This window comes from Dipteris shenzhenensis, chromosome 8 (assembly GCF_047967505.1).
Source record: "Dipteris shenzhenensis isolate YYH24624 ecotype China chromosome 8, Dip_SZ_1.0, whole genome shotgun sequence".
In the NCBI taxonomy this organism is placed as follows: Eukaryota; Viridiplantae; Streptophyta; class Polypodiopsida; order Gleicheniales; family Dipteridaceae; genus Dipteris; species Dipteris shenzhenensis.
The window spans coordinates 29,715,291-29,992,136 of NC_141603.1; the positions used below are offsets into that span (position 1 = coordinate 29,715,291).

The window sequence follows — 276,846 nt, forward strand, 5'->3', positions numbered from 1 at the left end:
AAATAGTCCTATGGCTTCAAATATCATCTACCTCTATTTCTCCCTCCTCCCTACCTTTTTTGCAACAAACATATAGACAGATTGTGAGAAGAAATATTATGTACTTAATAAAGAGACAACTCATAGCTATTTCTAGGCCCATTTTAGCAAGAAAGACAGCTATGTCCCATGGGTAATCCACAACTCCCTGTACAAGTCTCCCAAGAACTCCTCCACCATGTGGAACAATGGGTCCCTCATCATGAGATCAAAGTGCATGGGGTTCCTTTCCTCCTCTTCTATAGAGACAAAGTTGAAACCCCAAAAGGAAAAGAGGAGGAACCAACTACTGCAATGGACCTTGCCTTGCAAGGCTTCAAGATCACAACAACTGTTACCTCCAATGCATGGGTTCAATCATTTGGGACATCGAGGTAGTTACAAGGTCCAAGCCTCAAAACTCACACAAAAAGGGCTATTATGATAAGTCCTCAAGCCTGAAAGTTGAGAAAAGGGCCTATCTATCTTAGATTACTCTGCAAGAGCTATGTCTTGTGTCAAAAGAGGGTTTGGATGGAACTGAGAGATAGAACTCGAAGATAAAGTGAAAGAAGTCTTAGCCTTGCCCTTGCTCTCAAAGGCTTAGGCAATGGAGAAGCCTGGTACTTTGGGGGGGAGGGACCATCGCAGAGCGAAGCAAGGGTTGAGATGGAGAAGAGGAGGGTGAAGGGTGGATGGTGGGAGTGCTGTAGAGTGGGAGGGGCAAAAGGAGGAAAGTTTGCAAAGAAGGTTGGAGGGGAGGGGGGTGGAGGGAGATCCGATAGGGGCATGGGAGGAGGGGAGGTTAGGAGGGATTTGGTGTCATGGTCTCCCTCAGGCTTATTACTGTGTATAAGTCTCAGTACTCTTGGGCATCACCACTAGTTGATGTACTTGGAGATTGAAGAAGATTTCACCCTCAAGAGTTTGGGCCCCGTCCTAAGGGAGATCCATTTGTTTTCTCCTCTTGAGGTGAGGAAGCTATTACCCAATCTACTATGGCCCACTACCGAAGTTTGTCTCACTGCATGCAGTTTTTGGTAGCCCTCTTACTAAGCTTCTCCCTCTCCATGGTGGTCCAAGGCCCCTCAAAAGGCTCCACTCAAGTGATAGCTTAAGCATATATTTAGAATAAGGGGAGAAGCGGACAACTTCAGCATTTTGTCTTCCCATCTCTAATACCATATAAGATGTACGAATCTATGGAGGTTTGAAGCAAGCAAAACTAAAGACGATCATAACCACAAATGAAGAAGAAAAGTAGGAGATCGGGAAACTAAAGTAGTAGTACTTAAATGCACATGACTTTCCTTTTCTATTAAATCACTATTTGGAAGTACATGATATAGCTTCTCATGGAAGCATCTAGATCCACAATCATTTCTTCAATCACTCCTTGATTCTCTCAATCCACATGTAGTATTCTATGCCTACACCATAGATGATCCAAGCCCCATCTTCCACCTAAGCAATCAGCCCAACCACTCACACACCTCCTGGTCACACACAAACACACTTGGACAAGCACACACCTAGAGACACAAATATTCCTTTATCCTTTTCATACTCAGATAAGGCTTGTACTGCAACAATGTTTAAAAAAGAGGAGATGAAAAATATTCTAAAGGAGATGGGAATTAGAGGTTCCTCAAAAAAAGGTAAAGTATGGTGCCACAAGGAGGCCACAAGTGTATGGCCACAAGTGTAAGGTGGATGGGCATATAGTGAATTTGTTGATTGGGTAAGTATTACAACATAATTGCCCATGCCACATGATTAAAAAATCTAGTTAATAAGCACAAAAGAAATATTAATGTCTATTAACTAGAAAGAGAACCCAAAGGCCCTACCAATGGCATGAATTGAAGAGCACAAATATGGCATGCTACTTTTGTGGCCAGGAAGGCCATTGGAAGAGCAAATGTTGATTGTGGAATAAAAAGTTGGACATGCTACAAAAGGCATGCAACCAAAATAATTGCTTATTGATGACAGGAGTACCGCTAGAGGAAGTGGATACAAAAGATCACAAGAGAGAGCCTAGATGAGTCCAAAGTCAAATGAGCCATGGATTCACCAAAAGGAAGAAGAAAATGTCTAAGGAAATTAGCGACAACCTCATACCAAAAGAACCCATCGTTGAGATAGGTGAGGGCCATTCGGTCATCAAACAATGATTGATCAACCAATGGATGGGAATGAATCAAGTAGTGCAAAAAAAGAAGCGAGTAGCATAGAACCAAACCCCAATGGCCTGGAAGAAATTTCGGGAATCGAATGTGATGATTTCCATTGGTCGACTATTGGAACTTGCTCTATACGATGCAAAGTTCTTCCAAAAGTATGACAATAGACCAACAACCTGCTACTATAGAGCCCCCTCGCCACAAGGGTGGTTGTGATTGAGATGAGAATTTGGTATGAAGAAAACCCAAATCGATGTCAAAGTTTGAAATCATATGGTAAAAGGAGTGCTCATTGGCAAAGGCTTTGGAGTGGATATTATCTTTGAGGAAATCCAAAAGAGTCTCAAGTTTAAAAAATTAAAGCCTTATCCATTCACTATTTTCATGGTGGATCTGATTGGTGATGCCAACAAGCATGCTCAAGGATGTAAGAATTGAAATCAATGGAGCATACTTCATGGTCAGATTCATCATGGTCAAGATGGAGAGCAAACAAGGACACCCCATGCCAATGGGATGAATCTGGCTGAAAGGTACCAAATGTACTCAGGGTTGGGGGAGGGGTAGACCCTCACCATTGCACAATGTGGGCAGGATGTGTAAACATTGATGGGCAAAAGCACACAAGTTCAAAATGCTTAGAGATAGAAATGGCATATCCCTTGGACATTGAATACAAGCTACTCATCCTTAACATTGTGCTCATGACAACAATTGACACAATATGGGTAGCCACCAAATGATAGTTGGAAGATGAAGAGCCAATATGCCCTTGACAAAATACTCCATAGCATAATGATGAGGGATAGAGAGCAATCTAAGAAGATCTGGGATACTAAATCATTAGAATCATCTATAACACCCAAATCATGAGACCATAAGCCACATCAAAGAAATCAATGTGGGCTTGTTAATAGCATTCAAATTGATCCAAATTAACAAAGAACTCCCCCGCCCATTCCTCAAGAGAGTTGAAGAACTCTTCTTTAGTATAAGGATTTATTTGCATGGGAATACATGGTCTTGAAGGGGTACCACCCCGATTCAACACCAAATCCCCTCATTCCAAATGAAAATTCCATTTAGCGACAAAGGTATCAAATGAATACCCACAATTACCTTTATTCATGTCATTAATCGTGATTTGACATGAGAAAGCCACTTGCTAGCTATGACCATTTAGTGGATTACCAAAGGTCCCTCCATCATAAGAAGTTCTAACGAAAATTCCTTGATCTCCATTCCATTGACCACTTTTGGCAATTTTCCCCCTTCTTGGTCTTCTATTATGACAGACCCATTATCCAATAATGCTTGGTTCAATTGTCTTGATGCATACTCAAAGAGAATTTTATTTCCTTCTAGTGGAGCATCATGGCATGCCATCTTTGGATTTTCTTTTCTTGACATGGTGGTCATACCATGCCTTTCTCCTCCTTTGAATTATCATTTGTGATTAGGATTCCCTTAACCACAGTTTCTTAACCTTTAAACCAATTTTCTAGCCTTTTCTAAAGGGCTTCTTCTAGTCCATTCATATGCTAGACTTCTACCCTTAAGATAGGCACAAGAAACTCGACCAATATGAATGCCTTAGGCCAAATTCCAACTACAATGGAGTGTTCTTTGTAGTGACCTTGAACACCATGTGATAGGACCAAAATGTATCTTAGAGTTTGGGGTCCCAATCATTTCTGTCTTCATTCATACTTTTGTGTGAAGGATGGTTTTTAGCACTTTATTCATTCGCTCTCGGGTAGTAGGTCATCAATCTCTTATGTTGAATAAGGAAGTGTTTCATCATGATTTCACCATGGAGTTGATGACCTCCTTCATCCAACACGATCTCAATTGGGCACTTGAATCTACATAAGATGTTTTCATATAAAGAACTTTCTATGCTTTGTGTTGTGTTATACTGCAAGGTTTTTTCTTCATCCCATTTGGTGACATAATATATTGTCACTACTATGTACTTATTGCCTCTTGGATCGCTTGGGGCTTTGCACAGATGAATAAACTCTAACACCCATTTTTATAAGGGTTTCCATGCATGGGGTCTTTAGTGGCATCTAACCTTGGAAATTTGACCTCCCGACGTGTTGGCATACATCACACCTTTTTGCAATGCATAATGAAATTTTCCTATATTCTACTCCATGATAACCCCACACTCAATATTTTCTTGACTTTGACAGATGTGCTTTGGCCATGACAATTACTCTCATGTGGAAAGATGCATCACTAGATCTCCCCCCCCCCCCCCCTTTATATACATGACAACAATAACTAGGGTGTATTTTTCAAGATTTAAGTGCAATCTTGCCGCATCGGTCTATCAGTGCTTCTTCAAAGAATGTGATTGTTAAAAAATCAAAACTTCCAATAGATTCAATCGCAATCTATTGAACCCCCTCTATTGATTGGAGTACCAAAGTTCGATTTTCTATCGAACCCCCTCTGTTGATTGGAGTACCAAAGTTTGATTTTCTAGGTATGGGACACAAGTTCTAATTACAATGATATGCTAGGTTAGTTTGGCATGAGAAGACAAGTATACATGTTCAAATGATATGGGTGGCTGTATGCTACTACATGTGATGTAAAGAAGATTACATATAATTTATGGTGATATTACTTGCTTCTATGAGATTTTTTCGTCTGTCACATATAAAAGAAAGAGCTTGTGAGGATTAGACAAGAGAGAGACAAAGCTATAGATGTCCATGCAAGACTTATGAAAGCTCTTGCACATTACAAAAAGTTATATGGATGTAAGATACAAGTAGCCTCTAAAAATTCCATTGAGGAGAATGAAAATTCAACAATGAACAGTCAAGTCATACAAAGATAGACACAAGTTAAGTAACATGCAAGGAGCTAGAATGAAAGAAAAGATCAACATTAGCAAGTGGTCAACAAAGTTCAATATCAACAAAATTCAATATTAAGAACAAAGTTCAGCATCAAGGAAGATCAACATTAACAACAAAGGTCAACAAAGCTCCACATCAACAACAAAGTACAAGCAAAAAATTGCACATCAACAAAATGAGAAGAGCAAAGAGTCTACGCTATCAAACAAGAGTTCAACACTCATATAAACTTTTCTTGGGGGAATGTTAAGACATCTCCATGAGTGGTTGAAGTTAAACTAAAATTGTAGGGAGAAATATTTGTGAAAGTGTGCATACAATAATGAGTCTATGAGTGATTATGTAGTGATGATATTGATGCATTGAGAGACAAGACAAGAAAAAAGAAGATATTAAAAGACAAGAACGAGGGATAAAAGAATAGAAAAAGAATAGGAAGAGAACTTAAGTAGAAAACGAAGTGATAAAGATGTGATCTGGGAAAAGCAAAGGCTGGTAAGGAAAGCCATCTTGGCTTTACTCCAAACGGTGAGCATGTGGGCCTTTGTAAGTGCACAAGAAGTGTCTTCCTTCGTCATGGAGAATTGTAAGCCGTTCTGTACTTAGCTTTCATAGTCAGATTTATGTTGTTGTCTCTTTGTCTTATTATTGCTATAAAAACGATTCTCTTTCTCCATCAACATGGATGTGCAAGCATTTAGATGATTCTTGCAAGTCAGGCATGAGTGCATGTATATATAAACGATGCAAGTGGAAGTACTTGGATAGAGCAAGATTTGTATATGATACAAACATCTCTTCAAGAATTCGGATATGGGTGCACCCCTAGATACCATAAAATTTGCTTTGACATTTGGAAAATATCTCCATGAAACTTCTACTCTTTTAATCAATTTTTTGTTCTAGCTGAAGAACTAGAATTCTTTATAGAATACATGTACTCTTTTCTCCATGCACAAGAAGGAAATATATCAGCATTTGTAGATGAATCAAAAGATAAATTGGATGGCATGCTTCATAATGAGTCCTCACTGCCTACATGGATCTTCAACAAGCCATATCAAATTGCTCGTAAGTTCAGCCTTTGCTTTGTACATGTGCCAGGCATTAAACTACTTCATCTAGAGCAGCAACTGTTTACCCTGAGAGGTCTAGGGTACAGATGAGAGTAGACCCTCTCGAATTAAACCATTTAGAGTGTTTATTCTGAGATGTCTAGGGTACATACAAGAGTAGACCCTCTCGAATAAAACCATTTACAGTGCTGCTCCAATTAGCTTAGCCTGTTTATCCTGGGATGTATAGTTTACATCCGATATGCATACCTTCTTTTGTCATCTTCCCTGGAGATACTCTAGGATTCTGCTGGCCTGTTTTATAAGAGAAGGATTTAAGGCTAAAGTCTCCCTAGTACCTGTTTTATTCGAGGATTCTGCTGGGCTGTTTTACAAGAGAAGGATTCAAGTATAAAGTCTCCCCGGTACCTGCTTATCCGAGTCTTTTAAGTTTCCTCATTGCTGATAAGAGAAGAGGTCCACAGTATCTGTTTATCTACAGTAGAGAGAGGAGCATCATCCAAGCGTTTCCAAGTGCTGATCTGATTGACACCAACCCAACCTCCCTTGTTATCTTTTCCCAATGATGCAAGCAATACTCTGGTTCTTCTTGGCCATCCAGCCAAACCATAAGCATGGTACCCAAAACCCCCCGCGTAACAAAGACTAACTTCCTTTAGTGCTCCACAGAAGTCGTTGATGTGATCGTGGCCAACAAATGCAGCTTTCACGTCTCCAGCCTCAACCATTGTTGCAAAGAATCCTGAATTTATTTCTGCTGAACTTATGCTCTCCTGCTTAATACCGGTCATGTTAGATGCATCAAATGAGCTGAATTCCGGGAGAGGAATGTGGAAATAGACCAGCCCTGGAGCTGACTCGTTTTGTGCGGCTGGCTCACTTTTATAAACAGCCTGTATCCAGCAGAACAACTCAGACAATCTCTCTCTCTCTTTCTCTCTCTCTCTCTCTCTCTCTCTCTCTCTTCCCTGGTTATATCATAAAACCGAGCTGATCCTGGTTATCCTGTGCTGTAGTCCTTCGGGAAGTTTGTACAGTCAATAAATCATGCTTCAACTATTGACAAACAACAAGCAACCTTTACACCCTCAGAAAATCCAAAATTGCCATCATGAATATATATATTTTGTTTCTTAGTCAGTCAAGCAATTTCCTGGCTGGACAGCTGCCTAAACGGAGTCTCGCCCAAAAATCTAGAAAGAAGGTGCGGCTTCCAAGACAACTTCTCTTATGCCACCATGAGACACCAACACGAGACCTAGACAAGCAACAGAGGACCTTTGTCTGCAGTGAAAAGATAACTCTGCAGAAACAGGGACAAAGAAGCAGATAGCTTTTATTGAGTTCATGCGCCTGAAGTCGACCTTGTGGACTCACCTTTGAGCTAACCTGTATCGTACATCGAATTAGTGGGAAAGGCTTCGTTACCTGCAATTGCGCAGAAGTTTGCGAGAACCATACTTGTTGAGACGCTTTTATCCAACCATAGCCACTTATGCTCGGAACTGTGGAATAATCTCCACTATCCAGGAAGTATAGATTAAGAACGCTCTTATTCGCGAGTTCTGATCCAAGAACACCACCGACTTCTAGATTATAGTTTCCAAATCCATCGATCTTACTATCACAACCTAGATTAGGATTTATCTGTGTTACTGTGTATTCAATCTTGACAATGTGCTGCATAAGCTGCTGACGATCCAGGTCTCCTTCTTGATCATGGTTTCCCAGAACTGCAGCCCAAGGAATCTTAGCATTCACTGCAGGAGCAAAAGCTGCTACCTGGGATGCGGCGGAATCAGCACAATCTGACCCGAAAATGTTGTCACCTGACGGAGACGGCAGCATAAAGTGAGGCTTTTGGAAAATGCGGCTTCCAAAGCAAAAATCGCAGAGAGTTTTGGGATGAGGGAAGAGGATACCAGTAAACACAATCAAATCCGGCTGCTCTGCGGCTATCATCCGATTCAAAAACGCAGTAGTGTTGAGGTCAGAGCACGCAGAAAATTGAGAGGGTAGCACATCTTCGCAAGCAGTGGAGGCACCATTAGCATAATGCATATCAGCGACCTACAAAATTGTGTGATGGGTGAGTAAGGGGTGGGCAATTCCATGGAATTTGGGGGTGATGGAAGGCAATTGTGAAGAGTACCTGAAGGATTTTGAATTCTCCGGCGGATGAGAGACGGAGGGGAGAGGAGAAGGGAATGAAGTTCAAAAATAAAGCCAGAAAAAAAACTAGTAGAAGAAATTGGGAGGGATGATAGGAATTCATAGCTTGATGTGCATTCCAAAGGAGAAGGAGCAAGGACTTCAAAAGACCAAAGGGTCTTTGAGAGAAAGTTTTGTACTCCTTGGTCGATATTTTCTAAGTGCTGGCCAGCCCTTTTCGTCCTTCTCCTTCGGCTTTCACACCATCGAGAAAAAGTCGAGGACACGTCCCTCATCCTGCTTGGACCAATAGGTGAGATGGCGCCCGAACCTACTTGGACCAATAGGTGAGATGGGGCCCCAACGTGTGGAGGAAAAGAAATCGTGTCCGACTGCAGTAGGCCGCCCAGTTCCTTGGCCAAAGACAAGAAAAGGGTGGGAAATCCACTCGCTCGTCTGCCATTTTGGACCTACAAGATTCCTTTAACCATTCATCCAATCATCTTTTAGTGTAATAACATTGTAGCCTTTCATTATATCATGACCATCGGGTGGTGTGAACCACATCTCCCGTGGGCAGCTATCCTCCTCTCCATTTTCTTCCTCCATGTCCAGACACAGTGTGAACCCACCCTTAGCCTCAGTTCACACCACCCGACCAGCATCTCGTGTTAAGGGCTATAGCAGGGACTACTGGCCCAGACACTGACACAAAATATTTGTGTGTGGCCCACAGCATTACCATTTTGTGCATCTACATCATCAATCACATTTACTAGTTTATACCAGCTGCTCATCTCATCAAAAACAACATCTCTACTCACTGTAAACTTACGAGTAGAAGGGTTATAGCATCTATACCCTTTCTACTGCAGAGAAGAACCAATAAAGATGCACTTCTCAGCTTTTGGATCCAACTTGGATCTCAACTCATCTGGCACATGAACATAGGCAATGCAACCAAAAGCTTTCAAATGAGAAATATCTAGTTTCCTACCAGTATACATCTCCTCTAGCGTCATGCCATGTATTGCTGCAGTGGGAATCCTGTTCATTATGTAGACTGCTGTAGCAACTACTTCAGCCCAATAATAATCTGGCAGGTCTTTTTCATTAAGCATGGCACGAGATACCTCTCCAATATGCCTGTTTTTCCTTTTTGCAAGTCCATTTTGCTATGGGGTATAACTACATGAATATTGCTACTTTATGCCATGCTCCTATAGGAACCTTGCAAACTCATTTGAGAGGTACTCTTCCCCTCCATCTGACCTTAGGCATTTTATTTGCAAGCCTGCTTCTTTTTCAACCATAGCTTTAAAAGCTTTGAAATGCCCAAACACTTCACTTTTCTTTTTCATAAAATACACCCAAACTTTTCTACTGTAGTCATCAATAAAAGTGACAAAATAATGACAGCCTCCAATAGATGCAGCTTTAGTAGTCCACACATCAGAGTGGATTAATTCCAATGCTTACTCTCTTGAACATGTCTAGGAAATGGTTTCCTTGCCTATTTTCCAAATTGATAGGCTTCACATACCTTATGCATCTCTGCAACCTTGAACTTAGGCAATCCTGCAACAATATTCTGCAACAATATTTTGGGCCTGCATTAATTTAAGTCGTACATTAACATGACCAATGCGTTTATGCCAAATATCAATATCTGCAACAACACCGGTCCCATGTGCAAACATTGCTGCACTCAATTCAGGCATGTCCGCATCCAACGTAAACATCCTGCCCTTCTTCTTCGCTTTTGCTATCAAGTGACCTTTATTTTTCATATCCTCAACAAAGCATCCATGAGGATTAAATCTGACCTGCAAGCCCTGCTCAACCGTTTGACCAACAGAAACTAGGTTCTTGGTGATATTCGGGACATGAAATACATTAGACAGGTATTTCTTTTTCCCATCCTGCATAGACAAAGGAATTTTACCAATCTGCACAATAGGATGTGTAGTATCATCACCAGTCTGCTTGAATCGCCTTCTAACAAGTCGTACGGGCTTGAAATCAAGTTCCGACAAGTCGTACAGAATCGCGGCACTATCGCGCAACTGTACGGACAGGGGGAAAAAAGCAAAAAACAAATTCACCTGAAATGGTGCGGGATAGATTTGTTTATATGCGAGCAGCTCATAAATTTTGAAAAACGTTGAAATCGGACCTCAAGAGGTCAAAAAACAGCCGCTGGACTGTTGGAGCTACCTTAAGCAAAAGCTGGAGAGCTGAATGTGAGAACCAGGAACTCGCACTGGAGCTCCAAGCTTGCGGGAGTTTGCAAGCACGAGAATGGGCTTTAGAGACGGAAGCGCTCTATTACCAAATGTAGGAATAAAGTGGATACAGGTTGTGAACACAAGTGAGCAAGAGTGCACACAAGAAAGCTCCAATAGAAATGTTCAAATGAAACAATACAAGTACTTGGTATATATAGTACCCAAGTACTACTAGTCAACCATAGGGTTGACTTTATGCCTACAACACCATATCTTTGTAATCTCTTACAGCTATTTGTGTCCTTGCTTTCCCTTTTGCAAGAGTATTGCACCCACTAAATGCAATGATACACTTGGATTCACATAAAAGTCATCCCCCCATCTTGGAGGTTGCATAATTGGACCCTTACTCATGCATTCCTTAAGCAAACAAAAGGCTTGAGTTTGATCTAGACCCCATGGAAAGGAGTATCCTTCATAGGGTGATAAGGCCGCCTTGGTAATGTATGCTTACTAGGAATGTCACCTACACTTGTTTTCACCCTAATGTACTTCAGTAGTAGGAATTTAAAGAAAGGTTCAGTTTTGGGGTCTAAGGTTTCATTGATGAGGTGCCCCTAGGAAGCTGAATAGCTCTTGTCCTCAAAGAGCCGGTCAAAATGCACGTTGTTGGGCATTGCTATTGTCCTTCATGGATAAAACTCCAACCACCAAGACCCTTGCATGATCCATGGGATTGGATCAAGAACAAGAAGGGGGCATGTTAACCAATTAGTTTACAATATGCCACTGCTGATTGGTAATGTCACTTGCTGAATAGTGGCAAGTTCGTAGATTTAGGATTGTGCCTTGGAGCAAAATAGGCTGGAGATCATTTGTAAAGAATGAGAAAAGAGAGTGGTATAAAGAGAATAGGGTTGGCCTCCCTTCAAAATGTGGCATGTATAAAGGCCAATTCAGCGGCCGTTTGATAAAACTGAATTAGCCTTAATTCAATGCACATTGAAATAATTCAACGGCACTGAATCCACCTTAATTCAACATTTTTCCCAATTTGTTTCAGTTGGGATTTTTTGAAGATTATTGACTAGCTTGGACATTTCTTGACATTTTTGTGACATTACTAACTCTTGACCTAGCCTGATTTTGAATCCAAATTTTCATGTCATCATGATGCCTTGACTATTTTTTTGTCCCAACTTGACACACACTACTAGATTTGACATCTTTCCCATTTAGGAGTACATGAATGAATTCCATATGCTGTTGTGCATGACTCTATACACCTAATGCATGTTGACCTAACAAGTTCCTATACCTTGTTGCGAGTATGCACAAGTTATCTAACTTAGACACTCACCCATCATAGATCTCTATCTTTGCATGTGCGTTCTTCACATACGGACGTTTGAAGACATGTTTGATACTCATTTTTGGGAGCCACATCATCCTTTTTGTCCCATCTCTCTAAGATTGCTTGATCACCACTCCATCGTCCAATCTGCAATCACTACCACCTACCTCTCCAAGTCTTGATCCAAGGATGGATCAACTATAAGAAGGGTGTCATGTTAACTAAATGGGTTGACACTAACACATTTTGTGCCTTCCAATGTAATTCCATAGTGTAGGATTTTATAGAGTTGCCTTGGAGCCACATCTGGGCCCAAGAGGAATGTAAAGCTAGAAAGTACAGAGTGGCAACACTAGAAATAGAAGAGAGGATAGGGTTGGCTAGCTAATTCAGTGCCACGGAATTAGGAAAATTACATATACCCCCTCCTCTAGGCCAAAAAATGTTGAATTGATAGTTTTAACAAGATTATGCCAAATTTCTCCTAGACTTCCAGATAGCTTCCAAACTACCAAAAAAACCTTTGAAACACAAAGGCCACATCCTGTATGTCATCCAACTCCTATGGTGAACTCTAAGACATCCTCCAAAACTATTATTCTCTCAGTGAGATGGAGTCCTAGACTTCCAAAGGTTTCACCACCATGAGACTAGCCTTGGTTGGAATTCATTGTGTCTTTGTTGATGTACTAGCTTGGCATCTAGTACCATAGAATGCAATGCTAGAAGATATTGGGTGGTACTCCCTACAAATTGATATAGCTCCATAAAAACACATTTCTATACTTCAGAAAAAGACTTTTGACTGCTTGGAGTTGATCATCCAATAAATGAGCACTTACCACAACCATGCATGGGTCCTTGATCATATCCAAATTGAGTTTTTGAGTTGATTATGGAGTGAAGTACTCATAATCAAGCTGAGTTCTGGTGATCTTGGGCTCAGCTATCTCTCACTAGTCATGTCTTCAGTAAAGTGCCCCAGATATAGATTTTATTGCTTAGTAGCTTGTCATCCTTCATATTCTGCTTAAGGTCACAACCACCTAGAATACATTGATCCCTTCCACAGGTAAGATTTGCATTTCCATCAACTAAGACTCGACATCTTATGGGAACTGATCCTTGACCTCCACGTCTTTGGGTTGGCAACTACTTGGTACCTTGCTTGGATTGGTTGGCATTTACCTTGGCACTTCCAACCATGGTCTACCCTACAAATTTGGATAGGCATTCATCTCCAAAGAATTGACAACCAAACTTGCTATGTAATGTATTCCTTGGATGATGATGACATTCAGGAGCACACCTTTGAGCTCAACTAGTCTTTGCTAATCTACAATGTGTACTTGAAAAGGAGAAGGCTTCAAATTCTTGAGCTTTAGTTGCTTAGACACATCCTCTAAGATAATATCAACTCTTGAGCCACCAGCCATGATCACATTGGGTACATTGTGCTTTTTTATCTTGAATAGTGATGACCAAAACTTCCTTATTTACTATGGATGTGTCAATAATTGGAATGGTAACAAGGGAATATACAACCTAGGGTGGCTTCTCCTTGCCTCAAACCTATTGTAGGAAAAAGTCTCGGCAATATAGGGAAAGCTTCAATAATTCATCCATCGTGAGGCCGATCTTGATGTTGTGGAAGGTTTTACATGATTGGACATCTCTAAACTCATGTACTTGGTGATACTTGGCTCAGTTTAGGACTTGCTTAGTGAAGCTTTGCTTGGCTCAGTCTGCTATAGAACCAAGTGTGGATCTAGTAGCAAGTTGCAGGTGTCTTCCCTTTTAGTTCCTTAGCAAGCTTGGCTACCACTTGTTTCTACTCCTTCTAGTTGATATCTTTGGTTTGAGGTGGACCCTTCTCAATACACTCTACTAGACCTTGGGACCTGGTAACTGCATATGGCCCAACCTAGTCAGTTACTTTTGCCAACATAGCTTGGCACTTGAGGCCAAATTCCCTTCTTTCTACATTGCTTTTGAGAAGCTTGATTCTCAACCTCGGTATGACCATGTTCTCACAAGAAGTAGCATAAAATCTATGGTGGTTCCTGGTTTTCTCCTTTAATATATTTACCTTTTCCTTTTCCTTGCATGAGCCTCAGTGGGCATCCATCTTTAAGCTCACCATCTCTACCACCTATTGGACAATTTGTAGTGTGGTTTTTGTTGTACCAAACTTGGGATCATCATGCCAAAACTTGGTGTAGTTTGGAGTAGGTTTACATGGGATACCCAATTGCTTCGTGTCCTTCTTGAGCTCTTGTCTCTAGACAAGATAGATTCTTCATCACTCTCTTCATCTTTCTTTTTGGGTTTGGATTTGGTAGGTCCACTCTTCTCCAAGGATACTACTCGGTTAAACAACTCTTCATATGTGCTAGTCAAATTGACAATCTCAGGGGAGCTCAGGTCCAGCTAGGTGCAACCTATAATCAACCAAGCACACAAGGATTTGTCATCTAGTGATGTGCTCAGCTGATTGACGAGGGCCTACATTCATAAGATAGATCCTGAATATATTCATTCTTCTTCTACTTCTACTTCAATCCAATAAGCTTGATGAGGGCATCCTCCTCAACAATTTCCTATCCAAACCTCTTGAGAAATGCCTCAAACATTTATTGCTAATCTGTGATGTAACTAGTTAAAAATTGGTTAAACCATTACTGGGATGTCTTTGCCAAAAGTACAAGGGAAGTAATTCGTATACTCCTTCTTGGTTATAGTGTTGAGATACCATGCTCAACATCATGTGATTACATGTGAATAGCACTAACACATATAGAGTGCTATAAAGGAAAGGGTTAGATGTCCTAACCCTAACTCTAAATGGGTTTGTATATATTCTACATTTTCAACTAAATCTAGTGTACAGTTAGTCATTTGTGGTGTGCTCTCTAGTTGTGCCCTCTCTCCTCATCTCCACTCTTCTTCTCTCCCCTCTTCATATTTTGTCATGGTATCAGAGCTTCCTTGCCTTTCGTTGAGGCACTGCGATCCGTATGCGAGAGTAGGAAAGAGTGTGAAAGTTTGAGAGATTGAGAGATCAAGTTTTCTCTTCCATGAGAGAAAAATTCCATTCATTTTCGAAGAATTTCCATCCATTCCATCCATTGAGTGAGGATTTCCATTGTGAGAGAGTTCTTTCGAGTGTTATTGAGAGATTTCTTTTTCTACTTCAAGCGAGAGAGGGAGAGAGATTCATAATTCATTTTCATGCCTCTTGAGTGATTGTCACTTCATTGTGAGATATTTTCATCCATTCTTCCATGAGAATGAATGCTTCTATTCTGTAAGCTCTTTGTGAGGAGCTTTGTCTCTCTGGTTTCCGTCGAGAACCACGCTTGAGCCCATTCAACTCATAGTGATCTTTTCAAGCTCTACTTTTATCTCGATCTGCCTCTAACGGAGCCAACAAGCTCCATCCTTCTGCAAATGGGACTAAGAAGCAGCACGACCTGCAAACTCAACCTACAGCTCATGAGACCTCCTGTAGCACATGCCAACAAAGCAGCAACAAGCAGGGCATCATCCACAGCAATGCCTCTTGTGACACAACCTCCAACCAATGCCAGCAACAACGAGTAGCCTAGATGAATGGCTAACCTCCCATGATGGGACTACGAGCCATCACATTGCCATAGACCTGCACTCATGACAGCTTCAAGCTCCATCTGCTGGCAATGCCATCCATGACTTAGCATCCCTCAGAGCTTCAACAACACCCACAGCTCATATACAACCTCGTCAATGACTCCATAGGTTGAGACTCCTCCATTCCCAGTGCCTCAACTGGCTGATGCCTCACGCTCTAGGCTTCTAGAGTGCTACTATTAGCCACAAGCTCTCGGCTCTCTCCAAAGAGGCTCCACAATAGAGCCTCCATGATGATACAACCAACCAAACACAGTGCTCAGCCATCTCTGGCCACCCACAGACGCTGGAGCTAGCCGCCTCCATAACCAGGACTTTGCTCTCCATCTATGCTCCTGCAACCTCCAGCTTCCATAGCCAGCCGCTCCAAGTCAGTTAACAGCTACATGGCATGCCTCTTACAAGTAGCTCCATAGAGCACATCAATCGACAGAACCTCCAACCGACTCTTCCTCCATGCCATCCGCCTGCATCGCCATTGTTGCAAAAGACATCACCATCGTTTTCAAGCAATTCCGTCATCATCTCCATGTGTGACATGTGGAACTTATCTCCAAATCTTAGTTCAATTAGACTACCACAGGCTTGGTCAACCTTGTCGTCAGGTTGCATGATGTAGCTAGCTTGGTCAAGGATATGCCACATGGTAGGACCTTATCAAAGTGATGCATCAGCTTATCCTATCTTGCTACATCATCATCGACAATGTCACGTCATCAACCCCATCATCATGGATAGTGCCACATCACAAGGCTGACATGAGGCTGACCTCAGCATTGCCATGCCATCATCCATGTCCAAAATTCCATGTTATTTACCACATCATCAGGGTTGACCAGTCAACTACCATGTCACCCTATCGAGTCAATAGTACATCATCACTACCATGTGACATTGTCCCCTGCCAGGCACTCTGACCCCTCTGCAAGCACACTTGGCACCTTGCATGTGTGCCTGCCTACCACATCATCACACTACTCCACTGGCACACCTCTTCATAGGCACAGTCACTGCATGTGGCCCTTGAGTGCCACATCATCATTGAGCACTTTGCACTCCTTTAGCCACTCCACCTAGATCAAGCCGTATCTCTTGATCCAGGAAGAATTTGAGGGTGCTCCAAAAAGGAAAATCACTTGATTTTTTGTGCTCTACAAAATTACCACCATCGATATTACCTTCCATATAACTAGCAATATTATCATCAATAGGGTTCTCGAAGTTATATCGATGGAAATATTGACGTATTTTTGTTAAAATGTATGTCTTCATCAAGAACTAGTGCTAATTAACAATGCTAATACAAAAACCAAAACATTAACGCTTATACTAATGCTAATATCCATGTTTTTCAAATTTAAAAATGCAAGTATCACTCACTTTTGATACTCGTCGACAAATACACTTCCTTCATGCACATTAGCCTCTACATTGACGCATTTGACCCAGCACATAAAAAGAACCAAAGAAAAAGAAATTATTTGTTGTTCTTTTCTTCAATCAATAGTTGGTCTAGATCTAGATCAGAGTAGACTAGATTGCCACAGTGGAGATGATTTGAATTTCTCCAAGTTGCTAATCTAAGCCATACCCAAAATTCTCGACTAGTTCCTACTCGGAGTCAGGTACAAAAGGATTGGTGAAAGATGTACTCTATGTTCCGAACCTCGGCAAAAACCTCTTGTGAGTAGAAGGTCAAATGATAGAACACAACTACCGAGTCATCTTTGACGGAGATGAATGCACTATCAGAGACAAATCCAAAGGAAGAGGTTGAAATGTTTAACCCAACCACCTTGAAAGACCTCACTAAATTGGCTGAGATTGCTAAGAGAAAATTCAATCCTCGTAAACCCTTCAACAAAGGAAAGGAGAAAGCTATTGTACAAAATGTTAACAGCCAATCACGTCCTGGATGGATACCATTTCCTTCCATGACTGACAATGAGAAAAACCACTTATTGACATTGCAAAGACCCTGAACATTGTAATGCAGTAATTGAAGTAGACATAGAAGATATGTACAGTCAAACCAAAAAGCAGAGTAAAGTATAAGCTGTCAGGCCTCAGCCATGACATCAACATCCACCTGGGCTCCTGGATCATTAGCTCTATGATCCTCATCATTGTCACATACAGGAATGCCTCTTTTTAACACATCAACCCACAGTTGAGAAGCAAGGCTGTCTTTTCTGGCATTATGTACATAGAATGCATCCCGATGTGATCTCTTTACAGGAACACAACCAACACTTCTTGGCTGGCCAGCAAGGCCACTATGCTGGTTATGATAGTTTTTATGCTGGTACAATGCACTTTTCGGGGGTTTGCATGCTGGTAAAACATGATATACAGCCCACGGTTGCTTACAATGACCCTCAGGGTCGATGGATGGTGATCAGATGCACCTGGCAGGCTGATCTCTATGAAATTGCATCTGTTTATGCCTCACAAACTTCTGCGACTAGAGCTCAAATGTGGGCCTCCCTCAAACAATATCCATGGCTGTCCAATGCTTTTTTGTGTGGAGACTTTAACAACTCGCCTGCCACTCAAGACAATACCACTCATCGTTCTCACATGATCCCCACCGAGCTTCGACATTGGGAAGATATGCTCTCATCTCTGCATGCAGAAGATCTATGGCTCTCAACAAGAGACACAGATATGTTCTCATGCATGTCCAGCCCATATTGTCTCGGGAACAGGCCTATGCATTGGAGCAGCCTTTTATGCTTAGTGAACTAGATGATGTAGGAAAAGTAGTCAAGAAAGGATGCTTGTTTAGAATGCTAGCTACAGTACCAGATTTGCATGCCATGTCAGCTCAACCATAATAGATGCCACTATCTACAAAATGGCACAAGAGATATGGTCATGTCAATTTCAAGAGCTCGATAGATCTCAAGAATCAGAATATGGCAATTGGGATTCCTAAGCTATAGTTTCTTGGAAAAGTTTGACAAAAGCGAACCAACTTTAGTAGAAGCACCTCTCAAGCATGAGGTATTCTTGATTTTATACACACAGATGTATGGGGTTATGCCTAGACTTGCAACATCAATGGTTCACTTTACAACTTGACTTTCATCGACGATTATGGCAGATATTGTTGGGTCTACTTTCTAAAAGAGAAATCTGAAGTCTTTTACACATTTCAAGAATTCAAAGCCATTGTAGAAAACCAAACAAGTAGAAAGATCAAAGTCATGAGATCTAACAGAGGAGGTGAATACATGTCTTCAGCATTCATGAACTTTTGCAAAAGTCACGGCATTTGAAGACAATTCACTTGTGCAAATAATCCTCAGCAGAATGCAAGAGATAAAAGGAAGAATGGTACTTTAGCAGACAGTGCTAGAGCAATACTTAGTGAGAAGACACTTTCGAATCAGTATTGGGCAGAAGCAATACCCACTGCAAACTACTTGCTTAATCAACTTCCGACCAAACCAATTCAGGGTATGACACCTTATGAAGCAATCACTGGACACAAGCCATGCATTGGGCATCTTCGCATATTTGATTGCATAGCATATGCCCACATACATTACGATCATTGTAGGAAATTAGATGCGAAGTCACGTAAATGCATAATGGTTGGCTACAATGAAGAAACAAAAGCATACAAGCTGTATGATTCAATAAACCAAAATGTCATTATCTCCAGAGATGTAACCTTTAATGAGGAATCAGAATGGAAAACCTCAAATACATAGGAGAAAGATTCATCGATTTCACAGTCATCTATAGAAAAGTTTGATGAAGAAGAGCAAGAATTGCTAGAAGCACCCTGAGATAGGCCATGACAACTCAAACGGTCTACTAGGGAAAGCAGACCTCCAGCTAGATTATCATATGCTCAGAAAGACAAAGCAATTCAGGAACCACCAACTATGCTCTTATGACTACCATCATGGCTACAGAAGAGCCAGTGTACTTCAAAGATGCAGTTGACAAGCCAGAATGGCAAACTGCTATGAATTAAGATTTGTACAAGAATAATACTTGGGAATTATGCGACCCTCCAGCTAGATTATCATATGCTCAGAAAGGCAAAGCAATTCAGGTTGAAACCACCAACTATGCTCTTATGACTACCATCATGGCTACAGAAGAGCCAGTGTACTTCAAAGATGCAGTTGACAAGCCAGAATGGCAAACTGCTATGAATTAAGAAATGAAAGCTTTGTACAAGAATAATACTTGGGAATTATGCGACCTTTCACTAGGAAAGAAGGCCATAGCAAACAAATGGGTATACAAAGTAAAGTACAATCCAAATGGAAGTATTGAAAGATACGAAGCTAGACTAATTGTAAAAGGATTTACATAGCAATATGGTCAGGATTATGATGAGACTTATGCTCTAGTATAGCAAAGATGAATTCCATATGGTACTTCATACCACTCAACAAATGGAATGTGTACCAGCTCAATGTCAAGAATGCATTTCTCAATAATTACCTAGACAAGGAAGTCTACATGCAACAACCAGTAGGTTATGTTGATCCAGGAAAGGAGAATCAGGTTTGCCATCTCAAGAGAAGTTTCTATGGCTTAAAGCAAGCACCCAAAAGTTGGTACAGCAAAATTGATAAGTATTTTGCTAATTTGGGATACATGAAGTCCAATGCAGATCATACTCTCTACTACAAAGTTCAAGCGGAAGACATTACTATTGCACTTTTGTACGTAGATGATCTAATTGTGACCGAAAGGAAGGATAGCTTCATAAAAAATCTTAGACTAGGTGGTGGATATGTAAGCACTTAGTAAGGTCTAGTGACCTTAGAGAGATCTCAAGTAATTGGTAAGTCATGGACACATGACTATGGGTGGATCCACAATTAGACCTTGTGGTCTAGAATGACTTCTCAAGCAAGATTTGGTGATCTTAATCTTGTAAGTTAGGCCTATCTTGTAAGTTTTGGGTCTCATCAGCCTATGACTTATGGTTCCAAGCTGGTCACTTGGGACTTTGACCATTGTATACATATGAGAGAGATAGATTAGGAAATCGTATCTTATTGGAAAGGAAAGTAGAACAAAAAGGGATTCCTACTAACCCTAATGGATAAAGTTAAATTAGTCTTTGTAGGAATGTCTAAAGTAAAGGAGTATATGGACGACACAACATGAAAAATAAAGACTATGTCTTTCTTATTGATTTATTTGAAATTTTGCTTTAAAGGAACATACTAATGTTGAACTTGTTTGGCAGGAGTACTAGACATGAAGATAAAACATTGAAGATGTTGTATGGAAGTTTATGCAAGAATCTAATGAGTGCTAAAGACCATGAAGACAAAGAAGAATACCTAGTAGATGAGGACATCTATGTCCCAAGCAAGAGGGCATGTCACGACACAATATTGTAGTCTAGAATGTATTAGCCTAATTTGATTGAAATGTATTAATTAGAAGGTAGGCTAGGTAGGCTTAAATGGCTAAATGCCATATGCATAATGTATTGGATATGTTAATTGATATGGAATAAATGGAGCACTCACACATGTAGGTCCTAGGATAGGAATGGGTAGGAATGCATGGGTATGCATTAATAAATGGTGGGCATAAAGTGTCATAGGCTAAGGGTAGAATAATGGGGTATGGTGCCCATATCTCGTTGGCAGGAAAAAGTAGGAAATGACTGGCTCACCTGTTCTGGATCCTCAAACACCAAAGTCATGCGTTGCCAGAAGGACGACACTAGGTAAAAGGTCATGATAATCATCTAAATCATGCCTTGCCATTCGTTTTGATATGTAACATGACCCCATTTGGATTTGTAAATCAAAAGATACAGGACATATTTACAAAAGATATAGGACGTCGAAATTCTCCTCCTTTCGGCCAAAAGAGGGAGCGCGTTATGTACAAATCCAAATGGGGTCATGTTACATATCAAAATGAATGGCAAGGCATGATTAAGATGTTAACGCGCTCCCTCTTTTGGCCCAAAGGAGGAGAATTTTGACGTCCTGTATCTTTTGATACAAATCCAAATGGGGTCATGTTACATATCAAAACGAACGGCAAGGCATGATTTAGATGATTATCATGACCTTTTGATCCATTTAGTAAAACTTCATGCATCCAAATGTGAATTTAATAAACAATTAGCCATGAAACTCTCATGCTATTTGGGTTATGTACCACATTTGAGTTTTTCTGACTTTGAATTCTATGAGCATTGTCTCTGTGGAAAGCAAACTAAATCAACCCATAAAAGAAGGGGAAAGAAAGAGCTTGAAAAGCTTGATTTGGTGCATTCATACATATGTAGTCCATTGCCTACACGGTCATTGGGCGGGGCTATGCAATTAGGAAAGTGTGGGCTTATGCAATAGCTCAGAAGAGCGATGTGTTCCAGCAACTACATCTTCAATGAAATTACTAGGATACAAATTTTGTTATCCTACTAACTTTTCTTCCTTAATTCTCTACTTGAGGTCAATAGCTTTCTAGAAGATATGAATCTCTCCTACTAGCGAAATTTGAAGTTCCATAAGGCAATTTTCAACATCTTGTGGAAATTGATCCTTGAATTCCAATTCTTGAGGTCTGCAACTCTTAGGTACCTTACTTGGATTAGTTGGAATTTGAATTTCCTTATCCCCAGTTTTAATTGTCCAATCAACTCGGTTTCCCAATCATGCAACACCTTGGGACTTTTCAACCAAGGTCTTCTGAGTAATAAAGGATATGCATTCTCTTCCATGGGGATAATCAACAGGCCCACTATATAATGATTGCCACCATAATGGTTGGCTCTGGTTGAAAATCAATCAGGTAGAACGCTTAAGTGCCTACGACCTAACAATGGTGGAGAGTATCTCTCTCATGACTTTTAGCATTTTTCTGATACATGTGGGATTAAGAGGAAGCTCCCCTTGTACTCCAAAGCAAAATCCAATTGTAGAACAGATGAACCGCACCATTCAAGAAAGGTTGCAATGTATGCCTTCCAATGCAAGTCTTTCTAATGGTTTTTGGGCTAAGGCAATGAAGACTGCAGCGCATGTGATCAATAGATCACCTAGTAAGAGTTTGTATGGTGATATTCTTGAAGAGGCATGGAGTGGCATGAAGCTCTCTTACTCTCATTTGCATATACTTGGGTGTGAGGCATATGCACATGTGCCAAAAGAGCTTCGGAAAAAGCTAGATCCTAAGTCTAGGAAATGCATCTTTTTGGGTTATGGTAAAAGTGGAGAGATGGACTATCATCTATGGGATCCAAAAGAAAAGAAGATCATATGAAGCCATGATGTGGTCTTCAATGAAGAAGATGCATATGACACCCATGAGGGATGTGGAAATGAGGAGAATCACTTTTCAGGATGTGAATCCACCTGCATATGTTGATAGACAACAAATTGTCCATGCACCAAATGTGCAAGAAATGGTGCCACCAGGTACTACCACAGGTACAAAAACAATGGCAGATGATGGATCATCCATTGGTGGAAATGATGAGCCAAATGTGGCTAATATGTAGGTAGGACAGCAAGTTGAAATGCCCTTGAGAAGATCAACTAGAGTGTCTAGACGGCCTGATATATTTGTTCCAGGGGTAGACTATGTGATGCTTACTGATTGCAAAGAGTCTTCTTGCTACAGAGAGGCTATGATGTGCGAGGATCAGTGTAAGTGGGAGTATGCTATGCGATCAGAGATGAATTCACTCATGAAGAATAAGACTTGGAACTTGGTTTTTTTGCCACATGGAAAGAAAGCATTGCCATGTAAATGGGTCTACAAGATGAAGGTCACAGGTGATGATGTGCCTAAGTGCAAGGTTTGTTTGGTTGCTAAAGGGTCCAAACAAGAGAAGGGTGTAGACTTTGATGAGATCTTCTCTCTGGTTGTGAAGATGACCACACTTAGATGCGTACTTTGACTTGTCGCAACAAAGGATATGGAGCTTATGTAGATGGATGTCAAGATAGCTTTCTTGCATGGGAATCTACATGAGGAGATTTACATGGTACAGCTAGAAGACTTTGAAGAAAAGGGCAAAGAACATTTGGTTTGCAAGTTGAAAAAGAGTCTATATGGTGTTAAGCAAGCGCCTAGAGAATGGTATCAAAAGTTTGATGCTTTCATTCAGTCCCATGGTTTCAGAAGAAGTGAGATTGATCACTGCCTTTACACTAAAGGGGCTAAGGATAATAGCATGATACTCCTTGCACTTTATGTGGATGATATGCTATTGGCTAGCAAGAACACTTATGAGATGGATGCATTGAAGTCCAAGTTGCATGAGGCCTTGACATGAAGTATTTGTGACCTACAGGTCATATTCTTGGTATGCGCATCACGCCTGACTGGAGTAGGAAACTCCTTTGGCTTTCACAGAAGGAGTATGCTACAAAAGTATTGCAGCATTTTAATATGGAGGGGGGGAAGGCAGTAAGTACTCCATTGCCTCCATATGTGAAGCTGAGTTAGGTAGATAGTCCCAAATCAGATGAGGAGAGGGCCAAGATGACCAAGGTTCCTTATGCATCAACGGTTGGGAGTCTTATGTATGTTATGATACCTACTAGACCGAACATTACATTTGCAGTCCGGACTTGTTAGGAGAGGGCCATGATGGCCAAGGTTCCTTGTGTATTAACGGTTTTGAGTCTTATGTATGCTATGATAACTACTAGACAGGACATTGCAATTGTTAGCCGATATATGGCTAATCCAGGAAAGAGGCATTGGGAGCCAGTTAAGTGCATCATGAGGTACATGAAGGGTACCAAGGACATGTGCATCTGCTTTGGCAGAGGAGACATGCGTGTACTTGGGTACATAGATTTAGACTATGCAGGGCATGTGGATAGCATGAGATCCACTTCTAGTTATGTGTTCGCCTTTGCAGGTGATGCAATGTTGTGGATGTCTCATGCACAGAAGTGCATTTCTTTGTATGGCCGAGTATGTTGCAACCATAGAGGGTTGCAAGGAGGCTATATGGCTTGATCGGCTAGTGGGAGATTCGGGGATTCATACAGGTGTACCAACATTGCATAGTGATTCCATGAGTGCTATTCAGCTAGCACGGAATCAAGTTTTTGATGCAAAGACCAAACACATTAAGGTCAGGTGCCATTTCATCAAGGAGGTACTTGACGACAAGCACATAGAGCTTATCAAGGTTCATATAGATGATAACCCTGCAGATATGCTGACGAAGAGTCTACCTAGTCAACGCTTTGAGCATTGTCATGTATTGATGGGCATGGGATAGTATGTCCATTGGTTGTTCTCCCTTAAAGGCACATTGGCATATAAGTGGGAGCTTGTGGGGGTCAAAGGTCACTATGCCTTAACCCCAGTTATGTACAATACTCAAACACACATATATATGGACGACATAGAAGATTAGGGTGTTTTGCACCCACCAAACCTTGTGTGGCTCTCCTTCTCTCATCCTCTTCCATTTCCATTATCCCCTCAAAATGTATCCAAACAGGATCTAAAATTGGATATCCTGTCATATGAATGGATGCATGCATAAGTGGAGTACCCCTTTCTTGGACATGATTATCTTGAATTAATGTCTCCATAACGTAAAAATTACCACGTGTCGACATGCAGTGTATCTCTTCCACTATCACTAAATAGCTAACTGGGACTCTTATTGGCATGACATTCACCCAGGCATTATCAATTGAGTAACTTGCATCCGATTTTTGCATGATTGAGGAACCCGCTACTCAATAAGGCTTCACTTTAATCCCACTATACAACTCGGGGAATACATTCCCTTGCAGATCTTTGAGGTTGTACTATCCCATTGGAAAAGCCTTTAGTTAGCTGATAGGGACCATTCCACACAAGTTTGAAATTTGTTTTAAAAGATCCAAACTTTGCATTATATAATAATACAAACATACCCTTCTTTGAATGCTTAGGCACAATATGCCTATCATGCCATGCCTTTCTCTTATGCTGTATCACCTGCTGGTGACCAGGTTGCTCATAGGCATAATTCATCCAAGTGGCTTAGCTGATGCAATCGCTCCTTGATCGCTTCTGATTCATCTAAGTGATGCTCGGTAGCAATACAAAGACTAGGAACAATAAATTCTAAGGGGAACACTACTTCCAAGTCAAAGGCATCAAATTTGTAGTGACCTTATAAGCAACTTTTTATGCCCAAAGTGAGGCATGTAGTTTAGTATCCCATTTAGTCATAAATGATTGCATTGTTTTATTGAGGATAACCTTGAGTGTCTTGCTTGTTGACTCATCTTCACCATTTCCATGAGGGTAATAAGTGGTTGAAAGTGTATGCATGATTTTGAACTTAGTCTTGAGCAACTGCACAATGTCATTGAGAAAATGTGAACCCTGATCACTAACTAGTTGAGGGCATCCATATCTATAGATGATATTTTCAAAGATAAACTTGGGAGTGTTCCAACTCAAAGTGCCTTAGCTTCTGCCCACTTAGTAGCATAGTCAGTATAGCCACTATAATGTATTTGTTTTATGTGAGCCTAGCAGGTTTGAAGGGGGGAACAAAATTCAAACCCCATCTTTGAAAAGCTTCCCAAGGACACTGACTAATTTGTTAGTAATTGTCTAGTGCACTGACAAATATCACAATGCATACACTTAGTTTGAGAATCCATAAGCAAGATTATCCACCATAATCCTTCCTGCATCACTTTTCTCACAGCAGTTAACTCTCCTTGGAAATGGCCTCCTAATGGACTCGAGTGAGCTTCTTGTGAAACGATTGCTCACACATGTGGCATAACCCAATGGTGAAGAATTCCATCGATACACTAACAATAAAGGTTTCCACCAATTAAAGTGTATTTCCAAGACTTAAAGGCGAATTGTCTTTGGTTGTCATGAGGCATTGTGTCAGGAAATGTACCCTTAGGCAAATAATGTATCAACCCGACATATTCATTCTCATAGTAATCAACGGCAAAGAGTTCAGCATATGGGAGTTTAGTATTGACTCCCTGTGTGTTTTTTGGTGCGGGTAGTCTTGACAAACAGTCAGCTCCTACATGAGTTTTTTCGGGTTTATGAATAATTTTAAAGTTGAACTCTTGCAGAAGAAGCATCCAACGCACAAGGTACCCTTGAATAACAACCTTGTTGATCAAATAAAGTAATGCCTGATGATCCACATAAAACACAAAAGGATTGCCGATAAAATAATGCCCTAGTTTTTGCACACTAAATATCATACCCAAAGCTTCTCACTCGGTGGTGCTATAGTTGGACTCGGTAGGTGTTAATAATCGGCTGGCATAATATACTAGGTAATCTAACTGGCCATCCGGTTGAGCCAAAATAATGCCTAAGGCATACCCAGAAGCATCCACATGCACATGAAAAATAACATCCCATCTTGGTTACCTCAAAATGGGTGTAGCCATTACACCACTTTTAAGATCATGAAAAATTGTAGACATCTCCATTCAAACTTGGCATTTTTCTTTGTCAAATCATACAATGGAGCTGCAATCTTGGAAAAATCTTTGATAAAGCATCTATAGAAGCTAATAAAGTCCATAAAGAAATGCAATTGAGTTAGATTATTAGGCTCATATATTTGCTGTATGGCTCAAATCTTATGTGGCTTAATGCGTATACCATCTTGAGAAATGACAGGACTAAGCAATATGTAACATAGAATACACTTTTAGCCGGGATGAGTGAAATATCCGCTTGCCTGCCTCTAAGAAATACCTTTTCCAAAGGGATCGAGATGATCTTTCTATGAGGAGTAAACATAAAAATCAACCGAATGAATGGCAATGAACTCAATGAGATAGTCACAAAAGGCTTCTACCACCATAAATTCCTAAAAGGTTGATGGGGCATTTCTTAAACCAAAGGGCATCACTCAGGTTGCATAAGCATCCCATTTGAAAATAAAGGTAGTTTAGACTGATCCTCCAGTGCTACAATAATCTAATTAATAACCATGATTGTAACCATTCATAAATGATCCAAGATTTCATCGATGAAGGCTATTGGAAGCAGGTCAGGGACTCGTCTACGCATTAAACTTTCAGCAATCTATGCATACTCAGAGTTTATCATTCATTTTAGGCATAACCACAATGGGAAAAAACCAATCATTGCGATCAATAACATAGATAAAGCATGCATGCAAAAGTTGATCCAACTCGGCTTTTACCTATTTAGCATAGTTCGGCTTTTACCTATTTAGCATAGTTCGGATTCATTCTATACCTTTGTTGTTGAATTGGTTTGGCATCTAGCACTAAGGTATCTTATGTTGACACAACTTGGGAGGAACTCCTCATAGATCAGTGTAATTCCATGCAAAAATATCCTTGTATTTGACAACTAGATCTTTGGTGCCGTTAGTTGCTTGGAAGAAAGATTGGCACTCACAACTAATGTTGCAAGTTTGTATTTTATTCTAAAATTGAGTTCTTGTGTTGGCTTTGGTACTAACTGCTCAGTACCAAGTCTTGTAATTGTCACTGGTGTTTTGGCTAACTGTCGTTCCCCTTCAATGTCTTCAGTGACATTACTCAGAAAGAGATCTTTTTGTTTAGCAATCTGCTTGGCCTTTAATTTCTATTTGATGTTTGTAGCCACTTTGAAAATATCAATTTCACCCATAGGAAGTATTTGTAACTCCATTAGTCGTGACTCGACATGTTAAGGAAATGGATCTATGACTTTCAATTACTTAATGGACAACTACTCGGAATCTTCTGAGGATTTATAGTAATGCATACATCCCGACTATCTGTTTTGATGATCATATCTTCTGAACCCCAATCATGGAGTACTTTTGCACTTTCAAGCCAAGGTCGTTCCAATAGTATTGGATACGCATGTTGCTCCATGGCAATTACAATAATACTAACTGTATAATATATATCACGTACAGAGAAAAAAACATCATGTAACATACCTTTTGGGCCAACTGGCCATTGATTTGCCATGGATACTCAGAAAGGTGATGGTTTGAGGATCTTGAACTTCAACCTCATAGGAATTTCTTCAAAAATAATGTTTACTCTAAAACCACCATCTACTATCACACTTGATATAGTTTGTTTCTTAGTGTTGATGGTGGTGATCACCAGTACTTCTTCATTGACTCTGCTGGAGTGTCAATGACAAGTATAGTGGCTAAGGAATCCACCTCCTTCGGTTGCTGGATGATTCTTTAATCTTCTAAGCAAAGAAGTCTCAACAATATGGAGCTATCCACATTAACTCATCAAATTTTAGACTGATTTGCATATTCTTGAATATTTCCCATGCTCGGGCTAGCTCTGTGCTAGATTCTGATGAAGTGCTCGATTCTGATGCACTTGCCTTAGATTTTGAGGACTCTCCTTGATCGGTAATGGACGGTTGAATATGTTTTTTAGGCCTCTATACTATAGGTGTTTTCCCCCTTAAATCCCTTGCAATTTTAGTGGCAAACTCTTTTTGAGCTTTCCACTTAATATCTTTACTTGGGGAATCTGTGTCTACAAGAGTTGCAACCGAACCTATGGACCTGCTAACCACTTGCGCATCTACATTCAGGCCACATTGGACAATTAGAACACTGTAGGTCATTTTCTCTATAACAAAACACTTGATCTTGGATGGATTTGTTTTATCTTTATCATTCTTGCCTTTGTCCTTTTGCTCAGGATAGGTTTACCATTCGGTGGCCGAGCATCAGTCGTCACCTGACTTGCTGACACTTAGCGATTTTTACCATTGAACCAACAGTCCGAGTCATCATGCCCAAACTTGGTACATGTATTGCAATACTTAGTTTTGTATTGTTCTTCTAAGTGTCTTCCCCTAGAACACTTATTCCACCATTTCTCATTGTTTCCAGGTTTTCCCTGAATGTCCAATTCCTTTAAGGCCTTCTTTAGCTTGGTTTTAAGCTTATCTTTCTTTGTTGGCTTCTCCTCGATATCATTGTCAGCATCGTTCTTCTTTGTCTTGCTTTTTAAGCCTTCATTCTTTTCCAAAGCAACAGATCGATCTAGCAACTCTTCGTAGGTCTTAGTTAGATTGACTATCTCTGGCTTATGCAAGTCTACGTGAGTGCATCTTGTGATCAACTAGGCTTGCATAGACTTTTTCATCTGGTATAGTACTCAACTGATTGATAAGAGCTCACATGCTAAGCACACAGTCTTGGATGGACTCGCCTGTATTTTGCTTCAACTCACTTAGCTTTGTGCAAACATCTTCTTCATTAATCTCCTAGCTAAACCTCCACAAGAATGCTTCAGATAGTGTATACCAATCAAGGAAATACCCAATTGGGAACTGTTTAAACAATCTATGAGCATTTTTTCTTAGAATACATGGGAAATAGTCTCGTCTGTTGTGGCACCCTTAATGTGCAAACTCACAAGAAACTTTGCAAATGACTATATGGATCTTCATCATCAGTGCCCTTGAAGTTTTGAAATTTTACCTTGACGTTGGTGCTAGACTTATACTTTTTTGCTCGTTCCAGAGGTGGTTCCATCCTACTTGCTCCATACCCAAGGTAGATAGGTCTTTCACTCAGTAGGGTGGAGTCACTGGTTCTCCACCTATCATACCTACCTTCATGCACATGGGGTCACTGCCAACTATCCCACAACCAGGTACTTACACTATCTTCAGCCCTTAGGGGTGCAGGTCGTTCTGCAGGCCGAGTAGAAATTTTATCCATAGTGAGAGGAGATCAAGCAAATTGTCTAAGCTGCTCTACGTTCACTTTCGATCTTTGGTGGTGTCTTTCTCCATCAGAAGCATGCCGCTCTTCCTATCGATTGATTCTTTGGCCATTTGTTATGATTGGTCTTTTGCCTTCATAGCTTTTTGACGTAATTCCTTTGGAATACCAGTCTAGTATTGTCGAAGTTGTTCCTCTGGAATACCAATCTAGTATTGTCAAAGTTGTTCTCTCCGTACCCTAGCATGGTCCTCACATTCATTTTGATATTTCACGGAGGAAATGGCCAACTGCTCGGAATCCAAGCTTTTTGTAGATGAATGCTCATACTCCACCTACCATAAAGGGCCTTCATCTGCCAATCTTCTGGGATTCCTCAGCCCAAAACCCGCATTCCATCCTTCTGACTCTGCATAGTAATCAACTTCCACCCCCTGGGGTAGAGTGGTCGAGTCTCCCTCCTCGCGCTCTTTGCTCTTGTTGGATAGTTGATGCTTTTATCAGTCTCCTTCGGGCATTGACCTCCGATTCTGAGATGGCTCTAGTTCTCATGGTAGGATGTAGCCAATTCCTTTATCTCAGGAACGCTTTGTGCCTAGCCATGTATCTTCGTCGTCTATTCGAAAATGTGTCAACCATTGACTAAGGTAGAAAGAATCTGACTAGCTATCTGAATACTTTGCGTATCCCACATGCTGGTCTTCAAGCACACCACTAGACTATACTACCCAACAACTATTTCACTTCGTCACTGGTCAACATGAACCTTTTGAAAACCTCTCAATTCTAGGCTTACTACTTCGGTTCTGTAGGTCTCTCGAACTAACAACTCTTCAACTTGCAATTCAGTTGACCCTTCCCTAACAAGTTCACCAAAATGTTGATGCATCGGTTCATTCACCCATGACTGACTTAAGGGGCTCGATGATATCCCAAACCGGTGCAATGCTCGGTGAAGATGCTTGCTCTTGCAATCCTTGGTGTAGTGTGCTTGGGTGACAAAACAAATGCCTACATTAACACTTGGGGTTTGGGGGATAGTTGTTGAAGGGAGAACCGAGTTCACATTACTTAGGAAAACAATACTAAGTACTCGACACCATAAATGAATAGACAATGTATAAACAAAGGAAATCAACTTGTATTGATATGCTTCTTACAACCAAGCCGCTAGCTTGCAATGAACACTCAGTGTAGCCGCTTCCTAACCTAACAAGCTCAGGTAAGAGGGGGAGTACTCATCACATTGCTCTGTGTGTGTGTGTGTGTGCCCGTCTCCCTATTACAAGGCCTTTTTGCTAACTTCACAAACCACCTTCTAAAGACATCACACTCGATGCACCACATCACTACTTGCTATTGGTTGAACCACCCGCAATCACCTGCACCTCGAACTGTGAACGGTGCTCAATCCAAGATGCTATACTGCTTCCATTGCTTCCAAGCGGGACTGCACGCGGTGATCACACTTGTGTCAGCCTTAACCTTGCACTCATGTTGGCCTTACCCGAGGGCCAATGCAAACAAAAAATGATAGAATAGCTTAAGTAGCCATCACTTGCATTTGTTAATAACATCTTACAAGAGGTAATCTAGCTAATTTGTTGTGAATCGCCTACAAAGACATTGTGTGAAACAACTTACACATTTAGGTTGTAACTTTCATATTTTTCCATGTTTCTAATAATATGTAGGATTTATAAGGCGATACCTTAGGGATTCCATGGCCCTATGCATGTCCTTAAGTAATAGTAATGGTTATCTCTACAATAAACTTGTAGCTTTTAAACTTTAATTCCTAATCATATGCAAGCGACTAAATCGAGACATTTATTTCCAAGTAAAAGGCCTAATGATTAAAAAGGGAAAGCATACCAAAAGCACCTCGCATCTACCACAAATTCCATGGGTACAAAAATATGTGAACACTGAACCCACACATCATACATCCGTAACATACAAAAATTTCCATATATTTTCCATGTTTCTAATAATATGTAGGATTTACAAGGTGATACCTTAGGGATTCCATGGCTCTATGCACGTCATTAAATCATCCTTAAGTAATAGTAATGGTGGCTGTCTCTACAATAAATTTGTAGCTTTTAAACTTTAATTCCTAATCATATGCAAGCGAATAATCAAGACATTAATTTCCAAGTAAAAGGCCTAATGATTTAAAAGGGAAAGCATACCAAAAGCAACTTGCATCTACCACAAACTCCATGGTTACAAAAATATGTGAATACTCAACCCACTGACCATACATCTGTAACATACAAACTCAACTACATCCAAACCCAAATCTTTTATAAAGGGGATATTGTAGTATCATTGAAAGACTATGGACATGAGACAACTTAGCATAGTGGCATGTAGGGGGGAACAAATGTCAAATGGGGTGATATGGTAAACAAGGAAACATTGGAGCTTCTTGAAGTTCAAGCACAAGCCAATGGGCTACCAAAAATCAAGAGAAGTAAATATGTTATAAATATATTGTAAAGAGAAGAATCTATAATTAGCATGCTTATTCTTAGCTATCATGGCAAACATATGGCAATTGGTGCAAAAATATTATAAGTCTTACACCATCAAAGTTTGTACCATTAAAAGGACAAAGTTGAATCCTTATTAAACGAACAAAGGTGAATCCTTGAACACATCAACTTTGAACAAAGGTGAATCCTTGAAGAAAGTTTGCACCATTCAAAGAACAAAGGTGAATCCTTGAACATATCAACTTTTCAATGCATAAATGCTTATTACTTTTTTAAAAGAACATGCCCAAAATTCAGTTCTTGTAAAGAAGGGCAAAGCAAAATCCTGTTTAGTTTTTACCATTTAAACCGTTACATCATAAACCAAAGTTGGTTTTGTAAGTATTGGAAACCAATCAATCTCTTTGATATGCCATTAAAGGACAAGAGAGAGGTAATGTTGAACTCTTCTATTTTCAACTAAACATTACTAGTAGGAGTGCCCCAATTGAATTGGCTTCCATTCTTATAGAAACAATGTTGGCTTCTTATAGAAACAATGTTGGCTTGAGATTTTGGCTTCCATTCTTATAGAAACAATGTTGGGAGGCATGCTCCAATTGGATTGCCTTCCATTCTTATAGAAAATTGCAAAAAGATGCAGCTCATATTACTAAAATACAAATACAACTAACATACAGCCATGCTTAGGTAAGAATACATTGGTATGCTAGAAAGTAATATAGCTTAGCATGATACCTCGTGCTTCACATGTATCCAAATTATGCTACGATATCTTGTAGAGCGTATGAAGTTACAAGTACACACATGACCGTGCACTTCGGTGAAGAATACAACGGTAGCTAGAAAGTAATATAGCTTCTCAAATAGAGCATTGGTTTTTGTCAAGTGGCCATGTCACATGTTGTTGATGATGATTTAACGTGTACAATGGGTGGCAATTATTCATTTGTATGTCACACTTCCGTAAGGAGATTCATTGAAAATTTAGAATATCCATTGTAAGGACATAATTAAAAGGAGAAATCGCAACGAATCTCGTGCTTGATTGAGACAAGCTTTGATTGGGAATGTGTAGTTATGACATACGAGAGGAACATGTAGTTGTTTGATGACCAAGGTGTTTGGAGCGAGCTTATGAGCGGAGTATGTAGTTGTTAAAGGGTTTGATGGCAAGATGTTGGAGTGAGCTCATGAGCACTGTTGAAGCAAATATGGGAGGGGCCCTACCTAGGGGTAAAACCATGACAATGGTGTGAACCTAGCCTGGAGCACAAGCTATGCCATGTGGGAAAATGGTTGTAACCATGTGGTTAATCGAAGGATGTGGAGTGTGGCCACATGCTTGGCCAAATAGTTCAATTGAAGCCATATTGCAATTAGGGAATGGAGGGGCTCTCCATTCACCCTTCACACCTCAGTGACTAAGCAAAAATGTAGAATTTGAACTTGAGGGCCCATTGTTTGTGGGTTATTAAATTGGTTGTTCCTTGTGCGATAAGGCGACCCCTTGGCGAACGTGTTAAAAGGACATCATTGCATCTACAAGTAGTGCTAACAAGGCACCATTGGCCACGAAATATCAGCGTTTACAATGTCCACGTTCGCTAACCATAAGCACAACTTTGTCGAGGGTAGAGCATTGTAGCTCTAGCCCAGCTTTGTTCGAAGGATGAAGTGAGTATACTTCTCGACGAGTATTCTATTCACACATAGGCGAGCGAATGCAGAGCTAAATCCACAATTTTTTAAATTGTCTGCCTTATTTGTTGGATGAGATTTATATAGAGGACAGGTGAGCACTTATCGGGAGACAAATGGGATCCTGCCTGTAGTGTGCAACCGTTTGTCCGAGTGTGAAATCTGCATGAGGCATGACGGAAGGAGCTAGAGAGTTAACATTGGTGCTGTTGAGTTAGTGTTGTGCTTCCAGCACCAATAATGCCCCATGTGTGACTGCTACTGAACAAAATCGTAGCTTGAAGTGGGTGTGCTCACCCTTTTTCAGCAATGGAAAGCTTCTGCGCAGGATTGCACCTGCGACGACGAGCGGTCATCAAAAGCGGGGCTGGAACGACAGAATGAGGCCGAAGCTGGGCAAGCTGAGTCAGAATGGCAAGATAACTCCTTCTCCAAACGTGGAGATGTCCGTGTGTGGGGGGGATCACCGACAAGGAATGATGAAAGGAGAGGGTGAGGCCACACGAGGGATGCCAAGTGGCACACGGGAGGGTGACACGGGGGACGAGAATTACACGCGGGGAGGCCGTCATCTATAAAAGAGCGGCAAATGACATAATAATGATTTGCGAGCCACAAAAACAAGGAGTCCGTGCTGCTGCTTCTCCACATTTCCTTGGCTTCTCTGCTGCTTTTGGCTATGGCTTACTCCTGATCCTCCCCCCGCCCCCCCCCTCCCCTTCCCATCATATCATCCTTTCCCCCATGTCTCAGCTCCAGCATTGCCGTACCCCCCTCCTCCCCCCCCACGATCGCCTCCCCTCCCTCCCCAACGGTAAATCCTCCTCCACCCAGCCCTCCGTCGTTTTGGACATCTCCGAACCCGACGACGATCGCTCGGTTGGCGTGAGTGAGCCTGACCAGGAGGACGAGATTTGCGAGGCCAGTAGCACCGCGGATGGTCGCTTGCGACGATCGTCCGACGGGGACGTGCATCAGCTGTACAGATTTTTGGGTGACCAGCCGGAGCTAGGGCCCATGCCGCCTCTTGATCCTTTCCGGAACCACACGGAGGAGATAAGCAATCTGTACGAATGGATCAAAGTTTTCCTATGCCTGCCTTTGGCCATCGTTAGGTTGACACTCTCGATCCTTATCACAGTGTTGGGGTTCTTGATAGCGAAAGTCATTTTGCTAGGGTGGAAACAAAGGCACGTACCAATGCCAAGGTGGCGTCGCAACTTGTTGTACATTACACGTCTTCTCGCTCGTCTGATCCTTTTTTGCTTCGGGTAACATTCATTCTCTACCTACAAATTTGTGATTAAGGTCCGCTTGAGTGTCGGGAAACTTTATCTTTGCAACCCTCCATTATATTCTCTCTCATTAGAAGATCGCTTGTTAAATTCGGACCATGTATCAAGTTAGATATTGCAAATGATTTATTACCCACTTTAGTTAGCTGTTCTTTTGATGTACATAAGGAGTCGCGCAAAATAATGCCAATGCATGGAGAGAGAGAGAGAGAGAGAGAGAGAGAGAGAGAGAGAGAGAGAAGGGGAGGGGGGGATGCGTTATTGTTGCAAATGGCACAATCTGATGCAAAGTCATTCAGGTGGGTTGTACATCTCTTTTGACTTCACAAGAATCTCACAAGAGTTAGCTGTTCTTTTGATGTACATAAGGAGTCGCGCAAAATAATGCCAATGCATGGAGAGAGAGAGAGAGAGAGAGAGAGAGGGGGGGGGGATGCGTTATTGTTGCAAATGGCACAATCTGATGCAGAGTCATTCAGGTGGGTTGTACATCTCTTTTGACTTCATAAGAACCTCACAAGAATTGTACAGGCAGACCATTGCGCGTTCTTCCTTTGAGGATTTATACTACTAAGCACAAACCTTGTCGCTTAGTTGCAGTTACGCATGCTTTTCTAGGTTGCTAATGTTCATGTTTTATGACTGGAGGAATGCAACTTGTTGGTCTCATTGGAGAGAACTTGGTGTTGGATTTCTTCAGGTACCACTGGATACGCCGGCTTGGAAAGCCCTCAAAAAGAGAAGTTGCTCCAATTATAGTCTCAAATCATGTATCTTACATTGATCCAATTTTCTTTTTCTACGAGTTCTTTCCAAGCTTCGTCAGCTCTGCATCACACTCTGATATGCCTGGCATTGGGATGATTATCAGGCCTATGCAGGTATGTTGCACAACTGCAAGCAGTGTGTTGAAGTGTAATGTCATGAAATTGTTTCCAGGGAGTTGTTGAACATGGTATCTATTGACTGGGCTAACTTAGTCATTGCTGGAAGGGATTTTCTAAGCATTTTCTACATTAGAAATGCTCATTTGGGAGAGACTAAAATGAAATACTATAGTCTTCACAAGCAGTTGAGCACGAATGAAGAGTGTGACTTATTGAATTAGCCTTTTTCTCTAGTGCTAGCCTATGTCACCGCTGAGTCTGCACTTCCACCTCCGGAGTGTTGACAGAATGTCAGTACGAAGGCTTTTGTATAAATGGATGCTCAATTTGTGTGTGGGTGTGTGGATATGCATGTGAGTTTTTCAATGCTATGGTCTACACGCAGCCTTGGGTGCTGATACTATCGATGGGGATGTCATAGTAGGTAGTCCCGGTTATGCCTGATGAAGTTTATGGTTTTCAAAGTTGTGATGGTCATGAGATTGAAACTGCTCCATTTGTTGTGTTTTCAGAGGATGAGTCTGGGCATGCTCCTAGATTCATCTAGATATACAGTTGCTCTCAGGGATTTATGTATGCCACATGTGATCTTATATGGCAGTTTATGGAAGGAGACTTGTAGCTTGTTTAATTTTTTTCCTCTTCTGATGGTTTGGGTCTCCTGTTAATTGCATAAGAGAGAATATCGATAAGGAGTCATCTACACAGCTCATGCTTCCTGTATTCTGCCATTCCTCGAGTATCTGTAAGCTCAATGAGCTGGGGCTCTACATATGTATCTTTGTGGAAGTGTTGCAGAATCGCTTGAGTTTGTTCTTGTTTGTTGTTGTTTCTGCTTCAGGTCATCAATGTGGATAGAGCTTCACCTGACTCCAAAAAAAACGCTTTGAAAGAAATAAAGGTAAAATAAGAAGCCATTTTATGTATTGGTTTTTAAAGTTGTGCTTTCTTTGCTTATCAGGGCTACTTCACTTTTGTTCTGTTTTAATGTCCTCGCTTCCTTGTTTTTCAACATTTTGGAATGCTTGTTGAATGCTCTTCCTTTGGGTTCCTTTCACATAACCTGGGATTTGAAGTCAGAATTACCACAAGATGTTGGAAGCTTAAGTTTGAAATTATCTTATTCTTACATCATGCACGTTTTCTTTAACTTGAGATTGGTGGTTGTGTGCATTTATATATGCATGCATGTATGTAGGCACATGGATATGTTTGCATTTATATGTGCATGCATGTATGTAGGCTTAGGCGCGTGATGAAGTCAGCTATTTTTTGTGCCTTGTGGCTGTGATGTGGACATGTTTACTGGATTTATACTTGCCATAAGTACTCTCTGATGAGCAGTGATGACCTGATGGATCTCTTGCTATATCAGTTGCAAAAAGAGTCATCCAGTGTGTACTATTACGGGGCAGATGATCAATCGACATGCTATATGAGTGAAACTGTTTGGTGATCTATGTGTATCAACACTGCTCATCATCTCTGTCGGCTGCGGGCTGCATGGTTGATGAGAGAGCTCTCCATGGTAGCCTGTTTTTGACAAATCAAGGAGGTGATGAGATTGGGAGAAAGAGGGTATAGATAGGGAGAGAAAGACGATACAATACTATACAATAACATCAACTGTACAGTATGTTAGCTGAAAAGTGCATATACCTTCTATAGAGATGAAATGTGAGATGTACTGGGGTCCCATTGAGAGTCATGCAGGCTGCATCTGGAGATTTGCTGTCTTCTCCACTCTGGTTGTGATGAGGTGCTTGGTGTTGTGATGCTGCAATGAGGGTGTTTCAAATGGGTGAGAGCTTGCAGTTCCTGTGTCCAACCATAAGAGGTTTGCATTTTAGAGAATGGGCTCGGCATTCCAGATCCTATGTCCACTCAATTTGGGCTCCTCTCTTGTAAAGTAGATTAACGCGAGGACATTCTGTCAAGGTCCATGTCAGCGTACTGATCCATACAGTGGCTGTCCCCTTTCTCTGGGCATACCTTGCCCTAGGTCTCCTTCCCCCATGCTCTCCTCATTTGGGGGCTTACAGATGGGGAGGTGACCTTTCCAACAGGTAGGGACATCATGAGTCCATGTCTTAGTGGCGTGTATCTCTAATGCAGATCCATTAATCTTGGCCATCAAGTGGCCTACCATGATGGTCCAATAGTTACTTGCGTCCATGGGGTCTTTTTGGAATAGTGAGTTGATGGTTCACTAATGGGAATGCCTTTGTAAAAAGCCTCTTTAAAGAATGTGGTGGATTAGAGCAAGTGCATCCCAACAACGGTGCTTGAATTCTTAATGCTTGGCTTTGCCATTGTTTAGGGGAAGAGGGGGGAGGCGGGGGAGAGAGTGGGTTAGAGCAAGTGCATTCAATCACGGATTAGGAACTTTTATTGAAGGCCTTCATAATGTTGGGCTCTGCCATTGTGTGTGTGTGTGTGTGTGAGAGGGAGGGAGAGAGAGAGAGAGAGAGAGATTATTAACGTCCATGAAAGACCAAAGGGTCTATGAGATTGAAAAAACCAAATACAATGAAAGCAAAGGGTGGGACTACGAAACGGGCACGTATACTCAAGGCTGATGTCTGTGACAAGAAAAAAGTGATACATGACGTTGTTGCTGCGAGAGTTTATTATTGTCTACGAAAGAGCAAAGGGTCTATGAGATTGTAAAAACCAAATACAATGAAAGCAAAGGGTGGGACTACTAAACGGGCACGTATACCCAAGGCTGATGCCTGTGACAAGAAAAAAGTGATAACATGACGCTGTTGCTGCGAGAGAAATCCAATAATCGCAAAGGAGGAAGTCCTTGGCTGCCTATCGAATGGTCAGCTATCCAGCTGAGCGGTTGTACCTATGTATGCTTTCTGTGGGACCAACTCCATTGGACGACTGAGGAAAGGCGAGGAGCTTGTCTAACAGTGGCTTAGGATTTGGTGAGGGCTTGTGTCGAGGAAGAAAATGATAGATCGTTGCTGGTGCTTGGTCTATCGAGGTCCGTCCCTTCTCCTTTGTAGCCCATTGTCTGATAAGTGCGACCATCACCCTAGCGGTCTATCTCCCCATATTGAAGGGAGACGATCTTTGCGGTTCTGATATTTGTGTCCACCTGGGGTCAAGTCTATCAAGTTGTGCACTCTGGCTCTTTGCTGCATTTGGTCCCTTGCTTTGGCTGGGGTCGGAAAATTCCGTGATCATACATTGGTTGGGCTCAATCGAGCTCTCCTATGTGCTCGTATAAGCTGGTCTTTGTGTCTCTTGGCCTCAAGAAGGAAAGTGGCCATATGGTGCTAATTAGGATGTGACGGGAATTCTCTGATTGTGCCAAAACCACTATTGACAAGACAATGACGTCGTCCACGGATCTCATAGTATACAGGGCTTCCAAATGCAATGTAACCCTCAATCTTAGTCTCCTACATGTCACATGAAGTGCAGAGTTGTCTCCCACGTGGGATGCCCTCTGCCTGTCTTATCTCAACCTGGAGCCTGTGTGAAGATACTCGGAAGCGATCCTCAATGCATGTGGAAGATGAATTTGGGGAGTAGCTCGGCCGCTTGGTAAACCCCTTCTCGAAGATCCATAAGTCGTGATCTCTGTAGTTGAGTATAATTGAACGCTCAATAGGTGCTCTAACCAAGTCCTGTATGTGTGGATCTTCAAGAGATCCATGACCTGGTTCACCTCCTAACATGCGAGTTGAATGGATAGAGCCTCAAGGTTATATACCGAAACGGTGGCAATTTGTCCATCTACAGTCCCAAGCTTGCAAACTATCTGCATGTTTGAGCATACCAACTCATGTGATCCCCCTATGCCTCCAATGCCATAGATGAAGTGAGGGCTAGCCATGGCAATCTATGTCATTTGGATGTTGTGGTAATGAAGTCCGTGACCTTATAGAGATAAATAACGACCTGGAAAACTGCATCAAGCTATAGAGTGGTAGCCCCAAACTTTGCTAGTATGGTCTAATGCGAGACCAATGGCTTGGTTTGGATCATCCAAGCAAGAAGCAAAACTTGAAGTCTCTCTATGCGGGACTAGTTTGTCTCCGATAAGTCAGTCCCCCCGAAGGGACTAACACACATCCCCACTCGGCGGAACAGTGTGTCAAAGACGAGAGACTTGGTTTTGGGATCTTGAAAATATGGGAAGCACTGACATTCGAGTGTGGCTAGTGTCACATATGTTGCATAGTTGGTCGCATCATGATAATCGGGCCTGAAAAGAGAAGCCCACGGTATTTATAGGATGCAATAATCTCTATTGGGGCCTCATCAAAGGTAAATTGTTCTTGCTTAGGATGTGTTGAAGGTCATGACCTTGGTTTTACTGAAGTTGACCTGCAAAATGTGTATTGCAGGAAGATTGGAGCATGTCCAAATGCCGCTAGAGATCTTCACCCAAGGAGAGTAGGACCATGTCGCTTGTGTAGACTAGAATCGGAATCAGGGAGCTAGCTAAGGGGGAGCTTGCACCCCCGAGAGTCGCGATGAAGGACTTGAGCTCGCCGATGTATAGGCCAAACGAAGTTAGTGATAGTAGACAACCTTATTTGACCCAAATCGTGCTCATGATCTCCTCTGTCGACCTTGTTGAAGTCATGGCTTTGCCCGATACCCCCTCATATAGTGTGCGAACTGCCCAAATGATGTCCTGATTGTACCCTTGATCAAGTAGTACTCGTGGTACAGTGTCAAAGGCTTTGCAAAATCCACAAAGGAACAATAAAATCTCTTCTTATGTGCTCGGGGCTCCTCAATGACAGCTCTTAGCGTAAAGACGTGGTCCAGTGTAGAATGATCTGCTAGAAAGATTGCTTGCCGCAATGCTTAAATCCCTCACAATGTGCCTCTTGGGAAACATGAGTGTCAAGTGCTACTGCATAAATCTTGGACATAACATGTCCAATCATGATGGTCCTGTAGTTTTTAGGACTCATGGGTTCCCGTGCCTTGTGGATTGGGATAATGGTGCTAAGGGTCTAGGTATGGGGGAGACCGGTGCAAACCGCTTCATTGAACAGCTGTGCCAATGCCGAGGCTAGCATACTAATACCATGTGCAATGTACTTAGTACAAAGCTCCTCATGATCTTTGGCTTGGCCATTGTGTAGCTTGAGGGGCATTCTTGATGTCATGTCTGTGAAGAGTGAGTAGCAAGTAAGGCCTGGTGGATATGGGAGGTTTGGGGAAGGCTGATGAGGGATGTCACAGAGAGAGAGAGAGAGAGAGAGAGAGAGAGAGAGATGGCTTGATTTTATTAAGGTCCGTGGGAGACCCTTCAGGATCTATGGGACTGGCGATGACCATTAACTAATAGTGATCCCTTACATACAGTGAGAAAAAACATTACAAACTTGTCATGTATCGAGTACTTCTTGGGCTAGCGTGTGTGCTAGATCTAGAATCTTATTGCGATGTTCTAAAATCTCTCAGGTAGCTTCCTGGCTTTTTGGCTGGCTGCTCCAGGAGATTTTTTAGATCTTTGCTGTCCCCATAGCCTTCTCTGATGTCGCAGCGGAAGACTGATAGACAGCCCAGGAATTACACGTGGAAGTGTTTCACTATGGAATCAAGCTTGATCAAGTGTGTGTCCTTCACAACATTCACGTGGATGTGCAGACTAGCAATAAGACTGCTCAGAGACAAATGTAGAAGCACCACTTTATATTTCCGTCCGTCCACAAACTCGACAAGATACAATATCAAAAGGTTCTCCTACTATATGCCTGGCACCTCTAGATCTCTGAGACTGCGTGCTCCACTGAGCGTATGTAGACTCTCCGTCTAAAGGATCTCTCCACCTTGCTGTCTGGAACCTCAGCCTAGGTGGGCTGCCACTCTAGCTCAGTCTGCAGGTCTTCTTCCGGCTTGTTTCACCTCCTGGTTATAGGCCCGACTGCTGCTGGTCTTCCTACTCCTGGTCTGCTCTCTGAGGGTTGCTCCAGATGATATGTTATGAGGCCTTGGGGCCTCCCTTTTATAGGGCACAAGGCCCTCCAAATGGACCGACCAGGAGAGGGGGATTTAGCCAACCCAAGTAGCCCCCCCTGGCCAACTTTGCAGGTCTGTCAGCTGACCTGGTTGGCTGGCCCCAACTAGGCCCTACATAAGGGCAAGGGCTTGCCTCCTTCAGCCCTTTCTTTCTGGCCTCCTGTACCCTGCTGGTTCTGCCTCTATCCAGGGCATATGTCAGCCCCAAACGCTGCTCATTACCTGCTCCAGGGGTCCCGCCATGTAGCTGTACAATTGCACCACCTCATCACTGTCCTGCAGCTTCTGGCCATCTCTGGAGGCCATCTCTTGAGACCATTGTATATAATCAAGTCATGGCCTTTTCACGTGTGGTGCACAAGACCTTGGCATCCACCATTGGAGTGTCTCCCATTGGAAGGCCCCTTAACTAGACATTTGGTGCCTTGCGGACCCTTCTTTCCTCCTCCAAAACTTCAGAGATAAACTCTTTCTTTGGGGCTGTTGTGCCCTTCTTAGCTGATTTGTTGTGCCCTTCAAAACTTCAGAGATAAACTCTTTCTTTGGGGCTGTTGTGCCCTTCTTAGTGCAATATCCTTCATATTCTCTGTTTTAACTCTTCCATGGCCTTGCAAATTTCACCGTGTGAAGTTTTCGTCCATGTTGCGGCCTGCTGGTATTGCAATAATTCTTTCTATCTTAAATGGTGTAGTGACCTGTCAGCTAGATTTAGATGCTTGTCTGGGAGAGACTAAAATGAAATCGTTTTAGTCTTCACAAGCAATGGTAGCTTGAATGAAGAGATTTTGGACTACTTTTTGATTAGTCATCTCCTTTAGTGCCAGCCTTCATCATGGCTGAGTCTGCCCTTCACCTCCGGAGTGCAGCATGAAGACTTTGTATAAATGGATGCTCAAGTATGTGTGGATTCGTATGTGTGAGCATATGTTTATAGTATATACTATGGTCTACACCCACTGTTGGGCGGTGATGACGTCGGCGGGGATGTCATAGTAGCTAGTCCTTGCTCTGGTGATGAGTTCATGGTTTTCAACCTTTGAGTGACTATCATGAGATTGAAATTGCACCATGTTGTGTATTTAGAGGATGCGTTTGGGCATGTTCCTGGATTCATCTAGATATATTGCAAGTCCCCTTTGGAGTCACCTCCATTTCCTGCACTTCAATCCCCAAAGCATGTACCTTGTCTTGGAGTTTGGTTCTTTCAGATATCCATTCAGCTTTTTCTTTCTCCCATTCATCTCTTTTGGCCTTTTCCATTCTCCATTCCTCTTGTATTTTCCCTCCTTGTTTCTTCACTTCAGCTAGTGTCTTATCTACATGTGCTTTCTCTGTTAGGAGGGCTACATTTGTAGCTTCTAGATTGTCAAATTTCTCAATCAAGGCTAGGCATACCTTGTGGAGGTTGGTGAGGACATGTGTGTGTGTGTGTGTGTGAGAGAGAGAGAGAGAGAGAGAGAGAGAGAGAGAGAGAGAGAGAAAGAAAGAAATTTTATTAAAGTCTTTGGGAGACCGTGAAGGTCTATGAGACTAAAGATAACTAGTACAATGAGCATAACGGTGGCGGTCTCAAAACGGTCCGGCCAACCGGAGGACGGTGTGTCTAGTCCTGGTACAAAAAATGTGTATCTATCTCCAGATGATACAAAAAATGGCACAAAAAATAGAGGAGAAGGGGGGAGATACAAATATATATATATATGCCTGTGGTGATCGTCAGAGGCCAATCATAGAGGGGCCGTCAAATGGGAGGTCGAAAAAACCCTGCGATGGATGATTGGCCTCTGACGTCACGTTGCCTAGTCGAGCTCGATCGTCGGGGGCGGCGGGTGACCCTATGTTGAAGAACGAGAGCGACGGTGACCCCAGTAGGGCGGCTGAGAGCATAGAAGGGATGTCATGGACCCGGATGTGAGTCTGTCCGCTGGCGCAGCTGTCGTGGCTTTGGCTCTCGCTCACGTCCGCGTCGTCGGCTAGACTGAGGAGAGGTATCCTGTAACTGGAAGAAATCAGTGGTGGGTCGTTGAGTGTCCTCACGTTGTGTAGGCTGCGCATGCTGTCGTGCCCGAAGAGATGCATCTCGGTGGCGGGTCATCTCATGTAAGAAAGCGGCTAGGCACCGCTGGTCCGAGAACTGCAGCATGCGTGTGAGGGGGCCGAATCCGTCTCAGAATAGGCAGTGGTACCGGCCTCGGATGGCATAATAGATAGGGCATCTGAAAGCAAAGTGCTCCTCCGACTCGATCTCCTGCAGGTCGCAAAGTGGGCAGATGCGGCCCTCTCGTGGGATACCCTCTGCGCGTCCGCTCTCGATCCGTAATCGGTGTGACAAAATCCTAAACTGGCCGAGTGAAATCCGAAGCGCATGCGGTAGATGAATCTGTGTATAACCTGGGGCGTGATGAAACCCTCCTGTGAGATCTAGAGGCAGTGTCGACGATAGCAATCGAGCTTCACAGGAAGCTCGGGATGAAGAAACCAAGTCCTCCAGGTGTGAAGCTGGAGCAGGTCCTCTCGGATGATCTGGTTGACCTCCTGGTCAGTGGGGGAGAAAGGGGATGGTGGAGAATCGAGGCTATACTGAAAAGGAGGTAACCGGTCCATGTCGAGGCCCAGTCGGGTGAACCAACTGGAAAGGGGTCTATACCAAAATTGCTGGTCCCCATCAGCGGATAAGGCTAGCTAGGGTAGGCGGAGGCGACCGTCGGAAGAGGAGTTGAAGTCCCTGACCCTGTGTAGATAAGTGATAGCCTGGAAGGCCGCATCAAGCTGTATTGGTGAGGCATCGAATTCTGCTAAGATGATCTGATGAGGTACCGATGGTTTGCTGCGGATCATCCGAGCAAACATCAGTATCTGTAGGTGCTCGTCGCGTGCCCACTCTGAAGGTTGGCCCCCCACCATGGGCTACCGTACATACTTGCTGGGCGGACCAAGGAATAAAAAAGAAGAGACTTGGTCCGCGGGTCCTGAAAGTGAGAGTGGTAGCACTGTCGCTCCAATTTGGCAAGAGCGGCATAGCCTCGACTGATCCTGGCCTACATGGCCGGGCGCATCGTGAAGATCGGGCCTGAGAATACAACGCCCAGGTATGTATAGGAGTCGACTATCTCAACAGGGTCGCCGGCAAAGAGGAACTACTCTCGGTGCATAGTGGGTCGGGAGGTGTTGAAGATCATTACCTTGGTTTTCCCAAGGTTGACCTTCAAGTCATGGGTATCACAAAAGATTTGAAGTCCATCCAGGTGTCGCTGAAGACCAGTAGCAGAGGAGGATAGTAGTACTACATCGTCTACGTATAAGAGAATCTGGATGACAGTCTTTGCAAGAGAGCAGCCTGCACCTTCGAGTGTCCTGATGGTGGTCTCGAGCTCGTCGATGTAGAGGCCAAATAGAGTCGGTGACAAGGGACATCCTTGTTTGACCCCTATAGTGCTCGTGATCTCTGTGGTCCAGCTGGTACCAATCCTGACCCGGCCCGTCACCCTCTCATAGAGAGCTACTACCGCCCATATAACCTCCGAGTCGTAACCTAACTCCTGCAAGCGTCTGACAAGGCGGGCACGAGGAACAGTGTCGAATGCCTTGCGGAAGGCCTCACGGGCTATGAGACAAAGTACACATAAAAAAAGTTGCAATTACATCTGGATTGGTTTATGGTGACCGAATTTACAAATAGTGCAATGCATTTTTTATCATGATTGCCAACGAGTTGCCTCTTAAGTCTTGTACATTGAGTAAACAAGCATTGACATCACCCTTCAATCTCGTAGCATCTTAGGCACCTCACCAGTACTTGCTCCTTTGTTTCCACTTCATGTATAGCGCAGAAAGTGTATAGCCTAATATTTTGTGATGTGTGTGGTTGCAAGCTTCCGCCCTGTCTTGTTCTGAAACCATTGGGATGAGGTCTTGAAGGCCATCATAGTGGCATGTGGTTGGATGGTGATATCCAGGTCCGATGAATGTAGACCTGCCATAGGTCATGGCTGATGACCAAATGAATCTCATGTTGTGTCAGGTGCAAGAAGAGACTGTCCAGAGAGTACTGGTATGGGGTTAGATGATCCACAGACTTGCCATACGAATGGAACCATTTGGTGGCTCATGTGATGAATGGTGTGATGAAAGAGGTCTCCATAGTAGCCTATGTTTCCATGTTTGTTGCGTGATATTGTATAGCTCAGTGTTGGAAATAGAGGATAGAATCACTCACACCTCACTCCCGATCTACCTCATACAACACTCAGAGAGATGGAGAAAGAGATAGTCAAAACTCAGATATATATTCTTCCACAATCGTGGGCAGGCAAAAGCTCAACGGGTGAGCAGGTACAAAAGCCAAAGGATGCTGTCAAATGCTGAGCCACTTCTCTCCCTCTGCGCGCTTGCCTGTGTGCAAGGCTGTAAGTGCAGGTGATGAGAAATGAGGGGGGGAGAGGGGGCTTTATATAGGCCCTGCTTGGGACTGGAAAAACCGACCAGCAGGGGGTCGGCACCCTGCTTGCAGCACCGACCTGTAGGCTGGCCTCCACTGACCGGTTGGCTGGCTTGGGCCAGCCTAATAAAAGGGCCCATGTGCTCAGCACATGGGTTGCTGATGCAGACCCTAGGCGCCGCCATTTCCAGCTCCATATGCTGCGTAGGAGGGTTGCGCCCCTCTCCTTTGCTGCGCGGGTTTCCAGCCTGGTAGGTACTCTGTCCCCTACCCCCCTACAGTCCCCTGCCCCCTTGTCCCCTCTAAACGGGGGCTCACAGGTGGGGCAGTGACTTTTCTAACACTCAGTTGGGATATGTGATCATCAATGCAGAGAGGTATTGCTTCTAACTTTGTAGGTTTGATCTTATGTGGGGTGCACTCTGTTGCTAGATCATGCTGGAGAGCATCATGACGTGTAGCCTCTCGAAGCCTGCTCAATCATGCTCTTTGAGGTCTACCACCCAGAATGCTAAGGGTTGTTGGTTGGACTAGAGATAGCTGAAAGGACTTTGCATGAAGGTGTTGGTAGTGTGCCTGGAAGTAGTGTTGTTGCAACCTTGCTAATGATGCATGTCTTCTAGCTAAGTGTAATTGTGTTGCGAGTTTCATGGCAAACTTGGGGCTTGTGAAAATGCGTTCCAAGTACACGTAGGACCTCATTATCTCAACCGCCTCCCTTGCAAGGGTGAATGAGTCTTGTTGAAGTTCTGCTTCATGGTTATTGAAGATTATAACCTTAGTTTCACCAGGTTGACCTTTATTATTAGTGTAAGCAAAGTGGGGACGAGCTTTTGTTCCAATGCTATCCCCCCAAACTGTCCACAAAAGAGGCCCAGCTCATCAACGTAGGGCCCAAAAAAGATGGGCACCCCTGTTTCATACCAATGCTGCTGGCCATACCCTCGGAAATTTTTGTGGATTTTTACTTTTCCCGTGACCATAATTTCCGATATAACACCATGTGGGATATATAGGGTTTGGAGTTACGAGACGAGATGAGCCCATGGTATAGAGTCAAAGGCCTTTCAAAATAGGAGAGCTTTGAGGGTGAAAATGTGATCCAATATGAACCGATCCCATCTGAAGCCTGCCTGACTGTATGCGCAAGTAGTGGCCCACATACTTTGGCCATCAAGTGACCAATCATATGATCAAGTAGTTCCGTACGTTCATGACATTGTGAGGCCTTGAGCAAAGGCATTTGCTTGCTGGTCCTATATCTGCCCTGTCCTCATGTAGGTCTGATGTATTTGGAGGAAGGTCGGGCTCATGCTTGCGTCCTCAACCCAGGTTACTAAGTGAGCTTTCGTGTGAAGAAGCCCGTGATCTTGGTGCTTCTGGCCAAGCATTGGCCTTCCAAACAGTAGGAACTTGGATAGGACATTGTGAGCTCCTTTTGAGAAGTTTTGTCCAAAATTCTTTGGAATTACTGCTATACAGTAGGCCTAGGAGTTCTTGTTTGTGGTGCACAAGGAACTGTTGTTTCTTGCACCATGCCAAGTGTCAGTAATTTTTATCAGTCTGTTCTTTTTCTGGATGTCCCTGTTTGGTCTCAGAGAGGCAGGCCATGATGGCAGGGGTAACGTTACCTACATTCCCGATCTCTCGTTCCCAGGTGATGGGAACGCATTCCTGTGCAACAATGATTGTGAGTGCTGATAATATGTAGCTGCTATGCTGTGCATGATGAATTGCATGTTTGAGCTTTGTGGTTGGACTCTCATGTTTACATGATGTGACTTGTGTTGGTCTTTTGAGTCCTGCCTCCATATTCAGTGTGCACATATAAGTTCTGGGAAGGGAATGTGAGAAGGTTGAGACGTGCTTAGTTTTGATATACTTGCATCCATAGTGGTGGTTTCTGTATGTGGCTGCTAATACAAGTGCCTGTTCAAGCATATGTTTGCAGGATAGAGCCCTGTGCAACGATTTTCCTCGTGTGATGCTCTTCCCAGAAGGTACGACAACAAATGGGAAGACACTCATATTTTTTCAACTAGGGGCTTTTATGCCAGGACTTCCTGTACAGCCCATTGTACTCCGATACCCATTTGTGCACTTTGATAATTCTTGGTAAGGAAAATGACTTTCATGCTTTCATTGTAAAGTATTTTATATCTTTTATGACCCATTTAAAACATTTTTCAGCAATGTTTTTGCAGGGGTAAGGTCTCTATATTGAAGCTTATATTCCGGATGCTGACACAGTTTCACAATTTTATGGAGGTAATTGAGTAATCTATTTGTGCCCTTCTCATGATTATTCTTCCTCTTGCCATGTTTTTGTGATATTTCACGATATGTGGGGACCTGTTGTTAGTGAGTTTTTGAATAGATCTTCTATACTCAGGAACTCTCTAGATTGAGGTAGAGTCCAGGTAAACTTGAGATCTCACCTGAACAGTTGGTTAGGATCAGAAGTCAATGCACAACAAATCTCGAACTTTGTACCATTGCTCTGCAAGGCTTTTCAATAAATATATATGTTATACTATGAGTAAGTCCTTAGGAATGTCCTTGTGGTTGCAACCAATTGGCATTTATCATTTTCCCAGGTCAATATATGCTAGTGTTTGTCTATTTCAGTCATGAGAGGGGGTCACCTTCAATTGGCAGAAGGGAAAACCATGCCTGAAACTTACACTAAGCATGTGGCTGCTTTTGCTCAGTTTGTTTTTGTGCAACCTCCCCCCCCCCCCCCCCAAAAAAAAAAAAAAAAAACACTCCAAACCACCACCTTATGCTTGCAAATCATTAAATCCCTTAATTATAAGGGGAAAAGAACGCTATGTATGATTACTCAGTCTTTGGATACAATGTTTTATGCTGCTACGTCAGGTTGCTTCATGCTCTCCTGGTAGCGAGGTCACCTGACACCATGTTTGAGAAGTCTTAACTTTCTACTACTGATATGGTCTTCAAGAGTAATTGGAATCAATTCAATAGAGTATTTTATGAAAGATTGGGATTGTGCAATTGTAAGCTGAGTGTGATGCTCTAATGATCTGTGCATTTGCAGGTTGAATATCTGCCTGTAGTATTCCCATCACCAAGGGAGAAGAATCATCCATCTATCTTTGCAAAGAAGGTTGGTGGTGGTTTGTGTTTGTTAAATTTTTGTTCAAGAGATTAATATCTTGAGGAGGATTAAAAATTGCATTTAAGTGTTCTTTCCGACGTGTGGTTGTGGAGCATAGGTAAAGCATGCTATGGCAAAGACAATGAATGTAGCTGAAACCAATCACTCTTATGGAGATTTGCTGCTTTCCATGAGAGCTAGTGAGCTCAAGCTTGTAAGTTAGTGACTCGATTGACTTCTTAATAATCGTCATGTTTGGCCTAGATCTCAACCTTAGTACATTTTTATGGTTCGAGTGTGATGTAAAAGACTCGTATATGGAGGAGTGTGTTTTGGTGTAAAGGGAGGATTCATATTTCGCATCGTGATGTATTTGATACAGAGCCCGCCATCATCATACATGGTGGAAATGGCCACGATGGAAAAGGTACATTGCTAAGATTCGTTTTGGATTTCCCTTTTCACCTCACATATTCATATCTTTTCAAACAACACAGTTTCTAGAGAAAGTGGGTTCCATCTTATGGATATGGACCATGGAGGAGATACTTAATTTATCTTTCATTGAGCTCGAGAAATTTTTAAGGATGCGAAAACATATGTGGAAGATTGACTCCTTCTATGTTCTTTTAATATTTGCATGTTGCTTCATGCCTCCTAGTTGTAGAGAAATTGAATTTGTTTGACTAATTGATTTACATGTGATTGCTTTATTGGACGTTTAGTGTTGATGGTTGCTATAGTGATAGAAAAAATCGCCAATGTTTTCTTTCAACTTTTCGGGAGGGTGCCTGTGCATGGATGCATTACCATTCTCAAGCAAGCACTGGATTGTGAGGTAGGTATGCCTTGAAAGGTTCGCCAAGCTTGCCAAATCGGGACGTCTCCATGCGATTAGTTTATCTGTTGGCCGTCTCAAGAGGGCACCTCTTTAGTGCTCCACCCATTAGCAATCCCTTTAGCACCTATATAAAAAGGAACTCCCTTCACTGATTTCCATCATTGTATACAAAGTGAGAAGCAACCACCCTTGTATTTAGGGGTTTCAGTGAGGTCTGATGGATTGTACTTTTGGCCAACTTTCTGGCTCAGCTGTAGTAAAGCAAATATTTTACAGAGAGGGCCATTGTCAGGGACATAGTCAATGTGTTTGCATGCTCTTACTATCTCTGTGCCTCTCTTCTTTCCATTACAGCTCACCTTTGTTGCAAGTGTGGTGCATTGTCCTATTCCCTATCGGTTTAAAGATTTTTTCTTCACTTAGCCTTTGTTAGAAAAATACCCAACAGAGGGTACACGTAGCGGAAGACTTATAGTAATGCCCAGGAGCTCACATAGTGTGCGGTGTGGGTGTGGAATCACAGACTTCTTTACTTATGTGCATTCAATAGGTGTGCAGACTCATCAATAGACAATGAACCAAACCAGATAGAGAAACCACCAAATAATATATTTCCATCCACAACTATGGACACAATACAAAAGAGACAGATCCAGAGTCCCACCAATGGTGTGGTCCTCTGATCTTACCACAAAAGTCCTCCTCCTATCTGCTGGCTATCTCTAGACTAGAGTCCGCGTGCTCCACCTCGAGCGTGAGTAGATTTTCCGTCTAGAATGATCTTCTCCACCTTGCTGTCTGGAAACCAGTCTAGGTGGGCAGCTTCCTGCAAGCTAAGTCTGCAGCACAAGGTACTACAGTCTCCTCCTGACTGTAGGCCCAAAGATAGCCCTGCTGCTGCTCCTTCTGCTGATGGACTGGCTGCTCCAGATGATGTGGAAATGAGGCTAAATGGCCTCTTTATATAGGCCCCAAGGCCTGTACCAAAAAACCGACTCAGTCTGTAAAAACTGCCCTTAAAGGGCTCACAAGTCAGGCCTTTTATGGCCCAAACTTCCAGGGCTTTTGGCCCTCCATTCAAGGCAAATATGCAGCCTATAAAAGGCCTGCCACCTGCCCACTGACAGTCACATTCCTTGCTGCAGATCTGAGCCTGCACTCCCTGCCATGTCTGTGCCTCTGCAAACAGTGCGCCTCCATGTCCATCCTCCGCAATCTGTCCCAGACTGTCTTGCTTCTGCTCCATACTTTCCTGGCCCTCTGTCCTGCCCTTAACAGTTCTAGATGTGCTGCCCTCATGCCAGCCATGATGCTGTCTATGTGGCAGCCCCTTTCTCTCATTTCCTGTTGGGTACTGCCCTAGGTCTCCCTCCCCCATGCTCTCCTCATATGGGGGCTTACAGATGGGGAGGTGACCTTTCCAACACCCCCTCTCACCGACACATCTCAGCCCAATGCCAACACGTCGATGAAGATGCTCCAGTAACTCCCTGGTCGTAGTCCTCTGGAACCTTACGGTGTCGAAATCTTTTCCTGGCTTTGCATCCAGTGGCTCCTGCTCCACCAGGTCCGGTTCCGCTTCCGCACACCATCTTGGTATACAGGTCCATCTCAGGTAGCACCTCCTGGTACCACCTCCTTCAGTCACATTCCCGCCTCTGAACTTGAGCAACACAGCCGTCACGATCTTCCAGTCGTCCCCCTCATAATGAGTGAACAACCTGGAGTCTTCTAGGCACCATGCTCTGAGGGTCTGTTTCAACCCGTCCTTCCTTTGGCAAGGTCTGCAACCAATGAATATTTCCAGATAATCTGGACCATGAACTCTCGCTGAGTTCTCAAGCAGGTACTCTTCTGGCTCCAGTACTCTTTGTCCACCACCTTCTAGCAATTTGCGTCCGAGATTTGAAGAGGCACCAATACTTCCCCTTCTGCCTTCGAAGAAGGCCAATTCCTTCCAATCTCTTATCACCTGAGACAAATGAAGAGCAGAATCTCTCCACGACATGCTATAAAGGCTCAAATGCAGAATATCAAATACATACCAGACTGTTGTACTGCCTGAATGTTCGCTCTGAAAGCAAACCCTGTACCTCAATGAGGCACCTGCCAAGATCCTGTGTAATCCTGTACTGTCCCCTTCTGAAGTCCAGCATCCATCTGACCATGAGACCCCAGGGCTTTCCATGGAGTCCACCCTTGTGTCAGTGTCAACAGCTACACACCTGGAAGGTACCAAGCGCTCCATACTGTCCTTCACCTTCACAAAGGGATCTGACTCCTCGTCGACCCACATCTCTATGTCAAACATCCTTACTGTGATTTCGGGATCAACATACCTGACCTCGGTAACACTCGGTGATGTCACCAGGAACAATTCTTCGATTACCACATTAGCTTTGGCCTTTCCCTCTGAATCTGGGTCAGACTCCTGTTTGTTTTTCAGATCCGCCTTTTTCTTTCTGCAGTCCTTTGCAAAATGTCCGGGCGTATCACAATAGAAACACTTCTTCTTGTGCTTCCTCTTCGAAGTCCCCTCGTCATCAGAGTCATCTTTATTGGACTTGCCATTGTTAGGCTTGCCCTTTCCCTTACTTGTGGAATCCTTCACCAGCATCGCCTTGTCATCTTTGTCCCCGTTGTAGAGCTTCTCCCGAGCTGCCTCCTGTAGCAGTAAGGGACACAACTCCTCAAATGTCAGAGGTTTGGTCCTCTGTCCTGCTGTCACAGCTGTAACAAAGCTCTTGAAACTCCGAGGCAATCTCCTCAGTACCATCAAGGCCAGATGGCATGAGTCCGTCTTCTGACCAATTGCTGCTAACTGATCCCGCACCACCTTGGCCTTCGTCAAATGGCTATGTACCGTATCGCCTTCTTCCATATCAAGATTGTAGAGTTGATGCTGAAGAAGCACGATCTGGGAGGTATTATCTGTCTCGTAGAGATCCTTCAGGGTGGCCCACGCCTCTACTGACATCTCGGCTAGCTGGATATGCGGAAGAACAGAGTCCGCCGTAGTCCCTATGATTATTGCCAGGGCATGGGCATCTCTTTCTTCCCAAGCTTCAAGCTCCTCTCTGTCTACTGCCATGAGTACCTTCCCTTTACTGTCCACCATGTCTGCCGGTTCGACTCCTCTCCCGTGGTCAACTTCCACAACTTCCGAGCCACTAAATGACTCCGGATCTTCACTTTCCAGATCGGGTAATTAGTCCCGTCCAGGTTCCCAGACTCTCCAAAGTTAGGGATAGTGAAAGAGAGAAAACTGGAGGAGGAGGAAGGGATAGCAGGGGCTGAAGAGGCTGTCGACATCTTTGGATCCAGAGTCCCACCAATGGTGTGGTCCTCTGATCTTACCACAAAAGTCCTCCTCCTATCTGCTGGCTATCTCTAGACTAGAGTCCGCGTGCTCCACCTCGAGCGTGAGTAGACTTTCCGTCTAGAATGATCTTCTCCACCTTGCTGTCTGGAAACCAGTCTAGGTGGGCAGCTTCCTGCAGGCTAAGTCTGCAGCACAAGGTACTACTTTCTCCTCCTGACTGTAGGCCCAAAGATAGCCCTGCTGCTGCTCTTTCTGCTGATGGACTGGCTGCTCCAGATGATGTGGAAATGAGGCTAAATGGCCTCTTTATATAGGCCCCAAGGCCTGTACCAAAAAACCGACTCAGTCTGTAAAAACCGCCCTTAAAGGGCTCACAAGTCAGGCCTTTTATGGCCCAAACTTCCAGGGCTTTTGGCCCTCCATTCAAGGCAAATATGCAGCCTATAAAAGGCCTGCCACCTGCCCACTGACAGTCACATTCCTTGCTGCAGATCTGAGCCTGCACTCCCTGCCATGTCTGCGCCTCTGCAAACAGTGCGCCTCCATGTCCTAGATCCTCCGCAATCTGTCCCAGACTGTCTTGCTTCTGCTCCATACTTTCCTGGCCCTCTGTCCTGCCCTTAACAGTTCTAGATGTGCTGCCCTCATGCCAGCCATGATGCTGTCTATGTGGCAGCCCCTTTCTCTCATTTCCTGTTGGGTACTGCCCTAGGTCTCCCTCCCCCATGCTCTCCTCATATGGGGGCTTACAGATGGGGAGGTGACCTTTCCAACAGCCTTCTCATTAAGTGTTAGCCTTTGTCATGGCTGAGTCACCTTTCACCCTTAGAGCGTTGATAGAAACTCAGTATAAATACCTTCGTATAAATGGACGCTCATCTGCATGCGTGCGTGCGTGCGCGCGCGCGTGTGTGTGTGAGCACGTGATGGAGACCTCCTCCGCCCTGCCAGCCTTGTCCTCCTGCGTGTTTCCGTCCGTACCGTCCCCCTTCACGTCCCTGCAGCCTGCCTTGTCCTCCATACAGCTGCCGTCAGCTGTACGGCCCTCCGTACTCGTGCCCGTACAGACCCCTGTACAGATTTCCGTGCAGCTTCCGTGCCCTGTGGACCTCCCCGTACAGACCTTCGAGCTTGCTGTACGGCCTTCCGTACAGGCTGTACGGTCGTCCGTACAGCATGTACGGAAGACCGTACAGCCTGTACTGTCCACTTTGCAGCCTCTTTCCTCTTTCGTTTTCTCCGCCTCGACGCCTCCTTCTGCCACTGCTCCTCCCACCCGTGTTTTTCTTCGGGGGAAGCATGGTGGTTTGTTTGCCCCCCCCTTCATCAAATCGGCAAAGCTGGATGTTTCTGATGGCCCTTCTTCTTCACTCCAGCTGGATCTTCTTCGCCAATTGTGCTCTGCCTCTGTCACAGAAGTTCCTTCATCGAGTTTCCCGCTTGTTTGTTCCTTGGACTTTGCCCTTTTGGTCTGTGGTCTTCGACAGGCTCAGCAATTTGGAGTCTGCCTCTATTTCATGGGCAGGGTTTTATCTTCAGCTCAGCTCCGTCAATGGGCTGATGTTGCAGTGGGTCGGGATTGTATTTCTTCCTTTGTTTTTCTCGGCAAAGGATTTTACTATGCCCACTGCTCTTCGACTGAGGTGGTAGAGCACCTTGTCAGTGATGCTGGTGTTCGTGGAGCTGGTTTTTTTGTTTATGTTATGCCCTGGGACCCGCTTTTCGATCCTTCTGCAACCCTTCTGACTCACTGTCCGGTTTGGATTACTCTCAAAGCGCTGCCTGTGCCTCTTCTTCAACATCTTCCAACTCTTGCAGCTTTTTTGGGAAGGCCTCTTCATGTTCCGAGACAGGAGTTCTTGCAAGCTGAACATTCTCAACCAAGCAGGGAGTCGTGAGGTAGTATGGCACATAGCCCTTGAAAGGTTTTCCAAGGGAGGCCTCCATGACGGGGTAACTTGTAAGTTGGCCCTTAGGAGAGGGCACCTCTTTAGTGCTCCATCCATTAGCAACCCCATCAGCAGCTAAATAAAAGGGTGTTTCTTCCATTGTTCTCCACATCAGACTTGCAATCTTCAGCAAGCAAAGGGGGAGCACCCAAGCATCTACTCTTCAGCCTCATAGGATTTTGATGACTCCTCTAAAAGGGGGTTCCGGTGATATCTGATTGATTGTACTTTCAGCCAGATTTGTGGCTTAGATGTAGTAAAGGAAACATTTTACATTGAGGGCCCTCATTAGAGATGCAATTGATTTGTATGCATGAGCCTATTGTCTTCAATTCCAGCTCAGCAAAGTATTTGTTTGTAGCTAGCATCTTTGTTGCAAGTGAGGTACGTTGCCCTATTTGCTATCTTCTAAGTTTCTTTTGCTTATTTGGGAGAGAAAAATGACATTCTCTTGTTGTCATAGGCAGTTGTAGCTGGTATGAAGAGATCTAAACTACTTTCTTCTTAGCCTCATAGTGCTACCTTTGTCACCAGCCCAAGAGAGAGTACACCTGGTTATTACCATTTGTAGAAGTTTGGCGAGAGTTGTGGACCCTATTCTGGATTTCAACTCCCTCAATTCTGGGTGGATCCAATTAATCAGCCGTGTGCAAGTCATTCGCAGCAGCTCAGACATGAAGCACAGAAGCAGCAGGCATGCATTTGTATGGACAGTACAGACAGCTGTACAGCCCTAAAGCATAATCAACCGTTCACCTACAGATTGCCACACAGCCATCTTGACACTTTGGAGTGGATTAGCTGCAGTATAGCCCCTCATGCGTGTCTGTCGCAGGATCGCATCATTCCGGCCTGTCTGCAACAATTCGGGCCTGGTTTTTATATAAGCTAGTCAGCTTCTGATCAGCCAGCATGTTTATTTTACTCTGTATAGGCATGGGATTGTCTTTCAATTTCCATTGTCTTAGAGACCCTCCCATAAGAACATTGAGTTCACTTTTATTTCTTAGCACTCTTTTTTTTACATTTTTAAAACGTGGAATGGATCTTTTTTATCCAGTTGAAGAAAAATGCAACCAAAGAAGCCAAGGTAAGAAAGCTATAGAAAACCATATGAACAGATCCATGGTTACACAGTAACCGAGTATGGATGAGAAATTAACCTATAATCATATTTAGAAGAAATCAAATTGGAAGACTGATGCCAAGAAAACCCTACGGCATGTATGTATGAGAATATGCATGTATGAAAATGTGTAAAAAGGATGTGTATTTAAATGTTGATATGTCTTCCCTGAGGTATTTATGCATTCCATAGCTGTCCATTAAATTAATTTCCTGTTTATAGAATTGCTTTTTTGTTCCCGGGTTTTGCCATAGCATTTTCTGTGATTTTTTGCATCACAATCTCTCCCTCATCTTCTAGTATATCAGCGGCCTGTATACCCCATGATTTCATCCACTTCATCCCTCTTTGTGCCAACCAATGATTTGCGTAGCTTCCATTGCCTTGTGCTGTATCCTACTGGGGTCCATCTTTTCAACTTTGTTGAGGTAAGCCATGAATTGACACAGTGCTTTCTAGAGGTATCATACCTGTTTTAGCCAGTAGGTGCCTTAACCCCTAACTCCCTATCAGGAAACATTTAGGTAAAGTTTCTATTCTTTGCCAGTATACCCTGGGGGGGATGGTCTCAGAGATATCAGAGCCAGGGTAGCCTGGCAGACAGTCATTCTTCCGCAGGCTGAGGGTGGCTTGGGGGTCATTGATCCGGAGCTTCAGAGTCAGGCTCTGCTGGGCAAGTTAGTTATCCGCGGTTTGACTTCGGGGGAGCAAACGTGAAAGATGTTACTTCAGCAAGGGATCAGTTCTTGCGTCCCGCGCTGAGGCGGAGAGTGGCTACCGTCCCTCCGGTGGATCTTCACCTCTGTACCGCTTACTCGTCCCCGCTCCCCGCTCATTCGTAGCCTTCTCACGGTTTGGAGACGACTCCGTCTCAGTCTCCTCCAGTCGCCTCCTAGCAGTCAGGAGGAGATCGACCGCCAGCCGCTCATCTGGAACGATTAGGTCAGAGATGCCTTGGGCCTTCAGCTGGGGGAGAGGTCACATATCTCGTGGGATGGCTGGATGCGGGGGCCTGCCCGATCCCTTCGAGTTTGGAGGGACACTTACAGACACTTGGAGACCGCTGCTCTAGCAGCCGCAGTCGGAGGTGTCCGTGGAGCTCAGATGAGATGCACAGAGATAGATGACGCGATTCCTGCCGGTTGATTGGTTCCACCCGAGATTCAGATCCTCATGCATGGTGATGCCCGTTGGCTTGGACAGTTCACCCCTCGTGGCATCCCACTGGTGGTTGCAGGCAGGCTGGACGACACCTCTGTATCCTTCGCGGTTTTGGGGGATGGCTGACTCAGGAGAGAGGGTGTGCTCATCGATCCCCTTCTCTTGTGACAGAGGGTTCGTGTCATAGGCCTCGTGGGGAAGGTTTGGCGGATCGATCCTAGTATAGAGCAGGATCAGCTGCAGCTATGGCGCCTTTGGCTTTGGGAGGGGCGGGCCCTGTCAGATCTTGATTGGGACCCAGGTGAGTGGAGATGGCCAGAGGTTGTGGCAGGCCAGGGGCCGATCCCTTTCTTCGCTTACAGCACGAAACTGGACAGGAGAGTTCTCGGGAGGATGCAGAGCCGATGCCCATCCAGCGGCCCAGTTGGTATTCTCAGAGTATTTTCAGGCTATTTTTGTAGACCTTCTGGAAGGCCTTGTGGGAGAGCTGGCGGCCGCGGAAGATTTCCTACTTCCTTTGGCTACTCGCCCTCAAGGGTCTTTCAATGGGGAGCTGGTTGCGGCAGATTGGTCACGATGGACTCTGTCAGATTTGTCATGAGGACGAGGAGTCACCAAAGCACTGCATGTGGAGCTGCACTCGCACCCAGGACGTGTGGAGGTGGGCCTTCAGGATCCTTACTCGCGCAGCTCCAGAGTTAGGTTTGATGACCTGGGGCGCGTTCTGCTGGTGCAGCACCACACCTGGCTATCATCAGTTGTTCGAGGCAGGCCCGCAGGACCCTATGTTCCTTATCACACAGGGGACTTGGGGGCCGCTTGAGGGCATTCCGCAGCACTTGGCAGAGGCGGACACAAGATCTCAGGTGAGGCAGCCAATCTGGGAGATTATTAGCAGCATCGTCGGATGGCACATTTGGACTTCGCGCTGCGCGCAGATCCTCGGTGGTACCTCTCTTTCGACTGCCCAGGTCATGGCCGACATCTGGAGCGAGATTATCCACACGCTCGGAGGCCAGTGGGACCAGATCCAGGGGGATTCCCGGGCTGGCCGGGAGAAGCGGAGACGCTTCCTACGAGATTGGGATACGCAGGGCCTCTTCTTCGAGCATACTTCTCAGGGCCTTCAGTGGCGCTACTCACCGCCTCTCTGGCTGTTTATCCACACCCGCCTGATCCCTCCGTGAGAGAGAGCTTTTTGTTTCCACTTAGGACTGCGTCCGATTTGTGAACGCAGCCCCGTCAGCTGCAAAACTGACTTTTATGTATCTTGTTTTTTCGAAGTAATATAATCAGCACTGTTTTTTCGAAAAAAAAATAGAGAGATTACATAGGGCCTTGATAGTGCAGCAGTCTAAATAGAAGATAAAAATGGGGGAGAGGAGGTTAAGGTAACAAATGGAGGAGAAAAGGAGGCGAGTAATAGCCCAAGGCTAGAGGCAGCACGTAGGAGAGAGGAGGAAGAAGCACACAGGACAAAGGATGGAGGTGGCGTGTGGCAAGAAGGGGGGATGAGGAGGAGGATCCCTTCTAACTAGAGGCCACGGTGAAGGATGGAAGAAAAAAGTGGCTATTCTTAGATAAGTGGTCCAAGATGATCCTAGACCACTCCACTTGGTATACCCCCATCCATGTGGTAAGGCTCTCTCTGTGGGGTGATGTTCATTTGGTGAGTGCTTGAAACTTCTCGGAGATGGGAGTGTGGAAGCTACGAGGAGTAGTGATGGCCTTGCGTATTGTTGTGTAGGGAGGTGTGGAGCTCAGTCGTATGGGGCTCACGCCCAACCTTCATTAACTCTATGTCTTCTCCCCCCTTGTCTTTCTTCCTCTCCCTCCTTGCTGGTCTCACATCTCGATTGGATAGTTTTGGGGATCTTCTCATAGGTTACAGATTGAGATTGAAGAACAGAGGGCATTCTATTTGAAAGATGGATTTGCACTAAATGTAATATGCAATAGACCGAGATAGAGGAGTATTTCCTTGTGTACTATGAGATCTGTGGACAACATCACTATCTATTTAGGAGAGTGTTTGGCCCATAGTATTAACAAAACACGTTTCTTTGGGAAAGAAACATTTGGAAACGTTTCTATCCCAAAGAAACGTGGCCAAGGGTAGTATTACTTGAAATTCTACATGGTAAGCATCATTTGAACATGCGATATATATGTGGAACATATTTTAGACATTTAGGCACGAGAGAGGACAATTAGGTGTTTCAAAACTTTTGCATTTTTTTTGAAACGTTTCACTTTTCTACGTTTCGAAACATTTTTGGTGACTATGGTTTGGCCCACTAAGGTAGTTCTTGGCACATTGTGATCAATGACGTGTGGCCATTGCCCTTCTCGAGGCCCAAAAGACATAGAGATCGGCTCATGCGAGCGCAGAGGAGAGCATAAGTGGGACCATTAGAGCCTAGTCAAAGGATGATCACAAACTTTTTCTCTATTGACCCTTGCCAAGGCAGCAAGGGACGAGACATAGTAGAGACCTAGAGTCCACACTCGGCAGACTCAACCTCGGGTGCATACTCACATGAGGATTGCAAAAACTCCTCTCTACTAATTATGTAGGGAGACAAACCTCTGTAGGGACAGTAGCACTTGTTAAACGGCGAGCTTCCTCTTGGAGACTATAGAGGAGGAGAGAGGCACCTTGATAGACTGATCATGTTGAGCATCAACAACGATCCATCATTGGTTTTCCCTTGATGATGCCAGCCCTCACTAGATCCAGGGCCACAGTCAAATGAGCTCTTCTTGTCTATCCTTAGCCAAATCGGTGGAGTTGGTCTGACAGACAACATACACAGGTTCAGTAAATCTGATGGATAGTTTATTGGTCGACTGATGGCCAGGGACCTCCCCTCATTGTCCTTTACATTTGGGTTCTCTATTAAATAAGACGGAACTTTCGTGTGCTGCCCACGTGGCAGCCTTTCTCTCCCTCTTCTTGCCTATTACTCCTCTACAGGTGTCACTTTCCCATGCTCTTCTCATTTGGGGGCTCACAAACGAGGAGTTGACCTGATAGCTTTCATAAATTTGACTGAATGTCATTATTGCTTGCTCTTCCACCTTATATCTTGTGCTGCATCTCTTCTTCTTGTAGAATGGTTGTACTAGCATTTGGGAACGCGTTATCATATTATTATCTCATGGGTTGATCATAGGCTTTGGGTGATGCACCGATATTTGCAATAGTTTTTGGTGTGAGAGAATGTATTGGTTTCTTGCTGTTGTCAATAAAGGTTTCTTTTTCTCTTGTGTATGATGATGTCATCTTGTTTAGATATATTTCCCATTTGTGGTTGTAGAATGGAGTATCTTAAGTGTGCCTTTTCTTACATGGGGCATGCTAATCTATTTAGTGCTAGCCTTCGTCATGGCTGAGTCTACCCTTCACCTCCGGAGGGCGGACAGAAACTTAGTACAAAGACTTTGTATAAATGGACGCTCAAGTATGTTGACATCTGTGGGGCTGTCATAGTAGCTAGTCCCTGCTATGCGTGATGGAGTGACTATCATCAGATTGAAAGTGCACGATGTTGTGTTTTTAGAGGGTGGGTTTGGGCATGCTCATGGATTCATCTAGATACATGCTAAACTATTTGCTATCAACTTTTGTTGGGATAAGAGTTTCAACATTTCATCATGTGGTAAGTTAAGTTTTAACTTCAAGAGGGAAAATACTTATTTTCGTTTTGATTGGCTTGCTTCATCTATGCAGCTATTCCATGTTAGTACAAGTGTAGCTAAGGAGTTTCTTGAGAAATTTGGAGCAATGGATTCCAATCATAGGTTTGGTTTTCTCCCAGTCTCATGTACTTTTGTCTTCATAGTAGTGTATGTAACTAATATCTAAGAAGCATATCATATAACCCCCCCTTCTTTTGTGTGTGTGTGTGTTCTTAATTGAGAATTCAAAACCCTTATATGCAGCAATGGCAAAGTCTGGTTTCGAATCTTTTCGTTGCTTTCCCATTGAGCATATAGAGGGCCATTTTAATAATGCCAAGGTCTTTTACAAGGCTGCTCGTCCTCGTGAATTGTTTTGGATGAGAACTTTACACACTTTCTTTCCAAGAGGTTTTAATTTGGAAGGAAAATCAACTCTTCGTAAAAATAAAAGAACCTCTAAAAAGAACCCTTTGATGTGGAGAACTCATATCAAGCCCTTTAACATTCCTCATTACCAACATAGTCATACACCTAACATCGTATGGAAACCTAAAGTTATGTCATGAGGTTGTCCTAGCTCTCTTGCAATCTCACATGTAGTTCGTGAGTTGCCTCCCTCACTTCTCTTCCTCCACTTCCTCCTCCTTTAGTTCCTTTAACTTCCTCAGTTCCAAGAGTTTTTGCTTCTCGAGACTATAAAAGAAGACTACTCTACCTAGATAGATTAATGTCACTAGGTCTTTTTTCAATAAAAGTTGTTGAAAAATATAATGTCAAAGTTCTTTTTAAACTTCAATACACCTTGGAAAACTCTCTTTTGAGGATTTGAATCTAAATAAGCTCCAACTTAAAACTTCGTTGGATCGCTTCTTAAAAGTAAAAGCTTCCTTTCAAAGCAAAGAAGTCTATCTAAATAAGGAACTCTTGATTTGTATTTTTACTTCTCCCTCACTTGACAAGATAGGCTTAAATGCCATTTTGAAGTCTCTTGAAGTAATGGATTCTCTCCCTCATTTTGTGAGAAGAATTTGGAAGCATCCAGTAGTAGCTTGGAAGTATGTAAAAACTTTAGGACAAAAGGCTTTCAACTATGGAGAGATAGGTAAAAGGCTTTTAGAGCATTCAAAATCTTCTATCCTTAAAGAACCTTGTTGTGAAGTAAGAGATTCCAAAGCTTTATTGATGTTGATTTAGGACATGTAGTCACAGCTGATACCTCAATTTTGCTTTCTAGTAACCTAAGAGACCTTTTCATGAAAGGCACAAAATTTCGATTGTACTCTTTTAAAGAGTCTTGCCTTTTAAAAGCTATCAATAAGGGAATCTCAAAGTTTGTTTTGCAATTAGAAGAATGTTTAGGAGTTAAAAATATCTTATCAGAATGGAAAGGGAAGATTTTGAAGAAAGTTGCTTTGAAACTAAAAGAAGTCCCTTCGGTTAATTGCTCAAAGAAAAGTAACCATCTTTCTAAAGAAGATGAAACTCTTCTTCGAAAATTCCATAGGAATTTTGTCATTTCTTATGTGGACAAATGTTCCAATAACTTTGTTTTTATTTGCAAAAAGTTTTACTTAGAATGTCTTTTGAGAGAAGTGAACTCGTCTGCCAAAACTTACGCCCCTGCCTTAGTTTCTCAAAAGGATTTGATCTCAAAACATCAGAGTTTTTGCAAGTCTTCTGGGTTTGTTTGCAATCCAAGCATACCTTTTCTTTGTGCTGCTTGGAAGTTTCACAAAACTCCAAAAAAGCCAAGATTTATTGCAGTTGCTTGTGAGACTACTTTGACGGATGTCTCTAAATGGCTAAGCTATTGCTTCAAAGCCATGTTGCCTAGTGTCCATGAACTTTGGAGGGACTTATTAAGAGAGGCAGATGTCCCCTCGCACTCAAGTTGGATTTTAAATGACTCTGTAGGAGTGATTTGTGTTGTAAAATTTTTTAATTCCTCTCGAAGCATTCAGGAAAAAGATTCTCCTATTCTCCTTCAAACCTTTGATTTTACCACGCTTTACACAAAGATCGAGCTAGAAGACCTGAAGTTTAGAATTAAAAAGCTAGTGGCTGAAGCTTTCAAGCTGAGATTTGACAAAGATAGATGCAAAGTGCTAAAAGTTGAGAAAACAGCCTTATGCTTTGACTTTTTGTGGCTAAAAAATAAAGATCATGACATAAGAAAAGATACACAAAGGTAGTAAGTGTGGAAGATGTTTGCTCTTGGATAGATTTTCTTTTAGATAATCTTTACATCACAATAGGTGATTCTTTGTTTCAACAAGTTATAGGAATCCCCATGGGCACTAATTGTGCCGTCTTTTTAGCAAAGCTTTATCTTTTCACTTATGAATTTGAGTTTATGCAACGTCTTATTTCTATCAATAGCTGCCCTATCGTTTTACATAAGCTTAGTCAAGTTAGGCGTTTTATAGATGATTTATTTGTACCAGATGTTCCTAACTTTCAAGACTTTATGTCAAAGATGCTAGAGCTTTTGGAGAAGGAATCTATCCTCGTGACTCTTGTGAACTGAACTGCACTTCAAGAGGGGATTCTTGTGTTTTCTTAGATCTTAGACTTTCTCAATCTACCATAGGATTAGAGGTTGATATATACGATAAACGTGAACAACCTGAATATAGTGGTTTACACATTATAAAAATGCCTCACATTGACTCAAACATTTCTGATTTGGCAAATTATGGAGTCATTTCTTTCCAATTCCGTAGATTTTCTCGTCTTTGTACAACTAAGGAGTCTTTTATCACTCAATGTAGTAATTTGATCACTTTACTATTACACAAGAGGTATAATCCAAGGAAAATAATGAAAAAAGTTCGCACATTCTTAGATATGAAGTCTTTTATCTATGGTGTATCGGCCTTAGGTATGTTTAGAATGATTGAACATAATCTGAAAACAAAAAGCGGGAAGCTGAATAGCCCATTTTTCTTTTAGTTTCAAAAGAGAGTTTGTTTGAGTATGCTTGTGCTTTCTAAGTTAGAAATGTATTTTTGCCTCTTTGTAGAAACGATACATAAGTGTAAGGGCCATTTAGCTTTTTATGTTTTAAATAAGAGAGAGAGAGAGAGAGAGAGAGAGAGAGAGTTTCTAGTTTTTTGGAAGATTTTGTTTCTTGACTTGCTTGTTTATTTTTGCTTAGTCACCTGCTTCGTTTCTTCTTTATTTCTTGTTTTCATTCTCTTTTGTTTATTTGACATATTTTAGTAAGCATTGGGTTTTCCCAAGAGACTCCGCGGGTCTTTAGAAACTGAGTATAGCTGCTTATGCTTGGGCACTGATGACAACATAAGTGTTGCTTTGCTTGCTAAGTATGTCTTCCTTTTTTTTTTCATAAAAGTTTTTGTTTACCTCTTTTTTCTTCTCTTTCATTTTCTCTTTTATATTCTTTGTAGATTTTTGATCTTTAGAACAAAAAAAAGATCTAAATTTGTATGATTGGACTTATTCTAGTCTTACAAAGGTATATATATAATAATTTGTTGTCTAAAGCACATGGACAAAAGGGAAAGAGTAGTTGTTTATGGTATGTGTGTTGTGATTTCAACTCACTATTTAAGGTGATGAAAAGTACATGCTGAACCAAGTATAGGGGATTGTTCAACCAATGTATTTCCTTGATTTGTGAATATATAAAAGATACTTACTGGCCAAGCCTTGCAAAAACGTGCCAAGTCATTTAACGAATTGATGAGAAATTCTAAGCCATTGTCGAAACAAAGAAGGCATCTCCTATGCTTTGTGCAATGCCTTCGTTATTGTTGGGAGGAATAATACCAATTCTTTCAATTGTATACGGTGTATTGTAACCAATGATACATTTTCTTTTGCATTCTTGTTTGGATGCATTTCTAAAAGTATGTTTGCTCATATGACGTATGGTTGCTTAGACTTGAGTCAAACCACAAAACACCTTCATCATTGCTCAAATACCTTCATCATTGTTCAGATGCATTTCTATAAACCAGTGTTGCTCATAAAAATGATTGTTTGCAGGTGAGTCAAACCACCAAATACCTTTATCATATTCCAAACGCCTTAGACTTAATGCATTTGAGTATTAAAAAATAAGAATAATTAAGATCTAGGGTTGTTTTAGATTCGGTAGGTGATGATGTTTAAAACATATACAAATGGGCTATAGACCAGAGGTTTGGTTCAAGATTATAAACCCTTCATGAGGTGAAAAGAATACTTTCGAGAAGGTGAACGTGTTGTGTGCTTTTAAGGAGCAAGCTATAAGTTTTGTAAATTTTTTCTTTAGTCAACATATGATCTGATGAATAGTGTGTGAAGGATAATTGAGATCTTCAAAGTTACTTGGATGCCAATGGGTGTTAGTTGGCTTTGACATTAGAGTGCCATTGCAGCTCCACATTGCTACATGGTTCCCCCTTGAGCACATGGGCCTTGGATTGCTATTTGTCCTTGGTGTGGACATTCTCTTGTGTCGAATGTCCGCTTTCTCTTGCCCTTGGCTCCATCATTTGCTTTGTGTCTCATTTTCTATGCTTGAGCTACATATGGGTTAAGTGTCAGTCAACATTTTTTAAATAAAATGGTTGCTTGTTGGTTCTGATTTGTGTATTACATGCACTATATTGCATGTTGTCTCATAGGCAATCTTTGGTCTTTTGAAGATGTTAGTATGCTTCTCTCTCTCTCTCTCTCTCTCTCTCTCTCTCTCTCTCTCCTTAGAGAGATTGGAGGTCGTTGGGATCAGGACTTTTGAGTCTACCCTCTAGAAACACTAATTCAGCAGGAGATTGGATATGAAACAAGCAAGCTCTTGTTGCATTTGAAGTACCATCATTGCTGTATCACAGCTCATGCCATTTCATGGCATCCTTGAGTACGCGCCACAAATAGAAGCAAGGGGCGACTAAGGAGTGTGATTTTAGTCAGGCCCGCATGGAGCTTAGATTACTCATGGATGACATATGATATCCCCCACTAGTAGAGTTTTTTTGTGTGTTATATAATTTGGTTTGTTCTTAGAGGCTTTCTTGATCTCAAAGACCTTATAGAGATTAGAGGTCGTCGAGCTTGGAACTGTGAGCCTACCCTCTAGAGACGCCGAGTAGGAGATTGGATACAAGACAAGTGAGTTCTTGTTTCGTTTGAAGCACCATCATTGCTCAGGTCGTTTCATGACATTCCTGAGTATGTTCCTTGAAGAGAAGTAAAAGGCAACCGAGATTTCTAGTGGGATTCTAGCTAGGCCGCATGGAGCTTTGATTACTCATGGATGACACATGATAGGAATCGTCTTTACACATGGAGTGTATTATATGATATAGATGGATATATCTAGTTGATTTTGCCTTTGGTTGCATCACCCTATATATGTTAAGGATCATAGAATTTGACATGTTCGACTAGCTTGGCAAGAAGATGCTATGTGTCCATAAATGAACTAACTAGGGCCTAACTAAGTCTGGACTGTCTACGGTCAAGGCTGGGCTAACCTAAAATCTTGGATTGGATCTCAGGTTAGGACATAGTCTAACCTAGGGTTCGGATTAACCTATGATTGGAGTAGCTCTTGTCAGAGTGCAGCAGAATATGCGAACGAAATGAGGGCAGATCTACAAATAGAGAGAGACAGCAGAAAGACCTCTAGAGAGAGAAAGATGTGTTTTGGGAGACCAAGAACTGTACAGCAAACTGCAGTGGACTGCAAGACAAACATGCTGGAAAACCCTCTCCTCCTTACTGCTGAGTAAAGCCACAGCTAGAAGATCAACTCCAAGGCTGAAATCTGCACCCTGGGAGGTTTCCAAACACAAGCTAAGCTGCGCCTGTGAATTGAAGAAATGATGGGCGCAAAGGCCCAGTTTGTACCAGGGGGGTGCAAACTGACCGACCTAACCTGACTGGTTCTAGTTGGCTGGTCTGGCCAAGGCACTCTGTGGGTGGTTGTCGAAATGTTCCTTCTTGTCCAAACACCATTGGCACAAGCTTCTCCCATGTGAGAGTGTTGAGTCTCCCACTCGTGACCAGGAATGAGTAGAATGTTGATTACTGTCTGGAAAGATGTGACAGCACAGCGATGGCCATGACATCTCTTTCCCAGCTTGAACGACCTCCGCTGAAGTGCTTGTAAGTTGTTGATGTGTTCCGGTTGTTGACATCGCGGGGTTCAAGACTTGCATCTGCACTTCCAAGGAGACGCGCTTCATGGGTGATACCCTATTGTAGAGCGATGCTAAGTGCTTCCAGATTCCTTTGGCCAGCGTCATGTGCTTCACATGGTTGATCACTTGAGGGGTACAATTGAGAAAAATGAGGAATGAACTCGGGCATTGATCCTATCCCACAAATTGTGACAATGTCTGCCTCTCCTTCTGCTCAAGGATGCCAAGGTCTCCTCATCTAGATCTGTGCTCTCCTGGTCCAAGGCTTTTACTTGACCTTGTGCTCTAAAGTGCAATATGCCAACAGAAAAGATAGTGCAGATCTCTGAATATAGAGTGACAACAGAAAATTGCCTAGAGAGAGAACTGAACAGCAAACTGCAGTGACTGCAAGGCTCACGTGCTGGAAAAACCTCTGCTCTTTACTGCTAAGCAAAGTGGAAGATTTAACTCCCAAGGCTGAAATGCACACCTCAGAGGACTCCAAACACAAGCTGGACTGCACCTTCGGATTGTACAAATGATGATCTTAATCACCCAATTTATGGAGGGGGTGAGGGCAAGGCCGACCCAACCTGATTGGGTCTGGTTTGCTGGTCTGCTTAACTGGTCAGATTAACCAACCCTTGTCGGGTAGGGTGACCCGACCCTGGTTGGGTGGTTAGCTTGGCATGTAAATCCAGCTGGCAATAGCCAGCCCTAACTGACCCTTTGACCGGGTGGTTACCAGACCATAAACATGCCCTCTAACTGGCCCTGCTTTACTTAACCCTTTACCAGCCTATCTTGCCCTTGTTAAATGCCCTGGTAGTACCCCCAACTAACACCATATTTTACAGGAAGAAACTACTTACTACCTCAGGTGGGCACACCCACAAAGAAGCGTCTCTCCCTTTAGTGCAGACAGGAGATGACTAACTTAAACAGATCTAGCATGGATGAGACTTAGATCCAATGGACGAAAGATGATCCATGAAAGGCAGCTAAAAGTAAGCTATTCTAGGAAAAGCATTGCTTAAAGGAAAAGCATAGGCGTTAGTGGAAAAGTAAAGCTACCTAATGCATGAAGCCTAAATTTAAGGCTAATTGCTAAAGATAGCCAAGCAAGGCTTATACATACAAGTCTAGGACTTCTATTGAATGAGCCTAGAGCATCTTGGAGTTGGATGTCTCATGTGGATTTTAGACATGTTGGCCAAGGGATTGTACCTTGGGAAAGGGTAAATTTGGTATGGGACGCATGATTTGACCCTAATCCTGGCAAGCTCTCGCGGCGGTCTAGACCTCAGGCTCGAGGGTGGCTCGAAGTATTGAAGCTATGGTCGGGAGGTGAGCTGCTGGCTCAACCCTAAGGGTCATGTGGTATGGGATGCATGATCTAACACTGATACTGGCAAAGCTCTTGCGGTTGTCTAGGCCTTAGGCATAGGGGTGGCTTGAAGTATTGAGCCTACAGCTAGGAGATGAGGTGCTAGCTCAACCCTAAGGGGTTTCTTCCTATACGTTTCATTAGTATATGATTCTTGCTCAAAGGGCTATAGTGTGGTTGGGGATGTTTCATTTGGTATCATACCTAGCTTTGAGCTTGAATAAGTCATATACCCTCTTGATTGTTCTGTCAAGAATCGAGTACGTGGTAGTTTCGTTGAGACAAGTGAACGACCTAATAGAGGCATTTGGGCTTGTTTGATGTGGGGATAGGCTTTCTTGATGTTTATTTGGATCCTACCAAGGTTTATGGTGATGATCCATATAGGTCATCCGGATGGATGGTCGGTAGTGGTATGGGACACTATAGATACTATTGATGGATGCATTATAATTCTCAAGTGGTAGGAATTCCAAACCAATACCAGCGAGTCCTTAATTTCCATTGTTGTTATACAAATAATATCCTCTAGATGGATCCCCTAAAATAATAAAAAACCTAGATGGATCTCATAATAAAGGTTTTAACAGATATTTTGGCTAGTGTTTAGTAAAGCTGAGCAATTTACTAAAGCCAATGCAACTTTTGTTTGAGAACTTTTGATTCTTGATGTTTTGTAGTATCATCTTTGCTTTTTAGCGAAGAGTATTGTAAAAAAACATACTTGATGAATGTGACAAAGAGGCTTACAAAATAATCATGATATTTATAGAGTTGTCACTGTTGTTTACTTTCTGATAAGAAAGTCAATAAAATTGTAGTACAATTCCTGAGATTACTGGAAAAATTCTAGACTGAAACTCTCAATATACTTTGGATGGGAATTGAAATATAGAGAGATGAGTGCAGATTACTTCTATGTAAAGTTGGATGGATGAAGATGGGAGCCAACAGTATGTCCAAGTAGACTGCACAGATTGGGGTTGTAGATCTCATCTATCATGGTGGAACGGATCTAGGTATAGTTCTCATGTGGTGGTGGTTAGGTGACTTGGGTATAATGTATATGTGGAAGGCTAGGGGAGGAGTGCCAGTAGGCAAATGGGTGCGATAGGACAAGCAGCCCCTCCCCATGTTTGTGTGCTTGGGTTGCTATTGATGGACTGAAAAGGGAAAGATTGACGGTATAGAGGTTCCTAATATGTTGAAAACTTCCATTGGTTCCTCTCTGCTTGTTCTCACCAATTCTTGGTAATCATATGGACTTTTCCTTTTCTTTATACAAAAGTACCATTCTATTATAGCTTGTAAGAATACAAAGGTTCAGCTATCTGTGAGGCTCTGTCTGAACAGAGCTGGTTGCCATGCAGCCTGTCCCTCAGGATCCCAGCTCACTGTTCAGGCTACACCCTTGGAAGCCAACGCTAACAACTAGCCATGAGGACTATACAACCCACAGATTCCTCGATTCCTGAAAATATATCAGGCACCTGTAGGCCATGCCTTAGAAATGCCCATGCCTCTCTGCGGTCTTCCAAGAAATCCTCTGTGCCTTGTTCCTAGACTGCCTTCAAGGTGTGGATGATGTCATCTTGATACTGGCAAGTGTAGCTGCAAGCCGGACTTGCTGCTCCCACTTCATTGGACTGCAATGTGCTATCTAGATGCTCCAGGCTGTGACTCCAAACATGAGGAACTTGAGCAGGCTGCTCACCACCCAACCATGACATCTACGGGATGCGATCCCAAATCAGGAGATGTCCCCTCCGAGCCACGAGCTGAGCTATTGGCACGAACTCCCAACTAGATCCTAACCAGCCTGGTGTCCCATACCTCCAGGTGGTGCCTAGAGGCCTGGGATCTGCTGTTGGGCCTTGGGCTACGCTAAGACGTAGGCACGCGTCCGCGACTCAATCCAGGATCAGACCTAGCACATGGGAACAAGACTTGCTCCCATCCGCTCCCTGAGAATTGAACCTCTGGGCCCCTTATATAGACTCGGGCCCGATGCGCCAAAAATAGCGAAGACCCCTAACTGGTTCGTACCCTTGCCACCCAACCGGAGAATCAAGCTTGCCTAGCCCTAAGCCTCCCCAGGCTAGGCTACCTGAGCTAGTCTTGTGTACCCAGGACACGTCAGATACCAATCCGTGCACATGACATACTCCCCCTCCTCTAAGAACTCACTCCTGAGTTCACTAAAAGACCCGGGAATGTTCTCTGGAGGTTCTGTAAATGTTTCCCATGTTGCATCCTCCTCAACACGATTCTTCCACTTGATCTTGTATTCCGTGACAGTTCTATTACGAATGTCTTTCACGAAATTCAAGAATACTCTTAGGTTCGTGTTGAATAAAAGTCAAATCTGTAACTTCTATTATTTCTTGAGGAGAAACAAGTTGATCATCCGCACCCAGTAACTCTTTCAGTCTATTGACATGAAACACTGGATGTACTTTAACATCAGGAGGCAATTCGAGTTTATATGCAACTAGTCCAATCCTTTTAACAACCTTGAACGGACCACATTATCTGGGGATAATTTTGGAATTAAACCAGTACTTAGGCTCTTGGATTCCTTGGGAATACGCAAATATACCATCGTTCCTTCAGAGAACTCTTTGGGTGAACGATGTCTATTAGCATAAAATCTGTCCCCATTTTGGGCTCTTCTAATAGACTCCCTTGGCAAATTGCAACATTTCTTGCATGTCTTGCAAGAATGTATTTGCAGCATCATTTTGAATTCCCTTGAACCCAACCATAACTGGTGAGTTAGGTTGAAATCCGTAGATAAGCATAAAAGGGCTGGAACGAGTACTTGAATGCTTTACTGTTATAAGCAAATTCGATCATGGGGAGATAATCTTCCCATGAAGATTGTCTCTTAGAAACATATGCCCGAAGCATATCTTCAACCAATTGGTTGACCTTCTCTGTACTACCATGAGATTGTGCATGATCTGAGGAAGTCATACTCAGAGTAGCTTCTAACTTCTAAAAAATAAGTGTCCAGAAGTTACTTGTAAACTTCGAGTCCCTATTGTTGATTATGTCAGACGTCAAACCATACAGCTTAAATAAGTGGTCCTCAAACTCGTGAGCTTGCTAAACAGCTGAGATGATTGTTCTAGTAGGTAAGAATCTAGCCATTTTTGTCAGATGGTCCACTATGACCCAAATGGAGTCATTGCGCGTTCTAGGCAAACCGGTAATAAAATCCATGGAAATACTTTTCCATTTATTACTCGGGATTTGCAACGGTTGTAATAAACCCGCGCTTCTAAGACATTCTGCCTTAGTAACCTGACAAACCCGGCAACCTACCACATAGTTTTCAATAAATGCATGCATCTTAGGCCAATAAAAGGTGAGAGGGAAAGAGGGGAGTGGAACGATAGGAGACAGAGACACAAGGGGTGTGGGTGTGTAAAAATGTGTTGAGCCACACCACAAACTCAAAGGTTTTATTAGGATTAGGTATTCACCCTATGACTGTCCTAGGACAGTCATAGTAGTCGTAACATTTAAAGGGTGGCAATGTGCCTTTACCCCAACAACCTCCCACCTAAAGGCCAATGTGCCTAAAGGGGAGAAAAGAATAAAAATTACAGCAATATACAGTTACTATATATAAGACCATAAAATAAGAATGGTCTCATCCTAATCCCATGATGTGGCGACAATGTGCAAACCGCTCTGTAGGCAAGCTCTTAGTGAGCAAATCTGCAGGATTATCATCAGTATGCACCTTCACAAGCTCAAGCCGCTTGTCTTTGAGTACCTCCCTGATGAAATGGTATTTCACATCTATGTGCTTGGTCTTCTGATGAAAGACCGGATTCTTTGCCAACATGATAGCACTCTGACTATCACAATGCAAAACTGGTATATCTCCTGTAATGCCCAAATCTCCCACCAGCCGAGTAAGCCATATTGCTTCCTTGCAAGCCTCAGTGGCTGCAACATATTCAGCTTCAGTGGTTGACAGTGCAATGCATTTTTGCAACCGAGACACCCATGATATAGCACCTCCTGCAAATGTGAAAATATAACCGGTAGTAGACTTCCGGTTATCTGCATTCCCTGCATAGTCTGAATCTGTAAAACCATGCACCAATGCATCCTGCCTACCATAGCATATGCACGAGTCTTTGGTACCCTTGAGATACCTCAAGACGCCTTTCACTGCTTCCCAGTGCCGCTTGCCTGGATTTGCCATATACCTGCTGATGACTCCCACCGCAAAAGCAATATCCGGACGAGTGGCAACCATGGCATACATCAAAGAACTAACTGCAGATGCATACGGAACCTTGGCCATCTCAGCCTTATCATCATCTGATCTGGGGCTGTCCTTACTGCTGAGTTTTAAATGAGGAGGCAACGGGGTACTAATAGACTTCCCCCCCTCCATGTTAAACCTCTGCAGTACCTTGCCAATGTACTCTTCCTGTGACAGAAACAAAAGTCCCTTAGACCTGTCACGAGTAATCCGCATACCTAGTATGTGATTTGCATCACCCAAGTCTTTCATGTCAAAAGACTTATGTAGTTGTTTCTTCAAAGAAATAATCTCCTGCTGAGATTTGCTGGCAATTAGCATGTCATCCACATATAGAATGAGTAGCATCAAACTGCCATCCTTTGCCCGTTTGGTGTACAAGCAGTGATCGGTCTCACACCTATGATACCCTTGGGACTGCATGAAAGCATCAAACTTCTTGTACCATTCTCTTGGCGCCTGCTTGAGTCCATACAAGCTCCTCTTGAGCTTACACACAAGCTTCTCTTTCCCTTTCACAGCATATCCCTCTGGCTGACTCATGTAGATCTCATCATGGAGATCTCCGTGAAGAAAAGCAGTCTTCACATCCATCTGACATAAATCCATGTCCTCATGAGCAACAAGAGCTAACACTGCTCTCAAAGTAGTCATCTTGACTACAGGGGAAAAGATCTCATCAAAGTCAATGCCCTTCTCCTGCTTAAATCCCTTGGCAACCAATCTGGCCTTATACCTCGGTAAAGCATTTGAATCCATTTTGACTTTGTAAACCCACTTGCATGGCAAAACCTTTCTGCCTGCAGGTAGCTGCACCAAGTCCCATGTATCATTTTGAAGTAGGGAGTCCATTTCTGACTGCATGGCTTTCTCCCACTTCCTTTTCTCTATTCTTCCCATAGCTTCCCTGAAGCTGGAAGGCTCACCACAATCTGTCAGCATGATAAAATCAGCCACATTATTGGCTCCTGGAACAAACCTGTCAGGAGGCCGTTGTACACGGGTGCTCCTCCTAACAAAATGTTCCGTATTAGGCTGCTGTCTAGCCTGTTCGTCATGCATGACGGGTGGCTGTACCACCATATTTGGCTGTCCTACAGCGCCATTTGCTGGCATATCCAGTGGTGCATCATTGGCAAAATTGTCTGGCTGATTTTCAGCCTGTATACCCTCTTGAACAGGGTTATTTACAGCAGCCTGCTGCTGCATATTAATGGGCATTCTTTGCTGTCTGATATCATTATAAACAACCCTCCTCTATTCCACAGGTTGCATGGGTTCGTTGTGTACACTATCCTCTTTAAAGATGACGTCATTGCTGCGTATAATCTTCCGTTTGACAGGATCCCATAACCTGTACCCCATTTCACCTTCGTCACCGTAACCCATGAAGATGCATCTGAAAGACTTTGGCTCCAGTTTGGTGCGCAGTTCTTTGCGTACATGAGCAAAGCACTCGCAGCCAAACACACGTAAGTGCTTATATGAAGGTGGCTTGCCAGACCACACCTCCTCTGGCACTTTCAACTCCAAAGCCTTGTTCGGCGACCTGTTAATTAGGTGAACTGCTGTTTGCACGGCTTCTGCCCAAAAGCCATGGGGCAATGCAGCATAAGACAACATACATCGAACTTTCTCCTGAATAGTTCGATTCATCCGCTCACTCACACCATTTTGAGATGCATTATGAGGGGCTGTGAGTTCCTGTTTAATGCCCTTAGCTTCGCATAACTGTACAAAAGCATGTGACACATACTCACCCCCATTATCGGATCTGAGGCATTTCAGCCTGCGTCCTGTCCGATTCTCAACCTGAGTGACAAACTTCTTGAAAGCATCTAAGGCATCGCTCTTATGCTTCAAGAAATAGACCCACACTTTGCGTGTGGCATCATCAATAAAAGTAATGAAATACTTTGCACCCCCTAGTGATAGCTGTGGCATCTCACACAAATCAGTGTGGACTAGATCAAGCGGTGCTCTATTCTGGGGAGTTCTCCTCTTATGAGGAGTCATAGAATGCTTTCCAAAAATGCAATGTTCACAAGTAGGCAAATCTGAAAATGAAAGAGACGGCAGATAACCCAAACGTGACAGTTCTTGCATTCCTTTAACGGACATGTGTCCCAACCGGCTATGCCACAATGAAACCTTTGGCAGCTCGGTTATGGCAACAACATGATTACCTACACTGGAAACATAAAGAGGGTACAAGGTATCACTCTTATAACCCTCAACCACTACAACCTGGCCATCAGTAATTACCCATTTGGAATCCCCAAATGTGGTGTGATAACCACTGTGATCCAACAAGCCAGTGCTAATCAGATTTTTCTTGATTTGCGGCACATGGCGAACACCATCAAGCATAAATATGCGTCTGTCAGGAATACTATCTGTATACTGCCAATCCCTGCAATCTGACATGCATAGTTGTTCCCAAGGTGAACAACTCCATGAGTACCTGTGTAGGAAGTAAACCACTCCCTATGAGGCGTAACATGAAAAGAAGCACCTGAATCCAAGAGCCAGGTGTGCATGTCATGGCCATCAACAACCAATGTATGTGCAATTACAGCAGAAGAACATAATACATCATGTCTGTCACCGTCACTGTCCTCTGCTGCAACATTCACTGCATCCAAGTCATCTGCCTTGGCCTTGCCTTTGCCTTTGGAAGCCTTCTTGCCACAGTAAAAGCATTTAATATCCTTTTTGCCACGGGAATGACTGCGGGATTTGGACTTGCCAGCAGATCTCCCCTTCTGCTGAGTCCTACCTCTTTCCTGTACCTGCAAAGCATTGGAAGACTTGCTGCCCATATTATTCTTCCTGCTCATCTCCTCCATAAGGAGAGAGCTCTCCACATCAGCATACATAAGAGTGACATTTGAATTTGACAGAGTGGTCTTGAAAGTGTCCCAACTCTCAGGGAGGTTACACAACAAGAAAGTAGCTTTGAACTCCTCATCAAGGTTCAATCCCTGTGCGATAAGCTGTGTAAAGATGGCATTGAACTCACTCAAGTGTGAGGTCATAGCTGTACCTTCCTTCATGCGAAGGTCGACAAGCTTCTTCAACCAATAAACCTTACTGGCTGAACTCTTTTGGGCATACAACTCTTCTAGCCTCTGCCATAGTCCATAAGAGGTCTTTTCTGCCTGAACATTGAACACAAGAGAATCAGTGAGAGTAAGCATGATAGCCGCCCTTGCGGACAAATCAAGCTCCTCCCACTCATCATCTGCCATCCCAGATGGCTTGACACCCTTCACCCTTATGGGCTTAGAAATCTTCTTTAGCAGAAGTACATTCAAACACTGTTCTGCCCATAATGCATAATTGTGTGCCCCTTCCAATTTCTTTATGTTCAGTATTGAGGATTCACTTCCCCCTGATGCCATATCAGACAAGGAAAGTGCCTGACTCCCTGTAAGTCAAAAAATGACTAAATAAAATTCTGATTTCTCAGAAAACCTGCTCTATCAAGAGCCAGGAGCACTCACAATAGTGCTGTTTTTTACTGTCAAAAAATCTGCAGCAAAACATAAAATTTTCCCTCCAGTCACTGTACCTTCTGACACACTGTACCGTGCTCAAATAGGCATAAAACAGTAACTACAGAATGCTGCAGCTGTTCCACAAGTGTTTTATAAGTGCATTATCATCTGACGAAGCACAAAACACTGCTGTCCTGATCACTTCTCCCACCTCAGATGAGGTATTGATGCATAAACCACTTGGCATACACTATTTTGTCCACAAAAAAAAAAAATCCAAACACCTCAGCCTGTCACAAAACCTGCAACAAAGTATGGGGCAAATCCCAAACAATCACCCTTCTGCCAAGGGGATAAAAGGCATCTGAAGTTCTCAAACAGTAACTCAAGTGCTCACAAGCAAAATCTGGGCAAAAGCCCCTTGATTTGACACCTGTACCAAGTGAAAAACACCTCAACACTGAGGTAGCATACAAAATTCAGCACTCTCCTGGTACTTTCACCTGACAATGTGATGCATAAACTGCCCTGTGTGCACAGTAGCAACACAGATCCCAACGTACAAACACTGAAAAGAAGATATTTTGAGCACTGTCAACGATGGACAGTTAGGGACCGAGTAAACTCGATGCGCCCTGGCCAAGCGTGGCTCAACTGAGATTTTCTAAGTGCCATACACAAAATGTGACCTGCAAAGAAATGTCACTGATACACTGCGGAAAACGAGACCAATGTGGGCACCCTGGCTCCACACTGCCCCAAGGCATACACTGCATTCACTGTCAGGCAAAAGCCCTATGAAATTGTCACTCGAAAACTGAGATTTGCACTCAGCAAAAGCATAAAAGCCCTCTGCAAATTAAGGCATCTGACCTTCCCGAAACAAAATAACTGTGCAACCACCACACACTGTGGCACTAGTCACCTCAAGCACGAGGGACACGAGTGTACTTGCTGTACCTCAAGCACACAGTTTTAAAAACTGAAAATTCCGGGAATGCATTAAAAAAAAACGTTGTACTTCTGTACCTGCGTGTACTTGCAAGTACCACGCAAAAGAGCAGAGTGCTCTTCACTCTTTTCCTTCTTCCCAAAAAAAAAAAAATTCTGTGCCTGCTGTACCTGCAAGTACCTGCTGTGCCTACACAGAGTATCTACTGTACCCTGTACTTGCGAGGGCACGGATCCCCAAAAAAAATGTCGAAATCTTGGCTGAGGGTACAGCCGGTACGGCTGTACCTGTACGTGCACGCGTCCGTACAGCCGGTACGGTTGCCTGTCGCGGCTGGTCGCGGTCGCGACTGGCTGGTCGGCTGTTGCCTTGCAGTCGGTCGGCTGGCTGCAGCCGCTAGCTGCGGCTGCCTGGCTGGCTGCGGCCGCCTGGTAGGCTGCGGCCGCCTGGTAGGCTGCGGCCGCCTGGTAGCAGCTCGCAGCAGCTATAGCTGCTCGCGCAACTGCTGCGCGCGGTTGCTCCTGCGCGCTGTGCGCACTGGCTGCGCCCTGCTTGCGTGCTGCTGCCCTGTTGCGCCCTGCTCGCGCGCTGCTGCTGACAGAGGGCACGAGGCCCGAGGGGAGAGGGAGGGGTAGACCGGAGTGAGAGGGAGAGGAAAGCTCTGATACCACTTGTGAGGGAAAGAGGGGAGTGGAACGATAGGAGACAGAGACACAAGGGGTGTGGGTGTGTAAAAATGTGTTGAGCCACACCACAAACTCAAAGGTTTTATTAGGATTAGGTATTCACCCTATGACTGTCTTAGGACAGTCATAGTAGTCGTAACATTTAAAGGGTGGCAATGTGCCTTTACCCCAACAAAAGGTATGTTTCACAAGAGACATAGTCCGATGTATACTTGGATGTCCAGCACTAGGAGCATCATGACACTCCTAGAGAATCTTGGATCGAAGATCCGAAGCATCTGGCACACATTTCTTTCCATGCCGGAACAACAAGCCATTCCTAATCATCCACTGACCTCCCATCGCCCATACCGTAGGTGGCACAATCCCCGAGTCATGGTCAACCATGGAGCTCCCATCATGGACTTTCTGCCAATAAGAAGTGAAATGACTATCAGTTGCGCAAAGACCTCTCAAGGATTGAAATAGGTCAGATGATATTTTCGTAAATAACATAGCATTTACAAACTTGACTTGACTTAAGGCATTCGCCACACTATTCATCGAACCCTTTTGATAATGTATTTCAAAATCAAAATCTTGCATTAACTCTGCCCATCTAGCCTTTCTTCCCCTCAATTCTAACCCGTCAGACACATACTTGATTGACTGATGATCTGTCAATACAAGAAACTTCGAACCATACAAGTAGTGTCTCCAAACCTTAAGAGCATGCACAGCTATATAGAGTTCTTTTTCTAGTGTGGGTCAACGATATTGGGTGTCGTCTAGCTTCTTACTTTCAAAAGCTATAGGTCTGTCCTCTTGGAATAAAGCTGCCCCAATCGCAAAATCACTCGCATCGGCCTCTAAGACATAAGGCCGGGTAGGATTGGGTAATGCAAGAGCGGGTGCTTCCTTGATAGTGAACGTCAAGGTTTCAAAAGCCTTGTTTAATGCATCATTCCAAGAGATTGACTGGGTAGACCTGCGTCCACGATCTTTTAATATGTTGGTCAGGGGTGCCGTGATGTTCAAATAATCACGCACAGACTTCCGTAGAAAAACCGTGAATCCTAGGAAAGAACGAAGTTGTTTCACTGTCTGAGGGATGGGCCATTCCAAAATCTTCTGGATACGATCCAGATCAATGCTAATATCTTCAGAAGAAATCTTGTGTTCTAAGTAAATGATCTCCTTCATAAAGAAGTCACATTTACTCATCTTGGCATAGAGCTTATGCGTTCTTGTGCTTAGCATAGATACGGAATTGGTGATAACCTGTACGCAAATGAATCTTAGTGAAGTACTTCGCTCCGGCCAAACGGTCTATCAAATCATTGGAGCAAGGAAGAGGGTATTTATTCTTAGTTGTCACTTTATTCAATCATTTATAATCTATACACATTCTCCATGAACCATCTTTCTTCATTTTTAAGAGGACAGGTACTCCAAAGGTGATTTACTTGGGCGAATATAGCCCATATTCAGATAATCTTGTAGCTGTGAAGCTAACTTATTTTCCTCAAGCTGGCTCATCCTATAAGGTGGAATACTAATAGGTTGAGCCCCAGGTACCAAATCTATGCGATGATCTACTGCCCGTTTTGGAGGTAAACCTTCCGACAGTTGAGTAGGGAATACATCAATGAAATCATCCAACAACGTTCTCAATTCACGGTGTTCAAACACGCTTAAATCATTTTTGTTATTAACAGAGACAACAAATGAAGAAAGCAGAATCAAAACACACTGATACACATCATAATGAGAAGTGTTTATTATATTCCGAAGCTGCATCCCAGATATAATAGGTGCTTGAGAAGAGGGGATATTTCACATTGAATACAAAATTGGGCGTCCTTATCGAAAAAAGAGAGTGTATGCTCTTTCCATCCAATCCGAATATCGTGGGTTTTAAACCACTCTATTCCGATTAGAAAGTCCACATGTTCCAAGTGCATGACATAGCACGTAAGAGTAGCTGTGTAGTCTTGGATCCGGATAGAAAGTGCGTCAATCTTGCGATCCCAAAATTGCTTCCCAGTTAGAGGCTGCGCCTTGTAGGTGTGATTGCTAGGTATCGTGGACATCTTCATCCTTTGTATAAGTTTGTAATTAACAAAATTGTGAGAGCTGTCCGGGTCAAAGAGAATGTGAACTCTTTGGTCCCTTACTTCTCTGTAAACGCGGAAAAGGTCATGGGGCCCAAATGGGCAGGAAATGACATTTACAGAAATACCTGTCATCAAAACTTGGTTAGCTCCCTTAGCTTCGGTATCTTGTCCCGCATGGAGCTTCGGTCCCAACGCTTGCATCTGGTTCTTGCGCTTAAGTCAATCATTCCGAGTGTGGCCCCGCTCCTCGTATATGAAGCAACATCCTTCTTTCTTTAACTTCAAGGTGCGTAGGAAACGGGCACGACCATTCTTCGTCTGAGTCGAGTTCTTCTTAGAGATGTTGTCTATAGACTTCGACTCCCTGGTACCAGTGGTAGACTGGAAGAAGTTCCTCTTGTTCTTTCCACTCGTGTCGGCAATTGTGGTTCCCTTTGCGCTCACCATGGTATCATTATAGATGTGCACATAGTTCATGGCCTCTTGCAAAGTGGTACACTTGTTCTTAATGTGAAGCTTGTACGAGTTAGGCAAACCATCCACAAAGAAACCTAACAAGATAACTGGATCCATCTTCGTAGCTTTGGTCTACAAATCACGAAGTCTTTGAAGATAGACCTCAAAAGTCAAATTCATCTTGGACATATCAAGGGCCTTGAGCTTGCCTACAATATCATAATCTTCCTCCTCCTCCAGAAACTGTTTCTTGAAGACCTCTTCGAATTCTATCCATGTTGCAGGCTTGGGTCGGAGTTTCTTCCACCACAATAAAGCCTTCCGTGACATATACCTTGCTGCAAGCTGCATTTTCTTTTCATTTGGGTGAGGGTGAAACTAGAAGTGTACTTGCCTCTTGTGCAACCGAGTATCAACCACCTCCTTGGTACGGGACTTCTGATTTCTGGGACAAGGATCTTCCTCCTTCTTCAGAAACTCTTTCTTGAAGACCTCTTTGAATTCTATCCATGTTGCAGGCTTGGGTCGGAGTTCCTTCCATCACAATAAAGCCTTCCGTGACATATACCTTGCTGCAAGCTGCATTTTCTTTTCATCTGGGTGAGGGTGAAACTAGAAGTGTACTTGCCACTTGTGCAATCAAGTGTCAACCACCTCCTTGGTACGGGACTTTTGATTTTTGGGACAAGGATCTGGAGTGATATTCGGACCTAACACTGAAGCCAAAGCATCCACATGCGTGAGCGCCTGAATAGTGCTAGTCAAAAGTGAGAGTGAAGTTTGAATCCCTTGGAGTTGCTGTGTCAACCCCGTTTGATTCGCATTGGCGCGCTCAAACTTTTCATCAAGAGTGGTGGTGAATTCACTGAAGGCAGTCTTTGTAATCAGATCATCGTAGAGACCCTAGTCATCATCTGCATGGTAATTCATATCTTGGTCTCCCATCGCAAGCCCGGGGTCTATGAAATCAGCCATGACTGAAATTTGATCTGAAACAGAAGATGGACTAGAGAAGAGAAAGAATTAGGTGGGCTCGAAGCTAGGAGGCAGGGACGAAGTGAAAGCCGGCCAGAGAGGAGATGACCGAAGAAGGGAAAGGTTGGCCGATGAAGAAGGTAGGCTGGTCCGAGTTGACGATCAGCTCGGATCTTTGGACCCAGAACCCCCGCTCTTGGCTATGCCGCACGGACTTCTGTAGCAGGCCGTATTGCGTATCTGGCTCCCGAACGTGATGGCATAGAGGCACTTGGAGCATGTGTAGTCCACCGGCTGGAGTAGAAGGCAAAGTGGCCGAGTTTATAGACGGGTAAGCAAGCTTTTATGAAAGCCATGCTTTTCAAAAGCCCATCCTCCAAGTTTGGAGGGGTGGTTCTTTTTTAAGCCTCCAGGCCCCCCCGAAAAGCACCCGGTACAAAACGCGATTTAGCCCTAGCTTGTTGCACACCTTCCTGCGCTGCTCTCCTACCTGCCAACATGTCCCCTGAGCAGCTAGTTGCACACGGGATCCCCCTTGGTTCGCCCAGCTCTACGCTCCCTCATGACTCCCTTCACACTCCTCTACCTGGCCCTCACTACACACCTCTCTCCCTCTCTCAGCCCTTCTCATCTTACAACGAATTCACCCTTCTTTCTCCCTCTCTCCTTCCTTCTTTCCCAATCCAGTGCCACTACCCTTAAACGATGAACCAACTGACACTTGCAGGGCATGAACATGAATTTCGAAATTGAGGCATACTTGGAGAAAATTTCGTCCAAATTTCTCGTAACAGAGATTCCTACCTCAGGAGCTGGCTCTGATGCCAATTGACACGACCCCAATACTCCTGAAACCTCCGATCTGCAAGCAAACACAAGAATACACCAAACATGAGGAATCTGAGCAGGTTGCTCACCACCCAACCATGACATCTACGGGATGCGATCCCGAATCAGGAGATGTCCCCTTCGAGTCGAGAGCTGAGCTATTGGCATGAACTCCCAACCAGATCCTAACCAGCCTGGTGTCCCATACCACCAGGTTGCGCCTAGAGGCCTGGGATCTGCTGCTGGGCCTTGGGCTACGCTAAGATGCAGGCGCGCGTCCACGACTCAATCTAGGATCAGACCAAGCACATGAGAACGAGACTTGCTCCCATCCGCTCCCTGAGAACTGAACCTATGGGCCCCTTATATAGACTTGAGCCCCATGCGTCCAAAATAGCGAAGACCCCTAATTGGTTCGTACCCTTGCCACTCAACCCGAGAATCAAGCCTGCCTAGCCCTAAGTCTCCCCAGGCTACCTGAGCTAGTCTTGTGTACGCAGTACACGTCAGATACCAATCCGTGCACATGACATGGATGCTGTTGCTTTGGGAAAATTCCAAGTGCCATCGGGAGGGGAAATATCTTGGTTCATGATGAAAGGCGCTCCCTCCATCTATTAGATAGGCTGGGAAAAAATTCCCTGTGGAGAAAGCATGTTAACCCTTTGTCAGCCACACCATCATGCTCCATCTAAAGATCCACTGCATCATCTGCGTCTTAGCAACAACTTTGAGGGAACTCTGCCAGATCCTCTATGCTGCAGGGCACCTCTTTAGAAGTGGGTGATATTCTGCAGGCCCTCTCTCCTGCAGCAATGCTAGGTCCCATTTTCTCATCTACTCCACAACCATGGGCCAAGCGGAAGACCTCCGTGGGCCACCGTCATGCATTTGTGCAGATGAGCACAGATGAGACCTGCTATTCCTGTTGGTCCAGGGATCCTGGACCTGAAATCTTTCTTGTAGTATCTTGTTCTCTCCATCTTGCATTTTACTTTCCCTTGTCATTCTTTAGGGACAAACTCAGATTTATATGCAAAAAATTGTAAGATAATTCAAAATTGATTTCGCGTGAGACTTTGATGTTGGGACATTTCAGGTCTAATATGTTCCTCTACTCTTAAAAATAAGCTCGATCCATCAACTAGTTTGTGGTGAACTTTGTGGCATTGGTGAAGAGCATAATAAATCACGTGCTTTCCTTGTTTGGCCTCCAAAACCAGATGATTTTTCGTTTAGGTTTTTCTGTCTATATAGTCACCATCTTTGTTAATGGTTATATCCCTCCCTCCCTCCCTCCCTCCTCTCTTCCTGTCCTCCCATTCCTTAACTCATTTATTTTGCAAACAACCCCCTACACATGCACACACGCATGCAGATGCGCACATGCTCCTAGTCTCTTGCTTGCTTACAAAGTGGTGCCTATCTCAATAGTGGAGGTATTGGATGACTATTTTTTCGCTGCTTCTTTTGTTGACTGTCTCTCTCTTCATTTGCTTGTTTTTGAAAAGTGAGCTTCACTTGTTTGTTGCTTTAATTGTATATTTTTTAAAATTTCTGGAAATTAAAATGAATGGTTATTTGATTATAGTCATGGGTGCTGGCAACAGTGGCTATGTGACAGAGGACCAGTTTTTGGGGGCACTAGAATTACCAAAGACTCTGTTTTCAAAGCAGGTACAGCTGTATATTGGTTGTGAACACTCTACTTATCTGTTTGTGTATAAAAGCCTTATGAGGCCTCTTTGAGCTACATTGCATGGTTTATTGAAGAAGGGTAAATGTTTGACATGACAGATATTTGGCTTCTTTGATAGAGAGGAGGAAGGTTCTATTACGTTTCAACAGGTACTTTGCATACCATGGGTTGGAGAACACTGCATATGTGCTCGAAGTAAACGGTGTATGTACAGCTTGAAAGAATTTCAGCATTTAAGTAATTTGTGACTAGTTGTTAAATATTATTTCACGATTTTGCTAGCTTATTGATTTGTTTCAAATGATGCTTTGGGCATTTTTCCGTGTAATTCTATTAGCTGTAATCAAAGTGGCAAAGAAACAAGCGAGTACAAGTACTCGTGAGCACTGCCTTATGTTCTGCAAAATGCAAATGATTGTGAAGATGAATGGATGATTACTTTGTAGCACTTGCGATGGAAGCCTGTGTAGAACCATTGGAAAGTTTGAGAGTACTATAATGCAACCACTTGCATATGCAAAGTGATGTGCAAACTCTGTGTGTGTGCGTGCGCATATGTGTGTGGCTGTCTTCATTATTTCGAATTTTTAAGCTTTTATGGAGCACTGGAGTATATCGATAGAGGAGGATAATGTTGATGAGTTGATTTGGGGAGAGAGAGAGAGAGAGAGAGAGAGAGTTGATTGGGGGAAGTGGAGAGAGAGAGGGGAGGAGACAGAGAGAGAGACTAGAATAGAAAGTAGTTAAGCATGCATGAGGTGTCCAAAAACTATTGGGAGGGCACTTTTTTCCAAAATTCTCAGTAGAGCACTGCCCTTGCAAGGCAGTGCTAATAACTAGGGGAAGTTGAGTCTATGAGAATAATGCTGTTGTGATGTATTGCAGTTTCTGGCAGGGTCAGCATTTATTTTAAAGCATCCCTCGTTTGGAAGATTAAGTAGAAGTGCTTTTGAGTCATGTGACTTTCACGATCAAGGCTTTCTGTCAAGCTTGGAGGTACTATGATCCCATACACTTTTTCAACCCATGTTTAATCAAGAATCTTAATGTTCGTGGCATGCTGTAGCAAAGTCTCCACAGAGTATGCCTGCATGTTCATAATTGAGCACGGATCCATTAGCTTGTGTTGTACAGTACATATGATGAATTTTAAGGATTGCAATTTCTTTATTATACTTGCGTGAAAGTATCCACATTTGTTTCTGTTTAAATCAGTAACTCAAGGCCTTCATGCCTGAGAAATTATTAGTACATCATATAGGGTAGAACCTGTGTTTCCTTTCACTACCATCTTTCTTGGTCTGCTCAGACTTGTTCCCTTTGATCTGTCTTGACCAATGATCTACAGTAAGCAGCAGCTCATCTTTTTGGCTGCCATTTGTACTAGGTGGAACGGAGTTTGCAGTTGGTCTTTCCAGATATTACCGATTTGCAGGTGATTGGTACATTTGGTGAAATGAAGTAGTTAGTGTCCTTGGGATTGAGAACTCTGATATGTTTTCTGCCCTTTGGCTTCTAAAGTTCTTCTAGAGAGTTAAAAATTTTCTCAGTTTCAGTGTTCACATAGTTGTTTGAAACATCCCAGAAGGCTAGTTGTTTTTAATAATAATTTTTTGTTTCTTACCAGTCAAAGTTTCTGCATTTGCTAAACAGGTGCAAAAGATGTTTACCAAATTGGACATGGATGGTGATGATTCTGTCAGTTGGGATGACTTCAGAATATTCATGGAGAAATATCCAGAGCTGCTTGGCGTTTTTCTCCCCTCTTCATGTTGGGAATGAATGTCTTTTGAAGTCACAGATTGTACCGAATGTCCTGTGGAGGCCTGCCAATGTTTTTTTAAAAACCGGTCTGGTGATTTTTGACTTAAATTAATGGAGGTTCAGGTTGCAGAAAACAAAATTTTCGAGTATCATGTAATATAGTGCAGCTATTGGCTTGCAAGAACTCTAGTCAATTCTTTTTGTTTTTGGGGTATTCTTCAGAGGATCATCAAGAATTTTACCATTCAGGAGGGTCCACGAATGGGTGACCCATTTGTAACAATTGTAACAGATGATATGGCGGGGTTGTCAAAAGAATTTGAGTTTGTGCAATGAGGCGGAAGTTATTGCATTCAATAAGTACCCATTGAAGACTTGCAAAGCTGTATGAAGCAATTCAAAATCTGATTGTCAATAATTCAAAGAATGAGTTTTGCTCAATGGACATGGTTGATCTAGTATGTAACTCCAACCCGCAAATGAAGCTTATGAAGATGAGGAAATTACTCCAGCAGATCTTCAATTTTGAACTCTTATGAAAACGTGGCTTATTAAGAGTGGATGGAATGACATTCGGAGTCATCATAAACTTAGTTTTGGATGTGATTTGCACATTACATGAAGATTTATCAAGTCGCTTGTCGCTTTGGGAAGAGATGCCCATTAATTGGCTGTTCTAACTCGTGTGAAATTTTTAGCATGTATACCAGTTGGAGGTTCTTCTCCTACATTATATTGATATTTTGTGTGATTGGCAGTGCTATATTGCTCTCACTCTTGCCCTTATTGTGTTTGAAGTATGGATTGATCCATTCAAACTATGGACACTTACAGGGAGGTTGTGCCAATAATCTTTTAACATCCAACCCTGCGGATGTAGAAGAGCTCAAGCATGCCACTCCCAGGTGCTTCCTTCAACATTTTCGTTTGTTGCTATTGGAAAGGACGGTGATGATTTGTTTGCATCCGCAACCCTGCATCCATTGAAGAAAGACAGCACCACTTCCTTTTAAGGACAACCCTTGGGAACAATGCATTGTTCTGGCTGCAGCAGGCTGCATTGGGAATTGCTCTCGAGACACAATGTTTAGATGGTTTTTGGCCTGCGATGGGTAGGCCTTAGTGAAGGTTCGAGGATGGAGATGGGAAAAATAGGTATATATATTTTTTGGGTTCCTTGAAATCTATGATTGGTCCACGTCAGTGTTGTATTCATGGTTAGCCGTCAATTAAGGTGCCTCACGATGGGTAGGGCTTAGGGGGGGTGTGGGGCAGATGGGAAAATTATTTTCCAGGGGATTTTTTGTGTGAGAAATTTCTATTGGCTGGTGGCGGCGATTCTTTATGACTGAATCTTAGAATCCCTGCTTAGCTCTATAACACGAGAAGAAGGATCCAATTTCAATTGCAGCTGGGGAAGAACACCATTTCTGAGATCCATATCACTTTACATGTAGTCCTAGAATTTGCAAGAACATCGTAGAAGGGGATTCTAGCGACATCAAGCGATGCTTTTGGTTTTGCATTTCCAGCTCCACGATGGACGGGCTCATCTTAAAGACTCGTGTTCCCTCTGCCGTGTACTTGTCCCTATCTCACTGTCTGCATGTCCACAAATCGAGCTCAGCCATGCCTTTTGAAAGATATGAATAATATCATTCACCTTGTTCTTTTCGGCTGCCTGCGGATATGCTTGGTCGACCTCTTTGTCGAAGTTGCCGGTGCTTCCTCACTGGCAATGTTTCAGGTCGTTTTGAAGGGTAAAGGCATCATTCCACGCTTGTGCTTTCATTCATGTCTTCTCTCCGCATCTTGTGGCTCTGCCAGCTTCTGGGCAATTCCTTGTATTCATGGCGGAGCTTATGTTCTTAGAATTCGTTATTGCAGGGAGGATATTCCTAAGGGAGGTTGCACTTATTCATCCTTGAGTACCGAGAGCGATAACTTTGAATGAGGTCTTACTGTCTTGATTCATTGACTTTGTACTCCATCTCTCTGAAATACTTCGCTTGACAAATCTGTAGAGATGACCACAGAAGGATTACCTGATAAAGTGAACTCAATTATCAATGGTAGAAGGCTTAGTATACATTCGTGCTGCTTTTGCTCCTTTGTATTTATGTGGATTTGAATAGGAGTTGTAATTGCATAGGTGCTTTTGTAGAGACTTGCGTGAGGACAACATCAATGCCAGTCATTCTCTGTCTGCCAGTACACCAGTTCTTGTGACCTCTATTGGCAAACCAACAAAAGAAGACTTGTTAATACATTTTGCAATTAACAAAGCTGCAAGCAAGTTAAGCGTTCCAGGAAGCAGCCCAAGACACTTGTGCGAAAGATTTGCGGTTTATTCTATCATATTGTAGATTATGTTTTAACTTTTGCTTCGAAATTGTTTTAACTTTTTCATTCTATTCTTTTGTAGACTGTGTGTTAACTTTTACAAACGGAGGTAACATGATTATTTCTAAATTGTTGAATTTGACTAACTGCAGACGTGTGCGGGGTTTTTCTACTCAAAAGAAAAGTTTCTCGGTATACTTGCATGATGTATTTATAGCTTGTGCACACACTAAGCTATGAGTTTGGGTGTATAGGAATTCTGCGTACAATTGAATTGGCGAATAAATGAAGATGTTTCTTATTTTGCCAAATTTGAGAAGTAATTGTACTTTTGCTTTGCATATGCATCTGGTGGAAGAGGAATGGGGAAATGTATAGGCTTTGAGAAATTACAACTCTGCGATCAATCACATGGCATGGACAAAATTGTGGAAGTGTAATTAGGCTTTGAAAATTAACTGTCTGGACTTTGTTCTCAATGTGCTGGTGACGGAGACTCGCATCTGAATATGGCGATTCTTTTGAAGTATTGTGTTTGCAACCTTACAGTTGCAAATCATTACAAAGGCCGTCATGCTGAGACTGTTTTCTTAAATTAAGTTTCTAGAGTATGTTCTTAAATTGGGCTTTTGCAACTTGGTGAGGGTTAAATTTGAAGAATGAGCTTTTGAAATATAGCAAAGCGATGGCTGAAACATTAACAGATGAAATGTGTGTATTTGTTGTAAAATAGAATGCATGGATCGGGTGTAAGAACATATCATTAACCATTCTAGTAGGCAGGCCTACTAAACGTAATTCACCTTGTTTCCTATTTGAAAAGTCTTGCATGATTCACAAAATTGGTGTCCAGGAGTGTGGAGTGTCTCCTCCATATAGGAATGCATTCTCAACACATGCTTCTCTGATGACAAGATGTGGGATTATCCTTTTGAGCCTACAAGGATTTACTCTTGCAAGGTCTTGAAGATATTCCTTCAAAACCTAAGAATTTGCAAGTGAATGCTTTGGAGGAAGCACCATGCTGGGACATGTCCAATGCCCAAGGCATTATTAGAAACATAGGTCTGGTAATTGATCAAAATCCAATGATTCTATTTATATATTGGAATGAAAACCACTTGGATAGATGGTTAAGCTATCGTAGACATGATGGATGAGGTCCGTCTTTGGTGGGACACCGAGATATTGTGGATATAAAATTGAGAGCTTCATGTGTACATCTTCATGTTTTGGACATTTTGGGTGCACCAGTGGTGCAGTATTCACTATACATGCACCAACACATGTCCTACATAATGATCTGCATGCATAAAACGGTATGTTACATTCCTCCAATATAAGTGAAGCAATGCATTTTAGGTATTTGTGATTGGATAATGATGACTCCAATAAGAACTAAGTGCATTATCCATTATTGGATAGCAATAGCTCCACTCAATACTCAAAACAATTTCTCAACAAATCACAAACTTGGGGTGTTGAATTTTTGAAGTTTTTGTACCAGACTACAATCCAGTACCAACCAAGTACTTAGACATGTAAATGATTGACTGATTTTTACACTTCAATGTGTTGAATGAAATAGCATTTCTTGTATACAAACCATGATGATTACACTAGTGCACTTGTATATTTTTTATTTGAGTACTTTGTGCCCTCTCATTGCTAGTTCTATAAGTTAATATTGTTAATTAATGTATCTTCTTTTAAAAGTCCCACACTTTAACATAAAATCCCACACCTTATTTTATACATCCCATGCTGTAATTATAGAGTAATTATATGTCCCATGCTATAGTTTATACACCTGCTTTAAATTATATGTTTGTACTTTGATATAGAACTACCACGCTTTAATTTGTGTATCCCCACTTTACATTATAAGTCCCGCACTTTATATTCTTAGGTGATATCTTAAAAGTGAGTGTTGTTTAATTTAAAGTCCTTGTAATCTAATTTAAATACGACAACTTCCTAGTTTATTTTACTTCAATGTCATTTTAAATTTGTAGCTTTACATATGCAATTTATAAGTTCCTTGTTTTAATTGATATTTGAGTGCATTCAAAGGTTAAGTCTTGTAACCTTTAAATTTCTTATCACATTGCTAGTGAATTTTTTAATAAATTTATGCAACCCATTAATGCACATAATTCTCTTATTTCAAAAATTGAAAAATGACAGTAGAGGATGTCAATGTCTCAATGGATGATCTAGAAGAGTAGATAATCCCGCCAACAATTGAGGATCCACATGCTACTGCGAATGTCACTATGGTACCTTAGGATCTTGATCTAGAATGAAAGTTGAATCATGCTAAGGCACAATTGATCCCAAAAGAACATAGAGCTCTACTAGGAGAGGTGAGTTTAGGGACCTTCAATGTTAGTCCCATAGATGATGATATAGTCCAATTAGCCTCAAATAAGCAGCCAAACTCTATCCATCACACTCATAAGAAATGAAAGTTGAATCATGCTAAGGCACAATTGATCCCAAAAGAACACAGAGCTCTACTAGGAGAGGTGAGTTTAGGGACCTTCAATGTTAGTCCCATAGATGATGATATAGTCCAATTAGCCTCAAATAAGCAGCCAAACTCTATCCATCACACTCATAAGAAACAAGTAAGTAGCTAAACTCTTACCAAGCTAGTAATAGGGGATCCTATTAGCTACTTATGAGTGTGATGGATAGAAATGCTAGAAATTGGTACTCATGAGTATGATGGATAGATCCTATTAACTAAACTCTATCCACTGAGCAATTCAAGCTCATCCTCCTCTTTATTAAAAGTACGTTTTGTATTAACCATTGATCACCATTATTTAGTGCATTGGATGTGGTTTTCTACCCTAGCTACAACATTGAATCCTTTTAAGAAACTTAGATTTCCAAACGGTATAAACTTATGTTATAGGGCCTTGATGGTTTCAACATATTGTCTCTTCGAACTCATAAAATCATATGCACTCCAATTCTCCTTACATGCGAGGGATACCTCATCCACTGAGAGCACACGTGTTACAATATGTTGTGATTTTTATGTGTCTTCACCACATGTTGCCATGCTCTCTAAGAAAACATGTATAGGGTATCTATCATTCAAAATCTTATGGCAATGAAGAACCATTAATTTGACAAAGCACACACAAAAGCCATAAATATGAGTTTCTCGCACATACAAGATGTGGGATGTAACAAATGCATGTGGTACCATTTTGTGGAGGACCTGCACTTAAGAGATGCTCCTACAGGTAAGAGAAGCATCTCTGAGTCGGCGAAGCATAAGGTTAACCCAAGATCAAGTTACGAGGAGCGCGTGTTGAGACAGAAGGGCTCGATGAAGGACGGTTGCAATAACACCGATCTGGGCAAGTGACACATTGCCGATCCAGTAAGAAGCTGCATGTGGCATGAGCTATGGGCTAAATCAATGGCGATGACAGCGAACGATTCGTTCAAGGAATCATCGTTCATGAAATTATGATGCCGAGAATAGGCATCAAAGATGCACAAGACATCTCCTACTACATCCCATTTGCTCCAAACCTTTTCATCCCATCCAAGGGGGTAAGGCCAAAAGGCTGGCTCTCCTTCAAGCGGGCAAGGGATGCGGACTTTGAGCACCCATTGTTGCTGCTCGAGTTGCCATACTTGGAATCCTGGAGGAGAATCCCGTGGACAGTGGCAAGTTACCATGGCGATTTGCTCCTTGTAGAAGAAGACGTACTCCTTTCTAACATAGCGCACGATCGGGATTGGTAGCGATGGTAAATTTAACTCGACCCAATTCTTGTCTCCATGATCGTAAGCAACCCACTGCTCCCACCGCTGTTGAATGAACGAGCCATACCCAAACTTTGCCGGTGGTGTTATTCGCTTTGAGGAGCAACGCCGCCTCTGCCACAAGCCGGTGCGGCTATCAAAGAGCTCAATCGCAGGAAATTCCCCTATAAAAAGCTCTCTGTAGTTGAACACTATGAGCTCGAAGGCACCCGATAAGGGATCCACGACCATTTTGACGCGAATGTCATTATATCTTGTCTTCGTATGAAACTGGGTGCGGGGAACCTGCGTCCGGGAAAGGGTTGCAGGGTTCCTGACTGTAAAGCTGAGACGGGGGTCATTACACGGGGAAGTATCATCACAGACAAGGCCATGGGAGGAAGCAGAGTGAGTGCGCTTGGGAGTGGGGGGAAGGGAGGGGAGGTTGAGGGAGAAGGAGGAGTGGGAACGAAAGTCCCAGGCGTGGATGGGGGTGGAGCGCAAGGGGTGGTCACGCAAAATCCAAGTTTCGGGAGCAGGGGAGCGAAGCAATTGCTGCTGTGTACGCAATTTGTGGAAGGAAGGGCAGGAGAGGAGGCGATGCCAGGCTTTGCAAACAAGGGCAAATCTGCAGAGGCTACGGAAAGGCACAAAGGCCAGGATTTCTTCTTGCAACTCCTGCGGCACCTTCTGCTCCTCAGCCATGCCAACCTCTCTCTCTCTCTCTTGTGTCCACAATGCACCCGCATTTTATCCTTCCCTAAAACATTGAAAAGCTTCACAACGCTTTTCCCACATACTCCGACCCCTCAGGTCGGTGTTCTCTTGCTTTTTTGCCTTCCCGTCAAATGTAAACAGAAAAATGCGTCATTTTTTGCCTTATTTTGTTTGCTACATTAGCATTTTAAATCTAACGTAATGCTTGAGAGCTAAATTTATTTCATTTAATAACATCCCAACCTAATTGAATGTGATCTTAACTTTTCTTCTAAACTTTTCTTATTTTTTTTTCATAATGACTCACAACTAACGTAATTCTTGCAATTAATATAATAAGGGGAAAATATGAATTTTGAATTATAGGGAAAATTGAATGTAACCCAACTGGCTTTGAAACCAAACCTTGGATGCTTTTGGAAATGTCTTTGCGAAGCCCTCAAGTCTTGCCTCTTTCATTTCCACAAGGGAAAAAATGTTTAACTTTTATTACCTCAAAATGGAAAAAGCGTCACTCGTCCATGCATCTCCCAACATTGTGTGGCTTGTTGTGATTGGCAAACTTCGCTCGCTCGATGTTGACTGGAGTGAGGGTCTTGATGAACTTCGTTAATCCCCAAGTCCTCCGGTTTCTTTGCTCCAACCACTTCGTCGTCCTTTACTTTGCTGTTGCTGCCAAGCCTTCACCACCTCTGTTTTCTGCATTCATTCCTTTTGGTGTCCTCCAGTTCTTCATCTGCGCCTCAATCAAAGCCTTACCTTCCTTTTGTCATTCAGTGTCGTCTTTCTCTCCGCCAATACTTCATTTGTGCCTTTGTCCAAGGGTTTCTCTCTCTGCCCTTTCATTATGTTCAGCTTTAGCAAGCATTCATGTGTCAAGAAACAATTTGAAAATGATACCACCTCTTCCTCACCTTCAAAGGATAGGCACAAGAATGCACCTCCTTTGGATAATGCACAATTTAATGTTCGTGCCATAGTTCCGTTGGGTGAAAACTTTGTAGGGGTGGGCAACTCACTTCCAATACTACCCATAAATGTCATTTATGAGTTCGTTCACCACCAGTTTGCATTTGAGGGAAAGCTCGTAAGGTACGCGACATATAAGGCTAGGAATCCTACTTATCCTATATGTATCCGTGCCGATTTTACTGACCATTTTCTTGAACAATAACCCTAGTTGCACCCCACTCATTTGTGGAGCAGTATAGGGATTACCTGGAACTTGAGTCATTTTACCATATTGAGGGTGCAACTGTAGTTGAAAGAGGTAGTGGTGAGGGTGGAACATCAAACTATTCCTTGCATGTTAATGCAACAACTGCAGTGATTCGAGGAGAACCTTTTCAGGGTGCCATTACTTTCTTGCCCGAGACTAGTATAGCATGCTACTTTCCATGGGTTCCTCAAGAAATGAGGTCCAAGTTCAATGTTGCTACAACTATCACGCTTGTCATCATTAAAGTTGATTCCCAGGGTTCAAAGAACGACCACAGATGGACCGTGTAATGAGGACAGAGCTGCATTAATTTTATTCACAGCAAATGCTCTCATTTAATGTCATTTTTTACGTTTATTTTTGAAAACCGTAATGCAGACTTGATTGGCAGTTAATGTTAGTGAATGAGCGCAAGAGTGTGCAAGCTCAACTCCTTCATGAATTTCATGAGAACGGGATAGTCATGCACATGGAATGTTTCGTACATGTGTGCACGCAATTGCCTTTGTGTGTATGATTTCACCATCTGGGGTGACGTTAGTGATGGCTCACAGAGGAGCAGGCTATTCCTGCGTGGCGTTAGTGATGGCGAGGTTGGCAGCGATCTGCTCTTCCTGGGTGCGGATGGAAGCATTCTTATAGTAGAAATCAAGCATGACGGTGGATGGGGGGAGGCAAGAGGGGTGACGTTAGTGATGCTTGAGAGCTAAATTTATTTCATTTAATAACATCCCAACCTAATTGAATGTGATCTAAACTTTTCTTCTAAACTTTTCTTATTTTTTTTCATAATGACTCACAACTAACGTAATTCTTGCAATTAATATAATCGTAGGGGAAAATATGAATTTTGAATTAAAGGGAAAATTGAATGTAACCCAACTGGCCAAACCTTGGATGCTTTTGGAAATGTCTTTGCGAAGCCCTCAAGTCTTGCCTCTTTCATTTCCACAAGGGAAAAAATGTTTAACTTTTATTACCTCAAAATGGAAAAAGCGTCACTCGTCCATGCATCTCCCAACATTGTGTGGCTTGTTGTGATTGGCAAACTTCGCTCGCTCGATGTTGACTGGAGTGAGGGTCTTGATGAACTTCGTTAATCCCCAAGCCCTCTGGTTTCTTTGTTCCAACCACTTCGTCGTCCTTTACTTTGTTGCTGCTGCCAAGCCTTCACCACCTCTATTTTCTGCGTTCATTCCTTTTCGTGTCCTCCAGTTCTTCATCTGCGCCTCTATCAAAGCCTTGCCTTCCTTTTGTCATTCAGTGTCGTCTTTCTCTCCGCCAATACTTCATTTGTGCCTTTGTCCAAGGGTTTCTCTCTCTGCCCTTTCATTATGTTCAGCTTTAGCAAGCAGCATTACGGTTTTCAAAAACAAACGTAAAAAATGACATTAAATGAGAGCATTTGCTGTGAATAAACTTAATGCAGCTCTATCCTCATTACGCGGTCCATCTGTGGTCGTTCTTTGAACCCTGGGAATCAACTTTAATGATGACAAGCGTGATAGTTGTAGCAACATTGAACTTGGACCTCATTTCTTGAGGAACCCATGGAAAGTAGCATGCTATACTAGTCTCGGGCAAGAAAGTAATGGCACCCTCAAAAGGTTCTCCCAAAATCACTGCAGTTGTTGCATTAACATGCAAGGAATAGTTTGATGTTCCACCCTCACTGCTACCTCTTTCAACTACAGTTGCACCCTCAATACAGTAAAATGACTCAAGTTCCAGGTAATCCCTATACTGCTCCACAAATGAGTGGGGCGCAACTAGGGTTATTGTTCAAGAAAATGGTCAGTAAAATCGGCACGGATACATATAGGATAAGTAGGATTCCTAGCCTTATACGTCGCGTACCTTACGAGCTTTCCCTCAAATGCAAACTGGTGGTGAATGAACTCACAAATGACATTTATGGGTAGTATTGGAAGTGAGTTTCCCACCCCTACAAAGTTTTCACCCAACGGAACTATGGCACGAACATTAAACTGTGCATTATCCAAAGGAGGTGCATTCTTGTGCCTATCCTTTGAAGGTGAGGAAGAGGTGGCATCATTGATTATGCTGATGAACTCCAATTAGTGCATTCCCCTGGCAAAGGTCTCAAGAGTACTTCAAATCAAGTTCCTAGGCATAGCTTGTATGAGGCAAGATCCAGGGTCTATTGATGATGGTAATGGACTATTCTCATTGGCTGCATGTTGGAAGCAATACCACACTAGCCCAATTAGTGATGAAATGAAGGAACTTGTACAATCATTTTGAGAGGCCGAGACGTGTGTTTCCCCCAATAAGAAGGATGTGTGCCGAGAAAGAGTTGGCAGAAATATTTACATCAAGCCCCGAGGCACCTTCTCGAGGAGCCTCAGGTTTGAGGTACTACCCTACTAAAGTGCATGATTGACAATGCCTACTCTGCAACTTTCCACTGACACGATAGTTATAGTATGATATGTTGATTTCCATTGTGAAGTGCTATCAACTGAAACCATGGGATGGTTTCCTCTCACCTTTGGTCGGTGCCATATGCTAGTTATAATTGTCATCTAGATTAGCACTCTCTTCTACCAATGTCATAGGCACCTTGGCACATACAATGCTTGCTACCACAATCAATGCTTGCCAGCACCTTCAATGCTTGTTAGCACTATAATTCCTGGCTAACACTTGCAATTAGCACTCTCATCTCACAACAAACACTTGCAGATGCTAGCACTTGCATTGCTTGTTAGCACCTGCAATCCTTATTAGCACTTGCAATTCTTATTAGCACTTTCATCTATTAGTGCTAGATGCTAATTAGCACATGCAATGCTTGTAATTATTGGAGGTGCTTGTTCGTACATGCAATAATAGGCATGTCATAACAAGAATTGCATGTTCTTATTAGCATGTGCTAGAAAGAAATGTTTGTGCATGTTAGCACATGCCATTCTTGCCATCGCCACCTATAATTGCTAGCACCATGCTTGTTAGCACCTCCAATCCTTGTTAGAAGTTGCAATGCTTATTAGTATTCTCATCTACCACTTCCATAAGCTAGTTAGGACCTATAATCCTTGCCAGCACCACTTGTGGTTGCTAGCAAATGCAATTCTTATTAACACCTTCCTTCCTTGTGTTAGCACAAGTGCAATGCTTATTAGCACTCTCATCTACCATTACCAGATGCTAGTTAGCATTGTGCATTGCTTGCTATTGCATGTGCTTGTTAGCACATGCAATAACATGAATGTGCTAATGCTACAATTGCATGTGTTGGCAAAAAACGCTTGTGGGTTGGGTTTTAGCACACACAGCTCTTGCTAGCACTATAGCTGCTAGCACTTGCAATGCTTGTTAGGACCTGCAATCCTTGTTAGCACTTGCAATGCTTATTGGCACTCTCATCTACCACTTCCATATGCTGGTTAGCACCTATACTTCTTGCGAGCACCACCTGTGGTTGCTAGTACCTGCAGTGGTTGTTAGCACCTGTAATCCTTGTTAGCTCAAGTGTAATGCTTACTAGCACTCTCATCTACCACTGCTAGATGCTAGTTACCACTTGCAATGCATGATATTCCACCTACTAATTGTGCTAATTAGCACCTGCTATGCCTGTTAGTACTAGGAATTCCTGTTAGAATCCACAATGCTTGTTGTTGCACCTACTAGCTATGTTAATTAGCGCCTGCATTGCCTGTTAGCACCTGCACTACCTGTCAGCACTTGTAATGCTAGTTGGTCCATGCAGTGCTTTTTAGTCAACTCTTGCGATTGGTCATCACCACCTACAATTGCTAACAAGCAATTGCACATTCCTTTGATGGCAGGTTGATCTCTTTCACCGGTTCAAACAAAAAAATCTAGAGTGCTAGATTCAATTGCGATCATTTGAATATTTGAAGCCTCTATTTGTGCGCAAGTTAAAGGACCGCTACACTTGTTACTGCGAATACCATGTGCAAATGTCCTTTCTAAAAGATGCACTGAACTCGATGTGCAATAAAAATTTTGGCATCCATTTGAAATGTCAATGCAAATGCATTGTCTGTACTAGTGAATAGTGATGACGCAAGCAACATATGTTCATCTACTCTGCACACTTACAAAGGTATCACTCATTTGTGGGAGTCATTGATTCTCCCAACACATAATGATGCAACCTTCCATCATAGGAAGTGTTTAACGGGTGAATGCAAGGATTGTGGCATAAATAAGTTGGCCCACTGCCCCTTGGAGACAATGAAGAAAGGAAAAACCATCACTGTGAAAGTATTTGAATATGTGGATACTATAGTCAAGCATGGAAATAAGAAGAAGAGGAAAGATCTCATGACCAAAGACATGAGTTTTTGTAGTTCTTGAAAAGTAAAGTGAAGCACTTTATCAAACACAACTACATAGCGCGATGGTGGCAGGTGCTTCAATTCAAGGAATGTATTCTCAAATTCCTTGATGATGGGGTCGTCTCAATTGTAGACTTCACAGAAAATTATGCTTTCAAAGAACATAATGAGATTAATTCAATGCACTGGCATTCAATATAGGTCTCAATTTTTGTGCATATAACTTCCTACCTTAAGGTAGGAAAAGTTATTAAAATAGTTCACTTCTTTATTTTAGATGATAGGCAGCATGACACATTATTTGTACAACATTGTTTCATGTTACACTAGATGTGGTTGAAAGAACAAGGAGTTGCATTGAAACGGCATTGGGTTTGGTCTGATAGGCTGCCTCCCAGTTCAAGGCTTGCAGGACCTTCTATTTTGTTGCTAGGTATGGCAGAATGACAAGCATGGAAATGACTTGGAACTTCTTTGCAAGTGGGCACGGCAAAGGAGAGCACGATGGAGCAAGTGCTGTTATTAAAAGAACTTTAACACATGAACAACTAAAGAAAGATGGTGCTATTTTAAAGTGTGCAAGCAATGTTGTTGCTTTCCTATAGGCCAACTTATCCGAGGGAGCTATAGCCTCTTACACGTCCAAAGAAAGGGAGTGTACTCGTGTATTTTGAGAGATAAAGGTAGGAGATGTGAACATGGAAAATAAGTAGAACTGTGAAGTTGTTCCCAATTCACGTTCTTTACACATTTTTCGTGGTCACAACCCACAAGATCCATTGCTACCAAACATTTGTCATGCTTTTGTGATGCATGCATGCATGGGCTTTGGAACCAACAAAGCACATGTGCAACCTTGGGGTTTTCACACGTTGGTACCTTTGGCAAATATATAACCTACTACAGATGAGGAAGATGCATATACATCTACAACTTTTGAAGGCCATCATGATGTGTTAAGCAATGCTATGCGTGTTGGTGACACTTTTGTAGTCAACGGTGAGACCAATAATGTTGAGGGTGCAGATTTTAACCAACTTAAATGCACAACAAAAAAATAGCAATTTGATCTAGACTATCTTGATGATTGGGGAAATGTCATAGAGAGGGGTTATTATGTCATTAAAGGTATCTTTTGTAAAGAAATAGATCACTATTCCTTTAAACTCCTCATAACTCAACCAACAGTCCACATACTCTTGCACCTTGTGTGTTGCATCAAGATACCTATGGTTGGAGAGTCTCCCAAAATGAAGAAACCTTTTCTCAATCACTCTAGATACCTATGAGGTCATAAATGGCTTTGATACAACAGCTCTGTGCTATACTCTACACACCTTAGTTATTCTAGGTTGGACTTACTGCTTTCCAACACCACTATGGCTTCCCCAGATTTTTCAGCCGTTTCCTCGATTGCCATGCATTCCTTCTATTCATCTCCTTCCTTGCTTCCTTCATGAACCCTTTCTATCCATTTCGGAAGGTCATGGAGCGAAGGAAATGGGTGGGGGAGTGGCTATGGATGAAGGAAGGGAGATTTGGAAGGCTAGGTTGAGATGATCAAAAGGGGATGGATCAGACAGTTTGACGGAGATGCATTTTCTTTCCATTCAAGGAAATGATGACACGTGGCTCAAGGAGAAAGAATTATTCCCTTTGATCTCACAATGCTACCAGCCTAATAATATATATGCTAGTTAGCACATATGCTATTAATAGATATGATGATTGACACATATGCTATAATATTTGTGTTATAAACATACCTGATAATAGCACATATGCTAATAATAGATATGTTAATAATAGATGATAATTAGCACATGTGCTGATAATAGATATGCTATAAGTGCTAATAAAAAACCTATTAATAATATATGTGCTAACAGATGTGCTAATGTGAAACCTAAAAGTAATCTTTTCACAAATTCACCACATAATCAATTGGAGAAGAAGAAACACAATCACACCATGAAAGCGACAATAAAATGGGTACAATCTCCCCCCCCTAGATGAGTGGCTCACGCTCCCTCATCTAGAGTATTTATGATATTTCATAAAAGCACCAAGGAGCCAAAATTATCCCTCTCATCCAAAAATGGGGGATTTGCTTTACATAGCCATCTTAGGTCCCAAAATGAATTATGTCCTCAACAAAATATATTGCTCAAACTTGCAAATAAAACAAATACAAAATTGGCCCATGGCCATATATAATGCGCTGTGTGATACCTCGATCGGTACCCTCGCACTAACTCCAATCCTCGCTATGAGTTCCATCACCTGTACTACATTAGTTATTAACAATCGATTGAATGAATCACTGAATCAACTGATCCCAACATAACCGCACTCAAAGCACAATAATCAAGCACAACACCAATGACACTAGCGACATCAGTATTAACATGGAATCACCCACAATATCGATCATCTAGCATGGCAAAACACAAGCTAGTCAGGTGTCCCCAACTAACCACACAAAGTATCCACTAGGACCCCCGCTGCATCCGGTGTGCTCCTATGGAGTACTTTGCCATAGTCACACTTGACTAAAAATAATAATGTCTAAAGCAAGATATATCATAAATATAATTTCCGTAACATCCCTCTTGCTTGGATTGCAACTGACCTCAGTTGCCTATTTGATTATAGGAACTAAGGAGGTCTAGAAAAGTTCGAAAGAACCGCTCAAGCATCCACTGAGCATCGTCTCTTGGATGGTTCTTAAATTTGAGCAAGTATTTAGTATAGACATTTCCTTTTCGGGTTGAGGCCTGTTGATGATCAACAATGCATTCGGGTTCTAGAATTTCTTCTTCATCAACAATCAATGGGGCCTCTTCATAGATAGGATGAATAGGTAAAGGTCCTTTGAAGGGCTTTAAGAGGCTGATATGGAAAGCATTATGTATTTTCCAATTATCAGGTAATTCAAGCCTATAAGCTAGATCATTGATTTTCTGAATCACCTTGAATAGTCCATAAAAACGTGGTGACATCTTGATTACTGGCCATTTCTCAAGACTCTTTAATCTTCTTTTCTCAATTTGAAGAAGTACATAATCGCCTTCTTGAAATAGCATATGTTTTCGTTTCTTATTAGCTTGTTTCGTGTACTTCTCTTGAGCTGTTGCAATCGCTTCTCGAACTTCTTTGAGAATATTTTGATAGTCATGGGTAAATGCATCTGCTGCTTCCACTCTATGGGTCAATCGTGTGATAGGAATAGGTAAAACCTTCCCATAGATAATCTCAAAGGGTGCTCTTCCAGTTGCAGAATGAGGAGTATCATTATAAGCAAATTGTAAGAGATGAATGTATTTCTCCCAAGTCTTTGGTTGACTTCTTGCATAAGCTCTTATCATATCCAGAATAGTACTGTTTGTAACTTCAGTTTGTCCATTCGATTCTGGATGAAAAGTTGATGAGAAGTCTAACTTAGTGCCTAGATTATGAAATAATGCAGTCCAGAAATTACTACAAAACTTCGAATCTCGATCAGACACTATAGTCTTTGGCAAGCCATGATGAACAGAGAAATGCTTGATGAATAAATGTGCAGCTTGCTGAGTTGTTAAAGTCTTCTTGCATGGGATGAAATAAGCTTGCTTACTAAAGCGATCTATTATCGTCCAAATAATATCATTTTGATTCACTGTAGTAGGAAAACCTATTATGAAATCCATGGATATTTGTTCCCAAGGTTGCGTAGGAATAGGCAAAGGCATTAGCAATCCTAGGGTCTTGCCTTTGTAACTCTTGATCTTCTGACAAGTGATGCATTCAGCTACAAACTTAGCCACATCTTTTCTTATAGTAGGCCAATGGAATTCTCTTGCTATCACTTGTAAAGTGGCAGTCACTCCCCTATGTCCCATATATGGTGGTTGGTGCATTTCCTCCATTACAATTTGTCTAAAGGGTCGAGTGATGCATAATTTCTTTTGATAAAAGAGGTATCCATCATTGGATTCCAATTGTTATTTTTTAATTTGTTCCAGATATCTGAGAAGTCTGGATCCCCTTGATAAGAATTCTTCATACCTTCAAAAGGTTGGGCCTCTATAGCAATGATGTGATTAATACTTGGCTTTCTGCTAAGAGCATCAGCAACTACATTTTCTTTTCCAGGTTGATACTGAATCATGGGTTGAAAACTCTGTATAAATGATGCCCACTTGATATGCCTATTGGATATTAGTGGCTGAGTTAACAAATGTTTGATACTTTGCTGATCGGTTCTGATAAGAAACTCAGATCCCATCAAATAATGTTTCCACATTTGTAAAGCATGCACAACAACGGTTAATTCTTTATCATATGTGCTATAATTACATTCTGCTGGTTTTAATTTTTGGCTCTCATATGCTATTGGATGTCCATCTTGCATAAGTACGGCTCCAATTCCATATCCACTAGCATCGGTTACAACTACAAAGAAGCTAGAGCATTAGTTAGCCCAAAAGGCATAACTAAGAACTCATAATGTCCCGTTTGAGTTCTAAAAGTAGTCTTGTATATATCCTCTTCTACCATACGAACTTGATGATAGCCGGATTTAAGATCTGTCTTATTGAAGACCTTGGCCCCTTTCAATTTGTCCAAAAGATCATCAATCCTAGGGATTGGATATCTGTTCTTCACTGTGATTTTGTTCAGTGCACGATAGTCTATGCACATTCGGTAGGTTCCATTTTTCTTTTTGACTAATAAGACAGGTGCTCCATAAGGAGAACTGCTGGGTCTTATCAATCCTCTCTCTATCAGTTCCTCCACTTGCTTTTGAATTTCCTTTTGTTCTAGTTGGATTGACTCTATAAGGAGCTTTGCAAGGTGGAGTATTGCCCGCTAGGATTTCTATCCTATGATCTTCAGGTTGAGAACATGGTAGTCCAGGCGGTAAATCCTCTAAGAAACAATCAAAAAATTGAGAAAGAAATTTTTGGTGCATAGGCTTAGTGTTTGGCTGAGTAGCCGTAACTGTATTCACCAAAATAAGATATGTCTTCTCATGTTTTCTAATTGCTCTTTTGGCTTGTGTGTGGTTGAGTAAAGGACTGACCTCAGATTTTATTGAGCTTTTCAAACATATTTCTCGTTTGTCCTTCTCAATCCACATCTGATGTGAATCGTAATCTATCTTAGGATTGTATTGATGCCTCCATGGCATTCCTAAGATGATGTCCACTCCCTGTAGGTGTGCCACTAAAAAGTCTCGTGTATCCTTGTAGGGTTTGATTGAGATTTCAAGATTCTTGACTTATCTAGTGCAATTGTATTTTGTTTTGGTAAAAGCAGCTTTGACCTTATAGTTAGATGGGAAAGACTCTAGGTTTAGCTTTGCTAAGGTTCTTTCCGAAATGAAATCATGTGGACTACCATCATCATGTAGAATAACAACCTCTTTGCCATTAATGAAACCTTTCATCTTTAGAAGAGCATGACGATTATGCTTACCTCCCTCTTGCTTGGCTGCTTCGTCGTCAATCATGTGCACTTTTGCTATCGGGGTCTTCTTTCTTTCAGGACACTCAATGGTTGTGTGTCCCAGCTTGTTGCATTTGAAACACCTTATTTCTTTCTTTGGAAAAGTCCCACCGTTTGTCTTCGAAGAAGAATCTGTCTTCTGTGGAACAAAACCATTTTTAGATTTAAAGAAGGGCTTTTTATCAAATCTCTTTTTCTTATGGAAGGGTACATGCCATTCCAGATCTTTTTCTTCTTTTGGGATCCCATTCTTCCTTTCACAATTCATTGTAAGAGAAATTGTTGAGCTCAGTGAGCGAGGATGAAACATGTTAATCTCGGCTCTCAACTTAGACTTTAGACCTGCCACATACTTCCTTCATTGATCACGCTCATTAATTTTCTCTAAGGACTATAATTGGATCAACGTTTACCAAAATGTATCAGTATATGTGGAGATCGTTTCCTTATCGAACTGCTTGAAAGTGTCCCATTGTTGTCTAGCTTTTGCTTTGAAATGTGAGGGAAGGAAATCTCGCTTGATGAGCTTTTAAAAAGACTTCTAAGATTTTGGTCGCCTTTTACTGTGCTTAGTGATGTTCCACCAAAGTGCAGCACTCTCTACTAAATGATTTGCAGCACATTTAATCTTATCTTTTTCAGAGAATTTCTCCCCCGAAAAATAATCATCTAGCTGACTGATCCAAGACAAGACAGTGCGTGCTTCTTTCTTTCCATCAAAATTTTGAAATGAGAAAGCTTTTCTACTTATCTTACTCTTCTTCCTCAAATTTTGTGCTCTCAGTGTGGCTTTAACTGTCCTGATAATAGTATCATCGTCAGATGACTCATCATCAGATGAATGTCTCTTCCTTTTCTTACCATTGATTTTCGTTTCCAATCTCTCCCTATGCTCATGCTCATTGGCTAACTATGCCTGAAGTGCATCTAACTGCTCTTGGAGCGTGGGTGGTTGTGGCTGCTGTGCCATGATAATGCGATAAATACAAATAAAGCGGAGCGGAGAAAAATAAAGATACTAAGTGTATGAGAATTAAACGGATGAAAAAGTGTGTTTCGAGTGTATGGTAAGAAATGGATGGCGGAAAATACTAAGGAAATATAAAGCAAAAGAAATCACTTATCTTGCTCTTTGATTGGAGGTAGGAAGGACTAGAGTGGGAGATATGTGACCAATGATGTCGCTCATAGTCGTTTATGCGCTCGACTGATCTCCAATTAATTTCTCGATGATTTGTGGTCCCAATTGCCCTCTTGATTCAAGTGTCTTCAGATTTTGATTTTGTCTCTTTTTTTTAAATAAATGCGCCTTCACTGGTTGGTGGAGTAGCCTCTCACTTTTTGCATCGCAGATCGCCAAGAAGAAAGCTTCTTTTTCTGAACTTTAGAGCTCTCTCTCTCTTTTAAAAAAAAAAAAAAAAAATCCTTTAAAAGGACCTTTGCACCTCGGGGTCCCCTTGTTTTTTTTAAATAAATAAATAATATATATATGTATCAAAGAAATCCTAGGCACAAAAGGGACAACTTGGGTCTGCGCACGGGTGAAGGACTGTGGGTCTGCCCTTGATTGCAAGTCTGCACGAGAGGCGGCGTGCGAATCGCGATGGCTGGCAAAATACTCAATGAGGGCACAGGATCCAGATAATAAAGATATAGGCTGGCTGCGCATTAGAAGTCTAGAAGACTACTTTGAAGTTCACGAACGAGCTGTTGCAAGGCTCCAGAGATGATGACTCTGGGTTGAGTACTTGGTGCGATCTTCAAAGTTCAAAGCCTAAGGCTCGATGCGCACATCCCTCGATGCAAGATTTCTCTCCCCCACGACCACGAGCTTTATTTCATGCATAAGTGTCACATAGTACTCTTGAATCTTCTAGAGGACTTCTCTCCCTTTCACTTTCCACATGAGGGAGCTTCGCTTTAATTTCTTCACAAGAGTGTGACCAAAGCTCTGATACCACTGAAACCTAAAAGTAATCTTTTCACACAAATTCACCACATAATCAATTGGAGAAGAAGAAACACAATCACATCATGAAGCAACAATAGAATGGGTACAATCTCCCCCCCATAGATGAGTGGCTTACGCTCCCTCATCTAGAGTATTTATGATATCTTAGATCCCAAAATGAATTATGTCCTTAACAAAATATATTGCTCAAACTTGCAAATAAAACAAATACAAAATTGGCCCATACAAAGTGCCAAACAAGATTATTTCTAAGGTGATCATCTTTGCCCTTTTCTTATTATTGGGCTAAGGTTAGGAAAACATTCATAACTGCTTAAACCTTAAGTGTGATGCTCACACCTGGAGCTCAAGTTAAAATCACTCGTTGATTAACCTTCCGAGCATTGGGAAGCAGCAACGGCGATGTGTATGATACTGAATCATGTGGCCAGTAATTATCCTACGCGTTTTGAAGGAGCCAACGAACAACAAAACACTCAGCTTGTAAGAAGACCAATTGGCATGGCGACTAGTGCAAACTCGGTAATGATGCAGAGAAGGAGGGTCTCAGGAAGGGGGCCAGCTGCATGGAGGCCTTTTGTCACAAAATATTCAACAACATACAAAAAAATGTGAAGCAGGGTAGTGGGGGGACTGCGAGCCTGCGTGAGAGGGCTCTAAGACCCGTATTGAACAAATAGCTTAGTATGTTTTCATGCTACATAGAGCTCAAGGACCCATAGAGAATCTGCATGAGTATAGCGCTATCAAAGCTATAGCTCAGGGACCCAAGAGAGCTTGCCAGAGGCAAAGCATAACAAGCTATACAAGCGATACAAGCTATCCAATGTTTGTCAGCACAGAGCTCGCTACATGCAGATATACGCTCAAATCAACTGTTAATAAGGTGTTGCACCGTAGGAGAGCTGGCGCGTTGAACTTATAAACCCATGGCTGCATCAACACAGTGCTTTGAACTATACAACAAAATGTAAGAGACCTTAGCGTGGCTCGATTGACGCACTGAGTTATATGGTTCGACATAGCTCTCTTCAGATGCAAGGAGAGAGACATAGCAAGGTAGGTATAGAAAGATTGGAGATGGAGCTAACAAGAGAGATCGGGTTTACAGCTCAAGATAGAACTGCGTATAAGCAAACGAACCAAGCAGCTAGTAAAAGACATTGGCGTAGGAATCCACTAGTCTTTGATGGCTCCTGGCTCACTGAATTGCACGCTAGCTCCATGTTCTGTCATAAGCTCCCTGGCATAGAGATTGGTCTACGTAGTCTGAGAGTTCCCTTGTTTCGTGGGCAAATGGTTCCTTGGGAATGCAATGCCAAAGCTGTGAAGGAGATGAAGAACACGAAAAATAAGCTGTAGAGGAAGTTCTCGCTATAGAAATCAGTCTCACACCTAGTCGAGATTGATGAGGCCAGCCAAAGTCTAAAGTCACTTGCGCTTCATTGCTCACACATTTTGTCACAGCGCCTTGTATCTCTTTTCTTCCACCCTATAGGCAACGAAGTGCAACTGCCTCGTACTAAGCTCCTTGAGCCTTGAACTAAGCTCCTTGACTATGAGTGTGAGTGTGAGAGCCAACATTAGTGAGTAGAGACAATAGTGAGAAGAGATGAGAGAACGAGACTTTGTCTCGAAGTAATGCACTCCCTTTTCCCACTCGAAAAAGTGGTCCCAAAGGGCATCCAAGGTACTTGTCCCAATTGGGCACTAAAGTAATAGTATCTCCTCTGTGTGTAATGAGATGTGCACTAAAGCTTGTTGGTGGCCATCCCATTCATCAATGTATAGTCTCTATAGTACGTGGATCAACAATAAAAACTAAAAATTAAAAATAAAAAATTACCAATGGAGAGAGGTCCATGGTCACATATTCCACTCCATAGCTTCATATATACATCGTCTAGGATATTATCCATAGCTTGATAATCCACTTCATTCACTATGGTCCCCAAGGGGATGGAGGTGTGTGTGCATGTGGCCCATGTATAGTCATGTGACTACTAGTAGCACATTAGATGAACTTAGTGGTCCTTGCACACCCTAGGATCACAAGGGTCCCCAAGGGGAGGAGAGAGTGTGTGTGTGTGTTCCATTCATCTTTGGAGGCGACCTTGTCAACTTCAAGCTAAAATGCAAGAGACTTTATTTTATGGAAATACGTAGCTTAGTGCTCCAAACTTCTCATGTCACCACCCTAGCAATGAAAGCATCACGTTGATCACATGGACTTGCATATTTCAAAGGATTGTACAGAATTTAAAACCATGGAGGCTTGTTCCATCCTTGGCATGATCCGCTTCTTCTTCTTGATGACTAGCTTGGAGGACTGCCTTTGATGGCCAAGGAATCCATGGCATCGCACACAAATGTTGTCCATTGGAAGATGCATGTTTTGATCAAGCAACTCTCCAATAGATATTCTCCTCCTATTCTCTTACCTATGACCTTCATGCTGCACATCGACGAATGTTTTCCAAGCAAGCAATGATTCGTTGTTGTTTCCATTTTGGTGCAAGGTGATATATTTATATATTTATATTTATTTATTTGACAGGTTCCTACCATTTAGCCAACCAGCTTCGGATGTTTGCTTTCAAACAACCTGAAGGTCATCATAAAATTATTTACAAATTGTGGCCATGCAATTTTCCCTTATGTTTTTCTAGGATAAAGCTCTCCATGGTAGTTTGATTGTGCCAATAATCAAGCAGGGCCACTCCTTGTTGTGACACATTTTGTGGTGGTCAATCGAAAGCATCAATATCAATCACTATTTTGAGCAAATGTGGCAATTCATCTAAAGGAGTAGGGAGCAGCAGAAAGCAAGAACCTACTTTTGATACTATAAAATCCTAGCCATCCTCCACTTGAAGACACCTTCAACATATTATATATTTTAGGCATTGTTGTAGTGCACAACTTCAAAGTGCATTTGATCTTTTGTCCCCATGACATTATGTAATTTGAGCATAGAATGCTCTACACCACCCACACATCCCTATTTTTATGGTTGCCACACCAACATTTGCACCAAGTTATCTCAACACCAACGCTAGGGTGTCACTTGCACGTGTAAAGAGGTTTTTTTTGAGGTGGTACTTGTAATCGAATGACATTCTGAAGTTTGTGAAGTCACGGTAACCTTTATGTTTCCATCATCCATGATCACTGTAAGACTACACTTGTTAGAGCATGTGGCTTGGCAAGGAATCTATGCTCATATAAGACCTATTGGTATTGAGAGAAGCAAGTATGATGGGACAAGACACATGTCTTACGTGGCTAGCTACCCATGATTCATCCTCTTCCTTGATGATGTGGGAAGCATCAAAGTTAAGGAGGGAGGAATGATGTGGATTGGTTGTAGTTTGGTATCACACCAATGTAAAATCAGCCTTTTATATGGCTATGCAACCCAAAGGGATATGGTTGTTATGGTGCAAGCCACCCTTATTACAAAGGTGTGAGAAATGGATTTGAAAAAAGGTGGGTGAGTGAGTAAATCATGTGAGTTATTAGGGATCAACCTAGCATGAGCCTTTAATGGGGCCTTGATTAAAGGGGTCAATAACCTTGATTTATGGAGGGTAGGTGTGCAAGTGGATCACCAAGCACAATACTTTATGAACAATTCTATGAATCAACTATCTTTCCCATCGTGAAGAGAAGATCTGAAAGTAGATTTAAGATATATTCTTTGGGCTTTTAGTCTGCTTCACAATTTATTTCCCTTCTCTATTTCCCCTCACTGCCGTGAGTGACCATGATGTAGGCTAGCCTTCAGGTCTACATCATTAATGATGTGGATTGGCTATAGTTAGATGCCTTACCACATAAATCTTAGGCTCACTGAACAACCTCTTGCATGAATGTCTATATTAGTACACCTTGCTATCTCCTTATATCTCTCTACTTGATCCATATCTAACTTGCCCTTTTACCATGTCATAAATTTTGTTGTCTTATTTCATGAATGTTGCCTATGGTTTGTTGTTTATGGCAAGCATCTACATCAAAGAGGCAGGGCATTGTGTGCACTTGTAAGCACTCTCAACACTTGATATTTATCCCTCTTACATATGAATCTTACATTTACTAAACACATGCAACTAGAAGATCCAAAGGGAAGCTACGGGAGCAAATACAAAGCACTTTGCAACACTCAAAGCTTTTGATTTGATGTATACAAGAATATTTTGCTCAGAGCAATCAGCAACAATCATGAGACCTAGATTTTCTTCATTTTAGGGCCTTCATGATCTAAGTCTAACTAGGTTTGAGGGCTTGCCACCTCCATCTTTGAAACTTTGATGATTGGTCATGACAAATCCCTTTTACCCCTTATTTACAAAGGGAATAGATGTATTGGTTGACATGTTCAAACATCCAAATTCCAAGACATTGGAACATGGCTATCATAGTCACAATAAGCTTAAATTTGAGGGAGGCATGCCTTTTGTCTATTTCTACCCATTCATTATTGTTCTTTCAAGAGTAGACAAGATACTTCCCTAGAGCTTTTTGTGTGTTTCAAGTAGGAAATACTATTATTCTACCAACTAGACATAATGGAGACTTTACTTGTTTGTCATAACAAACCAAAAGGACTAAGGGACATTTACATGTGCTACAATGTTATTTGAGATCAAGTTAGATGGATATATGCTAAGGGTTTGGTTTAAAGGGGGTTAAATGTAAGCAATACTCATTATATGAAGGAGATTATGCATCCAAATACCTTTCCTTACTTTATAAAGCAATACACAATTAAGGACAACAAGCATAACAAGTTCAAAGCCTAAGGAGCAATATGTAGATGTTAATGATGTTAATGGTGACAATAGCAATGTTGCTCTCTTGGCAAGGAGGGTGGTGGTTATTGTTCTCTTGGAAAGGAGGGTGGTCCAAGGTGGTACTCTACGTGAGAGAATTGCAAAGTTAAGAGTAGACACGATACTTCCCTAGGGCATTTTTTGTGTTTCAACTAGCAAATACTGTTATTCTACCAACGTAACATAATGGAGATTTTATTTGTTTGTCATCACAAACCAAAAGGACTGAGGTGCATATTGCATGTGTTACAATATTGAGGTCAAGTTATGCACTACAATACTTTTCCTGGGGCCAACAAGCATGCCAGTTTTGCCAAAGAGAATGCAAAGTTAGAAACATGGCAACTCAATCAATAGGAGAAAAGTAAACTAATGTGACTACTTTTTCACTCCCTTTGATGTTGCTTAAGCCTTGATTTTAAGTTATTCTAGCTTTAAAAAAACAATTAAAAAACAAAAAAAAGTTTTTCTAGCTCTATGAACACTTGTAGGTCTAAGCCCAAACTCGTTAGAGTGAAATAGGGTAGTGAAAGAATTGCACAAAATAGTGATTTCTTATGATTTTATTAGAAGATAACATTACAAGCCTTGTCATGGCAAAGAAGATGCACTATTTACCCTCTCATGGTATATCTTACCATTGTGCAATAAAAGTTTTGTACATGATTCCAATTTATGGACAAGCTAGAGAGTTTGAAAATAACATTCCCATATTTTCTAGAGAATTTGAAAATAACATTTGGAGAATCATATATTTTGTCCAAATAAGCAGAGTTCAAAATCATATCGTTTTGAAACTTGTACCCTCGTCTATTTGGACAAAATAACGTTTCGAATACCGCCCAAGATAGTTCTACCGAGAGCTAAAGGACATGGCCGATAGATTACCTAGAAAAGAAAGCACCACTTCCAATAAACGAGACTGCAAAAATACGGTGCAAAATCCATTATCTTTGCCTGAGCCTCTCTTCTTACCACCCAAAACCAGCCATGACACCATTTCAAAACTTGCATTTGAATATCCTGCGCAAGGATAAAAGTCCGCCCAAAACTATCTATGCTAAGACTGATTAGTGAGCTTGACCACTATACAAAAATCCAGGTCTACTGTTGGTCTCAATGTTTGAGCAACTAGATATTTTGTTCCAAGAAAATAACTTTTGATCCCTGGTGCAAAGTGGCCATTTTGCAATGTGAAAATGATTCAAGACACGCATCAAAATGCCTGCACAGACAGAAGTCGGCAGAGTGTTATCAGAATCTGGGGAGACCATGGCTGCTCAAGGCTAGTTATCTTCCGAAGATGGTCTCACGAACGTTCTCCTCCACCAAACCTCAAATGCTCTCTGTAGATTCGGGCAATCGTCTCCATTGTTGGAGAACCGATCAAACCATGCAAGTAAGATGCTTTGTTGCTGCTTCAATGGAAGAGTGAGTATTGTTTGACTTATCCCATCCTCTACAACCTTCCTATCCAGACCTTTGCAGCACCGTTGCATCCATGCAAAATCATCGACGAGCGGTGGCAGCCAAGTTTGTAACAGCATGTACCTTACGTCTACTGGACACAACACCTGCCCTTTGCCTATCGCTACACAAAGCCTGGCGGTCAGACGACTTACTTCATAACGCAGCATAGTGGCAATCTGTTTATGAACACTTGCAAGCTCGGATTGATGAGCCCACATTTTCACAAAATCATCAGCTATGTGTCTGTCAAGAAGGATTTCTAGAAGCCACTGCAGGTTGTCTGCCTGACGAGCAATCTGAGCCACCAGAGTCCCTCGATCTTCATTTCCCTGATTCATAAAATCCGTTTTTGACGCTTGCAAGAAGAGAAGTAACAAGGCATCGAGACAGGTGTTGCAGGCACGGTACAAGCTCTCTTTGCTTAAATCGATTCGATCTCTATTTTGTGACATGTTCTCCCGCAGCATTCTTGAAACAAGCGCCTTCATTTCCCGACGTGCTTTGTCATCTTTACCCTTGATGACCATTTGCAGAAGTCGAATGAGAATTTCTTCTGAACGACTCTCCTCCTCTGCATTAAGCCGTCGTAACACATCTGCAGCTACAAAACTATCAAGCTGGAGTTGCCCAAGGACAGCCCTGACTTTCTCTTCTTCCTCTTCTGCCCACGGTGCAGCTTCGAGGTATTCCAAGCAAGACACAATACAGGCTTCAAATAGTATCAAAGATGCTACCTGAAGAAAAAAGGCCATAAAAAGCTATACTGAAATCATACTGAGTGAACGACAAAAAGTTGACTGTTAGATCTAAAGTAGCACATTTTCCTGTATGGTTCCTGTACTTTGTCTCATAGGCCACTTTGATCATCTAATGAGGATCTCTTGCTTACTTTCTTTCTCTACAATTACATACATGCTCCCCCTTTTTCCTTCCACCATCTTTCACATACATACGAATGCATTGTTGAAAATTGAGATCAAGATGCACAATGATGAAGACACTATATTCTATTTACAAAAAAACAATGTTTCCATGATGGACGATGCTCAACTCCATCAGGAGCCTACAATCTTCTTAAGATAGAATGACTCATTACATCTCTTGTATAGGCCTCAAGGTATTCTCTTTTCTATGAAGTACGGGCCTTTCCATAAAGTAGAGGATACATGCCCTCTTTCTCTCCTTTGCTCCTATCCATGTTTGTCTTGATCCATGCACCATACCTTTTCCTAACGTGGTGCTCACTCATATTTGCTCGGTGCATACTCCAAGCTATCCTTTCTTTCTTTTGCACGTCTCCTTATTCTTCTAGAACCGTTCTCACCTTTCCATTTTACAGTATTACATATTATATCACTCTCCCTGGTTGATTACTTACGTATACACGATCTTCAAGACATTTACATTACACCATCTTCAACACAGTCATGCCAGCTTCTATAACAGGCATGAGGACCACTACTTTCTCTCTCAAGTCCAGGTGGTAATTTTGAAGAGAGACTAAAGCCTTTGAACATGAATGAAATCCATATTCAAAGAGATACAACTGACATAATAGAAGATTGGAGTTATGCTAATCACCAATTTATTCATGGGGCAACAGCAATCACCAAAGGTCCAAAACAAAGATTACGGATTCAGGATGACCAATCCCAATTGGTTGTTTCTGGATTTTCAGAAGATGCTTAGTATCAAACCAAATCAATAGTCCAAAGAATGGGAGTTGCAGGAGGTTTTAAAGAATCAAGCTGACATGGCATTCAAGCCATGTGTCAGGTAAACAAATGAAATAACAGTCTACCATATGGCAAGTCCAATATAATCAGCCACGTTGTGGGTATGTCACTTCCTAGTTGGGTTGGCCTATTTGGACTTCTACATGGCCTATAAAATGTCGGGAGTATCACTCCCCACTCCACCACATCCAATATTTAACTCCTCCATCTCTTGGAGGTCTGAAGTCACGACTGACCTCAAGTATTGTGCTCAGCTTTGGAGCACATTGTTCATCACCCCTCCCGTCTCAAGAGGGTGCTTGGAGGATGCTAACATTTAGCAGAAAGGAAAGAATGGCGAGTTCATATTGTACTAAGGTGAGCTTCTATTTCAGGCTACTTGGTCAACATCTCTCTCTCTCTCTCTCTCTCTCTCTCTCTCTCTCTCATTGTTGAGTTTAAGATTGCTTCCACTGTCATGCACAAGCGCATGGTGTGTCTCAAAATGCTTGCCATGCTAGAAGAACATAGTGGACAACAAGCTGCCAGTTGGTTCATCATTGCCATTGCCTATTCAAAAAGGCACGTGGACGCGTATTACCTTGGGTTGACAGCATTTACGTGGCTATAGACAAGCTTACCAAGACATGATTTTCAGAATCTCACCATTGCCTATTCAAAAAGGCATGTGGACGCGTATTGCCTTGGGTTGACAGCATTTACGTGGCTATAGACAAGCTTACCAAGACATGATTTTCAGAATCTCAAGTCACCTTGCAGTTCATTGAAAATGTGTTTAAGCACCATGGTTTCCGTAGGAGATTATTACAATATCAATAACCAAGATGCAAAGTTTATGGGCCCACTTTTTACAGGCCAGAACATGCAAGAGGTTCATGCTGAGCAAAGAAGGTATGCATTTACACATCTCTACAAGAACAAACATGCCTCCTTGAAATGTAGCACCAAGATCAAGTTAACCCAAAGGTATTATGGCCCCTAAATACCATCTAGAGAGTTGGGGACGTAGCATATCAATTGGAGCTACCACCAACTTCAAGAATCAATGGCATGTTTCATGTCTCACTACTGATGCCGCATCAATAAGTGCAGTTTTTCATGTGCCGTCAACTATGCAGTGTAAATCATGGGCTTCAAAGATTGGTTCCTTTCCTACACAGAAAGGAAATTCCTAAAGATAAGAAACCAGGACAGCCTAAGAGCATTGTGCAAGTGCACCCCTACTATTTGGCGAATTGATGAGCAAAATTCCCTACCTAAGGCGTTCCTTCAGCCACAGTTTGTAATCTTGAGGGTAGAATTGTTTGGGACTCTCTCTCTCTCTCTCTCATCATCGCTCAAAAGGCCACCACTCAACAAGTCGTCACCCGGCGGTCACTCAAGCAGCCCATGAATCAGTTCACTACCACAACCTACAACTACCTTTACTACAACTTTTGCTACAATCGCCGCTCCACTTTTGCTCATCTCCTATTCCACTTCCAGTTCTACTTCAGATTTTCTCCTGCTCAGTGCCTTTCCTCTCCTACCCCTAGCTCACCCACATAGCCCTCTCCCTAGATTGGGATTCCCTTGGGCCTTTTGTAGGGGTTAGCCTCAACAGCATAGAGGGGAAAGAGTGGCTCATCAAGGTGCAAACCCGAGCCTTCACATTCAAAAAGTGTACAAATAGGGATGGGTGGGGACTTGTATAGTCCCTCCACATTTCCCACCTAAGAGGCCTCTAAAAGGTCCTCTAAATTGCCACTTTTTCCCCTTCATTACACCACCCAAGTACATCCACATTTTACTCAGCCCCTTCCTGAAGTCCTACAAACACAATGTGCGTCTATCAGCAAGAAATTGAACGAATGGAAACAAAGATGGAGTAGACAAATAACACAAAAGGGTAGTCCAAAAGTGCATTTCCTCTCCAACACCCTAATTGATGTCCATATTGAGTGACTTGGTCGATACACATGTTATTCAAATCCAACAAAATGTAGTAGGTGCAGTTCATGAGAAGATGGTTGAGGTTACTCACAAGGGAAGTGGACGTCAAGATAAACAAAGAAATTAAAGAAAATTCGGAAAGGAAAGCACTCGATGTTGGGATGGGAGGCCGAAAGGATGACTGGTTCAGCGAATTCCTAATTAACTTCGTTACTGGCCAGGCTTTCTGAGCTTGCAAGATGTTTCATCATGAAACAGAGCAAAGATGCTTGCTGATGCCACTCGATCATGAGCAAGGATCTCTTTGGATCATTCTCACCATGTGGTTACTCAGATGCTACCCGGGGTCCATACTATCCGACAACCTGCTCTAGCTGATCTGCATGAGGGTCCTACAAGCTGATCCCGAAATGGAGATTGCAGACTTTCCACCAGCGTATTTGCTCCAACTCGATGCATGACCTGTCTGGCATAGTTACGCCCCAAGACACACCAGGACTCGTTTTGGAACCTCTCATCTTAAACGACTTGTCTCAGCTTGCACCGCGTGTTTCTAGAAAGACCAGCTGTTTACACCAAGAGTACAAGCTAACGACATCACGAAACAGATAGAGCATATTGCCAGCGAAACTCCCAGTCAAATTACAGCAATCTGCTTATCTGACTATTGTTGGAATAACTTGGACTGAAAACGGCAAAGGCAGTAAGAATCTTCACATTATAAGCGTAAGGAAAAAATAGGAAGAAATACGTATGCTTTTCACACCTTCAGGATTCCAAGAACTCTGGAGACGCTGCATCTCATTAGCCTGGCTTTTAAGTCTTGACAATATAAGAGCTGAAGAGTCTCCTGATATATCTCGAGGTCCTCGCAGTCTAAGATTTCCAGAACATATGGTGGGGATGGCTGTTGTTTGCACCAATTATCCGACAGTCTTGCGGCAAAGTACTTGCTTTGCTCGATCAAATGGCGGCGGTGTAAATCGAGAGAGACCACGCGTCCGTCTCTCCCTATAAGTGTCATCTTCACGTCACTCGAATCGGCGTTATTGAAAATAGTATTCCAGCTCGAGGATGCTTGGTTTGAGTGAGTGGACTCACGGGCGGAACGCGATCTTTCCATAGATGTGATATACTTATTTGAAGTAACACCGCTTGGAAGGGAAGAGACTGGTCGCAACTCTGGCTCATTGGCGAGCATATCCTGAAGAGTGCCAGATTTTGGCTTATCGGGTGGAGGAGACGACGCAGTAACACTTGGGTGGGAGCGCACATTGGATCCGGAAGCACTAAGCCTACCGAGAGGAGCATAAGAAGGCGACAACATATCGGGCGATGCAGGATCGAGCAAGGGAGAAACTCTACCGGGCGAGAGGCGACGCCTGAGGTTGGGGCCCTGGGCGTTCGGCGATCGCTCCAGGAATCCCTGTTTGATTAACGTAGAGACCTCGCTAGATTTGAGGAGCTCTTGGGGAGCGTGCTTTTCCTTGCGACGGGAGAGCTGCTGGAGTGCGATTTGGGAGAGCTTTTCCTGCAGCTTGCGAGTGCGGCTGTGTTGGTCGCTTTGCTGCCGGTTGCTGTGGAGCTGGCTGCTGTGGTGGTGGTGCTTGCTTTGCCGGGTAGTTTGTTGGTTGGGGTCCTGCGATTCGAGAGGGGAAGGGCGGGGTTGCTGAGAAAGCAAGAGCTCGTCGCGGCAGGGATTCGAGATGGGCTTGTGCTGGGGAGTGCGGTTGCTGCTGCTCTTGTGATCGGGCGTGCGGCTGCTGCTGCTCTTGTGATCGGGCGTGCGGCTGCTGCTGCTGGTGCTACTGGCGCTGCTGGCGCGGAGCAGCTCAGCGATTTCTCTTCCCAAATGCGGAGTCTTGCGATGCGAGCGGCGCTGTTGCTGCTGCTGCTGCTCGAGAGCTGGCAGCTGATGATGATGATGCTGCTGCTGCTGCTGCTGCTGTTTCTGCACGTCTTGCTCGCGGAGTTCACGCTGTTCTTGGCGTAGCTCGAGCTGCAGCTGCGGCGGTTGCTGGAGTAGAGCTTGCGGGCGTTTCACCTGCTGCTGCTGCTGTTGCTGTTGCTGTTGTTGCTGCTGCTGCTTCTTCTTGTGCGGTTTGGCGTGGAGCTGGCGGGGGTAATCGAGGCAGGCGAGCTCGGAGAGCGTGGGGAGGGAGCGACGGGGGGGAAGCGGGTGGTGATCAGAGGAAGAGCAGGACGAAGAGGAGGAAGAGGAAGAAGAAGGGGAGGGGAGCGGGGGAGGAAAAGAAGGGGAGGAGGGGAGCGAGAGGGGCTGGAAGGGCGCAGGCAACGACACACAGCACAGGAAGAGGGGCGAGGAGGAGGAGGAAGAATGGGAAGAAGCGGAAGAAGGAGGAGGAGGAGGAGGAGGAGGAAGAATTGGCGGAGGAGCACAAGAGGAAGAAGGGGCCATAGCTACGACAATGACGACAACAACAACAACGAGTTAAACCTTAAACAGTGAAAGAGAAAGGGTAGTACACTAGAAAACGACGATGAAGAAGACGATGATGACAGAGAGGTAGAATGTTTTGGTGCTTGTCCTAATAGTTTTTGTTGTTGCTTTCCAAGTACACCTTTCTTCTCCTTTTTCGCCCTTCCAAAGTCACTTTGCCCTTCCCGCCCAACACCGAAAAGCCCACACCCCCCTCTTGCTTGGAACGTCCATGCCTAGATTTGTTCACTTATTCATTTGCTCCTACTATCCTCCTTGGGACGTTCCCTCGTTTCTACAGCAACGTTCACACTCATCCGCTCGTCCGTGGGTGGATGCATACAAGACCAATGAAATGGCACGCCTTCCTCAAGTCATTTTCGCAATCATCAGCCCGCCCGAGTCCCAAAAAATATGTGGTAAGCTAACTCACGCCCGAGTAAATGGAGCAAGATGAATGAGATTCATGGGGCCTACCAAGTGCAATGGAGATGAATAGCCTATGTGTTTGGGATTGTGGTGTACACCAACGAGTGATGGGACCAATAAATGTAGTTTGTCCCGTGCCTTTGCAAGACATCTAAATGTCCTCGCACCCAAACATGGTCCAACGTAGAACCGTAAATTATTGTAGGCTCGGAGATTAGTTGGTGCATGCCTTGCTTTTGCATGAACATGAAAAGTGTCTCGAGGCTCCAGCTAGGCATATTGTAGTGGGTGCGTGCAGGTACGTGTGCTGTAGGATGTGCTCGATAGTCTCCAGAAGCTTGGGAGTGCTTGCCTTTGGCGATTTGTAGATGTTGACAAGTACAACATCGGCTGTGCCTATGTTTTTGAAAGTGGTTAGCAAGCATTCGATGCCATTGTTGTGGTTCGCTACCAGCACAAGATTTCTTTTGTAAAATGTAGCTATTCCAAGTCCTTTGTTGTCGTTTGCGCATGAGTGCATTGGGAGGGAGGGTAGTTGAAGCTTTTGTTGTGCGCATCTCTTGCATGCACAGTACACTTGTAGCGAGTATGCTGTTGGAGGCCTCGATGTTGTCGAAGTGGGCTACAAAAAACCTTGTGTTCACCAATTGCAGTGATAACGTGTTCCCATCCGTTGTGCTAAAATCGAGTTGCCCGTGTATCCTACAAACGTGTGACCTCATCCATGGCTGGTCGATCAGCCTTAATGTGAGATTGTTGGAGAGGTTTCAGGATGTGTAGATTATCTAGGTCGCGGATGCAAGAGAGCGCTGCATAGACGAGACTGTGGGGGGGTTTGCGCATGCGTGCAAGGGGGGATTTGGGGAGGGGGCTTAATCACAGAAGGATCATCGTGGGCCTCAATCCCAAAAGGATCGAATGCGAGGGAGTCCATGGAGAGGCCTTGCGCACGATGAATTGTCCTTGCAGTAGCTGGTTGTATTGGGAATTGGTACCTGCAAACAGTGTTGAGGTGATTCTTTCCAATTTGAAATTTAGCAGGCTATTTGTAAGATTGGTGTCCATGATGTGGGAACTCCTTGCTTGTAGAGGTGGGAATGGGTTGCTCTCTTTTGTTTGCCTACTTCCGGATTTGAGAACTCAATCCACACAATTGGAGGTGTTTTGTCCATCGTTGTCCCCTTGAAGATGGCGTCAGCACCATCACGAGGCCATAAAAAATGTCGAGGTTGCTAGAGCAAATCTCGACAATCATACCAGGTTTCAGATGGAGCTCTTTGTGGAGGCCTCCAGTAGATTTTGCGTCAAGCGGCAACCTTATTGTTTTGTTGCGTCTTGTGCATCATGTCTCTCCCTTGTATGCAATATGGAGTTGTTGGCAGCCTCATGAAGACGATGTGGTTGTGCATGTCTTTGGCGGCATTTGTGTAGAAAAGATGAGGCACTTTTGTAGCGTCTGCTGGGTAGCGATAGTACAAATTGTTGAGCATGGCAATATCATCCGGAGTGTGCGTCGCAGTCCTCAAGCAGTTCAACTGACTGAGGAATTCGGTATTCGTCTGTTGCATGGGTGTGTCGAGCTCGTAGTACAGGATGATGTCTCTCCAAACCGAAGGAGACATTGCTAGAGTGGATGGTTTTCATGAGAATATCCAATTGTCTTTTGTAGGGCATGCTTGGCACATGTTTCCACATAGCAGTACATCAACTCTCCCAAAAGGCTGCAAGTGGTTGTGCTTGATTTCACGCATGCGCATGCCTGCTGCAATGAAAATGTTCTGACCGACTAACGAAATGTCATCGAACACAATTAGTTGCACATCTTTGTACATTTGGGAGAGGACTTGTAGCTTCTCTGTTGCCAAGCTTTTGTAGGTGGATGCAAGCAGAGGCAAGTGCAGTGTGGAGTGAATGGTTGTTCAGCCTATGTTGTATGCGACTTTGCTAGTGTACGCTAAGAGCAATACTTTTGGTAGCTCAACATCAGTCACTCGTTCGTGCGAGTAGTGTCGTATTAGAGCCTTGCACTACCCGCAATAATGTGAACGTTTTACCTATACCAGCATCGCCGGATAAGAAAAGGAGAAAAGGCTTATTCACATCAAGGCATTTCTTTAGCAAGATGTCTTCGAGGAGCAAGCATTGCTTAGTGTTAAGTTTTTGCAACGTGTTGTAGTATTGAGCATTGGGCATGCTATGCACATTGTAGTATTGATCATTGGGCATGCTAGTGAAGTTGAAGTCGCTCGCTTTGGTGTGGTGGCTCGTAGTACAAAGTCCATCTAGTTCAACGTGCAAGTCAAAGTCAGAGTTTAGAGGATGTTGGGCACCATGTGTACTTGTTGACGTGGATGGCGTTGCTGTGATACTTACACAATTGTGTGACAAAGTGTCTTTCTTGAACTTCTGTTTGTTAGTGTCTATTATGTGTTGTTCTTGCATGTACAAGTCATGCCACCTAGGAAGAGCATCGTTCGTGCAAGGCTCCTCGGCTGCGAAAGGCAAGTCCAGCATGCACAATTCTCTTTAATGATTCTTAGGGTCTTTGGTTTTGTTGTAGTTGTTGACACGTATGATCTTCAGCCGTTTTCTTATCTTCGTTGGACGAAGCTGTAGTAACACAGCTAGCATTCCCGTAGCATATTGTTGCAAACGTATTTCAAACCAAAAGGTGAGCAAAAGATCACAGGGAATGGGCAAGCAAAATACGATCAACATATCTTCAGCGACAACTGTGACTACTTGGGAGGTTTGCTTCCAGAAGAAAGCACAATAGGAGAACTCAAAACTGAAGGAGACCGTGTTGCTTCACATTTGTTATTCTCCTCTGGCTCTATACATGCATAGCCACTTGTTAACAATTAGAATTCACACCTGCTCTCAAACAACACAACATTAAACAATTTGTTTGCAAACACCTTTATTATTGACATTGCGTCGTCGTCCATCTCTACCGGCATTTTTCCACCAACATGTTTAATCATCTCTGCATGGTCACTTCAATTTGTTAGTAGCTACGGTCGAAACCATGGATCCAAATATATTGATGACGAAAATACAGATCGCTTCAATTCATAAGCAATTCAAAAGAAGAACAAAATGAAACGCAGTCAGTAGGTACCCTCCAACCATGAATCGAAATATGCTGATAACTCATCGCGTGAACTTATACGCATCCACCGAAAATGAAATAGAATAGGAAAAAAGAATTCAATGGAACGCATAACTAACAACGGGAAATAGAATCAAGACCCCTATGGAATGTGTTGTTTTCAGTATCCATCGATGTAGGAGATTCTTGTCCCCAGAAAATGCCTTTGCTTGTACGTTTGCATGAGAACAAGACTCACCCACAACTTCACGATCCGCCATGCATGAAACTAAAGCAATCCAGAAGGAAGCATAGGAATTGATATCTCCACGAAGCCTCTTACGACCTTTATAGAGAAAGTTAGTAGCAATGAACTCCCCAAAGAAAGACTTGCATGGCAGAGGGAATCCAACATCAATAACTGCATATGGAATCGTCCATCGAGTTCATCCCTGACAGGGCAACACATCCCCTCTTTGTTCCAATTTGACTGCAGAAACCGCCTCCATGCGCAGAATTCAAGATCGCAACCATGTAGAATTGAGAAATTTGGAAGGAGACGCCGACTCAACGCTCACAGTTAAGGTTGCTCAAACTTAGGGAGGATGACGTGCGAGTGGGAGTTAATGAAGATGTGGACCCAGTGGGAGTAAATCAACACCAATAAAAAAATCCCCACGCACAAACTAAAAAATCGTGATTCTGGTCCATCTTCAAACTTGAAACCTTCACTAAGGCCTACCCATAGAGGGCAGGCTAAAAAATTGGGTGGCCTCCAACCCCCGCCCAAGAGGTTGTCCACATCAGGAGAACAAATCAAGCGCTAGCAAGATTTGAACCTAGGACCCAGGCTCCACAGGCATTGACACCTTACCACGTGAACTAGCTAACTTTGGTGATATTGAAGAAATATTTAATGTGATACATTGCCCGCCCATTGTGAAAGCAAGGGCGAATGAAGACATTTATGATATCTTGGAAATGGCAGACAATCTGCTTCGAGAATTTCGAGTCTAGCAGATATCTATGAAACATGCCTAAAGTCACATACAATCTTGCTTTCTTTGATGTTCAAAATGCTCAAGACCCAACAAGCAACCTCAAAATGGTATTTCCAACACCCTTTTTGTGGACTTAGCATGGCGGGCAAGGAGGAAATTCATGGGAACTATCCTGGTGCTGGCATTTCATAGCTATCCCACTCACTTAGCCGTGAGCAAGAACGGACTCTTAATCCATCTATGCACCCTCAGGTGTCCACATTGGCACCATGGATTTTGAGGATACGAAAAATAGCGCATTCTCGACGAAGGAAAGGAACCGTGAGACTTGGAAATGATTATCCATGTGATATTGTTGGAGTGGGAGATATCCACTTGTCTCTTCCTAATGGTTCTACATTTGTACTCAAGAATGGTAGGCATGTTCCAAATCTGAAAAAGAGCTTGACAAGTACGGGACAGCTTGATGATGATGGCTATCATGTGTTTTTTGGCAACAATACATGGAAAATTAGCAAAGGGTCACTTGTGATTGCTAGAGGTCCCAAACATGGAACGTTGTACTCAATGCATGTGTTAGGCATAAGAGATAATGTAATCAATGTGATTGAGCAGCCATCCGTCTCTTTGTGGCATCGTCGGTTGGGACACATGAGCATGACATGAATGAAGATACTTTCTAGTTTTCAGTATGTTCCCGTGTTTAACTTTTCATATTTTAGCATGTGTGAGCATTGCATGTATGGGAAGCAAACACGGTCTTCACATAAAAAATCTTTGGGCAAGAAGAGGCTTGAACCATTGGAGTTGGTTCACAGTGATGTGTGTGGACCTATGCCTATTGTCTCATTGGGTGGTGCTTCTTACTTTGCTACTTTCATTGATGATGCTACACGAAAAGTGTGGGTCTATCCTCTTCGGAAGAAGAGTGATGTCTTTGATGCATTTTAAAAGTTCTAAGCATTTGTTGAAAATCAATCGGGCAAGAAGCTTAAATGCTTGCGCACTGATAATGGAGGAGAGTATACCTCTCATGCATTTAAGAATTTTTGTGAGCTATGTGGCATCAAGTGGCAGATGACTACTATTTAGAATCCTTCTCAAAATCAGGTGCTGAGAAGATGAATAGAACTATTCAAGAAAGGAATATAAGCATGCTTTCTAATGCTGGTCTACCTCATGGCTTTTGGGCTGAGTCTATCAAGACAACATTACATCTTATCAATAGATCGCCTAGCAAGGCACTAGATGGGAAAGTGCCAGAAGAGGTTTGGTCAGGCAAGCCACCATCTTATGGGCATCTTCATGTATTTGGTTGTGAAGCTTATGTTCATATCCCTAAGGAAAAACACAGCAAGCTTGATCCAAAGTCAAGGAAGTGCATTTTTCTTGGATATGGTGGTGATTCAGGTTAGATGGGATACCGATTGTGGGATCTAGAGGCTAGGAAGATAGTATGCAGCCATTATATTATCTTTAATGAGGACAAGATGCACAAGAAGCCAGAAAAGACTGTTGAGATACGCAGAGTGGTGTTTCAAGAGGATGGACAACCACCATATAAGAGGCATGCACAACCTGTTCCACATGATGCAGGGCATGGACAGCCCATAGATCGTGAGGTGGGAGAGCCACATCTAGGTGGACAACCTCAGGTTATGCAGGAAAATCAGTTGGGAAAGCAAGATGCTCATGGTGAGCAAGTGTTGAGACGTTCCACTAGAGTCTCACGACCTCCACAGAGATATGCTCCCCATCTCTATATTATGTCATGTTGACAGATTGTGGTGAGCCTTCATGCTTTGAGGATGCTATGTCTAGGACAAGCATAAGTGGGAGAAGGCTATGGAGTCAGGGATGGATTCTTTGATGAAGAATGCTACTTGGGATTTGGTTTATTTGCCCAAAGGAAAGCATGCATTGCCATGCAAATGGGTTTACAAGAAAGCTGAAGATGTCTCCAATAGATGCATTGCCTAAGTATAAGGCAAGGTTGGTAGCCAAGGGTTTTAAGTAGGAGAAGGGTATTGACTTTGATGAGATCTTTTCCCCAGTGGTGAAGATGACTACCCTTCGTATAGTGCTTGCATTGGTTGCCAGAGAGGACATGGAGCTTGTCCAAATGGATGTAAAAACAGCTTTTCTACATGGAGATCTTCATGAGAACATCTATATGCAACAGCCAGAGGGGTTTGTTGTGCAGGGCAAAGAACGGATGGTATGCAAGCTTCAGAAAAGTCTTTATGGGCTGAAGTAGGCTCCTAGGGAGTGGTACCATAAGTTTGATGCATTTATGCAATCCCAAGGGTACACACGGAGTGAGACAAATCATTGCCTCTACACAAAGAAGGCATCAGATGGCAGCCTTCTTATTTTGATTTTATATGTTGATGACATGCTTATTGCTGGGAAATTTACTTTGGATGTGGATGCCTTGAAGAAAAGGTTGCATGAGACCTTTGACATGAAGGATTTGGGTGATGTCAATCACATACTTGGCATGAGGGTTGTTCGGGATAGGAACAAGAAACTCCTTCATTTGTCAAAAAAAGAGTACATTAGCAAGGTACTTGAGCATTTCAATATGGAGAGGGGGAAGTCCATAAGTACTCCGTTGCCTCCATATGTGAAACTCAGCCAAGCGGACAGCCCTAAGTCGAGGAGCGGTCTGAAATGGCAAAGATACCTTATGCATCCGCAGTAGGAAGCTTGATGTATATCATGGTTGCTACATGTCCGGATATTGCTTTTGCAGTGGAAGCTGTTAGCAGGTATATGGCAAATCCTGGCAAGAAGCATTGGGAGGCAGTGAAAGGTATCATAAGATACTTGAATGGTACAAAGGACATGTGCATTTTCTTTGGGAGGAAGGACACATCTATTGTTGGATATGCAGATGCTGATTTTGTAGGGAATGTAGACACCAGGAGGTCTACTACAGGATATGTTTTCTCATTTACTGGAGGTACAATTTCATGGGTCTCTCATTTGCAGCCATGTATGGCTTTGTCTACCACTGAGGTAGATTATGTTGTAGCTACTGAGGCATGCAAGGAAGCTATGTGGCTTACTCATCTAGTGGGAGACTTGAGCATTGCAGGAGAGGTTCCAGTTTTGCATTGTGATAGTCAGAGTGCCATCGAGTTGGCATGGAATCCTGTCTTCCACGCGAAGACAAAGCATATTAATGTGAAGTATCACTTCATCTGAGAGGTGATTGAGGACAAGCGCATCTAGCTTGTCAAGGTTCACACAAATGAGAACCCTATAGATCTTCTTACAAAGAGTCTTTCCTCAAAGCGGTTTGCACATTACAGAGCATTGATGGGTGTCGGATGACATTAGGATGCCCATCTTCTCCCTTAAAGGTGCATTGGCCTTTAAGTGGGAGGTTGTTGGGGTAAAGGCCAATGGCTCAGTCTATACCCCTTTGTACCATACATACATAATAAGAGCTTACCTTGATCTGGGTGAGTTAGCACCCACAATTTTGGTGTTCTCCCTTTCTTTGTTGCTCTCCGATAAGACCTCCTCTCCATCAGAACGGGCACTGACGGTGTCCCTTCAAGAGTAGAACGAGCGATAATGCACCCTCGATCACCCAGAAGACTCAGGGTTAGAAGATCGAGAGCAACAAGAGTTCAAGACACACCACTCACCACTTATACACTCGCACCATGCACTATCCCCCAGACACTCCAAATGCACTTCGTGCACAAAACCTTATATTCCACCTGGATCTCACAGCCCCACTCCCTCCTAATGCCCTCCAAACAATCCTCTGCCGCCGTCGTAACCTTGATCACTGCTGCCCCATTCTCATCATGTCCTATTTTTCCTTAGATCTTCAACCATCCAGTCTCTCTCTTCTCCACCCTTTTAACCTCCAAACTCTCGCCGCCCATCCCTTTCTGCTAAATTTCCAAGGCTGGTGCCACATCATCACGGAGTCCACTCATTGCAATATTTAATTCTACCACCCCACCTGCCGAAATCCCACAACCACCTCCTCTGGATCCCGCCTAGCAAGCCACCCAACCTCCCCTTCCTCGCACAACTCTACCTGAATATTCTTCCAATGCCTCTAACACCACCACTGCACAGCATGGGACCTCCCTGTCCATCTCCTCTACAGCTCTGGTCGACCTCCTTGAAGAGGCTCTCAACACGCTACTCAAAGCAGACAATTTTGTCCAAACAGTCGAAGATACAACACCAACAGGCATAGCAGAGGCGGAACTCATGCTTGTTGAAGATGACGAGGCTCCACCATCTCCTCCCTCCTCCCTGCCAGAAAATGTACAGTGGTGCGTTGACTTGCAGTCATTCCAAGAACTACCAGATAGTGCACTTATGCACCATTGGAAGCGCCAACTCGAGGGCTCCCACCTCCACCTCTATGAAATCTTAGAGGTGCGTCCCCTCACACAATTCATCACCCAGTCTTTCGACGACTGGCAATGTGCACATCCCAAGCGCACAAGAGGAGGCTACAACCTTGCCCCCGATGCTCTAGTCCCATGGACCGATGCAGTTGCTGGTCTACATTCACACTGGTGCATTCCCTTCCTCAAAATGGAGCAGTTTTGGTGGTACTACCATAGTTGATCGCCGGATCCACCGCTTGTACATACCAATGGAACGACGATGGACTTGGGCAGAATTTCGAGAGCTCTAGCAAAAGGACCCTAATATGTTGTACAATTTTTCAAAGTACAACTTCCCCAAAGAAATGACTCAGGAGGGATTTTGCTTCTGCCTCCAGTCATTCAACAACATGTATGGCTTGGTACCCGATCCTGCCATTGTGGCAGTGATCCACTTCAACTGCCTCCTCCTCTTACTCCTCTATGACCTCCCCGTCCATAGTCATCCCATCAACGATCACCTCCACAATCTGACCAATCAGATTGTCTTCAACCCCGACATTGGTCCTATGCAATTTCAGGACCTCTGCCTTTACCTTTGCATCTGCAATCTCCACGGCCACCACATCTGCATGTACGAGGATATGCATGCCACCCACTTTTGGAAGTATCGCTCGTACCTAACTCGGCTATCTCCATGCCAGCTAGACCGCCATGTAGTCCTACAAACAGTCCTCACCACACACCTCCTCCAGCACGACTGATCCGAGGGCGGCTTAGTAATAGGAAGGGGGGCATGTTAACATCCACGGCGAATGCAGGGTAATCAGTGAATTAGAGGTGATTAGAGGAGATTAAACTTCATGATTTACTTGAACGGTTGTATCCATGGAAGGAGTACAGTACAAGCTCAGGGAGTTTGAGCCCTAAATACCCCAAGGTCAAAGATTGCAGGCAACGGGAGCAGGTTGCAGGTTCCAACTGCAAGATGTGGTTAAGTGTCTTGCGGGAGTCAAGCCTCGCCACTCCAAGTTTTGAGCCTCATACAGGGGGGTTGAGCCCCAAATAGCTTAAGGCTTGGAGGCATGAGGCTGACACAAGTGCTATTTGGGAGCCGCACCTCCTAACGCCAGGCTTGTCCCAAGAGCTCTTATATGGTTAACACAAGCACTATTTCTACTAGTAGGGAGAGATGGAAAGGATAGCAATATGCCTTGGCACCCTACAGGGGCCCAAGAGCCTTTTAATGTAAAGAAAGGGAGAGTGCTAAAAGGAAAAAGGTTGGCCCTCCCTTCAAAAGGTGACATGTATAAAAGGCCAAATGGTTGACTTTGGTCTTCATTGTTGTATGCACAAGTTTGGAATACAAGCTCCCTCTTCTCTTCCAAGAGTGGCTTTGGGTGTTCTCTTGTTTCCTTTGTAGTGCCTTTGTGTTTGCCACTCCATCCCCCTTCACTCTCCTCTTCCCTTCTCCTTCTCCCTCCCTTCTCACCTCCCTTCTCCCCTCTGCCCCTTTCCCCTTTCTCTCGTGGAACCACATTGCAACAATTCGGGAGCCGCTTGAGTGACACATGCAGACGGATTGTGCCTTACATTGCTCTCACAAGGAGTATCTTGGAGTGAAGGCTTCGTCGCAACATCTCTTCAACATCCCCACAACACATGAGTCACTGTCAAGACAACACAAGCGCACATAATAAATGCTACATCGAGTTGCCTTGTCTAGACCCCGTTTATCAGGCACAGACACACCAAGTCGACGAATTATATAGACCAACGTATGTAATAAAACATGCACCCAACAACTCCCACCAAATGGAAGACAAGAGCAATACCATGAACTAGATGTGAGTGAAAGGAGAGCATCCATTATGTAGCAAGAGATGAATGGATCGACAGGGCATCACCTCCTTCCAAATACATGATCTTGCAGGACCACTCATGCACATGGATCCTCTCCCAGCCTGGAGGCTATCTTTGTGTAGCCTCCTTGAAGAACTATCTTGGTTGACATCCTCCAGAGTGGGGTGACCTACTCACCCCACCATTGCAAAGCTTGCTTGACATCCTCTAGAGTGGGGTAACCTACTCACCACCATTGCCAAGCTTGCTCTACTCCTTGATCCTCTAGACTCCATCGTCTACTACCACCTACCACATCGGCCACCCTAGGCATCTCAGTCTGGCAGCTGCCAATGCCTAGGGGCTTGCAATGGAATGCCGCCACTTGTTGCCCAAGCTCGTCGCTCTCCACGCAAGCTTTCTTGGCTGTCACCTTGAGTGTGAAAGATGGTGTGATGAATCTAAAAGGATGAGGATAGCCAATTCTCTCTAGCAAAGATTTGATCATACTCGTGAAATCGGATCTAGAGAGCAATACTAAAACTAGAGAGATAAATACTATAAGCCTACACTTTTTGAGGTCCCCTACAAAATGTGTAGAGACCCCAAGAGATTCTCTACAAAAAGTGTAGAGACTTTTACCTAAGAGGTCTCCTACAAAAGAGGTTCCACCCTTGTGAAAACGTGTAGAGACTCTTACCCAAGAGGTCTCCTACAAAAGAGGTCCCCTACAAATTGTGTAGAGACCAACATGTATGAATGTCTTTCAATTGAAAGAAGATCCCACTCTTTCACTCCACTTTTGTGTTCATGTCCTAGTGTCCACTTCCTTACACTCTCCTTACACTATCATATTTTAGCATGCTCTCACCGTTTCACTCCTCTCTTCTTCCCACTCCTCCTTCGTCCTCCTCCTCCCTCTTCCTCCTTCTCCTCTCTCCCCCTCCTTCCTCCTCCTCCTTCCTTTCCCTCAACCTTGTTCCTCCTGCTGACCCTTTAACCTATGAAATTGTGAAAGGAGACTAGCTCTCCCCTCCTCAACCTTGAACACTCTTTCTACACCCTACAACCCTCTCTAACCCTTGAAAGTCCTAGTTAGCTTCCTCAACCCTCTCTAAACATTGAAACTTGTAGTTAGATTTCTCAAACCTATCCTGTCTTCTAAACCCTGCAGCCCCCTTCTACATTCTCAAACTCCCATGGAGGTGAGATCCTCCATTAATCATTGTGATCAATCCTTCTTTTCCACCTAAGCGCGCATGAGAGTTGCTTTCCATGGTGTAGCCTACACCTCTCATTGGAATATGACCCAAGGACCTATGCTATATTTGTGAACACCTATGCTATGACAAGAAATGACACGACTATATGTGGCCAACACCTTCGGACTTGGAAATGAGAGAGAAAGTGACAACACCTAATGAAAATTAATAAGCGATGTGTGCAATATAAAAAGGCATATGCATCCTAAAATATGGCCTTACACCACTCCAAATGCAACAAAAGGTAGCATGAATCTTATTCTCTTTATGATCTATAGGCGTACAAATTTTGGTCCCATTCCAACCACAATGACCAACCTCCCCATCTAGATCATCGGACCCACACGTGTCCTAGTGCATGCTATTAGGGTTTTAATAAAAAAAATTATATGTTGACCTTTGCATGGGACGATATTTTTCATTGTGCTTGGTATCATCATGCCCTAGAGTCACACCAAGTCTTGTACCATGGATTTGGCCTTATCTTGATGAAAATCCATTTGCCGATGTGAGCAGCAGAACAGGCATATGCACCCTAAAACAAGGCCTCAAAGTACTCTAAATGCAATAAAACATAGAATCAATATTTTCTCCATTATGATTTAGAGGCCTACAAATTTTAGTCCCATTTCGACAACCAATTTCCAACATCCCCATGCAATACCCATGTCGGTGGATGCACATATGTCCCAGTGCATGCCACTAGGGTTCAAATAAAAAAGTGCATATGAGGAACTCTACATGGGACTAGGCACGGTGCTTGGTCCCACAATTCCCTAGAGGAATTAACCCCTTACAAGACACAGAGCCTTGCATTTGGCTTTACCCTAATGAAAATTCATCAACGATGTGTGGGGATAGAAAAAGCATATGCACCCTAAAACAAGGCCTCGTGCTACTCCAAAACCTAGCATGAATCTTTATCCCTTTATGATTTAGAGGGCCATCAAATTTTGTCCCATTCTAACCAGATTGCTTGCAAAGTTGTGTGGGACCCATATACATGTCTCATTTAAAGGCCAAAATTAGACATTCAAAAGTTAATCGTTTGTTCTTCTCATGTGCAAAATTCCACAATTCAATACATGTCATCAGTTTTGTAACTCTATCAACACAGGGAAGTGAAAGAAAAATATATTTCTACAAAATTCATACTTTAATTATACATGCATTGAAAAGCATCGCTATTAGCATCAACAACTATATTGGATTTTGGATGGAAATATCAACTCTATATGCAACTCTAGAGGCATCTCTATGGAAATACTGACAATATTAATTCTATGTTGGGTAAAATCCCTTGTCGATGCCATGTTGCTCTCATTTCTTAGTTGCAAGGTTATACACCTCCTTCTTTCATCCTTGCAAACTTCCCACCCATCTCCTACACACATACTAAGTGGATCAAACAATATGAAGAAGAAAGAGGTAGAAGAGAGGAGGACAGGGAGGCATGGAAAAGGACCAATAGAGGTAGGCCTTATCCTTGGGAGTCATCAGCAGTGCCTACTAAATGGACCATCGATTGGATGGAAGCGCACTAGGAGATGATCTTCAAGATGCCAATCAAGGAGGGGAGATTATGACAGAGAGGAAAGAGGAACTTGCAAAGGATTGTGATCTATAGGTATGTGATAATTTATACTCCTTTATAACCCTTATGTGTATCCTAAAGAAAAATCAGTTACCTTTGCAGTACAATTCATTCAATGCAATGTGGGTATCACTTCCAACAGCACATTGATCAAGGAGCCATGGCAAGCATTTTGCAAGACAATAGAGCTAGTGCAAGGGATACAAATCTCATTGTAGGTGAAATGGATTATGTTGGAACTATACAAGACATTTTGCAAGTGAATTGAAGTATTTATATTTGATTTGAGATGGTTCAAAGTCCTAGATTCTATAGAGGTGTTAAGGTACAGTTAGGAAGGATCCAACTGGGTTTTTTGCCATTGATTAGTAAAATTTTGGGTTGATATGTATTACACATTCATTCTACCCTTACGCTATGAGCAAGTAAGCACTTTTCTTCTATTGGTATCTTGCCCCTAAATTGTTAGAATTATTGGCATATTCTAGGCAATGGCCAATGTAATTAATAAGTGAGTTAGGGGCATTTTTCCCTCACTAGGAGGTTTTCCCCCCTAACCACAGTGAGTGGGTTAGTATAGTTTTGTCACTTGGACAAAACTATCCTCACACTTGTACTCATCTTATCTTTCTATTGCACACTCTACGTTTTGCTCTTGCTCACTCTTTCTTCTTGCTCCCTTTCATTCTCACATTTGGTATCAGAGCAGGTAGCTCCCGGACCTACTCCTTACCCCCAAGCTCCTCTTACCATGTTCCTGCTGCTGCCGCATTCTGTTCATACGTGTGCAACATTTCGTACAGCATGAAGCAGTCCAGTCTGTGCTCATCATCCCATATAGTTCATTGTTCATACAGTCCATACGATTGTACAAAACTGAAGTCAACTATCCATGGAGCACCATTCGAGCTCACCGTACAACTGCAACTCGTCGTCTGTATGACATACAAACTTTGCCCGTACATTTCTCTACTGGTCACGATAGTCTGTACCACCGTACTTGTTCTGCCCAACAATTGTACCAACTGATAGTCCATGCCATTGTACATCTGCAGGACATTTTGTATAGTTGGTCTGTACAACGTTGACTGTCTATACACCATTAGCCATACAGCTATACGATTCTTACTCTGAATTCATGTACTTGGCCGTATAGGCCATACTTGTGCATAGGCTCTTCCTTACAGGTGAAACTTGCAGGTGATCTTTGTAGACAGCCATTGTTTAGCTTATAGCCTGGGAGCACATTTGGGGCATCTTGTTTGTTGTAGGGATTGCAGTCAACAAGTTGTAGAATTTGCTCCATAAATTTGGGGCTTTTTGATTTTGCTTGCAATCTTCCACACTAAATTTAGGGCTTTTGGTTGATTTGCCCTCTTTCAGGTGCAGTTTCTTGCATGAATTTGGGGCTTTTGCATTTTGGATGCAATTTGGCAATTGGCAGATTATTTGGGAGCTTTGCAAGCAGTTTTGGACTCAGTGTGAGTCACATTGTAGACATTTGCCAATTTTTTGCAGATATACTTTGTAGATTTTAGACATTTGCAAAGCATTTTGGTGCATTTCAAGCCTTTGATAGGCTGTGACAACAATTGTCATTTTGGGGCATAATTTTTGGCAAACTTTGGTTGTGCATTTTACATCCCAGGAAGGGATTTTACTTGTCTAGTTTGCTGCATTTTTTAGTTTTTTGGCATATGGCTTAGAACAACCCCAATGAGGTGTTTGGAGTCCTCACATAGGAGGATAAGTTGGATGGTACCAACTACTCCTTGTGGAGTTTTATGGTTCGTAAAATCTTGGTTGGCAGACATATCTGGGATTATGTTAATGGAGATCAGACAAGGCTAGAACGCTACACCTATCACTCCTATAGGTGGAGGAAGGGGTAGAGGTCAAAATGTAGGACAAGTGGTAGGAGCAGCAGCTGCTACTTTGGTGGCTCCCATGGCATAATAGAAAAGGTGGGATTCACAGGATGCACAAGCTCTTTTAGTTATTTCTCTTTCTATCAAGAGGTTTATCATTCCTCACATTTGGTTATGCAAGACCTCGAAGGCAGCTTGGGAGATTTTAGAGAACATGTTTGCAACAAGAAATGATGCCAGAGTTTCCTTCTTGAAGAGAGAGCTATCTCATACACATATGGATGAGGGAGATTCTATGAATGCTTACCTCACAAAACTTCAGGATTTGAGAGAACTGTTGCTGAATATAGATGAGATCATTTTGGATTTAGAGATGATTACCACCACTTTGAATTCTCTTCCTGAGTCTTATCTCGGTTTCCATACCTCACTGAATTTGTCATTGAGGGGCGGCAACAATCCTCTCTCTTTTCACAAGTTGGTAGGACTCTTGTTGCAGGAAGAGCAGACAAGAAAGAACATGGCAACATGGGCTAGCGAGCATGCCATGCTTTCAAAGTTTAAGCCCAAAGGAAAAGGGTAGCAAAATGCAACATGGAAATCAGCCCACACATTAGCATAAAGCTGATTCAGGACAGCCCTCTCATAAGGCTAAGTAGTAAGGGTGATGCATAGAAGCCTAAGAGGAGGGCATTTATCACTACTACAAGAAGCCAGGTCATTACATTGGTGAATGAAAGAGGCAAATAGCTAAGGAAAAGAAAAGGGATTCGGGTGTGGTTGTCTCAGATGCATCAGCTTCTAATGCATATGATGGAGGGGATGTTACAGCCAACTTTATGGAAGAGCATTATGCCTTTTTGTCTTGCATTTAAAATTTTCTAGTGGCTAGTCCAGATACTACAACCACTCTTGAAGATGACCCATATGCTTTCTTGACTTGCAGTTATGACCCTTCAAAGGATGCATGCTCTTTCAGTGTCAATGAGACACTGAACACTTGGTATTTTGATAGTGGTGCTTCCAAGCACATCACCTCAAGGAAGAGCCTTTTTGCATCTCTGCATACACCACCTACTAAAAAGAAGGTGACATGTGCAAGCAATTATTCTTATTCAGTGTGTGGAGTGGGTGACATCATACACACCTCCACGAATGGCACAGATTTCAGAATTAGTGATGTTCTTTATGTGCTAGGTATAAAGAAGAATTCACTTTCAGTGTCCTCTCTCAATCAGGGGGATTTCAATCATATTTGATGATGCTAAATGTGCAGTCCGAGACAAAGAGAACAACTATGCTTTGATGTTGCCTGACACTTTGTATCGGGGTCCTTTTCAGCTTGAAATTTATGAGAGAAGATCCGATCTTGCACTTTCAGTGAGCACTCCCATTGCTGGGATGTAGAATGCGGAGTTATGGCATGCCAGATATGGGCACATGAGCTATGGTAGCTTGATGAAACTTTAGAAGCATCCTATGGCCGATGCATTGCCTCCTTTGGAGTCACCTCCTCCTCATCCATGTGAGGGATGCATCCTTGGCAAGATGCATAGATTTCCTTTTAAAAAGGATGGTGTAGTAAGAGCCACTCGCAAATTACAGCTCATACACAATGATGTCTGTGGTCCCATGAGGACACCTGCTTTTGGTGGTTATCTCTATTATGTTACATTCATAGAGGACTACACCAATTATACTTGGGTCTATGGTCTAAAGAAAAAATCATATGTGTTTATGCATTTCAAACACTTTGTGGCCATGGTTGAAAATGAGACAAAACTCAAGGTGGAGACACTTCACACTGACAAAGGAGGGGAGTATATGTCTCATGAATTTGAGGCATTTTTGAAGAAGAAAGGCATCACACATTATGAGAGTGCTCTCAATGGAAGCAAGAATGGAAGAGGGAGAGAGAGAAACAGAGAGCCACACAAGTTTTGGTAGGTGCAGAACCACCCTAATCTTCTTTTTCATTCATTTATATATGTGTTTGAGTATTATACATAATCGGGGTAAAGGCACGGTGATCGTTAACCCCCACAACCTCCCACTTAAAGGACAATGTGCCTTTAAGGGAGAACAACCAGTGAGCATACTATCCAATGCCCATCAATACATGACAATACTCAAACCGCTGACTAGGTAGACTCTTCGTCAGCATATCTACAGGGTTATTGTCTGTATGAACCTTGACAAGCTCTATGTGCTTGTCCTCAAGATGAAATGGTACCTGACCTCAATGTGTTTGGTCTTTGCATGAAAGACCGGATTCCGTGCTAGCTGAATAGCACTCATGGAATCACTATGCAATGTCGGTACACCTGTATGAATCCCCAAATCTCCCACTAGCCGATCAAGCCATATAGCCTCCTTGCAACCCTTTGTGGCTGCAACATACTCAGCCTCTGTGGTAGACAAAGCAACGCACTTCTGTGCGCGAGACATCCACGACACTGCACCACCTGCAAAGGTGAACACATAACTAGAAGTGGATCTCCTACTATCCACATGCCTTGCATACTCTGAATCTGTGTAGCCAAGTACACACATGTCTCCTCTACCCAAGCAGATGCACATCTCCTTGGTACCCTTCATGTACCTCATGATGCACTTAACTGCGTCCCAATGCCTCTTTCCTAGATTAGCCATATACCGGCTAACAACTCCCACTACAAATGCAATGTCTGGTCTAGTAGCTATCATAGCATACATAAGACTCCCAACTACTGATGCATAAGGAACCTTGGCCATCATGGCCCTTTCCTCATCTGATTTGGGACTATCTGTATGACTCAGTTTCACATATGGAGGCAATGGAGTACTCAATGGCTTCCCCCCCTCCATATTGAAACGCTGCAATACTTTTGTAACATACTCTTTTTGTGAAAGCCAAAGGAGTTTCCTACTCTAATCATGCGTGATGCGCATACCAAGAATATGACTTGCAAGTCCCAAATCCTTCATATCAAAGGCCTCATGCAACTTGGCCTTTAATGCATCTAGCTCATAAGTATTCTTGCTAGCCAATAGCATACTATCCACATATAGTGCCAAGATTATCAGGCTATTATCCTTAGCCCTTTTAGTGTAGAGGTAGTGATAGAGGTAGTGATCAATTTCACTCCTTCTAAAACCCTGGGACCGAATGAAAGCATCAAACTTCTGATACCATTCTCTAGGCACTTGCTTAAGACCATGGAGACTCTTCTTCAGCTTGCAAACTAAATGCTCTTTGCCCTTTTCTTCAAAGCCTTCCGGCTGCACCATGTAAATTTCCTCATGCAAATCCCCATGCAAGAAAGCTGTCTTGACATCCATCTGCATAAGCTCCATATCCTCTGATGCCACTAGTCCAAGCATGCATCTAAGTATGTTCATCTTCACAACCGGAGAGAATATCTCATCAAAGTCCACACCCTTCTCTTGCTTGAACCCTTTAGCGACCAAACGGGCCTTGTACCTAGGCACATCATCACCTGTGACCTTCATTTTGTAGACCCATTTACATGGCAATGCTTTCTTTCCATGTGGTAAAGAAACCAAGTCCCAAGTCTTATTCTTCATAAGTGAACTCATCTCTGATTGCATAGCATACTCCCACTTGCATTGATCCTTGCACATCATAGCCTCTCTGTAGCAAGAAGGCTCCCCGCAATTAGTAAGCATCACATAGTCTACCCCTGGAACAAACCTATCAAGCGGTCTAGACACTCTAGATGATCTTCTCAAGGGCATTTCAGCTTGCTGTGCCACCTGCATATATCAGCCACATTTGGCTCATCATTTCCATCAATAGATGATCCATCATCTACCCTTGATTGTATACCTTTGGGAGTACTTGGTGGTACCATTTCTTGCACATTTGGTGCATCAGCTTGCTGTCTATCAACATATGTAGGTGGATTCACATCTTGGAAAGTGATTCTCCTCATTTCCACATCCCTCATGGGTGCCTTATGCATCTTCTTCTCATTGAAGACTACATCATGGCTGCGTATGATCTTCTTTACTTCTGGATCCCAGAGACGATAGCCCATCTCTCCACTTTAACCATAACCTAGAAAGATGCATTTCCTAGACTTAGGATCTAGCTTCTTTCGAAGCTCTTTTGACACATGTGCATATGCCTCACACCCAAATATATGCAAATGAGAGTAAGAAGGTTTCTTGCCACTCCATGCCTCTTCAGGAATACCACCATCCAAACTCTTACTAGGTGATCTATTGATCACATGCACTGCAGTCTTCATTGCCTCAGCCCAAAAACCACCAGAAAGACTTGCATTGGAAAGCATGCATTGCAACCTTTCTTGAATGGTATGGTTCATCTTTTTCGCAACTAGATTTTGCTCTGGAGTACAAGGGGATGTGAGCTCCCTCTTAATCCCACGTGTATCACAGAAATGCTGAAAGTCATGAGAGAGATACTCTCTACCATTGTCAGTCCGTAGGCATTTAAGCGTTCTACGTGACTGATTCTCAACCAAGGCCAGCCATTTTTGAAATACCTAGAACACATCACTCTTCCGAGCTATAGCATAAGCCCACACTTTCCTAGTTGCATCATCAATGAATGTCACATAGTATTCAGCCCCACCTAATGACCGTGTAGGCATGGGACCACATACGTCTGAATGCACCAAATCAAGCTTTTCAAACTCTTTCTTTCCCCTTCTTTTATGGGCTGATTTAGTCTGCTTCCCATAGAGACAATGCTCACAAAATTCAAAATCAGAGAAACTCAAATGCGGTACATAACCCTAACGGCATAAGAGTTTCATTCCATTCTGGCTCATGTGCCCCAACCTGCAATGCCACAAAGAAGTGCTTGGCTGCTCGGTTATTGCAACAACATGATCAAATTCCCCTGATACATGTAAGGGATACAAAGTCCCACACTTGGCACCCCTAGCCAAAAGCATAGAGCCCTTCTGAATTTTCCAACTCTGAAAGCCAAAAGTGGTGTGAAAACCAGCATCATCTAGCTGACCCACTGAAATAAGACTCTTGGTCAACTTAGGCACATGTCTCACATGATTCAAAACAAATGCAGACCCATTTGCAAAAGAAAACTTTATGTCACCTACTCCCATTATGTCACATGCATAGTCATTTCCAAGATGCACACAACCTATCTTTCCACTGTCATAAGTGGAGAACCATTCCCTATGGGGAGTAACATGGAATGAAGCACCAGAATCCAAAATCCAATCCTGGGAATATGCATCATCTGAAGTGGTAAGCAACTCTACAAATAAACTAGACATGAAGAGAACGTCATTGTCACTATCATGTGTGACTGCATTGATCTCCTCGATCTTCACTTTTCCTTTGTCCTCCCTTGGACTCTCTTCCTTTGGATTTGCACCCCAATTTGCATTCTTTTTCTTATCCTTTTGCTCTCTTTTCAGCTTGTAGCAATCCTTTTTCATATGGCCCTTCTTTCCACAGTGGTAACACTCAATGTTCCGTGCCCTGGATTTGCTACGAGACTTCCCTCTTTCTTGGGACTTCCCCCTGAAATGTGATCTGCCCCTTTGCACATTTAAGGCTGCATCCTGCTTGTTGCCATCCATAGACTTCCGTCTAATCTCCTCAGCCAACAAGCTACCCACAACATCATCAAATTTCAGTACTCCACCAAGTGTAGAGTTACTGACAGTTGTACGGAAGGTATCCCATGAGGATGGCAATGAACATAAGAGAAATATTGCCTTAGTCTCCACACCAAAATTCATCTTCTGAGCCTGAAGCTGGCTGAAAATAATATTGAATTCATTCAAGTGAGAAGCAATGGAGACCCCTTCCTTCATCTGCAGCTTAAACAATCTCTTCATGAGGTAAACTTTATTAGAGGCAGTTTCCTTTTCATAAGTGGCACACAGTTTCTTCCACAAATCTTCCATAATCTGCTCATTTACTACTGTGAAATAAATTGACTTTGCAAGATGAAGTCTAATAGTAGATTTTGCTAATGCATCCAACTCATTCCAATCATCCTCATATATATTTGTAGGCTTAGCTTCAATCCTTGCCAAGGGTTTAATCTACTTCTTTTGAATAAGCACATCCCTTATTTGTTCTTTCCACAAAGAAAAGTTTGTCCCATCAAACTTTTTAATGCTGAAAAACTCCTTTTCAGACATGGAAGAGGATGCCATGATGCAAATGAAACAAAATCCCAAATGCTAGTACCTACAAGAGAGAATCACACCAAATACTAGGTGCACCCAAATGTGTATGCCACAATAGAGTGAAATATCACCAAAACTCAAAGCTCAAAGCATCAAAAGATGCATTTGACTCATGTGCATATACTATGCATCCATATGAGCAAATCTGGCCCAAAAGAAAATGCCAATTGCAATGGCAATCCAAAATGCCAATAAGTGCCAAATGACTCAAGCATAAACACTGTCCACTGGCATATGCATTAATAATATCTCATCCAAGAGAGCATAGCACTATCAGTGCATCACCTGCAATGTGTCAAAGCTGTCCCTCAGCATAAAATAGCATCCATGTGCAAAGCGTCCATAAAAATAGCATCCCACAAGGCAATTTGGGCCTATCAGCGCATCCAATAAGGACTGCAATGCATCCAAATGGCCTATAAATCATCCACTACAACCCAATGCACACCACGAATGAGTGCACACTACTCAAACTGCAACCAGAGTGATTTGCATAAGGTATGCTCAAGAAATCATAGTCTCACGGTAATGACCGCTACTGAAAATAGAACCTGAGATGCCTCAAAACATGGGTGCCATTGCATAATCAGACTCAGCAAGAAAATCTGCAAATATCTCTCTTCTACTGGAACTCCAAAATCCCAACCGATGAGTGAGAAATGGGAGTCAACACTTATCCACTGCCATGTGGCATAAATCTAAGATTTCAAAACATTAGAATGAAAAATGCATAACAGAGAGACGAAATCAAATACACAAAGATCTATAACTCTGAAAATCCTCCATCGAATCACGTAAGAACTGACAGGTAGGGGTTTTTGGGCGTCCGGAACGCAATGGGACAGACGGTTTTGGAAACCGTGGTCCAATTACTGGGTCCAACACACGGACTGAAAAACGTTTTTGGAAACAGAGCTATTTGTAAACTCCACCGGAGTGCGAATGATGAGCAACATAGAAGTTTTAGGACCTCCTGAGTCCACCGGAACTGACAGATCTGCAAATGGTTGCTCCAAACTTGAGTTCTAACACCCGGGCATAAAAATGCAAAAATTGACATAGTAAGTTAGAAATCCAATGAAATGATCCCAGATTCAAGAATGAAGGTGTTTCCAAGATCCTAAAGTGAAGTGGACACCAAAAGCAAGCAATAGTTGCCTCTACAAGTCAATACGGAGTCTTTGTCATCGAATGGAACAGGGAAAAGCTCAAAAAACGACATTTTCTTTGAAAACACTTAACAGGCTCTTAAAACCACTTCGCAAAACCAAAGTGACTTTTCCAAAGGTTCCTTCAAGGTCTCTACACACTCGGATGCAAGTAAAGTCACCCACAAAGCTTCCTACAAAGCTTCTCCTTCCTCCCATAGAGCTGCTGAGCTTTAAGCATTCACGCACGCTCAGCTAGATCACCCGGGCTCTGATACTAGCTGAGAGTGCTCTCAACGGAAGCAAGAATGGAAGAGGGAGAGAGAGAAACAGAGAGCCACACAAGTTTTAGTGGGTGCAGAACCACCCTAATCTTCTTTTTCATTCATTTATATATGTGTTTGAGTATTGTACATAACCGGGGTAAAGGCACAGTGACCGTTAACCCCCACACATTAGCTTACACTGAGGCTTACACCTAAGAAAAATGGCAAGGCTGAGTAGAAGAATCGCATCCTCATGGAGATGGATAGATGCATGCTTACTAGTAAGAAGTTACCTTAAAAATTTTGGCTCGAAGGCCTCACGTGTGCCAATTATGTTTTGAATTGGGCTCCCAAAGGCTTTGAAGACAATCACTCCCTATGAGGCTTGGCATGGGAGAAAGCCTTCAGTGGATCACTTTCAAGTTTTTGGTTGTGTTGCATATACCCATGTGCCTGTGGAGTTTCGACATAAGTTGTCAGATAAGGCACTTAAGTGCTTTGTTGGGTATAGTGCACAAACTCTATAATCGTGCCTCTCGCAAGATTTTTGTGAGTAGAGATGTTATCTTTTTAGAGAATTCAGCACATACACATGCTGAATTTACTCTTCTAGCTTCTTCAGATGATGTTTTTGAAGGAATGTTACCTATAGCTTTTGGTTCCCCAATTGAGGCTCTTGTGGAAAATCATAATTTACAGCAACCTCCTCCTAATCCACATGCCTTGATTCAGCCACATGCTAATCTTGCTCCTCCATAGGGTGTGGATGTTGTCAAGCAAGAGATTCAAGAGATACATGCAGCCAAAATAGTTCCGAATTGGTTGCTACAGACTCTCAGGGAGAGTAGACTTGAGGCACCTTTGCCTAGCAGGTTTCGTAGTGCAGTAAGGCATGCAAGGGTGGATCTTTCTGTTGAGAAAGCTTATGCAGGTACACTTCTTGATGAAGAAGAACCTGACTCTTTTGGAGAAGCCAAGGATAATGTGCATTGGATGCATGCCATGCACAATGAATTGTAGTCCATTGAGAAAAATCAGACTTGGGATGTTGTGGATTTGCCACTAGGGAAACATGCCATTGGTACCAAATGGGTTCTTAAAGTGAAAAGGAAGCCTGATGGGTCCATTGATAGGTCCAAGGCACGGCTGTTTGCCAAAGGCTATGCTCAAAAAAAGGGCATAGATTATGAGGAGACTTTTGCTCCTACATCTCGGATGACCACCAGGTCACTTATTGCCATGGCTGTAAATTTTGTTTGGAATGTCCATCAGTTGGACATAAAAACAACTTTCCATAATGGGGACTTATAGGAAGAGGTTTATGTCAAACAACCTCCTAGATTTGAACTTTCGGGCAATGCACTTCAAGTTTGCAAGCTAAATAAAGCTTTATATGGGTTGAAACAAGCCCACGTGCATGGTATGCCAAGATTGATGCCTTCCTAAAAAGTAAGGGGTTATATAATAGTCCCACGGAAAGCACCCTCTACATCAAGAAGGATGGGGGGGATATTTTGGTCATTATTCTTTATGTAGATGACATGTTGCTTACAGGGTCACATGAGGAAATAATTGCAGATTTCAAGGCTGAATTGAAAGCTAAATTTGACACGACAGATTTGGACATGTTAAATTTCTATTTGGGGATCCAATTGATACAAGACAAGTGTGGCATTGTTATGTCTCAATCCAAGTATGTGCAAAAGCTCTTAGATAGGTTCAACATGCAAGATTGTAAGCCTATAGCCACTCCCATGGCTGAAGCTTACTATGTATGATGTAGGTGAATCAGTGGATGCCACACTTTACAGCCACTAAAGCCTATAGCCACTCCCATGGCTGAAGCTTACTATGTATGATGCAAATGAATCAATGGATGTCACACTTTACAGCCATGTTGTTGGATGCCTCATTTATTTGTGCAATACATGGCCTGATATTTAGTGAGCAAGTATATGCACAGCCCAAAGACAACACATTGGTAGGCTATAAAATCCATCTTCCATTATTTGCAAGGCACAAAGTCTTATGGCTTGATGTTTCCAAGGGGGGGTGACTTGTAGATGCATGCTACAGTGACTCAAATTGGGCTGGAGACTATGACACCATGCAGTCCACTGGTGGTAATTGTTTCTTTTTGGGAAAAGCTTGTATTTCTTGGTTGAGCAAGAAACAATCTACTGTGACTACTTCCTCATGTGAAGCTGAGTACATGCCAGCTTTCACAATGATAGTTGAATGTGTTTGGTTGTGTCGTTTGTTTGTTGATCTTAATCTCTTATTCGAGGGTCCTTCTCCAATTTTCACTAATAGTCAAAGTGCTATAGCAGTGGCAAAGAATCCTATGTTTCATGCTCGCACAAAGCACATTGAGGTTCATTAGCATTATGTCAGAGAGAATTTGCATGCAGGGGAGATCAGTATGATCTATGTGTCAACACATGACAATGTTGCAGGCATCTTCACCAAAGCACTTCCACGTGAGAAGTTTGAGGCATTTCGCAGTGCCCTGAACTTATCTCCTTTTGGTGATGGATCAGTTCCTTGTACATCACATTGGCACTGTAGGGAGGTGTTAGAATCATTGGCATATTCTAGGCAGTGGCCAATGTAATTAATAAGTGAGTTAGGGCACTTTTCCTTCATTAGGAGGTTTTCCCCCCTAACTATAGTTAGTGGGTTAGTATAGTTTGTCACTTGGACAAAACTATCTTCACACTCGTACTCATCTTATCTTTCTATTGCACACTCTACGTTTTGCTCTTGCTCACTCTTGCTTCCTACTCCCTTTCATTCTCACATAAATTTCATGAAAGCTTGCATAAAAATGTCATGAAAATTTTCTCAACTATATCTTAGGTGGTTTTTTCAACCCGATTGAGTGGACAATTAGTGGTGAGTTGTGATTCAAGTTTCACCCAGAAAGCAACATGTATTTTAAGATGTAGACATGGAGCATGAAATAGATTAACAAATAGATGTGTTGGATGGTGGCACTTCCAATACACCTTTTACAAGATTTTTGGAATGTAAGATAGTTTGAGTTCCTTTCAGGGTTTCCTAGACAATGATTTTGGACAACTCAATTCACATGCCCAAGATGTGCAAGAACTAGCTAGAGATGATTGAGAGGATAAGCATTAATTTCATGAGGTTGACTTGGATGATTCCAATTAATTCAATAATGGAGGACAATATTGATAGAAAATATCTTTAGTTATGAAAAGACTTGCATTTAATTTCATTGTTGTAAGGTGTAGAGTGAAATCCCACACTTGTCCAAAATTTTCAATGGTTAAACGTTACAAATTATAGGTGCCTTTTTCTATGCTGTGTTTTTTTAAAGAGTTGTTGATGCAAATATTGACACTAATATCTAATTTTTTGGAGTTTTTGATGGTAATATTGATGATAATATTAACAATAATAATGATGTGGATGGTCTTTTCCTCTCACCCCATTTTTCACTAGTGAACCCTATGCTTGGCTGCAAATAGTGATCAAGTTGAAGATGCCCTCTCTTGTACTCTAGGATGGTGTACAAAACCTACTCGATGCTTGGGTGTAGAAGATAGATGTCAAGAGTTCTATCATAGGGGTTTGTGCTACATGTGCAAAAACGTATGAAGATGGCATACGAGGATGCACAAAGCAAAAGACAAACGTTGCAAGAAATCAATAACTAACTGAGATTCCAAAACCGATGCTTGTATTATAAAATAGTCCTTAGCCTATTACAAATAGCTAAAGTTACAACTTTGCTCATGTAACAATTGTGTGTGGTTTGCAATCTCACTCTTCCTTGCCTCATCTTGAGGTAACACATGGATTACAAGAAGCAAGGCTGAATCTTGTCTAGTTTAATTGACTCAAATTTAGACCACTAACAAAGCAAAGGGGGCAAGCAGGCAAGCCCATTCTAACTCCAATTCTACACTAAGTAGCCTAGAACTCAAGCAAGCAGGCCCATTCTAACTCCAATTCTACTAAGTAGCCTAGAACTCTAGTCTTAGTTGGTTTTGGTGAACTGCCTTTTAATCACATGGATGTGAGAACCCAAAAACCACTGCTAGGGATAGGATCCACATCATGGCCCGTGTTTTCTCATCCTAGATACTTGGGGTCCCATCGCTCAACTTCACAATGGTAGCTCCTAGATCACGCACACTCAGTAATGTGGACCTAATGTGGGTTGGTTGGGTAACTTGAGATTAACATTTCACCTCATCTTTACTTGGACCATGTCCTCATGGCTCCAAACTCATGTTAGAAGGTCTCTATTCAAAACTTGATGTCCAAATAAGGGCCTTTTAATGAAGAGGCTAGGATGTTTCCTTGTGCCTTTTGGGGACTGGATGCTAGTGCTGCAAAGAGAAGGGAGGCTAACAAGGGGTCAAGGATATGGAAGGATAATGTGCCTCCAATTAGCTAGGTAAGGCCAACCTTTTAGAGTGTGGCACTCTCTTGGCACAACTAGTGGAGCTTGTAGGTGATGATAACACGATGAATGAGGGACTATAGTCATTTCTAGTTCATTGCAAGGAATTGTCCCTACCTGTCAATCATGCTTTGTGTATCCCTAAGTTGTGCTTGGGTCTCTTGGAGCTGACAACTCAAGGATACATGTTCTAATTGTAGCTTGGTGTGAGACTCTTTAAGACTATCATGCTCCACCTATAGCCTAGTATGATCTCCCTTAAGGCTGTCATGCTCTCCTTGTAGCTCATTATACTTGGTGCTTGCAAAATCAAGCTCGTCTTCATGAAAAAATTCAACCCAGTTCTCAATGCCGCATGCTACTGCTTATTGCATATGAGATCTTGAGGAGGCACCCATTGTATGGCCACATAGCATAGAGTGCAAGAGCATCCAAGCCCTTTTCTTTGAGTTGACACTAGTTAGCCATTACAACATCACGGGGAGCATCATCCTCAAATCAGAACAATTTTCACCCATTGTGACCCTCCAGGGTGGTGATAGAAGCATCACGTCTTGGGGTGGATTGGGGTGCCAATAGCCCTTAAAATGTCTCTTGGATGTGGTCTCTGCTTCTTGCTTATGTGGTTCTACACCCTTCACACTTATGTCTAGTAGCTCATAATCATACAATAGCAAGTCAAGGACACCCTTGACGATACAAGCCATGCCTTGCAAGATTCATATATATATATATATATATATATGTATGTATGTATGTATGTATGTATGTATGTATATATGTATGTATGTATGTATGTATGTATGTATGTATGTATATATATATATATATATATATATATATATATATCCTCTTCTAAGACTCTAAGTTATTCTTCCACTTTGAGACAAAAATGGACTTCTCAAAAGAAAAGGGGAAGGCCAACAAAGGGAAAACCTGCAAGTTTGAACAAGTGAATGTGTGAGGTATTCCAAGGAATTCTTTTCTCAAGAAATCTTAAAAGAATAGCTAACCTTGAAATCCAAATCAAAGAAGCAATTTGAATCCACAAAGCAACTAAAATGATGAATTGGAAAGTGCTTGGGTACAAAGGTGACTAAAGCAATGCAAATTGACATCTTGTACTTTAGTTCAATCTCCATCTAATGATGAGTGAGATATGTGGTTTATTTTTCTTTTCTTTTATCTCATACACCTATTACCATTCATGATTTGTTTCTTTATCATATACTCAAAGCACATAAGCATCGATCATTTGCCTATATTTTTCATACCCTTAAATATCCTTATTCCCTTCATCCCACTTTATTTGCATTTACTGCATCATCATGGGAGACAAACCCTATCCACCCACACTCAAAGAGTAGTTAGATGCAATTCAAGCACAATTGACAAGTACCTGAGCATAGGGAGAAATCGCAAAATAAAGTTAAGTGTGATACAAGAAAGAGGCACTCATCTAGTGACAAGTTATCTGACTCTAATTCAAAATATGAGCATATCCTTACGATAGTGAGAGCCACACTTACAACATACAATTGAGCAAGGAGAACAAAGAAAATTATAACATTTCATATTGTTGAATTTCAATCGAAACAAAGATGCACATACTGTTTTATCAGGGATTAGTTAGTTAGATGATTATTTTTTAGGAGGGCAACTCTTTGAAAAGTATAAAAATCAAGTGTGCTACCAACCATTTGGTAGAGAGTGCCACACTTTGGTGGAATTTTACAAAGCATAGTCAGAGACAATTAGATTCCTGGAAGTCTTTCCAAAATCTCATAAAGAAATATTTTCTACCAGCACACTTCAAAGAGAAAGGTAGGCAAAAGTGACACATTTTTGGGCAATTTGATGAGGAAACAATCTCTACTTGCATCAGTTAGATTTAGGTAGACCCTACTATAGTTGCAATCACTAGAGAGAGTGTGAGAGATCAAAGGAGAAAATCTATAGCAAGGTTAAAGTCAAAACTTAAAGTAGAGATAATTTTGCCACACTCGCAAAATGAATTGCTAGTGAAAGAACGGTATGCCAAGAGAAGGAAAGGGGCCAAACCTACCTTTCCATTGAAAAAAAGAGTTTAAAAGGCAATTGCTTTGTCACAATTTGAATAACAGAATCGATGAAGGGAATTCCTTGGTCTGACATGATGTCAATGGGGCATCCAGACCTATTGATGATAGTCTCATACAAGAACCTTATTGTGCTTTGGCTATGTTGTATTACAAGGCTTTTCTTTGGCCTATTTGATGACATAATCAGTTGCCACCATCATGTATTTATATACACATAAAATTTTATCCCCATTTTGGAAGGGTTCCCATGGATAGGTCGGCTATAATCGCATTTGATCTTGGAAAGTTGGTCTCTTTAGCCATTGGGATGCATCACATTTCTTGGAAGGTTGTCCTCTCTACTCGTTGGTATGCATCACATTTCTTGTAGTGTTTTGTAATATTTGCATAGATGGTACTTCTCCATGGTCCTACATCTAGTTTTTTTTTCACTATGAATTTAGTAAAAAATTGACCACCGCCCACACCTTGATCTGCTTTGTTTCTGACAATTGATCTCTTTTGTGGAAGACTCATTAGTAGGGGATCATGTCTTCCCCTTTTTTGTACAAGTGACCATGTTTATTAACATATACTTATAAGATTTTAGTGCAATCATTCCCCATTGTCTATGGTTGCATCTCTGAAAAATGTAGCCATGGAGAGGTACTACATGATTTCTTTATTCTTATCTTAGTATGTTGATAGCAAAAACAAGCCAGTGTTAGGAAGGCCATCATCTGTCCCTTTGGTGTGTTTCTTTTATTTGGTGAATTGGTTTGTTAATTATGTAGAGCAACTCTCGGTGGTCCACATGGAAAACAAAAGGTTTGCCCAAAGGATCGTGCCAAAATTTTCAACACTATAGTACACCATCCCATGTGTGTGTGTGTGTCCCACTCTTTGCGTACACACACATATATTTATATTTGAATTTATCTATCTGATAAAGGGAACAGAAGCAGATCCTCATGGGATCAATAGCTTTTTTCTTCCACCTATTTGAGAACGCCTGCTAAATCAAATTGAAGGTGAACCAAAACCGAGTTGACACGCCTTTAGCAAAACATTAATCATGAGGGAGATGAGTAGAATCGTTGCTCACCTAGCTAAATCATTGAGTAAACTAAGTTGCCTATGGTGAAGGGGATCTTGAAAACAAAGACATTTTAAGATCCCACCTTGAGACCCAGCGAAGCGGGTCTCTAACCCGTTGACGTAGATGGGTCATGCTACTCGTTTAGCATTATTGGGGTACTTGAAAGGCCATCCTTTGAATGAAGAACTCTTTGGGAAAAGTTAAAACGTAGACATAGACATAATTTCCTGCTATTACCTTTCTAAAACATCTTTTTCAGTAGAGACTAGTGCCTTTTAGCATTATTGAAGTACTTGAAGAAAAGTGGAAAATGTAGACAAAAACCTCATTTTCAATAAAGTAGTGCCTTTTAGCCTTATGGGTGATTTCAGTGCTCTTTTCACTCGAGCGAAAAAGAGCCTCTGCTGATTCTACTCGTGTGCTTTTAACCCAGCTGTTCTTCAAGAAAGAAAGCCGCTGCCCGCTTACATATTTGCGTTGCTAGCGAACCGAGAACCCGAGAGAACGGTGCGCGCAAACTTTATACGACATCGAGCTCCTCAGCATGTCCAACTTTTGGCCTTCACAAAGCAACAGGTCTTGAGTAGTGCTGTATTTAATGTTGACGGCTGTTTCAAGTTCTAGATGACATGTCTGGAGGTCGAGTGCTCTATTTGTGGACGGCTGTTTCAAGTTCTAGGCTCATCTATGTGCCTATGTGCATCACTCGAACCAATTTCGTGTGAATGATCGCACGATCGCGCTGCTTGCACTATGGTTAGATTGCAAACCGGTCAAGTTTCATGTTGTTGGGTACAACTTGTCCATACTTGTCATGAAGCTCTGATCTGCACTTGATCATCGTTGCTTCCATTTCTTCACTCACTCGCCGTTGGGTCGCCTACTCATGAGCAGGAGTGATCAGTCCACAAAATGGCGACTGTTGGTTCAGCAACAAATTTCAGCTTCCCCGGATGATGCGTGGGAGGTCGCTAGCAGATTTTGCGGGCTGAAGCTCTGGATACCAACGATGGAAATATGCGAGCAGATCGAGGGAGAGGAAGGGACCCCAGGTTGCGTTAGATACTGTGTGGGAAAGGAGAGGAGGAACGAAGAGAGTTCAAGTGCAAGCTGGGTGAAAGAGAAGCTACTCACGTGGGATCAACAAAAAAGACAGTACACCTACTCGGTTGTAGAAAGCAACATGGGACTGGATGGATACATAGCAGCTTTTGAAGTGGGTGAAGGTGAAGAGGGAGGAGCGTTGGTGAAATGGAGCTTCGAAGTAAACCCCGTGTCTGGGCACACTCAGAAGATTTTCCTGCATTCCATGCGGGAAAAATTCGAGAAAAATATACAGAGCTTGGAAAGCGTGGCACTTCAAAAGCAAATCGAGCCAGCAGGCCCTTCAGCCCTTTTATGAGTGTTCTTCACATCATCTTTGTATAAGTAGGTTAATATTTTTGAATATGTGTAAAGTTGAAGTTTTACACTTTGAAGGTTTATTAGAGCCACACACAACCCGTGTTAAATAATACAAGAAGGATCAATCTAAGTACATAAGTGAGAATTATTTCAAATCTCTTACTTTTCTTGAAGAACGAGCTTAAGGTGGTGGTCTTTAGGTAGAAACCATCTTAAACGTGTTCTTAGATGAGAACAACACCCTCAAAAGAAGATATGCATGAGCTCCATATAGATGAAGTCCAAGATGCAACATCATTTTATAGTTGAGAATGACTTATCTAGGATTCCTAGCAAACATTAACATCAACATTAAATGAAGTTAGTCCCCAATGAAAGTATTGATAAGAAAATGTTATAGCAAATACTACTACTAACATGGGCTAAAATCCTTGAATTACTATTTAGACACAAGAAATCAAATTCAGTTTAATCATGCAAAACTATGTCTACGATACTTTTAATATTAGGCATTGGTTAATAATGAAGATAATTGTATGAAGTAGCATAATATCACATCCTAAGATATAGGGGCACTTTTTTGTCTACCTATGCACCCCTCATTCTAGGCATGAAAGAGGGATCTTAGAGGATATCGAGGTCTTGCCCACAAGACATGACACATGGCACCCTCTATACTTCCCCAACAACTAATAACATGGCCATGATGGGCTCTGCTTGTGCATAGAATGTGGAATTGCGTAGGTAACGTTCTAGTCAATAGCTTCTTCATGTGGACCTACACACATGCAAACAATTGTTAGATCTAGTGACATAGCATACCATGAATCTTCACATATGACTTGTAGTCTTTGTCTCTAGTGCTCCATGTGGTTGTGTAGTATAGCCCCTATGGTGCCTCCTTGGTATGATGGCCTCCAGCAATAATGACTCTTGTGGCAACATACAAAATAAAAAGATTAGGAACAATAATGATGAATAATTTTCTAGGTGGCTAGATTGATTGAACTACTCATGTACATACATGAATGATTAATAGCTAGATCCAAATTCGTGCTATCCTATGAGCGGGGATTGACGCGGCATAGGCCTCACCTTATCTCACAATAGTAATTACGTAAATAAATGTGCAAGGTATGGTGGATATGGAGGGCCTAGGTGTTTGATATATGTATGTTATGTATGCATGTATGTATGTATGTGTGTATGTATGTATGTATGCATGTATGCATGTATGTATGTGTGTGTCTATATATACATAAATAGAGGTATATATATATATGTATATATATATATATATATATATATATATATGTATATGTATATATATATATATATGTATATGTATATATATATATATATGTATATATGTATATATATATGTAGTGTTAGTGTGTGTGTGTGTGTGTGTGTGTAGATAAATATCTATATCTATATATTATATCTATATGTCTCTATGTGTGTGTGCGCATGCGCGTGCTATGTGTGTGTATGTGTGTGTGTGTTAGCTTACACCATGTTGAATGTCAAAGCAACTAGGACGCAACTTCATGCTAGATATCTCATCCTTGTCAAAATAAATAGAACACTAGAAAGACACAACATGAATGCACATGCACGAAATCATGGACCTAAAACTACCTAAACTTTGTGCATTTACACTACCTTCTAAAGCCAACATTTGTTAACCCATTTTGGATTTGGCATGGTACATTTTTGGATGAGAAACAATTCCTATATAGACTAGGTGAGTGAATGTAATAAACACTTTCTTGCCTCAAGCCATGTAATTAATGTAGATTCTTGAGAATAAACTATATAGATTCTTTCAAATAAACTATAATATAATTTTGAATTCCCTTGGCCCACCAATAAAAGTAATGGGACCCTCTCACTCCCTTCCTCTCTTCCAAGGCAAATAATTTTCACTTCCCTTGGCCCCCACCAATAAAAGTAATAGGACCCTCTCACTCCCTTCCTCTCTTCTAAGGAAAATAACAACCTCTTAAGCTTTGGAGACAAACCAATGTAGCTCTATGACCCCAAGTCTCAACTATCAAAGGTCCATACCTGAGCAAGAATCCCTTTAGGTTTGTTATCAGGATTATTGCCCCAATGTGGTTCACTAAATCCAGGCCTGAGCCAAGAAGAAAACCCACGAAGCAGTCTTGCCTTATTTGAGCCCCACCTTTGTCATCAATAACACAACACCTCTGAGCTTCTCGCTCACTAGATCTCTTCAACAACTCACATCCAATTGACCCCTAATTTCCCCAAGTTTCAATTTGTGAGGATACGGTCCAAGCTAGGCCAAGCAAGATGTTGAGCCCTCAAAATATGCATGCAAAAGATATGATGAAGAGGCACACATGGCCACCTCAACCTCCAGCTATTTTGATTTTGAGCCCCCATGGAAATAATCAAGCAAGTGGTGGTTCTTGCATCTACACCAGGGATTTTGGAATCCATAGCATAAGGGCTACAAATACACATGCACACACTACATTGTGAGACTTTTTCATCCTTTCTCAGATGGACAAAGATCTAGACAATTGAACACATTTGTCTTGATGTCCTTTCACACACATTGAATGCTACATAGAGAACAGTAATTATGCAGATGAGTAGTCCATGTAAATCCTCATATGGGTTGTTGATTACCCACCAATAGAATGATAATACACCATTTTGCGGCATTGTTTCCTCTCAATTGTTGAGTAGATTTTCCATCAGTAGTTCATGATAAGCACATTCATATGATGGTTGTTCTATCAAATCATTAAATCCCCCAATAGTACTGTGAGGGGGTAGAATTTTCGTGCTCTCACAACTCAAGGATTTGAGCATTGCCCATTGCACATGAAATGAAGGAGCCGCAACATGAGGGTAGAGGTGGGAGAGTATTCACAATGCGCGTGCATATGGAAACGGAGAGAGAGGGGGGAAGAGAGAAGAGTAGGGAGAAGGAGAGAGAATTTATCATACAAGGGCATATGTGGAGAGAGAGAGAGAGAGAGAGAGAGAACAAGGGGAGGAAATGGAGACACAAGGAAATCCATAATTGTATTCCAAAGCACCAAGGCTATGTACATGGAGGGGGGAGGACTAACAAAGAGAGTACCTACATGGAGAAGTGTCGAACGTAGAGAGCCCCTCAACATCAGAGAGTGATCTCCTTTTATAAGCCAAGGCCTTCGTAACAAATTGCCCCTCCCACATGCATAGTGTGGGGGAGGCATCCTCCATGTGAGTGAGGAGGTTGCACACTCTCAATTGCATGCCACAATACCTTGCCTCAATTTTCCATATAAATCAAGCACCCCTTATACCAAGTCCAAGATGCCCCATGGCTCCTTCCTAATTTTATAATGTGCACAAGCACTTAGGAAGATAAGTGGAGGGTTGGCACAAAGATGCTTACCACCTCACGCATACTCATGCACTAAAATATTTCAAGAGATAGGGTTGGCACAAGATTCCTTGCCACCTCAACCTCTTTTACAAATTTTTTATTTCCATACCATTGATCTAGTGCCTAGCTCACTTAATGTTGCCATGGGTCCATCTAGGTGGCAAGGTGGCCCATGGAGATTCCTTCACACATCATCCACCTCTCCCATATCTTATTCTAAAAGCACCACACTTGCATAAACAAGGGTGCATGTATGCACGAAAGCACTTGGCTCCAACTTGTGGGTTTTACGGGTCTTTAGACACTGCCGATTGTTTTAGTAAGAAATACGCTTTGAGGACTCGCAAGATCCATTAGGATTTGCCAAGGTTCTATAGTTATTTGCATGCTCTCACACTGACTGCAAAGCCACTGCCTTTATTTTAAAAAAAACTATAAATTAAAACTAGGAGGTAAATCAATGTTATTTTTCCTTGAAGGTTTTACCAATGATACTTGCAAAGTTTTAATGTCAACTTTCTGGGGTTTTTTGGATTTGTTTTTATAAACAGATCCAATAGACGAAAATCTCTTCATCGATAGGCATAAAGCTCGTTAAGCAGGCATAAAGCCCGTTTGGTTGGCATGAAGCCCTTTCAATAGGAAAACATATTTTTTTAAAACAAGCGAACCTGCTTTTCAGGCAAACGGCTTACTGGATAGCTTTTTTTTTTCATGCAACGGCTTTAGCAGTTAACAGTCGAACTGGCTTTAGCGCCTTGCTCACAAATAAACACGCGAGACCTAGATGAGCGATTGAAAAGCTTGAAGTGACTTGAAGACTTGTAGTTGGAGAAAGCCAAGGCAATCGTTCTAGGGAGAGCTCAAGCATGGAGGAAGAGTGGAGCCCTGAATTGATTTATAGCCATGTGGGAGGGGGGTAAAAAGCACACACAAGCTAATAAAAAGCCAACAGCCACACACAAGCTAAAAGTTGAAAAGCCAACAGCCATTTAAAAGTAGAGGTTAAGAATGTTAAAAATTCCTTAAAAGCTAAGAATAATCACAAAACTGCAACTCAACTCAATCCTAAAGCATTGTCTCTAGGAGAGCCAGTGCTAATAAACACCAAATGCACACAATATTTTATAGCCTCCTTCTACCTTGGGCTAATTCACATTATTATCTTCATGAAATATCACCAAGCAGACTATAGCAGATGGAATTTTAATTCTTATGACAATACAAATGAGAGAATAGGTTGACAAGCATTCCTTTGTCCATGTACATAATATGCATTGTCCATCAGAAGTGAGTGGTCAGGCATGTGAGGTTGCCTATGCATTAAGAGCTCAGGGTGAGAAAGCGTGGTAGTTAAAACTAAATTTTACATTCTTTTGATACTTCTCATCAAGAATGGATTGATGAATTGTCTTTATATTTCTCTTTTCATATGATTTAATGTCATATATTGTCATTGCATGTGCCTTAATTTAAAATCAATGGTACACTGCTTCTACTCATGTATGTGCCTTTTAGACTACAAGCAACTGGAAAACCCACCCTTTAGGAGAATAATTTTTTATGAAACTTATGGGAAACATTTTAAGGATTATCAAATATATTGCACTGAAGAAAGTAAGAAGGCTATGATGCTTATAGGAGACAATTTAGGGATTATCAAAGATATTGCACTAAAAAAAATAAGGCTATGATTTTTAACAGCTTTTGTATTCATGTTTCTCCAATACCCTTAGATCATACAAAGGTATTCCAGGACACCATTGGGCGAATTGATCCATTACTTGAAAAGTAGCACGGCTATGATTTGTAATGGCTTTTGTATTCATGCATTTCTCCAAACCCCCAAAGCTTACAAAGATGTTCTAGAACACCCTTGGGTGAAGTGCTCCATTACTTGAAAAATAGCATCATCATAATATCTAACTAGGATCATGAACTAAAACATTATCTACACCCATGCAAGTTAAAGTTTATGAGACTTAAACCAATGGAGGTTGAGTACTAGTTACATAAAGTAAGAAATCATAAAGTAAGAAATCTAACCCTCTTTCTATGTGGAATAATAATGTTTTGAGCCATGTGGTAGTTTGTCATGGTTAGTGATCTATTCACATGTACACACGATCATGTTGGCATTGCATTCCAACACCTTTCCTCAAGGCCAACACCATGAGTTTGGTCATCCATAGAAGATGGTGAATCTCGAAAGTGCTTATCACTACCTCTAATGGGAATTCTTTTCTTTTTGCAACAAAATTGAAAAAACTCAACTTCACCTTACTTTTTCAAAATGTTATGGGGGCATCAAATTCTAAGTCATCTCAAACCTTTAGCCATATTTGATTCCTTTTCAAAAGAACCTTTAAGGGAGCTCTCCATTGTAGAACCAAAAGTTTCTAAGCGCCCACAAACACTTCAACCATAATGGATGTTATCATGTATTCCCTTTATTAAAGAAAGGGTTGGAAAGAAGTGCTCATGATGCTTCCTTTAGACGTCAACAAAGTATAAAGAAGGGCGTAGGTACAACCAATTGAGTGGTGCCCCAAATCTTTTCTTTTTTTAAAGATCCTTACTTTGGCCAGTGTAATCAATTGTTTGCACAACCAAAATTCCCATCTACTTTTTCAAATAGAAGCAAAGGTGACTAGCAAATATAAAGTATAGGTATTCTAAAAACTCCATAGAATTGCAACTTTGTGCTTCTTGAATGAATACAATGGAGAGCGAAAGCACCCAAACAAAGCCTATTAAGATGCATCCTCCTGCTTCTAAAACATACAATGAATTGAGGTTCTGATATCCACAATTGTTGACTCAAGAGGAAGGGAGGCACACGTGCGTACACAAAGGGGAGAGGGGGGCAATCAAAATGAGAAATTTTACTTGAAGGACAAGCATGATAGCATGCCATGGCAACCTGAGTAGAAATAATGTGACACAAGAAAAAATCCTTCCATTAAGAAGGAAGGGGAAAGAGAACAAGCATGACTACAAGGCAGACAAATGACTCGTGCCCATGCAAGCGATGTAATAGTGTGCCATGAGATGTAAGGATACATTAGGAATCTCCCAAGTTGGCTTTCATAGCAAGAATTAGACACAAGTTGGAGACCAAACTTCAAATTTTTAAAATAGGCAGCATGAACCCTTGCTATAAACTTTTTCCAATAAATTTAGTCTTCTAACTTTTAAAACATTAATAATGGTGTTTTCTTTTTCTTTTTTTTTTGGGGGGAGGGGGAAGAGAGAGGCATTGTGCACACCATGGCCACTTGAGTAAAAAGAAAAACAAGTCGCAATCTTTCTGTGGACAAAGAAGAAACAACACAAGAGTGAGCATGCCACATGAATACCAAGCAACGCAATAGAAATCCTTCCATTACAGACAAAGGGAAAAGAGAGTACACAAAAAATGAAGGAGTTCTAGTCACGCAAATGATTGACAACAAGTCTTGCAATTTGGCTTTCATAATCAACAAGTAGACAAAAGTTGGAGACAAAAACCTTGAGCTTCTAGGAGGAAACAGCCCTGAACTGTGCTCTGAATGGCACATCATGTTGAGTCCTTAAACATTTTCTTGTATGCATGTGTGTACGTATCTCTCACACACACACACACACCTGTATGTATGTACGTCTCTGTGTGTGTGTGTGTGTGTGTGTGTGTGTGTGTACATATGGATTCCACCCCAAAAAAAAAAAAAAAGTGTGTACGTATGGATTTCACCACACACAAAAAGTGTGTACATACACAGTTTTTTGGTGAAACTATTGAATTAATAAATTTATGCAATTTACAGTCGCTGCCACCAAATGTGGCAGCTAGAAGCAGTGGGAAAACTATTCTAAAAGGTGCGTACTCACTTTTTTTTTAAAGTCCAGTTACAGTTACATCACAATTTGCAACCCCCTAAACGAAGAGGGAAGCAATTATAAGATCAGAAAAGGTCACTATACAACAGATATGTAGTACTGTCAATCTAATGGGCTCCGCAAGCAATCAAATAAGGATTGCCTTAACGACGCCCTGAAGAAAGAGAAACTATGACAGAGAGATGTGCACGCGCACACACACACGTGAGCGTGCCTGCGTGTGCGTGTTGAGAGAGAGAGAGACAGACACAGAGAGAGAGAGAGAGAGAGAGACGCATGCACATGTGTATGTGTGCGTGTGTGCATGTGTGTGGAGAGAGTACGAGAGAGAGAGAGAGAGAGAGAGAGAGAGAGAGAGAGAGAGAGGCATCAATTGGAAGAACAATGGAATGGATTGTCCGTGCAAAACTTTGGTCTTCAAAGGAATCATGAAAAGCTGGGGAGACACATGCTTAGAAAACACATAAAATCAAAATAAATGGCTTTATTCCCATCATAGAAACAATCTAGACTTCCAGCTTCCCTAATGATGCTCTTTGGCAGAATTTTTTTAATTCTACATACAAAACACGAAGAGAATACTTACCCCTGCATTTGGATTTGCAAAATTGCCTCTGATGGCAAATCCGCTTTTCACTTTCCTGGAAAATGCATCACATACAATGTAGTGTCATCCATTGCAGGACCAAAATATTTAAAAGAAACTACAGTATAATAGAACTGCCTTTGTCAGGGGTTGCGCTATGGCCTCCTGAACGAGTCCAAGGGCTGTTGTTATGCCTTTCCCTGTTGCTGAACTTCCCAAGATACTATACTGCAGTTTCATAAGATGGAAAATTTTCATCCCCAGATATGCTTTTCTGCAGAGCCTCTGAAAGGAAAAAGCTGCAAAACTGCAGACATTGACACAGGAAATTTCAATGCAGTGACCCCTTGCCAAAAGAGTTCAGTAAAGAATGCAAATGCCGTTCACAGTACAGTTCGCTATGCATTTTAGAAACACATATGTAAGACATTTTAACCTAACACTCAAGTGGGCCATGTTGCCTTAACCAGTCTCCATCGAGATCAGCAGAAGAGAGACGGGTTTCTCAACTGCTCAAGCTTAGGGAGCTTCAATTGACATTTATTCCAAGAAAAAGTCTGAATGGCAGTCCCAAATTAATCGGCCAAAATGCACACAGCACCCATTGATTTCACCTTTCAAGACTTAAAGACACTGGATGGTTGGACATGTGCTGAAGTTCAGCACAGCCATGCGAAATGGTAGTCTGATATTCATGAAGAGTAACCCACTTGCTTCAGAACCTTTCAACACCTGCGTGGAACTCACCTTATTCCAGCTGTCTAATCACCCAGATATCACTAGTCCATGTTCATACCTGCATGCATACAATCAAGAAAAACTAAGGGAAAAGTAACTGCTATACCAAATTGTCATTCAACAGAGAATTCCCCCAGAGCTCATATCTGCATGGACAAGCTATGAGCTTGCCACTTTGCAGATGTGCTAATTGTATTCTCACAAACCTTAAGGATGTCAACAGGTCTTTTGCCATGTCCTGTAAGGCCTTCAAAGTAAACGCAACTCAAAAGTAGACTTTCATCTCCTTTTCTTCCGCCCTTTCCCAAGCTGCCCAGATTTGAAAGCAGATTCTTGCTCTTGCAAGAATGCCATTGCTTTGCGGTACTTCTCTTGCCGCTGCTCCTCAACAATTGACTTCTCTTTGTCCTTTTCCACTTGCAAGAAATAATTGTCCTTCCGAAGTTCTCGAGCTGCACCTTTGGCCTCTTGCTTGAGCAGATGCTGCAGTTTCTTTCTCTCTGCTCGCTCTCTATCAGGATCATAATTCTTTCCCCGCACAAAGCTGCAAAAAAGGTAGATAGACAAGCTTTCTGAGAACAATAGCGGTCCCCAGCTGGGACTGGAACATGTACAGATAGGTGCTCATTCCAGCCTGCACGAGTGTATGTGTGTATGTGTGCATATGAAAACAACACAGTCATTTCTATTCCTCAGTACATTGATGTGCGTTCCTTTATTCACAAGTCCATTGAAGTTGAAGGATCTTTCAAAACACAATTGTTGTGCTTTCTTCCTCACAACAGCAACTAATAGATTTCTGTGCAAAATGCACTGCGATTTCACGATCAATCTAAACTCACCCCAATTCAATAAGACCCAAAATTGGGGATTGAACCTTGTGGCCAACTTCAGTGAAAGGTCAAATGTAGCAATAAGATGTGAATAAATATGCAACGTCCAACCTTATGGCCAACTTCAATGAAAGGTCAAATGTAGCAATAAACGTGACAGCACATGATGGGATGAGGCAGTCTCTGACACTGACAATTCAGCAGTACGTTTGTTTAGGATAACAGACTGGCTAGGAAGAAGTACAAAGAATACAGGAGGCTAGCAGGAACGAAGAACTAAGAGAGAGAAGGTCCCCAAAAACGAAAGGAGAACCTAGAAGAGTTAGAGCTACCTCAGGTGGCCCTGAGCTGCTTCAAATGAAAGCGAGGCAGCTGGCTGAGTGGGCAAGCAAACTCGACCCGAGGCCCCCAAAAGGGAACTTTTGGTGGGCTGTCATGCGCAAAAGAAGCAATGGGGGAAAAAAAGTAGAAAGGAGTGGGGGAAGGAAGCCACAAAAGACTGGGTGAAGGCCCAGCAGGAAGAAGCGCAACTCCCAAGCAGGGCAGCCAGGACTTCACAGGCAGACAAAAGGGGAAGCAGGGCAAGAGGGAAGAATAAAAGTGGAGGGCAGAGCAGAAGAAAGATGATAGGAGGAAACGGTGACACCACAGAATGTAATTACAAAGAAATTCTTGCCCATTCTTGCTCGTGGAGAAGCCAAAAGTCCAAAAGTACTTGGAAGTTGGAACCCATAACAACATGTTTACTTTCTCAAGTGCAGATCATAAGCCATTCAGACTCAGCCAATGCTTACACTTGTCAAACTATTTTTCTAACTTTCTTCGATTACACTTCAAGGTAAGAATGGTGGATTTGCACCCTATTTATGTGTAGTTTTGTACACCATAGACAATTCAGCCTCTAAGATTATTTGATAAACTTTCCTCGTTTGATTATCCCTCTTTCCTTGCAGCCTTCATCCCTCTGCATGCTTTTCAGTAACATATGTGCAAGGAGGGAGAACATAAACTTACTTTTCTTCAAATTTTGGGTTGTACTGTTTGATTGGAGTTGGTTTTTTGGCCCGCATACGTAAAGGCTGGCGAAACCTCTCATGTTTATCAACATTATCTTTCATTCGATGAACCAGTCCATTCATCAAGTCATTGATAACATGTGGAAGGAGCCCTTCTGCTAATAGGGTTTGAAGCACCACAATAAATGGTTTGAAGACTTCAGGGTAGCAAGATATGTCTTCATATATGTGAGAGAAACCCTCCAAGATTCTTATAACCGAATTCAAAACGGCTATCCTGCAAAAGTTTGATGCATACACAAAAAATGAAACAAACAAACTTGAACAATACCGTACCGGGGAAAAAAAAAGTGCACATAAATACAGAACATAAATTTTGCTTTGCTATCCAAAAAAAAGGCCTTGAAAACTTCTGAGAGGAGGCTGACCTAAATTTGTCTGTACTGAAAGAGGGAGATTCTCTGTCTGCTGCCATGATAATGTTGAAGTCCAATTCATCTACTTCAGTTATTGCAGAGCAATCAGTACACACAAGTAGCCAGGGTTGAGAAGCTACGAGTTCTGCCATGAAAGCTGCACACTAATTGGCAAATTAAAAAATTAAATTAAAAAAGAAAACACTTGAAAGCGTCCTAAATATTTAAAGTGACCAGTTAGCAAATGCTTAACCCTGCACTTTATACAGTAAGGTACGTGTCAGAAAAGTTCAAAACCAGAGGAGCCTCAAGAGACTTACTCCTCCAGTAGCCAACAATTCAGTTGAACTTTTCTTCTGAGGTACAGCTGCTAGTAGAGCAGCATATAGGAAAGAAAGAGCCTCTGGACAAAACCGTCTGGCTTGTCTCATGACCTGCATGGTTATTAAGGTTTGTAAAGAAGAATCAAGAATAGAAATCATTGAAAGCAACAATCCCTCTTAAATAGGAGTTTTTCATTTTTGAAAAAAACAGTGATCAATCTACATAAACCATTCCATTGTATGGAATCAGATTATAAAGAACACCCAAGGGCCAAGTAAAATCCAAGGCTGTTTTGCTCTGCATAGCTATCAACCTTTCAACGCATAACAAAAAATATGGGCGCCTGATGATGAAACATTTTACACCTCCATACAATTGTAGTATATCCAATCAGAAAAACGAAGCAGCAGATCAAAATAAAGAAAGAAAGAAAGAAAGACTTATTGATATCTACCCAAGGTTTAAAACTACCCATCAGCATACTTGCCAACGGCTATTGTATCGATGTGATCTCAACAAAGGACTGTCTATGACATTGACAGAGAGAGTGATGTTATACTAACCCACTAGCACGTGGAATTCCTCTACTTGGTTCTCAGCCAATATCTGTGGAGTGCAGATAAGACTAGAGGGCTCTGGCTGAGGACGATTCCACTCCACCACAATGAACAAGACCCCTCACCAAACTTTGGAAAGTGGATGTAATCGCATCCTGTGTGTGAATCTCCACCTGGGATAGGCATCTCTAGATCCCCTCAAAATGACCAAATACAACCATATATTTCTTTGCCGCAAGAGGGACTTTGGGTGCTACAAAAGCTGTTCCGTAAGTTGGATTATTGGAAACTATTACTTGGCCACTACATGTTCGCCTTCGAATGTGCAGTCTATTCTCATGGCTTGTGTAGAGTTTTATTTGCCACTTATTCACTGTCTTCTCTAAAATTCAGAAATTTAATACTAAGGTTATGGAATGCTTTTGGCACACCGAACAGGATTGTAAGGCGCTTCATCTTCTCAAATGCACTTATGTTTGTTCGCCCAGGATGCATGGGGTTTTGAACATTCTTGACCTTCACACTCATTTGCTGGCTCGCAAGGCCACGCTCTTGACCATCTTTTGGGAGCAGTGTCAGCCATCGACTCGTATGCTTTCTTGTATGGTTATCTCTATCTATACACAAGCTTTCGGTAATTGGGTTCCGGCTATTTCTGATGTTATTTCTGAACAATTCTGTGGTTGCATTCCTGGCTGTCCCTTCTCTTCTCACTTCCTTCATGATTGGCAGCAGCTTTTAGCTTATTTACATTGGTCTGGTCGGCCTCCAAATCTCGACAACACCCTCCTGTTGCACAGTCTTCACTGGAGCCGGGTCTTTGCGAGCCTTGGAAGGAGTATTTTCTGCATCATTTGGGTATTTCTACAGTGGCAGAAGTAGGTGATCGGGGTTGCACTCTTTCCTTTCCACAGGCCAGGAGACAGTATTGTTTCGGGTTGCATCACATATCTATTTGGCGTATTCTTTTCAACCTGTTCCTCACCGGTTCTCCACTCTCCCTTTATTGGATTGGAAGTTTGATCGAGAGCTTCCAAGCTACTTTTCCTTTTCGTTTGCGGACCTTTCTACCAAGAAGTCTTATCATTTATTACTTCCACGGCCTTGGATCCAAGACCATGAGGAAATCGCTTTTGGCATCTGCTCAAGACTCTTTCTTGGTGGACGGCATCTAGAGCAGTAAGCTACCTCTCAAGCATTGTCATGTGCATGGATTGGTATCTATAAAGTAGCCTGGGGAGGCTTAGGGCTAGTCAAGCTTGATTCTCAGGTTGAGTGGCAAGGGTACGAACAAGATAGGGGTCTCCACTATTTTTGGCGCATTGGGCCCGAGGGCCCGAGTCTATAAAAGGGGCCCAAAGGTTCGGTCTTCAGTAAGCCAATGGGGGCAAGTCTAGTTCCCTAGTGCTAGGTCTCGAGTAGTGGACGCGCGCCTACATCCTAGCGTAGCCAAGGCCCAGTAGCTGATCCAAGGCCTCAAGGCACCACCTGGTGGTATGGGATACCACGATGGGTTAGGATCTGTTTGGGAGTTCGTGCCGGTAACTCAGCTCATGGCTCAAAGGGGACATCTCACGATTTGGAATCTTATCCCGTAGATGTCACGGTTGGGTGGTAAACAGCCTGCTTAGATTCCTCATGTTTTGTGTGTTCTTGTGTTTGCTTGTAGGTCAGAGGTTTCAAGAGTGCTGGGGTCGTGTCAGTTGGTATCAAAAACAACTCCTGAGGTATGAATCTCTGTTACGAGAAAGAGTGGAGATGATTTCCTCCAGGCATGATTCAAATTCGAAATTGATTGTGATACCCTGCAAGGGCTTGCGAATTAGTCAGTTAAGGGTCATAACTTGTCTGGATTGCGATAGAAGGGAGTCACGAGAGAGCCCAGGTGGACTCCTTGTGAAGCAAGGTGAGTCAGGAAGAGTTGCTGAAAGAGCAAGGAGAGAGTTTTGCAGCTAAGGAATCGGATTGGAAAGGATCTCATGGCGGGAAGATTGGCATGAGTAGAGCTGCCAAAAGAGAAGCGCTAGGCTATGGCAGAATTCGAGTAAACCTCGGGCACACGCCTAGCTGAGAGGAATAGGGATGCAAGAGGGCAAGAGGGGGTGTGCGATAGGAGTTGGTCAAAATCGGGATTGGGCTGAGCAGGGTTCGCTTTTTTGGAAAGCTTGGCTTTCTAAAAAAGCAACGGTTCACCTAGCCTATAACATGGATCCCTTCCCTCCACCAGCCTCAAGAATCACGTGCCAATACTCTCCTCAGCCGCCTTCTCTAACGAACCTCGTTAACCAAGGCCGATTTGCTGCTGTTCGTCAGTTCGGATCAACCGCCCCCTTCCTTCCATCTAGCCTTGCCATTTTTTCTTCTCTTATCCCCGTGGAAGCCTCTAGTTCGCCCCTACTCTCGCATCCACCTATTGCTTCCTCTTTCCTATACTGTTCTCTCCTCCGACTTCAGTTTTTAGCACTCTCTTTGCCACGTTCTCCTCATGGCTGATTCGATGGAACCTAACACTTTCAAAGGGTGATCATGACATGGATTACCAAGGAGGGGACGATCAGGGTCTTTATGACAATCTGATTACAAAGACTGCCTTTAGTGAATTCACATCCGCTCCTGACGCAAATATATACCTAGATCAATCCGGGAACATTCCCAAACTCATCCTCTAAAAACACAACATAGTGCAGTTTCAAATCCGCTCCTGACGCAAAGTTTGAACTGGTTAATACGAATCATACGGGGTTGACACAGCAAGTCCAAGGGATTCAGACTTCTATCATGCTCTTGACCAGCATTGTCCAAGCACTTACACATGTTGATGCTTTAGCTTCAGAGTTGTGCCCGAATATTACACCAGATCCCTATCCCAGAGATCAAAAGTCCAGGACCAAGGAAGTGGTTGACACTTGGTTACACAACTGGCAAGTACACTTCCAGTTTCACCCCTATCCTAATGAAAAGAAGATGTAACTTGCAGCAGGGTATCTATCTGGAAAAGCATTACTTTGGTGGAAGGAGATGCAGCCGAGGCCCTCCACTGAGTCGAACTTGAAGGGGTCTTCAAGAAAGAATTTTTGAAGAAAGAGGAGGACTATGACATCGTAGGCAAGCTTAAGGCCCTCGATATGTCCAAACAAAATTTGACGTTTGAAGTTTATCTTTAGAAGTTTTGTGATTTGCAAACCAGAGCTACAAAGATGGACCATGTCACTTTATTGGGCTTCTTTGTGGATGGCTTGCCTGATTCGTATAAACTTCATATCAAGAACAACAAATGTACCAATTTGCAAGAGGCCATGAACTATGCGCGCATCTATGATGATACCATGGCCAGTGCAAAGGGAACCACTACTGCCGACACGAGTGGGAAGAACAAGAGGAATTTCTTCCGATCACCAACTGGTACAGGGGAGTCGAAGTTAGTTGACAACGCGCCCAAGAAGAATTTGACTCAAACAAAGAATGGTAGAGCCCGTTTCTTACACACCCTCAAGTTAAAGAAAGAACATAGTTGTTTTTTTAGTAAGGAGCGGGGCCACACACGGAACGATTGTCCTAAGTGCAAGAACCAGATGCAAGTGCCGGGACCAAAGCTCCATGCAAGCCGACGAACCAAAGCTAAGGGAGCTAATCAAGCAACGATGACAGGTATTTCTGTAATTTTATTACCTAACCACTTTCATGTAATTGCACTTTTAATAATTCGTTATTTAGCCCTCGTGACCTTTTCTTAGCTCATGGCGAAGTGAGGGACCAACACGTTCACATTCTCTTTGACCCAAGCAACTCTCACAATTTTGTGAACTACAAACTTATGCAGAAGATGGGCCTATCCATGACACTTAGCAATCACACCTACGAGGTGCAAGAAGCAGTTTTGGGATCGCAAGGTCGACGAACTTTCTATCCAGATTCAAGACTACACAGATACTCTTACGTGCTATGTTATGCACTTGAAACATGCGGACTTGTTGATCGGAATAGAGTGGTTTAAAACCCACGATTTTCAAATCGGATAGAAAGATCATACTCTCTCTTTTTTAATAAGGACACCCAAGTTTGTATTACATGTGATGATATTCCCTCTTCTCAGGGACCTATTGTATCTGCGATGCAGCTTCAGAATATATTAAACTTTGATGTGTATCAATGTATTTTAATTACACTTTCCTCATTTGTTGTTTCAGTTAATAACAAAAATGATTAAGCGCATTTGAACACCGCGAATTGAGAACGTTGTTAGATGATTTCCTTGATGTATTCCCTACACAATTACCGGAAGGTTTACCTCCAGAAAGGACAGTAGATCATCGCATAGATTTAGACCCTGGGGCTCAACCTATTAGTATTCCACCTTATAGGATGAGCCAACTTGAGGAGGATGAACTAGCTTCACAACTTCAAGATTATCTAAATATGGGTTATATCCGCCCAAGTAAATCACCCTGGGGTGCACCTGTTCTTCTAAGAAAGAAGGATGGTTCGTGGCGAATGTGCGTAGATTATAAACGGTTAAATTAAAAATAAATACCCTCTTCCTCGTTCAGATGATTTGATCGACCAGTTGGCCGGAGCGAAGTATTTCACTAAGATTGATTTGCGTACAGGTTAGCATTGATCTAGATCGTATCTAGAAGGTTTTGGACCTTAGACAATGAAACAACTTCATTCTTTACTGGGATTTACGATCTTTCTACAGAGGTCAGTGCATGATTATTCTCAAATCACGATACCCTTGACTAGCGTGTTGAAAGGCCGCGAACGCAGGTCTACCCAGTCGGTCTCTTGGAATGACGAAATGAACAAGGCTTTTGAGACCTTGAAGAAAACTATCAAGGAAGCCCCTATTCTTGTGCTGCCCGATTCCACCCGGTCTTATGTTTTAGAGGCTGATGCGAGTGACTTTGCGATTGGGGCCGCTTAATTCCAAGAGGGTAGACCTGTAGCTTTTCAAAGTAAAAAGCTAGATGCCACGCAATATCGTTGGCCCACACTAGAAAAAGAACTGTATGCAGTAGTGTATGCTCTAAAGGTTTGGAGACACTACTTGTATGGTTCAAAGTTTCTTGTATTGATGGTCATTAGTCAATAAAGTATGTGTGTGACGGGTCGGAATTGAGGGGAAGAAAGGCTAGATTGGCAGAGTTAATGCAAGATTTTGATTTAAAAATTCGCTATTAAAAGAGTTCCTTGAATAGTGTGGTAGATGCCTTGAGTCGAGTCAAGTTTGTAAATACTATGTCATTTACGAAAAGATCCTCAAACCTATTTCAATCCTTGAGAGGGCTTTGCACAACTGATAGTCATTTCAATTCTTATTGGAAGAAGGTCCAAGATGGGACCAGGACTTAGGGATTGTGCCACCTACAGTACAGGCCGTGGGAGGTCAGTGGATGATTCGGAAAGGCTTGCTGTCCCGGAAAGTAAAGATATGTGTGCCCGATGTCTCGGATCTTCAATCCAAGATTCTCTGGGAGTGTCATGAAGCTCCTAGTGCTGGATATCCGGGCATACATCAGACTCTGTCTCTTGTGAAACATACCTTTTATTGGCCTAAGATGCGTGCATTTATTGAAAACTATGTGGTAGGTTGCCGGGTTTGTCAAGTTACTAAGGCAGAATGTCTTAAAAGCGCCGGTTTATTACAGCCATTGCAAATCTTTCCATGGACTTTATTACCAGTTTGCCTAGAACGCGCAAGGGTCATGCCTCCATTTGGGTCATAGTTGACGATCTGACAAAGATGGCTAGATTCTTACCTACTAGATCGACCATATCAGCTATTCAGTTGGCTCACGAGTTTGTGGACCAATAGTTTAAGCTATATGGTTTGCCTTCCGACATAGTCAGTGACCAGGACTCAGTTTACAAGTAACTTTTGGACACTTGTTTTTGAGAAGTTGGAAACTACTCTAAGTATGAGTTCCTCAGATCATGCACAATCCGATGGCAGCACAGAGAAGGTTAACCGATTGGTTGAAGATATGCTTCGTGCATATGTTTCTAAGAGACAGTCTTCATGGAAGACTATCTCCCCATTATAGAATTTGCTTACAACAGTGCAAAGCATTCAAGTACAGGTTATAGTCCTTTTATGCTTATGTACGGTTTTCATCCAAAGTCACCAATTATGGTTGGGTTCAAGGGTAAAAACAATGATGCTGCAAGGACATTCTTGCAAGACATGCAAGAAATGTTGCAGTTTGCCAAGGAGTCTATTAGAAGTGCCAAGGATCAGGATAGATTTTATAGATACTATGGTCCATTCAAGATTATTAAAAGAATTGGACCAGTTGCATATAAACTAGAATTGCCTCCTAATGTTAAAGTACATCCAGTTTTTCATGTCAGTAGACTGAAAGAGTTACTGGGTGCGGATGATCAATGTCACATGCAATTGCCTCCTAATGTTAAAATACATCTAGTTTTTCATGTCAGTAGACTGAAAGAGTTACTAGATGCGGATGATCAGTGTCACATGCACCCCTGCACTTAGGTGCAAAGTGACACACTAGCTACATCGACAAGTGCGTAATAGTTCCCTAATAGGAGATTTTGTCATATGTTGTGACCCCTTTGTGAGCCCTTGTACAGGGACAGTCAGGCACAAGCTACGTAAGTCAGTCTCTCAGCCTTAGGTCAGGTTCGACAGATCAATCCTTGTTCACTGGTACCCACTGGAGAACAGTAGGGTAGCGTTTCCGTCTAAGGTTTAGAGTTACGTTTAGGTCCAGCCTAAGGAGGCCTTCTGGGTCCCCTCAGCACTGGAACCAGTGAAGAGAATGGCAAGGGAAGGGCTGCCTTTATAGGCTACCCTGCACCCCTCCCTAGGCTGCCATTTATGGGGCCTAGGGCTGCCTTTATGGGGCCTAGGGACCAACCAACCAGCCCCAAGACAGCCGACTGAAAAGTAGGCTATTTGGGGGAGGTTGGCTCAGCCCCAACAGCCCTATAAATAGGGGCCTCCAGGCCCTCTTTCCTCATTCAGTTCCCCCACTCCTTCAGCCTCCTACAGCTCCTCTCCATCCCCCTCTGAACAGCCTGACCCTCACCCACACTCGCCCTCTGACCAGCCTCGGCCTTTGGCATCAGTTCATCCCTCTAGGAAGGTGTTCACGCAGTGCATCAGACGAGGAGTCGGGACAACAAACGGAGTAAGGTTTGGGTCTGTTTCAGCAGCTCTTTTCAGTTATCTTTTACAGTTTTACACAGCTCATTCTCAGCTCTGTATTTCAGTCATCTCTCAGCTCTCTTTAGCATCTATCAGTCCCAGCTTTCACTCTCTCACTCACGCACTAACCCTGCATTCCGGTGGATAGAACAAGCCTCTCCCTTGCCTTGCAGAAGTGTCCTACATCGTCAGTGTGGATAGTATCAAGGTCTCGGTATTGGTCGGCGTTGCCTCTCAAGTCTTTGGGTCTGCTTTATGTGTGCACAGTGTACTCTTCAGAAGCATGTTTCCGTGTTCTCTCTGAGAGTGTGATTTGTATTTCTTAGTTCTCCAAGTATAAAGCAAATTCTCCCCTGATTGGGGGAGGTGGCCCTCAGTGGGTACAAGGACCCAATCGGATGTCGACTCCATTCTCTCTCTACCCTCATCTCCTCTCTCTCTCTATGGTGTATAACGCTAATTCCTCGCTAAAGGTTTAAAGAAGGTCTTGCTGTGAATTACACAATCAAATTACCATTGCATGTTACAATCAGCTTGTTTCTCCTCAAGAAATAATAGAGGTTACTAATTTGACTTTTATTCCTCACGAACCCGAGCGTAGACTTGAATTTCGTGAAAGACAGGTCCGAAATAGAACTATCACGGAATACAAGATCGAGTGGAAGGATCGTGTTGAGGAGGACGCAACATGGGAGACATTACCTAACCTCCAGAGGACATTCCTGGGTTTCCTTACGAACTCACGAATGAGTTCTTAGAGGAGGGGGAAGTATGTCATGTGCATGGATTAGTATCTGATGTGTATTGTGTTACACAAGACTAGCTCAGGTAGCCTAGGGAGGCTTAGGGCTAGGCAGGCTTTATTCTCGGGTTGAGTGGCAACGGTACAGACCAAATAGGGTCTCCGCTATTTTTGGCGCATTGGGCCCAAGGGGCCCAAAGTTTAAGTCTTCAGTGAGCCAATGGGAGCAAGTCTAGTTCCCTAGTACTAGGTCTGATCCTGGATCGAGTTGCCGACGCACGCCTGCATCCTAGCATAGCCCAAGGCCCAGTAGCAGATCCAAGGCCTCAAGGCGCCACCTCGTGGTATGGCTGCCACGCATGCCCTACTTGTTCTCATCCGCGGGAGACTTGTCCTACATCTATTGCAGACCTGTCCTCTTGCTCATGATTTCAGACTACCGACGGGTCTTCGTCCTCATTTTCCCAAGATTTCGTTTGGCACTCAGTTCCGGTTGTTTGGCAGACATGCTACTATGCAGGACTATGTCAAATTCTTCTCTTGGTGTCGCTATTGGGCTCTCTGGTCGTCGTATCGTACTCGTACCATTCGACTGGATGAGCACTCTTAGGTGGATGTTTTTCTTAATTTTCGATCTTCTTTGTATCGGTCTCTCCATGATGCTCATTCTCTTGGACATCTTCCTTTGGCCCAGTTAGAAGTCTTTAATTATTGTTTCAACTAGTAGCTGTTCCACTTTGGACAGCTATGAATGTACATTCTTATAAATGTAAAAATGTGTGTATGTGCACGTGCGTGCGTGTGTGTGTAATAAGTCATCTCATAGGCAAACGTTTCAATGTTTTCTATTGAAACATTTAGCATTGAAACGTCTGAAACCTTGAAACCATTCATTGAAATGTTTCATGGTGACTCTCAGGACACCGTCCTCCAGTTTGCTGAAGAAGATCACAAGTGCCACCCTGGGCTCTGGTACCATGTTAGAAAAAGGGTGTATTTGCTGTAGCTACCTTATGCCATGGTTAAATATCAAAATCTATCCCACCTTTCTCACAAGATGGTGCATAAACATGAACCCACAAACTGGACACTACAACAAAGGAAGTGTGGGGAAATCTTGCTCAGAGTGAGCTGCGGACATCCAGCAGAGGCTGGGAATACTACAGCCAAAAGATGAAGGCTGACATAGAACTATGGGGAGATCCTATGACTACTCAAACGCTCCCCTGTGGTGCCTTAAAGAAGGGCTTCCGTAGGGCTGAATGTCAGGAGTTATAGGCCGCCAATAAAGCAGACCTGGCCAGATTGGCCGACCCAAGAAGGGCCTGCTACTATGGCTCACTGCCTGTCCACACATATTAAAGGCTGAAGCTGATGCATCCCTGCCGTAGCATCTGCCTGCATGGCAGACAGGCCTTTGCTTCTGGTGCAGCCTTCAGGGTTTGGCCCTGCCCTATGGCTGCTAGGAGCATCTTCACATCATCGATGCACCTAACAGGCACAAATACAACTCATTCTTTGGAGCATGGTCTTCCAAGACTTGTAACTTGTCATTTCCTCCTAGGAGATCGTGCAGCACATAAATTATGAACCACGGTCACCCTGCCAAATTCAATAGAATGACAAAAGCATCCAGGACAAAAGTACTTGAGCAAGAACTGTGATCTCTCCCGACTTCTCATATGCAAATAGCTTTACATGTAGACAATCACACAATTCAGTCCCAGGAGAATTTTGTGGAAAAAGAGGGGAGTTAGAAAAAATAGACTCACAGACAAGAGTAGCGCACATAGAAATGTGCCAACAGCTAGATCTCGTCCAGAAATAACAGGACAGCGAGCTAAATACTCGGCCATCAGCAACGTGGAAGGTGTCATCACCACATGGCGAAAATCAGAAGTAGGAAAGATCATAGACCATAGCTTGAGTAGCAGCAAAGTCCTGACAGAAGGCCAGGGTCCATTCATATCTGTAAAGGGAAAAAATCACATCTTAAAAATGATTAAAACAAATCTCTCTACAAGTTGGTTATCCAAACAGTTTTTAACCTAGTTAGCATACCTGGATTTCTCAATTTGTCTGATAGCTGTTGTTGCATGCGGACTACTCTCTGCCGTGCACACATAGCAGCAAAATAAGGTGTTTCCGAAGTCATTTCTATCAAAGGTTTCACTAGTGCATTCAATCTATCAAAAGGAGGGGCCTTCACTCCAGCAACAGCCGCGAAGTATTGGAGCAAAACCCCATAGAAGACCTGAATACACATATGGTTAACCTCATGTATGAGCCTATCCAAAGGTAACCTACATCAATTACTTGCCCACTACAAAGAAATGTAAATAAAGACAAATCGCCTACCTGCATTTTCCTTCGATTCTCAGCAGCTAGGCGTATCGAATTGCATGCTCTTATTCGTTGTATGACAACAAGTAGATCCTCAACAGATCGATTAGCAACCAACCCTTTGAGCTCTTCCAGATTCCTTGGAGCCCCAATTACAAACGGAAGTGATGAGGCGCTGCGAGAGTGATTTAAGCCATGAGCTTCAACACTCAATAGATTGTCCTTTTTAAATTTGTCTCCTTCAACTCCTCTCTCGATCGGGGCAGGGTCCAGCCTTATTTTCTGGTTGTCCTCATCATTTTCCTTCCGTACCTCATCTGAACCCACGTCTTCAGATGCTTCTCTGTCAGAACTTTTCGTGCTCTCATTACCAGAACTATACCCACTGCTGCCATCCTCATCTGGAGAAGTATCATCTTCATCTTCGTCTTCATCTTCATCTTTGCCTTCATCTTCATCTTCTTCAGAAGAAGCTTCTTTTCTTTCACTTGTTCTAGCAAGTACTTCATCCACCCACCCTTTCTCAGGTTGATCATCATCTACTACGAAATCATCACCTAGATCGTCACCCGATATTGCAAAGCGTTTCCTTTTCCTCTTTCTTGAGTCTTCCACTTTATTCATTTGTTCTACCTCACTGTCCTCAGAGTCCATTCCACTGAGCATTCGTTCTTTACGATTTTCCTGTGGTACAGCCAAGCACTCACTTTGTAACATTAATGTAAACCGGAAGACAGACTTCAACCACAACCAAATCAGGTTGTCCATCGTCATAACTTTCACACTCCATTTGCCAAGCAAGTAGACAAAACCCAAATCATGATAAGTACCTCAAGTTCTTCAAGACGAGCTTTTTCTTCCTTTGCTATCTCTTCATCTGTCTTTAACCTGTCGGAGGCATGGGCTCTCATTTCCATTCCCATCTCCTTGACAAGCTTGTCAAAGTCATCGGGCTTTTCCTGATTACCAGACATGGCATCAATCAAAATAACATATTTTCCATAAACATGAGCTATTAAATCATGCTAATGCAGGCATGCAAATACATACTTAATTACAGACCAGAACAAAAGCATTCAGGACACCAACACAACAGAAACTTTGCAGACTTTCAATTTGAAATTTGAATACTACCTTCTCAAGATCTCCCTGGAGTGCTACGTCAGAAATTGCTACCATTTCCTTTCCACTGGAAGGATTAAGCATCGACTTCACAGCATTCATTTTTTTTGGCCGCACAAGGGAAATCAAAGCCTGAGATTGTGCCAATGCTGTAAAGTCCTTATCCAACTGGGTTTTCAGCTCCGCGTCTTCCTCTTTCTCTTTTGATTTTTGAGCCTGAAGTGAGAAACAGAATCAACAAGCAGAAGGTCAATCAAAAGTAAGTCCTGGCCAGCATGTCCAGTAAATATATACCTAGATGAATCCAGGAACATTCCCAAACTCATCCTCTAAAGTGCAGTTTCAATCTCATGAGAGTCACTCACAAGGTTGAAAACCATAAACTCCATCACACATAGCAGGGACTAGCTACTATGACATTCATTTTAAGCAGAAATTCAATGACGTGAATCAAAATTTACAAACCTTGTAGAACTTGCTTTTTGCAATAACTTCTTCCATAACTTCCTTTTTAGACTTGGGCTTCTGCTAAACACGATAAAAACCCGTGAAAGATTAAGCGTATATAAATATGTTATAAGCTCACAAATACTCAATAAAACATGTTCGAGTTCTCATGCAGTAGACAAGAATTGGTCATGCACAATAGTGGACCCACATAACATGTTCACCTTTTCATTCTCATCATCATGAAATTTATCATTGCCATTGACAGAACCTCCACCAAAGTGAAACTTCCGCACAATTTCATCATCCACTGTGTCCATGTCAACTAGCATTGCATCAGCAAACCAAACCTCCTACACCTGACAAATCTCAATTCAATTTACAATCAATTCTAGTGAAAACGCAGTCAGTTTGGGCAGCTGCCTTACATTCATGCCTGTCTTCATCATCTTCAGCTGAAATATCCTCATCGAAGTCATCCAATATTGACAATGCAGTTCCCCCATGTGTAAGGACAGCTTCACCTTCATCATCGTCTGGCAAAGAAAATTTGCTTCTCCACTGCCATTGGGCCTACGCAAAGCAAAAAACTTCTGTCAACTTCAATCGTGAAGCTTACAAAAGGTTCACAGTTCCATCTTTTTGCTGTTCCACATAGACCAACTAGAAGGACACAAAAAAGTGGACAAATATCTTACAAGACGATTGCAATTCATGATCAAGAGACTACACCCTATATTCTTTTTAAAAAGATAGCTACGTTTGACAGCAGAACTCATGGAGACAATAACAGAAAGAATACATTGTTAAACAAACACCATTAAAAAATCCAGTAACATCCACTTCCACGAGCTATGTTCCATGTCTTTGCTAAATGCCGCGATATGAACGATGTCATTATGCAAACCCAAAGTGCACACATATAAACAAAAATCTACAAGGGGCTCTAAGGCGTCGCTACAACCCCTTTGAAAACTTCCATGGCTCCTCTGCCAGAAGCCAATGTCCCTGACTGATCTGAAGAAAGGGCGAACAAAATGCCATTAGGACATACCTGCCTTTCTCGTTGGAATCTTAAAATAGCCTTGTCTTCCTCCGCAAGAGCTTCATCATTCTCACCAAATCGATGATCCAAAAAGACATTAGATTTGCCTCTGATTTTGAATTCCTGCAAAATGGTATTTTTCCTCTGCAAAAAGTTCCCAAAAAAATCGGATTGCCTTCGATTATATGAGAATAAAAATTTACATGACTGTAATTCGCCTATGGCTTCAAAAAAGAAAGGCAGCCTAATTTTGCAACAGCCGAGAGAGCAGAAAATTTAACGAGAGTACCTTCTCGATCGCAAGTGACCGGGACAATCCGACTCGTCGCCCCTCTCCTTTGCGTTTTTTACCAACGACATTGAATTTGCGACTGGACCAGAGGCTTTCAAAGAGGCTGGAGGCAGGCTGACCTTTGTTTTTGGAATTTGCAACAGATTCGGGGGCACGGACTCGTGTACGTTTGGCAGAAGAGAAACCAGTGTGCGCATTTCCCTTCGAATTGGTGGTCTTCTTCTTCTTCTTCTTGTGGTTGGCCGCCATAGCTCAAAAAGTTTACACAGAAACAAAACAGGTTTTTTGCAGATACTTCACAAAACAGCTCAAGTGTTCACAGAGAAACAAAAGAGGTTTTTGCAAATATTTTAGCAAAATTTTATTTTAACTAAATTGTATAAAATTTTGTAGACTTTACAAAATTGAGAAAATGCTTTTTGGCCTGCCCTCTCACTAGCCTTAGCAATCTTTCTCATTTTGTAAAGCAAGAAATTCGGAATTTTTAGGATTAATTTGCTTCTAAAATAGGTGTGTATTTGCACTAATGGCTTTGAGACAAGTTTGGTAGTGAGCATTCAAGACTTAGGGCCCCTCGTTTTATTGTCATTGAGTCTCTCTCTCCATTCACTACCTCCTTTGTTTTACATTTTGGGAGGCCTTATGAATGACAAAAGTCATTCATTTCTTTCACTTGTTAAAGTTGAAAATGAAAATGTTCAAGGTTCATGGTATATAGCTTGCTCTAGGATGAGTATTAATTCATGGTATATAGCTTGCTCTAGGATGAGTGTTAATGGCAATGTTAATAACCAACAAAATGATTAATGAAAAAATTATCAAGCAATGTTGTGTGGGTTGGAGTTCAAGTATACATTTTTATAAAACCAAAAATTTTTGCAGCCTAGGTTGGGTCAACACTTTGCCTCATCTCTTCTTCATTCATGTCCACACACGCATGTCGAACACTCAAGAACTAGCATAAACAAGCCGTTCTTCAAAATTAAAAGATCATCGAGCGCCTAGGTGTCGATGTCGATGTCTTTTTCTTTTATGTCCACACGAAGGTTGCCGACGTTCTACAAGTGGTGGACGAGGCAGAGAAAGAGCTGCACTATCCCCGAGTAAAAGATAGGCCCGAAGCAAATCTTCGCGACTAGGTGCTGCTGAGGGTACAACATGTTAATGCTAATGGGCACCTCCTCAAGATGAAGTCGCCATTCTTCCTTCCACTACTCAATCTCCAGGACCACTTCTGGGTCTATGAGTCCCAAGTGCACAAACTTCTACTTGTAGCGCCTTTGTTGCACTTGTGGCTCAGACCACTTCGTGATTGGCAACCAACACACCTATAAGAAATGTTGCCACAGATAGGTGTTCTCGATCGCAGTGATCTCATCCACTGGTTATGCGCCTTGGTCTTTAACTATAGATCAAATTCATATGCAACATCGTAGAGAGGTAGATATTCCAAGGGAATGATGCAGGGTGGCGGTTGGTGCAAAACTAGAGCAGGGTGGGTGCTACTTGTATTTGCTGACAAGGCTACATCCAGGGTTTGATATCTAACTCAAAAATCCGCATGACCAAGGATAGCTCGAAAAATGTCTAAAGGGGTAAACAAGGCTATTGGAAAAACTTCCCTTGGTTGAGTGAGTGGCTTGGCAATAGGGAGAGGAGAGTCAAGCACACCTATTGACGAGGACCGTGTGGGGGACTCTGGGTGCTCCCTGCTTTGGTCATTTTGGAGCACCTAGTGGTGGAAGCAGGGGTCGCTCTCATAGTATGTACTGTGTAGCATTAGGAGGGCTCTAAGTCTCCCCCTGGTAAAGCTAGATGATAGGGGCCTTCTGGCCACCAGATGGGAGATGCGGACGTGGAACAATGGAGCCAAGGAAAAATGAAGTCAATGGAGCCAAGGGCAAATGAAGTCAATGGAGGCGAAAGTGGAGGCACCGTACTGGTAGTTGATTGGCCCACCGGGTCCAAGTGGATGGCGATAGAGGAGGAGGTTCCATGAAAATAGTGGTGGCGGCCATCCCATTCGGTCCAAGACCAAGTACCTATTGATCTTGGTAAATCACGGTTTTAGTATTAAAGAGGGGCAATGTGCCAACATGGTGAGGCTGAAGTCGTATACTCATACCTAGTAAAGGGGCAAGAGGAGCATCTATAGCAGCAACATTGGTAGTAGCAATAGTAGTAGATGTAGTAGTAGTGGAGGTAGACATAGTAGTTGATACCAGGGCAAATGCTATAACGGAGACTGTAGCAAAGACACTAGAGGATAATGCAGGCATAGCCGAGATGGTAGCAACAGAGGCAGAAGCTACAGCAAATGTTGAGTCTTGGGCACAGCCAAGAATAGGGACAGGAGGCAAGCTGACATGGTTTTGAACAATACATCATTTAGTAGTTACGGGCTGGCCAGATGCCAAGCGTATCTGAGGATGCACAATTTTGGGCCAAACTTTCGATATGCTTGTCCTTTGAAAACTTGTCGAAGTTGATGGTTGAGCGCCTTGGTTGACACTATTAGCTAATCCACTAGATGACTAGTCGAGTAGCCAGCAATGCTAACTACAGGGGACATTGCCTGCACTCTTCTTTGACCTAATAAACTCGGAGACAAATCAAAAGAATGGTAGGGAACCTGTGGATCAATGGACTTGATATTCGTATAGCCCTAAGATGAAGGATAGCTGCCGTTATGGAAATAATTGTCATAACATTCATTGTCAAGTAGAGGTGCCACTATTGGCCCTATTGGAAGCAAAAAGACTGCCTAATACAATTCCTGTGTTGAGAGGACATAATGTCTATCAAAGACGACACTGTTATCCATGGGTAGATAAGTGTTCATTACTCCTTCAACAATGGTAGGATTGCAACCTATGGTAATGCCACAAAGCTTTAGATGTGATTTCGACGCAACATGACTTTAGAGGTTCTATAGAGGTATCAATGGGATGAGGATGCTGAAAGCAAGGACGGCTACGACACAAGGAGGAGGGAGTGGAAAAAGATGGAGCATCTATTGTGAAGATAGCCGCAACAGAAAGCTATGGGGTAGACTCTTGTTGCGAGTACTCAGAGAATAGGGGAGACGCTAGAGCCAAAAGAATGAAGGTTGTAGTAGCAAAGAAGGAGGCTGGAAAGAAGCTAGACAGCTAGACACTGGACAATGAAAGATGGAAGACAAATGTGAAGTATTGAGGCCCGTGCATTCAAATTGCTCTCTTTAGCTTGCATGCTGCAAAGAGTCATGTTGAATGCCTTGCTAAACATTGAATAGTCTGATGTGGCTGACTGGAAGACCGAGTTGCAGTCACCAAGTAATTGTGAGTTTGGTATGGCCTTACTCTACTACCATTGAAGAGCTCTAGGATAACCAATCCTTGGAGCTTAGCCAGTTGTACTGTCCAATAATCAAATACTTCAATAAGCTTGTACAGTTCGATCCATCTGAGTTTGAAACTGGTTTTGAAAACATCATGCTTGGCATTATATAACAAGACAAGCATGTCTTTTTGAAGATGCTTGGGCCTATCATGCCAAGCTTTCCTTCAGCATTGTATCGGTTGTTGAGACCATGCTACTCAGAGACCTAGTTCATCTAGCTCAGTAAGCTAATTGAGCGTTTCTCAATGGCCTCAGGCTCACCACGATGATGCTTGGTAGTAAGCCTGAAGCTTGGTACAAGATATTCAAATGGTACCATCGCTTCGATTCCAAAAGCCATGCGAGAATGAGATTAGTGGTTACCTTGTATGTTGTTTGATAGACCACAATGCTACATATAGCTTGGTGCCCCAATCATGGCTATGGGAACTGACTATCTTGGTGATGATCAGCTTGATAGTCTTATTCGAAGAGGGGAAGGGCAAGAAGCGAGCTTTTTTTTGGCAACCGGCATGTTTTGTTCCACCTATTCCACTTATGACATCTCTCTCTCTCTCTCTCTCTCTCTCTCTCTCTCTCTCTCTCTCTCTCACACACACACACACACACACACACACACACACACACTTTCTATACTATCTCTCTCAATCACACACCCACCCACCCACACATCCCCACACACACACACACACATGCATGCTCTCACGCACGATGTTTCTTCCTCTCTCTCATTTCTTATTTCTTTGACAACTCACATTTATGTGTTATAATAACTTTTTGCTCCCACGTAGGATTGACTCTAATTTTCCCTTGTTTTACCTCTACTCTACCTCTAGACCTAATCTCTTTGTATTGTATTAGCTATTATATGAAACTTCCCTTGTATATTTATTTTCTCTTTGTTATTGTCATATATAACTATGTTAGCCCTTGTAGAATAGTTGCTCCTCTTATAATTTTCCATTTATGGGCTTTGAGTTTATAATTGCTTTGTGGATACTAATAACATTTTAAAATTTTGATTTAGAAGGCTCTAGCATTTGGTGGATAAAACTTTAATGATCTTCTAGACAAAACGTGGGGAGTAATATTGTGATTAGTAGTCTTAATGATGACCATGTGATGGATGGAAAAGCGGTGATGTTGTACTTAGTTTGGAGGTATCTTAGTTTGGTAAGTATGGAACCTTAGTTGACCGATCACACTAATTGCTGACCTATCCGAACTTTCATCATGCTCCTCACTTCCCGCTTATATCGATTTCCTCCTACCTCCCCATCAGCTGGTTCATGGTGGATACTCCTCTCATGTACTCGCCTTTTACTCCCAGCTCCCCCTTTGCTACCTTCATGGTTCGCCTCAGCTCTCCAATGGCTTCTCTCATCAGCATGCCCTTCTTGACGATGACTATTGTGTGGTCCAACTCACTTTTCTACTACTGTACCCTTAAGCATTGCCTTGCTCCATCGGTGCATCGTGCCCTTTTTCTCTCAAGTGCTCCATTTATTGTTTTATTGACGCTGTCTCAGATGCCGATGTCAACCTCCCCAATACCGTCTTAACTTGCTGCCACCATTAAGGTACGTCCACTGCCTTGCTTTCATGTGTATTGCATGGATTTCAAGCGACCTAAGAGCCTTGAGAGGCTTTTGAGGTTTTAATACTGGCAATGTACGTGGGTGCCCTTGTGCATACCTTGAGCTCTTCTTGTCGCATGGTGTGGTGCTCCAGCGTTAACTTTTACAAGCATGAACTCCTTTTGCTTAGGTCCTCCTTCAAGTCGACTCACCCTTTGGTTTTTTGCCTCTTGTGCTTAGCTACCAGGTGGCATGGTGCTCTCACAATTGCCTTGTTGCTTCATCACTTCTTATGTTTTGACGTTTCCCCCTCGGTCGCAATTGCCACCCTTGTGTTGCTCACCATGGCCATTTTTGCTGCCTCATGCTAGAGCCTGCATTGACTAGCTTTAAGCTTCTTTGCCAACCTTGTCTCTTGTCTACGAGTTCACGTCTGTTCATTCCAACTCTCTACTTCCTCCCATCGGCTCTTTTCCTTGGCCAGACCTCTATATGGCTCTGCTCGTGCTCCCAGACTACAACTGACTTGCTGTCCTACTACTCCTTGCTAGCCCGACCTACTATTACGAAGCCGTGATCTCCCCTTCTTGCTTAGTTTCACTTGCACTGGTGTCTCCATCCCTCCATACTATCAATCCTAAGCTATAGTTCGTCGTCTGTATTCAAGTTAACGTTATTTGCATGCCTTATATTGCATGCGACTTCCTTTCTAAAAGGTCATCTTCTTTTATACTTATTAGTGTTTTTTACGCTTATACTTATATATATACACTTTTTTATTTTTATGTGTTTCTCTATTTTTACATCTTTAGGGTTTATTTATTTTTATATTTTTATATACACACACTTATTTATTTACTTATTTGTCACTATTTATTTTCTTAGTAAGGTTTTAATAAATGGAAGTAGTTGTTAGTTATAGGTTTTTTTCATTTTTACACCTTTACTTAGAGTTTACTTATGATTTGTTCCAGTAATTGTCCTTTTATCCTTCTATTATTGGTATCTTTCTTTTGTGTGCTTTAAAGAATTTTCAGGAGCTATATCTTTGTCATGGCTTACCCAAGAAAGAGGCCATGTCATGACGAGACATATGGCCTACATAGTATTGGGCGAATTGATAAAAGAAATCAATAGAATGTAGGTTAGGTGGGTACACTGCTCAAGAGCCATGCATTATGTGTTTGACTATTCTATATTTATATAAAAGATGAGCACCCACACATGCTAGGTCCTAGGAGATATGAATGGGTAGGATGCATGGGTACATTTGAATGGTATGCATGCATGAATCTTAGCCTAAGGATACTAAAATGGGATACATGGGCCTTGGACCCCAAGGGACACTATTGAAAAGGTGATACCCTTTCATATCTTGAATTCATTCACTTTTCTTCTACATTCTCTTGATTTCCCCTCAACTTGAAATATTTGCATGTATGTGTGGGGGTTACAGGCCATTGTACCTTAACCTCAGTTATGTACAATACTCAAACACATATATATATATGGATGAAATAGAAGATTAGGGTGTTCTGCACCCACCAAAACTTGTGTCTCTCAAGCTCCCTCTCATCCTCTCAGCTTCCGTTGTGTCCTCACAACTGGTATCAGAGCTTGGCAGTAGAGCTTGGCGGTAGCGTGAGCAGCCCGGTGCAGCCTCTAGATTGGAGAGAGAGTGGTGCATCCCAAAGATCCTTGTTCAGCAGGAGGAGCTATAGATTTTGGAGCTGCTATAGTAGTTGGAGAGAAAGGGGCAAAATCCTCTTGGGCATTTGTTTTGCTGGGTTGCATAGTTGAAGGCGTAGGATATAAGCAAATCTTCTCAGACACACATGTGTAGCAAATATCCAGAGTTAGAGATAGAATTTTGACTTGAAGTCTTCAAAGAAGTTGTAAATCATATTAAGAGCTACATTTTCACTTTTAACATCTCTATCATCTGAGTTTTCAGTGAAAAGTTGCAGCTCCTGCAAAAAGTGACGAAATTCATTTTCTGCAAGGATTTCGTGTGTTGGATCTCCATATCCAGGACACCATTTGCAGTTTTGACACTTCTAGTGGATCTAGAGTGGTCCAAAACTTCTACTTGAGAAGCTGCTTTTGGTTCCGAGAACTTTTGAAGCTGTGGTGAATCTCTGTCTACTCCAACGTCTTCATTTCGCCGTTTCCTGTGTGAGTGGGATCTCAACATCCAGGCCTCCATTTGTAGAGCTATCTGTCCCATTAGATCTGAGACTTTGCCTGAAACATATGTCTACAAAGCTGCTTGCCATTCCGTGAAGAATCGAGGGAGTTGTGATTCTCTGTGTTTTTTCGTCGTCTCTTTGAAGGAAATTTCTCAAAGTTTCCAAGACCTTCTCATTGATTGCCATGTGGCATTTTGGCTAAGGTTAAGTTTCCTAAGGTTCATTTTTGCAAGTAAATGCAAGGGTTGACTGGCTCTTACTCCATCTTTGGATGAGATTTTGGAGTTGTGATAAAAGAGAGATATTTGAAGATTGTCTTGCTGAGTTCGATTATGCAGTAACGCCCATGTTTTGAGACATCCCAGGTTCTACTTTCACTAGTGATCATTGCCGTAAGGCTGTGATTTCTTGGATATACCTTATGCAGATCACTCTGGTTGCAGTCTGATCCATGTGCGCTCATTTGTGGTTTGCATTGGGTTGCAATGGATGCTTTATAGGCCATTTGGATGCATTGCGATCCTTGTTGGATGCGCTGATAGGCCCAAATTGCCTTGTGGGATGCTTTATTGATGGACGTTTAGCACACAGATGCTATTTTATACTGAGGGATAGCTTTGACATATTGCACTAGATGTACACGTTGTGCTATGATCTTTTTTATGAGACATTATTGATGCTTATGCCCATGGACGGTGTTTATGCTTGATGCATTTGGCTCTTATCCATTGTTTTGTCATTGTGGGTTTCATTTGGGCCAGATTTGCTCATATGGATGCATAGTATATGCACATGAGTCAGATGCATTTTTATGCTTTGACCCTTGAGTTTTGGTGACACTATCCTTCATTAAAGCATACATATTGTGGGTGCACCTAGTATTTGGTGTGATTTCTCTTTTGCAGGTACTAGCATTTAGAATTTTGTTTCATTTGCATCATGGCATCCTCTTCCATGTCTGAAAAGCAGTTTTTCAGCATTAAAAGTTTGATGGGACAAACTTTTCTTTGTGGAAAGAACAGATAAGGGATGTGCTTATTTAAAAGAAGCAGATTAAACCCTTGGCAGGGAGCCTACAGATATAAGGATGATTGGAATGAGTTGGATGCATTAGCAAAGTCTACTATGAGACTTCATCTTGTAGAGTCAGTTTATTTCACAGTAGTAAATGAGCAGACTATGGAAGATTTGTGGAAGAAATTGTGTGCCACTTATGAGAAGGAAACTGCTTCTAATAAAGTTTACCTCATGAAGAGGTTGTTTGAGCTGTAGATGAAGGAAGGGGTCTCCATTGCTTCTCACTTGAATGAATTCAATATTATTTTAAGCCAGCTTCAGGCTCAAAATATGAATTTTGATGCAGAGACTAAGGCAATATTTCTCTTATATTCATTGCCATCCTCATGGGATACCTTCCGTACAGCTGTCAATAACTCTGCACCTGGTGGAGTACTAAAGTTTGATGATGTTGTGGGTAGCTTGTTGGACAAGGAGATTAGAAGGAAGTCTATGGATGGCAACAAGTAGGATGCAGCCTTAAATGTGCAAAGGGGCAGATCACAGTTCAGGGGGAAGTCCCAAGAAAGAGGGAAGTCTCGTAGCAAATCCAAGGCACGAAACATTGAGTATTACCATTGTGGCAAGAAGGGCCATATGAAAAAGGATTACTACAAGCTGAAAAGAGAGAAAAAGGATAAGAAAAAGAATGCAAATTGGGGTGCAAATAAGAAGGAAGAGAGTCCAAGGGAGGACAAAGGAAAAATGAAGATCGAGGAGATTAATACAGTCACTCATGATAGTGACAATGACATTCTCTTCATGTCTAGTTTACCTACAGACTTGCTTACCACTTCAGATGATGCATATTCCCAGGATTGGATTTTGGATTTTGGTGCTTCATTCCATGTTATTTTCCAGAGGGAATGGTTCTCCACTTATGACAGTGGAAAGATAGGTTGTGTGCATCTTGGAAATAACTATGCATGTGACATAGTGGGAGCAGGTGACAAAGTTTTCTTTTGCAAATGGGTTTGCATTTGTTTTGAAAAATGTGAGACATGTGCCTAAGTGAGGATTGACCGATGAATGATGAAGACTCACTTGACCCTACTCTATTGTCACCTAAGACGTAGACTTTCTATTTTCACCTAGACCTAGGTCATGGATGATGGACTAAAAGTGTTAGGTCTCAAAGTACCACGAGTCTCTCTAGATAGTGTATTTGCTCATCGCGCCTGTGAAGAGTGTGCGAGAAGCCTATAGAAGTGGTGTTGCATGTTCATTGGTATTGATCTCAATTGATTGGATTACCACCTAGAGTTCAGCATAAACATGAGGAATCCATTGATTTCCAGGTGCCTAGGTGAGAGCATTATTGTGTGCCTCAGATGTTAGCATCGTAGAAACAACGCAGGTTCTTGTGGGTCTGTCCTTGCTTTGGAGATAGGTTCTTGTGGGACTACCATGCATATTGCCTTTGTAGAGTTGATGTTGAAGCTTCTTGTAGAGAAGGGTACTTCAGAACCCATCGAGCTTTGATCTTTGCCTTGAGTGTAGGAGGTTCTTATGTTACCACCCCCTTTTTAGGGACAGATTATTGTGTAACTACCGCAGCTCGAACTGTTGATTCCTATAGCATAATGATTCGGGGGTACAAGATTGTGTCCCATGGTTTTACATTTGTTGTATTAACCCTTAAGAGTACAACAATAGGTTCTTGTGTTTCTACCTCTCTTGAGAGGCAAGGTCGTGTGTAACTACTGGGGTCTGGGCCACAGATGATGTAGGACATTGCTTGGCACCACCTATAAAGGTGCGTACCTTGGGCACCCATATGAAGCTGTAGATACGGTGGAAACAACTTGTGGAAATGTGAGGTCCATCAGTTGCTTGTTGCTAACCTTTCTCACTATCGAGGATGTCAAAATGTAAGCCTTGTCATTGATCAATACCATTGATGTGTGGACTTTGTTAGTTAGTGTATCCATTTGTTCTCACCAATCAATTTAGTAGAGTTGACTGTGCAACACAATGTCATCCCTAGAATTACCTATTCTTATGGCTCAGGCTTCTTCCAACTTGGTAAAATAGTCCATGGCCACTATAATATAATGATCTTGAGTTCCCTTAGGGGGTGGGACTGATTGGACCAACAAAATCTATAGCCCACTTTTCAAAGGGCTCATCAATGAGAACCCCTATCAAAGGAATGTAGTCATGGCTATGTGGTATGAAGATGCGTTGGCAAGGATCACAACGTTTCACGAATTCAGCGGCATCTGCGAAGAGAATTGGCCAGCATAATCTAGCTTGTAGTACTTTACGGGTTGTAAGCTCTCGTGCAAAGTGGCCACCAACAATGCTAGAATGAGCTTCCTAAAGAACCTCTACAAACTCATCTTCCCAAACACATCGATGCATTATGCCATCTTTACCCATCCGGTAGAGTTGTCCGGCTATTGATTGATATGGGGTTGCATCCTTGATAGTTTTCTAGCCCTATCCTCATTGAGTGTTTTGTTCGAGGGAAACCCATTTGCTAAGAAGTGTCCAATCTCCTATGCCCATTCAGTCTACTAGGAATAATGGGGCATCTAGAGATTATCTTGAACTCGTGTCGCAAGTTCTCCATAAGGGATCCAAGACATGTGATCAGCCATGAAGTTGTATGTCCCTTCCTCTAACTGCCACTGTGAAGCCAAATTCTAGGAGGATGGGCATCCACTATGACCAGTCATGCATGGTTTATTGACCAAGTATAGAAGGGCCTAGTGATCAATGAAGAAGACAAACTTGTTCGCTAACAAGTAATGCCTAAATTTGTTAACCGCATATACCATGGCCATTCCTTCATGTTTGATTATGGTGTTGTTCATCTTGGCATCATTCAATTGGCAACTAGCAAATTATATTGGATAATCCAAATTAAACTCACCTAGTTATGCCCGTACTTACCCTATTGCAAATTTTGAGGCATCAATGTGAACATGGAATACTAAGTCCCAATTGGGCATTCACAGAATAGGGGCAAATGCCAAGACCAACTTAAGGGTCTCACAAGATTCTTCTGTCCAATGGAATATAATCAAGAGCTTAATCTCTACATAATTGTAAATAAATCGGCGGTAGTAGACCATATGCCCAATGAATCGTTGTACACCTTTTGCATTCATGGGTGGGGGTGATTCCAGAATGAGCTTGATCTTATTATAATCAGTGGAAATCCCATTTTTGGGCACTACGTGCCCGAGTATCACCCCATATTTCACCAGAATTGACACTTCAAGGAATTGAGGGAGATTCTATAGAGATGACATCTCTCAAAAACCAATCTCAAATACTTAAGATCGTCATCCCGATTAGAGTGAACATAGAGATCGTCTAGGAAAACTTCTAAAAAATCCCTCACGTATTCCTTGAACGCAGTGATCATTAGCTGTTGGAATGTTGTGGGTGCATTGGTGAGTCCGAAGATCATCACTTTTAAACGGTAGACTCCCTATTCCATGTCAAATTAGTTCTATGCTGATCTTGAGGTGCTATAAACACTTGGTTATACCCTGAGAACCCATCCAAGAAGCTATAAGCTTCTTTGCTTGTGACTCTTTCCAAGACGTGCTCAGTAAAAGGGAGTGGGAAATGATCCTTACAAGTCACGGCGTTCACCTTTTTAAGACGAATGCATACTCTAACTTTGTCTTTCTTCTTCAACACTATAACAATGGGCGAAACCCATTCCGTATGCTCAATCTCATAAATGAACCCTGCGTTGATCTGCTTTTGTATTTCCTCTCAGATGATCATCACATATTTCAAGTTCATTGGATAGGGTCGCTGCCGTATTGGTCTAATGTCATCCATCATATGGATGGTGTGTTGCACTACTTTTGGCGGCAGGTCCTTCATGTCTGTGTACTTTTAGGCAAAACAATATTGAAACCCATGCAACAAGGTAAGCAAGGCCTCTATTCTTGCTTGGGAGTTAGGTCATCAGCTATGTAAACTGGCTTAGGGTCCTCTCCTGGACCACACCCCCGGGAGGGTCCACTAGGGTTTATCGTATGGTACCATGTGAGTGTAAGGGAGGGGGGTTATATAAGGGAAGGAAGGTACATTTTATAAGGTAAGGTCCCATAAATAGGGGGTAGATAAGGGGAATTTTCATATATTTATTGCACGCAGGTGATGTCTCCTTATTACTACTAGTGAATCCCTCATAACCGCACCCAGGTTCACTTCCTTGACCTTTGTGGGACCGTCATACCCATTTGGTTCTCCTTGCTCGGTAGATCTCTTAGCCTGTTCTTGCAATATTTTGTGGTCATGTACTGTGTAAGCTTTAAAGTGTTTGGGGACTTGATGCAATTCGGTCTCTTCCTCATCCTCGTCATCTTCTACAACTTCTGGGGCAATCCACCTTCCCTTGTAGGGGGGTCTTAGGGTCCTTGGTCTTTGAGGCCTAGGTTTTGCAGGGTGGTTTATCCTCTATAGGAGGCATCTTTGTAGGGGGAGCCTCCTCTGCTTTAAGGGAACCTAGGGGGACCTTTTGCCTATTCAATCGAGCTCCCCAGTTTGATGTTAACTCATGGTGTGCCGTAATAACAGCACCCACATACCTCAACCAATGAAGGTCTGTCTTCACTTTCCTTATCCCTTGATCCTCCGTGGGAGCTCTCAGAACATTTATTATGTTAAGGGGAACTACCATGCCTAGCCCCTTAACATTTATCATGTTAAGGGGAGCTACCATGCCTGGCCCTTTAGGATCGTGAGCTACCATCTTGGTCCCTATCTTTTCGACCGTGTCTATAGTTGCCAAGACATGCATCCAATTTTGGGAGAACTCAGGCTCTGGTAGTGGAGAATACCATTGTTAGTCCTGGTCCTCATCCATATCTTTTTCATTACATGCTTGGAACCCAATCACGAGGGTAGTTCTTTGAGTTGTATCTGACTCGGTTGCAGATAGATTGTTGTCCTCGGGTGTGTGCCTTCCAAGTCTGTAGGTCGATGCTCACAATTTGCTTGTCCTTGTGTAGATAAATCTGACTAGAGGCCCAGTCATGTACTAGGCCTGTGTTGTGTATGAAAGGTCTGCCTAGGATGACATTGTAGCCATCTAGTTGCCCGTGGAAATCCATCACCACAAACTAAACACGGTAGGTCAGACCAAAGATTTTGATCTTTATGTCCTTTAGGACCCCCACTGTCTATGCCATCACACCATTGGCTAGTTTCACAATCATATTGGTGCTTTCCATCTCAGGCTTTTCCCATTTTGTTCAGAACTACTTCATGATGATATTGACACCCGCTATGCGATCCAAGATAGTCATGGCCTTCTTGTTTGGTAGAAGATTGGAATTATGGCATTCATGTCATCGCTCTCGAAGTACTGGCCTAGCTTATTTACCGGTATCTTTAGCACATTTGGCTCTTTGTGTGGGGCTTTGATGGCCTCAGTGTCCACCTCTTCTAGGTTGACCATCTGCCCATTCATCAAATCAAAGAGATCTCTCCAAAGGATGGGATTCCCTTTTAGCAGGGTTGCTATGGGCCTCTTTATATCTGTGGACATGAATGTGGCGAGCCCAGCCACATCTCGTGGTTGACCAATTGGTTCTCTACCCTCGGACTAGGATTCTTCAAACCCATAAAAAGATGTTGGCGCATTGTCTACCACTTAAGGCCAAGTTGGGTCTTCTTCAAACATCTTATGTCACAGCAGGGACAATCCTGATGAAGTGTTGTTTGCAATGATCTCATCCATCTTAAATCCATGGTGGGAAGGGGCTTTGCCACTCCCCTTGGTACTTGATGATTGGGATGAATGGTGCCCATATTCCTAAGAGTCTTGAGCGGTTGCTCAAATCTCTCTTAATAATCCTGGACTAACTATTGTGCCTTGGCCAGGCGTTGCTTTTTTGTGGCCGAGACGGGGTCTTCATTTTGGTGCACTGGGCTTACATCCCATCTTCACGGCTATGCTTCGCTTGCCTTGCCCCATACCTTGGACCATAGTGCGGTGGGTTCCATGATTGCTGACGATGTCGAAGTGGAAACTACTGCAATCTCTTTGTCCAAACCACTTTGGATAGTTACTCGACCTGAACCCTTCCCTACTTTAACTGCATTCCCATGCCCCGTGCCCTTAGATTGAGATGCAATTGTCCTTTCCCTATTGGCTTGCTTTACGAAGCTCCTTACTCATGGCTTTGGCTTGGGCCCTCGTGATCATATTCAATGACACCAAGGACACTTGTCCCCTTTCAATACTTAGCAAATTAATGCTAGCTTTTGGGTCAAGAGCCCCGGTCTATGAGTCCTTCTCATAGGGCAACCTTTATAGAGATGATCTACCCCACAAGCATAACACAATGGGTGTTCGAATTGGCTGTAGTCAGCCCAAGTGCGGGTCATTCATCCTAGTCCCTAAGCAAGCGAGGCCCTTGACATTTATAACAAGCTATAGCCTGGTTAGCAGTAGTTTTGTATGGGCACTCACTGGCGTGGTGCAGACCTTGGCAAGTATAACACTGGATTGTCGATCTTCAATTCACGGCGTTCATGTCCCTAGCTCCCCTAGCTCATTGCATTGCAGGAGCCATTTGATACATCGGGATATACTTTTGTCCTGCATCACATTAATGACTAGTCTGGCTAGTTTGATACACAGGACTCTCATAGGGAGATGGCTTGGGTGTTGATAAGGCATAGTCAAGGTCCTCCCACTCACTTGGTGGCTCCTCGATGATTACCTGATTTATGGGAGTATTTCATGGCGGTGGGGGTTGTGGACCTAGGATTAGCGGAGGCAATGGCAAGTTTTGAGCCCGTAATGGCCCTTGTTGGCCTTAGGGGCTCCCTGTAAGGCTAATGGGCAATGAGTGTATTGATTAGGTGGCTGTCTTTGTTGGTACATGGTTAGGCGCATTGGCTTGGGATAATGGCATTGTGAAGTTTCATGATTGCCCCACCTAGCACAATGGGCGTAGTAGAGCGCTGGCCTTGCCTGTAGGTGAGGTCACTCATTCATCAGGTGATTGCCTTAGGTGGTTTCCTATGCATATCCCACACGATTACCCCACCTAGCATAGTGAGCGTAGTAGAGTGCTGGACAATAAAGCGATGGAGTCCTCAATTGCTATGCTAGCCTTAGGGCGGGGATTGACCTCTAAAGCAAAAGTTGTGAGTTCATTAATTGACACATGGTATTAGGTGAGGTGGGTGGGGGTTGGTGGCCAACTGGCAGTCCCAAGGTCTATGTTATATAGCAGCAACGACTAGCTGAGTAACTGCTTTAAGTATTATGTTACAATAGCCTATGGCTACACAATCTCAACAACTCACTCAACACTTGTCCACTCAAATTCATCTTTCCTACACCTCAACTAGGCTAAAAACTCTATGAACCTGAGACTCTTACACCATAGTCCTTCTCACAATAGACTACCACCACTTCCTACAATTGAATCCCTTATCTAAATGAGAGTTTACCGGCTACCTAAGGCCATCTCACTACCCTCTAAACTAATTTAGCTAGCTTGGTGGACTGCATTCCGATGTTGCTACTACAATCTTACTCTTGTTCTTAATCTTTGGAACTTGTCCGTGAGGACAGCACTACTTGGATCTTGTCACTTTCGAAGAGCCTACCACCTCAACCCATTGGTCTGAGTTCTATATTCTAAAGGTACCACCTCCCCGAGTCATATGTTAACCACAGATGAACATTAGATTTGTTCTAGTAACACCTCTGTATACCTATCCTAACGCTCTACCTTGCTTTCAAAATGTGGCTCCTTGCCCCCATCAAACTCATTGTTGTTAGCTTTATCCATGAGTCAAGGGGATATGTTTGTGTACTAACATCACCAACATTAACTTGTGTCCTTACTCGAAACTCAAGATCCAATAGAAGTAGTGCCTAGGAGGTTGATTGCTCTTTAATCTTCATATCAGCCTCGCACAAGTGCTGAGTGCCCTTAGTAGTGCTAGTTACAACTATGATAGGAATTATGATGGTGGCATTGGCACTATTTTTTGTAGTCTCTACTAGCCTTTGGCGCCTAAAATGGGGATCTATGCTTGTCCATCCAAACCTATGCCATCTGCTTCATCACTTAGGTCTTTCCACCTAAGAGGTACTCTTGGGTGCTCCATGGGTTGGTCCAAGCGTAGAGAAGTGCTTAAATTTTCTTCAACTTGGATACCCTTTGGTGGAGGGCCCCCTTCTTCATCTTGCTTTGCTATAGCTCGGTTTTTGCATGAGTTAGCACCTGGATGCACTCTTCCTGATGCACCATGATCTTGTTTTAAACTCGATCCATAACATATGAATAATTTTGGGACTCTAATGTAGGTCTCACGTGACCCAGCCAATTAACATAAATACATCTTCTTTGGTTTAGTTAGCAGTAGGTACAACCACCTCCAAGAACCAGTGTGGTGGTCACACCAAGCCAACGTCAGTATGGTGGTCGCGAATCTAGATCAGCATGGGAGAGCTACACATAGATGCTAAGTGGCGAGTTGCGAGTAGATGACATGTGGCAAGTCGCGGGTAGATGATAGGACAAACTATAAATAGTTTGATGTACAAAGATACAGCACAGAGACTGCACGAAGGAGAGCATAACTACTCATGTAGTGACATGTGTCGAGCTATGTGGTGTTCAGAGCATCAAGTTTGACAGATTGGGTCTCATTATTACACCAATAAGGGAATCATTACGTCGAGGAAAATTTCAGCGAGAGCGCGAGTCCGCTCAAAATTCAAAATATCACCCACGAGTGCATCGCGTTGCGGTCCCAAAATTGCTCCTAAAATAGTTTTGCGATTGGCTACACCCGACCTATTTAATACTGATCATCACCCTTTGAGTTAATGAGGGGCACACCATAACTATTTCCATGTGCAATCGTTGTAACTCATGAGTCACTTCAACAAACATCCGTGATGATGCTCTCCCAACCTAAGCATGAAGTTAGAGGCACGTATAGCAAAAGAAGGCACGTCGTTTAATTGATTCTAAAGAGAAGGCACATATAGGAGGCACTAGCCACGCAAATAGCATGTATGCTCATAGACATGTTGCTTCACACAAGCAATAGCCCAAATATGCGCAGGCAGCGCACGTAGTTTGCAAAGAGAAAGAAGAGCGGACATGCGCAGGCAGCGCACGTAGTTTGCAAAGAGAAAGAAGAGCGGACGAGGGCGCTGGGCTTGCTGTTCCGTAGCAATTCAAGCAGCTAGGAGCGACGATATTCCTAGGCGTCTTTGGAGTTGAACACGATATACTTAGTCCCTTTCTGGTTATCCTCCTTGTAGGAACCGCCCACACGGGTATTGCCATCACCGGGATTACCGAAACATTGATCAACTAGTTTTCCGAGGTTTTCAGCTGCGACCCTGCAGCGTTCGCAGTCATCGCAGTTGTAAGTGGACATACCGATGGCGGCGGAGTCGTATATAGACGTTGTAGTGCAGTGTGAGTTTGCGCAGTTTCCCTGACAGCAATATATGCCGCTTGGCAGACTCTTCAAGTAATCCACCGCGCCACCAGCATCATCGACGAGAGGACTGGCGGCTGGCCTGGGTTGTTTCGCACGTAACTGTGACGCGGATCACTGTAGTGCATCCTGCTAATAACAGCAACGAAAGCAGAAGCGGGCTGATCGAAAGCATGAGCACCATTGCGTTTCCGTTGTCGGTCTGTTTGGATCTGAGCCTGAGGTCGCGATATGAACTCTAAATTTAAAAGCTGTGAGGTAGGACGACGTTAATTCTTAGCTATCCCACTGCAAACCCAATATGTGAAGGCGGCAGCCTTCTGGATATGCGCAAGCCAACCATCCGAGGCAGCCTTTTGGATGATTCATGCCCAATTTTATTGGCATCGAACAAATCTAGATCCGACTGCAAAACCAATGTAGGCAAGGCATCCGAGGCAGCCCTTTGGATGATTTATGCCTATGCAAAGCCAAATCAGTGATAAATCATTGTGCCATTGGCAAGGCATGTCCTTTGCTCCCTTGGGGAAAAATTATACATACGAGTAGCATGACCCATCTATAATGGGTTGGAGGACCTGTATCTTAAAATGTCTTTAATTTCAAGAGTTGGATTGCAGTAGGTAGCCTTTCTATTGTTGGGCACATAACTACTAACTCGAAATTGAAGTTGGATCCTAGCATTTTATCAAATTTTTAAACGAACAAAGAGAATGAGTAAAAATGTGGACATGGGACATGACACAGGGTCCGTTAGGACCCGATTCTTCGTGCAAATATCAGGGGTGGTGCTTTATTATTGATTTGGCCATATTGTTTGTGCATTTTGGGCATTGAAGCCCAATGAATACATGAATAAGGAAACACTCACAAGAGCTCATAACTGATTTTCCTTGCAATTTATACAATATTGTCACATGGACTATAATCATGTGTCGATATCATTTGATCTTGCATCCGGCTTAGATTGTCTTCCTCCCTCGCATCGAGAGCATGTATCAAAAGAGAGGAATGTTGTAGGAATTCAGATTGAAAACAAGCAATTGTGAATGGATGAGCAATTAAAAATACTTGTATGATAGTATATAATATGTACTTATTATATCCACACATAGTGTGGGAAGGGATACATTGTGTTTCCTTTCATTTCAAGAGTTATAATCCGAGGGAACGGGGGCCCTTCCTTGTGTGCCGAGAATATAAGCACCGAGAATTTAAATACCAAGAATATTAGCATCGAGAATAAGTCTCGTAAATGGATAAGATACTGGCATATTACGTGAATGTCAATAACAATAATTGTAATCGATTGTCACCAATAAAATCACCACGAGTGGCACACCAGGCAAAATTCTAATTATCGTCATCTTTCAGCGATTTCTTTGATCTTGGAGACAAAAAAAAGGCCACTTTTGGAAAGTCATCAAGCTCAGGGAGCATGAATAGCATGGATAAGTCTTGTGTTGTAGAAGTGTCCTTGCCCACCATCACTGCTTCTGTCTTGCTTTCCACGCTCGAGTTCCTCTACATTGACAAACTCACCAAACATAGTACCCTCACCATCGAGACTGTAAACGATGTCATTCATGCTGTCCAATACTTTCTTGTCATCAAGCTTTAAAAGCTTGCCCTTGCCTTCTTTAGGGAGCTGACTTGGGTCAACATGCTGCCAAATAGCACCCGCTCCTACCTTTACATATTTCTGTGCACATGAGCAATTCTACATTACCCCTTCTCATCTCTCGTCGACGTTGTTAGACCACTCAACTGCACATTCTCGTATTATTTTTTATCCTAGCATATCTTAGGATGCTCATTTATTTTGACCCACACTCTGATATATGCAAAATATAAGACCTCATTCTGGCCTCCCCCACAATGTAAGAGTCAACTGTATGTCATTCCCAAGTCTAAGATCCATAAGGTACATGAGATAAAATGTGGGCATTTGGAATGCTAGACAACGTATCTACGTGCGAAGGACTCGTCATGAGCTTATTGCAGAGCTGATTGGGTGGCAATGTCAAAGGGAGATTTACAAACATGCAAGAAGTTGAGAAAAGAGGATTGACTAGATTGCAGGAGGTGACCTTGAGACCTGGCAAAGGCCATAGCCACTGCTGCACTACTCATCGTCCATGGTCGCCGTGGAAGCTCGGGAAGAAGAAGTTTTCATGGTTTATGTTTGCCAAAATTTTCGATACCCTTCCTCAATGCACAGTCTCACACTATGGATCTCACTCATTTGATGTGATACTTCCCATTCTTGATTACATCAACGATGCTACTCGTGATGCCCCTACTGGCCTCATATGCAATCCCAAATCAATTTCTCATTCACATTGCCAATTCGCTCCTGTGTTCAATGTGATAATGACACGTCCATCCAAACTCTCTTTTGAAATTTGCAAATCATTATATGGGACACAATGCTTCTCTTGAGATGCAATGCATGACACTCAGCGATCACTTCCAAAATTTTGTGTTTGATGTTGTCATCAAACCTTTCTTAAAGGACCAAAATTTTAGACTCTCTCGTCAACTCCACCCTTGTAGATGCCCTAGCCGATGTCTTTTCCCAACTGCTTCGCAATGTACCCTATGAATGATTCAATGGCCCAGCCACAGCTGTTGGAGAGAAAAACAATCTCAAAATAATGCAAATGCTACTAACCAGCTTCATCATACACCTGTAGGAGAAGACTATGGAGCTAGCAAAGGATGCCTACTTTTGGTCTAGACAATTATGCATAAGCAATGTCTGTCACATCCACTGTCTTCAATACAAAGGAGTTATAGTGCCAGTACCACATAGGAAACAAGCACTAAGGGGATCTAGGGAGTCCTCTCCTTCCCAGGCAACAAAGGGCCTCCTCCTCCCTTCTATGGGAATGCAAGATTAATGCTAGATCTGTGAATGGGGTTGCATCCTTACGGTGCTTTAGTTGAGCTTCCAAAGCAGCATAAATGGTAGGCGCCAACAACATAAGAGGCATTGATTTTGATGAATATCATAATTTGAAGCTCAAGGTGCCTATCAATGTGAGATGGTAGCACATTAATGGGGAGCATTTTGAAAACTTTTAGAAGCACAATAAACACCAGCTGAAGGTGTTTTGATGACATTTGAACATGGGCTTCAAGCACAACCCAAGCATATTGATGGCAGTAGTTGTTGATTGCAAGGGCAATAGAGAGCCAAATGCTGAAAGCAAGGAATAATTAGCAAGGGCAGTAGAGAGCCAAATGCTGAAAGCAAGGAATAATTAGCAAGGGCTTGTAGAAACAAAGGTCTTCTCCTTTATCAAAAACTTTTATCAGTAGGCCTAAATGGAGCAAACATCACAACCACATTAGAGAAGGTTGGAGACAATAATGTAAGGATGGGATTTTATTTTGTTGAAGGTAGCACTCCCTATGCACCCTCGAGAAAGGGTAGCATAGCTCATAGGTAGCAGCATTGTGGGAAACCACAATGGCAGTAGGAAGGATGCAAGATTATAGGCCAAGTAATCTTGACGAGATAGATGGAGAAGGGGAAATTGAATCTGAAGGGGAAAGCTTGCTCAGCAGAGCATGAAGAGGAAGGAGGGAAAAGATATTAGTTTAACCTTTGGTAAGCCTTCCTTTGGCCCCATTCAAAAGTCAAATTATCTTTGTCAAGCTCATTTCATGTGCAAAGTACAAGCTCAAATAAGATTGCTTGCATTTATTAAATGGCTTTCAATATATAATCATCCTTTTAGTACTTGTACTAAAAAACATGCCTTGATTTTTTAAAAGAAAATTTGGCCACTAAAATGTATTTAATATTTGATCTAATTTTATTTCACATCATACCTTTTTTTGTCATTTGATTTAGTCCCATTTATGTAATGAAGGGGGGATAAAGGGCTACTTTAGTGGCCCGTTAGCGAGAGTTAGTGGGAAATGTGGAGGGACTGTATAAGTCCCCATCCACCACTCATTGTACACTTTTTGATGTGCCATCTCATCCTATATAATCTTCCTCCTTCCTCCTTTAGCGAGAGTTAGTGGGAAATGTGGAGGGACTGTATAAGTCCCCATCCACCACTCATTGTACACTATTTTATGTGCCATCTCATCCTATAAAATCTTCCTCCTTCCTCCTACTTGCTGCTTACTCTCTCATAACTTAGAGAGCATAGCACAAACTCCTAGAGCAATCTTCATTGCCTGGCAGTGTTTCAAACGACCATAGCGCAAACACCTAGTGCAATCTTTAGTGCCTGGTAGCGTTTCATCCACCCCATAGTTGAATGAGAGTCTATGATTGGAGAACAACTACCCTATACTTTGACCCACTTCAATTTCAGTGACGAGCAACATCGACCAACCACATGTCAACTACAATTGGATGATGTCCACTTCAAATTGCGCATCGTCCACCCACCACTTTCAAATGTCCGTGCACTACTAGCAATCTACGCTTACAACCATCCGTATGACAAACCAATCATCATGGCTAACCAAACGAAAAAAATTAATCTCCTTGAAAGGACTTGCTAGATCAATGAACCAAATGCACAATTATGGGTGCTCATCGTTTCTCGTTTGTTGGTAGCACCACCACCTGCACCACAACTTGTGAGGATTTTGTTGCCTACCATCGTTCATGTGCACACCATAGAAATTCCCAAGGCTATACTAATTGTAGGTTCATCAGGTGGGTTAGATTTAGTTAGTTTGTTTGCATTAGGATAATTGTGGTGGTTAGGTTTAGTTGGTGGGCTAGGGCTAGGGTTAGGATTAGCTAGGGTTAATCTAATTGAGTTATATTAAGTTCAAAGTTGGATTAGGTTAGGCTAATTAAGTGTCCTAATAGTCATAAGGGCATTAGGTTAGGGCTGTCCTAACTGCCCTAGGTGATTTAGGACCTCCTCCACCCCCCTCCCCCCCAAAAAAATAAAAAGAGAGCAAGAAAGACAGTCTTTTTGTAGCCACGTTTGAGGGCATTCCAGGGCCTCGTTTAGGCTAATTTGGACTCTATTTTGAATCCTCTTCATTGAGCTTCCTCTCACTTTTCTACATTGAATTTCTTGTCTGTTGCACACAATAATTATGGCAACATTTACTCTTGTCTATCTACTTTCTTTCTTGCACTACACTTGTACTTTCTTGTGGGATAGCATTGTCTTCCACATCAATAACTCCACAGTATTTCCTCCAAACCACCAGGGCCATTGATGTCAGCCCAACTGACTGACAAAAATCAACTCCTATTTGATGTGGCTGTCAACTAGGTATGCCACAATGTGCCAAACCAATTGATCACATGCACTCACATGCATTCAAGATATTTATGTCTAGGTGAGTCCATAGGGTAGGTGAGCACCCATAAGGCTCTACAAAAGACATTTTGCCAAACATATGCCACCATATGATGATGAGGCTAGGTGAGTAAGTGAATAGATTATGAAGGCATAGGTCACAGCAATAAATTACCCATGTCACATCTTCCTTGCCAAATACATAGTTGCATGGGTAGCTCAAGGACACACATCCACACACAAGTCCTTCGCCAATGCATTCTAGCCATAAAGAGTCAATTTTTGCATGGACACTCAGTACATAGGTTCACAAGGTCATCACATGGCAGAGGTGTAGATAATCCCCTAAAAACTGCTAAAAATTCCCATCAACACTAACACAATGCCACATCACATTAGGCCTAATGCTATGCCTTGCCACAATAATGCTAACACCCCATTGTTGCTGCTTTAATGATAATGCAATGTCACATTACATTAGGGCTAATACTACAACACACTGTGATAACCTTAATGCAATGCCACATTACATTAGGGCTAATACCACACCACACCGTGATAACCTTGGCACAATGTCACATTACATTAGGGCTAACACTACACCACACTGCAATAACCTTGACACAATGCAATGCCACACTGCATTTATTGCTAACACAATGTCATGCTATGATATCGTAATTCCCCACCATTGCATTATGAAAAGTTTATATAAATAGGCCCTCGGACTCACCCATGTTGCATTAACAATTTGCTTTAGAATCTGACAAATTTTTTGCAAATTTCCTAATAGCCTTCCTTAAAGCCTCCTGTCAACTTCGAACACCCTTGAATGTCCTCTAAATCTTCTAGTTTAGTTGACTTCTTCATTGAAATCGTCTCTTACCAATTCCCCATGAATCTTAACTAAACTTTGAATTTGAGTAGGCCATGCCCAGTCCTAATCCAACATTGGTTGGCATACAATCCATTGACACTTGCACATCCCATCTTGCCTCTATAGTAATGCCATTCCAAATCCACAACAAAGAACTTTTGGGATGAGTCTAATCCAACGTGGAAGAAGTAGTTCTTGGTAGCAAAATATGCAAACAAGAGGAGGAAGAAGAGACCCCAATGTACACCAAATATGCCATAGTCCAAACAATGCACTCTCCCTTGGGCGCTCAATGGCTTAATAATTTGGGTGACTGTGCCATCCATTCCACGTACAAGTATAGAAAGTCAGGAGAATACATCCTATACTACCACATGGTATATGAGCAATGACCACCTTTCATATGTAACCACCGATGTTCCATAGTGCCCTTTTGTAAAGCCCCCATTATGAGGAGAAGCCATGCTGTGAGCACTGGACATTGGTAGGATCCTAGTTTTGACACTAGATGAGGTCTCATGGTGACCGTTTGATGGTTAGGAGATGGTCGAAGGATCAAAGTACTCCTTGGGGGTTCGGGGGTAGTGCCCTTGATCTTGGGGGTCTGGGGGCAACACCCCCAGCAGGGGTTCGTGTGAATTTGCCCTTGCGTGCATGATCGATGGTCGGTGGTCAATGGTCTTTGGCCAGTGGCAAAATTCAAGGAAACATGTGCCACCGTCCTCACACTTAGTCACACATTGTGCTAAGTCAATATGCATGTGGCACCACCAGCCCACCAATGTGGTGAAATTGGTCTATTGCAAAGGGCTATATAAGGAGGCCACTTCTCAAGCCTCAACATCGAATGCCAATACCCCTACCTCCAATCCTTCTCCATCCAAAGTCTATCTAGATCACCATTGAAGCTCTACTGGAGAGCGCACAGGTGGACATCAGTTGTATCTGATACGAAATTTTTATTCTGCTCTATTGTGACTATTCTTTGGTTATTGTACTATCGTTGTTGTCAAACAATCTCTCCACTGCATTGTATTTCTACACCACATGACAAAGTGCTACAAGGCCCTCCATGACCCAAAATTCCAGCCATAGTTTTAATCCCTAGGACTACAAGCCCTTGCACACATGTTTCCCTATCGCATCGGCATGTCGTGGATCATAGAATTCCTTGCCAATTGCGACAAGACAATGGACACACATAAGATTAGCTCACCCACCACCATCTCAACATCAACACAGTGTGGGCCACGTATCACCTTCCAATGATGGCAAAAGGATATAAGAACGTGTGGAACCTAGACAAATGATTGAGTGGGGTGGTTGATTACATGATTAGGAAACACAGTGGTGGCAATTCATTCGATGCGATCCTAAAAGCCTAACCTTTTCAAACTTGCATGGGCAGTACAAATTTTGACCAGGGTGGAAATGACAAACCATCCAAATAGCATTACACCAAACCTGCTCGCCCATCTGCATAATCACCAACTAGGCCATGTATTGTGTCAAGGCAATCCAAAACCCCTTCACCGACCATGACCCAAAAATTGGAAATCCAATGATCCTCATGCCACTGATCTATCATATGGTTGATAAGTAGAGGAGTTTCCCCATGGCACTTTTAGCCTTGTTATCAAACTATTCCTCCCTGGTGCCTTAGCCAGTCTGATAGCACATCTAAATAGCTCCCATCCGTACACCTACCAAAAGAAACAAGGAGAAGGCCAAAGCCAAGAGTGTGGAAAAGGCTAGAGTGGAAGAGGAGGAACGTGCTGAGAAAATTTTTAGGTGCATGCGAAACAACATAATAACAACAAGGCCAAACGAGAAGTAGGTAGGCTACATGTCAAGTAAAAGGCAAAGCCCCAAAAAGAAATGGAAAAATAAAAAGGCAAAGGGATTTGAATTAGGAGCTCCATAGTGACCAAGATGTGCTGAATCTGCATGACGAAGTCCTCTTCAATGCCTATTGCCAAACTGGCATAAATAAGTAGGATATCTCTGCCTTCTACAGATCAATATAGAATATCATATAGTAGCAGGCATCTCATCCCACTGGCCCATTGACTACCTAGCTATATGCCATCCCCTCAACCACCCAGCCCTCAGCTTAATCAGCACATTCTTCAAACATTGATTGGATCAAAGCATAGGAGGCACTTGCATTCTACTCTTCATTGGAATATGACTCAAAGTAGGTCTACCTCACCATGCATGCCCATGAATTCCACCAAGCAAATTGCATGGAAGAGTGAGTGATGCTCTTCTTGATCCAATATCAACAAACAACATTCAATGTCTTCTTGGGGTGCAACAAAGCACAAGTGGCCAATACCACTCAACAGATCATGGCCAACCTCCATAGCAATAACCTCTAGGAAGAGCTCATCACATAGAGTGACAAAGGGTCACATTAGCCCATTGGATAGGCTATAGTCTCCTTATGGCCCAAAAGTACTTAAGGTAGGTGGAAGAGCAGCAAGTCAGCATTGCACAAATCAAAGCAAAACCGGGCCCAAGAGAAGTTACACACTATAGATCTAGCTCAAAATTTTCTGGATACAAGAATCTCCACCTGATAGCACAGCAAGAGTTTGGGGACTATCGAGTATCCTAACAAGCAACAGGTTGCTCATACTACTTTTAGCCTTGCATGATACCCTTTGAATAGAATGCAATAGCAATTGGGTGTTTCATCAAGAAGTAGAATTCTTAAAGAAAGGGCCCCAACCAATACTCCACACTCAATAGGAAATAGGAAGACAAATTCAAGAGGTTCACACACATGTCCCAGGCTCTCACCACATACTCACTCAACCCATGCATAGTCGAAGAAACCTCCAAATTCCACTTCAACACTCTTGTTGCACAATCCACTTCCTACCATTTTGACCTATACAAACCCTCCCACCTAATGCACTTTAAGCACTTATTTCCTACCACACCATTTTTTGCCAACCCACTCTTGCTATGGCCTTCTTCAAGGATGGTGAAATCACTCTAGAACATAACACCAATATCTCCCAACTTATCCTACACCCAATCATTGCCAATTTTCAAGCTTGGTGTAGGGTAAGTCAAGAATCCTCCAATTTTCCCTAGGATGAGGATATCATTAAACTCTCAGAGCATCCAACTTGGCTACCTAGCCTTGCACTTCACATTCCTAGCTAAAGGCCTTGGATGGTTGCAGCACCAAGGACACCAACAGGCTATTCAAACCCAAGAATATATGACCTATAATAATGTTTGACAATATCACCCTGTTGGCATTATCATCTTATATAAATGAGTTCTTGAGACCATGCAATAGATGTTAGAATTTGGCATGAGCAATTTTGACACCTTCCATGTCACCTACCCAGAGGACATCACCGAGAAAGAGAGTGACACTGCCCTTACTATTTTGCCTCCACTCAACCTGTTGCCCCCAAAAATACCTTGCCTTACAATCCAAACCATCAACCACCCTCTCCCTTAGGAAATCACACTAGAAATCCACCTCAATCCTCTCATTCCACTCACACACATACACACACTTTCCCTCCACTCATGCTTCTAACATCACACACCCCTCCCCATCACCAACACCTACCACCACACACACCGACATCTGGGATGTGTTGCCATAGCCAATGACCATCAACTGCTATGATATGCCTATTTTTGACAATAATTTACTCAAGCAGATACTTGAAGCTCCTTTGACTCCTTCTCATCCCATCCCATTCTTTCAAAGATGAGGAGAAATTTCTAATCAATGAGGAGGACCATCCCATAGCTAAACTAGCTCCCTCAGCTTCTGACTGGCATATGCTACTCGAGTCCTTCTAGGCACTCATTGATTTGGAGACTTTGCACCACTGGAAAGCACAACTTGATAGATTCTACCTGCGATTGGTTGACATGATGGAGTTCAAGCCCCTCATTTAATTCATAGAAAAAAGCTACCGCTCATGGATGGTAGAGCATCCACACCAAACCCGTGGTGGTTACCAAACCATGGACCCCACTAGCCTACAACACAAGATGCAGATGTAGGTTTACAACCAACTTCGAGAATTTCATTTTTGACGTAGCCGCAATTTTGGAACATATACTACAATGCTAGCCAAGACTGAAGAGTCCACCCAACATACATGCCAATGCATTGCTGGTGGAGATGGAAAGAATTTAGAGCATTCCAAGCAAGCAACCCCAAATTTCAATGAGACACACAACATGGTCCCAAATCCTGCCCTAGTGGCCACTGTCCACTTTTTTTAACTACTTATGTGTAGTCTAGCCATGGTGACTCATGTGTCATGGGGATCTTGGAAGAATGCCATCAGAGTCTCCACTCCCAAGAAACTCCTTCTGGGAGCTTTGCATGCACAAACCTTGCACTTGTGTCATGCAAGCATCTATCGAATTGTGTCGGTGTGATTCTATGAGAGTGAAGAGGGCGAGAGGGAAGGCAAGGAGGGGAAAGAGAGAAGGGGGTGTGGAAGACAAGGGGGAAGGAAGTGTGAAGGTAGGGGAGTGGCAATCGCAAGGTAACACACAATGGAAGCAAGAAGTTTCACTCACAAAAGAATGAAGAGAATGAGAGAGCTTGTATTCCAAAAAGCTGCATGTACACAATGAAGACCAAGAATGAAATCTCACTCACAAGAGAATGAGAGAGCTTGTACTCCAAAAGCTGCATGTACACAATGAAGACCAAAGCCAAACTTATGACATTTTATACAATCCACCTTTTGAAATTATGGCTAACCCTTGTACTCTCTTTCACCTCTCTCACTCCTTTATTACAAACACTTGGACCCATACGGCTCCAAGGAAGATAGTATATCACCTTCCTCATACCCTCTCCTACTTCTCCACTTAGCATTACAACCATATGGCACTTACATGAACTGTCAACCATTGTAGCAGGTAACATGCCCCCCTTCCTGTTCACAATCTATCCCTGGATTGTGTGTGTTGCATGATGTCTAACTTAAGGGCATTGTTCATGATTATGTGACATGGTCAAATAACCTATGGGAGATGTGGCAGAATGGGTGGAGTGGCTTCCAAAAATGTGTCTCAAACATATCTTTAAAGATTTAGGACATGTATATATAGTTGCATAATCTGAGGAAATAGAGGCCCTTTGTTTAAGTCCTACACAATTTTTGATCAGAGCCATCGATGATTCTCCTCTGTCAGTGGCTCTAGTACCAAAATGCCTTGAGGAAAATGATGAGCAATTGGAAAAAATGCATGGCGGCCACGATTGCTACATCCAAAACTATAGTGAAGGTGGTATAGAACTCTTCCAGTGCATAAGATGATCTCACTTATGAAAAATCCAAATTCGGTAAGTTATATGTAATATTGGGATCAGATGCGCACATCTTTTTAAAATCTGGCCAACTCTAGCAGCGGCATAGAGGAATATATGTGGGGTCTATCCATGCCATTTGAGGCCAGTTGGACAATAGGTTCTCCAAAATGCCTCATATTTGAAAAACGGTATCCACCATTGAGGCTGTAGGCCAACTTTTACATCTATAGTTACCATCATCTGAGTGTAATCTAGATTTTTGTCCTTACCCTTCGTCTATCAAGAATGCTCTTGCTACCATTTCTTGAAGATCCTTTGAATGAGTTTGGTGAGGGCCCACACTTCCATTATATCTTTTTGGATGAGGTGGAAGCTCTAGAGCTTACCCTTCCATCTATTGATATTTGCGACATCCTCAATGGTCCTAAGGATGTAATGGCCTCGTACCATGTATAATGGTTGGGTGGACTCCTATGGCTAGTCCTCCTTGTCGTGTGGGTGCTCACTCACTTCCCCCTATCCTCCTTCTTCATAAGGATGTTAAACATCCAAGAAGAGCATGGGTTTAAGAATCTTGTACCATGTATTAGTACCCATGTCCTTTGGACCCTCCAGTTTGAGCTATTGTTGCTGCTGCGTGTCTATGGTGGTGTGCTATGATGTGGAGGGCTATGATGGATTAGAGGTGCTAGTGACAGTGGAGGTGGGGTCCTAGGTGCTATGTCATGGTTAGAAGGCAGTGGTGGTTTTGGTGTAGTGCTAAATAGATTTGATGTCTACTTCTTGGAGAGCAGTGGGATAGGCTATATGAGAATCATCAAACTGGCTAATGCCAGTTTGAATCATCTTCTGGATATCTTCTAAAATTATTATATATAGGACAATGATTTCGGTCAAGGGGGGATATCGCTCGTTGTTACAGCCAAAAAGGTGATTGAATGCATATTTTGCATCCCCACAACCATATTCTTGCAACCATTGTAAGCTTCTTTCTAACATTTTTGGGTTGCAAAGTAAGTCTTGTAGGGTAGGCTTTAGTAGATCCAGCAAGGGACTCTCATTGGAAAAAATTGAGTTGTCCTAGATGAGTCTAATCCAAGACATGAAGTTCTATACAATGGGGTCATAATAGCGCATAAGGATGTCAGCATCATCTTGGAGGACTATGTCCTCGTGAAGATATGCCATCGCTATTAGGGGATGAGCCTAATAATTATTACAATAGAGAAGGATTTTTAGGTCGTGGAGTGTAAGTGGGTGCTCAAAATTTATATCATGCTAGAGTGCGGGTGCAGAGATGGTGTGGAAAAAGTAGTTGAAGGTGTCTTCAACTATGCGGTTAGTGAAGCAATGTAAGGATGCACATTTGACATATTTAACAGCCACTCATGACGGTTGTTGGGGTCCAATTGCAAATGAGTAGAAGCTCTTGTAGTGTAGAGATCTGCCTAGAGGGTGATGATTTATTGCCACCTCTATGGGCATGCAATCGCTCTTATTTGTCGTGCCTATTGGGCTAATTGTGCTTCTAGGGCCTGCATTTACTCATGTGCCCTAGTGTATTTCTCTTGGACCATTGTGGCTTGTCATTGGAGCACATCGTAATCATCCTAGAGGGTGTCATTGCAAGACCATCCTATGGCCAAGGCCTCTTTTGTTTACTGCATCTTGATCTCTAGCTACTTACCCATGTCTATTGCGTTCTCACCCATGGCTTCCACCATGAATCTGCCCACCCTTTCCTTCTAATGGGCTGCCTCTGTAAGTTGGAGCTTCTACCTTACTTGATTCATGGCCAGAGTCTACTAGGCGAGATATTTTTGTTTCCTTAATAAGACATTATCTGGTGGTTGGAGCCATGCCCATAAGGGACTCCATAAAGAACAATTCCTTATTTGGTGCCAACTTGTCCTCTTGCATACCGTTGGCATAGCCTTCTAGCATATGATAGTCGTTAGAGACACAATGACTTGTAAGGTGGTGGGGCAGAAAAGCGACTATGGCAGTTGTTGCCCATGTCCTTCTGTTGGGGTTGCCTGGTTGTAGCTTCCTTGACTTGTTCCTACATAAGATTTTGGGCATGGCCACCTATTAGGGTATGCCCATCAGGCTCTTGGGTCATATCAATAATTTCCTTCCTTTCTTGAATCCGCCTCTTTAGATGTCATTCATGGCAAAGTTTTTTTGCAGCCTCTGCTTCTTTCTTTCATGCTTCCTCCTCCTGTTGTCTTCTAAGCTCAGCATGCTGTGCTATTAGAGGAGATGTCTTGCTCTTCTTTGGCTTGTTTGCTGGCTTGTTCCTCTCTTTTTTTCTTTGGTGATGGATTGGTGGGAGTTGTCCTACTAGCCGGTGTAGAGAGTAGTGCACTATCCTTGACTACAACCTTGTACCCCTCTGGGATTGCATCATTGGAGAGGAAATGGATTATGGGCATGAGAAACATGGGATTGCCAATCTTGTCCCCAGAGTGTGCACACGTTGACAATTTTCTTGTAGAAATGATCTACCCAATTAGTCTCCTCCTGCTTATGGAGATGCGCCAAAAGATTTGGGAGTATCACACTATTATGCTGAGTGTGTGGGACTCGGGCGAGGAGCATGACCTCCCAATTTACCTTCACTAAAGCCGCATTCTGAATTAATTTGATAGGGTGCCACCCCTATGAATTTTATTGTTATACTCAACTAGGCCTTCAAGGTCCTTGTCCATTCCTCATAGTGACACATAAGGCTTGGTGACATGGGGGAGCCCATAAGCTTAGTGGATTGTCTCTATAGTAAACTAAGTAGAAATGATACTCCCCATCCACATGGAGCCAGCTAATGGAGCTTGGGGAGTTATTGGACTTGTCGACAAAATTGACCACTTACTGAGGTTCAAGTGGCAGGGAAACCTATCTCTCAATGCAAGACGATGCATCGCTTGGATATGTGGGACCACTGTTAGGTCCTGAAGTACCTAGTATATTATGGTAGAAGATCCTAAAATCCTTGGTGTTGCACTTGAATTGTGATTGGATCAATACTCCCTCTATTCTTTCTAGCCATTCGGGCCCAAGGGGGGAGAATCATGGCACCTGCATGCTATGTCTACAGTAGTTTTTGGAACATCTTCCGTATCAGTGATTCTTCTCTTTCTTAGTGGCTAGGTGGTGTATTGTTGGGTGGATGATTCAGGCTCATTGGTATCTTGATGTACATGGGGTTCGGGTTCCATTTGAGAGGGGAGAGGAATAGAGTTAGGAAGATGAGGGAGTGGTAGAAGTCGAGAAGGCTGAAGAAGCTTCATTGCTAGGATTGAGCTCATCGGTGGAAAAAAGGGAGAGAACATGAAGAGGAGGTTGATATCAAGTGCGGAGGAGAGAGTGTGTGATTTTGAGGGTGTTCAAATACTTTAAGACTTTAGAGAAAATTTCGGCAGAGTTTTGGTACAATGCCAAGTGAGAATTTGGAGAATGAGGCTACCTTCTTATATAGTGGAGCGGTAGTGTAGTGGGTCAGCGCTAAACCTAACAAATTGACTAGCATTATTAGCACATTGACTGGTAGGGTTATTATCGTAGCGACTCAACATTAGCCTAAACATGTGTCACCGTGTTACAGGGTTGTAGCATTAGCACTAAAGTAGTGATTGGCATTATACAGCAGTGGTTCAGTGTTAATAGCGTAGAGGGTCAAGAGTCATTGCATTAGGCTTATCATCACAACAAGTATGAAGCAGCCACTCTATTAGCTATAAGGCAATAACTTGATTTTATGTAACTTGTTCTGGAATTTGACTGAATGGCTAACCTTCTTGGACTTCACATATGTGAGTGTGTGTGCATGTGGAGTTACATGGATGCTATGACAGTGAAAGACTAACCGTATTATTGTGCTAACTTGGATTGTGTGCTTTTGAGCTAGGGACCCTATGAATGGAGTTTGGGCAGACTCATGGACCCTAATCACCCATTTGGACTAATTTTGAACTGATATTTTCCAATGAGAATCACAAGTCGATGGAAGGGGTCACTATTTCCACCTACAATGCCAATTCTCACCTAGACTCAATGCATTGAATACAAAAATCAAGAGTGCTATGACTTGGAGTACCTGACTTCTTTGCAAGCTACATACTCGCTAAGATCACCTATGAAGAGAGTGTAGAGCTGCGCCTTGGAATTATGTGTGAATGGTGTTATTATCTCATTGGTGTTGAATCGCATAGGTCAGGCACCATCATTGATCGGTTGTAGTATAGCCTGAAGTTTTGCATAGAGGTGAGAAGCTACTGGATCCTCTATAGCCCCTGTGGTCATGTTGGTGCCCAAATGGGGTACCTGTGGCATGGGAGCAACGATAGGTTCAATTCATCCTCGTAAACAAAGTGGCACATCATGCCGTCCTTTCCCATTCAGTAGGGTTGGCTGGCTATTAATTGATATGGGGCCACATCATTAATAAGTTTCCTGGCCCCATCCTTATTGAGGGCCTTGTCTTGAGGAAATCCACTGGCTAAGAATTGTCCGATCTCTTGAGCCCATTCTGGAATTAGATCCACAAGGAATAGTGAGGCATTTGGAAGATCATCTTCCACTAATTGTTGCCAGTTCTCCATTGGGAATATGAGACATGTGACCAACCATAAAGTGGGTATGTCCTTTCCTTACAGTGACGGTGAAATCAAACTCTAGAAGAATGAGCATCCACCGCATGATGCACCCAATCATACATTGTTTATTGACTAGATAAAGGAGAGCCTGGTGATCTAAAAAGAAGACAAACTTGTTTGCCAACAACAAGTAATGCCTGAAATTCTTTACCACATACACCATGGCAAGTCCTTCCCACTCAGTTGTTGTGGTATAGTTCATTTCTGTGTCATTCAATTTGTGAATTGCAAAATATAACGGGTAATCCAGGTTATACTCACCTGTCTTCACCAACATGCACCCTATTCCAAACTTAGAGGCATCAATGTGGACATGAAATATCAAGTCCCAGTTTGGTGCTTGCAAGATCAAGGAAGATTTTGAACGAGTTTGAGGGCCTCATAGGAGATTTGGCAGTCTTATGTCCAATGAAATATGATCAATAACTTATACAAAGGGTGAGCGATCTTGGCATAATTCTAGATGAATCTACGATAACATCTAGTCTACCCAGTAAATCTCTGGACACCCTTCGCATCATTGGGGGGCGGTAGCTCCAAGATAAGTTTGATCTTATTATAATCAGTGGAGATCCCATTGTCTAGTGTCCAAGTATAACCCCATGTTTAATCCAAAACATACATTTGAGTGGATTGAGGGAAATGCAATAGAGATGGAATCTTTCAAACACAAGTCTCAAGTACTTAAGGTGATCCTTCCATTTGGAATGAACACACAGGTCATCTAGGAAAATCTCTAGGAAATCCCTCAAATATTCTTTGAAAATCATGATCATCAGCCTTTGGAAGATTGTGGGAGCATTAGTGAGCCCGAAGGGCATCACCTTAGAAGCATAAATTCCACATTCCATGGCAAATCTAGTTTTGTGCTGATCCTTTAGTGCTGTAGACACTTGCTCTATCCAAAGAATCCATCTATATTTTTCTTTTCCAACGACTCTTTCCAAAACATGCTCTGTGAAGGACATTGGGTAGTGGTTCTTTTGAGTCGCAACGACATTTACCATTTCGGGATCTATGCATACTTAGATCTTTCCATTGTTTTTTAGCACTATGACGATGGGGGATACCTAGTCCATATGCTCAATCTCATAGATGAATCTTGCATTGGTTAACTTCTATATTTCTTCTCTTACAATCATCACATACTTTGGATTCATGGGGTAGGGTCTCTACTACACCAGTCTAATATCATCCAACATAGGGATGGTGTGTTGTATGACCTCCGGTAGTATGCCCTTCATATCGGTATACTTCCAAGCAAAGAAATCCTGATACTCATGCAGTACAGCAAGGCATGTTCTTGCTAGTAGGGGTTAGGTCATCAGCTATATAGAACGGTTTAGGGTCTTTGCTTTCATTGGCCAGGTTCACTTCCTTGACCTTGACCAGTCCATCATAACCATATTGGTCCCCTTGCTCTACTATTTTTTTAGCTTGCTCAAGAGTATTTTGTGGTCCCGATGCAAGCTTTAAATTGTTTGGAGACTGTCATAAATCAATTTCCTCTTCCTCATCATATTGAGTCCAAGGTTTTTGAGGTGGGTTTCTTCTCTTTGGGAGAAGTCTTGGTGTCATTGGCCTTTGAAGTCTTGTTTTTCCTTGGTGGCTTAGATTTCAAAGGGGCCTTAAACTCAGCTAGAGGAACTTCCTCTACCTTAAGGGATCCTAGGGGGGCTGGCTCCCCAATTAGATGAGAACTCATGGTGTGCAATAATAGCACCCACATATCTCAACCAATGAAGATCCATTTTCACTTTTCATACCCCTTGGCCATCCTCTAGTGCCTTCAAGATGTTGATCATGTTTAAGGGAACCGTGGTCCCTTGCACCTTGGGATCGTAGGCCACTAATTTTGTTCATGTCTTCTTGATCGCATCTATGGTAGCAACGACATGCATCCCATTCTGTGAGAACTCAGGCTCTGAAAACAGAGCATACAAGTGTTCATCTTGGTCCTCTCCCATGTCCTTCTCGTTACATGCTTGGAACACATTTACAAAAGCGGTCCTTCATGTAGTGTTCGACTAGGCTGTGAATAAGTTGTCGGTCATTGCATGGGCTTTCCATGTCTAGAGGTTGACCCTTATAATCTACTCGTCATTGCATAGATAGATTCTATTAGAGGTCCAATCGTGGACTAGACCTATAGCATGCATGAAGGGTCTCCCTAGAATGACATCATATCTACCTGGCTGTCTATGGAAGTCCATTGCAACGAACCAAATGTGGTAGGTAAAGCCAAAGGTCTTGATCTTTATGGCTTTCAAAACTCGTACTGGCTGGGCTGTCACTCCATTGGCTAGTTTTACAACCAGATTGGTGCTTTCCATCTTTGGCCTTCCCCGTTTGGCCCAGCAATGTTTGGTGACAATGCTAACCACCTTATTGGCCACTTCCTTAGGGGTGACCGTTTGTCCATTCATCCAATTGAGAGATCTCTCCACAGGATGGGGTTCCCTCTTAGTAGGGCTACTATGGGCATTTTTACCTCCGTGGACAAGAAAGCAGCAAGACCTACCACATCCCAAGGTTGGTCGATCGTCTCTTGGCCTTTCAACTGTGGTTCTTTTGGTTTGGCATGGTATGCAATTAGTTCATCCAAATCCTATGTCTCTTCCTCCATGGACATGTCAATGGTTGTCGAATCACTTTTCATCAATAGCTCCTTCACTAATTTCTTCCAAAATTTTAGCACCATACAAAAAAGTTGGTCTACTATGATTTGGAGCTATTTTTGTTTTAGGGCTTTGAGAAGATCAACAAATCCTTTGTAAAAAGCATATCTTTGGGTCTAATCTAATTATCTTTTTTGACTGTTTTGCTTGAGTGATAATTTGAACTAAAAATTTGGATCTAGTGATTACAAGGATCCTAACCTCATGAACTTCATACATGCAAAATAATCACGTTGCCCATGAGCATCAATCAAATTTATAGCTAGTTTCTTGATCTTGGATGTCATCTCACCATCGAAGGAGTGCATAACATAGTTTAATCATCATCCCAATGGAAATCAATGCTTTCCTGTTGCTACTATGTAGGTGATTAAAAAGTGCCACCCCCACCTCCCCCTCCCCCTACACTCATGCATGACCCCCCTCTTAGTGGGTGCATGCGACACCCCCCCCCTCCCCCCCGCTGGATAGTAATGCGATTTGATGGTGGATAGTGGCAAGTCTGTAGAGCCAGGATTGTGTCTTGGAGCTAGATGGGCCCAAGAGGATGGTAAAAGGATGAGAAGAGAGAGTCATATAAAGAGATAGGGTTGGCCCTCCCTTCAAAAGCTAACATGTATAAAAGGCCAAGTGGTTGACTTTGGTCTTCATTGTTGTCTGCACAAGTTTGGAATACAAGCTCCCTCTTCTATTCCAAGAGTGTCTTTGGGTGTTCTCTTGTTTCCCTTTTAGTGCCTTTATGTTTGCCACTCCATCCCCCTTCACTCTCTCCTTCCCTCTTCCTTCTCTCTCCCTTCTCCCATCTCTTCTACCCTTGTCCCTCTCCTCTCCCTTCTCCCCCTTCCCTCTTTCTCTCGTGGAAACACATTGCAACAATCCGGGGGCCGCTTGAGTGACACATGCGGACGGCTCATGCTTTGCATTGCTCTCACATGGAGTAGCTTGGAGTGGAGGATCTATCGTCATTCCTTCAAGATCCCCATGACACGTGAGTCGCCGTTGAGACTAAACATCTTTGGCACCGTTGCCAGGGAGTTCAAGGTATGATTTTGCATTGCACTTGCCTTCTCTTGTCATCTACCCATTGCTCAGTTGTAGGAGTGGAATGAGTGAAGAAGTGTGTGTTTGGATGGAAAAAAGAAGAAGCTGTGATTTCCTATTGGAAAGCATTTTGGATCATTTGAGGATTGCTTTTTATGTTTTTTAGTGTTTTGAGTTGGTACGAAGATAGTTTAAAGATTGCTAAGGAGTGTATGGTGTCAAAACTCACAAAAAACAACCAAGAATGATAAATCATGCTGAAAATGGAAGTGGTTATGAGTGTTGACAGTCACCTCTTCAAGAAATCTCTCATTTTGCATTCAAATGTTGTTTTTCTTTCTTGTTTTTTGCATTGGATAGGTAGATTAGGTAGTTTGGCATTCCCCCATCACAAAAAAACTTGAACAAAAACTCCAAAATTGTCAAGAATCATCAAAAACCAGTCGGCAACACTATGCATTCCTATCCCCACGGGTCATCGCCTTAGCGCTATCCCCATGGTTGTCGCCTTAGCTCTATCCCACTGGTCAAACATGTGTTGACCCATCAGCTTAGCCCTATCCCCATGACCTGACACATGTCAATACGTAACCTGCAGCCCTAATTAATTACTATCAATCAGCTATCTCGTCGGTGAAACATGCATTGACTGAATGCCGTAAGCTATTTGCCTTATCTCTATCCCCATGGGTCATTGCTTTAACTCTCTCCCATTGGTCAAATAGGCATTGACTCATTGCTTTATCTCTATCCCATCGGTTGTTGTCTTAACTCTATCCCACTTACCTACTATCCCGCCGGTTGTTGCCTTAGCTCTATCCCCATGGGTCATTGATTTAGCTCTCTCCCATCGGTCAAACAAGCGTTGACTCGTTGCATTAGCTCTATCCTGCCAGTCGTTGCTTTAACTCTATCCCACCGGTCATTGCCTTAGCTCTATCCCCACATCCATAGGGATAGCTAAGGGAACACAAAAATAGAAAAAGGCACATGGAAATTAGGACCCTGAGCATCAAGAAATGATGAAATTTGCATACAAATTGCTTTGAAGCTACAAGGGGCTACTGCCCCTTGACGAGGCAGACTCAACCTAGAATTTGGGCCTCAATTGTGCCAATGAACACATGACCTTGAGATTAGGAAGAATTGTACAAGCTCACCCTTGGCCTAAAGATAGTGCCTCAAATATCATCTTGTCAACCTCCATACCTAGCTTGGCATCCTCAAGGTTAGCAAGCTCAAAAGTCGATTCTCACTCATACCACCAGGTGAATTATCCAAATCGAAAGAGTCCATGAGTCAGGATGGAGACATGGGTGAACCCTCCAATGTTAGAGCCTTAGTAGCTCTGAACTCCATCCTCGATGATCTCCACTCTCCTACCCCATCTACAATAGTAGCTAGATTAAGGGAAACCTTTTCTAACATCATGGGAAGGTTTAAATAAATAGACCTAGCTGACTTGTTGAACCCATTTGCTTGGCAGACTAGAGTACCAGAAGAGACTTAAGTGTTGGCCCAACCACCGATATTAGAAGCAGTACTCACGGAACCAAGTTCCATGATACCTATATCAAAAAAGTGGGATCGATCTAATCCTACTCTATCCTAGATACATGAAGAGCAAGATGATCAAGGGGGATCAAAGCACCATGACAGAGACATAAGATGGGAAACACTCAGTCTATTGTAATATGTGTGTAATCAAAAATACATGATAGGCTTCTTATATAGAGAGAGCCCTTAAGATAGTCAACACCTGTGGGATCCTCTGATCCACATCTCTCCTTGTGGATGTCCTTGATCCACATCCTCTCATCATGTAGTGCACATCCTAGGGTGGCTACTTTAATACATTCCTATACCATACCTTAGCCTTTAATTATGTGCACATGGCACCATATGTCAACACCTTCCCTTGGTGCCATGATCCATTAGCTACTGCAAGGTGGCCAGATGTGAGTTACAAATCCATCACCTCCCCTTAGTGCATACCTTGCTACTTAAGGTGGTCAAGTGTGGTTTTTACATGTCAATATCTTACATGGCTACTTGCAGATGGTCAAGTTTGATTACAAGAATATAGGCTAAAGGTGGAAAGGCTTTTGCTTCTCAATACATGTTGTTGTTGTCATTCTGCTCAAGGCGACTCCACGTAGTTGACCTACTGGTTCTTCAATCTGCAATCTTCTTCCTTGTGTCCCAACTTCTTGCAATGGTGACACTTTGGTTTTTTCTTTAGTCTACGGTCACTTTGATAGTGACCCATCCTTCCGCAATGGTAACGCTTCATTGATGTTTTACTGAACAATGCTTGTTCTTCATTATTGCTGCTACGTGTTGAAGTAGACGATGCCTTCAACTTTGGATCTGGAAGATTCTTTAAAGTGGTTGTCAGTGCGTTGTACTCTTCCGGCATGCTTTTAAGGAGGATTTCAAGTGCATCCTTTTCTCCTACTTTTGCATTTATGACTTCTAGTTGGGTCATAATGCTTTTGATCTTGTTGACAAATTATTCCATGGATTCATTGAAGCTCATGTGCAAACCATAGAATTCAATCTTAAGATGAATTTCTTATTTTGTGGCTTTTACACCAAACACTATGTTCAACTCATCCCATGTATCTTTGGCATGATCCTTAGAGTCTATATGATGAATTTTATGTTTGGACCTAAGTGCAAACCAATGAGTGATAATGTTGCTTCATCTTTTTCCTTCTAGGCTTCATTTTGTGTAATGGGTATGTCTTCTTTTACAGTCTTCCAAAGCTTTTGATGCATTAAGAGATACCTTTGCGTATTGCCATTGCAAAGGTCTTACCAATTGAAGAAACTTTCAAATCTGGCATTGTCTAATTGTATACAGAAAATCTGACTTGATAGGTGTGTAGAGCTAAAATAAGCAATCACTTTTCCTTTTTGGAGCACATGCAAATTCTTCTTAGATTGCAAGTTATGGCTTGTCGAAGTTTTTATGAAGAGAGAGTGGGCATGATGATGTGGCACAAGGATTCACATGCTACATGTATGGTTGTGCTTAGAAAGGGAATGTGTGCTTAGGTGGCACTCTAGCACATGGTAGCCTCCTAACCCAAACAAGTTAACCCAAGGCTACATAAACGTAACCATGGTCCAACTAAACCAAGCAACTAAACCTAACCATAGACTTAAATAACCCAGGTCATGTGGCTTATCTACTACGTGTCAATATTTTAACCAATTAAATTTAACCCAAGGTTAAATAAACTCTACCATGGTCACATCCAATCTTGACACGTGTCATTCAATGGTGACCTTAGAGTTATGTAGCCAAAGGGTGACGTGATGTGATGATGATGATTGCGGAGATGGCCTGCAAAGAATTGCTGAGTCAATTGATTACGTGTGTGGTTGGTTCAGTGGCATTGGATATGATCCTTCAGAGTGTTGCAATTGTTGAAGCCATCATCGAACTGCTATTGGAGGTGCGCTAAGCCTGGAGAGCTGGTTGTAGTCGTTGTTGCATTGAAGTGTGCACCCTGTGAAAGCAACAACACACGGGTCTCTAGTAGGAAATTTTGGCCATCTCTATGAGTGAAGGTTGGACCTGCTTCTGCAACCTATAAAAATCCCGCATCATAGGGCGGCAATACAGACTCCATTAGTTGACCCTCTCAAGTTCTTCCAATAGCCGGCCGAAGAAAGAATGTGTTGTTACTCTAAAGAGTTGCAGGCCTCAATAAGGTTCTCCACAAGATTTAACCCTAAGGATGAGGACTACAGGGATTGGAGAGACGTGGTGGTCTTTAACCGCTTTCCTGTGAGCTCGACGGCTTTGTTGAAGCTCCGAAAATTGTTTGGGAGCTGCTTCATGACTACATTGGAAGAATGAAGAAGCTTGCAAATTCGTTGTACAAAGAGGTATTCGAGAGTTTGGGCTTACTTAAGGAATACTTGGAAGGAGAAGTCCTTGCAATTCCTCGGGCCCTCATGACAATGAACTACTATCCCCAATGTCCAGACCCTACTCTGACGTTACATCTCACTCAAGTCTCTCCCACAAGTATACTGAACTTCAATATGTAACAAGTCACACTATAGGAATCCAAACCGAGAGATCCTTGAGCCTAAAGGAAGACTACTTCGCCCTCTACAAGATGGGATAAGAAAGAACTAGGCTAGAAGAGCAAGACCTAGGCTCTGATACCATGTCAAGAAAGTGGGATCGATCTAATCCTAGTCTATTCTAGATACATGAAGAGCAAGATGATCAAGGGGGATCAAAGCACCATGAGAGAGACATACAATGGGAAACACTCGGTCTATTGCAATATGTGTGTAATCAACAATACATGATAGGCTTCTTATATAGAGAGAGCCCTTAGAATAGTCAACATCTGTGCAATCCTCTGATCACATGTCTCCTTGTGGATGTCCTTGATCCACATCCTCTCATCATGTAGTCCACATCCTAGGGTGACTACTTTAATAAATTCCTATACCATACCTTAGCCTTTAATTATGTGCACATAGCACCATATGTCAACAACCTAATGGCAATCAACCCCCATTGTACCAATTCTTTGATGATAGACAATCCTATGGGGATGGATTTGGACCCACATTCTCAAAAGGGTCCCAAATGCTAGAGCAAATGGGGAAGAGGAGTAACCTTGAAGGCCCACAATTAAGACCCTCCACCTCAAAATCCCCTACGATGCCTCCTTGGAAACAAAACATGGAAGATATTCCCTACCCATCAAGTGCCCCTTATAGGCCTATGCCTGCAGGGAACATACCACTCCCTAGAGGACCTCCAGCCCAACTTGACCCAAGTCACAATGCAAATGCCTAGTGGGCCTAGATCCTCCCATCCCAACCTCGTGCCATCAAATCCATGGAACCCTTCATTAGGACCACCAATGTACGGGACACGGCCCACCATTCCTCCTATATCGCAAACAATCGGATGAAGCTATGAGAAGCCTAGTGCAAGTGCTAGAAAGGGGGGCCACTGCTCCACCACCAATATTTCCAGGAAGCGATACCAACCCCTCAAGGAGCAACCCTGTCATAATCTCCAAGCTAATCACCAAGTTTGTAGGAGGAGACCCAGTCTTCCATGTGGAGAGATTCGAACAAGTCTATGAGACCCTTGGTGATATCGGGGATCTAGACAAGGTCAATGCTTTTAGCTTGAGTCTTGATGGCAAGGCTGGAATATGGTTTAGAGCCTTAAACCCTGAGGAGAAAATAAATTGGGACACATTGCATAAATCTTTCATTGTGGGATTTTCCCCCAGTGGTCCCAAGTGGAGCCCAATTAACCAGCTTTATGAGACTATATCACCAGGATTAAACATCTGAACTCGCGATGTGAACCCCACCAGAGTGTGAGTGATGTGCAGCTTCTGCCATGCTTCCTCATAGGGCTAAGGGATGCTAAGTTGCATGATCATCTATTTGCTATGAATCCCACATCGTTTGAGCTATGTAGCAAGACGGCGATACGATTAGGGGATAACATGAGGGAGAAACCCCAAAAGGATAAATCCTTAGATTCCTCTGATATGTCCCAAATGATAAAGGCTTCAACCTTAGAAGTAGCTAGGGATGTAAGCATGACGCCCAAGGTGCTCAACATGGAAGAGTTGGCCATAAATCTATTAAACAAGTTGAGCCAACAATGGGAGATAGAAGCACCAAGAGATGCTCCTAGCAACCCCCATCTATTTCAACAAAGGGATAACATGTGGTGTGGGGTAAGCAATGAAAATCATCCCACTAAGTAATGCCCTCATCTTAGAGCAAGGCCAACACTCTAGTGTGCCCATTGTGTTAGTTGGGGAAATCATGACACATCCTAATGTCATTATCCTAGGGTGATTCCTCAACCCATGTATAGACAAAGTCCACATTACCATTGCCCGCACTGACCAATCCATCCAATCAGGCATAATTGGCAATACCAAGAATCCACATCAACCAATCAAGGGCAATTTAGATCTCAAAATATTCCATTACACCCCCGCTAGTACTGGGACCTCAACCACCACCAACGATGAATTACTTCCCTAAATCAAGTATTGGTGGAAGAGCTACCTAGTGATTGGGGAGACCCCAAACCTACCTTCAGTGGGAAACAACTACTCCCAAACTAATGAAAATGCAAATCGGTTTAGCATTATTAGTCACTACATTATACAAGACGGCACTGATTCCTCAAAAAATGGGATATATGAACAATTTGGACAAGACACCACCCATTCAATGCCATACGGGTCAAGGGACACACCCATCCAATGAGTGTCCATGTAAGGGGCAATCTAAGTAGCCAATCACATGTGCACCAGCATCTAATATACCACTACTACTATGCATTAGGTGTGGTGTGGACCATCTTTTTAAGAATTACTCGATGAGAAGGCCATCTAAGACCACAAGCCTTAACTTGTTAAGCATTGATAGAGGCCAAGTGTCATTGGTATCCTTAAATGTAATCACGAGGTTGCAAGCTAAAGCCCTTAATAAAGAGCTTCGCAAACAAGCCAAAAGGGATAAAGCTAGCACGTCACAGCCTTGGGGAGGCAACTAAAGTAGCACAAGTAAGCATCAAGGGCACAATGAAGATTGGAAAGGGACACAATAAGGTCATCATCTAAGATGGGTCAGATGAAGACACGGCCTCCCTAGCAACATCATGTTCCTCTGGTGACACTTTCTCAAACAGTACCAGAAACAAGCACCTACATGAGGCAAATGAAGAAACAATAAGGGCTTCAACCCATGTCCAAGCCACAATACCTAAGGGTCATGGTGAATATCCCAACCAATGGGTGGGGAAACAATATCTCACTGAGGCACATAAATTGGTATGCAAGTGCCAAGAGGAATGTGAGCAGAGGCCCAAGGCAAGCAAGAGTGCTAATATAATTCATCCAAGATATGACATAACCAAAAACCACTCAAGCCTCAAAACTTGCAAATACCTAAAAGGGTAGATGAATAAGGTGTGTCATGCCCTTCAATAGAGGGATCCACGGATGTTTGAAGAAGACCCCACCTTGCAACAACTCAAGGGGGATGACAACATGTTCTTATATGGCTTAGAAGAATCAAAATCGATAGGCAGGGAACCTATCACTGGTCCTCAAGACATCACAGGATTAGCCTCATTTTTATCCACACAGGGGGAGATTCCTATTGCGACATTGCTCCGAGGCAACACAACCCTTTGGAGAGACCTTTGTGATTGGATGAATAGGCAAATAGTGACACCCCTGTCTAGTGATCCTGAGAATGTTGAATCTCTCAATCAAGCTCAAGACCTTCCAAGGGTGCCAGTCAATAAACTAGGCTAGTACTTTGATCTTGAAGACTCTTGGTGTGCTCCTATACCTGACTTAGAAGACTCACCAAATTGGATTCATACACTAGCCACAATAGACCTACCAAGTATGAAAGGAACTCAATGTATGCACCTTCGCGATGATAAACCTATTGCCCTTACACTTTTTTACACCATAAGGGCGTGAACCTTCAATTGATAATGTTATTCATCCTAATGAGATAGATACAACTCCATCTCAACTTTGGGTAGAGTTGACATAGCAGGTGCAACATGCCAAATACAAGCCATGGCAGATTGGCGAGCAAGCAAAAACCTCATCTCCTAGGAGACATTAAAGCATCTTGGCTAGGTATACCTTGAAGTATGTGATTCTAAAATTCAATCCATAGAGGGTACCACTATTAAGGTTATTGGTTCTTTAATGTTGAATGTTTCCTTGGACAATTACATTGTGCCTTACAAGTTTTTTGTAGCTCCTACAAGTACCTTAACGGAAGCTGCCATTTTGGGTAAAAGATGGATGCAAGACACTTACAAAGTGTTATTTGGTGATGAATCATCCCATCAAGGTGTGCCAATCGCTAGCCAAGGATCAACATCAACAACTACTTCCACCTCCCCACCTTGGCAAGGAAGCCACCAAGGAAGAAGACAAAGACAAAAGGCAACCAAGCAAATATGGGTCTGAAAGGATCTACTGAAGGCTCAAGGACACTTTGAGGGTGAATCATATTTTTGGATTCCAAAGAAACCTCAACATATAATTCCCCTCCCTCCTCTAAACATCAAGCCTCACCATCGCCATCCACCCCCTCATGTAAACAAAAAACCTCAACATCAAAGAAGAAGACGTGACACCATCCAACAAGGAAGGTACATTACCAATGGGTTCCCATAAGACTACTTGAAGCCCAGGGATACTACCTTGACAACTCTTATATATGGGTTCCCAAGCCTCGCTAGAACAATCAACAGCCCATCCACACTTGTTACCCTAAGCCTAAATATACACCATCGCAAAACCAAGAGTGGTGGAGCCCCAGCTCTATCAATACAAAAGCATCAACGAGTGCAGATGCACCAGTAGTAGTCACACAAGAATTTGCTCGGCAAAGATGCCAAGAACATCGAGAACCTGCTTGCAAGGATAAGGGGAAAGCACCAATGCAGGAGGATCATACACAAAGGAATTCATCTACATCCTCTCGAGTAGTTACACAAGAACCTGTCTCAAAAAGGGAGATAGTAACACAAGAACCTGCTCGACCGCAAGTCTATCAAAAAGGGAGATAGTTACTTGATATCAGCTCTTGAGGATATATTCAACTCCAAGGTGAAGGTGATTACACCAATATGGGTTTGGATGAGTTTTCTTGTGACCCTCAAAGCTTCTTTCACATTCCTTTACTAACATCACCATTAACCATCTAACTTCTACTCATCCTCTTTTCTTTAAAGGGGACAAACTTTAAAGGATTACTAGATCAAATTTTCATTGGGTCCATTTTATTTGCATTTTCTTATGAGTCATCATATTAGATGGAGTTTGGCCTATATTGCTAATCAAACATTATTCACACAATGCACCAGTAAACATTGAAGTAGTGCTTACACATTTTCGTCCAATAAACTCAAGAGGATTGCCACTAGATTATTCTTTAGGCTCATTATTCTTCTACATCTAGCCAATTTAGATGGAATTTGACCTGTACCACCAATGAAAAATCAATCATAAAAGTCATTGACAAACAATAAAGTAGTACTTATACATTTATATCCTATAAAGTTTTAAAGGGTTACAAATGTGGGAGAGGAGAGCACACACAAAGGAATACGGAGACACCAAAAGTGGTGGAGCAAAAACTACTCCAGCTTATTCCTCTATCATATATATATGAGTATACATGGGCACTGTACAAGTGGGTGGGCACACTGCCCTTTACCCCAACAACCTCCCACTTAAAGGCAGTGTGCCTTTAAGGGAGTATAGTACACATATAATACAATCAGCCATAGGCTGAAAAACAAGATGACCAGACCGTCATCCTATGCCCATCGGCACTTTACAATGTGCAAAGTGCATAGAGGATAAGCTGCTAGCAGATATCAGGTTTGCAGGATAGAAAATGACAAGCTGTAGATGCCTGTCAACCAAGATCTCATGCCAGATCTATGATCGTCAAACCTACTGTGTTTCAAGTATGGAGCCAATACAGGGAATGGAGTACTCAGTAACTTCCCCCTCTCCATACTGAAACAACCAAGTATCTGAGAAACATCATCAAGACCATGCAGCATCCCTGTCCATAAGGAACCATATGGCAAGTAACCTCAGAAGGATAGCGACCTTCTGAATACTAAGACCATAACCTGTCTCACTGCGCATCACATCCTGAGCTCTCATAACGGTATCAAACCTATGAAGCCAAGCTCGAGGGGATTGCTTCTGACCATGGAGGCACTTACGAAGCAAACATATCAGTGATTTCTGCCCATGTGCAATATGACCCGAGTCAATAACTGCAAAAACCACATCTGTCCTAGCATAACCAGCCAATGGATCATACCGGGCATCATTAGCCAAGGTATCCTCCTCACCATGCATAGCCTCATCCTCATCTGCAAGAGGCACTTCGCATCCTGGGAGTAAACTGTAACTGTCCATAGAAGATGCATCAACAATCTCCATAGGAGTATAAACCTGTGGAATACTCGAGACATCTGATCGTCTCTGACCAAAATCAGGAAGTAATCGTGGCTGTCCCAACTTTATAACCTGCTCACCGTGGGAAAAACCTCCCACTCCAAGGGATATGGGCTGCCCCTGCAAAGAATTCGGAGGTATCAATGCACTTACACCCTCCTGGAACACCACTCTCCGGCTATCCACAATCCTGGGCTATCTAAACATAGCATCCTCTCTGAAATAGACATTATGGCTGCGTATCAACTCTCTAGTTGAAGAATCCCATAACCTGTAGTCATCACTGGACTCACTGTATCCAAGGAAGATACACCTCCTCGATCAGGAACCATGAGCATAAGCCTCGCAGCCAAACACACGTAAATGCTCATAACATGGTGCCCTGCCTGTCAAGAAGTCAAATGGCACTCTACCATTCAGAGATCTCCTGGGTGACCTGTTAAGCAAGTATGCAGCTGTCTTACATGCCTCAGCCCAATAGCATTCGATAAGACCTGCATACCGTAGCATGCTACCAATCTTGTCCAATAGAATCCGATTTATGCCTTCTGCTAAGGCATCGTGAGCAGAAAGATGAGGAGTGGTCAACACCCTCTTGATACCAAGTGTATCACATAGATGCTGAAATCTAGAAGAGGTAAACTCTACATCACCATTAGTCATCAAGCTCAATAGCTTCTTTCCTGACTGATTTTTAGCATTACCCAAGAAGCACTGAAATGTATCATATACATCATGCTTCTGCCGAATCGGATATACCCATATGTACTTTGTAGCAGCATCAATAAATGTCACAAAGTAAGAGGCGCCACCCAGTGAAACGGTAGGCATAGGCCCACAAACTGCACTCTGAACCAACTGCAATGGCTCAAGATACCTCTCACTGATTGTCTTCCTCACAAAGGAGGATCCTGACTGCTGACCATCATCACAATCATGACATAAAATTTGAGAGACATCCATAACAGGAATGTATCTCAATGTTGTAAGGGCTTCCATACCTGCAGTAGACATATGTCCAAGTCTGGCATACCATAAACTAGCTGATGGCTGCTTACTAATCATAAGCATCTTATCCTAGACACCTGATACATGCAATGCATAAGAGAATCCAACCCGTGATCCCCTAGCCATAACCAGATTGCCTCTAGCAATCTTCCATGCATGATCACCCAAAGAGACATGATAACCTGCCTCAACCAACTGTCCAGTACTGATCTTGCTCGTAGCAAGTCCTGGTATATGTCTAACCCTCTGTAGAACAAGAATAGAGCCACTAGGCATAACAAGGTGGATATCCCCATAACCATAGACATCCATAGAATGATCAATGCCCATCAAACCACTCTCCACAATTCCTGATATGCACTGAACCATGACCTATGAGGGGTCATATGACATGAAGCACATGGATCTAACATCCAATCACCAAGGATGGGTACATCAATGGCCAAGAAGGAGGTGTCAGACATAGACAAAAGAATGCCTTCATCACTGCTACTGTCAGTGGAAACCCTGGCATCCACGCCTTGAAGCTCAACATGCTTCTTCTCCTTCTTCCTGTCATTCTTAACCTTGCTCTTCTTCTTGTATTTTCTCAGCCATTTCCAGCAATATTTTTTCATGTGGCCATACTTTCCACAATAGAAACATCTAACACAAGTCCGAGAGCTAGACTTGCTCTTGGAATTCCCCCTTGAACATGACCTATTTCTACCAATTGATCGACCTTTGGAGTGCATATCAAGGCTGTAATTCAGCCCATCATGCTGTAACATAACACTATCATGGTCATACATCCGGCATATACGAGTATAGAACTCATATGCATGGCAATCTATACCCTGTACACCATCCTGTACCTGCAAGTAGACTGACTTCGAGAGTGATGACTAAATGATAGAGCATGCTTGCTCATCCATGTCATCCCAATCACTCTGTTTAATGCTATTAGGCTTGACACCTTTGCATTGAATGGGCTTATGTTGCCTCTTCTGCACTAACACATCATAAATCTGCTCTTTCCAATACTGAAAGTTTGATCCATCCAACCTCTCAATATCAAAGAGGGCACTACCAGCTGTAGATGCCATATCTGTGGCACAATAGGTCACAACCAAAGAGCGGTATAGTGCAATAGGCAACCCAAATGACCAAAAAATATAGTGTTGTCCAGACCAATCAGGTCTCCAAATAAATTGGCTGATCCAATGCTCAAAAGCACTCAGCCATAAAGAGGCATAAACAAGAATATATGCAGCTCAGTAACCTGCCAATGCTTGGCAATCTAAGTAAGAAATGCACTGAACCAAATGAGCAAGCCTGCTCAACCAATGGCAATAGGAACCCAGCTCAACTATCCATAAGCATCAGTGCGGCATCCACCAATGCAAATCCATAATGCATCGAAATGGCATTTACTGCATCACCAATGCATCACCTCAAGCGCGCAATTGTTTGGCAACAAAATCAAGCATTCACCACTTGCCAAATGTGCCAAAGTGACTTGCCAAATGCCAATAATGCCCTTGGATTGAAGTGAGATCCCAATCACTTTATATAATTTACTGTGAGTTCCCAATTCACTGTTGTGCAAGAGAAATCCCTGCAACAATACCTCAAAGCCACTTTGGGCAAAATAACACGCTGTCCCTGTTTTTGAACAGCGATATCTTTTCACTGAAAGACTGGATGTCAATGCTGTAAACAGCAAAGTTGTAGCTGGTAGAAAGATCTACAACTTGTCAGTTGACCTCAAGAGCAAAATCCCTGTGGATTCTCAGATATTCTCACCTGAAAAACAGCTTCCTGCACATTGGTCACAAATAGACAGTAGACTGCAACTTTTTGTGGTTTTGCAGAGGCTGTAACTCCTGCAGCTTATACCGGATCAACTTGCTTCCAAAAGCAAAGTTGTAGTGTGTTCTGTGAACTACAACTTTCCAGTTCGGCACAAAGTGCAATTCCGCACCAGGAAAGAGATATTCAGTCCTAAAAAATGACTGTTTTGTCATAAAAACAGCAACAGCAGCTTCCTTGAATGTTTGCTGCCCTTTACAGCACTCATCTGCTCCAGCAAAAAACAGCCCCAAAAAATGGTCAAAATACATCTAGCAGATCACCCCGTATGTCAACTGTAACACCAGCAAAATGGCAAGTACAATGCCCAACCAAATCAATGTAAAGTGACTATCAATGTCACTGAACTCAGCATCAAGACACCTCACAAATGTTACCAAGGCTGTATTTTCTGCTCAACCTTGAGACCTCTCACAGCATGTGAGGAATGATGCATCCAAAATGTGTCAATTGACAACCAAAATGGCATCCAAATGGCATGTACCACTATATCATTTGTGCATCCAAGTAAGCGACAATATCATGCATCCGTTGTACCCTTGACATCTGCAAAAAGAAAAATGGCATTGTACTTGTGCTGTCACTGTCTTTAAACAGAAATATCTTTTGATCCAAAAATTGGATCAACTTGCATCCAACAGCAAAGTTGTAGTGTTTTGAAAGATCTACAACTCTCTAGTTGAACACAGCAGTAGATTCTGCACAGGTGAAAAGATATACAGTCTGCAAAATGGCTGTCTGCACACTGATCACGAACTGTCCCTATTTTGGACAGTAAATAACTCTGTACTGTAAACTCGGATGACCGAGCTGTCAACAGAGAAAACGTAGCCCTTCCAAAGTTCTCCGACTCCTCTGTTGGGCACTCAGCCTAAATCCTTATGAATTTGCAAATACTTGCTGTCAAAAATGGCATTCTGCTCGCTTTTACTGTCTGAAATACTGTCAGATTTCCAGACTAAAAACAAAGAACTCACTCTTTTTCTCCAAAGTGGATGTTGTTGCTATCACTGGGCTGCTCTTCCTTTTCTCACGGGAAGGAGAAGGGTATGGAGAGAAAGAGACTCCTATCTACTCCATCTAGGAGCTCGCAGTGGCTCACGAGCCATCTGCAGCAGCTGCATCTACAAAGCTTCCCTATAGCCCTCTCCAAACAACGCTCTCCAATGAAGGCTCAGCCTCAAGAGTGCATCGCTCAAAGCTCCAGCCTTAGCAGCAACAGCAAGCCTAAACGGTGCTTTTACGACCAACCTCCAAGACACAAGCTGCCTCTAAGACTCATACGACAACTTCCAACGATATCCACTCGTGAGTTGCGAAACACCAATGTCAACGATCTCCAGCAAGTATCTACGAAGCAATGCCTCCAACAAGCACACAACGGCCAACCACTTGCTGCAAAGGATGCATCAACAGCCAACGATAGGCTCCCATGAGACAACGTCAAGACCAACGGACAGCGGTCTCCTTCCAACGCTAGGTTGCTAGAGCACTGGAGCGCTGGAAGATAACCCAAAGTGATTCTTGCAGCTGCATTGTAGAGCAAACAGATTTGGATGATGTCTACCCAAAATCTCTCCGTGAATGAGAGAATCAAGCTCTCCAAAGCTCCCGGTAGATCTCTCAAAGCAGTGCCCGTTCTCCTCTCACCGAGCTCCTCGTAGATCGAATGCCATGGGCTCTGATACCAGTTGTGGGAGAGGAGAGCACACACAAAGGAATACAGAGACACCAAAAGTGGTGGAGCAAAAACTACTCCAGCTTATTCCTCTATCATATATATACGAGTAACCTGACCCGTCTACGACGGGCTAGCGACCCGCTCCGCCGGGTCTCAAGATGCTAAAATGTCTGAAACCAGCAACATATTCTAACAAAAAAAAAAGTCTACGACATAGTACTTCAAAATATTTAAAAAAACCTATACAAAGATTACTGAAATGAAGATTTCCCACCCAAGAAAGCCTCAAGAGGGTTTGAAAGAGCAATGTCATACTCCTAGGCTCTTGCTGTTGCCAATTGCAAAACTTCCTTGTACACAACATTTGTGGTAGAAGTATTATCCATCTCCTCGCCCCTAGCATTAGATGCACTCTGCAAAATGAAAACCTTAGGTAACAGTGTTTGATGCTCGGATATGTGAAAATGCCACGTATAGTTGGCCATGATTGAATACCGGTGTCACCAAGTATAGCCCCAAAAACAAACAATGTTTGGCCCTGTGGCTTATTGATTGTCATGCAAAATGCCAAATCGGATAGGAAATTGCCATCTCCTCATGTCGAATGGGAGTTTAAGGTTGGTTGAAATGAATGTTATCCTTCCAATAAACGTTCTATCACCAGCATTGGTACCCGTTTTTCAGCTTCTAACACTTTCTGTGAAACTCTTTCCAAATACACATCCGCAAACACAGTCATAATTGAACATATAAAATCTAAAATAGACACCTAAAAGGGAAAAAGTCTGCGGCCATGTACTATAGGGAAAAAGCCTGCGCCGACCATGTGCTCCACATCCGCCATGTCCAAAAAAAAATTTATCTATGACAGAGTACTTCAAAAATATCACATCCAAAAGTGCAATCACATGTATGAACATGCAATAGCTACATCAAACAACTGATTGATATATCCAAATACACAGCCGCAAATAAAGTCATAACTGAACATACAAAATCTACAACAGACACACAAACATCCCTAAGGGAAAAGTCTATGACCATGTGTTACACGGAAAGGCCTGCGACGTTCGCCACATCCACCGCAGTTATGAAAATACAACGGGGTACCAACATTCGTATATGGGCCAGCATCACACAGAAAGATAAATTGGGAACTATAATTATTGAGCCGGCAATCTAGGACAGCGTAATATCCCATATGGATTGTGGATGTGAGATTCATTAGAAACCCTAAATCAGGAACAGTCCTAAAAGATAAACAATAGCATGTTTTCCCACTCACATATAATCGAAAAAAAACCTTTTATTTTAACAAAAAAATAAAGCAACAAACAATGTACACGATTCTTACCCAAGGTAGCTCTCCAGCTCAAGCAAATCCAACAACAGTTGCGCGCTCTCCAGAGATCCCCAGCCCATACGATTTGCAATTTTCTAAAAGTGAGTGACTATACTATTAAACATGTCAACATAAAACGTGGTTGTCAAGCAACTATGTACCTTGCACCTGCGCTCTTGTCATCTCCTCATGTCGAATGGAAGTTTAAGGTTGGTCGGAATGAATGTTATCCTTCGAATAAACGTTCTATCACCAGCATTGGTACCAATAATGATTTTAGCTTCTAACACTTTCGTGTGAAACTTTTTCGAGTAACCTGACCCGTCTACGATGGGCTAGCGACCCGCTCTGCCGGGTCTCAAGATGCTAAAATGTCTGAAACCAGCAACATATTCTAACCAAAAAAAATGTCTACGACATAGTACTTCAAAATATTACATCCGAAAGTGAAATCAGAGAACTCATTAATATGTCCAAATACACATCCGCATACAATGTCATAACTGAACATACAAAATCTACAATAGACACACAAACATCCCTAAAGGGAAAAGACTGCGGCCATGTACTATAGGGAAAAGCTTGCGTCAGCCATGTACTCCACATCCGCCATGTCCAAAAAAAAAATTCTGTAAGACAGAGTACTTCAAAATATCACATCCAAAAGTGCAGTCACATGTCTGAACATGCAATAGCTACATCAAAGAACTGACTGATATATCCAAATACATAGCTGCAAAATAAAGTCATAACTGAACATACAAAATCTACAATACACACACAAACATCCCTAAGGGAAAAGTCTGCGGCCATGTACTGCAGGGAAAAGCCTGCGACGGCCATTCAGTCTACGTCCACCACGTCCGCCGCGTCCACCACGGCTACGAACATACAACGGAGTACCAACAATCGTATCTGGACCAGCATCACATAGAAAGACAACTTAGAAACTATAATTATTGAGCCATAAAACTTTTATACATGTATGTTGGTAAAACCCAACTCATTCTTTAGAGTACTTACTCAAACACAAAGGGCTGTCAACAATGCTGGCAAAGGTGTACGTGTAGTCCCCATTTTGCCCTTGATAGAAAATTCGTGTCCACACACATTCATAGTATCCCAGCCAACGAACAGTGATGGTCTGTGGTCCATCATCCCTATGAAGCCGGCAAGCCAGGACAGCGTAATATCCCAAATGGACTCGTCCATCGAAAGGATTGTGGACGTGGAGATTCATTAGAAACCCTGAATCAGCAACAGTCCTAAAAGACAAACAATAGCATGTTTTCTCACTCAAATATAATCCAAAAAGACTTTTGTTTTAACAAAAATAAAGCATTAAACAATGCACACAGTTCTTACCCAAGGTAGCTCTCCAGCTCAAGCAAATCCAACAACAGTTGTGCGCTCTCTAGAGATCCCCAGCCGCAGGATCTACAATTTTCTAAAAGTGAGTGACTATACTATTAAACGTGTCAACATAAAACGTGGTTGTCAAGCAACTACGTACCTTGCACCTGTGCTCTTGTTTCGGTGACAAATGTGAACTGCCTAGACATCCTATCACATTGCAAAAAAAGAATGCACGTGTCAATCTACATATACTGGAAAAAAACAATAGGCTTTGAAGAGAAAATAGCCTGTAGTGTATTGCAAAACCATAACTCAAATTAAAAATGAAATCCAAACATTATCAAGGACAAAGTCATGAAATATTACGTCTCACTTCATCTTTGTATAAATAGCCAACATTCCCAAAGACCTATCATAGTTGGAATACTGAAAGAACTTAAAAAAAGCTATACAAAGATTACCGAAATGAAGATTTTCCACCCAAGAAAGTCTAAGAAGGGCTTGAAAGAGCAATGTCATCATACTCCTAGGCTCTTGCTGTTGCCAATTGCAAAACTTCCTTGTACACAACATTTGTGGTAGAAGTATTATCCATCTCCTCACCCCTGGCATCAGACGCACTCTGTGAAATGAAAACCTTAACAGCGTTTGATGCTCGGATACGTGAAAATGCCACATATAATTGGCCATGACTGAATACCGGTGTCGCCAAGTACAGTCCCAAAACTGACAATGTTTGGCCCTGTGACTTATTGATTGTCATGCCAAATGCCAATCGGATAGGAAATTGCCATCTCCTCATGTTGAATGGAAGTTTAACATTGGTCGGAATGAATGTTATCCTTGGAATAAACGTTCTATCACCAACATTGTTACCAGTAATGATTTCAGCTTCTAACACTTTTGTGTGAAACTCTTTGCATATCAACCGTGTCCCATTGCACAAACCCTGGCGAGGATTCAAATTACGCAACAAAATTATAGGAGCATTTCAATTCAAAACCAACCGATGCGGGGGATATCCACCACCAAGATCAAGACTGTTCAAATACTGGACTGCAAACGAAAAGGAATCTCCCCCTAAGTTGTCCACTGAGTCTGCACTTAGGTACTCCCTTTCCTCACCGGGCATTGCCTTCAATGCCGTAGCATTAAATGATATGTCCAAATACACATCCGCATACAAAGTCATAACTGAATATACAAAATGTACAATAGACACACAAACATCCCTAAAGGGAAAAGTCTGCGGCCATGTACTATAGGGAAAAGCCTGTGCCGGCCATGTACTCCACATTTGCCATGTCCAATAAAAAATTTCTCTATGATAGAGTACTTCAAAAAATATCACATCCAAAAGTGCAGTCACATGTCTGAACATGCAATAGCTACATCAAAGAACTGACTGATATATCCAAATACACAGCCACAAAATAAAGTCATAACTGAACATACAAAATCTACAATACACACACAAACATTCCTAAGGGAAAAGTCTGCGGCCATGTACTGCAGGGAAAAGCCTGCGACGGCCATTCAGTCTATGTCCACCACGTCCGCCGCGTCCACCATGGCTACGAACATACAACGGAGTACCAACAATCGTATCTGGACCAGCATCACATAGAAAGACAACTTAGAAACTATAATTATTGAGCCATAAAACTTTTATACATGTATGTTGGTAAAACCCAACTCATTCTTTAGAGTACTTACTCAGACGCAAAGGGCTGTCAACAATGCTGGCAAAGGTGTACGTGTAGTCCCCATTTTGCCCTCGATAGAAAATTCGTGTCCACACACATTCATAGTATCCCAGCCAACGAACAGTGATGGTCTGTGGTCCATCATCCCTATGACGCCGGCAAGCCAGGACAGCGTAATATCCCAAATGGACTCGTCCATCCAAAGGATTGTGGACGTGGAGATTCATTAGAAACCCTGAATCAAGAACAGTCCTAAAAGACAAACAATAGCATGTTTTCTCACTCAAATATAATTCAAAAAGACTTAACAAAAATAAAGCATTAAACAATGCACACAGTTCTTACCCAAGGTAGCTCTCCAGCTCAAGCAAATCCAACAACAGTTGTGCGCTCTCTAGAGATCCCCAGCCCGCAGGATCTACAATTTTCTAAAAGTGAGTGACTATACTATTAAACGTGTCAACATAAAACGTGGTTGTCAAGCAACTATGTACCTTGCACCTGTGCTCTTGTTTCGGTGACAAATGTGAACTGCCTAGACATCCTATCACATTGCAAAAAAAGAATGCACGTGTCAATCTACATATACTGGAAAAAAACAATAGGCTTTGAAGAGAAAATAGCCTGTAGTGTATTGCAAAACCATAACTCAAATTAAAAATGAAATCCAAACATTATCAAGGACAAAGTCATGAAATATTACGTCTCACTTCATCTTTGTATAAATAGCCAACATTCCCAAAGACCTATGATAGTTGGAATACTGAAAGAACTTAAAAAAAGCTATACAAAGATTACCGAAATGAAGATTTTCCACCCAAGAAAGTCTGAGGAGGGCTTGAAAGAGCAATGTCATACTCCTAGGCTCTTGTTGTTGCCAATTGCAAAACTTCCTTGTACACAACATTTGTGGTAGAAGTATTATCCATCTCCTCGCCCTTGGCATCAGACGCACTCTGCGAAATAAAAACCTTAACAGCGTTTGATGATCGGATACGTGAAAATGCCACATATAATTGGCCATGACTGAATACCGGTGTCGCCAAGTACAGCCCCAAAAGTGACAATGTTTGGCCCTGTGACTTATTGATTGTCATGCCAAATGCCAATCGGATAGGAAATTGCCGTCTCCTCATGTTGAATGGAAGTTTAACGTTGGTCGGAATGAATGTTATCCTTGGAATAAACGTTCTATCACCAGCATTGTTACCAGTAATGATTTCAGCTTCTAACACTTTTGTGTGAAACTCTTTGCATATCAACCGTGTCCCATTGCACAAACCCTGGCGAGGATTCAAATTACGCAACAAAATTATAGGAGCATTTCTTTTCAAAACCAACCGATGCGGGGGATATCCACCACCAAGATCAAGACTGTTCAAATACTCGACTGCAAACAAAAAGGAATCTCCCCCTAAGTTGTCCACTGAGTCTGCACTTAGGTACTCCCTTTCCTCACCGGGCATTGCCTTCAATGCCGTAGCATTAATTGCATCAACCTCGATGTTTCGAGGTGCAAGAATAGCACGCTCTCGAAAGTATGGTGCATAGTCCAAAATAGTTGCAAGCCCTCGATACACCCATCTAATGAGGCCTTCCATGGACTTTGTCTCTAAAAGCATATGCGATGGAATCACAACAGTATCTTCTTTTGTACATCTATTTATCCCATTGCCAATGTCCAGAACCCATTGCATGAACTCTTGCTCAGCACAATTATCACCATTCCGAAGGACCCGCATATTCTGCGTTAACTTCAATACTGTAGTGCGACCCCAAATCCTTGAGTGGCATAAGGTAGCATTGACAATGTCCTCTCGTCCTGCCTTTGGAAGAACTGGCAAGACTTGCCTAAAATCCCCCCCCAACAATACCACCTTCCCACCAAAAAGTTGCTCATTGGACATGATATCTCGCAAAGTTCTGTCTAGTGCCTCAAAAGCAAACCGGTGAGTCATGGGTGCCTCATCCCATATTATCAGCCTAGCCATCTTCAAAACATCTGCCAGTTGACTATTAACCTTAATATTGCAACTGCTAGTACCATCCAGCTCCAACGGTATCTTGAATCGTGAGTGTGCCGTGCGTCCATTGGCTAGTAGCAATGCAGCAATCCCAGAAGATGCACATGCCAAAGCGATGAGCCCCTCCCCACGCAATCGAGAGAGCAAGCAATTGTAGAGAAAGGTCTTTCCAGACCCTCCTATACCATCGAGAAAAAAGACCTCACCACCATCTCCATAAACCCTTGCCAAAATCCGATCGAATGCAGCACGTTGACAGTGATTCAAGGACATTTCCATTTGCTGGGCAGTCTGTGCTTCTTTCACACAATCAAACATTCTTTCTTCTTGCAATAAGCCATTTCCAGCTTCTATCAAAGATGTTCTATCTACAACAGGCATTCCGTCAAACTCAGCCAACCTTCGCCCATGTTGTTGAAGAATGTGCTCTAAGTGCAATATAGCCTTCTTTATTGCTAGTTCACGACGACCAATTAAATTCCCCATACTTGATTCCAATATATAAAAAAAATCATCCGAAAGCTCAAGGGAAAATTTTTCCCACAAAAGTTGAGGAGATGTTGGCTCACAAAAAACCAATATTGTGACAAATAGGTGTCTCAATTGTGCACTATTTTGATAAAACACAGCCTCTTGCATACACACAAACCATTCATCATCACTCTCCAACAATCCTCGTGCTATGCATGCTGCCTTGAAAGTAGGGTACACTTGGCTGTCAAAAGTACGTAGGTCATCAAAGGACTTGCATCCCGTGCACACATTAAGAAGCATACGCATGAAGTAGAGCTCACCAGCTGAGGGGGAAATATTGTACATCTGACCTATGGTATTCCCCTTTTGTCTTCTAGTCCACCGCTTACTGGTTTTGTTCCAAACCAACTTCTCTGGCAAGTCACCATACAGCAAGTTGCTTGCGTCAGATTGCAACTGATTATAAGTGAACCAATCTGTGAGGGTGGTCTTTTGATTTTGTTCCCTGCCTACAACATTTTGCAAATCATCATCATCTCGAAAGATGATGTTATTACGCATCGGAAGATGAACTTGCAATCTTTGCACATCGGGTTTTTCATCGTGCATGGCATACTCATAAATCCGCCAACATGCTTCTGATGCTGACACGTAACGTGCATCTAAGTAACTACTAATCTCATCAATATTGCCACCGTCAACTATGTTGTGCAAATGCCCTTGCTCTCCTGCATTATTTAGCTGCATCTTGATAATGGCTCTGTCATGACCTTTGTACACATATTTATACAAATACTTAACTGCAGTGATTGTGGAGCATATTTTAACATTAATGTGTGCCTTGTACTTCATGGAGAGAAAAGGATTAAATGGCACAATCCAACGATTATCAATCACACCCCCTTTCACTTGTATCTTTCTACCATCATCACGACGCATGTAAACTGGATAGCCATCGTTGCCAACAATAGTCGTCTGTGAGAATCCACGTGGATAATGACGAATGCATTTTCCATCAACCATGCAAGCTGCAGATGGATTTAGTGCACCACACAGACCATGGACATTACATTGCCCAATAATATCATGCAACTCCGGGAACATAGCCTTATCTGGCAACTCCGCACACACTAATCGGTCATAGTGACCGATCTCCATGGGTTTGAAACCACTTTCTAATATCAACAATATGTGTGAGTGTGGCAGGCCTCTCTTTTGAAACTCTATGACACTCACATATCCAGCCACCTTCCCAAACAAATTATGTTTTATAATTGACTGCATCATGTCCTTATGCTTTTGGAAAAACACACGGGCTGTCAAATCTGGACGGTCTTGTGCAGTTTGCCCCGGCAACAATGCTATAGATATTTCAGCCCATTTGGGATTACAGGTGAATGTTATGAATAAATCCGGTTTGCCCCTTTTTCTGACAATTGCCATAGCATCTTGGTATAGCTGGCACATATACCGAGGCCCTCCCGTAAAAGAAGAAGGCAACACCACCCTACGCCCTGCAGCATTGCCAAGCACAGTACGTGTCCCATCAGCTGTATTCACCATGTCCATCAACCCTTGATAGACTTCAGCGCGTAGGGAAGCTTGGTTGTTTCATATCCACACCAACCTAGACTCTTCCATGCTACTGTAGGCATCAACCATGTATTGCTGCAGCAATCTACCCCCACGCAAAAGACATGCATTTGTATCATATCTCACTTGCAAAAGATATGCGTAGTATTGTCTCTGGGTGACACAACTCTGTCCACGTATCTCGTGCAATGGTGTGTGATTAGGAACATCACTATATGGGATATATGGATGCCAGCCATCTTCTCCCCGAGGGAACAAAAGAACATACATGAGAGGCATGTATGATCGGTGCAAATTAGATATTCTACGCACAAACCCATTGCGGCTAAAAATCTGAATGTCCCGATTTCCAATATCAAAGTCATCCCCTTGTCCTGGCATGATTGCAGCAACCTCGCTAGCCATAGGAGCCAAGTACTGCCTTGAGGTGGAGCGACTCTCACAAATAACCATCCTCAGGTTTGTATGTGGATTTGTTCTTAGCACTTGCCCAATAGCCATCAATGCACTGGCATATGGATTGCTCTCGTGCATCATCCTCTGCAACAACTCCAAAATGCCTGGATCCAAACCAGGCATCCCATGTAAACGGTGTTCTAGTTCATGATCAGTATCATACACGTACAACTGTGCAAAACGTGGCATCTCTTGCCTAGCCTCATCCGGCAACAAATTTCCAACCTGATGATACACACTACCATGGACTCGAAAGTTTTGTATACCCCCATTCCCACGGAACATTTGATCAACATGGGCTCCCAATGAAACAAATGCCATGGCACTATTACAAGCCCTAATGTTTTTCTTAAATAGTCTGCTTCTAGCATCATGTCCGTGCAGTAGAACTCTCAAAATCTCTGGTGGTTCTTCTAACGGCAACAATGACACACGACCAACTTTGCAACAGTGCTTGCCCACAACTTGATGCATATGCATTCGCGTCTCTTGTTTCCACAGTTGAGCCTGGCAAAAGCTACATGTATGATCCATGGATCCGAGTGCATGAACAGAAGGAGCATTGAAGACCAGTGGATACAAAGATGGATGCTCTACATTTTCCCTTAACGGAAAAGTATGCAAGATAGAGAGGCTCCCCCCTGCACCCAAAATCACAGCCCTGTTGTGAACAACACGCCTTCGAGCTCTTAAATGAGTAGCATCCCTGGTTGCATCCATATGAGTAGTTGTACATACTACTGGAGCATGTTCATGCTCATTACATACTATTGGTGCAGTATGGAGGTCCATTCTATTTTCAGCAGTGCATCCTACATTACTGTGCCCATGCATTTGATTCTGTTCTCTGCGTAGGCCAACTTCTACATCCATAGATTCCATTGCCCCCCTCACACTTCTAGCAACTTGTGTTCTCGACCTTGTTCTTTGTATAGCATAAATGCGACGGGCCGCCCGCGTTGAATCCATTTGAGTACTTGTACCTATTACTGGAGCATGTTCATGCTCATTATCTACAGTTGGTAAAGTATTGACGTCCATTGTATTTTCAGCAATGCACGCTACATTACTGTGCCCATACATTTGGTCCTGTTGTCTACGAAGGCCGTCTTCTACATCCATAGATTCCACAGCCACCCTCATGCTTCTAACTCCTTGTGTTTTCGACCTTGTTCTTTGTATAGCATAACTACGACGGGCCGCCCGTGTTGAATCCATTTGAGTACGTGTACCTATCACTGAAGCATGTTGATGCACTCTACCTACTGTTACTGAAGTATTGAGGTCCATTGTATTTTCAGCCACAATGCATGCTACATTACTGCATCCATGTATCTGATTGTGTTGACTGCAAACTCCTACTTCTACACCCATAGATTCCACATCCACCCTCATGCTTCTAGCACCTTGTGTTTTAGACCTTGTTCTTTGTATAGCATAAGCACGACGGGCTGCCCGCGTTGAATCCAACAATCTTCTCCTATGAGAACGTATTGAATGTAGCCTCTCTTCTATTTGTCTTGCCATCTTCTGTATCCACTCAACCAACTACATAAATATCTATTCCTCAAAGGGAAAAATAGATTAATCAAATAACTTATGCATCATCCCTAACCATGACAAAGCCATCCCTTTCCCATCTATCTAAAATTGAGAGCGGACCATCTATGCATTGAACCCATTATCTTTGGTAAGAGTAATGCTCATATTTTTTCAACATGTGGCAAAATACAATACCATATGTGCAACCATCATTTGAAACATAAAAACCAAAGCTAACATATCTAAAAAAACTCAAAGTTGACCATCTCAAAAAAAGTATAAGCGTTGCATCAGCATTTATGCAAAGAAATTACAAATATTTGAGTATATCTTAAATAAAACGAAAATGGGAAGGAACAATAGGCAATTCAAATATTGAATTAAATTAGCTTCCATTGCCATATATATGTCAAATGAAAGTAAATATAATCATTTGCAAAAAACTTGTCTTGCCAAATAACATAAGGGCAACCCAACTACATGAATCCCATAGAAGCATTTGGAATTCCAGTACAAAAAGTGACATAAAAGTCTCAGGAGTCAAACTTGTCTTGCCAAATAACATAAGGGCAACCTGGAAGTACATGAATCCCATAGAAGAATTTGGGATTCCAGTACAAAAAAGTGACATAAAAGTCTTAGGAGTCTCTTAATTGTCACGGGTTGCGACCTGCTCTAGTTTACGGCTCATCCTGGTCATCAAAGCAGTTAGCCTATTTAAACCAACTTTGAACATTGACACCTCAGTGGACAGTAGTTGAACTTGTTCTTTCAGCTTATCAACTTGTAGTCTACACCCATTCTCACATACAACTGCCCCTTCTCCACCTCTCCCCAAAATCTGCTGCATCCATTGATTAGATTCCTTAACGCTATTCTCAATTTGAGAAATCCTTGCAATGAGAGTTCCAGGGAATTCTGCCATGCCCTGCGCTATTACTGCAGCACCATCTGAATGGATTTCTCCCCACAAAGACCCCAAATATCGTGTGTTCATGGCACATGCATCCTTATTATTCTCGCACATGGCTTGAATGGACTTTAAAAGATTGTAATGACTTGAATGCTCAGTTGCATGGGTTGAAGCTCTCCCCCTTGTAAGTCGTTTCATTATATTAGCAGTGCGACGTTCGCGGCTAGACTTAAAACGCTTTGAAGGCAACTTGGGACCGTGATTTGCTCCATGGGTTGAAGTCTCGGCCCTTGCCAAAACTTGATTTATCACATGAAGGCTATCTGGCTCAGGAAAAGATGACAACACAATGTCAGAAATTGCAGAGCCCTCCAACCTAGCAGCTCTCTTCATTGCCCGAAGGCTTTGTCGCCCATGGAAACCCGACTCCCCAAGATTTGGAACAACGGTAGACGCCATTTCTGGAGCTGCATCCATAACAAAATACAAAAACCTTTTCAGGTATGTATTGGCTCAATTGTATAATTGGATCACACAGATTCCATAGAACAAACATGAGCAGAAATGAATTGCCATAGGAGGTAGATACCCAAAGATTGTAGCCCATCTCCTCTCAGCAAAGAATTTGGAATCAAGTTGGATGGATTGAGATATTTGTGAATGAGCTCGTGCCAAGCACTCGTGCAAATATTTTCCGATTCAAAGGCGGTAAGTTGCTTAGAGTGACCAAGGATATGGTGGTAGGAAGTAGAAATCATAGGACATGTTAAAAGGAGAAATCGACATGGAAGGCACATGGCCCTAGCGTCTATTTCAAAAATAAAATCCCCCTAACCTCCCCTTGCCATGCATTAGCCTCCTCTAACGAACCCTAAATCTAAGACCTTAGTCCTATGATTTCTACTTCCTACAATCTTACTGTCTGCTCATGAAGGTGCTCCTGCGAAAGATACAATTAACTTTGGACCTTTCATATCCAACCACATCATGGACTTATTTCACTTCTGTCCACCATTATATTTTTCTCTGTGTGTGTGTGTGTGTAGCCCCATCTATCATCCAATCGCCTCATCTCTCGAGCTTAGTTCTCATGGCTATAAAGCACATGACGTGAAACACACTTAATCCTTTACTCTCCTTGAGAAGCAAGACTAACTTCTGAAAGAGGTTAGATTAGATCACTTAGGGAAGAGGATGCTAGCTTATCTCTAGACATACTGCTAGCTCGATGCTCCTAAGAAAATACAAATACCTTTAATGATTACTGATCCAAACACATCATGGCCTTGTCTTATTTCACTTCTGGCTACCATTATATTTCTCGTCCCCTCTCTCTCTCTCTCTCTCTCTCTCTCTCTCTCTCTCTCAATGTAGCCCCACCTATCATCCAATCGCCTCACGTCTTAAGCTTAGTTCTCATGGCTATAGTCCACACGACATGAAACATATTTGATGCTTTACTCTCATTGAGAAGCAAGGCTAGCTTCTCAAAACAAAGGTTAGATTAGATCATATTTAATGATTACTGCTCCGACCACATCATGGCCTTGTCTTATTTCACTTCTGCCCTACCATTATATCCTTTCATCCTCTCTCTCTCTCTCTCTCTCTCTCTCTCTCTCTCTCTCTCTCTCTCTCTCTCTCTCTCTCTCTCTCTATGTGTGTGTGTGTGTAGCCCCACCTATTATCCAATTGCCTCACGTCTCGAGCTTAGTTCTCATGCCTATAGTCCACATGACATGAAACATATTTGACGCTTCACTCTCATTGAGAAGCAAGGCTAGCTTCTCAAAACAAAGGTTAGATTAGATCACTTAGGCTAGAGGGTGCAAGCTTATCTCTAGACATATTGCCAAGTCATCAAGATGCTCCTAGGAAAGATACAATTACATTTAATGATTACTGATATCCAATCGCCTCACCTCTGGAGGTTACTTCTCATGGCCATAATGCACATGACATGAAACATACATAATCCTTTACTCTCCTTGAGAGGTTGATTAGATCACATAGGGTCCAACCACATCATCGCCTTGTCTCTAACTAATACACTAACTTCATTCACTTCTGTCCATCAATATATTTTCCCTCTCTCTCTCTCTCCCTCTCTCTCTCTCTCTCTCACCTCTATTATCTTTTAGTTCTTCCGTCTCAATAATATAATCATCTAGAAACTATAAGATCATAATGGTTTGCATGATTTAAAAAATGTAGCTTACATTTAATGATTACTGGTCCAATCACATCATCGCCTCCATTATCTTTTAGTTCTTCCATCTCAATAATATAATCATCTACAAACTTAATTCCTTTCTGTCCACCATTATATTTTCCCTCTCTCTCTCTCTCTCTCTCTCTCTCTCTCTCTCTCTCTCGCCTCTCCTAAGAGATATGCACAGACAAAGCGGGCATGGAGGTATGAGACTCTACACACAGAGCAGCACAACCACATCATTGCCTTGTCTCTAACTAATACACTAACTTCATTCACTTCTGTCCATTAATATATTTTCCCTCTCTCTCTCTCTCTCTCCCTCTCTCTCTCTCTCTCACCTCTATTATCTTTTAGTTCTTCCGTCTCAATAATATCATCATCTAGAAACTATAAGATCATAATGGTTTGCATGATTTAAAAAATGTAGCTTACATTTAATGATTACTGGTCCAATCACATCATCGCCTCCATTATCTTTTAGTTCTTCCATCTCAATAATATAATCATCTACAAACTTAATTCCACCATTATATTTTCCCTCTCTCTCTCTCTCTCTCTCTCTCTCTCTCTCTCTCTCTCTCTCGCCTCTCCTAAGAGATATGCACAGACAAAGCAGGCATGGAGGTATGAGACTCTACACACAGAGCAGCATAGCAAGGTCCACAATAGAAGAGATCATGCTGAGCCAATAGAAAAGGATTGTAGAAAAGGCTGGTAGTTTAGCATGCAACTGTGTTGTAGGTTGGGCTACTGTAGGTTGGGAGAGAGAGAGAGAGAGAGAGAGAGAGAGAGAGAGAGAGAGGTACCATGTTTTTGAAAAAACATGGTTCTTAGTTCAGTTTTCCCCTCCCAAGAATCTAAGCGTCCACGAATTATAAGATCAGAATGGTTTCAATGAATGTAGCCTGCAAACTCACACACACACACACAATGTGTCCTAAGGAAGCAAAGAATTCATGAATGATCAGATCGGAATGGTTTCAATGATTTTGAAAATGTAGCTTGTCTCAAACGATGCAAACTCACACACACACACACAACGTGTCCTAAGGAAGCAAAGAATTCCAAATAGAAAGCAAAGTCAATTGAAAAGCAAGGCTAGCTTCTCAAAAATGAAGGTTAGATTAGATCACTCAGGGTACACAGTGCAAGCTTTATCTCTAGACATATTGCCAGGTCATCAAGATGCCCCTACGAAAGATACAATTACATTTAATGATTACTGCTCCAACCCCATCATCGCCTTGTCTCTAACTAATACACTAACTTAATTCACTTTTGTCCACCATTATATTTTCCCTCTCTCTCTCTCTCTCCCTCTCTCTCTCTCTCTCTCTCGCCTCCATTATCTGTTAGTTCTTCCGTCTCAATAATATAATCATCTAGAAACTATAAGATCATAATGGTTTGGATGATTTTAAAAATGTAGCTTCTAAATCTCTCTCTCTCTCTCTCTCTCTCTCTCTCTCTCTCTCTCCTCCATTATCTTTTTGAAAAAAGATGGTTCTTAGTTCAATTTTCCCCTCCCAAGAATCTAAGCATCCACGAATTACGATCAGAATGGTTTCATGAATGTAACAGAGAATTCATGAATTATAAGATCAGAATGGTTTCAATGATTTTGAAAATGTTTAAGATGCAAACACACATACACACACACACACACACAAAAAAAAAAGTGATCACCTACCTGGATAAACAAAAGTTGTGGAGAGAAGCTAGTGCTAGTCCAACAATAAAATGAAGCACCTGCAAGAAAAACAACCCAAAACAAAAGTAAAGCTAAGCGAACTGTACATCTCTCTCTCTCTCTCTCTCTCTCTCTCTCTCTCTCTCTCTCTCTCTCATAGAAATACGTAATGACATACCCCCCCCCCCCCCACACACACACACACACAAACACACACTCTCTCTCTCACACACACATATAATCTCTCTCTCTCTCTCTCTCTCTCTCTCTCTCTCTCTCTCTCTCTCTCTCTCTCCCCCCTCTTCCACTTATCTTTCTCTTGCATTGGATCATCCCTCAAGATGGTTTTTAAGCATGTGCAATTCTCCCCCCTCTTCCACTTATCTTTCTCTTGCATTGGATCATCCCTCAAGATGGTTTTTAATCAAGAAATTCGCCGGTATTGGCAGCAAGGAAATACGGGAAATAATTTAATGTACTTAATGTGTCTAGTTAGAACGAATGGACTAATGTTGGGTGCTCCAATAACATACAGCAATGGCTAGAGGAAGTGAATCATATGACTATATGTGATATAAGGTAGACTGATACAGTTAATTACTTGAAGGGAAAGGAGGGTGTAGCATATGTGTCTACATGCAAGGTCATATGATAATGTCGTTAGTCATTTGATAAACCCTCGACCTCCCCCCTCCCCACCTCTCTCTCTCTCTCTCTCTCTCTCTCTCTCTCTCTCTCTCTAGCTATGGTTTTGTGCATATCTTTATTTTCTTTCATCTCCTTTCCTTAGATATTCATGCCCTTTCACCTTCCCCCTAGCATCGATCAACCCCTACACCTCTCTTTCTCTCTCTCTCTCTCAAAACCTCCCCCCCCCTCTCTCTCTCTCTCCCTCTCTCACAAAAACACAAAAGCACACACACACACACACACACACACACACACACACACACACACACACACAAACACACACTCTCTCTCTCTCACACACATATAATCTCTCTCTCTCTCTCTCTCTCTCTCTCTCTCCCCCCTCTTCCACTTATCTTTCTCTTGCATTGGATCATGCCTCAAGATGGTTTTTAATCAAGAAATTCGCCAGTATTGGCAGCAAGGAAATACGGGAAATAATTTAATGTACTTAATGTGTGTAGTTAGAACGAATGGACTAATGTTGGGTGCTCCAATAACATACAGCAATGGCTAGAGGAAGTGAATCGTATGACTATATGTGATATAAGGTAGACTGATACAGTTAATTACTTGAAGGGAAAGGAGGGTGTAGCATATGTGTCTACATGCAAGGTTGCATGATGGCGATTGATTGACCTATAGGAGGGTGCACACTACCTCTTTTCCTTCAGGAAAATCTCTCCTTGCTTGCTCAAATCTACCTTCTTTCGTTCCTCCATTATCTTTATTTTCTTTCATCTCCTTTCCTTAGATATTCACAAAAACACAAAAGCACACACACACACACACACACACACACACACAAACAAACACACACTCTCTCTCACATACACACATATAATCTCTCTCTCTCTCTCTCTCTCCCCCCTCTTCCACTTATCTTTCTCTTGCATTGGATCATCCCTCAAGATGGTTTTTAAGCATGTGCAATTCTCCCCCCCTCTTCCACTTATCTTTCTCTTGCATTGGATCATCCCTCAAGATGGTTTTTAATCAAGAGATTCGCTGGTATTGGCAGCAAGGAAATACGGGAAATAATTTAATGTACTTAATGTGTCTAGTTAGAACGAATGGACTATTGTTGGGTGCTCCAATAACATACAGCAATGGCTAGAGGAAGTGTATATAAGCGAACTGTACATCTCTCTCTCTCTCTCTCTCTCTCTCTCTCTCTCTCTCTCGCCCAACCTACAGTAGCCCAACCTACAACACAGTTGCACGCTAAACTACCAGCCTTTTCTATAATCCTTTTCTATTGGCTCAGCATGTATTGGCTATCAGTTAATTACTTGAAGGGAAAGGAGGGTGTAGCATATGTGTCTACATGCAAGGTCATATGATAATGCCGTTAGTCCATATTTGGTTTAATCCATATTCTTTTGTTTTCGGCGCATGTAATGAAATAGTCATTGAACTGAATCACACTCCCTCACCTTTATGTCTGCACTCTGCATGCCTTTGCCCCCTCGAGATTTGCATTCGGGTCCTCACACACACACCGTCTCACTCTCTCTCTGACCTTGCTCACACACACATATGGACTAATGTTGGGTGCTCCAATAACATACAGCAATGGCTAGAGGAAGTGAATCGTATGACTATATGTGATATAAGGTAGACTGATACAGTTAATTACTTGAAGGGAAAGGAGGGTGTAGCATATGTGTCTACATGCAAGGTTGCATGATGGCGATTGATTGACCTATAGGAGGGTGCACACTACCTCTTTTCCTTCAGGAAAATCTCTCCTTGCTTGCTCAAATCTACCTTCTTTCGTTCCTCCATTATCTTTATTTTCTTTCATCTCCTTTCCTTAGATATTCACAAAAACACAAAAGCACACACACACACACACACACACACACACACACACACACACACACAAACACACACTCTCTCTCACATACACACATATAATCTCTCTCTCTCTCTCTCTCTCTCTCCCCCCTCTTCCACTTATCTTTCTCTTGCATTGGATCATCCCTCAAGATGGTTTTTAAGCATGTGCAATTCTCCCCCCCTCTTCCACTTATCTTTCTCTTGCATTGGATCATCCCTCAAGATGGTTTTTAATCAAGAGATTCGCTGGTATTGGCAGCAAGGAAATACGGGAAATAATTTAATGTACTTAATGTGTCTAGTTAGAACGAATGGACTATTGTTGGGTGCTCCAATAACATACAGCAATGGCTAGAGGAAGTGTATATAAGCGAACTGTACATCTCTCTCTCTCTCTCTCTCTCTCTCTCTCTCGCCCAACCTACAGTAGCCCAACCTACAACACAATTGCACGCTAAACTACCAGCCTTTTCTACAATCCTTTTCTATTGGCTCAGCATGTATTGGCTATCAGTTAATTACTTGAAGGGAAAGGAGGGTGTAGCATATGTGTCTACATGCAAGGTCATATGATAATGTCGTTAGTCCATATTTGGTTTAATCCATATTCTTTTGTTTTCGGCGCATGTAATGAAATAGTCATTGAACTGAATCACACTCCCTCACCTTTATGTCTGCACTCTGCATGCCTTTGCCCCCTCGAGATTTGCATTCGGGTCCTCACACACACACCGTCTCGCTCTCTCTCTGACCTTGCTCACACACACACCGTCTCGCTCTCTCTCTCTTTTGTTTTCGGCACATGCAATGAAATAGTCATTCATTTTTGTTATGTGCTAGAGGAGCATGGGATGAGGCAAGGAAGGGAAGGCAATAGATAGAAGATAGATGCTCAAGGGCACTCTATAACTGTACATCTCTCTCTCTCTCTCTCTCTCTCTCTCTCTCTCTCTCTCTGTCTCATAGAAATACGTAATGACATACACCCCCACGTATAAATTAAGCTAATGCCTTACACCTTTATCCCCCCTCCCCATTTCTTTTATATTTGATTTAATCCATATTCTTTTATTTTCGGCGCATGCAATGAAATAGTCATTGAACTGAATCACACTCCCTCACCTGTATGTCTACACTTTGCATGCCTTTGCCCCCTCGAGATTTGCACTTGATTTGTGTTGTGGTTAGAGAGAGAGTTTCAATCGAAGGATCCACGAAATTCATCTATCTTCTATCTTCCATTTCTATCTTCTATCTTCCATTTCTATCTTCTCCTCCTTAATAGAATAGATAGATAAGGAGGGAGGATGGAGATCTCTGACCTTGCTGGGCTCCCTTTGCTGCAGACCGTAGTAGCAAGCTGCAAAGGCAAGGAGTAGGCAGAGGGTAGGGCACTGAGAGAAGGAGGGTGGTGGAGCTGAAGGAGCTGAAGGAGACGAAGCGTGGTGGAAGGTGGTGGAGGTGCAGGAGATGGAGCTCGAGCACGTGTCTCCTCCCTCCTCCCTCCTAATAATAGAATAATAGAAGAGAAATAGAAGAGCTGAAGGTCAAGCAGGTCGAGCTTCGCAGGAGACGGCTTGGCGATGGCGATGGCGCAGCGTAGGAGACACGAAGCCCAGCCTAGGAGACACGAAGCCCAGCGATCACCGAGCTGCAGGTTGGCGAAGGAGCGAGTTGGAGACGAAGAAAGAGCTGCAGGAAAAGCGAGACGAAGAAAGAGCTGCAGGTTGGCGAAGAAGCGAGACGACGACGACGACGGAGGGAGCTGCAGGTTGGCGAAGGAGCGAGCTGGAGAGAAGCAAAGGTCGAGCGAGGGAAGTTTCAAAACGCTACGACGGCGGGCGATCACCTTCAATGCGAGGCGGGCGATCACCTTCAATGCGACGGCGTGAAGGTGATGAAGGTGAAGATGAAGGTGAGCCCAGCAACGTCGTCCCTCCTCCTCCCGCCACGTGCCTCTCCCTCCTCCCGCCACGTGCCTCTCCCTCCTCCCTCCTCCCTCCTTAATAGAATAGATAGATGAGTATACATGGGCACTGTACAAGTGGGTGGGCACACTGCCCTTTACCCCAACATACAAATTAGTTGTTCATCAAGTTCACCTCTTTTTCTTATAGGAGTAAACTTGGATGGAGTTATCTTGATGGACCAAGTACAACGCTAAGGAAACTATGAATGGATAACCAATACTTGTGGATAAGAAAGAGGAGGGAGGTTCGAAGGGAGGTTCGGAGGCGGGGAGAGAGGGGATGAGCACACTAGTTACCATGTGGATGAGAGGTTCGAAGGGAACTGAGGGCTCACTTGCCACATGTCACATGCGAGGCAACAATCAGACTGGTAGTGGGGATAGACCATAACATGTCGCAGGCTAAGCTGGGTGCAAGGAGGGGCAAGTTAGCGCATGCGCAAGGGGGGGAAGGGGGGGGCGTGCACATGCGCAAGAGGATGGGGGGGGGCATGTGCACAAGGGCATGAAGGGGGGCAGGCGCATGTGAGCAAGGGTGGGAGGGGGAGGGGGAATTGCTATGTTTGAGATCATGATGACAATGCTTTCTTGTACGTGACTTTTCCAAGTCCATGCACTAAAGCCTTTCCATGCAGGGAGATGAACATTGTTGGAATGTTTGGGAGCACATGCATTGTATCATTGTCCTCATGGGTCAATGGTCTCCCATAAATATCAAAATGCTCTTAAGGAAGTGCTAGAGCTAGAAGAGTAACAATATAGATGCTTTGAAGAGGAGAATGATGAGGACATAATGCAAGACATTATAAGCACTTACTTTGATTCTTCTTTGAAGGAGATAAATACGTCAATTTGATTAGGGAGGAAAACCCCATCCATTAAAAGCACTTACTTTGATTCTCCTTTGAAGGAGATAAATATGTCAATTTGATTAGGGAGGAACCCCGCCCATCCATAACATAAATTCTCAGGAGGAGATCTTACGAAATGAAGCAAATGCTAGGTTATATGAAGGGCCAAGCAAATCTCATCTTGCAAGCATTCTTCAAGCAACTTATGGATTTTCCAAGAGTAGAGTTTCATCCCTCTTTTGGTAAGGGTTTTGAGTTACTCCAATGGATATGAACTTCCACTATATGTTTCAAATATATTGAATGGATTGATATCTCAGTTGCTTCATACACTACTTTTGAAAGGAAATACAATTTGCAAGCCAAGAAAAGATGCAAAGAGAATACTTGCATCGTTAGGAATGGATTCCAAGTCCATTCATAGAGTCCCAAGGATTGTATCCTTTACAGAGGAAATATGGGCACTATACACCCACCTTGTCCACAATGTGGTGCATCTTGATACATGACACTTGGAGAATCATATAGTGATAATAAACAAGGAGAATGTCTTAAGAAGTGAAAGAAGAACACGATCAATCACAAATTGATTTTGGTGAAATTAGAAGAAGCAAATTTTTTTTCCTAAGCAATCGTACAAGCCAGGATAATCATCATTGTCCACATCAAAACTTGGAAATGGCATTGGCCCAAAGGCCTTGAAATGTCATAGCCCTCCACGCCATTCCATAATATTTGCAACTCATATATCAATGGGGATATACACACATCCATGATCTTCAGCTTATGCTTTCCTTGCACAATGAGTGCCAACATCAGATGCCCCTTCTTTATGGTCAACCTTGGAAGAATATTGTAGATTGTGACAACCACTGGTGGACCATGATGTGGAGTGTTGACCAAATTGATTGTGACAACCACTGGCCACATGGACCATGATGTGGAGTGTTGACCAAATTGATTAACACCATCCATAGCCAATTCAATACCCAAATGTCGAGGCTCAAGTTTAAACTTTGGTCACTCTTTTATGTGTGTCTCCAAGCCTTTCCATCCAAAGGGATCCTTAATTTTACATCTATGGAGTAAAAGCGAGAATGCAAATCCATAAATTTAACCAATGATCCACAATGAAAGAGGTGTGTTATGCAATGTTAAGATGGTCACGTGGTGCAATACCTTTCTTGGAATCTTATCTCCTAGATACCATGTATGCCCTTGTTGTGAAGATACTTTGTGCAATCAATATTCCTCAAACCTTTCAAAAGATTGTATATCAGAAGCACATGAAGTTTCTTCCTATGAACCATCCATATCAAGTGGATCCATCCTTTGGTGTTGTAGAACTAGCACTTATTCCTACCATCATTAGATCAAAGAGATTGGGAGCAAATTTTGCACACCAAAGGATGGATGGGAGGAATAAGTGTTAGTTCTACAACACCAAAGGATCGATCCAAAGGTGCTATCACTTATTCCTCCCATCATTAGATCAAAGAGATTGGGAGCAAATCTTGGCATGTATCATTTTTTTATATTTTACTCTTCCTTGTTGGAAGCATCGAAAAGTCACACATTATTGGACACTGGAGCCACTGCATATATTAAAGTATATGGAAGCATATGATTGGATATAGAGATAGCATGAAAGCACAACGGCACTTGAAAGTGATTGGAATCAAAGCAGCTTTTGGCCAAAAGCCAACAATGGTAAGATGATTTTACCAAGGCATCGTGGGTGTTGACAAAAATAGAACAAATCTATGTGAAAAGTGTTGTTCAAAACACGTATGAAAACCCCAATTGGGTATATGCATATCTTGAAGCCTTTAGTGCAAATTGAAAAAATGAATGGGTAAGAGGAATCATGAAGGGGTAAGAGGAAGGAGAGGAAGAATGGAGGGAGAGAAGAGGAGGCCTATGATCTCCTCTTCTCTCCATTTCCTCTCTCCCCTTTAATTCTATGCCTATTTAAAGATTTTCTCCTCCCTTTCTCTTTCTTCTCCCACCCTATTTGAAAAATCAATGTGTTTGAGCAACCTTTGGAAATCAAGATGTCAAGTGAAGGTTCAAGAGGGAAAAAAAGTGGTTGGGACACCATCTCGGGTGGTAGCACCAAGAAGGTGTGCAAGTTTCTCATAGGTTGAAATACCAATGCAAGCCTGAGAGCCTCTTGCAAGAATGTGTAGAAGAGTAGAGTGAAGGCAAACCATCTATCTCTATCTCTATCTCTATCTCTCGAGGTACTTCCAAGGATAAGGAGCGGGAGAGTTCGCACCATAGATATTGCTCTATGGGAGGTGGAAGCAGTACCATGGAGAAGCTAGCTCCTAAGATTCTGTGACTCTGTCCTATGATGTTGATGACCATAATCATGTTGTGCTTGATTCACGAGGAAAAAGGGTCATCCATTGCATGCACTAGCTCTACAACACCAGCCTAGAAAGAAAAATAATTGAGTTTTTAAAATCATTGAGGTCATGATTTGCAATGCCAGATAAGGACGAGTTTGAATCTCATTGGATGATGACGAAGATGTCTCAAGTGCTTAATCATGAAAAGATCAAATATTTAGGGCAACAAGAGATGGGGACAGCAAGCCTGCTTGGGCAGGGCTTGGGCCTACTACCAGGACAATTGGAAGAAAGTAAGGAAAGAAATGAGGAAGGATCCCAAAGGTACAATCAACAATGGGGGGTAGCAGTTGCTAAAGGTGGCTAAAATGGGCCAATATTGCTTAGGAGCAAGAGGTAGGGATGCCTTCGATGAATACTTTATAAGTTCACTATTGTTTGTCTTGTAGTATGTTTGGATTGTAGCATCTAAACAATTTTAACTAACATGTATTCTTGTAAATGTTAGCATTCCTAAATGGACAAGGGTTTTATGGAGGAAGAATATAGAAATGTGTACCAACATGGTACGAAAGCACACTTTGAGTGACGTGCCCAAAGTAGGGAACTCGTCCCCTTTTTTAATGGAGCTCTTCAAACTTTGCAGTTATTTTTGAATGCTCAAATTGAACAAGTAGAAGATGTCCTAACCTCTAACATGTGTGCTTGTTAGACACCCCCTAGATGGAGACGATGTCTTGAAAGAGGTCTGACATGCTGACATAGCAACTGGAGCAAGAGATGAAGAGGAGGAAGGGGGTGGCAATCATGAAGATGGTGAAGTGGATGGTGGCAACGACGATGATGACTAGTCTATTATATATGCCATGACATAGTGATGAGTAGTGACGTAGTGATGTATACAAGCCTATAATTTTTAAGTCACAAATAATGTAATACGCAAACGCAAAATACAATGTAATACATACAATATTATACACAAATGGGTAGAATTAGGCAAGGCCAAGCCTAATCTGCCCTTAAAAATTTGTGCCAAAAGAAAAGGCATCGATGTTACTATCAAAAATCATTTTGTAAAAATTACCACCATCAATATTACCTTCCATATAACTAGCAATATTATCATCAATAGGGTTCTCGAAGTTATATCGATGGAAATATTGACGTATTTTTGTTATAATGTATGTCTTCATCAAGAACTAGTGCTAATTAACAATGCTAATACCAAAACCAAAACATTAACGCTTATACTAATGCTAATATCCATGTTTTTCAAATTTAAAAAAAAATTAATGTAATCTCCATCAGAGAAAACATTGAAAAACTAGTCAATTTCCTATAGTGAGATGCCACTAAAAAAAATCATCTTTAATTGGTAGTTAATTTAGCCTCTGTAGGTTTCTTTTTTCTCATGTATTAGACCATTTTATGTAATCCCTTTTATATATTGCTATAATATTTGATCTTATAACTATGCAATTAATGTGCATGATACTCACATACATCTAAGCTAAACCATCTATATGCATTTTATTTGGATATAACAATGATTGCGATGGTTATAGCATAGCTAGGAATAAAGTAACAATGATGCATGATAATGCTTTGGACCTTTAAATTTAATGAACCTTTAGGGGAGTTGTAGTGTAGGAGATTGTCAAAGGTAAATAGTTGGTTTGCTGGGCTCTTGCCCATAGAGACTACTTAAGTTAGTGGTTGTCAAGGACAGGGCATGATGTGTTCCCTGCATGTGTTGTTGATATGAAGGGAAAATTGGTGCTTTTTTTTTCTACCTTAGTAGGAACATTTTACAAATTTTAGTAGTCTCTTTACCTAGTAGTTTCCACTTTGACGTCATGTGAGGACATTCCCACATTGCAAACTAGGCACGTTACAAAAAAGTGATATGGTTCAAGTTGGTCCTTTCACCGTTGAAGTTGTAGCTACATTTGAATAAGCTAGTAAGGGAATGAGGAAGTTATTTAATTCCTATGTAGTTATTTAATTCCTCGCGTGGCAATCATCGCGCTCACCGGTAGCACAACTTAGTCTCCCTCATAGGGTGGCCTCTTGTCGAGAGTGTTGAGTGGCCTGCAACGAACGGGCCACTCAACCAACAGGACTCTCGCAGTATTAGGAGAAAAATGTGTGGTGGTCATCGCGGACAACTAAGGTTAAATTTTTTGCTTATGTTCATTGAGTGGCTACTTTGACCTTAGGTTCACTTACGTTATGGAGGAGCATGTAAGTATTCTAATTTCTATCCCATGATATTCTCTGCCTCTCTCTCTCTCTCTCTCTCTCTCTCTCTCTCTCTCTCTCTCTCTCTTTCTCTCTCTCTCTCTCTCCCCTCTTCTTCTTTTCATCCCTTGAAATCCTCCACTTTTTCCTCCCCCCTTTTTCTCTCTCTCTCTCTCTTCTTCTCCTTCTCCTTCTCTCTCTCTCTCTCTCAACCATCTAGGATGAATGAAATTCATGTTGTTTTTTTGTTGATATATCTAATTCGATGTATGGAGGTAATAATAGGAGATCTTTTGTAAAAGGGCAAATAGAAAAGTCGTCTTGGTGGGTCAAAGATAAAACCGCCAATTCTAAAGGCGACGGATAAGGTCAAAGAAAAGGACTTGACCGCTCTTTTGGATGAGAGCAGCGACACGTGTGAAGCACACGTAGCGGTATGGTCCCGGCGGTAGGGATGGCGGCGAAGTGGTCCCCAAAACAGATAATGATAAACTTTGACTGTTGACCTGGAAAGAAAAAGGTTTATAAAGTGAATCACGTTTACGTGGACATTCCCGCGTCGCCTTCCACGCAGTCAAATCTAGAATGTTCCTATTATTAAAAGTTACTTTTACTAAGTAGTTACTTTTACTCTGTCTCTCTCTCTCTGTGTCAACCTCCTCCACTCGCATTTTCATAAATATCCCAGTCAAACTTACATTTTGACTCGTAATTTCACACGATTGATCATTTCAACATGGGCACCCGTGACCCATGGTTATCTATCCATACTACCCTCTAGACCCACGTGGCACGTGTGTTTGAATGAGATGGTACACCATACATTTGCTTCCACATAAACCCCCCACCATGGCTCGATTGCACCGCTCCTTATCCTTGAGCACCGTGGATTCCAAGCTTGCTTCCATTGAGGGATTCTGCTGCATGCTTCCAGGTTTTTTGTGAGGGTGAGCGGCGATATTTAGTCACTCTCGGTGTCCGAAAGCCCTCCGATCCATTTGACTAATTGCTCTTTCAACATAACATATTAGCCCATGCGCATAAAATGGCTTGCTCTCAGAGTTGACATCTTGGGAGGCTTATTGATTATGCCATTAGGCATCTCGTGTCGTTAGTGCTAAACATTCTCCTAAGGGGTACTTATACAATATATTAGCCCATGCGCATATAATGGCTTAGCTCTCAAAGTTGGCATCTTGGGGGCCTTGCTGATTATGCCACCAAGGCATCTCGTGTCTTTAGTGCTAAACATTCTTCTAGGAGGCATTCTTTTAAGAATGACCATCTATTCTTTGAAAAAAAAAATAATGACCATCTATAATACTCAGCTAACCTCTCATGTGCATACACAATCCACTAACCTCTTAGAGAAACCAAAGGCAAGCTAACCTCTCATGTGTATACACAATCCACTAACCTCCTAGAGAAACCAAAGTCAAGCTAGTATTCTCATACAATCCGAGCGCCGATGGTGGTGGACCCAAATCATGCAAACTACGTGCACATGTGGCTTAGTTAAAGTGTCGAAATTGTGCAAACTACCAAGCACATGTGCGTGAGCTCCGTTTTGGGCCTATCATGTATGCCTTGTTTTTCTCTCTGATTCAGTTTCACTTTAATTCAATAGTTCTTTAGACTTTTCCTTAGTCCTATCACCTATGCCTCTCTTTATCTTCAGACTTTTACTTAGTCTATTCTCATATCTCCATTTTCTTCCACCCTACACGGCCTATTCTTTCGCCCTCACCTTCAGTTTTCGCTTTGTGCTTGCTCGTTTTTCTCGCCCCTGACGTCTTTTTAGCTTTCTTTTCCGTGCTTCATCTATATCGATCGGGTTCCTTCTCGTCCAACAATTCGCCTGACCTTTTCTCTCCTTCAATCGTCATTTTTTTCTATGCCCCAATCTTGCCTGACCTTTTCTCTGCTCCAATCTTGGTCTTTCCCCATCCATGCCGACTTCAGATCGACAGAGCGCACCATGGACACGTGCAGGTCGCCTTGTCCGGCATCTTGAAGTGTCACATTCTCGGAAGGCTTTTGGTATTTCTAACCTCCCCCCGCATGAATTCGGTTGTATGCAGCTTCGTTGATTTGAAGCTCTTGCATCTCTGAAGAATAGCAAGACGTTCTGGTGTCACTAGTGCGCAACACGTCTTCCTGGGTTTGATGTATTTTGGAGCTTCATATTGTCTCTAGTTTTTCTGAGATTCCACATCGTTGGGTTGGGCCGTTAAACCGAATATTGTATGTGGTTTAGCACATCAGACAATGCAGCAATTCGATGACAGGGATGCTCCCAATGATTTCTTGTGCCCAATCTCTCTCGACATCATGTCTGATCCGGTGACCCTTCAAACGGGACACACGTATGATCGAAAGAGTATCCAAAAATGGTTGGACACGGGACATAAAACGTGTCCGATCACGATGCAGAAGCTGTCTAATGTTTCACTCACTCCTAATCACATGTTAAGCCGGTTCATCAGAGAATGGTCAGGACAGCGTCGCGGCAAGCAGGAAGTAGCAGAGAAGGAATCGTTAAAGGGGCTTCTTAAGGCGCTCAGGGAATCAAGGAGGCCAGACAAGGTCGATACGTTGAAGTCTATTGGAGCTATTTTGAAGGAAAGTGAGCTTCTAAAGAGAGGATTCATGAAGGACTCTGGGACGGAGTTGCTATTATCTCACTTTAACCCTGATGCCTCTCGGGAAATCAGTTGCGAAGTACTATCCATCTTGGTACAATTACCCTCAGATTCAACGGCGAAGAAGGCTCTCCGAGATTCTGTCACGCTTCACTGGCTATTTAACTTTCTTCTCGATGGCCCTCTTGAAATAAGAAAAGATGCCGCGAAAATTCTCGAGAGCTTGCTTAAATCCAAGGACGCAAGCGTCGAAACAGCCTTGAGATCCGAGGTTTCCGCCGGGCTGAAGTGTTTAGTGAAAGAAAAAGAGGACCCGGGCGCAATGACAGCAGGGCTAAGCCTGCTGAGGGCCCTGATAACGTCTTCAAAAAATGTCGGCAGCTGGGTTGTGAGCAGTGGTTTTGTAGTGCTTCTCGTCGACCTTGTGCCCAAGTGTTCTCCGCTGTGCGCAGAGATGGCGTTGGAGGTATTGGATATGGTGAGCACGACCGAGGAAGGCAGAGAAGCATTGATGAGCGTTCCGAGCACGGTGAGCAACTTGGCTGCAGTGTTGATGAGGGTGTCGGAGGCATGCACAATGTACGCGGTGTTGATGATGCTGACGATATTCAAGGTGGCGAAGGGCGGATCAGAAGCGGGAGCAACGAAGATGGTGATGGTGTCGGGGCTACCAAGGAAGCTGCTACTGGTGATGCAGAGCAACTGCAATCCGGCGTTGAAGAAGCGATGCGCAGAGCTGTTAAAGCTTCTCAGCGAGGCGAGATCTGAAGAGGGTGATGATGCTCGAGGAATCATGAAGCTCAAAGTAAGTTACGAAACAACACGGACTTTGCTCTAGAATTTGTATTTTGAAGTGAATCAATCAATGCGCATTGAGCATTCCAATCTACCACAGACTGAACTACATACACAACGCGTTATGCATGCTGCAACTTATTCATGAACTGTGAAATATATCTTCATGTAACATGTTCTCTTCTTTATGCTCCTTTCCCTTTTCTTCCCGTTATACAATTTTTTTTCGCCGCACCTTCACATGGCGATATATTTTTGGTTACCCTCGCAATTTTTTGGAGGGATACTTCCCTAACCGTGTCATGAGTGAGTGATGGGTGTGTGATCCTACAAGTTTTGAGTTTAACATGAGTGAGTGATTCGTTTGTGATTATATGATTCCTAGACGTTTTGAGTTGGCTCACGAGTATGTATGTATGTATGTATGATTGATTGTGAGCATAACCACCAATAAGTACCTACAACACGTTATGTTGTTCCACTTATGCAAGAACTATGAATATGTTCATTTAACATGTTCTCTTTCTTGGCTTGTTGATGCCTTTCCTAGTCTAATCTTGGTTTCTCATAGCTTTAAAGCTATTATTGTTTTTCACTTAAGCAATTCTAAATTGCCTTAGAAGATAAATGTCTTAGATTCATTATCCATACTCATCATTCATCATTGTGCACTAGAGTATGAGTAGAAATAGATTTACTCCCACTTTCTTTACCATTGATACCAAATAGGTTTGGCTGACCATATGACTCTAGCAAGATTCATTATCATTGTAATCTTGGCCTTTTTGGGACTGACCATCCTAATTTAAGTCGGCATTTTTGGACTAACCACCCGACCATCCTAATTTAAGTCGGCATTTTTGGACTAACCACCCTAGTATTCACGTAAGGATTTCTTTTTGTTTTCGAGAAAAACATTCCTCACCGCTTAAATAGGCAAACCTTAGCATATTTCCCTTAACTCTAAAAGTTTCATCATGTACTAGGGTATTTCTTGACGCTTTGGCAAACATTTTTGTTGCCTAACATAGATAAGTTTTCATCCATCGATAATCATCGTTGAAATCAAATGAATTTTTGCATTTGGGAAGTGTCTAGATTGCCAATTTATGTACAAATTTTTTGTACTCTAGCTTTTTAGTCGTATCAAAATCATTTCCATCATCTTGTGAAAATATTGACTCAATCATGGCCAATCACAACTCAATCCTAATTTATTGGCTAGAAATTTTAGATTTAATTCTAGCCCAATCCCTAGTCACTCATAGCAAAATATGGAATGCTCATCACTACTTGTACTTTGTTTTGGTCCAATTGCACGACATTTTTACCAGCTATGGTTTAAATCAATTAAACTCTCTGTTTAAGCAATTAGGATATTTATTTATTTTTTCTACTTGAGGGTCATTAATGTTAGTGTTGGTAGTTCTTAGGATGTAAAACTTTACTCAATTGCCACTAGTCCTCTCTCTCTCTCTCTCTCTCTCTCTCTCTTTCTCTCTCTCTCTCTCTCTCTCTCTCTCTCTCTCTCTCATGCACGCACACACAAATACACACACATGCATACATGCACATGTATGCATCAAGCATGAATGCTCTTGTGCACATATGCGCATGCACTCATTCACGCACACACACACATGCATATATGCACATGTATGCATCAAGCATGAATGCTCTCGTGCACACATGTGCATGCACTCGTGCACGCACACGCACACACACACAACAAAGAGTTAGCATTCTACCATCATTGCGTTTATTTGACCTATAGATGTCATAGATGTTGCATTATCACGATTCAATGCTATCCCAACTATGACCTCGGCTAGAATAATCAATTTAAAGCATAATTTTCATCCAATATAGCCACACCTCACCACTAATCTTGGCATTAGGCTACACATGTCATGGGAAACTATAACACATGGTGGGCTCACATCCTGTTGGTTTGATTTTGACAAGATTTTAATGGCACTTAGAGCAACGAAAAATTAGTTAATGAGAAGAAAAACTTATGTTGAGAAAGAACAAAGGGCTGATGCTCAAATGAAAATATTTTGACCCCACTTTTGCATGAACCCATTTAATTGGTTTGATGATAAGGGCTAAGTGATAAAAATAGGCAAGTATTTGGAATATTAAGACTTATTAATGTGCTTGCTCTTGTTTCATACCTTTTTAATCCTATACTTGTAATTTGATTAGCACACGTCCCTAAAATATTTTTATTTGATATCAATTGTCATGGAAATTGGCCTTTATATGATATCTCTTTAATATTGGACTTTTGAATTTGTCATGAAGGTTAATATTTTCATAGGACGTGACATGCTTGCTTATTTATTCCCCTCATTATGGAGTTTCTCAGTTATCTTATATTCCCTATTCATTTTTTGGCTATATTTTATGAAATGCAAGCTAGTAATTCTTGATTTTTCATGAGAAAGCTTTACCACAAGTTAAGGCCCAGGGCAGGGTGCCCCTAGATAGGGCCAAACAGGTGGATGAGTGGGTATGTGAGTCTAAAAAAAAAAAAGAGTGAAATACTTGTTGCTGCTATTTTCTATTTAATGTGGCTTTTCTACTCATTGAGCATAGGTAGAAAATATTGTTCAGGCCGATCGTTGTATTCAATTTGTATAATATTTGAATTGATGGGTAACAAGTAAAGAAAGATCTACAAAGGACACATGATTGCAAATACAAATTTATTGCTTGGAAAAGGAGAGAAAATAAGTACCAACGATCATAAGGCTCAAGAGCTCAAGAATCCATGTGAAGCTTAGTAGGGACAGCCTTGCAATGATCCCAATGGTCACTCCCTAGAGGAGAGGTTTTTTATATTATGTTCAACTTACTCAATTTTGTTTCAAAATGATAATAGATCATTAGAAAAAACCTATCTCATGTCATGACTAGCTTAGTTAGTTTAAAAATGTATGAGAGCCAAAGCATGCTCAAGAATAGCCAATCATCGACCCATTTTGGGGACACGCTATGTCAAGCTCATGGGTCATACTTTGATATGAGTCCCAGCTCACATTCTTGCAAGATTTTTTTGCCATGTCACATTGGGGGGTGCCCACATTCAACCCGTCCCTTTATTTCACTAGCCACCTTGTCACATTAGGGACCTCCCGCATTACTTCACCAGTTACACCATTTCCCAAGCATGATCATGTATAGTACGTGGTCATGTATAATAGGCATCATCATTCTTGTTCTATTCATCGTTCAGGCTAGGCTCATGATGGGAACATGGACCAACCCAATGTTTCACATTTACCACCATGTTGGTTCATGCACAAAACACGTGTCATTAGTAGCATACATGGACTAGCTCGGTGGTCCATGTTGATCGAGCGACAGATGTTGCTTCAGAGTCTCGATGGCATACATGGACTAACATAGTAGTCCATGTGTCAACCACCATGATGGCGCTCAGTGTCACACATAGACCAACCTGATAATCCACCTCCCATGTGGACCACCATGCTCATTCTTGATGGAAGATACATGGCCCATGTCAACCATCATGTTGGTTCCACTTGGGGAATAGGTGTCATTGCACACATGGACCAACCTAGTTGTCCATGCCAACCACTAGGCTAACATTCAGTGGCATACATGGTCTATCCCAATTGCCCACCTCCATGTGGACGATCACACTTGTTCCTGATGCAAGACACATGCCCCATGTCGACCATCGCACTAGTCTGCATGAGCTACTTTTGGCCTAGCACCCAAACTATTGAGAAACTATATTAGATCTAAGAGGCTTCGTACACCGAAGCTATTGTAGATCTACTTTCTAAATGTGATTGATAGAGACTAGCCCCGGCTGTTAAAGATAGTGTAAAGTGCACTATCCACATAGGGCATAGGGGAAAACCCTAACCCTAACCCTAAGGGATTCACATGTATATCTTCATGTTCATTGTCAATACACTTAGTGTACAGGTAGCTATATCGTGTGCACTTCCCTCTCTCACTTCCGCTATCATGGTATCAGAGCCAATGGTGCTCCACTCCCTTCATGAGTGTCAAGCCCTCCTTCCATGAGGCATCTTCCATTGAGAGATTTCCATGAGAGAGAGTGAAAGCCCTTGCTGTGTCAAGGCACACAAGCCCTTGCTCAGTCAAGGCACAAGCCCTCTCCTTGAGGCATTTTCGTTCTATCTCTAGCTCTCGTCGTAGAGCTCCTTCTCCTCTTCGATTCAGTTCAGAAAGCTTCCGATTCCGTCATTTGGAGCTCTAGTTTTCATTCCTTGAGCGATTACGTTCTTTGAGAGAGAGAGAGTTATCTCCTTCTGTGAAGGTGTCTGCATCTCTTTCCTTTGCTAGGAACTTTCAGGAGAGATTTTAAGTTTTCTGTAGGCTCTCTACTATGTAGATTTGCATAAACGACTCAAGATTCTAAGGTCTCTACGGGTTCCCTGGACTCTATAGCTAGCAAAGACTACTACGACCTACGCAACTCAAACTAAGGAGCAACAGCAAGCAAAGGACAAATTGGATTCTAAGGTGCAACATACAACAATAGCCTGGATGCCTATAAGACTAGACTCCGAGTCGAGCTACAGCGCCTTCACGGCTCCTTCAACGACTCTCAAAGCTACCTCCAAATGACTACACAACCACAGTGGCTCCCTGTTTTTCCATAGCGGCTCTGCAACCAACACTCCCTACGGAATCCATGTCCATCGAGGCCTCCCTCAAACGGTTGAACCAGTAGGTTTACCACAGCCTCCAAGTAGAGACCCCCACAGACAATGCAACTTAGAAGCTCCTTCGCCTTCAATGGACTGCCTAACAAATCTCTACGAGCAATCACCTCCTCCAATGAGCATGGGTCTTCGTGACCAGGCGCAGCTGCCAACAATAAGCTCCTACGCAGATACCATCAATGGGAGTGGCTCTAGAGTCTATGTGGTTCTATCAACCCAAACACCTACCTGACTGGCTCTAGTGAAGTCCATCATCGGAGCAGCTACGGACTTCTATGACCCGCTCAGACAACTCCAACTTTGCATCGACCCACCATCCACGATAGCCCGGGTGTTCAGCCTCGCCATCGTCAAACTCTGCTCAAGCGCCTCAACTCAAACAGCCTTCAACACCTCCACATGCAAAAGCACTACAGCTCAACGAGCTTCACAGTAGCGACCCTCGACGGCCAATTCCAGCGGGTCAATCTACGTGCACAACGCTGCAGTCGACGACCGGCTCCCTCAGGGTGCCTCATCTACAAATGCCTCCTCCACAGCAACCTCCATCTCTGTCACACAATCAGGGATAATTCTCCAAGGTCACGAACCTTCTTCACGTCGTCGTCTCCATCGTCATGATCTCCAAGGTTTCAAACCTTAGGAGAGACACGTGGCATCACTTAAGCCAACCCTGAAGAGATAGGGTTGGTTAAATTAGTTTGGGGTTTGGTTGGATTAAGTTACTTTGGGGTTAGTTAAGTTAGTTTGGGGTTTGGTTAGACTACGTTACTTTGGGGTTGGTTAGGTTAAGTGAACCTTGGTCAGTACCTTGACATGTGGCAAGATGCATTACTTCAACCCTCCTAGGGTCAGAATCTACCACATGGCACCTTATCTGCCACCTCAGCACACAGTGCCTCACAGGCACACCTTGTAAGCAGCATGTGACCACCATTTCCATGTCACACTACCACATCACCATGGGCCAGATCATCAATTTGGACCCCCTCCTTGGACAAAGTTTGGTCTATCCTTCCAGGAGCCATAACTTTTGATCCAGGGGGAATTTGGAGGTGATCCAAAAAGCAAAAATGATCGCCAGCTCACGCTCTACATGTTGAATGCCTCATATCTACCTTTTGACATTTCCACAAGTCAGCATAATTGAATCCTCATCATTGGAACCACCTCCTGATTCTCTGCAATGTACCCAGCACTCAAAATGAATCAAGATAAAATTCATTTGTTGCATTTTACGATTCGACGTGTAGTCTAGGTTTAGACTAGCACCGCCTTAGAGGAGATCCAACTCCACCAAGCCAATTCAGCCATTGCCGCATTACCCGATTAGTTCCCACTGGCATCAATTCCATCGGATCTATCATCGATCTACACATTCACACATCTGACACCAGCTCAATATTCTTAGCATTTGGCACTTCAGCACCTTAGTGTGACACTTGGCAATGATCTTCCTCTCAGATTCAGGATTGTTGCATTCTTCTTGCATGCACACATGCCATCCATGTACAGTCCTTAGTAAGCCCTCAGCATGAGGCACACTTCTTGGTAAGCCCTCAACATGAGGCGCACTTCTTGGTAAGCCCTCAGCATGAGGCACATTTGACAATAAGCCCTCAGCTCGAGGCAAATTTGACGGTAATTCCTCAGCATGAGACAGTCTCATGTACATTAGCACAGTTTGATTCTAGTGATGTACATCCATCACATTCACGCATGGATCTGACTCCATCTTTTGTCATGGATACAGATGCTCAGCAGGAATTCGCCTATGATCATGCAATTCTTCAGCAGGTAAGTCCTCAATACGAGGCACTCACATCTTTTGCCACATGTAGAGTTATGTGCCACAGTGCATTCAACTCTTCGAGTGATTCTATTCAAGCATCCATCACTGATGCTTTCACCTCTGACACAGAGCATACCATGGGCTCAATTCCCTTCAACAATTCAGATCAGCACTTCACGACATTCCAGCATCAGCTTAGTCATGCCACATTGCATCCTTGGATCTAGTTTTTATCACCAGCTCTTTCGATCAGTAGATCATTCCTCAGCACAAGGATACTTATGCATTAGTGTGGTCTACCCCAGTGCAGTAGACATCATCAAGTTCAACCATAGCACAACCTGGGGAGACTCACTGTTTCATCATGCACTTATGGCTGTAGTATACAGTCCTTACATGATGCAGATTAGTGGTTGGATCCACGACTTTAGATCGATCCCTTCATCAACTTTCGACACCACATATGCCTCAGGGACATCTTATGCATTCACAATTGTACTTCAGGTTTCTAGTCCTTTCTACTATCAACTCCTCGACGAGCCTATGACAAATGCTACATCTCATGCCGATGGATGTTTAGCTATGCACACAACAGATGACCTCTAGCTCATGACAGTTGAGCATATAGGTTGGATAGGTTCCTATACCTTGTCATTTGTATGGGCCTCTTATTCACCAAAGCAGCGTATCATACCTGCACCTTCAGCCCCAGATTTTTAGCCCGTGGATCACTCTATCCAGACCGACTATGTTTTCTTCAACCCTGCGTCATTTGATAGAGATTATACCTCTACTGCAATATACCTCACACATTGCTATTAGTTCTTTTGGGTTGGTGACACCCTTGTATGTCACAACCTACCAGATTACATCACCATAGCTACATCAACTAGCTTCACATCCGAATGCCTCTTTTATAGAACAGCTGCACAATCCATGGTGACTCATGACATGTTTAGCTTTGACATGCTCAGCACGTAGCCATACATACAGACCTTCACGCAATCATCTTTCGACCGACCAGTCTTTGATCCAGGTGGACTTTACTTTTTGCACATTTCCTTCCTCTTCCCTTCGGCCCATTATTTGGGTTTCATTCCCAAAGGCGAAGGATGACCCACAACTTAAGAGGGGGAAATCCACGATATGTACAGGATCTCGTAAGTTGTACTCATTGTACATGCTTCCGCTACATAGTCAATGTGCTCATATACACACATACTACTCTGATTTCTTTTCAGTTTTGGATGCTAGCATACGCACCAAACGAAATCCACAAAAAGGTCTTGTACATGCACCCCCTCTACTTACCCAATGCAATTTAAGAGGGGGTGTTAAAGATAGTGTAAATTGCACTATCCACATAGGGCATAGGGGCAAACCCTAACCCTAACCCTAAGGGGTTCACATGTATATCTTCATGTTCATTGTCAATACACTTAGTGTATAGGTAGCTATATCATGTGCACTCCTCTCTCTCTCCCTCTCTCACTTCTGCTATCACCGGCCACCATATTGCTACACCTTAGAGCTATTATATTCAAAATGACTTATTAGTGTTGAAAAACATTGTGGAGTATTTAACAGTGACTATTTAGTCAAGGAAGGGTAGAAGCCCTCTACACAAGAAATGAAAACATAATTCAAAGACTTTGAGTGACAAGGTGCCTATTGTCATAGAGAATCCTCCATATATATGCTCTGAGTACGCTCTTCTCTTCATCTATGTCACCAAGATATCTATATAAACAAAATAGAAGCCCTCACTCTCCCTTAGGTGGAAATGTACGATCCTCAATTTGGGGGGAAATGCTCCTCATGCCACAACCTATACACAATTACCAACATGAGAACATATAGGCAATTCAAGGTGATGACCTTAGAGCATGCCAAATATACGATAGGGATAATGCTATTCTAAATCAGAGGCATGGAAATGAGATAGAGGAGAGGAGGTGAGGAGCCTAGAAGGTGGAGGATGAGGAGGAAGAGGGTGCAGATGGAAGTGGAGACAAGTGTTGAGATAGAGCATGAGGGTCTAGATGAAGGATTACAAATGGTGGGAGAACTATATTATTGAATTGCATGCATAGTCCCCATTAAGTAGAAGTGCCTACTATACCTGTCATTGGTTAGACTACATTAATTCTTTTCTAGCCATATGACCCAAGTCAGGAACTACGGTGTCTTGCATCACACAAGTCAAGCACAACAATGGCCTCAACCTCATACATCATGCATGCAATCTTTGTAAAATCCATGAAATGATTGTAGAATCCTTGTAATCCACCATGCTTATCATTTCATTAAATTGATGGAATCCTTGTTATCATCATATATTGATAATGATTACATATTCCAAGATGCTCACAATATGATTTAAGATCATAGCGGCCAGTATAGTAGTCCACATCCTCCACCACAGTGGTTGGTCCTCTAACAAGTTAGACCAAGTCCTTCGCTGCAATGGTCCACCTCAACCATGATGGTGCCCTTTCTCGGTGACCATCTCATAGATATCCCATATTCCAATTGTACCTGGCTATAGTTTTATTCATCACATTTGTGTGAGCATGATAGCTTGTCAAGCACCACAATACCTAGAATTTAACTATGAGCCAGTGGCTAAATAATAGAGCTCAAGTCATCATTACATTCATACAAGCATGTAATTAAAACCAGCATGGTTTCCCAATCAGGCACCACGATGGATGGAATGTCATTGTGGCTCGATCTCCCATGCCAAGCTAAACAATTTAGAGTTTAATTATCATGAGTTTTAGACCACCCACATTCTCCAGCACCATGCATCTAGAGGCTCTTCCATAGTAGTCGATGTGGAAGAGGCTTAGAAATGCTTTGAGAGGTTTGGAATGGGAGATTGTCTCCTAAGAGCCAATGAGTCCTTGGTTACACAAAGAAGTTGTGGCTCTTAAACAAGTTGAAAGCATAGAGAGATGGCTTATGGAGTTGTCAATAGAGCTATCCACTGCTCACCACAAGGAATGGAAGCCTTAGCTCAAGAGTCGGTCCGAGTAATGCAAAATGTCACGAAGACTTCAACTTGAGCTCATTTCCTAGATGCCTAGGTAAAGGGGGTATGTTGAATTCTCGGAGTCAACCTTATGTTAAATGTGGAGACACTTTCAGATTTGTACGACACTCTGACTGTAGAAACCCAAAAGGTGTGACCAGTTACAATCGATATTGGGTCAAGTTATAGTGGCTACTCAGAGTCAACCCTTATGTTAAATGTGGAGACACTTTCGGATTTGTACAACACTTTGACTATATAGAAGCCCAAAAGGTGTGGGACTACTACCTAGACCAGTTACAATCGATATTGGGTTAGGTTATAAGTTGACTACTATTTTGAACCACCATGATGCAGATGCCGATTCAAATGTGGTGAGCGGGGCTCAAATATGCACAAGAAAACTATTGTTAATTGCTCTTGCATATTACATAGTTGGAAGTGCAGTTGGTAAAGTCCAAAACAAGTGGTAAGCAGCCAATGGTTAATACTTTCTACATGTGGTAGTCCAAACACAACCCAAGTGTTAACCCACTAGCTATCCGATTCAATTAGGGGCTCATCTACTAAAGATGCCACTTATTGGGTATTAAAAGGAACATTCTTTGGCTTTGTAACAATCATTGGACCAAGCCAATGATGTGTTAATGGAAATGCAAGATCTTGCAGCGCATGAGAAGGGAGTAAAGTAGCTAATCGTTGAAATTCAATCTCTGAAATCATGGAAGCTTGGGGGACAAGGGGTTGAAAAGCAACCTAGCACTCCAACAAGTAAGAAGATGGGTGAGCTAGATAGGCACCAGAATAGAAACGAATGATTCGAGGGCTTTCTTGACAAAATCATAGATTGTTTCCAATTCTACAACCTTGAATGCCCAGCTTGTAGTCATGCAGATGCAGAATGCCAAGCTAAAGTGGCAATATGCCATTTTTGTAGACAACTTTCAAAAGCAATGTGATGATTTACTTGCAACTTTGTTGTTGTAGGCTTGTACATTCCCTCAAATGGTAGGTGCAGCTAATTTTTTGGAACCAATCTAGTGGAATCATTATTGGGTAGCATCATCATATGCTGATAAATCTACTAGTTTTGCAACATCCTATTCAAAATGCTGACCTTGCTCCTATTGGTGTCGTTCCTATTCCTCATTTTCCAACCATTGAGGTTGGTTCAATGATAATGGATTTGATGCTGATGATGTGAGATATGTTGATCATGTTGATCCAAGCCATTCAGTGCAGCTTGTTTGGGATGTTTTGATGAGTCCAATTCCATTCAGCCTAGTCTGGTTAATTCTGGCTACGTCCTAGTGTGTCAAAGTTGTATCTCTTGTTGAATTGTGTCTCATGTTGACTTGTAAACTTTGTTGAGTAGAAAAATTTTACCAAAAGTTATCACCTATTGAGCTATAGAAATTGTTGAATTGTACTTTATCTTTTTCTCAACAAGGCTTGGAAAAATCATTCTCATTGTATTGTGTCCAATTCCATTAAAATATAGGGTTGTGTTTTCACCTTGTCTATCTTTTGAATTTCTTCTTTATTTTTGATTGATGAATGGAAATAGTATTGATGTTTTTTATTTCCTTTACATTTCGTGTTTCACAGATTGTTAGATTGGTTTCTATATTGGTGTTTTGGTTATGTGGTTTGTCTTCACCAAGGATGGTGAATATTATTAGGGGGAATAATGAAAGCATAAAGGTTTGATTAGCTTCCCCTTGTTTTTTGTTATTTTCATATCTTTGGTGCATTTGATGTTGTTTTATTGTGGTTTGGAAGTACCTATGTGGTGTTTGTTGCCATTCGTCTGTTTTCTAAGATTTTGGTATTGTTGGATGCTTGATGATTATTAATTATTCCTAATGTTGCTTTTGTTGTACTATATCCTAACCATTCTAGGTAAAGTGTTTAGTAGGGTTGGCCATCCTTGGATTCTTGAAAGGTAAGGTGGCAAGTCTCCTTGTGGTTATGGGTAGACCTATTCCTTATTTTGAGACTAAGAAGTGGGAGCATAGAGGTTATGGGTAGACCTATTCCTTAGTTTGAGACTAAGAAGTGGGAGCATAGAGGTTTAATGAGCATAGAGAGTTAAGGACCTAATGACACGGTTAGGTTGTTTGCTTGCTTGGTATTTCCAACCCATTAGGGTCCAAGCTCCACTCATAAGGGACTAGAAAGTTGCACATCCATAGAGGATGGGATTTAGCATCTATTAGGGTCCACATTCCACTTGTAAGGGACTAGGAAGCTACATATCCATCAAGGTCCACACTCCACCTATAAGGGACTAGGAAGACGTGCATCCATAGGATGGGATTCAGTTGAGAGAGTGAGAGGGTGGTGAATGTCCATGTATTGGTAAGGTTTTCTATTATGTGGAATTTTAATTCTTAGTTTACAAATGAGTGTTAAGGATCTAATAAGATGGTTAGGTTACTCACTTGCTTTGTGTTTCCAACCCATCAGGGTCCAAGCTCCACCTGTAAAGGACTAGAAAGCTGCACATCCATGGGGATAGAATTTAGCATCCATGAGGATGGATTTTGCATAGTTTAGATTCACCTACACTCAATTTGTCTTATCACTTATGACATGGATTCCACATTCCTTTTATCCTTGCATGGGTGGTATGCATATTTCTATCTTAAATTGGGCACTATGGCATAGGTTTGTGGCTTATTTTGATGGGTGCCTATGCAAATATTTGCCACTAGTGCAAAAAGGGGTTTTAGTTTTCCCGAGTCAAGTTTAAGAAATTGTAGTGTGGATTTAGTTGCTTATGAGTCCTTAGGGAATAAATTGGAGCGATGTCAGCACTTTCAATGTTCATTGTTATGGTTTGAATGTTTCCATGCGGATCTATCCTCATGAGGGTCCCAATCCACCTAAAGGGATTACTATTATTGATGCAGTCACATGTGGGATCTATGCACATTCCTACACTTACACTCATGAGATGGAGCATGCACTTTCACATATTGCACTTTCACTCCCTTAATAAAGGCCATGCACTTTGTTTTGTGGTGATGATGCATCTATATTCTAGCTATGGATTTTTTTATGGTTTTGTCCTAGTTTTGTCTCTTAAGGTAATGAGGCATTGTTCTAAATGTGTCGGGTGGTCCTATTTTCATTTGTGATTGGGTCCCAGCTTGACAATCTTTTGTATTATCATTGCATGATTTTATGTTGCCATTGATGGTTTGGACTTCATTAATTGTGTTTACAATTTTGACTATCAATTGCTAATTTGGATATTGCAGTGGTGCAGAGCATGTGATGCTGATCAATTTTGGTTTTTGGATCACTTCGATCCGAGTTACCTTGGAAAATTTGTGGCTATTTGTTTCGTTTCTATCATTTCTATGGGTGGTGTTTTTCTCAAGGTATTGAAAAGTGGGTCAAAGTAGCTTAGATTTATATGTCAGTTGACCAAGTTGCCGCCAAATAGAGGTTTTTCTTACTATAGATGCCAATTGGTTGTTCTTTGTATCAGTTGCAAGTGACATCGGATTGTTGGTTGATTCTACAAATCGACCATGTTGGAGCCTTCTTGGCAAATGGTATGGATAGTCCTAAATTTTGGCACCTTTGGGTCTTATCACATGAAGGGGACGGGGATTACAAAAATTCGAGCACCTACATTGGAGCGAGGTGTTGGTTCGAGCGAGGACATTGGTTCATTTTCTCATTGTAATTCATTATTGATTTATGTTACAAGACTAGCAAGCATTCTTTTTAGTTACAATTTACGTTTGCTAAAACAAAAAATTTAAAATCATTGCAATACCACCTACCCTATTCAATTGCTCCTATTAATTGGCGTTAGTAATAACTAATGTGTTCCATAGGATTGTGCAAATTTTAATATAAGCAAGGAGGGATAATCGCCTCCATTTCTCCCTCACTCTATCCTCAAGAGGGACAATCACAAGTGTGAGAGCCAATTACATGATTGATCATAATATCAGAGAGCCAATATGCACCCATAAAATAGAATTTTCAGTACGCTCATGAAAAAGATGCATTTCATTAGCACTCATTATTTTCTCTTGGACCACTTTTGCATTCAAACACTGGCATTTTGAACCCTATCTTGAAACTCTTTTCTCAATCTAGATCTCCACTTCACTATTCTATCGTCTCTTCGACCAGGATGAACATGACTCATAACTGCAACATTCATGTGCATGTTTGGTCTCTAGACATGTAAACTTTCATCCTCCTCAAGTACAAAACCATCTTCTTACAACAACTCTTTTTCATGGTTTCTTATGGATGTTCCAACAAAAAGCTTCCACACTCCAGGCGAATGATCGAACACACCTAGGATAGATTGGTCAGCATTCCATGTGTGGGCTATAGAGGTATTGCAAAACCACACAAATTCTTCTTTAAAACCATTAGGATGTTGTCTCCTAGGACACCCTCTACTCCACTTTGGCCCAAGGGATTAATGAGTGCTCTACATTGAGCCTTTGTTGTCATGATGTACCCAAAGCATGTCACCACACTACATGGCTCTATTATTCTGATAGCCCAAATAGCATCATGGACAATTTTCTCCTGGCATAGAACGTCCCCTTTTTGCACACTTGTAGAGTTATGTCCTCTCCTACCAACTGGTCGTCTGCTAGTAACATAAATGTAATATGGCATGTGGCTATCATGCTCAGTCATTGCAGCAGTTGTGAAGGAGCCTCTTCTCCTTTTAATTTGGATTTTCTCCATTGATGGTCTCTGCATTTAGGTGTCTGAATCCCATCTTCTTCTATAACACTATGTGCAACATCAACTAGCCTTTTTGTTGATACATTGCCAGAACCACCAGTCAAAAGTCTCTCACGTAGTTTGTTCAAACTAGGTCTAATTCCTAAATGCCTACCGGCCATTGCACTTTGAAGAACAGACAATGCTAGATCTAATGCAGTGGCCTCAAATAGTCTTATGTGTTTAGCATACCCATGAGCGACCCCCATACTGGAATATTCAGTTTCAGATAAATTTATAGAAGGCACAAATCCAACATCCTTATGTTGTTCCATGAATGATCCTCCCCTTTGAGAAACCCATATATCCCACCATGCCGACCATGTCTCCAAGGTAGGAAACTCACCATCTTTTCACATGAATGGGTGTTCACCATGTTTGAAGAACCTCTTTACAAATGTCTACACTGGCATATAATGTCACTCTCGGTGAGTTGTACAAGAGAGAAACCTCATAAAAAGAGTATCATATCTAATATCTAATGCCTTTGAACCATGCATGATGATAAGGAAGGATGGCATTGTGAGAGGTAAAATATCTCTACAATAAGAATGGAGTAGTAGAAAGGTGAGGAAGGCAACAAGAAAGATTTGTGGAACAGTGATGGTGGAGGAGAAAATGATGAGAAAGAATGATAAAAAGGCGTTGGCAAAAGAGGAAGAGAAAGGCTATTGCAAACAAAGGGAAGCAAAGAAATTGAATGTAGGGGATGGCGAAGTAGTGTCATATTTAATATCTAAATACTGAGCACCATTATTGATCATAATGAAGGACAACATTGTCATATGAGCAATGAGCAAATGAGGAATGGGAAGAAGAGCACCAAAAGGGTAAGGGTGGCAAGGAGAAATAGCAATAAAAAGGCAATGGAGAAAAGCAAATGTACTGATATGGTAACATCTCACAATAATGTTACATTCTATGATGGCAACCAAATTAATATGGCGACCAAATTGAAGGAAATATGTTTTAGTAAGGCACCACTCAATGCATTTATGATGTGGTAGAGATCGAGTAGCATATTGTTTTGTGATTGTGTTCTTTTAATGGATAGGGATAGTCACCTTATCATAACATAACAAAGGGAGGCTATGCCATATGGGATTGGTATATCATCAATGACACTCCTTATCACTACAACTAACCTTGTGAGGAATATTGCTAGGCAGGCATTCCTAAGTAGGTGGGTAGGAATACTTAGTTACTACTCTCCACTACTTAGTTACTTAGTTACTTAAGTCACTTAGTACTTAGTTAGTCAGTTAGTTACTTTAGTCCACCAATTAGTAGTAAGTACTTAGTTAGTCAGCTAGTTACTTTAGTCCACTACTTAGTACTTAGTTAGTTAGTTTCTTTAGTCAGTAAGTTAATACTTAGACACTAGTCAAAACTAGTCAGTAGTTTTCTAAACTTAGAGACTTAAGTCAATCCTCCACTACTCTCAACAACTACTTCACTACTCTCTCCACTACTCGGCTACTTGACTCCATGCTTTCAACTACTTCACTACTCAACTACTCTCCACTAATCAACACTACTCTCCCTGACTCCCTCTACTCAACTCCCTTGACTCCCTCTCTCAACTCAATCTGCTCAACTCCCTTGACTCCCTCCCTTGACACCCTCTCTTGACTCATGGAGCCACAAGACCAGCTCAAAGGGGCAACAACTCCTAGTGTAGCTCCCTCTCCTCCTCTTGGCACCTGACAATCACCCCAGTCCATCATTCCTCAAGCAAGTTAGTCAAATACTTTAACTCGCAAGCTTCTAAAAGGTTTAAAAAAAAGAGAGAAAGTCTCTCCCAAGAGGCCGCGATATCACAGTCTCGAGGGAGATGCTTTCTCCCATTTTTTTACCCTTTCTCTAGGAAGAGTTTTGCTTGAAGTGGCCTCTCCATAGCTACCTTGGAGTGGCCTCTCCATATCTAGGCTTTTCCTATAAGGCTCCAATAGATTCTTGGTCCTGTGAATGGAAGAGCAAGTCCTTGAAGTGGGAATTGATTGTGATCGATGATAGACCAAAAAATGGGCCGAGGGGGCTCACAAGAGGCTGTGATATCACGGCCTCCTATGAGCCCCTTGGCCCTCTTTTTTTATCTTTCATATGGCCAATGGTTTCCCCCTAAAAGGGTTTCAAGCGATACAGGAGCATGACTCTCCAAAAGATCTTGAATGATCACACCATTGGAGACAATAGCTTCCTAGTGGTGGAAATCATGTAGAGCATTACCATTACATAAAGCCAAGACCATCTCATTATTTCTCACTGTAGGAACCTTGTGCATGACAATACAAGATATTCAGCATAGAAACCTTGTGTCATGACCATAGGAATCTCATTGTTTCTCACCATAGGACCCTCTTATGGCCTTGCAACTAAGACATTTAGCCAATATTGCAAGGCAAAAAAAGAGCAGATGGACCTCACAAGAGGCCGCCCTCTTGTGAGGCCCATCTGCACATTTTTTTCACCTCCAACATCTTGTTCAGTCCTAGAATTCTTGCTTTCAAGGAGCATGTGATCATTAATGATCTATGAAAGCTCAGAGATGAATTTGGCAGCACATATTATGTTATTATAAATTCAAAACACACACAAGCTCACACCAGATTAGGATATAGACACGTAAGGAGTACACAACCTTTTGGTCTCTAAAAAGGTATACATGACCATGACTCCAATGGGTGCCACAAAAATTGCCAACCTAGACATCGATTAGCAAATGGTGACGATGAAGAGCCTCTAGAGTAGGGACTTTGGAAGGGAAGCTGCTCAAACGAGTGTGGGAGCTTTCTTTATTCTATTATTGTGGGTGCTTGAAGTGGATAGAAAAGGGTTTAGGCAAAGCCCTAAATACGGGGCCAATAGGTCTTCAAGAATGTTATGATATCATAGCCTCTTAAATGGGGCTTCTAAACCAACCAAGCTCCCTTAAGTATCATGTTGGAAGGCCAAAAAAGTGGCCAAAAGAGGCAACAAGGAGGATGCGACATCGTGGCCTCCCTGCGGCCTCGTTGTTCGGCCCTTTTTTATGTTCATGCTTTTAGACAAAAGGAGCTCCGAAATTAGCCAAAAATTGGGGTCCTTGGTGGCTACAATATTGTGGCCTCCTTCGAGGGATAGATGAAAGGCTTTAGTGCCCATTGCCAAATTGTTAAGGCCATTTGATGCACCATCTTGAAGGTTCAAAAAATAATAACAAAGGAGGCTTGAAAGGGACCATGATATCATGGCCTCCTTTGAGGGCTAGATCAAAGGCTTTAGTGGCCATTGTTGAATCATTAAGGCCATTTAATGCACCATCTTGAAGGTTCAAACAAATTTTAAAAAGGAGGCTTGATAGGGACCGTAGTATCACGGCCTTTCTCCTTTGCTTGATTTTGGGGGCTTCATAAGGCATACAAGCTTTTGCTTGATTTAAACAAAGATAAGTATTTTAAACAAAACTTTCTAAACTTTTAGAATTTTCACAATCTAACCTGCAAAATCATATCATTCCAATTGTTTCGACTGCAAACATGACCATATTTGAATTCCTATTGACCGACGAAATTATGGCAGAATTAAAATTGGCAAGACGAGCCTCCCAAGAGGCCGCGACATCATGGCCTACTTGGATCCCCCTTTGCTAAATTTTTTGGCCCTTATGAGGGCTCCCTTTAATGCCCATAGCTTATCTATTTTGTCTTATGAAATTCTTTGGTCAATGACCCACAAACTCTATATGAGAAGAATCCATGGTCATACGAAAATATAAATTTAATCTGGTCTAGCTCTCATGAAACACAAATAAGTATCTTAAACAAAAAAACTAAACTAAACTTGAAGTCCTATTGACAAAGTTATGGCCAAATTAAAATTAGCAGGAGGAGGCTCCTAGGAGGCCGCAATATCACAGCCTCCTTGGAGCCCCCTTTTCCTTTTTCTTTTTCCCTTATGAGGGCTCTCTTCAATACCCATATCTTATCTATCCTTGGGTGGGATACTTTATTTAGATATGAAAGCTGCCATGTAATCTCATCGCCATCATTTCCCAACCCACACTAAGACCATTTTTGTTCTCCATGGTAGTTTTATGCTTGTCACTCTCTGTCTCAACGATCTCAACCAAAGGTAATGCTGGAGGTTCTCATAGAACAGTGCAAGAGTAGGAAAATCTAGGGCATTTGCAATATTTTTTATATATTGAAAAACCCTTTGAAATGCCCTTTGAATATCGAACATCAATCCTGTTGTGGTGGTACTAGTGTGTGTATTGATTTCCTAGATTCATGCTTGCATTCCCTTCGTAGGGACAAAGCAAATGAAGAACCATACAAATGAAGGACAAATCATTCCTTCATGCCACTTTAGCCCCATATAAATGTTTTTTGAAGGGGCAAAAAAATGAGCAAAGAGAACTCCTTGAAGACCGCGATATCGTGGCCTCTAGGAATCCCCCTTTGCTCGCCTTTCTTAGGGCATTTGTAACAACATCTTGCACCTTCAAATCTAAGAAAAGTTGAGCCTCACATACAAGAAAAAAGGAACAATAGTGTCTTTCACAAGACTAAGATATCGTGGCATCCTAGGAGACAATTTCTTTTAATTTTTGGCTATCTAAACAAAGGGAAAACATGACCACTAACTTACTAACTAGTTACTAAGTATTAAACTAAGACTAACTAATAAACTTGTGACTACCAACTTACTAACTAGTTACTAAGTAGTAAACTAAGACTAATTAATAAACTTATGACTACTAACTTACAAGTTGCTAAGTAGTAAACTTACTATAAGTAGACTACTAACGATTTCTAACATTTCAAAAAACTAATTTGAGGAGGAGCATCAACTGAACTACTGTGAAACAGAGGTACTTACTAAATACTAAATGAAGACTAGCTTCGTACTTAAGCTAACTAATAAACTTGTAACTTACTAACTAGTTACTAAGTAGTAAACAAAGTTATAGACTACTACTATTGACTAGCTAGATGCTACTAAGTACTTCTAGCTATTCTAAAAAAACCACCTCTAACTTGCAAACAATTACTAATAATTGCCATTGATGTGAATTAGAGGATACTAATTACTACTTGCTAGACTCTACTAATTACTACCAATCTGAACTAGGCTCCAAGATTTTTCATGAAGATCTTCTATGATCTTTAGTGGTTGACCAGCAATTAAAAGGACAACTTATGGCATAGTTGATCCATGGTTCATAGTGATAGCTACCCCATGGGTAGTGAATTGTGTGCAGGTGGGCACATCACACACACATATGTATGTATGTATGTATAAGATTTGATACACGTAAACATCTATATAGGCTTGCATCTCCTTTAAGTCCATTACACACCTTCTACCTTAGAAGTTCCCCAAAAATCTTGAGCTTATACAGGTCCACTCTTGCATTAACAAGTTGGCCTGAGAGCAAATAAGATAGGTACTAATAGAGCAAAGCC

The 276,846-nt window shown here is 42.5% G+C and overlaps 6 protein-coding genes and 1 pseudogene across 12 annotated transcripts; 3 read left to right on the top strand and 4 right to left on the bottom strand.

Moving 5' to 3' along the window:
* Window positions 1-5,905: 5,905 nt before the first annotated feature.
* On the bottom strand, window positions 5,906-8,558 carry PAP29 (purple acid phosphatase 29). Its single transcript, XM_087377964.1, has 4 exons — window positions 8,309-8,558; window positions 8,079-8,226; window positions 7,585-7,985; window positions 5,906-7,049 (listed from the first exon to the last, which is right to left on the bottom strand). Exons 1-4 carry the CDS (start codon window positions 8,429-8,431, stop codon window positions 6,582-6,584), a joined length of 1,140 nt encoding a protein of 379 aa, XP_087234090.1. The 5' UTR covers window positions 8,432-8,558; the 3' UTR covers window positions 5,906-6,581.
* Window positions 8,559-35,179: 26,621 nt separating this feature from the next.
* On the top strand, window positions 35,180-87,625 carry LOC147899357 (calcineurin B subunit-like protein). 3 transcript variants are annotated; one of them, XR_015541442.1, is made up of 14 exons: window positions 35,180-35,723; window positions 36,448-36,628; window positions 37,476-37,535; window positions 49,024-49,187; window positions 49,277-49,340; window positions 50,134-50,202; window positions 50,312-50,407; window positions 50,576-50,620; window positions 62,326-62,396; window positions 85,186-85,252; window positions 85,373-85,478; window positions 86,160-86,270; window positions 86,662-86,709; window positions 86,928-87,016. XR_015541442.1 is itself a non-coding variant. In XM_087378479.1 (14 exons), the coding sequence occupies exons 1-14, from the start codon at window positions 35,197-35,199 to the stop codon at window positions 87,054-87,056; spliced, it is 1,683 nt and encodes a 560-aa protein (XP_087234605.1). In that variant the 5' UTR covers window positions 35,180-35,196; the 3' UTR covers window positions 87,057-87,625. The 3 variants fall into 3 exon arrangements, 1 of the variants encoding a protein (XP_087234605.1); XM_087378479.1 differs by having other exon boundaries at window positions 85,373-85,423; window positions 86,928-87,625; XR_015541443.1 differs by lacking the exon at window positions 86,928-87,016 and having other exon boundaries at window positions 85,373-85,423; window positions 86,170-86,270; window positions 86,662-86,712.
* Window positions 87,626-92,693: 5,068 nt separating this feature from the next.
* LOC147899358 (F-box only protein 6-like) lies at window positions 92,694-93,857 on the bottom strand. Its single transcript, XM_087377710.1, has one exon. The coding sequence runs from the start codon at window positions 93,855-93,857 to the stop codon at window positions 92,694-92,696; it is 1,164 nt and encodes a 387-aa protein (XP_087233836.1).
* An 18,741-nt stretch (window positions 93,858-112,598) lies between these two features.
* LOC147899359 (BTB/POZ domain-containing protein At5g60050 pseudogene) lies at window positions 112,599-119,273 on the bottom strand (annotated as a pseudogene). The gene is made up of 2 exons (XR_015541377.1): window positions 117,621-119,273; window positions 112,599-113,920 (listed from the first exon to the last, which is right to left on the bottom strand). The product of XR_015541377.1 is annotated as a BTB/POZ domain-containing protein At5g60050 pseudogene (transcript).
* A 31,692-nt stretch (window positions 119,274-150,965) lies between these two features.
* On the top strand, window positions 150,966-151,358 carry LOC147899360 (lachrymatory-factor synthase-like). Its single transcript, XM_087377711.1, has one exon. The coding sequence runs from the start codon at window positions 150,966-150,968 to the stop codon at window positions 151,356-151,358; it is 393 nt and encodes a 130-aa protein (XP_087233837.1).
* A 7,789-nt stretch (window positions 151,359-159,147) lies between these two features.
* On the bottom strand, window positions 159,148-176,629 carry LOC147899361 (nucleolar-like protein). Of its 4 annotated transcripts, XR_015541411.1 has the most exons (16): window positions 176,281-176,629; window positions 176,001-176,135; window positions 175,375-175,519; window positions 175,171-175,256; window positions 174,965-175,027; window positions 174,512-174,715; window positions 174,208-174,336; window positions 173,393-174,061; window positions 173,096-173,288; window positions 172,807-173,003; window positions 162,561-162,674; window positions 162,253-162,404; window positions 161,823-162,101; window positions 160,182-160,519; window positions 159,985-160,033; window positions 159,148-159,544 (listed from the first exon to the last, which is right to left on the bottom strand). XR_015541411.1 is itself a non-coding variant. In XM_087378010.1 (14 exons), the coding sequence occupies exons 1-14, from the start codon at window positions 176,530-176,532 to the stop codon at window positions 160,255-160,257; spliced, it is 2,883 nt and encodes a 960-aa protein (XP_087234136.1). In that variant the 5' UTR covers window positions 176,533-176,629; the 3' UTR covers window positions 160,122-160,254. The 4 variants fall into 4 exon arrangements, 1 of the variants encoding a protein (XP_087234136.1); XR_015541412.1 differs by having other exon boundaries at window positions 159,148-160,033; window positions 174,965-175,024; XR_015541410.1 differs by having other exon boundaries at window positions 159,148-160,033.
* Window positions 176,630-255,359: 78,730 nt separating this feature from the next.
* On the top strand, window positions 255,360-257,203 carry LOC147899362 (U-box domain-containing protein 30-like). Its single transcript, XM_087378433.1, has one exon. The coding sequence runs from the start codon at window positions 255,899-255,901 to the stop codon at window positions 257,108-257,110; it is 1,212 nt and encodes a 403-aa protein (XP_087234559.1). The 5' UTR covers window positions 255,360-255,898; the 3' UTR covers window positions 257,111-257,203.
* The last annotated feature ends 19,643 nt before the right edge of the window (window positions 257,204-276,846 follow it).

Bases quoted from the DNA above. Each gene is read 5' to 3' on its own strand.
- LOC147899358 (XM_087377710.1), bottom strand. From the start codon at position 93,857: ATGGCTGAGGAGCAGAAGGTGCCGCAGGAGTTGCAAGAAGAAATCCTG.
- LOC147899362 (XM_087378433.1), top strand. From the start codon at position 255,899: ATGCAGCAATTCGATGACAGGGATGCTCCCAATGATTTCTTGTGCCCA.
- PAP29 (XM_087377964.1), bottom strand. From the start codon at position 8,431: ATGAATTCCTATCATCCCTCCCAATTTCTTCTACTAGTTTTTTTTCTG. The intron at 8,227-8,308 runs GTACTCTTCACA...ACAATTTTGTAG, and splicing joins GAGAATTCAAAATCCTTCAG to GTCGCTGATATGCATTATGC. The intron at 7,050-7,584 runs GTAACGAAGCCT...TGCTGGATACAG, and splicing joins AAACTTCTGCGCAATTGCAG to GCTGTTTATAAAAGTGAGCC.
- LOC147899361 (XM_087378010.1), bottom strand. From the start codon at position 176,532: ATGGCGGCCAACCACAAGAAGAAGAAGAAGAAGACCACCAATTCGAAG. The intron at 176,136-176,280 runs GTACTCTCGTTA...AACTTTTTGCAG, and splicing joins GGTCACTTGCGATCGAGAAG to AGGAAAAATACCATTTTGCA. The intron at 174,716-174,964 runs GTTTGTAAATTT...TTCTCACTTCAG, and splicing joins CAAAAAGCAAGTTCTACAAG to GCTCAAAAATCAAAAGAGAA.
- LOC147899357 (XM_087378479.1), top strand. From the start codon at position 35,197: ATGTCTCAGCTCCAGCATTGCCGTACCCCCCTCCTCCCCCCCCACGAT. The intron at 35,724-36,447 runs GTAACATTCATT...GGATTTCTTCAG, and splicing joins CTGATCCTTTTTTGCTTCGG to GTACCACTGGATACGCCGGC. The intron at 50,621-62,325 runs GTACATTGCTAA...TCATCTATGCAG, and splicing joins AAATGGCCACGATGGAAAAG to CTATTCCATGTTAGTACAAG.
- LOC147899360 (XM_087377711.1), top strand. From the start codon at position 150,966: ATGGAAATATGCGAGCAGATCGAGGGAGAGGAAGGGACCCCAGGTTGC.